This window comes from Notolabrus celidotus, chromosome 17, assembly GCF_009762535.1.
Source record: "Notolabrus celidotus isolate fNotCel1 chromosome 17, fNotCel1.pri, whole genome shotgun sequence".
Classification (NCBI taxonomy): Eukaryota; Metazoa; Chordata; class Actinopteri; order Labriformes; family Labridae; genus Notolabrus; species Notolabrus celidotus.
The window spans coordinates 7,282,612-7,553,622 of record NC_048288.1 but is presented as its reverse complement, the minus strand read 5'-3'; the positions used below and the strand labels follow the sequence as shown (position 1 = coordinate 7,553,622).

Here is a 271,011-nt window from a genome sequence, read left to right as displayed (position 1 = left end):
AAGATTCTGCATACAATGACCAACAGTTCAAAGGAAGTCCACCCTGTGAGCTCACACCATATGCTTCCCAAGAACTAAAAATACCCACTTTCAATTAGATATCTGTCCGTCCATCTGCCTGCACGTCCATCTGTTTGTGAGCTGCTAAAAAAAGTCTCTCTTCATCTCTGAAATGAGGTCAAACACTCAAAAAGTTTATTTTAAAAGCTTTCACTCCTGAAAGAAACCTCTGTGTGAAAGAAAGGGAGATAGTGTTGTGTCTCTCTTGTCTTACATCAATAAGATGTGACCTCTATCCCAACATGTTTGAACAGACAAATAACATCAATCCTGCCTGTTCCTCATCTTCTAGTGCTGTGCTAACACCCTGATGAGCAGTTATATTGCTAACCCCAGAGAAAGGTTACAGCAGAACACACTGTGCCTGCTGGAGATTACAGTTACTTGTATTACTTTGTTTGTCAGTATGTGTGTGGGTGTGTTTGTGTGTGTGTGTTATCACTTTGTGAAGACTCTTTTTATTCACCATCTGTAAGGGACAAAAGTAGGTTTCCTCTGGTCATTGCTCAGACCATAAGGGCAAGGACTGAGCTGAATAGAAATAATGTGTGTGTGTGTGTGTGTGTGTGTGTGTGTGTGTGTGTGTGTGTGTGTGTGTGTGTGTGTGTGTGTGTGTGTGTGTGTGTGTGTGTGTGTGTGTGTGTGTGTGTGTGTGTGTGTGTGTGATTCAAAATCAGAGTATTCATTTCTGTGTTCATTTAATCAAGTCAAACAGGTGAATACAGTCACACTGGGCTAACAAATTAAGCAGATGTAGTTTGAAAAGTTGCCAACTGCAGCTTCTTTCCCACACCAGTCCCTGCTTTTGTTTTCAAATTCACAATGAAAGAACCAAAAATGCTTTGACATGAAACAGATGAACAGGTTTTCACTTCATATGCATGTCTCTAAATGTGTGTATTGTGTTCAATATGACTCATAGCCTACAAAGGCTATGCTACTTGGCTTCTGAGTAGTGATAGATTTGCACTTTCTTTAAATTCAAGGGTACTTTCATTAATAAGATTATATACTTCTCTTCACTTCATGTCATTGTTTACTTTTGTTTTGTTATCTTCACACGGTTAAATCAACCCCGACCCAGCTTTTAGAGGGATGGGAGGGAGCAGGCGACCATCCAGCTCAGTCAAGGAGCTTTAAAGATGAAACCATTGGCCATTATTGAAGTTCCTACTGCTGGAGTGCCTCAAAAGGCCACTTTGGAATAGAAAGGTCAATTCGCATGGACCTCCATGTCAAAATGTATGAACTATAAGCTGAAAACAACATCTATCGCAGCAGCGTGTCAATAAAGGGGTGCCATCCCCCTTAGAATTCTGATTGGCCATCTCTGCTTCCATTCATACAATCCTAAGCAATGGTTGATTGTTGAATATTCAGTGTTGGGATATGTGTTGAATTTAACAATTTGGGCTCTGTAGCTTATTTTGAAATTCAGTGTTCTTTTGCAAGTTCTTCAAATTGTGACTTTGAACATGCATCTTCTTTATGAGTCCTTAATGAATACATATAATTAGTGGAGATACTGTATGTAGGGTAAATGATGCTGTTCACGTGTCTGAACACAAGCATACTTCAATCCACTCCTGCTTAAGTCAGTGCCTCGGTTGGGCCATCCTTGCCAAAAAAAAGTCTTGAATGGTTCTGGTCTACATCAACAAAACAATTATAGAAATCACCCATTTAAGGCTAATTCAGTGCTAAAAAAATGCCAAACTCAAGGTTTCAAAATGGTAGTCCACAAAATATGATGCCGGGGGGGGCGACATCTACTTCGTGAATCAGAATCAGAATCAGAAATACTTTATTTATCCCGGGGGGAAATTCAGTTGTTACAGAATGCTCTTATACACAGTATGAAAAAGTCAAAATATTAATAGAAAGAAGGAATAAAATAAGATATAAATACGAATGAAATAATATCATTTGGATTAATAATAAGTATATACAGAAACGCAGAATAGATACAGTTCGCTATGTACAAAAGCACTGGGAATGAAGGTATTGTATACAGGATGTTGAAGTGGCAGGGATATTGCACAGTGTATTGCACGTTATTGCACAGAGTACAGAACATAGTTCAGTCATCAGAGGGAGGAGTTGTACAGTCTGATGGCCACAGGCAGGAATGACTTCCTGTGGCGTTCTGTGGTGCACACAGTCTGTGGTACTGCTAAACCAGCTATAGCTGTTGCACTATGTTTTATTTGGCTCTAGAAGAGTTCAATTTAAGAAAATGGCACTAACGATGTTATCTCAGATTATGTCAACACTGTATTTGGACTTCATAATAGAAAGTCTGCATTACAAAGAGTGGCTGAAGAGCTTTACACACCTGAGTGTTTAAAAAATTAGAGATATTTTAGTGAATGACAAAACAAGCTTCATGATGGACGAATGGAAGTGTTTTATGAGACACATTCTAGCAGCTAAGATTCGACTTATTGTAGTTTTGCTGTCGTTTTAAAACTGGTCCACTACATCTCAAAATCAGCCCTCAGGAACTCTCTCATGGACACTATTAAACACACTTGCACTTGCTTTTAATCCTGGACTCCTGCTGTCGCTGTTTGTTAATTGCTCTGTTCTGTCCTGTCATGTTTAACTTGTCTTTTAAGTTTTTACCCTTGTGTTTGTTTCATTACTGTTATCCCTGACCCTTTACCCCTCAAAAGGATGTGCCTTTTGCCAGGTCGTCACTGGAAATAAGAACTTGTTCTTAATGACTTACCTGGTTAAATAAAATAAAATAAAATAAAATAAAATAAAACATTTAAAATGAAACTTTATAATAGCTTTGTTGAAGGCAATATATAGGCTACTTACGAAAGTATGCCCTTAAATTCAATGCTTGTAATAATTTTAATCCAATTCAAACTTTAAAAAGTTATTGAAAGACGATCTAACAAAATATGATCAAAAGTATTTGAATTAAATCCTGAAGTTTTACTTTAATTAAATCATTTAGTACGTATTAAAGTATTTATAAACCAGCTCTTATTTTGAAGGCGTCTATGGCCACACCCCTTTTTCCAGCAAGTGGCCGGAAGTTGACAGGACATCTCCATGGCGACTGGACGTCCACAGTCTAGAAACCTGTCGTCTCCACTGTCAGCCTTTAACCTGAAAATGGTCCTTATAAGATTTCATTGAAGCTATTTAAGTGAGTTTGAGGAATGACGTTTGCTTATTTTGTGTACTAAAAGTTATAGCTATAAGCAACATGTTAAACAGCCGTGGTTTAACTTAAGACAAACTAAAATCTCCCTGTATTCACATCACAGGAGGCACCGCTAATGAAACCTATGTCAGCACCAAGACCAGTCCCTTCAAGAGTCCGGGTATCGGGGACGTCAAAAAGACCTAACAAGTCATCTCCAGCGTGCACACGGAACTTTCTGGAAAGGTAATCCCTCAGAAGCTGCTCATATATTCACCTGACTGGGATTCATTAGTTCCAGCAGGACTGTGTCCACAATCTGTAGCAAGTCCAGGCTTTACTGTCCTGTAAGTTTAAAGATTCATAGACTGTGTTTGCAGCAAAGCACAATAAAGCACAGCAGAAATCAATAACAGAGGAAGACACTTGGCTACATGTTGAAATTAAGAAATCTGATTTGTTCTGTATTAAACCTGGGCAGTAAATACAACAATGAAACACCGGTCAAAGAAAGTCAACCAGTAATTTCTGCCCTCACTGGCTCTTAAAATTGTCTCTGACTTTATTTCTTGTGTTTGAACTGCAAAATGAGGGTTAAATACAATTTAAAGCTTCAAAAAATGTCATTTTTTTAGTGGTTATGCAAGCTAATTATTTCGTGTCATGAGCTGATAGTTAAAATAAACGATTCTTTAGACATTTTATCTCCAAGCAATTAAAATCACAAATAACTGTGTCTCTTTTTAATAACTAGCTAAGGTTTTAACAATAAGTATGCCTAAAATTATAATAAACCTGATTTAATTGCCCTTTAGTGCTTGGTATGACATTTGCCTATTACAATTATTGTCATCTTTTCTTTCTCTTAATTGATCAACAAAAAGTCTTTCAAATGCACATAAAATGTCAATTTAATTACTCATTAAAGCTCCTGTGAGGATTTTTTAGTCTGGCTATAAAAAAGCTGAAATCGATACTGATGGCTCTTTATGAACTCAAAATACAAACAAGACCATCAACAAGAGGATTCGTTATTTCTATTTTGTTCTTTTTTATTTCTTAATGCCAGAAACCACAACATGGGGCAGGTATTAGACATTAAAATTATTGTTTTAACACTATAAATTAAATAAAGTATTTCTGATTTCTGATAAAGCCTAAACCATCAAATAATTGCTAGAAAATTCAAATTATTTGAAAATGGAGTGTTTATTGGACCTTCTGACAAATAAAAATAAAAGGAATTTTTCATTCATGAGTTTCAGGCATTTTGATGCAAAGTTGTTGCTCAAAGTTTCTTCCTTTTTAAGCAAACTAAAACGTATTAAAGCAAAATGTTCAGCCTATTAAACTTTGAGTTTTCTTCAAATTTTTCCCAAAGTAATTTCAAACATAGAAATAATTTTTTTCCATATCACACAACAACATCATACCTATTCTGTATGTGTTACACAACAAAAACTAACACATTTATTGTATATTTCCTCTCTGAATTGTTCAATTTTTAGTGGAATTCAAGGAACAAAAGACAATTATTTACTAGGGAGCCATGGCAACATTCAACAAGTCATCAATCATCATGATACAGGAGGTTGCATAAGCAGAACACACACATAGAAGCAGACTTAGCTTAAAGTCATTAGTGTATACAGGGGCAGCATGGTCTGTCTGATAATACCAACCAGTCTATTGTTTAATTTCTTTGAGTGTGTGTATCCAGTAATCACAAGAAAACAAGCTTGGTTATCTCAGGTTAGTGAGATAAATTAACTGATAGAACAGGAACTAGCTTTGTTAGCTCAAGGAAATGAGATAGATGAGTTTATATCTTGAGAAAACAGCCGTGAATTACTCAATATCGCAGTTTATCTGTGTGTGGAAAAATGTAAGGATGCATTTCTGCTTCGGGCTTCTATATAGCTCTAAATCAAACAGACACTAAGTTTTAAATTGTTGCAGCACAGAGAGAAGAAGACAGCAACACCTTACCTCTGTAACGCTGAAACCAGATAATGTTCAACATTTGTAGCTACGCACATGAGACTGACATATCAAGAAAAAGGTACACTAGCAACTACTGGCAGAAGGGCCTGTATCCACTATTGGTGTGTTTTGCTCCAGCAGTGTCTTCTTTATAAACAAAAGTAATGCATTTTAGAATTTTCTGCATTTTTCTCAGGGTCCTCAGTGCAAAAAACGTCAAAGGTGTCAGCACTCTCAGTTGAAAATTGATACACTTTTTTAGATCACAGCTTCACTGGAACTGATCAATCAAATCCAAGAAGAGGCCGGACCTTGGGTATGAATTTTATCAACAACAATGTCAGGGAAACTAACGTGACAATTCTTGTTTTTATTCCTGTTTCATTTTCTTTGTTAAACGTCCTCCAATTAAAGCAAATATTAATCATACACAGCTATTTAAATAAGACCAAACAGTACTGATGGCCCAGAATCAGTAAGCACTGGAGGGTAGCATTCTTAAATCAAGGTCATGGGCGCAACTAGGGCAAAAATCAGTGTTAATGGACACAGGCCCCCAAAGTTTGAGCAGATAATCATTGCCCATGTGAAAAACTAAACGACCTCCATGTTTCCCTACAGTCACCTCTGGCACTGTTAGAGAGTTGTCATTTGGGTTGTTTGTAAAAGGACTTGACAAAAGTACAATTGGACACATCACCTTAAACTTCTGATCTACATTCACAGCCTTCAGAGGATGAACCTTTCTGACCTCTAAGCTCCTGATCTCTCCCGTAGAGAAACCATGAGGTTGATATTTTATTGAATAATAATAATTCAGCTCATCCAGTTTGTTTCACAACTAAATATGTACAAGGCTGTGACACAATTCACAGTCTCAAACATAAGCATGTTAACAGCACTGTCATTGTTAGCGTGACAGAATGCTAATCTTAACATAGACGCAAGCAGCACTGATGTTAAAGGAATATTCCATTTTTTTTTAAGCAAGATTGTCTGAGTTTTATGCAAGCGACAACCTTGGGCAGCGAGAATTGAAGCCAATGCAGAAGTGTTAAAAACTGCATTTTTTGAGTGTCCACTTGAGGCTGGCTCCGGAAGTACCAGAAACCACATACACACCCATTCAAAGAAAAAAACGATCTTTACAGCAGAAATAAACATGTTTACTGCCTGGTACAAAAATTTAGTGTAGTCTGGATAGCTCATTTCTTGATTGGCACACACTGTACAGGGGGTGAATTTTTTCATAACGCAGCAATTTCGAAGATATTGAGATTACAAGTTTTCCAATATGAGAACACACAGCTCATTTGACAGACAGTTGGTAACTGTAGAGGCTCAAAGCCCGCCTCTTTACCTCACACTAGCTCAACAGCAGTTAGGTTGACTTCAGCAAATCCAATATGGCTCCTTCTGACGATAGGCTTCAAGACAGCGCTTCAGAAACATATGGGTGACGTCGCGGATACTATGTCCATATTTTATACGGTCTATGGTTTTATGTCACTAGTAATTGTACTACAGATGCGGGTCAGCTCTGCCCCTTTGATGAGAACCTGCAGGGAGAAAAGGCACACAAGCTAGTATGTAATTTAGCCAATTAGCCAATTTTAAAAGATTCTTACAAGAGCGCTCATCTCGGTTTAGGTGTATTCAGGTGTACACTGTACTTGTGATTTTCACTTCACTCTGCAACCAAAAAGTTTGTTTGCACTATGTGCGGACCTAACACAGACGTGATCTTCCGCCTGCAGCGTACTTATCAGCTGATCAAGTTTGCTGGCTTTGATGTGAAAAAATGCAACCAATGAGTGATTATTATAATGAGTGATTCTGACAGAGACGATGACATGCGGTTTACTGCGGACACACGTGGACACCTTTATGAGCCGGAGTTTACAGAGGGAGAGGGGATTCAATGCACCGGAGGAAAAAGCAGATACATTTCAATGCTAAACTGGAGGGCAGGAGAGATTCCCTCTTACCTGTTGGTGCAGGTGTGTAACTGGGAGTATTTCTGACTTATGATTCAACAAAGTAAATAATTAGTAACTCAGATTAATGCTGATTCATTTTCTGTTCATCCACTAATGCCTGGTGTCTGCATTTGCAACTTTACTGGCAATGTTGTGCATGAATTCAAATTTTTTCACTGACTCATCCCCATCTGCTCCTCTTCCCAAACTTTCAAAATGCCAAGAATGACTTTGAACACAGTCGCTTTATGTTGACAGCTCCAAATGTCAGCAAGAGGTTAACCTAAGTGTTTTGAATTTGAGAGCTAAAATATGTAACATTACCCCCATTAAAACTGCACCCCGGATGATTTATTCATTTAATGTTTTTTAGAAGTGTTTTCACTTGTTTGTGGAATGTCAGTGATTGACCAGGCAGGTAATGAGAACATGTCATGAATACATCACTAACTGAGGGGGTTTAATTGGACCGCATTGGCATCATTAAGCAGGACAGGTGCTTTCAAATCAAACTGATCAATACTTTTCGAGTAACAGATATGCAGAACGTCTCCAAGGAAGAAAAACTGAACTGATTACAGGCTTTTTGGACACTAAACTCAGCAGGTTAGTGTAACACGGACGACTGAGTGAGTCCCTGAAGTTGTTCCATACTAAATCTACTCTCATGGGTTGGTTAGTTTTGCAGCTAGAAGTGTGTAACACAACTCCCAACTCCCTGATGACATTTGTCTCATTGTCCAGCGCTGCTAAAGAACGGCATACTGAACAACACGTGGTGTAAAATGACTTTGTTCTGTTCTGATACTGATGTCTGATCAATAACTTCACACAGACTTCCATCTGAGGTCCTGATGGAGATTCTGTCATACCTGGATGCCTCCGCTCTCTTCAGCCTTGGCCATGTCAGTAAGCTCTTTCATCAACTCTCCAATGAGAAGTAAGTACCAACCAGATCTTCTCAATGCAACATACACAGCAGATTCAATACACGAGTGTATAAGAAATGCAATCCAACAACAGGATTAAAAAAAAAAATCACAGAAATGTCTTAAAACACTGCTAGGTATGATAACTTTAAACATGAATTTATGCTGATTATGTTTTTGGTTAATTGAATAATTATTTGGTATGAATTAGGGATATTCCAAAGAAACTTTTTCTAAGTCATTTAGCTTGAAATTTAAATATCAACTAACTGACCTCTCTATAAGTAAGAAACACTCAGAAAACCAAAGTCTTATTGGTTCACAATGTGCGGCTAAGGTTAGCAGAGCTACCTCCACCAGCCTTCAGTCCTCCTTGCAGGTTAGCATCCACATGCCTGTGTTGAGTGGTTATATTCCAGTTTAACTAAACACAGCCAACATTCAACTTTATCTCCATTTACTAGATCAACATACTGACAAACTGCACCGGGCTACAAGATGCTACATGTCATCTATGTTTGTTTACATCTGGGTAGAAGAGTGTTAGAGCTACTGGAGCTACAGCCCCCTTTAGTGGTTGACTGTGCTACAGCTTAGACACAACAAATTACCACTATTTTGGGCCTGATAATCCAAATATTAATAATTTATTTAAATAACATTTATTTTTTGGCACAGTCGACTTAACACACACATTCCTAGTATGAATATGTCAAATTAGAGGGAATTCTGTTAGTAACAGCTTGAGCTGATTAATACAAGTTGCCTGCCTGCCTGCCCGTCCGTCCATCCGTCCATCTATCCATCCATCCATCCATTTTCTTCCGCTTATCCCGATGCATCGGGGTCGGGTCGGGGAAGTTACCTGACCAACATCTGGAAACCAATAAGCCTCCAATTTCTCTTTAATGAAGAAGGCTAAAAAGCAAATTATATACAGGGTTCCCATGTGTCCTGGAAAACCTGGAAAACAGTTGACTAGTTTTCCAGTACTGGAAAATGGGAGAAAAAGTCAAATGTTTTTTTCACATCTTTTCTCCTTCACTTCATAATCATGCATTCACAGAAAACGGGGGTATATTGTTTATGTTTTATGGTACATTAACCTTGTAGAGTGCTCTTTTGATTCAAAGAGTCTTATATTTAAGTTATAGTGTGACCAGTGGAGTCAGCAGAGAGCTTGGGGGTCTGTGCCTCACAACTTTCTCTGCAGGCTGAGAGCTCAATTACCATACTCTAGCTCAGTGGTTCTCAAAGTGGGGTCCCGGGACCCCTGGGGGTCCGCGAACCATAGCGTGGGGGTCAGTGAAATAATTTGAATACATTTCTAATAAATTCTAAAATTGTGCTGTGCCATTACAAAACAGCAAATACACCATTGTTCTGATACCATTTGGTGTCTGAAGGGATATGTGAGTCTTGTTACTGTTCATTTTCTGAAAGTGTTTAAGATCAATTACTTGAAAAGTATAAATGCTGTCATGTTGAGTCCACAAGGAATGAAATGACCCTCTGTTTTAAAGTATACAAGTGGTATTTACTTGATTCAAATTGAAGTGTTATCTGTTTATCACTATGGTACAGGTCTGAAGTATTTACAGGGATACGTTTTACAATACAAATAGTTCCAAGGGAAATTAAGAGTGCAAATGGTAGTAAGCATGTGCTTTAGTGATGGGAAGTTGGGCTCTTTTCAGAGAGCCGGCTCTTTTAACTCGGCTCCCAAAGAAGAGCCAACTCTTTCGACTCCCAAACGGCTCCTACCTTAGGAACTTCAGAGCCGTATATTTTACCGTAACTTTGCAAAAACTAATGGTTTGTGTTGAAAACCCTTTTACGTACGGTGCTTTTATGAGAAGCCTTATAATTGCCCAATTTTGTGCATTTATTCTGTTACAAAACCATTCTCATAACCCCATAACCCTGGGGTCAGGGTTAGGATAAGGGTTAGGATTAGGGTTAGGGTTGGGGTTAGGATTATGATTAGGGATAGGGTTAGGGTAAGGGTGAGGATTAGGGTTAGGGTTAGGGTTAGGGTGAGGATTAGGGTTAGGATTAGGGTTAGGAATAGGGTTGTGATTAGGGTTAAGGGTTAGGATAAGGGTTAGGATTAGGGTTAGGGTTAGGGTTGTGATTAGGTTTAGGGTTAGGGTTAGGGTTGTGGTTAGGGTTAGGGTTGTGGTTAGGTTTAGGGTTAGGGTTAGGATAAGGGTTAGGATTAGGGTTAGGAATAGGGTTGTGATTAGGGTTAGGGTTAGGATAAGGGTTAGGGTTAGGGTTAGGGTTGTGATTAGGTTTAGGGTTAGGGTTAGGGTTAGGATTAGGGTTAGGGTTGTGATTAGGGTTAGGGTTGTGATTAGAGTTAGGGTTGTGATTAGGGTTAGGGTTAGGTTTTGGATTAGGATTAGGGTTAGGTTTAGGATTAGGGTTAGGGTTGTGATTAGGGTTAAGGTTATGATTAGGGTTAAGATTAGGGTTAGGGTTAGGATTAAAGTTAGGATTAGGGTTAGGATTAGGGTTAGGGTTAGGATTAGGGTTAGGGTTAAGGTTGTGATTAGGGTTAAGGTTATGATTAGGGTTAAGATTAGGGTTAGGGTTAAGGTTATGATTAGGGTTAGGGTTGTGATTAGGGTTAAGGTTATGATTAAGGTTAGGGTTATGATTAGGGTTAGGGTTATGATTAGGGTTAGGGTTAGGATTAGGGTTGGGGTTATGATTAGGGTTAGGGTTGGGGTTAGGATTAGGGTTAGGGTTAGGGTTCAAGTTAGGATTAGGGTAAGTATTAGGGTTAAGGTGAAGGTTATGATTAGGGTTAGGGTTAGGATTAGGGTTGGGGTTAGTATTAGGGTTAGGGTAAAGGTTATGATTAGGGTTAGGGTTAGGGTTAAAGTTAGGATTAGGGTTAGTATTAGGGTTAAGGTAAAGGTTATGATTAGGGTTAGGGTTAGGATTAGGGTTGGGGTTAGGATTAGGATTAGGGTTAGGATTAGGGTTAGGGTTAGAACCAGAACTAAACTTAAGCACACAGAACCGGAACCAAACTCAAGCAAACCCAACCAGAACCAAACTGGACCCGAACCCTTCACCTAACCAGAACAGTAACACAACTGAACCAGAGCTGAACCAGAACTGAACTGTACCAGAACTGAACCAAACCAGAACCAAACCAGAACCAAACCAGAACCGAACTCAAGCAAACAGAACCAGAACCAGACTCAAGGTTGGGTTTAACCAGAACCGAACAAGACCCGAACCAGAAATGAACCAGAAATGAACCAGAAACGAACCGAACTGTACCCGAACCAAACCAGAACCGAATCAGAACCGAACCAGAACCGCACCCCGAACCTAATCAGAACAGTACCAGAACTGAACCAAAATTGAACAAGAACCGAACTGTACCAGAACCGAACCAGAAACGAAGCAAACAGAACAAAAAGCAAACAGAACCAGAACCAAACTTGGGAAAACAGAACCAGAACCATACTTGAGCAAACAGTACCAGAACTGAACCAGAGCTGAACCAGAACCAGAACAGTACCAGAACTGAACCAGAGCTGAACCAGAACCGAACTGTACCAGAACTGAACTCAACCAGAACCTAACCAGAACCGTACCAGAACCGAACTCAAGCAAACAGAACCAGAACCAAACTCAAGCAAACCGAACCAGAACCGAACAAGACCCGAACAAGAAACGAACCAGAACCGAACCACAACCGAACCGAACTGTACCCAAACCGAACCAGAACCGAATCAGACCCGAATCAGAACCGAACCAGAACCAAACCCTAAACCTAATCAGAACAGTACCAGAACTGAACCGGAATTGAACAAGAACCGAACTGTACTAGAACCGAACCAGAACCGAACCGAACCAGAACCGAACCAGAAACGAAATCAAGCAAACAGAACCAGAACCAAACTCAAGCAAACCCAACCAGAACCGAACAAGACCCGAACCAGAAACCCACCAGAACCGAACCGAACTGTACCCGAACCGAACCAGAACCGTATCAGAACCGAACCAGAACCGAACCCTGAACCTAATCAGAACAGTACCAGAACTGAACCGGAATTGAACAAGAACCGTACTGTACCAGAACTGAACCAGAACCGAACCGAACCAGAACCAAGCTCAAGCAAACAGAACCAGAACCAACTCAATCAAACCCATCCAGAACCGAACCAGACCCGAACCCTGCACCTAACCCGAACGGCACCCGAACCGAACCAGAACCGTACCGGAACCGAACTCAAGCAAACCCAACCAGAACCGAACCGGACCCGAACCCTGCACCTAACCAGAACTGAACCTAACCAGAACAGTACCAGAACCGAACCAGAACCAAACCAGAACCGAACCCGAACCAAACTCAAGCAAACAGAACCAGAACCCGAACCAAACTCAAGTAAGCAGAACCAGAACCAACTCAAGCAAACAGAACCAGAACCAAACTCGAGCAAACAGAACCAGAACCATACTTGAGCAAACAGAACCAGAACCAAACTCAAGCAAACATTATTAATGTCCTCAGGTTGGCATTGAGAAAAATCAGATGCCTCAGTTTGGATGGGCTGATTTCTCCTCTCAGTGAGTATTTGCCCGGTCTTCAAGAAGACTCTCTCTGAAGGAACAGATGTAGCCAGGATACACAGCCTCCCCTCCATCACCTGTATCCTATATCCTCACATGTGATTGGCCGCATGGCCGCCATGCTGACCAATCAAAACAAAGTTCTGCTGTGAGCAGAGCTGGGGCTGAGCATTGTGAGAGCTAAGCAGCGAAAGGAAAAAACTGGGAGCCGGCTCTGTCTTGCTGCGAGCCGGCTCTTCTGATTCACTATAAAGCATCGGCTCTCAGAGCCGCAGGTTTTAATCATGACACATCACTAATGTGCTTAATCTGTGTTACAATTATGAGGGGACCTTGGATAATTTTCTCATCTGTAAGGGGTCCCTGGCTCCAAAAAGTTTGAGATCCCCGGCTGTAGCTAGTAGGAGTGTAAACTCCTGATAGTGAAAACAAAGGGAACAAAAAGAGTGACACAGCTGCACAGAAACTCCACGTTGTAGACATCGCTGATCATAATAGACATCGCCAGGCAGGAAGACAGTTTACATTTTTTTAAATCTCTGAGAGATCTTCAAATGCAGAGTGCGTCTTTACACCGGTGCGATTTTTTCAGAGTTTATGGTAACTCAAATAAAAAAACGTGACATTTTTTATATCAACCACTTAGCAGGATGAATATCATGATTAAGCAGGTATATTTCGAGTTTGAGTTGAGTTGAGAAACATTTGTGGCCATTTTTGTCATTCAGTTCTATTTAGGTCATTTTAGGCCATCATTGTTGCTTGGTTGCACTAATAAAGTGAAGTGCTGTACAGCTGTGGTTGCATTATTCTTTTATCAATTTGTCATATTTTTTAAGTATGTAAGAGATGATGTCATAGATAGCCATAGACTACATGTCTTTCAATGTAGACTTCCACTGAGAGGAACATATTAGACTATTTAGGAAGTAAATTAGGAACTAAATTTAGACTGTCATACCAGCTTGATCATCAATGAAAATGTCCTGGAAATGTCCTGGAAAATGATCTCTGGAAAAGAGTGGTAACCCTGTATATACAGTGGGGCAAAAAAATATTTAGTCAGCCACTGATTTTGCAAGCTCTCCCACTTAGAAAGATGAGAGAGGTCTGTAATTTTCATCAGAGTTACACTTCAACTTTGAGAGACAAAATGAGAAAAAAAATCCAGGAAATCACATTGTAGGATTTTTAAAGAATTTATTTGTAAATTATGGTGGAAAATAAGTATTTGGTCAATAACAAAAGTTCAACTCAATACAATTCACATAACCTTTGTTGGCAATGACAGAGGTCTAACGTTTCCTGTAAGTCTTCACCAGGTTTGCACACACTGTAGCTGGTATTTTGGCCCATTCCTCCATGCAGATCTCCTCTATTTTTTCCTCTATTCCTCCCCCACAAACAAGCAAGATTTCTGGCTCTCACAGACCTGTAACTCCTTCTTTAAGAAGCTCTTCTGTCATCCACTCGTTACCTGTATTAATGGCACCTGTTTGAACTCGTTATCTGTATAAAAGACACCTGTCCACAGCCTCAAACAGTCAGACTCCAAACTCAACCATGGCCAAGACCAAAGAGCAGTCGAAGGACACCAGGAAGAAAATTGTGGACCTGCACCAGGCTGGGAAGAGTGAATCTACAATAGGCAAGCAGGTTGGTGTGAAGAAATCAATTGTGGGAGCAATTGTAAGAAAATACAAGACATACAAGACCATTGATAATCTCCCTCGATCTGGGGCCCCACGCAAGATCTCATCCCGTGGGGTCAAAATGATCATGAGAACGGTGAGCAAAAATCCCAGAACTACATGGAGGGACCTGATGAATGACCTGCAGCGAGCTGGGACCAAAGTAACAAAGGCTACCATCAGTAACACACTACGCCGAGAGGGACTCAAATCCTGCAGCGCCAGGCGTGTCCCCCTGCTTAAGCCAGTACATGTCCAGGCCCGTCTGAAGTTTGCCAGAGAGTATATGGATGATCCAGAAGAGGATTGGGAGAATATCATGTGGTCAGATGAAACCAAAATAGAACATTTTGGTAAAAACTCAACTTGCCATGTTTGGAGGAAAAAGAATGCTGAGTTGCATTCCAAGAACACCATACCTACTGTGAAGCATGAGGGTGGAAACCTCATGCTTTGGGGCTGTTTTTCTGCAAAGGGGACAGGACGACTGATCCGTGTTAAGGGAAGAATGAACGGGGCCATGTATCGTGAGATTTTAAGCCAAAACCTCCTTCCATCAGTGAGAGCATTGAAGATGGAACGTGGCTGGGTCTTCCAGCATGACAATGATCCCAAACACACCGCTCGGTCAACGAAGGAGTGGCTCCGTAAAAAGCATTTCAAGGTCCTGGAGTGGCCTAGCCAGTTTCCAGACCTCAACCCCATAGAAAATTTGTGGAGGGAGTTAAAAATCTGTGTTGCCCAGCAACAGCCCCAAAACATCACTGCTCTAGAGGAGATCTGCATGGAGGAATGGGCCAAAATACCAGCTACAGTGTGTGCAAACCTGGTGAAGACTTACAGGAAATGTTTGACCTCTGTCATTGCCAACAAAGGTTATGTGAATTGTATTGAGTTGAACTTTTGTTATTGACCAAATACTTATTTTCCACCATAATTTACAAATAAATTCTTTAAAAATCCTACAATGTGATTTCCTGGATTTTTTAAAATCATTTTGTCTCTCATAGTTGAAGTGTACCTCTGATGAAAATTACAGACCTCTCTCATCTTTCTAAGTGGGAGAACTTGCAAAATCAGTGGCTGGCTAAATACTTTTTTGCCCCACTGTATAGGAGGTCATTCAAGAACTAGCAGTGATGATCTCTAGCTTTGTGAAGAGTAACGATACTGAGAAATATCGTATTTAAGGATCAGCTTGTTGTATCGACTATCAACTCATTCTTTCCCTCTGAAAACTGCCAAAAATCACTGTGACCTGCTGCTTTGTGAAACACTCTGCTTCATAAGACATTATGTGAATCAAGGCTTTCAGGACATTTTTCAAAACACATTCTTTCACCTTCACATTCTTTCCCTTGAATTTCTACTCCTTCTTTGCAGAAAAATGTATTCCAAAGCTTTAATAACATCAAGCCTAAAATGATATTTACTTAGAAATTCATTTGGCACAATTTTTCTAAAAACTCACAAACCAAAAAATAGTTAAGATTCAGTCTATCGCCTTGGAATGGCAGACTTGTTATTAAATAGCATATCATATATTCAGTATCATTCACTCACTTGTCTCTTGTGCCAAGTGTTTCACTCACAGGACTCTCTCCTCTTGATATCATTGCAGCACCCTGTGGGTAAAGATCTACATAGCAGAGTTTGGTAGAAACAAAAAGCGTACACCTAACTGCATGGACGAGCTGCTGCTCAGGACAGCCACAGTGGAGCTACATGATCGGGCTCGAGGATACTGGAAGTGGCTTCACTTCAGGACTTTGGCTCCATGTGACATGAACAAGTGGAAAAGACAATTTCGGCTCATCAGCTGTCACACGGGGCTTCCCAGCCAGACGGAGCAGGTCCTCAGGTGAGAGCCAGGCAAAAACAGAACAGTACTTTCTGTAATGTATCTTTATTTCTCCAGGAATCCTCTGCAAATTAGTTCTGCTCTACTGTTTTCAGTTTTTCAGAGTGAAAAGAGGTGCGCTTGATTGTGCTTGCCTCACTGTAATCTGCCTGTTGCCCTTTGTGAAGTGTGTTTAGTTGTTTACGATTGGAGGCAGCTCTGTCAGGTATCATGGGAGCCCCTTCATTGTTAGCGGTTAGCAAATAGTAAAACTTTAGAGATCCACCCTCGCTGTCAAGAAAGTTCAAGGGTAGAAACTCGAGGACAGTTCAAGCCGCTGGCAATCAAAAACAAAGCTGGGTTTGTTTTTCATATATCGCACTTGATGACACTTTCTTATTAAAGGTGAGAGCGAAGGTCTCTGTCTGAACGCCGTGTCCGCTCAGGGGGATGCCAGCACACGGGGGAGAGCTCCCTCACCGCCTCTGCTGCGGTTTCTGCTGTGTTTTTATAACCTCTGATTAGAGGCTGTGCAGCACTCAATTTTGAGATGTGTGGCAGTCGCTGTGTTACAGAGGGGAAGTAGAAATAATTGTCTTCCTAGCTGAGGCTGGCTGAATTGTTGAAATAAATTACTTAGCCCCCCCCCAAACGTCTCATCAACACACACACAAACATGCCTCCTCTTCCTCCCTCCTCCCACCAGCTCAGACTATTCCCCTGTGGAGGTTTGTCTGTTAGAAACACTGAGGATCATGCGATTTACCTTGGTAATAATCATTTCACAAGACATCACACACACAGACAATGCAGAGTGAAGTCCCCTGGGTCTTCACGGGCCCCATGGGCTGCTCCAGTTTTGTTCCTCCACTTAATTGATACTGGATGCTGCCACAGTGAGACAACGCCTGCATCACAGTGGGGGCAGCTCAGAATCACAGTTAAGACAGAACTGGATCAAGAGATTCTACACAAGAGGTGCGCTTTCATTTCGTTCATTAGCATTAGCATAACTAAAGTTATGATATTCTCAGGCTGCTCTCTCAGGAAACATTACAGCTGTTAAACCAAGAGTCACCTTCACCCAACACTGACCAGCTATTTTTTATTGTATTAACTTCAAATAAATGTTTAGAAAACTACTTTTTTATGTGCGCTTCACTTGTGTCTCCACATGATAGCAAAGGAATGTCATCAGAGTACCAGGAAAAGTCAAGTTTACTTGTACACCATGGACCCAAACAGCTGATCGTTGTGCTGCAGGTGGAGGAACAGGCTGTGTGCTGCATAACTGAATAGTGCTAAAACAAGGTGGTGTTCTTACGACAAAGTAATGCGCTAATTATAGCGTACACCTACACGGACACAACTGTTTGGACTAGAGTTTTTAAATTATCTAAATAATATGAAACTGACCCCGTCTGTGGTGATTTAATCCACAGTGGGATAACCACTCAGTGTATATTGATAAATGCTTTTCTTGAGGTCACTTGAGGGCAGTTCTTGTCTCTCTGACAGCCGGGCCGCCTGTTTCTGGTCCCACTAAATTTCCTGCTTGCGTTTTCAAAGCGTTTTGAGCATTTTATGTTAATTTACAACTGATACATTGCGGTTTATCATACAGCAATGATAACAGGGAAGACTAGAGAAGACATCGGAGGACAATAAATGTACGGCTGATGTGCTGTAAATTCAGGAAATACAAAGCCATCCAGCCGACCCATCACAGGGTTTGCGGTCGATGCATAGTTACATTCTGAAGGAAGTGCACGTCAGGCTACGCATGTAGGCCTCTGCGACGGAAAAAGGGCTACGCAGACCTACAGCGCAGGATACGACGTATAACATTTTAAACTCGTTGTTAAAGCTTGAGTGAAGCGAGAGATATTACCATGAATAACTGCTGATTGTGATGCTTTTATTTTGAATGGACACGAAAGATTCTGCCTTAAGATTGAAATGCCACAGGAGGAAATTAAAACAGTTAGAAGAGCACCCTCGACGAAGTTCTTCGGTTGTTGAAACATTATTTATTTAAGCTCCTGTGAGGAGTTTTCAGCTGGTCATCAAACAGACTGAAATTTGTATTTTATCTATGACTTAAAAAAGCAAACGAGTTCATCAAAAACAAGGGTGACAGAATGTTTTTAAATGTATGAAAACGCTGGTGGGGGTAGGTGTCAGACCAAGTGACGGCTTCCTTCTAAGTCTTTATTTACATTTTCCACATTAGAGATTCTTGGTGAGTGATAGACAGTTAAAAGAGAGCAGGATGAGATTGTGTCAAGTATCTCCAAATGACAAAATCAGCACTTCGTCCACAGGGAGCGCCGGAATCAACACAAACTGAAAGTTCTTCACAGGAGCTTTAAGTATTTTATATGGATAGAAAAGTAAAATATGCTTTGGAGCGCTGCCAAGGTATCATTCATGTGTGAAAACACTGCTGCCATGTCTGTTTCACTCTGAAGTAATGTAATGATGTCAAACAAGAGAGTCATAGACAGACAGTGCTTTCTGCTGTTAAGAAGGGGTATCGCAACCCATTTTCGTCTCACTGATTTGACTTGTTGCTTTTGTGCTCTGATTTGGAACTGTCTTCTGAGTAGCTGTACAATCTCTATGTTTGATGTTCATGTTAAGATTCTATTTAATCCATGTAACTCATTTAGAATATTTGTTTTTTGACCTTTTAACAATATTGACCTCAGTTTTGTATTATTTGTTATTGAAATGAATTAAAACTTATATCTAGCACGAGAATCTTTTGGTTGAACCTGTTCCTTTCTGCTTTGTTCTTGTGAACCCTTTGCCCAGTTCTCTACCCTTTTCCACTCCAGACTTAAGCTCAGATAAACAAATATAATTCCACTGCAAACCCCCTAACATCTGCCAGATTTTCCCCTAATCTTGCATGTTCATATCCTATTGCAGAAACTTGCACGTCACCTGGGAGCTGACGATCTCTGATAAGTCAGGGCAGGTGGACACGCACGAGCCGAGCTGGTCCCACTTCTGCGAGACTTCTGTGACTCTGTGCTGGAGCGGAGGAGGCCGCCTGCCCTCCCACCGGCGGATTTCAACCCTTCAACTGCACGGCGTCAGGAGGGTACCCCTCAACTGCCCGGGCCTAAAGAAGTAAGACAGCCAGCCTCAATCTCTACTCTCTCTTTCAATGACTCTGCTTCCTTTTCTCCTCTCAGTATAACCCACACTGTTCTTTGCTCTGTCAGACCTGGCTGGAGGTCCCTCATGGCGAGAATAGACATGCAGGCTCTGACTAAAAGTGCGCAGGTCATTGGCCAGGATGGAGTAGTTGAACTGATGCTGCTGCAACCTGGCATCATCATCGGAGTGTGGAAGGTGAATCTCACATTTTTCTTCACTTGTTTTCTGTTTCTGAAAAAGAATGAAGAGGCTTCTATTCATCTAAGATAACTTGATTAGGAGGTGAGTTTTACAAGATTTTTAAGACGTGGCTTTCTCTCCAGGACCAGAGCTCTGTCGCTTTCATCATGTTCACCCTCCACTTCCACAAACTGGTGGAAAGAAGCATCCAGGGATCTTCTCTTTGGTAGGATGCGCTTGAACAGGCACCTTTTTTATTCACATGCTCTCATGGCGTGCAGAGTATCACCATTAGATGGTTAGGGTTCAAACTCAAAGGGTGCGATAACTGACAGGATTCATTTGATGCCCTGTGATTTGATGCTCTGCAGGAGAGGGGATTTCAAGTGTCAGCATCACCCACACTCGATTTTCACCATCACCGAGGATATTGTGACTTCCTCACATGTTTATAAAAAGACTCTTCTTGTCGTCATGTGTCAGGAGCTGTTACAGCAGCGGTTTGTTAATCATGTGCCATCAGGACAAAACAAATGCAGGTGTTAATTATAAGCAGGTGAATACACTCATTAGCAGAAGCTTAAACCCAGAGAGAGTCATTATTTGGAGAAAATTGCCTCAGAGTATTAGAGTACTAAATGCTGGTGTATTGTACTTAATTGTAGAGGTGCTGGTGCAATTGCACATAGCCTGAATTCACGCTTTTGCATGTACAGACCAAGCAACAACCTCTGGCCATGTGAATTGAAATCAATGGGGAAGTGTAATAAACTGCAGTTTCTTGTTTGTCTACTCAGAAACCACATACACACAAATTCAAAAAAGCCGATCTTTACAGCAGAAATAAAAATGTTTACAGCCTGGTTCAAAAAATGTGTTTAGCCTGAATAGCTCATTTCTCTTATCGGCACACTGTACGGGGGTGAACTTTTTCATAACATGAAAGTTTAGAAGATATTAAGATTACAGGTTTTCCATTATGAGAGGCACAGCTGACTTGATTGACAGGCGGGAACACTGTAGCTGTTGGCAAGAGGCTCAAAGCCCGCCTCTTTACCTCACACTAGCTCGACAGCAGTTAGGTTGATTTCAGCATTTCCAATATGGCTCCTGCCAATGATTGGTCTCAAAACAGCGCTTCAGAAACAGATGGGTGACGTCACGGATACTACGTCCATTTATTATACAGTCTATGGTAGAGACCTTCATATGCATATAGAGATAGAATACAGAGATGCACAATTTAAAAACTTTATTTCTTTAAAAACTTATCCGGGGAGCCGTTGGCCTAGCCATCTAAGCGTGCACCACATATACAGAGGCTATAGCCCTCGTCGCAGAGGTCGCTGGTTCGATTTCGGCCTCCACCATTTACTGCATGTCCTCCCCACTCTCCAATCTCCACAATCCCTGTCTCTCCTCAGTTGTCCTGTCCATTAAAGACTAAAACGCCCCAGAAAATATAACTTTAAAGACTTGGTGCCCTGTTTTAATGATCTATATTGTGTCTGTTTTTATTTAGAAAATGTGTTTTTCAAGTGTATTCATTTCTATAAATGCTTCACCTCGTGTAATGTGTTTTCTTATTATTTAATGGCACATAATTTCACACACAGCATGCACAAACAAGACAATAAAGTTATTTTATATTCCTAGATTTTAATCCTATAAACTTCGACAACCGCAGGGGGCCCGCCATGGACACTGAAAAAAAAATAATGCAATATGGAAAGAAATGAACTGATGTTAATATAGAATTTTCCAAACGTTCCTACCTTAGGCACACTGCAAGATGAGGGGGAAATTAGACGTTATTTTAAAGACAGAAAAAGGTGGGAAACACTGGTCTGAACCTCAAGGTGTTTACTTTGATTTTCCATGCATCAAGAATAAATAAAAATTGTACTTATGTGATAAAAAGTCATGAAGGTGCCATGGAGTCTGAAGAGAGAGGTCTGTTGTGAGTCTCCAGCACAGCGTGGCCATAACCCCCTCTGCTGGTTCCTAGTGAGATCACAGTATCACAGCATGTTATGATAACAGTCCACTCCACAGAGTGAACCAGCTCTTCAGTGCCTTCTTTATGTTCCCTTCACTCACAACAGTCCCAACCTTACTCACCTCTTCAGTTTTCTTTCCTTCTTCCAGCCCCTACGTGGAGCCGGCGGTCAAACCCTGCTTTGATGACATAGACCCTGAGTACGGTCTCCATGGGTACCAGCTACACATCGTTCTCAACAACACCGTATGCAAGATCATGTCCGGAAGCTTCTCCCAGCTTTTCTGCAGGAGGAGTAATTAATTTACCGTCATGTTCACTGAGGCACACCGGGAGAGGATGCTGCAAACATTCTTGTTCTCCTGTGCTGGATTTAAGAATTTAAAGGCTTTTTCTAGAGATAAGACATCACATGTTTGTAACTTTGGTTGGTGGAAAATGTCAAGAAATAGGTTTCTTTGCCACATTACAGCTTCATATGCATGACCATACTGTCTGAGAAGTGTTTAGTTTGGTAGAATTTACTTAAAGGGTGTATACAGAATATTGCACCCTGCATTTTACTGCACTTCCTGTATGAGCATGCAGCTAGTAAAGCCCTCGAATCATTAAAAAACTGAGCAGCTTATAAGATCCACCAGCTGAGAAAGAACCTATTGTAACTTGTGTTTGTATACAGCCCAGATCCAGGATGGTCTGATCCAGCTGAGCGCCATTAGCAGGAGAGAGAAATTGCAGCACACACCTCTGTCAGGAAGCATCACCCTGCCCTGGAGGTGTGAGGCCCTGCAGGGCGCAGTGGAGGTACCACATGAGCTGTTAGCTTCTTGCATGTTCTTTCAATATGTGTTGAAATGAAAAATAAAACACAAAGTATTTTGAGTTTGAAGGATAAAGACTATATTTTATTTATGTTTGCAGTTCTATTAAAAAGAAAGTAAACAAATCACTCTCTCACTTTTGTGTTGTCAGAACTGCTGCGTTATGTCCCTGACTCTGCTGGATGAATTCAAGAAACCTTTCTGGTGTGTCACTTCGCCTGTTTCCCTGGAGCCCCAGAAGACGCCACACATCTCTTATGACTATGACGGTGAGCACTTCCTGATCCACTATCAGGACTCAGATGGTCAGGTGAAGATGGAGCTGGTCTGGATGGAGGAACAAAAATGTTTTTTCCTCATCAGCTTAGTTGTCTTAATGACTGTTTGCAAAGTCAACAAGTATTTCAGCAGAGAATACTGAATGTGTCTGAAGGTTTTCATTTTTCATGTTTATAGGACTTTTTTTTTTTTTACAAGGGAAATATTTTTCCACCAAAGTAACCAGACATATTTGATGCCTTATAAACATTTCTTATATATTTATTTATGTCTTTAAGAAATGCATTTTTATCTACTACTGTTGTGATTTAGAAGCATATTTGCCTGAGTGATAACATAGGTTTTATTTTTTCATTGTGTTTTGTAGCGTAACAGAAACCCTGTAGGTAAAATGTCACTTTATATTGTCTGTTGGATTTATTGGGCGCCAGTCCGTCGTTGTAAAAAACTCAGGTCAGAGTCAGTCGATAAAACAGGACAAAAACCACACTCCAAAAGGAAATTATAGAGAGTTAATTTATAAGCAATAATTATTAACTAATCCAGGACAAAAGAAAATAGTCAAACACATTTCAAATAAAGATTTCAATGTCCCATAACACAGTCTTGAACCAAAATGAAACCCATTGTCATGAAATAAAAAACACTTATGTAAGGATGTTGGTTGCGGTTTCAGGGAGCCAACTAGGGAACTCATCTGGGAGGAGTTCCACTGGCCTGTTCTTCAGGTGCGAATGTGGAGTTCCAGTTTAAATTTAAATTAAAGATTTGCAAATTTAAATTCTACATGCATTTTAAATGATCAGTAATAAATTGTATTATCTTCTTTGAACTGTTAACTTTTTAGCTTAACAGTGGATCAAAATGCCCAAAGTTTGCAATGACGATAGGAAACCCCCCCTAAGGGAGCCCCATCTGACAGCACTTAGTATAGTTGCATTGCAAAGAGTCGACATTATTCCTATGCAAAAGTTTCTCAATGAAAATCACTCAGTGAAACATGAAGAGGAATTATTTGGATGAGAGTGAGAAAAAAAGAGGAACAAAGACAGTAATTGTAGTAGGTAATTATTAAATAGAAACTGCATGGGGGACAGACACCTGAATAACAACTTCTGCTCCAGCTAAGTTTTGGTGATCGTGCATTAGGGTGTTAAAGAAAGAAAACACAGTTATCTCAGCTGGCAGAGCAGCTCAGTGTGTCGAGTGTAAACTGTGAGGGGCCCTTTGTGAATTGTTATACCTAAGGCCCAAAACAGTCAAGATTTGCCTTTGGTGTTAAGTCTTAACAAGTCTTCTGTTGACAATTAAAGCTCCTGTGATGAACTTTTAACATTCGTTGAATTTTGCGCCCCCTGTGTAAAACATCTGACCTCATCCTGCAGATGTGTAGGTTGGGTTTTCTGATAGTCATCCTGTTAAGCAGTGTATTGTTATACTGTATATGTATGCTGATCTAATGGTGGTGTACAAACTGTGTAAATACAAATATTTGTTAAAAAAAAACCTCATCCCGTGTTTTTTACAGTCAAATGTATCACTTGTGTGTATCAGCCGTGAAAAGTATTGGTTGACTTTTCTGCGTGCTGTAAATCCTTCCATCTGACACCCACCCTGCAGCAGGGGTATCAGGCTTTAGAAACATGTATATGAATTAACCAATCTTGTCACTGATGATCTTGTTTGCTTATGTAGGTCACAGAGTCATCAGTAGGAAATTCAGTCTGTTTCATAACCTGTTAAAAACTCCTCACAGGAGCTTTAAGTCTTACCCAAACTTTATTATTTTTAAGGTTTCAAATTCAGATTAAGTTATTTCCTTTATTGTGATTTTCAATCATGTTTTGGGGCATTTTTACCTTCCTTTATTTGATAGGGACCTGGAAAGGGACAGGAAATGTGGGGAGTAGAGAGCAGGGGAAGACATGCTGCAAATGGTCGAGGCTAGAAGTCCAGCCTGAGACCGCTGCAACAAAGACTTTAGTCTCTGTATATGGGATGTGCACTTAGACTGCTAGGTTAACAATACTCCTTATTGTGATTTTAAGAACTTGTTGTTTTACGATAATTCTTTAGTTTCATTTGAAGGCACATTTTTTTCTTTACAGTGCATCAAATTGCAGACATTGACAGTAGTGACATCTCAAGGAGACAACCACTCAGCTGTTTGAAGCCGTTTGAAGCATGCACACGCTGTTTTCTGGAGCTTGGAGGTGACATTGGTCATTGTAGTTTGTCATTCTTTCTGACCTCACTCTACATCTTCTCTCCACTGTGACTTTAAGTGACTTCAAAACAATTTAGACTTGCTTTGTAAGAGGATATTATCCCAGGACACATATCATAGTCCATTGTCATTTGGTGTCACCTTGCATAAGCATTTGTTGTTTGAAAGATGATTGCTGGAGGAACTTGCATTACAGATGCATCTATTATTCTACCACTAAAGAGACTCTGTGGTGTCCCTGACATTTGCACACTTAGCTGTTTTTATGACTCAGCAGTTCTCCTCTCACCTCCAAAATGTCTGCACTATTACTTCTAACCCTTCCTGCTGTAGTGGCATCTTTTTATGTATTTTCTGCTTTTTTGTTTCACCACCATTAAAGAAAATGCCCATTTGACTGACATTTTAAATGCTTAACTTTCCCTAATTCGATGAAAAAATGTAGAAACATCCACAGGGCTTCACAAACATAAAGAAAAAGAGCTCGTCCTTTACATGTATGAATTGGATCAAAGACTTTTGATGACTTCTATGATTCTCACTAGCTTCCATCTCTCTTCTCATGGCATTTACACTCAGACACAACCACATTATCTCAATTGGATTCTCAGCCATCATGCAATTACTACCACAGATTAAATTTGAGTTTAACGTCCACACCCTGGGCAAGTCTGGCACCAGCGATAGAATTAGTGAGGGAGCAATAGTTGGATACAGTTGCTGTGCAGCTGATGGGCCAGCACTGCTGATGGCAATAAAATAAGCCAGGCCTCTGGGTAATAGGATTTCAGAGGCTTCCTTGCTTCTCTTTTTCTCTGTCGGGGACATCATCACCTTGAAAAAGATGCTTATTTTTCCAAACACATCACCGACTGCTTTGGCACTGGATCCAAAAAATCATTTGGGGAAATGAGCCAGAGGGACGAAGTGAGCGGTAACAGTATGTGTGATGAATCGTTCTTTGTCAAAACTTCACGATTGAATTGAGACAAAAAACTCTTCAGGGAGCGAGACAGTGTCTGAATCATAAGGAGTCCATGTGTTGACATATTTCTCACAGGCCTTGAGCTTTCCAACTCCATCCACATCAGGTCTGCTGAATGGCTTGGTGGCTTCTGTTGAATGGCTGTATGGATGAAAATAGCAGGACATTCAGTGTTGACTTGGCCACTTAATACACTGACAAATCACATACGGTTGGTCATTAGTTGGACTGGATGATGTGTGCCATACCACAAACACTTGTCCCAACACATTTCTATTAAAGTGACCTTCACACTGCTGTTTGCAGTCACATCAGCTGCTGCAAACTGCCAATCCTTCATTCTTTCTTTTATTAGAAAAAACAGGAGCCAAGGGCTTCGTGGACGAGAACATAACGCCTGTTATTCAAAGTTTAAGGTCAAGCCAAGCGGATGGATTTCAGGGGGTGAAGGCCAAAGACAGTGACACATACCTTTATGTATCATCAATAAGGTGAGGTTTCAACTGGAAATTCAATCATATTTATATAACAGCATGCTCATACTTGCTGTAAGTACACTTCCATATAGCTAGTTCTCCAGCAGATGGCTCTCTTTAGTAAACAATGGCAGTTTCAAAAGCACTCTGGTTTACATTTTCCCTTTCCTTTTAATCCGTCAAAGCCCCAATACATTAAAAAAACATTTTTATTTGCACATTATGAAAGTCTTTTCAATGGTTAATTCATGCACTGAGGTAGAAATAAATTGCACTCTCTAATTGTTGTAAGCTTTCTTATGTTCTGCTTTTTTCAGTAATTGATAACCCACAAATTTTACACAAAAACCTCAAAGACTTTTACACCAAATAAATATGAAGAGTGAATCCAAGGCCAGACCATTGAATGGGTACATGTAGTGGCATACAGCTTTATTAAACTCATCTTTCTTAGTTTCCTCACAGGCTAATCTTGGAAGAAAATTGCTTCCATTTTTAGCCTCTAATTCTCTCCCCTGTGAGTGACCAGCTGGGCTCACAAACTATTCAGCCTCGGCAGCCAGTGACACAGTCCTTATTTAGCCCTCTCATTGGAGAACAACGGCCAGCTAATAAAAAGCACCAGGAGGGAGCTGGATTATATTTAACATACCTGTTTTTTAGCTGTCTTTAAAGACAGTGGACTCAGTTTACAATTCCCAAAGGACTGGTTGATAATCATCGTCCTGCTTCACAGTGAAGAGGGCAGAGCCTCCTCTTTTTCTGACTCCTAACAGCGCACAGTAATTACTCTTTTGGGCGAGTCCTCTTGGCCAGAGAAGTTAATTATGCATGTAATGATCAGAAAAGTATCAGCTGCAACACCAAAGCCAAAAATTGCCATTAGAAGCTGCATAATAAAGTAAAATGTGTGTTTATTAAATGCCACAGAATAACAGATGGTCAGGCGTTTACAATGCTGGATGTGAACCCTGCTACAGAAGCATTGACATTCACTAACTGGAAAGCGGTGGGAAAGCTCCCAGGGGTGACAGTATCATAATAGGCTCATGATGCCCAGTAAGATCCCCAGTTTATTCTCTTTAAATGGAGCATTAACACCAGACAGGTGTGGAGAAATGCATTTATATCAAAGCTGCAGCTCATCCTGCGGCTACAAGAGCTCAATGAGTGAACCGACTGGTCACCAAGTGGCAGAAATCCTGCTGCATTTTTCAGAGTTGCATCAGTCTGCGGTGCTATATTTCATATTTCCTCATGTCCTTGTAGTGATGATCACATGCACTTCTCCCAGTGATGTTGGTTATCTGTGTAGTAACTTATATATACAATAAAGTATTATTCTGAGCTCTTTATGTTGTACAGACTATTTCAATTTTCTGCAGCTGTGTTCCTCTACATCACTAAATAATAGGCACAGAAAGCGTACATTAACTTTGCTACATTTATGACTACTTTGGTAGCATACACACTGAGATATAACATAGAACAACTTCTTTATCATGCATTAGTAATGCATAAGACAATATTAATCCTCCTGTTACCCTCAAATTTACTAACATCTTTTATCCTTGGGGTCAATTTGACCGCAGCAATTTAAACCTGCAGAAACGGATTGTTACCCCGTTTTATGTGTCAGGTACTTTATGTTTCTTTTAGGTTATAAAAATGTATATTATAGTGACCTCAATATCAACCAAAACAACTAAAACAAATGTGTGTAAAATATTGATATTTCTTATATTTATACAGCTAAAACAGGCTGGGGTCAAATTGACCCATATTTCTTTTTTACAGGAAATTGGAATATATCAACATATTAATTTTATGTTTTCCCAGTTCCAAACATTGAATGGGGTCCAATTGACCCCAAGGATAAAAGGAGGGTTAAAGGTAGAGTGTGTAGGCATTTGCAGCATTTAGTAGAACAGACTCAGTAGAAATAGAATATAATATTCATAAGTATGCTTAAAAATAGTATAAAATCGCCTGAATGTTCATATAACTTTGTTGTTTTATTTAACCTAGAGTCAGCAGCTTATATCTACACAGAAGTGGGTCCTCTCACACGGAGGCCGCCATCTTGCAAGGCCATGTTTTTACAGCAGTACAGGACATACAAACTATTAACTGAGTTTCTAATGTTAAAACCTTACAAATGGAGGATTATTCTTATCATGCATCACAGGAGCTTCTTGTCCTTGTGGGCCACTGTAGCTTTACTGATGGGAAGAGTGAGCAGGGGAGTGTTTCAAATGGAAATCTTATCGATAGATATCGCTGAATATCCACATTTCTACACACTGTACCTTTAAGTCAGTCCTTGTGACCAGAGGTGTAAACCAAAAGTTCCATCACGGCACAAAAACCCTGATCCATTGAACGACACGTTATCTTGTTAACATAAAAATCTGCCACCATACCATTTAATTAGATTAAATTCAGAGGGCTACCACTGATATGAAACACTATGTTAGACCCTATCATGTGTTCAGTTTAAAACAAAGATAAAGGACACAAATGCAGACAAAAGGACAGTTTGATTGTAACAGAAAGGAAACAAAAAGCTAACCGTGATAAATTCAGGCAGATCAAATATCCAAAGGAAAACTACAAGGTCCTACAACAAGACTGAAAAACAAACAAACAAACAGTAATAGCCAAAAGGACAATCCATGAGGAACAAGGGTTTGAAGGTTGAAAGAACTGGTGCAAAAGGAAATTAGACACAAATGAGACTAAGACCTAACCCAAATGTAGGTGAACAACTGAGGTTTTCCTCCTACATTAAAAATGGACAAAAATGGAAAACAAACAACAAAGCAGAAATGGTTGAAAATACCCACATAAGCATGCCAGACCAGTAGGAAGCAATAAGTAAGGGATAATGTATGGTTAGCGGGTAGTTATGAGAAATAGAATTCCTACGGGACAGTCAAAGCGCCGTCTTGTCCAACCTGAAGTTTCACTCACCTGCACCGCTGTAGTTGCTGATACTGCTGGACAGGATCCAATACGAAAATGCCTCTGATGTTGCTTAAGTTAGTGAAAGTTAATAACCCATGTCAAGGGGTTTTGACCAATCAGAATCAAGCATCTTACGCAACCTAAAGATCAGTAAGACAGCCAGGTAATAATGTGCAATAAGACATCATGTCAACCATAGTAGAGGAACATTGGGCCCATGCATATTTAGTGTCCTTTCAAGCAAGTGGACGGTTGTAAACTGTGTTCCTAAAACTGTCATGGTGGTGATTTAAAAACTACTGAGATTTATGTTTTTAACCTGCAGCATGGTACAATGACAAAAAACAGCTGGGTTTCTCTGTAAACGTGCAACTGAACAGACTATCAAGATATACCTGTCGCCCGCCTACTTGGCTAATGTGCAATGCATAAACAACAATTTATGTGAAAGTTGAGGTAACGACGTCTTCCAAAACTTCTGTTTTTGCCGTCCACCCAAACATAAACAAAACAGAGGAAGGTGTGTTTTAGTGCGTATGAAAGGACAATACTTCCAGAAAAAGCTACCGTTACCCACTCAACTTGTGGACTAGGCCGAACAAGACACAGATGAAAACTGTGAGGGGGAGCACAATCACAAAAGAGGTTAAAAAAAACAACACACAAAGCCAGGAAGTGCAGCAACATAAGAGGAACGTCTATGCAAAGATAAAGCAGGACACGATAATTGAGCAACCAGTTATAAATAAGGTATACAAGAAGGCAAAAGCACTTTGTGACAGACCCATTTAAAGCAAAAGTCACATTTGAATAATCTCATCAGCTATGATGCCTTGTTGATGTAGTGAAACCCTGACAAAGTGAGCACTGTGTAGCTGTTATTGTTCACATTAAACTAGACATTTCCACTGGAGAGGAAAAACAAGGCAAACAGGACCTCATGGATCAGAGCAGAACCTGCACCTGATCAGATTTTTTATCTTGTTTCTTGGTTTTTCCTTACAAACAAACAGATGTCAAATTAATCTCTCATTTATGATTCACTCTGGTGTTTGACCTTCACTGTACATGTAGATAAATACAATGTGCTAAGTTTGATACAAGAATTCTACAGAACTTGTGACAGTACAAGCTCTGCCTATCCTAAATTACACATCTCGTATTACCCAGTATAGCTGTACCTTTTTACTTTTCCTCCAGAGAAGGGGAGATAAAACACAGTAGCTGAATTGTCTTATGTTTGGTGCATTGAGCCTCTTGATTTGCAAGAAACACTTATTGTGCAGTTATTCTAATGCTGCTTGAACCCATTCATTCAGGCGTAAGCAATGTCTGCTCCCAGGGGCCTCCATGTCCTCTACTCTTCTTTACATAATCTATAACTTTCAATAACCGCACAGTGAATGTTCCCTGTGTCAAAATATAAATTACTCACCACTATTTATCTCTCACTTCCTCACAAAGGTTACGCTGTGTGTGTGTGTGTGTGTGTGTGTGTGTGTGTGTGTGTGTGTGTGTGTGTGTGTGTGTGTGTGTGTGTGTGTGTGTGTGTGTGTGTGTGTGAGTGAGTGAGTGAGTGAGTGAGTGAGAGGGGTGGCATGAGTCAGCACATTATCCAGTGTACTGTAGAGGAACTGCTTTCCTCAATTTCACTCGGATGACTAGTTTGTATTACCCTCACAGTAACATCCTGTGACTGTCTGGTCTCAGAGCAGATGTTTTGTAGGCAGGTAAACTTCAAACTGCTTTCTGATCCTGCAGCCTCAGACTCCGGTTTCAAACAGGATGACCTGGTTTTTTAAAAACAAAGCTGGATTTCTGGGCCAAATTTAAAAAGACATCGCTGACCTTCTGTGGGGAAAAATATAGTGTATTTGCTTTATTTGTGAGAGTTAGACGAGTGGATTGATATATTACTCATATGTGTTTAATATTAAGCAGGTACTTGTATCCTGTTAGCTTAGCTTAACATAATGATTGGAACACAGATACAGGGGAAACAGCTCATCAACTTCTGTCAGAGGTAACAAAATCCAGTTAAAGGAACATATTATAGTTTGCCTACTAGCATTACACTTCCAGACAAAAACACTAACCCTGTCATCCTTGAAACAGCAGGTTCAATAAGTGTGGTCTGATAATGTTAATAAAAAGCTTTATTTCAAAATACGAGTCGGTGGGAACACATTTATTTTATTTTTTGTTAGCTTAGACCATTATTATAAAAAGTGATGTAAGCTATCTTTCATTGTTGTGTATTAACTATGAAGCTGGCACCAGCAGCACATTAGCTTAGCTTAGCTTATATGGACAGGGAAGAGGTGTAGCAACTAGCCTAGCTCTGTCATAAGCTAACAAAATTTAGCTAAAGGTACATATCCTAGCTAAACAACTATCTACATCCTTTTTTGCAGTTTCTTATTCAACACAGATGAAGAAAGTAATAATAAGTGAAGACTATCCCCTCAAAGGGAAACTTTAATAGATAATAATTAGGTGCTGTTGTTGTAGAGAACCTAACGACTGTGATACTAAAACAAATAATATATATTTCCTTTCAAACTTTAGCAAAATGTCGAATTGAGCACCTTTTGTGTGATGCTAAAATCAGGCAGGCTTCCCAGAAAAGAGTCTGGGCTTTGCTTGAACAGAGTTCCTGGAACAATTGGTTTTAGTGCAAAGGTCTGTGCCTGAGGCGCGCGCTATTGATCTGAGCCACTATTAAGAGGAATAGACAGAGAGGGAGGAAACCAAAGACAGGCAGGATTTTGAGGCGCACAAAGGAAGCCTCCCTCATGATGTTTGGACTAGGAGGTTTTCATGGATGTCATGGGTACAAACACCCACAGTTTTCTAGTCTTGTCATCTACTGCTTTGCCTCTTGCTTATATATCTGTTGTGTGACACTTCACCTTGCACTGTTTTCTCTGCAAACTGTCTCAACATTAAAAACCCAGCAGTTAGTTGTATCCATGTCACAGTAATTTGTTGTTTAGACTTTGGACATGAGGAGTCTCCTTGGGGACCATTACTCATCGCTTGTGTCTGACTTGTTGCTGTGAAGTGCCACATCGAAGTCTTCATCACCACATTAAAGCTCTGACTAAAACAAATTAAATAGACACTATTTGGGGTTGAATGAAGCCACTGCAGCAGATCTGAATGACGGTATTGTAAGAAACTGTAATGCACTGGAGTGTAAAGTGAAAACATGACATTACGATGTATTGTCTGTTCTCAGCTCATTGATTCTTACTTTATTCATCTCTTACTTTTGGCACTATATGTCAGTTTTAAAATGCATGCAGCATAGATTAATCCAGATTAAGATATGTATAAAAAAAACAACTTGCTGCCACTTCCTCCTTTGTTACATGCATTTCCAAACAGGGCCAGCCTTCTGGTCGGGTGTGATTGTCGTTTAATCACACCTTTGTTGTGAGGCCACCTGCATGTGACACCCATTAAAAATGATGGTCGTTAGTGTGCAGGGATAACATTTCCACATACTTGCACCTGTCATCAAAGCAAATTAAGACGGATATGTGGGCAGTCTGTCACAATGATACTTGGGCCTTTCCTGGGAAACCTGCCAAATCATCTGAATGTGGCTGAGTCATAACATTTGAATTATATTTATACACCATACCAGGATGTAAGCTTTCAATATTATTAGGTCTATAATGAAATGTTCTCATATTTGATTCGTTTATCTTCTGTTTGTATCCGTCTCTTTGTTTTATGATGCCATGATGATCTGGTTTCTATGGGCGTATTAAAACTTGAAGACTAATTCCTATAGTAACTTTGGTGATAAACCTTGACTGAATATTTCTGACCCTACTGATCATCAGTTTCAGCACAACATTTCTTACCTTTGGACCTTTGTTAACTTATGTAATAAAGAGTTGTGCATTTTGCTAACGTGCCATGGTAACTATGTTTAAGAGATTGCAACCAAGCCAGTTGGTTGATGTGCCACTTTGGTCCGGACAAAAAATCTCAACAGCAACTTATTTCCATTCATTTTTTCCTGACATTCATGGTCGTCCACGTCGCTGCAGCATTCACGTATCCGTCAGCAGTGCCAGAGCATCCATCATTCATCATTACGCACGGTCTCACTGTAGTGTTTCGTGTTTACAGGACACACACTTTTATTTCACATTACAGAGAGCTCACGTCCTTCAGAGATCTCCTCTCTCTGATATTATCTGACAGAAGTTTGATCTGTGAATATAAGTTTTAATGTGTTGGTTTTATCCCGTGCAGCTTGGCCTGCGCTTTGACTGATTATGATATGTAAGATAATAACTGTGAGAACCGGGCATGGCTTTACGCCACACTGTTCTCATTAACATAGTAAACACATGCAGATGATGAAGATGTGATCAGTGTGTTAGGCAGCCGTCACTGTGACTCTGCGCTCCGCGTGCGTCGTACAGCGGTCTTTATTTAAAGTATAACTACACTCAGTGACTCTGCACAGCGTTAGAAACATTGAAAACATGACTGTCACTTTGCTCGGCAGCTTATTTACGTCTTCTGATGTTACTTTGGTTTTACCTCCCGACGAACACGTTAGGATACGGTCCGTGTGTTTCCTCTACACTTGGAGAAACTAGAGAAATGTGATGGTGAGACAAAGCTGATTAAATATTTGATGAACTTTAAGTCACGCTTTTATTTTTTAATGACGGCTTATTGGAAACAACTCACCACAGACACACATTGAAATAGAATATGTAGATTTTAGTGATGATAGTGACGCAGGTCTGTTAATGTTGTTATCCAATGAATGAAATGTGTAAAAGGCATCAAAATATAATATGACTTCAGTTCTCCCTCTCACCAACTGCGTCGCCAATTTCCCCCTGCCTCTAAAATGTACGTACGCCTGGGTCAGAGTTTGCTCACCTGTAGTCACATTTTCACGTCAAGTTTGTTTTTTTATAAATCACAAACTTGGCGCGAAAACTGGCGTACGCCAATTTCAGGCCCTGTTTTGTGCGTAAGCAACCTTTATAAATGAGACCCCTGTTGTAGTTGACCCTGGATCACATATGTGGCTGTTTGTAGCTTACATCCACAATCGATGAGTATTTCTGATCTAAACGATCTTTAAATGGTCGGGAATCCCTATATGGTGTTTTATTTTGAGATTGACGGATGTTGCCTGCGATCCTCGTGCCTGACTTCCTGTCCAGGTCGTACATTTCTGTGCATATTGACGCGTGCTGGGCGCGGGCTCCGTCGAAAATAGACTTGAAGCGTATCTCTGGCAGAGAGGCGCAGGGGCACGCTCCCGAGACAGAGCCGTAACATAACGCCACGCGCCCCGTGTACCCTAGAGCATTGACTAGAATGGGAATGTATCAGCTGCGCAGTGCGCGGCGCAGCCGTAATGTAACGCCACGCATCCTCTGGACGTGAGGCTTCAGTATTGTGTGATTGAATGGGTTTCATAAAATGTTCCTAGGTACCCAGGAAATAAGCTATCAACAATAATGTGAACCATCAGGTTGTGTATGTGAAATCCTGACACAACCCAACTACCTGTTGACCGAATGAGTAGCAAAGATGTAGAGTTGAGTCCTTTAGCCTCTTGGCAAACAGCTACAAGGTGCCCACCTGTCAGTCAAGTAAGCTACACTCCTAAAAATGCCACTTAATGTAAAACTTGTAACCTTCATATCTTCAATACGAATGAGTAATAGAAAAATGTATTCCTGGTACAATGTATCTGACTGGAGAATGAGCTTGTGGGTTCCGCTGAACGAAGTCGTACTTTGACGCTCTAAAATTCCCTTTCTTGAATTTCACCTAAAAAAAAGTCCACATAACCATTTGGTAAAAAGTTATATTGTTTACTTCAACAGAAATAAAACAGTGGCATGACAGTAAGGTGTCCATTTCCAAGTTTACATAAAAAAATCCTCAAAAGAGAGACTAAGAGAGGTAAAAAAAAAAAAAAAACACTGTGTGGCTCCACTCCCTGCAAACCAAACCTCATTATTTCAAAGACTACTCCTCTCCGAGATCAAAGCACCTTAACCAAGGGGCAGGGTTACAGCATGCAATGGTTAAGCCACCCATCTGACAGCGACATCCTATATGTAACAAACCAACATATATTTTAAATATAAGAAAATACATAACATATCCAATTACAGTACAATGAGCATTAACTTTTACCAACTGTATATGAAAGTAAGTATTTCCCTGATTCCTTATGAAATTAATTAACTGTGTAAATAATCATTTCGCACATAAACTTAAATTATTACAACATAATGAATTGTATTTAGGGTCCTACAGAGCTATTCAGACCAAAAATGTTTTTTGAGCCAGGCTGTAAACATGTTTATTTTTGCTGAAGAGATCAGCTTTTTGAATGGGTGTGTATGTGGCTTCTGAGGTTTTTGCTGCCATCCTCAAGTGGACTCTCGATGAACTGCAGCTGTTACCACCAGGAGGTCACCCCTAGTGTAGCCAGTGTGCTTCGGCAACCAAGCGGTTGTTTGCATCTGTGAGCGCCACTTTCTGGGTGACATATTCAGTTTAATACCTCTCTCTGTCTTTTATACTGGTACATTGGTCAACAAAAAAAGGTATTCAGTAAGTGCATCTGATACACTCAATTTTAAGTCACTTACTCTTGCATTCAACATCAATTCTGAGGAAAAAGTTGCACAAAAAGGTGCTGAAATTGTTTAGTGGTGACATTGAATCTTAGTTGGTAAGCTACCTGGGGAAGAAAGAGTTGTATTCAATCATCTCGTTGACAATGTAGATTGACATAAAGGCAAGAGTGATGATTAGACCTTTGCTTAAAGTATGTAAATTAATCTCCACCAAGTGGGTTCATAAAGTGTCTTTGCAGTGTGTAGACGGTAAGAAATTTGTGTCCTGTTTTTGACTTTTTCCAATGTTAAATTCTGTTATATCTATGTATTGTTGCTGAAAGGACAGATAAACAAAGGGTAAGGTGTCTTGGTTACATTGATATAGATTTTTAATACTCCTTTTGAAGTGTATTCCATCAGATAAACAGGATGAATAGCTAGAAACATCAGTGGACATGTCATGCCAAAGAAGAATAAAAGCAGTAATGTAAAATGTGAAGAGGCACAGTCAGTCGTATGGAGGCTTTTCATTTGTATATGACATGGGGCCTGGATTAATTTACTCCTAGCACACATTCCCCCAAAGTGAAATGAATGTGAAAGGTCAAGTGTGGTGCACCTCACTTCATTACTGTCATCTTAATCAAATGCAAGTCTCTGTACTCACTCACCCTCTCCACGATTGAATGTGTCATAGCTGCATGGGATTGATGAATGTTATTTTTCCGTTGCAACAATCCTCGAGGTGCTGCGTTAAATAATGACCAACTGATCTGACTAATGAGTTCCGTTAGCAGCAGCTGAAGTGAGAGCTTCCGTTCGCCTCTCTTACTGTGTGTGCCGGGTGATGAGAGATCTCCATTTGGAGGCATGATGATGATTGATAATACAAGGTCCCAACTTTTCCACCAGTCTCCACACTTCATGATCACTCACCTGTGGTGTTAGTAAGATGAATGGTCCCTCCTTGGCTAGAACCAGAGAGGTAATTTTCTCTTGCGCTCACGTGAAGCCAATTGCAGAGAAAAAAGGGGGGAAAATATGACACAGGGGAAACACGGCTTAATCGTGATCACTGGAAAGTGTTAGGGATCATTTTTCATGTTTGCTAAAGTGATCATGCTGTAAACTTCCCTTACGGCTCTGTGGAGACTTTGCATTGAGATAAGAGCATTCATTTTTTATCTGAGGTTGGGCGTTATAATTAAAACACACCAATAAATAACCGAGGCAGCAGTTATTAAGTGTTTATCAAGTTTCAATTATTACATATCCTCTGGCCATGATCTGACAGTGATACGCTTGTGAGCAGGAACCCTAAAGGAAAATAAAAAAATGTAAAGTGGCCACAAGAAGGCACTGAAGCACCTCGTGACTCCCTCACCCTCTTTCATTCTACAGAGCACAGCCATGGCCAAAGAGCTTTCTAGTAAAACCCTGCTGGTTTATAAGTAGTATCCACAGCATTTTCCCTTTGAGAGATGCTACATTGAAATTAATCGTCCATCTTTTCCAAGAACTGATTGTACTTAAACTTATTTTTGAGGATTGCTCAGGTCATAACCCGACTCTCGTGGCAGATAAGCAGAAAATCTATTTCCTCTATGAAATTTTGTTTTATAATCGGTTTAGTTGTTTTGCCCCAAAGCCTTTTTTGGAGGGATTTTGTCGGTCACGCTCAATAAAAGCATCCTAGTATTGACTTAGTGCTCGAGATGAACGCTCAAACAGCAGCCCTGTGTTTTGGGAAATTGTTTTGCTCATCAGGCAACTTTAGGACACAGCAAGACAACAAAAAAATACATTGATTCTCCTCTTATCTTTCTCTCCTTATTTCCTTTTGCAAATAAATGCTTTGCTATGATTCAAGCATCTGCCTAATGTTTCTGACTTTCTCTTCTTATGTGGTGAATTCCAGTTGAGAAATAAGCCTGCTCTTACAATGCATGTGCCAAAATGCAGGTTTGGGGAACAACACTACATCACACCGTTGTCAACCAGTTTGAATCCATTTATAACACCAATTCTTCAAATTCTAGATGTCTAAGCTTAAACTGCTACAAGAATTTGTAGGGAAGTGCCACAACAATGTAGGAGCATTTGCATCATATCACCAGAATTACAAATGCTACAGTGTTCTGTATTCTGTATGTATTTGGAGGTGAAGCATGATGGAGAAAGAGAACTGAATAGATCAACCCCAAAAAGTCTGGGCTTGGCCTTCCGTCTGATGTCCAGGTCTCTGCTCTACTGACTTCTCTGTTCTCCTTCCATCTGTGGCCTTGTTGTGCCGGCTCCCACACCCTCACGTCATCACTTTTCGCTGTACTCACAACCTTGCGGGTCGAATCGCACCCTGCATCTCATCAGAGAATATTACCTAACACTCGGAGGACAACATTCATCAACGTCACGGAGCTTTTGCCAACAGCGCATTTCTTTCTGTGGGTGCCACGAGTCCATTTCAGTTGTTCCCGCGGCAGCAGGGCAGGTTACCTTGTGCGACCTGTGCCACTTCAGCAGAGCACACACAGTATCTCTTTCAAGGTGCTTTATCTTAAGTTTCTGCTGATGTAAACTATCTCAAAAATCCTTTTTGTCCTGATCTCAGTTTTAATTTGCTGATATTCTGTGAATGTTACTTTAGCACTGGCATTAAAAGCACTGGGTTTGTATCACAGCCAGTGAGGACAAAGAGGTCCTACAGATTTAGAAATAAGAAAAACCCATCAGCAGATTCATAAATAAATGTGCCTGCACATGGCCAAATATCTACGTTTACAGCAAACACAATGCAAACGCAGAAATTACGCAGAGTCAAAAAAACAACCCCAGATAAAAATGCAAGAGAAGAAACTTTTCAAATCCAGACAAAGCAGAAGCTCTCCAGGCCTGCAGGGGGCACTAAGCTTCTTTTGGATGGAAGAGATAAAGAGAGGCAAGGCTAACAAAGTTGAAAAACTAAGCCTGTGCAGAAGTGCAAAAAAAAGGCCACTTGGAACAGGCTCCAAAATTAATTATGCATGGCTGAACTGACTAACAGACAGGTGGCTACTGTCAGGATATACTTTAATGTAGCCTTGTATTGGCTTATGCATTTTCTTCTACGTCATGTGTGCAATTGTAAATATACTTTACTATGCACTTAGCATGTTATTGAAGGATACCTCCAGAGAGCATGTCATAAATATCAGGCCATATACTGTCACAGTCTGCTCACCTCCTCCCCTCTGTCAGTAATTTTCCACTCTCCTTGCCTCTGCTCCACTCTGCTGGCCAGCCACGCCCCCTCATCAGGCAACCCGGTTCACCTGCACACTCACCTGCTCCTCATCTGCAATCAAGCCGGTATATAAGCAGCAGCCACTCTCCACTCCTTGCCAGGTCGTACTTTGACCTCATGCAAGACTTTCCAGCATTCTTCTCCGGACTGATCTCCCGTTGCCGACCCTGCCTGCCCGTGACCATCCCTCCTCGCCGCTTCCCAGGAAAACACCTACGCCTTCTGTCCCTGACTACGAGTTCTGCCTTCGCCCTTCCGGGGTTCTGCCTGTCCGTCCTTGTGGCCGTTTGGCGTACTGTCCTCCTGCGGAGTACGAGTGAGTCTGTTCTTCAACTCCCTCCGGGATCTGTCTGTCACCGGTGCTCAATTTGTCAGGCTGTCATCGAGCCCCGAGAGACTCGATTCCCTACCTGTGTTCGAGGTAGAGACTATTCACCTGTTGCCCGTGTCTATTGATGAACTGTTAAATAAAGGTCATTACCAACTGATCTCTTGGCTTCCGATACTGATTGTGGGTCCTAACTCAACCCGTTACATATACAACTACTGTATGTGTGGGATGTAAACAACAGACATGGCAACACTCGAGGAGATCAAGGCAGAAAAAGCAAAAGCCTCTGAAATGTTAGTGAAATGTATTTCGCATTTGTTCTATCAGCTTGACTCTAAAGCATCCACCATTTGTAATGCCCGCTGCTGTTTATACGTGAACTGCACCCTACGTCCCTGTCAACTAAATTTTTGAGGACGTGCACAGCCAAAGCACACAACACTGGTGTCGAGCAGCAACCATCATGCTTTCCCGCAATTAACATTAAGTGTATCTCTGGCCTAAGCTTTGCCCTAAACTCTATCTCTTTGCCATTTCTTGATTTATTGGAGGTCAGCATTTCTAAAATGGCGGAAACCACGTTTTGACTTCAAAACACTTCTTCAGAAACCAAAGGGTGACCTCAATGAGAACGCTTCTGTTTTATACGCGGTCTATGCCATGCACTGAATTACTGATGATCAAGTAGTGGTGGATGGCTTAGGAGCTGAGACATTTTAACAGAGAAATGAAGTTATGATCATGATACCAAAACCATAACAAAGAGGCAAAACCATACAATGTTACCCCCAGATCCTAAAATCTATGATGAGAATATTCCCTGTGGACATCCTGCACACCAAAGCTCAGCCAAATATGTTCCAAACAAACAGACAGGGTGAAGAGTTCACCTCTTCCAGAGAAAATTCAGCACCAAACACACCTTGTGTCAGTGTTTCCTGAAGCCTTCGCTGCCATTTAAACTCTGGAGACTTACAACACTTCTATGCATGACACAGCACTGAACATGCCTAAAAGCAGGTTACGCATTAAACTTTCATGAGATGGAGTACTGTAGGATCAACATAATTTTAAGTAACAAGTCCACTCAGTTAACAAGCATTGCATCACTTATAGTATCAGCACAGAGGCAGGCCTGGTTTGAGAATAGCTCTGGGGGGGATGTATGTCGTTAAAAGGCTCTCGGGAACAACAGCATTCAAAAACACCCTGGGGAATTTACAATGATCCCCCTTTCTGAGTCACATAAGAGCTACAGCCAACACACAAAATCAGAGGAAATCACATTAGCTCATAGAAAGCCTTTTGATTTAGGAAGTGCAAACACGTAAGCGCTGTTGAGAGAGATGGCATGCATGTGCAAATCACGCTATCTGATTTATTATTGAAAATTTAACTAGTGAGCTTCGTCCTTGGTATTTTAAATACTGTTGGTGTAAATCTTGAATCTAAGTGATGTTAAAAAGGGGGAAAAGCAAGTGTTCCTTCATGATAAACGGAGGGAGCTTAAATATGGCAAAGATATGCAAGAAAGCCTCCCAGCATATGCAAATGAGCTGCATGGAGATTCCTCTGAAAGGGAAAGATGAAATAGGAGGTTGTCAAATAAATATAAATTAAATGAAACTATGCATTTCCATCTATATTCTCTAATAAAGTAGGCTGCATGTGGCTAATACTCATCTCTGATTTTTATGTATATCATGTTACATATTATCGAGATACGTGACAGAGGATTTTTTCGGCCATGATAAAGCACGTTGTTTTCAGCCAACTCACCCTCTTTCTGTCCTCTACTACTTTGCCCTTTCTTCTATCCGATCAGGGCAGCAAAAGGTCGCTGTGGATCCGGGTGTATACACGCAGGTAGACCAAAAGCCAATTTCAGATGTGTCAGAGGAACTGAGGCTGCCAGCTTCCTGTGACAGCTTGAGTGGAACAGCCTCAGTCTGCATCGGAAAATCACCTCTGCTTACTAAGTGGAAACCATCCGTCATGTACGCCTCAAACGCTCCGTCAAGCCCTGTCAGCACACATTTATCATTACTATTATAGTATTATCATTATTATTTACTAAGTTCATTAAGGCCTTTGTTTTCTGCACGGACTGTCACAATTTTCTATGCTAAACCAAGGCAGTTTAGCATTTCAGCTCTCAGCAACATAAGCACAAAAACCCCCTGCAGCTGTCGTTTATCGCTGCACTTAGGGTTCTCAGTTGAAACACTCGCTCCTCATGGTCACTTCTCCCTTACCGATCAATTAAAATCAAGTAGGGGCGGAGCTTCTGATAACAGCCTTGTCAACAACAATGATGGAGGAGATCCTTACCAGACTCTCAAGTAAAATTTCCAAGTCAAGAGCAGCTGCTAATGCCAGGACCTGATTCCTTTCAATTAGTGTACGTTTTCTTTGTGAGATTTCTCAAAATAAAAGCAAACAATAAGCATACAGAGCAATTCCAAACAGGCTAAATGGTCACCACTGAGGGAATCAAGTGACGTGAAACAACTTTTGTTCCCTTGCAGTGGTAAGTGCTGGTGAGAAGAACTCTGAAATTAAGGGTGTGGGCACTTCCAGTTGCAAAAATGCTGCTGGTGGACACGGGCCCTAAATAATACACATAATCATCTGTGATAAAACTGATCAGTAAGCCCTGTCCGTCTAAGCTGCACTGATGTATTTCCTATTACTTATCTGTATCTTTTAAAGGTAAAGATGCAGGCCTTTAGGTACAATATCAGACATGAAGCTGTTTTACTCAAGTCAGTTAGCTAGCTCCAAATCACAACAACACCTATCAAGCTTTAATGATAATAATATTATTCATGGGTGCCTTCAAGACACTTAAGGTCACCTTACAAATGCAACAACTTATTTACTAATACAAGACAGGACAGAATATGATAAAACAAATAATATACAATAAAAAAAGGAAAACAATGAATGTAATAAAAGGCATATGTGATGTGTTTATAGTGAACATGCAGTTCTAAAAAGGAGGGGTTTTAGGCAAGATTTGAAACTGCAAAGAGAGTTTGAGTTACGGATGGTTTTATGGTAAAGGGTTCCAAAGACAGGGAGCTGCACGGCTGAATGCTTGAGATCACATGGAGGTCAAACGAGCAGGAGACACTGTGAGGAGGATGGAGGAAGAAGATCTGAGAGCGTGAGTAGGTGTGTGGGTATGAAGGAGATCAGAGAGGTATGGAGGTGATGGTTATGGTTATGGAGAGCCTTGAATGTGAGAAGAAAGATCTTGAAGTCTTAGTTTTCAACAATAGATGGAGTTTACAGTAACAGAGGGAAATCAGTTGACTCTGATATTGTTTTTTAAGAGGTCAATGGAAAAATAAAGAGGTGGTCAAAAGCATTTTCAGTCGCTGAACTACTGGCTAATCATCTGTCTGAAAAAGCTAACTAGGCTAACATTAGCTTGATACGTCCATCGGGAGTGCCGTCTGCACAAAAGCGTCAGTATTTTCAGCTAGCATGTTTTGAAATGTGAACGATAAAAAGGTTGGCTGTATTTTCAAGCCTGGAAACAGAGCCACTAATGCTTAATACATTTTCATCCATGCACATAAGTATGCTCTTATACAAACACAACCTATCAGGCCCATGATTCAACATAAAAGACATCATACCTTAGGCTTTCTATTTTTGCCAGATTCATTGCAAATCAGCCTTAGTGCTCTGGGTTGTTGTTTTTTTAAGTAAAGACTGACTCTCTTTTGTCTGACAGCTAACTCATAATGACAGGAGCTTTTATCTCATAGGCTTACAATAGACTTGTTTAAGACATGTTGACTGATAGATTCATAGAAGCAAAGACAAATCCTCGTTGAATTCAATGATTTGTCTTTTTGACGGCATCACGGTGAGGAAAACAGAGTACTTTAGTTGAGAACGGGCCTTTTTTGAAATCCTGTAACCTTGTCAAGCTGTGACAATAATAGTATAAAACTGAAATGTTATCCATTCTAACTCATTAAAAGCATGCATCACTCCAGTGTTATGCACATGGCTCCACCGTGGAGCCGCTTCGCAGAGGTTTCTAAACTGAAACAGTGGCTGTTTAGGGGCTGGGTTGAGTAGATGATATCTGACCTCTCATATTAAAGTAGTGACTCAGCTTATGCAAAGTGGCTTATTGTATTTTTGTCCCTTACCCTTTGTAAGCTGGATGCAAACTGTACTCATTACCTTCGCCTCCTCCTCCAAAGCTTGACAACATTTTGCATGATGTCAAGCTGCTCTCCCTCCTTCTTTAATTCCTCTGTTCTGGGATTATGAAATGAAACTTGTCAATGAAATTGGAGCATGAGCAGCAGCCACTACTCCCCAGGCTGAGTGTGCACCATCTGTACTGAAGTCATTCCCCCTGACTTAAAAGAAGAGTGTTAGCACGACGAGCACAAAGTAAACTTAAAAGCGTGCAGTAATGTATGCGGGGCCCCTCTGTGTTTGATGCTGCTGTGTTGCATTAAGATCCATCCCTCAATGCCCATATTTAATGTGTCGAGTCTGAGCTTTTCAGTGGCGGAGGGTTGCTGCAGAGCATGGAGGGTGTCACTGGGGAGCTGCGATCACACAGTCGCGCTACAGAAAGTGTTCTGCGTCGTCCCCCTGAGGAGCTCATTCAGCGTATTCCTGCATAATTACCTCAAAGTGATTACAGAAATCAATGGAGCTGTGTCACTGCCGGGGGCACTTCCTAAAGCCTGGGATAATCACAGTATACATACCTGTCCGGCTTGCTTGCATAGGATTTAGTAAACGCTCAACATCATGTTCAACACCTTACACCACACACATATTTGTGCTCCTGAAACCTGGTGGCCTAAGGACTACTTATGTGCTGCTAACAGTTATTGGAATCGTAGGATTGGGTGGCTTTTTTATGAAGCCCTGGGGATGAGTGTCAGGAAGCATCCCTCTGTGAAACCAACAGCATTTTTTATGAGATCTGGTATTGGAGATAATGACAGAGCTGGGACTCCACCAAATCATCCATCCTGATGCCCAGCTGGCAGAAAAACTGTGTTTGTTCCTTCCTGTGTATGTCTCAGGAGTGTAACAGACACTGAAACGCACAAAATACACCCAATGGTTCTTTAATTTTACATGCCTGTTGAATACAAACTGAATTAAACCAAAGAGCATGCAGAAAGCGCTCTCTATGCAAAATGTGTCTGTGCCTTGAGGTCATCTCATTTGGTGTGTGTGCTAAAGCTAATGCATACAAATAGCTCATGACTAAGTCACACAACATAATGACCTTGGACCTGTGCTGACTGCCTGTGTGTGCACTTATTGTGTCACTGGACAAAAAAACATCCTGTCACATTTTACACAAGTATGTCTAAGTGTGACAATCTCAGAACTCATCAGCGATACTGTCTACTGATTGAATATCTTTCAGTAACAAAGAAGAGTGTTTACAGCTTCCGTTGTTGCCAGTAGTCTTGGGATAAAGCACTTCCAGCCAAGACGTCCTTTCCGTGTATTACAAGTGTTCGAAGCAAGACGCAAGAATGATACGAGTGATGTCATCGCCAAAGTGGATTGTTACTGTAGCTGCAATTGCATGCAGTAATCTGTTTGACATTCAAGGCTAAATCATCAATAGAGAATAATAGATAATAGATAAGCCAACTAAAATGCAAGTGGATGATACGATTTGTGCTAAAAGCAAAAACAAGAACACTTCTGATACCAAAATGTGGTCTCTCACCTACATATGTTACATTTAGGTAAATCTATAAATAAAGATACATGTGTGAGTTTAATTCTTTTCCAAATTTGTTTACATTTTTTTCTTCTTGAAACTGTTATACAACACAATGAAGAACCTTTATGTAGTGTTGATTCTTGTGACCCCTTCAGAACAAATTGGTAGTGTTTTTCCCGGTTGAGGACTGCATCTCCCATGAGCACCTTCACCCACTGTGGTAAAGATGTGACTCTTGCCGAAGCGTGCATTTGTCGTGCAAGTGCAATAATGAATACAGATCTTCCTTTTACTTTTCTTTGTTCAGACGACTTTCATCAGGATGCAGAGTGATGAGATCATGGTTTGATTTGTAGCTACGCCAAATTCTGAACTGTAACGTAACAACGATTAAACTTTGTAAACACTGATTTTTCAATGTTAGTTAGTTTACAAAAGGTGAGCAGATGTACAGGTTTAACGTTACCCATCACAGCCCCGGTGTCATGATGTCTTTTAGCTATCAAAGCCCTGGTTGTAGAGTTCCTCTGTCTGAAACAATACTTCAACCGAAAACGTATGTCTGTTTGATAATCCTGCTCCAGTCATGAGAATAAATATTTTGTGTCTGTAGCGACAATGATCTAAAGATAAAAAAAAACTCAACTTGGCTGTTTTTGCAAAAAAAATCTGACCCGAATGCAGACACAAAAGTTCAGTCCAAAAAAGTAATCAATCTTGTTGCGGATAATTTCATTTTAAGATCATAAAGCAGTCCCTCCAGGATTTCGCAGGATTTTTTTGTGATTGTTGTGGCCCAAAAAGCCTGAATTTGCGACAGCTTTTTGAAAAACTTGCAGTGAAAGTTGCGATTATTTTTTTTTGCTTTTTTCCCCGAATAACATCTCAGGGGCAAGTAAATATGCTCAATTACAGTTGTTTTTAGAAAACATTCTTGATGTGGCCACTGACTGTATTTTGATTCTCTTGATTCACAGAAAAATGCCATGAAAGGTCTGTATTGCACATTTACGACGGTCCCTGAATGCACCTCGCAGAGACTGATGCAGTTCACGGCACTCTGAAATTAATCTGAATCTTTGATGACAAGGAGTTGATCAAAACTTACTGAATGTGTCTGATGTTTCACCAAACTGGATTAAATCAAGCTGTAGACGCAGAGCTTTTTACGGTAACCACGGCAACAACGTCAAACATCAAATAGTAAACAGACGTCCCCCGGTTGTGTCTTTGTCACTAACACACACCGGGGGGTAAAAATCATCAATGAAGATGAGACAGATGCATGGAGGTGAGGAGAGCTGGTTCATAAAGCACACCTGCTGCAGGTAGAGACCAAGCGAACACTGAGCCCCTCAATCTATAAATAATAACGTTGTCATGGTCACTTGTCCTGCCTGCTGTCCTCTCTCTTTTCACCCGTTCTCTGTGCGTGTTTTGTTGTTGAAAAGTGCCGATCAAGTGAGGACTTATGTTTATGTTCCAAGGAAGTCAAATTGATGACAAAACCGATGACGTGCAGGGGCTGAGATTGAGGTAATTGGTCAAAGTTGCGGTGATTGTAAAAAATTGCAGGGCCGCGAAAAAATCGCGCTGATTGGTTGAATTTGCGTTGATAGTTGCGATCGCGAAATCGCAACTTCCTGGAGGGACTGATAAAGAAGCATCAGTCTAAGAGTGACACTATCAAATCAAGTAAAAATTCCTCACTCAAGACTTCCACCAGATCTGTATTCAGTCTCGACTCTCACCACCAAGGAATTCCTGGGTAGTTACAGAATCAATGGTTTTCTCCCTCCACCATGAGCTTCTCCTCAGCCATGTTGTCTTTATCGGCCTCTGAATCCTCTGACCAGTAGTGAAGTGAAAGTAAATCTGCTGGGGAGGACTCCAGTTTTACCTTAACCCTTAAATGGAGCAGAAACACATCAGAGCAGAGTCTGTGGAAGCATCAACATCAACAAGAGTGAAACCTATCAGCTCTGCTGCAGAGCTTAGATGGACAGAACACAGATCTGGATGAAGTTCCACATCACAGTGACTTTAACAAGTGAGGAGAAGGGAGGAGTGAATCAGGATGACTAAAACTCTGAGTAAGAAACTTGCAGTAGATTCAGGAATCCATCAGCAGCTATGATCTCATGTAGAAAGTTTCATAATTTTCTTTATCTTGCCTTCATCAGACGTAAGTTCATGTCACATTTGCTCATCTGAGGCTGAAAGGAATCAAAACTTTTACTCCGCTTTAAGTTAATTTAAAACACATTCCTGCTCAGAATATTTTCACTTCTTTGGGAACTCATTTTCCAGCTACAGCGGAGGTCTTTTCATTAACACATTTAAAATGATATATGTGGCTTGTAGACCTTGATGGCCTTTAGAATAGAAATCAGTCAACTCTTTCACACGGTCTCTTGATAAGAGTAATAGTGAGAGAAGGCTCGAGGCAGTCAAACATGCTTCATTTATTGAGTCAGCTGTAGAGATAACACAGGTCTATTTTTGTCTCTGTTAGCAACCCTTTCTCTCACGTGTTTCTAATTCAATCTTTTACTTGTTCTGATGTCGTTAATAGCTTTATTTCTTGTTTCCCATGCTTGGTATTAACAGGGTCTAACTAAAGGCTTTGCCTCTATCACGCCCGGTTCCCCAATCACAAACGCTTCCAGAGGCTCCTGCTATTCAAACCACCAATCAAAAGTCTTGTTCTACCCTTTATGCACTTACTCTGACCTTGCTGAAAGCATGTTGTCATATGGACCAAAATATCTTTGTAAACACAAGTATACCACAGGGGACCAACAGTTTTATTCTTGTGTTAAACAAATCCCACATTATGTAAAACAAAACACGTTGGATTAAATCACGTTTTGCCCTTCAAGGCATTTAAAGCTCCTGTTAGGAATTTTTAGTTTGTATTGATTTTAGTGACCCATGGACAAGGCGGTACCTGTATGTGTGTTAGTGCTGTTTTGTCCTTTTTACAACAAAAATAAATCTTGGTTTCTTTTTAGAGTCAAACACATCACTCTCTGTAAATCTTTGCTTTTGAAAATTATGAAGTTTATTAAGGCTGTTTTGACAGTTAATCAATTCCTTTGCAGCTGCCCTTCGGTTGGCTTTGAAGCAATAGAAACACTACAAGTTCACTTTGGTGGGTTGCATGAAGGCATCAGTATTAATTTCAGTTGGTTTAATAACTAAATTAGAAATCCACACTTGAGCTTTTAAAGGAGGAGATTTGGAGAATGAGCTCAGTTTTGAAACGATACAACCAAATAAATCCCACCCCTCCTTTCTGGGCTCATTCCAAAGCCAAGCCTTCAAAAAACCCACAAACATGCATTAAGAAACAACAGCAAGAGGTCAAGTTGACAAGAGTTAGCGGTGGAAAGAAAGCAGAGCTATCGTTCATATTATTTGTATCCAAAGAACTCATGTCTCATTTTTCGGAGAGAAACCCACCTATGTTACCTTTGAATGTAATCTACAAACATTGTTAGTAAGTTGTTTCAATTTCGCATTTTAGCTTCTCAAAATTTTAAACAAAGTCAAACAAAAACAAACAAATCAAGTAAAACATTAGATGAATACCTGTTTACTCTAGTTGATCCTCTTACTTTATCCAATCTGTTTTAAGTTGACAAATAGACACACTAAGGTAGACAGCTTGATTGGCAGGTATGTCATCCAATCATTGAACCTGGCCACATGAAATGTTTGGACGAACTTATTAACACCTTGCAGCAGCTACAGACACCAGGGTTTTTTCACTTTACTGTCCGAGCATTGTTGGAACTACATGCAATGGGAATATAAAAGGCTCTTCAACAGTTTGACCAAAAATACAACAATACTACAAATACTACAATAGATAACCTACTCCAGATTTGAGTCACAACCTTTTTATAACATCCAACATTTGCAAATTGAGAACCCTTAAAACCCCTGAGACAAAATACTTGTTTTTGATGAGAAGGAATCCAAAGGTGATCTCAGTTTCAGTTTAAAAAATAGAGAACATGGCTAAATCAGGAGGAAACATCCAGGATTTCCATTCAGAGAACCCTTCCCTCCTAACATCCGCCCTTGAGGTAGTATTTTACAACAGGCCACTTATGGTAATCTATAAAAATGAAGATGCCATACTCCACTGATAGCTGAGGGCTTTCATAATAGTGTTTTTTTTTGTGTGCACACATCTCTGTGAAATTGGCTCATTCATTTTCACGCAGAATTTAATTTCAGGAGGGCATAACACGGTTATGTCTCCCATATTGTGTTCCCATTATTCTATTACCCCTCCATGTATTTGGTAGATACGACTATATTTGTATGACGATAATGTGACACTTGTTTGGGGGGACCATTCATGAAATGATGGTTTTTACCTTGAGTGCTGACACTGTCACTAATGCTGCAGTGTGTCTGATATACAGTAATGACTGCAGGCCTGATCGTGTTGGGTCTGTCAAGGACTCCTCACAGCATGCTGTGAGCAGAGGTCGAAGCCATAATTGGAATTTAGGAAGCTGACAGGGTTGGTGTAATACTTTGACCTTGGACCATAAAACCTGGGAGGAGGTGAAGGATTACTCACAAGGAGGGTTAAACAGAAACGCAGTGAGGGAGAGTACAGCATAGGTTTCATAGAATATACAGTATGGCAGTCCACTGAGCAGCCCAAGAGCCTAGGGGACTCTTCGTCCATTTCCTTTTCAAACAAAAGACTAAGAAATCCATTTTGTTCCTTTTTCTTTGCTGTCTTTATTTTTTAGCTCTATTTTTATGCTCCTGCACCAGGATGTCAGTGCCAGAGGCGTTCTGTTTTTGGGGTTGTGTTTTGGTCCGTCCATTCCATTTTGTGAGTGCAATATCTAAGACATGCCAACATCAAATATCTTCAAATTTGGCACAAAAGTCCTATTGGGCACAAGAATGGACCACTTATATTTTGGTGGACAAAGGTCCAGATCTCAGGGAGCTCTCACAAAGGTATTGTCCTTGTATTGGTCCTTCTGGTGCTTCATACGTGTTTTCAATGTATTCATTCATAAAGGTTAGTTACACCAGCATTCTTTGGGATGACCTGTCAGATTGTAAAACCGTAAAACAGCTTTAAAGCTAGGGTAGGTAACAATATGTCAAGAGTTCTGGTTGAAATGCTCATTGCATGTTGCTAACTATTTCAAATTTGCCATTTAATTCATCCATCATTTTAGGGATGCATGTTGATTGTCTGTTCGTGTTTCTGTTATCTGAGTCCTGCATCACTAGCTGAGTGGAAAATTTGATTTGAGTATGACTCAACAAAGAGAGGAGGAGGTTTTTTTTCCATTTATTTCAACGTTCATGTTGATTACTTTTATTGCACCTTTATTTACTAGTAGAAGGGAATTCTAACCAAAGATGATAGAACAGGGCTCCTACTTGTTAATGTTAGTTCTTAGGAAATTAAACTATAAATTCCTAAGGTTTTTATGAAATCAAGCCTTGTTTCATAAAGCTATTAATGGAAAGCATTTATTACACTACGATTTTCAATCAATCAATCTTTATTCATAAATCACCAAATCTCAACAAATGTTATCTGAAGACTCTTTCCAAACAGAGCAGGTCTAGACCGTACTCTATGTTCTATTATTAACAAAGACCCAACATCAAGACAGGATAAGATCCAGTCCCATCTTACAGACAGGACTCAGTCTGGTCTCATCTTAATCCACCATGAGCAAAGCACTTTGCAGCATTTAGCAAGTTACAGTGGCAAGGACAAACTTCCTTTAACAGGCAGAAACCTCCAGCAGGACTAGACTCATGTTAGACACACATCTGCTGAGACAGTTGGAGAGAGGGATAGAGGGAGATGAAGAGGGAGAGAGAGATGATAGTGGAGAGAGTAGTAGTTATAGCAGCTGGAGTCTGGCCCGTCCACAGCAGAGATCCAAAGGAACCTACGAGACAAGGGAGCTCAGGGACTCCAGAAAGGTTGGTAACTCTAATGAGACAGGGAGAGTTAAAGTAAGTGACAGGCAGACAGAGAAGAGAGAGGAAAAGACAGGATCCCAGTGTGTAAGTTCCCCTGGCAGTCTAAGCCTATAGCAACATAGTCAAGAGCTGGTCCAAGCCTGATCAAGCCCTAACTATAAGCTTTATCAAAAGGAAGGTTTAAAACCTACTCTTAAAACTAGAGAGGATGTCTGCCTCCTGAAGCCTGACTGGTAGATGATTCCAAAGGAGAGATGCCTGATCTCCCTATAAAAGCATTTGTTGTCTCGATTTGCTCACTGGATTTAAAGTGTCTTTTTGAGTGGATTACACCTTTCTAATGTTCACGTTCCCCCTGCTTTCTAATTGTATCCCACTGAACCCCGCCTACGTCACTAAGGCTATATCACAGCTGTATTAAGTAGCTAATGCTAACAGAACATCTCATATTTTTTTCACTGCATTGCATCGAGAGATTCAAATTTAATTCTGAAGGAGTAACAGGAAAATTGAAGCATTACAACTTTTATATTAAATCAAGTCATTAGAGTCGCAGTCACAGGAGAGTCTTTGGAGTTTCATGAATTCATGCGTCATTTAAGGCATCTCATTTAATCCTTTAAACTTCTGCCTGCTGTTATTTGATCCTGAGGCTCAGGGAAACAGCGACTGAGACAGATCTACAATTAAACTGCTGCTCAGGGTTTTCTAATTGCAAAAGCCACGAGGTAAAAAATATTGAAGAAGGAAAAAGACAACTAATGATGCATCTGATGGCAGAATGTCCCATTAGCAAATTAAAAAGCTCAAACATCCAAAACAACTTCACAATTGTTCACAGGTGGCTTCAAACATGAGGATTTAACTGCTGCTTAAATGGAGCATGGCGAAATGTTAAGAACAGACGAGCTCTCATGGAGTTCCACTTTTAGAAGACATCATTTAAATACTCAGCTCATTAGATTATCAATAATGAGTAAAGATAACAAACTGTGAGCAGGTGATATGCAGAATAGAATCCCTTCAAGGTGAGACGAGACCAGAGAGTGGTCATCCGCTAGTAACCCTCTCACTATACATTATCCCACAGAGCCACAAAATGAATACTGGTTAATGTAAGTATTCATACATACTGATAAAATGGTTAGTGCTTCCATAGCTATTAGTCTCCTTATTAGACAACCTGCAGGTCAATTTAACATTACACTGGACAATTAATTCACAATAAAGTGTCAACATTAGCCTGCTTAGGTGTTATAGATTACATAAAACATTTTGAATCATGGTAAAGTCTAAAGATCAATGTTTTTCTCTTGTCATTCTTAACAGAAGCAGAAAATAACAATAAGGTCCTCATCACCTCACTCACTCAACCAGTCCTGTAACTCTGCCTAAGCTCATATTGTGTTGTAGTTTTTGATTGCTTCATGTTTGTTTTCTGTTTTAACATCCCTCACTAGTGTTTGAGCAGTGTTCTTTTCTCTGTTGCTGACCAGTCAGCCATTAACCATGAAATTAAAGTTTCCTGCTCTCCAAATAAACTGAGAGTAATAATACAAATATCCTCAGTGTTGTTGCCTCACTGTGAACCGGAAGAGGTGAAGTCACAAAATTTACAAACGTGCCAAACTCCTTTCCAGAGTTTGATCCGTTATGATGTGCGTGACCTGGTTTGCCTGAGCGTCACCTTTGGTATTTAGAGTTAATAACCATTGTAATTCTGTTTGGACCAATCAGAATCAAGTATTTAACACAGCTGGGTGACTAGTAAGAAATATGCTGTATTTTGAATCAGTCTCATTCAGATTTGTCAGATTTACTTCCTGTTACGTGTCCACTTAAGAAATAGAAAACTCAGCTGTTAGAGATTGTTGGATAAAGAGATTATTGCAGTATTGTTTGGGAGATTTGTTCAAACCTGAATTTATCTGTGAATTATACTACATGAAGCTCAAGAGAAAATTGTCACAAGAGTAAAATTATTGTGCGTTGTTACTTGTAATGACTCAAATATATTTTACTGACCTTTTTCAATTTGGTGGTGTATTAAAAGTTCCACCTATATCCATTTAGATGACAAATATTTGTCATCTAAACTTTTCCTTTTGGCGCTCCTTCGTGTGTTCTCTTCTACCTGCTCCTCTGCTCTCTGTACTTGCTCGAGGTGAAAGATGACACAAAGTTGACAAAAAGCCTCTGACACTGTAAAAGCCCTCTTTGTCACTTCACATGACACCTTACAAATGCTCTCCGTGTTATCTGCAGCTTCCACAAAGGCACATTATTTTAACCTGTAGCTGTTAATTGAGTCCATAAAAGTATTTCACTTTGAAATGACAAACACATTATGCTTCTGCTTTCCCCCAAAGCTAAATTATTAACAAGATTTAGTGTAGGTCTATTTTTTCACTGTTTGGGGAGTATTATGAGTGAGCTGTGCTGAAGGGGAGGCTATTACTCTCCCTCCATCCTGCGAGTGCCTGCAGAGCTGGATTAAATGATAAAGTGCTTTAACCTTCAGTCATAAAGAACAGCATTCAAGTGCATTTGTTTGCCTCTAATGATGAATGAATTTTATAATAACTGTAATTCTGACAGGAGTGGAGGGAAACGGTGCAAAGACAAAGAAAAAACCTTGAGAGCGTGTTGAAAAACCACTTAACCTGCATGTGGCATGTTAACAGTGGATGAATGTAGCTCTCAAAGAAGTGTTTGATGGACTCGAGTGAGCTTTTGACAGATTTAAGATGGAAAGACATGTGAAATATCTGGAATCTGGTGAAGAAAGACAACTCTTACTTTATATCTCCAAACTCTTTCCAAACAAAAGCAGTAAAACGAACCAAACATCTAATGGAAGGCATGATTTACATCTGTAATGTCCCCTGAGTGATTATTTAGAATCATGTGTGGGATACTGGTGGATATAATCTTTACCTGCAACAGAAACAGCCTTACAGTAGCACCAAAAAACAACTTGTATGCAGTATTATGCTAAAGATGAGGTTTCCTTGTATTCGTATGCTACTCAAGTGTCCCTGCAGGTTTAAGGAGCGTGTCCTATACTTGAACCTGTCTGTAATCTCCCCCGGGAAGTGAAAGTGAAAGTTTCCCTCTATGGATAAATAAAAGGCACTAAAGTTTTCACATTAACTCAATTCCATTAAAACCCACCAGGGAACAGGAGACAGCAAAATTATTTTGGCTCTATTTACCAAGCTACTGGAGGAGGAACACAATCTCATTTACTGCATATCCCTAAGGCCTAAAAGCTTTACAGTAAGCTAGGCCAGGTTTTCAGTGTGAGTTGTAGGTTTGAGGTAGTGCTGCACGGCTCTCATCTATATTTTTTAAAGTAATCAAGCATGTACTGGGTAGCATTAAAAGCATGCTGTAATAGAATTTCTAGTTGTATCAAAAAAACAAAAAGAAGAACAAATAAAAACTGCAAGTCCACCAAATGCTTCCTCTAAAGCTCCTAAAGGCAGACAGACCAATCAAGCAACTAGCCAGCAAACAAAATGGAGCGTTAAGCAACATAACAGACAAAGTATTCAAGTTTATGTCTTGGTAAGCACCAAATCAAGAAGCTGAACGAACTGGAGCAAACATTTTACTTAAAGCTCCAGTGAGGAGTGTTTAGCTGGCTATGACAGACTGAAATTAACATTAAACTCTAATAATGACCTGAAAAAGCTAATGTTCCCAATCACTTCAAGAATGACAACATCTATTGTGTAATTTCTGACACCTGTACCCACATCTACTGTTATCTGAACTGAAAAAAAGTTTTTTTTTGTATTCCTGGACATAAATACTTCAGTCACACTCTAGCCTAGCAACCCTGCCCACGTGGAAGTAATTAAGCCCTAACATTTGTTCTGTCTCCTGCTGGGAAAAGCTTCTACAAGGTGTTTCGAAATTACTCCAGTGGTGATCGAACGACAGGAGTGATTTGCATAGGCAAAAATACAAAATCACTCCCTCTTGGTGTTGCTGCAGAGTCAGGATGTCAGAGGTTAGAGCCAGACACACAAACTGCTCAGTTGTTGGTTGCAAAAAAACAACACGAATGTCTTCATTCTGTCCCAGCACTGGAGGAACAAAGAAAACAGTTGTATTTATTTTTAACAACAGAGCGTCTGCTACAGTTTGTGCTAACTTGTTTGTGCCAACCACTTCACCTCCGACTGCTCTAACAAAGAGGGTCCATACAAACCTTGGTTTACTTCAACACTGACCCTCTTAATGGGATCTTTACCAACAGTTGATGACCCAACAACAACAACGTCATCAATGAGTGACACCACTGTGAGATATATTTACAGTTTATGGATCACCTTTTTAGCTCTCTCTCATGAGTAGCTGTATATTGCATCGTCTTGTATTGTGTTATTTGATGTATTTTTAATTTATTCTACTTTATGTCTGATCTGTGGGGCACAGTATTTCGCCTCACGGTATGCAAACGCGTGCACTTGGAAGTTAAAAACTGATTCTGATATTACAACAAACACTTGGCTTGGTACTGGTGTGGGTTCTTCTGGAGCGCTCGCCATGTTTTTTTTTGTGGTTTCCGCCTCTGCATCCATTTGCACTGGTCTGCACACTTCCCCTGTAGACAATCAGCGCTGAGCCTCATTATCATAGCATCCCCACCCACCCAGATCACTGCACGGATAAAGAAGTTAGGAACTGAGAGGCTCCAGATTCTCCACAGAGGCTGAATTTGTGATGTTTTTGTACGACTGAAATCAAAATGTTGCTCAAGAGATGAGTTGGACATGTTGTAAACAGCTAAAAACATTATGGACATATAAATGAAAGCAGAATGCAATTTAAGATTCATAAACCCTACTTACATATTTACAGGACAAGATTTGCAAAGATGAGAGGTATCACTTTGCCTACCGGGGGCGGCAAAATTAACATAAACAGTGTTTACTAGTAGTGTTGGCTTGATATGACTTGAAGAAAATAAGACCATCAGGGAGAATTTTATTTTTGTCTATTAATATTTACTGTATATGCCAACCCAGCTAGGGGTCATTAGCAGTCAAATGAGTGATAAACAGCACACCTCTAAAACAGCTTTTTAGAATTTGTATTCTCCAAAAATGAGATAATGAGTTTAAGTTTGGTATATAAGATACAGTAGGATGATAATTATCTCTGTAAAACACACAAATATGCACACAACATGATAAACAAAAAACTGAAACTCCTAGAAATGCTTGTGTTGGGGCGCCGTTAGCCTAGCAGTCTAAGCACACACCCAATATACAGAGGCTATAGCCCTTGTTGCAGAGGTCAGAGGTTCGATTCCAGCCTGGACCATTTGCTGCATGTCTTCCCCCACTCTCTACTTCCCACATTTCCTGTCTCTCTTAAGCTGTCCTATCTAATAAAGCCAAAAACACCCAAAAAAATCTAACTTTAAAAAAAAAGAAAAAAAAAGAAATGCTTGTGTTTTTTTATATTTAAATGTGTTAACAGGTAATTGTATGCTAAAATATTCACAATATAACATATCTGCTGCACTTTAGTGGAGCAGCATTTTGGGTGGGGTGGGGGTCCAAAAGGTGCACAATCCCATTTCTGCCATAGGCCCCCAAAACAGGTTAATCCGCCCGTGTTGACACAGCAAAGACTTAACATAAGTGGCTCTTTAATGTCACCTTGTGCTGCACACTTGAGAATGAACCAATAGATTTAATAATATAAGAAAAGGAAGCTGTAGTCTTTGAGGATGAGTAACTCATCTGGGTACACATTACACAGAGAGCTGGGATCAAACATCTTACGTTATGATTAAACGTTCGGCTTTGCTTAATCACTTCAAACACTGCGGCATACTTTGATTGTAATTCCCTCAAATGTGGCACATTGCTTAAACAAACAAAGTCAGGGAAAGTCTTCCGCTCCTCTGCCTGTATTAATACGAATGTCTTAAAGAGAGTCTCTAAACAACAGTCGACTGAACAATCAAAGGCTGTTCTTCCATCAAGCACAAAACTCCTTAAAAAAGGGATTTAGAAGTGCTTTAATGTGGTATTTCTACACAAGTGAGTCAGCTAATTAAACCTGAGGACTACAGCCTGTACGAGCATATGCTGCTGCATTAACAGCTGAACAATCTCTCTGACAGCAGATCTTTTTACTCTTGTGTTTGTTTTTGTTAGACACTAAAATGTTGCAGTCTATCCGACACCTCCTTGACAGGTTTGTAAAAGTGTGAGACTCAATGTCAGCAAATCACTGCAGATGCTGAATGTGGCAGCTTCTTCAGAGGGATGCAATCTGTAGATGTGCAAGACAGTAGAGATATTCAAAAGGAAGAGAAGAAGAAGAAAGTTAAAGCAGTGTCGTCAGTCAGTCCTGTTGGCAGCAGGAAACCTTCCTGAGTTTATTTGAATCAAAAGAGGTGTGTTACATCTTGACTGCCTGATTATTTTAATGCCTGAGTAAGCTCTATGGCTGACTGCCTGCAGGCCCAAACATTTTCCCTTCCACACCTCGGGGCCTTTATTTGAGTCCCGTGCAGCTGACAGTGAAATTGAACTGTTTGAAACATAAACCGGATTAGATGATTTTTCTTCTTCAAAAAGACAGCACAGATATCCCCCTGTCAATTCTGCTCAGCTGCTTCTGCAATGATAAAATGTGATTGATATTGATCGTCTGGTTATTTGATAATGTTACCTCCCTGGTATGATAGGGTTAGTACAGAGTGTGCAGTTCACATGCCTCACTACTCTGATGCACAAGCGTAAATAAAGTTAAACTGCAAATTTCAACGTGTTTCTTTTTCCCGTTTGGGTTTATAGTGACCTATATGCAAAGTGTAGTCTCTGAAAGAAGTTATGCTTGTTCTTGTTTTATTAAAAACAACTCTTTTAAATAACTGCTGTTGTCTTTTAGAGATGCAAACAGAGCAGATTTTTTATTTTTCAGAAAAACGTTCTTGGTAACTCCTGGATAAATATCTTGTTGATTCAGAAAAACACGATCGTTTTTCTCTAGTGCATGCAATAGGTTTCTGAATGAAGGTGATAAAGACGTGCAGTTTTTCCAAGAGAGACAGTAATTCTCTAACATCAGATAACATTTATTGGCTCTATGAATTCTACTTGAAGCATTATTTAGACTTTTATTAAGGTCAGAGGTCAGATATAAAAGATTACGAGAGCCCTTGCTCCTGAATCATTTTTAAGCCTGCATTTATTCTAGAGGGGGTTATTTCTCTTTTTCAATGCATTCAAGATTACAGTTGCATTAAAACCAAGCTAAAAGGAACAAACACATCCAATCAGTCACAACAACAACAGATTAACAAGAATCAGTCAATATCACAAAGATATGTTTGTAATACAGCAGGCTAAACAAACAGGTTAGGAGTGGAAGGAGGGAATCGAATGCTTACTAAGATGTTAAATGTAGTTCAGTGTGTGCACCAACCAAACTATCAGTAGCATGCTACCTGGCTAACATGTAGAATGAGTGATGGTGTTGTGTGGTTCCAGTGGCAGGTGAAACTGCTGCATTACCTTCCCCCTCTCCTGGCGCAGCCGTGGTAGTCAACCGAGACAGGTAGTCTGTCAACAGGGTGGTCTTGCCAGATTTGTGCCTGATCCTGAAGCTGAAGGGTTGGTCTGGTTTGATCCAACATCGATACAGGGCTTTCAAGCATCGGTAGGTTTTTGTTGGCGCCTCTCCCTTGGGTGCAGCTGGATCTCTGAAGCGCTGGCAATACGTCTCAGAAGAAATGTCAAACTTGGCCAGCAGGGCTTGTGTAAGGTCTGGGTAGGAGTCAGACCGCTCTTCATCCATTGCAGAATAGGCCTCCAACACCTGTCCTGTCAGTTAAGGCACAAGTCTGTAGGCCCACTCAGTCTCTGGCCACGCCCAAGTTCTGGCAATCCTCTCAAAGCGGAGGAGGTATTTTTCAATGTCCTCACCAAACTGCAATGGAAGCAACTTGGGGTCCTTCCATGGGGCTGGTTCTGGTGGCTGCTGCTGGAATGCTGTTGCTGTTGATGGCTGTGGCTGTGGCTCGGTCATTGGTGCTACTGCTGGCTGCTGCAGGGTGTGAAGAGTTGTTGGGAGTCCTATTAGGAAGACAACACTCCCCACCTTGGGACTAGAGCTGGCTGCTGATGTAGGCGATGGACTGCAAGCTTGGATGGTTGTCCATAGGCCTGGGAGTTCCCCTAAGAGCGCTTTTTCCCGGCCCCTCTGAGCACCAATAAACTGACGTAGCAGCGCAACCATCTCCTGCTGTGGCGCTGCACGGGGCGGCTAGGATGAAGGCCCCTCCTCCTCCTCATTAGTGTCCCATTCCTCTGACCTAGAGTGAGGGTTGAAGGTCGAAAGTCTCACTGAAAAAGGTGTAGTTTAACCTCCAAATATATATATATATATATAAAAAAAAAAAGGTACCAAGACAAAGTCCATTTGATGCAAAAAAAAAAGTGTTTTATTGCACTTTAGAGACAGTCTAGGGATATGTAAGCAAAAACAGCAAAAATGCAGCAGAAAAATATTTACAAAACACTGGCCAGAACCACCATTACCTCTGCACAGCACCACAGCCCTTCTCTGACTGCTATGGCAGTGTAGATCACCTCCATTTAAAGGCTAAGCCCCTCCCACTGGACCATACCATCTTTAATTGGAATCAAAAGTAATCAATTCAACCACACAGGTTATTTTCCATAACAAAAACCTTTACAAAGTCTATTTACATTAATTTACCACACATTAAGAGAGCCATCAAAGCATTCACTTAATACCCAAGCTAGGAATGAATTTACAACCCCATTTAACACTCCCATCAGTTGGTATGGTGCAGTAAGATGGTTACTCAGGCACTATAAAAGACAACCAGGAACTCTGCTCGGGTCCTTTGTCACTGCCCAGCACCAGGAAGCACTGTGGTAAGAGAAGAGAAACATAATTAGATGCAAAGAACTCATGATATAATCGTTAAATTATAAAGAGTTAACTCAAAACCATAACAATTTGTGTGTATGTCTTACTGTAAAACTTTAGGGGGACAATAGCACAGGAAACTTACTAAGATGTTAAATATAGATCAGTGTGTGCACCCACAAAACTATCAGTAGCATGCTAACTGGCTAACATGTGGAATATGTGGAATGAGTGATGGTGTGGTGTGTTACCAGTGAAAGGGGAAACTGCCACAATGTTCCTCATGTGTCCCTCACAAGTGCATATTTTTTATTTATCTTATTCTATCTTCTTTTTTGAAATAATTATTTTATTTCTCTTGTATTTGTTTGCTTTTATTGAATTGATTAATTTTATTTTAATTCATATGATTTTATTTTTATTTTTAATTATTTAAATATCACATTCCACTATCTTGTTTTCGACTTGTATCATTTTACCTGTTGCTGTTGCATGAAACACTTTGAGCTGCATACTTGAATGTATGGAAGGTGCTATATAAATTTAAATGAGTTGAGTTGAGTAATGTATAGTGAACAGGCTGATGGGGCGGATTGGACCTACATCAGGTCGAGCCTGTCGCATTAGGGTTTGTTCTCACCGCTGCTACTCAATGACTTAACAGCAAATAGGGATTAAGAAACGGTTCCACTGATTTAAAAACGATATGTCTTAAGCTGAAAATAGTCTGTAACTCTTGCAGTTTGAGCTGCATCCCTGATCACAGCTATTGGATACTCAAAATGAGCTAACTTAGCTGTTATCACTAACAGTAAAATGATAATTTCCTCTGGTGGTGAGGTTAAATAAGGTGAATATGACGGCATGAATCAACAACACTCCTGATTTAGTTTTTCTGTCTCGTCACTGTCAGAGTCATACGTTTTCTTTGCCATGTATCAGTCTGCAAACAGAGCCGTATACGTACCTGCTTCATTCAGTGTTTACTTCATGCACCATCTTGATTTTTTAGAATTCTCTGTTGTAGCCGTGAGTGCTTATGCCTTTAACCTCTCCTGCCTTTACGCTGCTGTGTCTTTTTTCTTGGTTTTCCCACCAAAAACAAGGCAACGTGAAACTAACCCGACTTCTTTCTGTGCATTGATATTAGTCTGCCTGAGCCTGTGATCAGAGCAGCATCCTTATCAGTCTGTTCTTCATAACAATAAAACCACAGGCCGTTCATCAACTCCTGCTATAACAATCAACTGTAATCAAGTGCTTGGCACAGTTGTGTAATAACATTTGATATTTAATTCATGATCATTCAGCGAATGTTCAAAGCACAATCGAGAATATCTGTGACTCATCCGAAACAGATGTTTAAACTGAGTTATCAATGAACAAGTCCTGACTTACCTTTTCTGTCCAATCAGCTGGAATCCATTTAGAACCATTTTCTTCACACTAATGAAGCTATTTGTATGCAAACTTGTCGACAGAATTTCTACACGTTTCTGCTTATGCTGTAAAAGGGACAGAGGAGAGAGGCTGATGATCTGGAATGACTGACAGTTGGTGAGGAAAATACATTTGTTGATCATTACTTTATCTCTAATTTCGACATACAATATAACATCAATGTTTCTTGCTTTGACAAATTCTTATCTACAAATGTTCCTCGCCTTAAACAGCAGTGAGGGCCGTTAAAACTAGTTGCTGGATTAAGATGAGGAGGAACAACATCAGTTCGGGGCCAAAACAGAATTAAGGAAATATTCATAAGGGGGGAGGTAGAGCACACAGCCTAGACCAGCAGGGATGAGCTATAGCCTAGACAAGCATCTCATCTTGGCTCTGCCTCCCCTGTCTTTTAATAGCTGCAGACTCATCTTGTTGTGTGTAGGGTGGTGGGGCTGCAAGAGGCCTGGTGGTAGAGTTGGTAGTATTGGTGTTGTCACTACCTGGAGCTTGCATCTACGGACCCTTGGTCCATTGAACGTGGCAATACTGTATGGGTTGGGTTGTTAAATTGGGCTGTTCTGCTTGTGGATATGATGGACAGGGGGAGCTGACATGGAGGGGGGTTGCTCTGGGACACCAGAGTTAACTGTTTAGCCTCTCCGAGGTGTCGTGGGACGAACTAAAGGAAACATCAGTGAAGGGACGAGCCCACTTGATAACCCCAGTGATGTGCTGGTTCTCGCTGCCCATATGTCCTTTCTATCTTAGGCTTTGGGGGACATCAGGAGCCCTGGGGTAGGCTACTAAACGTATCAGTAAAGGGCATAGTGGGGCAGGTTTCTTCATGAGCGCTCATCCTTTCTTTCAGAATGAGTACCTTGAGTTTATCTCATATTCACAAAATTAAGAGACGAGCCTGAGTGACCCTTGACTGAGAAGGTGCTTTTGTAAAGTGATGCTAAGTTGTCATTTTACACCAGTAAACATTACACAATCCCACATACTTTCATTCTTACATGTTTCTCTCTCTTTGGCGCCAAGGAAAGGCGGCTAAATCAAAAGCTCTGCTTTAAGCCTTTTTGTGCTTCATTGGAGCAAAATCTCCAGCTGTGCAGAGACCTTTGTTTCAAGTATGCCTCTAAAAGTTCAATTTTTTTTCAGATACATCTTATTTTGAGTTCAAGTTTGTCAGTGATCAGTACTAGTCTCCACTCTCCTCCACATCTATCATGTTTAAAGATTTTATTCTGAGCTTTATAAAACTGAGTGAACATCCTTTTGTGTAACACAATCAAGCCTTCATGTTTTATTTCACCGTGTGTCACTGTGCCACATATAGAGGGATTATATGAAGTATTAAAATAGCATACAGCATTTAGTCTGATGACTTTTTCTATGTCTCTGTCATGTTGACTACATTACCATGACAATGCATGTTAAGGCGCTTCACATGCATCTGTCCCTGTGCTTAAAATCCACTGATCTCTCTCTCATGACCTCCTGTGTCGTGTTGTGTGGATACAATCTTAACTGACAAGCTCGCCTGTTTTGCATGCAGGGTGGAAAAAATTAAAGACCAAGTTAATCCTCTCTGAATCCCTGCTGCTGTCACTCACAGGGTTTAAATAAAAGCCACAAAATGTTCGCAAATCAAACAACACAGCATCACACCTTCGACATGGCATGCGAGTTCAGACTCGCAATGATACGTGTAATTGATCTGTTTTGTGGTTATCACCTGAGAGGTAGGAGTTAAAAACAAGCAATAAGAGGAGCCATAACTCACACAGACATGTTTGTGCTCCTGCCTCTTGTTGAACTCTGGGTGTTTTGTGATCACAGGGCACATTTCCGCTTGATTATTGTGTCGGTCATTAATCAGATGATTAATCATTTCCAATCGGGCGGGAGAGACTTACAAATTAATTTAGCTGGCAGCATTCTGTTGCAGCTCATTAGCATATCGTGTCCAATTTCCTGCCAAATAAACTCGTCCAATGGAAAGATAACAAGCCTGTTGGCATGCGTGGGTAAATACCCCAATGTGATTTCAGCAACTGTGATAGAGACGAGTACCATAGAGTCATTTAAAGGCTCTCAAAAAATCGCTTCAAATCATAGTTTTAGCTAAAACAGTCAGGATGATGATTCAATGCTTTGAGCCCCTCGTTGTGACGACATCTAAGGCCTTAAAGCTGCTGTCTTTATCTACTGTTCATCATTACCTGGATGAGACGTACTGTACAGATATAAAGATATTTGTTGCTGAACTATGAAACACTTTTAGTGCTTCTTTGCAGATGGTTTTAGAGAAGTCAGGACAATATGGATTGTTTTTTTAACTGATACTGATAGTAACCTGCCTCTGATAGCTTTAACTTAAATAAGATTACTAATACGTTTTCTTAACATTACTGGGTTTTAAAATGTGTATTTAATGCACAACTGAGGGTAAGAAAGGCTGATATTTAGTCTGTAAATGTGCATACATATTAATATTCTGTTCTTACCAATGCAGCTGATATCACAAAAAACGGCTCTGACCCTTCAATTGTCATTCATTTATTTTACTGTAATCCGGAGCACTCCTATGCATACAACAGTGTCTCATGTAACATGTCAGTTTTCCTCCAGCCACGGGGTCATCAAACTGAACATACTCAGAAGTCCATGTCTGTGCTAAAATTTGTGTCACTGATGTTGTTCTGGATCAGACAGTGAATTTTTGCAGAGATCACATCATACAGGACAGGTAGGGATACTCCGCAGAGTAACAGAGACTCAGGATAGTCTTCCAATTATGCAGTTAGCTGCACAGGTTGTTCATCAGGTGCTGTACATTCAGTGATTTTTCCATTAACTGCTTTAGCTGTCTCTAGTAAACCTTATGCAGTTCGGGACTGGTTCTTGAATTGGCACTTGTCATTTATTGGTGCTAATCAAGCCGCAACTTCCAGTTTTAAAATATGAAGCCCATGCAGTAGTGCTAAAAACTGCAGTTGATCAAGTGTCCACTTGAGGCTGGCTGCAGAAACACCGGAAACCACATACACACCCATTCAAAAAAGACGATCTTTGAAGCAATAATAAACATGTTTACAGCCTGGTTCAAAAACGGTTTACTTGGTTCTGCCTAAGTAAGGGCACAGCTGACTTGACTGACAGACGGGCACCCTGTAGCTGTTAGCAAGGAGGCTAAAGGCCCACCTCTGTACCTCACATTAGCTTGACGGTTGAATTCAGCATTTCCAATATGGCCGACACTAGGCTTCAAAACAGATGGGTGACGTCCACTAATTAATTAATTAATTAATTATACAGTCTATGGTCTATGCAGTCTAATGCTAACTCCAGCTACTGATGCATTGCATGAATATTGTTAGCACACGTTTTGCAATCGTTATCCTCTCTGAGGAAATCATCTACACAGGTTACGTCATTTTTACTCATCAGCTTGTTGTTCAGCTCTGTTTGTAATTGTGAATCACATACCACCACCTACTGTGTTGAACATGTTGGCATCTTAATGAGCACTTAGAAGCAACTTTTTATGTTCTTTTTAATTGTGTAAAATGGTATTATTGCATAATTAATAATATTAATTGAATGTCCCCACTATTGACTGATAAATGAACAAACTGATAAATATTGTGTGCCCTTGGTTTTGTGGTTTTACGTAATCCCCCCTTTAAACTTCAGTACTCCAGTAACGAGCAGACTGTAAAATATCAGTGTCAGAAATCTTGACAAAAGATGTACATTAGACAACGCTGATGCTTTTAGTCATCACAAATGTTCTTGTTTGGTTCATTTCACTTTGTATTCTTCTTGCTATTATTTATTCATCCATCCATAACCTGACAGCTGTGTGCAAATTTCTCCTCAGAGCCATACATTAAATGATCTGTTGGATCAAAAGGCTAAACCTGTGCAGCATTGACTTGCTTACAAATTGTCCGCTCCTGGATGTGCAAATAAATCAAAGGAGAGATAACGTCAGAGTGATGTACGCTTTGTGCTACCGGATATCTTTGAAACTTGATTATTCAGCATTGGATTAGAAAAGGCGGGAGGGAAGTTAAGCGTCTTTAGATCGTGTGTCATAGAAGCAGATGTTGACAGATGTTTTGGGTCCTAATCCCCTCAAGGCAAAAAGAACATTCTGTATTCTTCTGAGTCTCATTGTCCCCACTCATGAGCGACGATACAGATCTTTACTGCATGTTTTCTTTTCCCTTTCTGTCTTCTTTGTTTTCATTTCAATGGTTGCTTCATCATATTCTTCAATTTTCAAGGGTGACATTGTTTTGCCTGAAGATAGATAGAAGATTCAAACAGGTCTGTATGAATACGAAGCTACATGCCGAACGCCAGGTAGCTCAGCTCACTGCAACAATGCAACAAAATGCCAATCAGCACCTTTTGTTGTCTTGTTTGCACCACAGAGTGCCACAGGAAGTCATTCCTGCCTGTGGCCATCAAACTATACAACTCCTCACTCTGATCAATGTACAATACTCTGTACTCTGCAATACACTGTGCAATACCCCTACCACTTTACATCCTTGTATATATAACCTTAATTTCCAGTGCTTTTGTTCAAAGCTTATTCTAAACTATTCTGTGCTCCTGTACACACTTTTACTAATATTGTTATTTTTATTTTAATGGTATCTATATCTTACTTCATTTCTTCTTTCTATTTATATTATGATATTCTTACTTATTGTATATAAGAATAACTGAACCCCCCCCACCCCGGGATATATATAGCATTTCTGATTCTGAGTCTGATTCGTGTAATTCATTCTGAAACTGTAGCATACAAACAAGTCGGATTGGCGGTTACCATAGTTTGTAGAAACCATTAGCAAGGTCGCACTGACATCATCCACTGGTTTCTGAAGGTGGCAGTCGCCATATTGGAAATGCTGCCTCCTATTAACATTTGGCCAATCTAGAAATCAGCAAAGAAATAGAGTTCAAGCCACCGGCCAAAAAGTGATGATTTGCCTACCTATGCCCTGTATTACCTGTGTTCACCCGTAACTCTTTTCTGAAATATACGTAATCAGATTGGGACCACCAGATGTTTTCCATACTATAAACATGTTCATTGTGCTGTATGACATTTTTGTTTAAACTAGCCTCTTGTGGGCACTTGATGCATTGCAGTTATTTACTCTCCTGCATTGATTTCATTTTCTAACATCAGTGGTTGCCTCTTGGTCAAGACCATTGACTGTATATAGAATGGACAGCGTCTCACATTATGAGCTTTTAAGCCAAAAGATCTTCTCTTCAAGGGCCGACATTCACACTGTTGGAGCCAAGAGATGCACATGAGTGACACGGCTGGATGCGTCATAGTTCGACTGGTTTCCTCTGGAATAATCTCGGAGGAGGGTTTTATTACCTATACTGCAACTAGTCAGCAGAGGGTGCAGTTAAATATCTTGACTTCATCCAAAATGACATCAATTTTAATACACAGTCTAAATTCCTATCAGCACCTTTCAAGCTGCCTTGTTTAATTCATTCTAAAATTGAACAGTAAAAACTAAAGTCTTTGGACAGATCAGGGCTATGTCCCTCCCCATTGCTGGTTCGTAAACGCTAAGCTAAGTTAAGCAAACCACCAAGCATGCAAAAAAAACCACAGTTCCTCAAGGGCCCTCTTGAGACTGGTTCCAAAAGCAAAGACATCTCTATTCAGCCCCTTGTTAACACACACATTGTTACTGCCAAATTGAACACATTTACAGCCTGGTATAAACAACTATTTTGGTCCTAATAGCTTTTATCTCTGTTCATGCACACTGTATGAATGTTGAAATATCTTCAAGTCATCAGTTTTGAATATATTAAGACTAAGACTTGTGCATAGACTTGCATGATTAGGGGCTTGGCTAAGTTGAATGACAGGGCGTGTTGTAGCTGTTTGCCAGAAGGCTAAAAGGTCATCTTAGCTCCACCTCTTTGTGTCATTGTTAGGTGAAGTCAGGATTTTCCGTATAGGCTTCAAAACTCCTCATTATAAACCAATGCAATACATCACATTCAGGTTACGCTCTGTGCTAACACCTGCAAGCAACATGCTGTGTTTATGTACAAGACAGCTTGTTACCCAAATGTCAGACCATTTCTTTGAGCGGTTATAACCAGGCTGTTTTACATTGCTTAGCTAATATATAATACCCTTACCTTCCCCCTGTGAGCACTTATTCAAGGACCACAAAATGCATCAGAAAATTAATCACTTTATTAACAATTAATCTCTAATCTGTCCCTTTCTTGAAAACTCTGACATTAAGTTTTTCCAATCACCCGATTAAAACCTCAAAAAGTTTTTCAAACTGTCTTTATAAATCTTCTCGTTATATGTTACAAGAAAAAGGTTTTCTCCTCTGTTTGGTTGGTTCTGATTTTTATCTTCCCCTTAGGAGAGAAAATATCACATCAGTGTTTACTAAATCTGAACATCTGTCATGATAAATCACAACCATCCCTCAGGTGGACTACATGTGAGAAGACTTTAGGCTGGTGTCAAAAGATGGCTTAAAGAGACTCATAAATTATTTCACAACTTCTCAAACAACACTTTCTGTTGGTGAAAACAGGAGTTATGGTTTTATTCCTGCAGTTCTAATGGAGCATGATGGGTAATTAGCAGTGACATGCAAATGTAGAGGTAGTAAAGCTCATGCTCAGTGATAATGCTTGGCATTTATTCAGTTAAGGTTACACCTGTGATGTAATGACTTTAATTAACTGCTGTATTTATTTGGTGAAAGGCCAATCTTTAATATGCAAACAGTGTGTACATGACAGTGGGAATGACACCACATGAATTATTCAGGAGTCACCCTCTCTGTCTCTGCTTACACATGCACATGGATCTGTTGTTGATGTGACCTCTTTAGTGTCAGCCACGAGGTGCAGCCACCTAAAAGAGAGCACCATCACACATCCTGTTAGATATCATTGTATTCCTTCTTGCGTGTATCAACAAATATACCAAACCCTGGTTGAATCCTGAGATCTGACTGTCTGCAGGGTGCCTCATGATTCTGACAATGAACACATTCTAAGCAGTGACACAGTGCTCACAGTTCTTAATTAATTTGCTGGCTACCTGTCAGCCTGTATTCAGGTCAAAACCTCTGATTGGACTTTATGCAACTTATTAAGAAGCTATTATCCAATTATAACAGTGAGGGACGGAAACCTTTCCGTCAGTCTGTTTGGAGAATTTGACGACTTAATAAAAGTGAGGCAACTGCAGAGAGAGATCATTGGGTTATAAAAATCTTTACTTTGATTCTGGGACAGTGACACGTCTAAAAATCTAGATCATGTAATTTACTTGGGGATATGCTGACCTAAGATTAGCAGTCTAGTTAATCTGACCGGGCTGAGCCTATAGTCTGGTTTATACTTCTATTCCAAATGAACATCGTAGTCTATGCAAAGGTCTGCGTAACCCTATTCCAATGTAGAAGCTTATGCATGTAGCTTGACATTCTCTAAACAGTAAGTACACGTCTAAAAGATACAAACCACAAGCCCTGTGATTGGTTTGATGGGCAGCATTATATTTCCTGCATTTACAACATTTCTGAAAACGTCGTACATCGGCCATAGATTTAATCCCCTCTAATGTCTCCTCTCTATTCTTCCTTCTATTAACTGCTGGAATAATTGCTGGCAACATGGATCAGCTCCAAATTAACTTATTACCCAACTCTCTTACTGATCTTCCGGCTGTGTAAGAAGTTTGATTGTGATTGGTCAAAACCCCTTGACAACCCCTTGACAATGGTTATCAACTTTCACTAACATGAATAACACCAGAGGCAAGCTGATCACACATCATCTAAGAGTTCTGGCACATTCTGCTTCCGCTTGTTGACACCATAGACTGTAAGGTGAGGGGAAACTGTTAGCTTCCGTTAGCAAGCAAAACAATGTGGCTAAAACATTAACTTCGGTTAGCATGCTAAATCGGCAGGCTACGGATGTTTACATATTGGATCCTGTCTAGTAATATTATTGATGAGCGGAGCAGGTGAGAGAAACTTAGATTGCTGATCTCTAGAGAGGAACTTAAATCATGAGCGGTGGTGATGATAGCAGCAGGGTTGACATTTGTTTTTAATTTTAAAGGTGTGTGAACTGCAGAGCTCAGAGAAGGAGAGCTGAATGAGGTCGATTTCATGTTAAATCCACCGCAACAGGCAGATAAAAATCCATCGCCGTGGAACGCTAACTGCAGTCGAATCAATGGGACTATTTCTTAAAAACTCTGTACATAAATCATTTTAAATCAATAAAATAATCTTTAATCAATGTTTTTTGACAGTGTGTTTGAATTCTAAGTTAGTAGCTGGGTAATAAGCAGGATCATGTATGATTAGCAGGTAGTTATGGGAAATAGAACCCCTTCAAGATGGACAAGATGCCCCCATTTTGCATCAGGGTCTTGACTCACCCTGTCGGGATTCCATTTCCCATAACTACCTGCTAACCATACACTATCCCTTAAGTATAAACCGCTTTTCAGCTGCATAAAAACCTTACAATCCTTACCCTTTTATCTCTTTAAAACCATGTCAACTAGGTTTGTAGCTTGATGCCACTTATATTTCATTTTTATTTGAAGTTCCTATTTGGTCTTCTGCAATATAATCAATAAGAACAGAACACAGTGTTTAGCTGATCACAAATATAAGACTGTATTTCAGTACTTGCTGAGGTGAGCTTTATGATGAGGGTGGATATTGCTGGAAAAAAAATACAATAATGCTCAGTAAATGTTCCTGCAGAAAGAGAGATACAAAAATGTGGTCACCATTTCAAACCATGGCCTGTCTAATTATCTCTTCACACTTCTCTTTAGCTCACAAACTTCCCCCTGGGCCCTGCAAAGTTTGGAGTAACTCTTCTTAATGTCTAAATGTAGACTCTACAAAGCATGCATCATCTTCATTGACCTTTAAAGACAAATCCCTCTGCAGCTCTGATGCCTTCGAGTGGTTCAATGGTCCCAGGGAGAGTTTGTCTCTTGATGGGGCAAAATCAATAAGCAGTTTTCACACAACATTCATCTTGGTGTTTAGGTTTGCCTAATCAGCAACAGAAAAATCACTGGCACTCTGTCCAACTCTCCCAGGCCCCGCTCAGTAATAATGCTGTGTGCTAATGCTAATCTGTTATCTCATGTGCTCTGGCATTTTCTGCTGCAGAGTGTCCGTTAATTGGCTGTGCTGCCCTGATGTTTGCTTATTAAGGCTGAAGCTCCTCTCCTCGCTCTCTTCTTCATTCCTTTAGCTCTCACAGATCTTCAAACACACTCTTAATTAGCATATTCACACTGCACAGTTATGAGCATTTGAAGCAATCATGGACCATTGAACGTATATAAAAATGAAGGATATGTCTCCATCTCTGCCCATTGTATTTAAGTCAGACATAAATACCCCGACATCGGGTGCCGACATATTGTGCCGTCGATGTCGCTCAGAGCCAGAGTCTGTTCAGTAGGGATCAGCTGGGGAAGCTGCTGTATTGACATTGCTCTCCTTCTGCTAACCAATCAATCAAACACGATTTACTCTACACAGCTAAACACAGCCTCAGAGTTTGCTGGTAAACAATGTCAAAATGCAAAGTCCAACTGACGTTAGCAGAGCTAGCACCACCAGCCTTCAGTCCTTCTTGCAGATTTAAAAAGTCACCCCCATACAGTGTGTGCCGATAGAGAAATTCACTATTCAGACCTGAACTGTTTTCTGAACCAGGCTGTAAACATGTTTATTTTTGCTGTAAAGATGGTCTGCTTTGAATTGATGTGTATGTGGTTTCAGATGTTTCTGCAGCCAGCCTCAAGTGGACGCTCAATGAACTTCAGTTTTTAACACTTCCGCATGAGCTTCATATTTTAAGACCGGAGGATTGCCGCTTGGCTTGTTTACATTCTGGTAGTAGAGTGTTATAGCATTATGGTAGTAGTCATAAACCAGAGCTATAGCCTGGCTTGTTGTGGAAGGCTGCACTTTGACACATGTGACTGACATCTTAGGCCTAAAATATTCATTAAAAGTTATTCATTTCTTTGAATTATTAATTTGTTGAACCAATTACAAATGCTGATGTCAACTACCATGAGTGACGATGTTTACTATTTTAGTTGACTCACCCGTAGTTCAGGGTAAAGCAGAACAGATTCCTGTATTGGTTTGGAGCAGATGCTCACAGATAGAAAAAGTTCAGAGACTCTAGTGATAGTGTTTGACATGTTTTCTATTGCTGTTTGTCCTCCAGGTTTTAAATCCTGTGCACACAGCAGGAGCCACACTGGATGACAGAGCTGTCAAAAAGGCGTTTTACACCCGTTTTTCATCAAATGAAACATTGATACTAAGCCTCTCAGAAAAATGCACACCTGGGCCTGAACCAGCATGATAATGTATTATGATAGAAACAACGTTTGAAAGCTCCAAATATTTTGATCTTACTTTTGTTGAGCTGTCATGTTGTCCATCTTTTTATTCAGTCTATTGCATTGACATTAGAGTAATAAAGATGGCTTGGTTTTAGTTTTATCTTTGTCTACTTTTTTTTATAAAACTTTATAAAATAACTGTTTTCTGTTTTTATCTGTATGTATTTGTATTTTTTATGTAGAATATAAAAACATGTTTTTTTATGCCTTAATTTCATGCCTTACAAATGTTTAACCAAAAATCTACACAGAGCACATAAAGCGTAGTAAAGATGCTCTTGTTTTAATTTCCACTGTGTATGTCTTCAGATAGGGAGTGTCAGAGAAGGCAGCCTCTCCAGGACGTGTTGACAACAGTGGAGATTGAACAAGGAAGAAAACATGATTGGGCGAATCAATGCTGCAGACAGAAAAACAAAAACCATTATTGAGAGTGATGCTGCAGAACTGTCTGTTCACCCACTGATGGAAAAACACTGAAAAAATGATTGGATTTGGCAGAGTTGCACTGGCAGTGACAAATCTGCACACCATTTAAAGAAATATAATTCAAATTTTTGCCTGCTGATGTATGCAAAGATTTACTGCATCAATTCCGACACATGGAGCTGCTATATTTCAGTTTTCAATCAGCTCTTAATCATTAAAGTTAGCAGTGAAACGCGGATCTGTCTCCCCGAGACAAAAATAAAAAACCCTGCGGTCACAGAGCTACACATGATCGATGCTTTCTTCTCTGTTCCTGTCTCAGAGGCTGAGCAAAGGTAATAACCAGACCATGACCCTCTCAAAGACGTTTTTCCCTTTGTCTTGAACGCCTCCTAATCCCACAAACATCCAGACCGCAACACACACACACACACTCACACACAGGGGAAACATTCAACACACCCCAGTCCTCCATCGAATCAGAACTGTGAGTCAGCTATTGGAAATGTGGCAACTAAGGCAAGCACTTGATATGCAGGCATCTGCTTTGTGGCTTATCTCCACTGCTCAACTGTGCAGAGCAATTGCTGCTTGGCTGGCCCGGCAAAAAACGCTTCTCTTTTCTTTTTCTCTCCAACTTCTCATCATTTTCTCTCTGCCTTACTGCTCAGTTTGGCTTTTTTTCTGCTTCCCCATGACTTCACTGCTCTTAATTGCTATTTTGGAAAGGCATTATTAGAACCCCATCCAATTATGTCAATAGCAATCAAATGGATGATTTAACTGTAATATGAAAGATGGTCTAAGTGCCACTGCAAATGATGTTCGCTTTAAAGCAGTGCTGCAGAAAAGAGAGCAGGGACAGCATACAGGAAGGGAAAAAGAACATCCTTATCTATTCTCAAAGAACAATAACAGAAATAAAGCTGAAGTAATCTCTTAACTACAATGAAGAATGGGATTCATATTTACATTATATCCCTTTAGCTTCACAGGTCACGTCCTGTGAGACTGTGAGAGCTTCTCTCATGGTTAGGCTAGATCTAACTGGCAAAAGACTTGTTTACAGTAGAAGATATTTATGCCATGTACTTTTTTGGTCGACAAACAAACATTATATTTGACACAGTGTTTTAGCTTTGAGATAGGGACAGCCAGAATAACAATGTCTCCAAAACATAATAGTGATAATCTTTGGTTGGCAAGCTAGCTGCAGTCTGACAACAGATATATGCAAATTTCTGGTTCAGCCTTAGGTCGAACTCTGCTTACAGTCACTTGAGTGAGGTGCTCTATTCTTCTACACTGTATGCACGCACACACGCACACACGCACACACGCACACACACACACACACACACACTCACTCTTATATTTCATTGCTACCAATAATACAGGAATTTAGAAAAGGTTGCAGAGCCAACACTTTGGAAGAGTTTCTGCATGTTCCTCTATATCAGTGTCTACAGTTCATTGCTTTCAATTTGAAGCAACAGCAGCAGAGAATTAAGGTTTTCATTAACAATGGTTTAATAATGCATCATTCTCATACAGTTACAGAAAACAGAGCAACGCCACATGAGAAGGAAATGGGTGTTATTCAGTCAGTATATCACATAGAATGTCAAAGATAAGAGCCGTGTTGATATTCAGTATAACAGCACCACCTGTTGTGATGCACCACTCTCCTACAGTTAAAGAACAATTAGCAACAACAACACAAGAGTGAGAGTTGTTGTACTTAATATCAGCATTGGTTTGTTTCAGTGTAGGCACCCATAGTCCCACCCGGGCAGAGTGTTAAGGATAATAACAGCCGTGCTGATATTCAGTATGACAGACCTGCCTGGAGTGTGATATTGCTTCCATATAACCGTTGACAGTAGCATAAAGTAGGAAACAACGGATCATTATTATTAGTTTATCTAGTTTATTTGGCTCCAGCAACACAGTTAGTTACACAATTCACTGAAACTAGACTGTTGAAGCTAATGTGGAAGTGTTGAGGCTAGCTCTGGAAGTACCAGAAACCACTTAGACACAAATTCAAAGAAGTCAATCTTTACAGCAGAAATAAACATGTTTACAGCCTGGTACAAATTTGAGTGTAGTCTAGATAGCTCATTTCTCGATCGGCACACACTGTACGGGGGTGAATTTTATTCTAACGCGGCAATTTTGAAGATATTAAGATTACAAGTTTTCCATTATGAGAGGCACAGCTGACTAGATTGACAGGCAGGAACACTGTAGCTATTGGCGAGGAGGCTCAAAGCCCGCCTCTTGACCCCGACAGAAGTTAGGTTGACTTCAGCGTATTCAATATGGTTCCCAGCGACGATTGGCTTCAATATAGTGCTTTAGAAATAGATGAGAACGTCACGGATACTACGTCCATTAATTATACAGTCTATGATTGCTACGTGTTGCCATGTTTCTGCAGACCAGCCACCAGTAAAATAAGACGTGTTGTGTTGACTGCTGCTTGTGACTGCCTGTGTGAATACGAGACACCAGCTTGACTAATTTTGACAAGGGCTCTGCATCAGCTCTTATTGAACGCCTCTTGTTGAATCAGATTACTTGGCTGGAGGTACTTGCTCTTTAATGAACAATAAACAGTGAGGCTGCTCTCTTTGGGATACAAACCTTCTGCCTAAATGTGGTTTAACTTTGTAAAAAAAAAATTAAAATGCTTAAATATGATGGCTGCATGAACATGAATACCATTATGAAATGTACATCTTATTATTTCAAGAAAATAAAGATCAGGTTGATAGTTATGTATCGTTTGATATCATATTTTATTTGAGATATCATGAATCAAATTCTTACTTATTAGCTCTTCTTCCAGTCACCGGCCACTTCTTTCATCCCACTGTGCATGACTTGAAACTTCAATGTGAGTGTAAGGGATGATCCATCTCAGGCTGCGGCCCAAATTAGAAATTTAAATATTAAAGTGGAGACAAAATGTCAAAGGTTTCCCCTGCATGGATGACAAATGTTACCCAGAATCTACGAAATCTCGACTGGTTTTGTGCAATACTTAGAATCTGCCATTTCCACAGTTCCTGCTCTGTATTTTTGATCCTCACGGTGCAGTGGGCTTACATCCATCATGTCAAATAGTAATTATAACTCACTGTAATCAGGATATATTGAGTTAGCTAAGGTCAACCTGCATATCAGTGATTTTGAGTTACTGCTCAATGTCAAAGGCCATAATTTAGACTGGAAAAATCATGTAAATCTACAGCGACTAAGTCATATGTTGATTTTGGAGCTGCTAAAATAATCTCACTATGGCTCACCTCTTCATCTATCGGTGTGTCTGGTTGCAATCTGAAGTCAAATTGAAAGATGCAGATAATTACACTCAAAAAGCGCACAAGTGGATCATCAGTTGCCCCTTTCTCAGCTTAATTCAAACCCAGCACATCCTCCTCCACTCAACCTCAAACTGTGTCCACTTATTCTCCCGCCTGTGTACAGTTTTTCATATCACCTCCTCTACCTTTCCTTTTTTATTCCCAGGCTGCTGTAACAAGGAGAAAATAGCAGACAAATGATAAGCACTATTTGTCAGTTATTCCCAGTTCACAGCCATCCCATTACTTTTTTTATGAGCGCTTCTGACACCTTTCCCGAAGCCCACATCTATCACTTAAGTTTTCTGGTGCTCCCCTGCAATAACCAGGATGCTCGCTCGGACTTTATTTAGTCCATTCAATGTCGTGTAAGGGCGGAGAGAGATATCCTTACCGTGAGCTTTATGTGGAAGAGGCTGTAAAAGCTGGGGTCTCTTATGTAGCAATAAAGACTCTGGAACATGTTGTCAAAACCATTTATAGCTTCATAATATCCTTCAAATGCGTCTCTCCGTGCCCCCTCTCTTTCTATCAAATGTAATTAAAGCGTCTCTCTCTCTCTCTCTCTCCCTCTCTCTTTTTGTCGCTCTTGTCTGATGTCAGTTATACTTTGAGCCGTTTGCCATGCCGCCTCTGATTGCTCACTCCAGCTTCATTATGTATGTTAAATGAACAAATAGATTCACAGGCACCATTAACTTCTCATACACACCCAAATGTGACTCTGCTAATTGAAATGAGGCTCAAATTACGCTATCTGAGGGTGGCAATTTCCCCCAAAGTATCCTCCCGTCTTGCTGCTTGTATGGCACTATAATACAGTTATCTTCAGACTGTCAGACTTAACTGTTGGTGCAGAAGACAAGTGACATTGAGCAGCTCTCTGGAGTCAGATAGAGTGCCTTTGAGAGACTTTTAAATGTGGGCCTCGCTGGCTGATAAATTGTTACGCGTGATGTGGTCAATATAACCGATGCTGTCATGCTTAACGGATCACTGTCAATGCTCAAAATGACATTTGGAGGAGAAAAGAAAAGGGTGCTTTAAATGCAAAGACAGCAACCACAGAGATTAGTTTCTGAGGATGAATAAGACAATAAACGCAGGTTCTTACTGCATATCAATCCACCTGCTTGACATCCATCCACTCTGACAATGGTTGGCGTGAAATATGAGTGCCGTCCAACAGCATGTGTGATTGATAATTGCTGTACTGTGCCCGCCCGTCTGCCATCTCCACTGAGGCCTGCCAATTCATCAAGCATCAGAGGCAGATTGGGCTGGTGACTAATGTCTGCAACTTTCTGAAGGAAGCCTCAGCTATACGCTTTCTGCTGCAGCCGGCCAGTGAGCTCTCCTTGTGAAATCATGCGCGTTAATGTGGCCAAGTCTTGAACCCAGAGTCTAATAATGATATAATAGTTTGAAGAGTGAACCCTTCAGACACTCAACAGATACATTTGCAGTCCTACAGCCCGTGGAAACTCAGATCCACTATAACATGATGAATGTACATAAAATGGTAAACAGACTGTATTTATATCACACTGCTCTGGTCTTTATGACCATTCAATGCTCTTTTACATTTCACTATCCCGTTTGTTTTCATACCCTGATGGCAGAGGCTTCTATGTGAAGTGGCCATTAGTGCTGAGTTATCCCATTCATACACATTCACACACTCCTGGATATGACTGCAGGAGCAGTATGGGGTTCAGTGTCTTGCCGTAGGATACTTCAACATGTGGATTGTGTGGTCTGGGATAGAGCCCCAGCCACCCCACTAACCTCCAGCTAGTTTAAACAAAACAAATATATATGGGATTGAAGTCTCCAACTTTACTAGTTTGATTAGGCTATATTCCCATGGCGGCCCTCTTCTTCATCTTCATGTCTGACTGCTGTGTTCCTTGTCTAAAGTTGTATAACATCATCAACATTATTTTGTAGGCTAGCTTACGTGATGTTTAAATAGACAGCAACATGAACATTGGTGCTACTTAAGTAGTCAGTTATAAAAAGTTCACTTTCTTGTTTAAAGATTTCACCTTTCCCATTGAATCAGTGATTTTCAAACCTTTGTTAACCAGGAAGTGGCTGAATGCTAACGTCAGCTGTTTTGTCATTTCAGCTAATGTGTTGTTAAATATGTTTTTAACTTAAACTTTGGTACGATGTCTCTCTGAGTATTCATCATCTGTTATCTTTGTGACTGGTCATCTATTAGGGAGCACTAAAATACAACAATTTGTCTTAATATTGATGATTATAATGTTTATGATTTGTAATAACAATATTTGAGCGTCCGACCATGAGCGTAACATCACAAGAATATGTTCACCACGGGAATATAATCTACTGGGTTTGGTTACTCTCAGGTATTTAATGCAAATACTGCAAAACTGATTCCACAAACCAGTCACAGGAAGAAGTGACATTGTGGCTAAGTCACTGTAACACACTGTAACCAGTGTTAGCATCTTCTTGGGTCAAGCACTGGTGGTCTTGGGTATTAACTGCTGACTAGGGTTTGTTACAGAAGTGTAGTGAGGGCTGTAAATGATCTATTTTAGGTGTGACGTTTGATACTTCACAGAATGGAGTCAAGCTCTGTGACTATAAACATTAAAGAGCTATCATTTAGCATTGCATCCATAGCTTGGAGATCCAACAGGGACATGTTAGCTACATTGCGTGTGTCTTAACAGCTAACTCTGTTTTTTATCTGTCTTTAGGGCTTCTTCTTCTACTAGGAATGTGGTGACATGTGCATGCACCGTCGTTGTTGGCTGGGCAAATGTCGACTAAAATGTGATCAGACTGTCATGACAAATGTGCTTAATAGCAAACCTAGTTGATTTTCACAAAGCTATGAACATTTACCTTCATTTAGGTCACTTTGATGGCTTGATTAGAGTTTAAACTTTGTTATCATGCATTTTTACAACTTTACAACTTTACAGTTTCAGCAACTTTGTATGAGATTAGCCTTTTTCAAACAGCACCCATTGCCATAAATTAGCAGGTGCTGCCATCCTCTCTCTGCACACACCATCCCTTTGCGTTAATGAGGAATGGATACGCTCACACGCTCTCTGTTCTTCCCTGATTGACTTCCTGTTTCCATCCCTCACTCTGAGATAGGGTCGTTATTAAGCAAATGAGTTGCTGCTCCATTGGGCTTTACCATCAGATAGCCGTGACTGAAGGTTAATGACAGAGTTGTTCATTGGGAAATAGGAGCACAGGGGGGAACCTCACCGGGCATGACGCCCCTGTTATGTACATGTGCACTATGACCTAACGTCACCCGTCTGGAGCACCGGGGTCCTGACTCCCATGGGTGGGCAATCTGTGAGCGCAGGCAGCAACAGATGCTCAACGCTAAACAGAAACATCATTAATCAAGGCGCGTACAGGTGCCCTTAGTTTACCTTCCTCTTCTGCATGGGTTGTTTGTTACTGTAATGTTCATCAAGCTGGGGCGCTGAAATAAATTAGCCAGCAATCAAGGCTAATTCACAGGAGGAGTAAAAGAGAGAGAAGCTAACTCTGGCCTGCAATATGTTTGCATCTTATTTGTCCTGTTAGTTAAGTCGCAAAAGTTTTGTGTAAAGGTTTCTTGCTGCTGGTATTATGATAATCCAGTGATTGTTAAAATATTTAGTGTTAAAAAGTGTCATAATCTCACAGCTATGTTTGAAATATCTTCAGCACGTTCAAGTTAATTGCTTTTTCTGTTTGATCTACTGTTACTGCTCTGCAAAACTTTCCCTCTTGTATTAATGTGTTGTTTACTACACTTTCGTCCTCTGTGTGAAATCCATCTTCATCTTCTCTATAATTAGGTTTTCTGCTCCTCTCCCTCACATCCATCAAAGCAAACCAAACAGCAGCTAAAGAGTTGAGCTTCTCTTTTCTTGACAAATCCAAAATGTGCACCAAAAAATCTTTTGCCGCAGGTTAATTGCCACATTTTAAAAACTCAACCTCCTTTGCCGGTCTTGAATGAATCCTTTCTTTGTCTCCTGTGTGCCAAACATAAAAAGAAGAATAATAAATAGCTAGAATCCTTCAGGCTGGCAGTGCCAACAGACATTGTGCTTGGCTCGGTGCCTGGTTTCAAGAGAAGATTCTTTCATTTGCAGCCGGCTTTTCTTCTTCAACAGGGGGATAGAGGGAGGATAAGAGGTGGATTTTCCTGTATTACAGCAGAAAATCACTCTTTTAATTTGAAAACTGGGCACTTTTTTGTCACTTTTGGTTTAGCCGAGAAGTCTGACAGCTAGTCTCAGATGAGGGATATACAGTAGATTCAATTTGGTATTTTAGTAGCTGCAGTGAAATATATACACTTGTGACAGCATTAACGAGTATGAGATAGGAGATTTCTGTGACTGCCTCTGTAGCAGACAGTCATTATAAACCGCCATCAGTCCAAATGTTGACTGCTGTTAAGTGTGGTGTGCAACAAACCCAGAGAAAAAACATCACAGGCGAAGTTTCAACGCTAAGATTAGTGGCTGTACTGATAAAAAATTGCAAAACGCAGCTCATCCTGTCCTAGTATTAAGCCCTGCCTTAGGTATGCCTGTGCACAGACCTTTATGTAGATAAACGCATTATCCAGGATGATTCCCCCTTTTGGTTATGTGTTTTACAAGACGCTTTTTTTTTTTATTTGTGGTAAACATGCTTAAAAATATGGGCCTTTGTTGGAAGGAAGGAAAGCTCAAGTATGTGAGACTAACCTTCAACTTAATCAAGCATTTCCAGGGTGTGAGGTGAGTTTGTATGCTTCTGTTTGCGTACAAATAATGCAGTTTTATTATTTCCTTTAACTGCACAGCCAGGCAAGAACTTTTGTACTGGAAGTCTTCACTAAACACTGAAAATAATGCATGACATTAATCTTAAGTCATGTTACAAACTGTTGGAAACATTTGTGGAAATAAGTTGTTCACTTAATCCATATCTCAGCAACTATTATTTAGTTAACCATGAGATTTTTGATATACAAACCCAACTCCAAAAGAGTTGGGATGCTGCGTAAAATGTTGATGAAAACAGAATCTGATGTGTTGCACATTGTTTAAACCCTAAACTTTATTGAAAATTATGCAAAAACAACAAATCAGATGTCGAAACTAGAAAATGTGATTAAATTATGAAAAATCTATGCTCTTTTTAAATTTAATGTGAGAAACATCCAACCATTGTCTTTGCACACAGTTCATCACTGCATCCACAAATACAGGTTAAAAATGTACATACAAAGAGGAAACCATATACAGTATATAACTATAACATGATCCAGAGATGCTGGTGACTTCTCCTCTGCCTGAGTCTGTTTAAGATGGACCGAGGAGAAGTGGAAAACTGTTTGGTGGTCTGATGAATCAAAATCTGACATTCTTTTAGGAAATCATGGACGCTGTGTCCTCTGCTCTAAAGAGGAGAGGGACCACCCAGCTTGTTATTAGCACACAGTTCAAAGCAAGCACCCCTGATGGTATGGGGATCATAAGACTCCATGGCATAGGCAGCTTATACATCTGTAAAGGCTCCATGCTGAACAATATATACAGGTTTAGGAGCAACATATGCTGCTTTGCCTATTTCAGGAAGACCTTACATATTTCAGCATCTGAAATCCTAAGTCAGGCAAGAATGTGAAAGCACTTAACTTTCAAAACTCTCATGTCCCTTTTATACTGAGTTGTGCTATTAACCTGTTGCAAATTAATCTTATTAGTTTGCAGATGCTCCTCCAGGTGTGTTATTTTTAAGTTATTCACAGTTTTCTCAGTTTTGCTGTCCCTGTCCTAACTTTTTTAAAGCATGTTACTAGATACATAAAGGGTTTAAATGATTGCCAAACCATCACAATTTGTTTTGATTACAATTCTACACATCATCCCAACTCTTTGGAATTGGGGTTTTACATTTATGGTCTCCAGATGACAATTTGAATAACACTGACAATTCCTTGACCTTGATCCATCAATTCCATTTGTGACCAAATAATCACAAAAGTCAACTATCATTTCTTATATGGAGTGTTGACATGCTGTTAACAGATGAGCATGAGTCACACAATACATATAAAACAAACAACAAAGACATAAACACACAAACATCACTTTTTTTCTGAGGTTCAAGTTAATTCTCAGGGTGATTTCCATGTGTTCATTTTTATCAGAAATGTAATTTCAATAATTTATTTGATGCTGTATGTTCTATTGTGCTGTTGACAAATGTGGCTCCAGGGCCACTGTGTGCCCTTAAACCGAGTAGAAGAGAAACTGCACAAAATAACACATATGAACTTAAGATTCATCACACTTTAGGAGCTGTTACGCTGTTGACTGTGGATCCTTGAAGTTAGGCTAAATGTGTGTTTCCGTTAGTTCACCAGCCGATTCTTACAGCACAGACTCTTGCTCCGAATAAACACATCAACAGAATATGTCAGCCTCTGTCTCAGTGGATATTTTTGCTTTACTTTTGTAGAGCAGGAGGAGGTGGAGACAAGTTGTCCATCTTTATACAGTCAGTGGATGCCTACAATGCTGTTTGAAGGACACTAAATGTACCAGACATGGCTTCAGTGCTGAAGAGGCAGTCGATCAGGTGAAAGAGGTCAAAAGAAGTCCTCTGTTCTTTCCTTCACTGCCAGTCAAACGACATGTTGTAATTTTACCATCACAATGGGAGGAAGAAAACGAGGAAGAACATCCTCGGCTTGGCCCTGAAACATTGACAGCATTCTGTCCGGAGTACACAGGCATTGATTGTCAGTCAGAGATGAGCCTGTCAGTCAGGCCTCATCTCCATATCCTTGAGACTGTTGACATTTCCAGAGCGACTGCAGCTCTTTCCTGGATTCCTGCATTCAGCTGCTGTTTTACATTCGCAGATTGTTGCTTTTATCTGCAGAGCCGAGCGTGCCAGCCTAATTATTAATCATTTACTCCGTGGTTAATTACAACAGATTAATTCGGCCTATAAAAACAATTTACAATTTGATGAAGTTCATATTTACATGGCACTACCAATAAAGCAGTTAATAAACAAAATTAGCAAAACATTCAGTAATTAATCGACCAATTAAATATTCATTATTCTTGCTTTGAACGCTGAATACATTTCAGTATTTATGAACGGGTTCCTAAGGAGATTTCTGGAGCACAATTTTTTATTTTTGTTTAACAATGCATAACATGCTTGGCAGCTGCTTGTTATGGTTTCCTTTTGTGAATATTTTAAATGTTCCATCATTTTTTTGTAGTAGTATTAAAGTCTAGAGAGAATGAATGAAGAAAAACTGACTGCACTACAAATGCTATCACACTGATTACATTAAAAAGACTCAACACTTTGTTTTCACAACAGCACAAGCCCTTTCACATATATCTCTATTTTTATGAATGCAATTGCAACACTTGAAAACACTCATATCTGAGTGTTTATGTCATTCATGCCAACTGTACAGTAGTTGGCCTTTGTGACACACTTCAGCATCTGCTACTGTCCTTGAAAAAAGAAAAGAGTCTCGGGTTGTAAAATCAGAGAGATGTGACGATACTGAACCACTCTCACTCATTCCTCATACTATCAGTTTCTCAAGGCTATCACCACAGCTACATCTCTGACAAACTGTCCTGCATCATAAGCGATTTAGACTCCAGGTTTTCACCGTGAAGATAAAAACATCAAATTAAAAAAGGCCATAAGGCATCCTTGAGTCCTGCAGTGTTACAGGACATAGAAGCTTTGTAAATAAATTCCTTATAGAATGAATGTAGACATGTTGAGACTGCATTGCCCTATGCAAGGCCAGGTCAATAGTTTGGAAAAAAATCAGCATTTAATGTGTGTCCCTTCTCTAACTATAGCTTATTTTAAGTCTTAAAGGGAATGGTACTAAACCTAAACTCAGTAGTTTTCATTTTCATCAACACAAGGATATGAACAAGTACAAACACTGGCATGGCTACATACTGGAAGAGTCACCGTTTTCAGTTTCCAAATAGCTTATGTGTGGAGATTAACCTCCCATTGACCATAACTGGGATTTCAGTTTTGATGAGTCAGGTCTGATCATCCAAGATTAGACTCTAACCATTTTTCACAAAAAACGGCTAAAATACAGTCACAAAAAAAACTGTTGCTAAATTGCATCAGAAAAAGGAATTTTTGTTGCATAACTTTGATCAATTGTAGATTTTAGGGGTGAATTAAAGGGATATTTCAGTTTTTTTGAAGTGGGGTTTTGTGAATTTTGTCACTAGTAATTGTACTAGCCAACACATATGCGGGTCAGCTCAGCCCCTGTAATGAGAAACTGCAGGGACAAACAACACACATGCTAGGCTACAGATTTCTGCAGACGGGATCAGTCCTGCCATGTAATATAGTCAGTTTTGAAAGACTCCAATCCAAGCACTCATCTCGGTTTAGGTGTACACTCTACTTGTGATTTCTTCAGCACTTCACAACCAGAAAGCCAGTTTGTTCTTGCACTATTTGGAGACGCCACACAGACGTGCTCTTCCGCCTGCAGTGATTCCTAATGCAAATGAAAAAAGAAGACCGCACACGTGCAGTCCTGACTGCAATGACAAAACCACCCCTGGGTTTTTACGTAGGGGATTATTGTCTGACGATGGCCACCAAAGAGATCTGAGAGGCTGAAGGGAAAATGTGTTGGACTGTAAAGCAGTTGACGTGGTTTTCAAGTCCAGCTTCAATTTTTTGGTGGTGCCTGTGAATCACTGCTAACTTATACAATAATTTGGCCCTAATATGATGCGACTTAAAGAACCCTGTTAATAGTTGAATCTGTGATGAACCTTGTGATAGAAGCAGATTTCTTTGAGACAGGACAGTGGATAGAATTGGAAACTTGAGAGAGAAGGGATGACATGCAGCTTGAAGGTCTAGTGTCTGTATGGGATGCTGTGGTTTAACCACTGAGCTAAACTAGTGGATTAATAATTGTAACATTTAAAAACAAAGACAGGCAGCAGTTACAGAAATGAGTATCTGATGATGTGATTCAAACTCTTGTCCATCACATTATTTGATCTTTCTTTTCCATTTCATCTTTTCTTTTACCATTATGACTAAAATATGATACACATGAGCTGTCTGTTTCATTCCTACTCACCTCTCTTAATCAGACATTAATTATTGAGGAGGCGATCTGATTCTGCTGCCAGACCCCCCCACTAAGACTTTTTCCATCGCCCATTTGATTAGTGATCATGTGTTCATCGATTAGATAACATTTAATTGGGAACGTCAACAGAAAGCTGAGTTTGCGATTCAGAAGCCGGCCTTCTAAGAAAGAAAAGCCCGGGGGTAATGATTATGTCACAAGTCATTGCTACTTTCTTTATTCCCTCTTTTCTTTTTGTATTTTTTTTCCAGCTGAACTGAGCGTGCCCCAACAACATCAGGGCTTTGGCCAAGAAGTTCAAACATTTCATTCCCCAGTGAGGAAGAGAAACGAGCAATTAGACCCATGAATAAAAGGGAAGCCTAAAAAACAAAGACTGCTGGGTTCCCAAGGTCAGGTTTCAAACATCGTTCATTCACCGGAAACAGCAGAATGTGTTGCAGGACTAATGTCCAGCACGAAATCATCACAGCACATATTCCCCTTCCTGCAACTCTCATAGCTTCAATGATGTATGTTTATGTTCCCATGACAGTGTGTTCCTTGCTGTGGGAGTTGACCTATTTATAACACACACTGGGCAATAAATGATGTGTTGTATTATTAACACAGTCTCTGAAGGACAATTGTCACCCGTTGTAACCCACCATGCAGCGCTGTTCCTGATGCATAATTTATGCTCTGCAATTAAATGAGATCAAGCAAACTCGCTTGGCTTTTCCGAACGTCTGTGATATTTGGGTTTGAATCCTCTGCAGAGACTTAAGATCCGCATCAAATTTCATAACCTTGGATAAGACCTTAGTTAAAATCTGTCATGCTCTCATCTCTGTTCAAGTGTCCAGTTAAAAAGTGAACATTTTTCATCTCATCTGTACGTCTGAAGCTCAACTTGCTGCGTTTCTTTCTTCAAAACCAATTTATTTTACAACTTGCAAGACTAATCAATTGAACCTCTCTTTTGTTATTCTATTTCAGGTATTCTACATTCTGATTCAGTACCTGTGACCCTCATTACCTGCACGGACCCAGAGCAGTGTAACAGTACGAGACGGGATTCAATAAAGACTTAAGAATAAAGGTGATTTGAAGAAGAGGGAAGAGGTCACTGAAGGTAAAGCTGCATTTCGACCTACTTTCTATCTGACCTTTATTGCCAGAGAGTGTTGTATGTTTCTGTGCTTCAATGTGAGCTGCAACAAAGCAAAGACAGCAGCCTGTGGGACCCAGAAACTGTATCATGAGGGTCACAGCTGACCAAGAGAATCTCAGCAGCTCTTTATCCCCAGGGATGGGAAAGGACGGACTGGGATGTTGCACGCTTGAAGCATCATTTTTCTCTTCTCTCTGTCCTTCTCACAATCATTCTCTCAGCTGCTTGTCCTGTTATTGGTGACAGAGCGGCTGAAGGTGAGGTTTACTTTTCAAACTGGTGATGTTGTGGGTTTTTCATAACACTGAGGGAAAGCGAGAAATGTCAAATTTGATTCAGACTAAAAATAAGCAGTAATTGGTTTTTTTTTTACCATTTTGTGTGGTGGGAATCAGCAGTGTTTTTCACCTAATTATGTATTTTCCACCTTAGTGTCATGAGTTTATAAATAAGGTGACTTTGGGCAAATGTATTATTTTGCCCAAAGTCACGTTTTTCCAGTTATGTAGATACATTGAAATAGTAGCATTCTTTTGGATTATGATTGTTTTTTTTATAAGTTATATTTCTGGGCTTCTATCCCTTCATTCAGAGAGGGCAGGACAGTGGACAGTGCAGGAAACAGAGAGAGACTGGGGAGTGACATGCAGGAAAGGGGCCACAGGTTGGAATCAAATGGGGGCTTGAGGATTAAAGCCTCCGTACCACGTGGCAACCTCCAGCCGCAAGAATTGAAGCCAATGCGGAACTGTAAAAATTGTTGTTTCTCGAGCATCCGCTTGAGGCCGGCTCCGGAATTACTGGAAATCACATACACACCAATTCAAAAAAGACAATTTTTACAGCAGAAATGAACATGTTTACAGCCTGGTTCAAAAAAACGAGTGTAGTCTGGATAGCTCATTTCTCTATTGGCACACACTGGATGGGGTGAATCTTTTAATAACCCGGTAATTTTGAAGATATTAAGATTACGAGTTTTACATTATGAGAGGCACAGCTGATTTGATTGACAGGCGGGAGCACTGAAGTGGTTGGCTAGGAGGCTCCAAGCCAGCCTCTTTACCTCCCACTAGCTTACAGTCAGTTAGGTTGAGTTCAGCATTTCCAATATGGCTCCCACCGACGATTGGCCTCAAAACAGCGCTTCAGAAACTGATGGGTGACGTCACGGATTCTACGTCCATTATTTATACAGTTCATGCTCTGTACATGGAGCGCATGACTTGTACACAAGTATAGAATAGAATATGTCTTTATTGTCATTGTACATAGTACAACAAAATTGCACTTCAACCCATTCATCAGTGTAAAAAGTAACAGGAATAAAAATCATGAAAACAGTAGACAAACATAAATAATGGATAAAAACACAGAAAACACACAGCATTCAACATTCGGCCATTCAAATTAGAGAGAGAGAGAGAGAGAGAGAGAGAGAGAGAGAGAGAGAGAGAGAGAGAGAGAGAGAGAGAGAGAGAGAGAGAGAGAGAGAGAGAGAGAGAGAGAGAGAGAGAGAGAGAGAGAGAGAGAGAGAGAGAGAGAGAGAGAGAGAGAGAAGTAATAAGCTAAAGATGCTAAGATGTGTAATGCTAATGAGGTCATGATTTAGACATTTCTACTCGGCTGATTTATCATTGGGCTTGCAGCCAACTTAAAGATCGATAACTGGATTATCTATGGTTATTTCTTCAAAAATAATCCTTCACATCATTTGCAATAACATTGTTTTACATTTCAAATCTAGGTATATGCATCTTTGGGGCATGGAAATGTCCAACCACTTTGATACAGTGCAGCACTTCTTATCATTAGCATATTTATTTAAACAGATCAGGTGAGTCACTCAAATGTTAACCGCAGACACTCTTCACTTTTTTTAACCCAATAAACTCAGGAGATTTTTTCAGGAGACAGAACAAACATGAATGGCAATTTCATGGCTGCTGTGTTGTCTGTAAAGCTAAATTTAATTAGAAGTTATCTGAGTGTGAACAATATCTCCAACGGGCTCATTACAGGCTCACAAATTAAACTTACAACTGACAATTAATTTACCAAAAAATAAATGTGCTTCCTGAGTCGAGGGTCAATTGTTGACGGAGCAATCGTCAAAAGCAGTCTTTATTATTCTGTTGAATGATCTAAATTTTAACGGTGAGTGTAATTATTCTTTCATTCTTTTTTACCAACCCCTTAAATAACAAGTATACCTCGGGACATTCGTGGAGAACTAAGTGGTGATAAAGTTTAAGTGTGAGAAAATAGCTAGATGTTGTTAGTGTGTTGAATGATGAGTTCTATTAGTTGGCCAATTACAGGTACATTTGAATGAACAGCAGATATAGGCAGCTATTCATCATCTAGCACTATAAGAAGTCTGTCGGACACAATGAATCACTCGTTTATCTTCAAACTAGCAAAGAACTGGGTGTTCACACCGTCACAGTCTGGCGTGGCTGCTTTGCTTTCTTTAACTTGATTGTGGTTTCTGCAAAGGGTTGTGGTCGCATGATTGATTGAGTTGGTTAATGCTATCATTACAATGGGATGTCATCGATTAAGAAGCAAATTTAGATCCTATATTCATCATGAGCATCATCCATCTTCACCGTCCATCTCTTCAGTTTCAGTCTAATCTATTTATAGTATTGATCGCTTATTGGATATTAAATTACACCATCCATTTTTTTCTGCGTGCTTTGATATTTTCTTTGTGAGGGCTGTATTTCTTTTCTACTTCAAGAAAGGAAGTGACTCACTCAGAAAAGCCTTACATCTGCACTCTGGATCAGCCCCTCCTCTGACCCTTTATGTTTTCAGTGTCTCTGTGACTCTTACAAGAAAGCAGCTAAAAGAGGCTGACAGGAAGGAGACCTACAATACGTACTATTAGCCACAAGAACACTATGTCTCATGTTCAGCAGGAGATGAGTCAGTCATCATAATGGATGTCATGACACAGAGGTGTTTGTGTTAAAGTTAGTAACAGAGCGTGTGCCATTTGTTCAAGACGGCCAATTCAAAAGGTTTTATCTGAAAAACAACCTCAGCTTTAAACAGCATGTCAGTATTTTTCTAAACTCAAAGTAGCTTTCTAAATAAAAAAGGAATCTCATCTATGATGGGACTTCATTTTCTTAGTCTTAGACCTCCGTTTTTGAGGGCTCCTCAAAAACGAGGGGACCTCCTAAAAAAAACAAATGTTGTCTGACTGTCATATTTTTGCTTTCAACTCAGCAATTACAGCAGGAGGATCAGAGGCTCAGCAAAAACCTGTTCTGTGTTGTGCATGTTCATGGCTCAGTGGTCATGTCAGTGTTTTATGCACAGTTAGGAAAAAGAACCTCATAGTTGGGTGACCTTCATGGTCATGTTGTTACGATTTCTAATCCACCTGCTTCAATAGGACCTAATAGCAGAACAAGCAGTTAACTTATTTACAAAAAGTAATAATGTGTTGCGTTTGAGGACTGAGGGTAGTGGTGAGAGAGCTGGTGGAATTGCCTGGGACTTCCTCTGGATTCGTGTCTGGTCCGTCTCCGATCCGTCACAGCACCAGATCTGATAGGTTTATATTCTGGTCAAAGTCTTAACGTCTACTGGATCCCCTACGTTGCGTTCTGGCTGCGTCTCTGATCTGGCAGGTTAGGGTCTTCCTGATGAGATACACAGGACTTCTAATTTTGCCGGATGTCTGCCCCGCAGCATCAATCTCAACAGAGCAGATGGAGTGGGACAGGAAGTCTGGCACCAAAACAAAATGAAAACATCCGGTTAATTTTCAGAATAAAACACTCTATCACCAGATCGTATTTCACTTAACTACAACAACAAACCGTCATGATGAGCGGAGCCAGGCCTGGAGTCAACAGGTCAGAGGTTTTCAGAGGACCTGAAAGACAACATGGATGAGGAGAGGAGGAGGAGGATCCTTGATTCAGTTATTACTGAGGGAAAACCTCGATCCCATGACTCCAGCTGTGGCTGACGGTCCAGCTCCATGTTGCGTTCTGGTATGGCTGTGGCTGGCGGCAGAAAGGAAGGCCGTGAGGCTATGGCGTTGGAGGGGAAGGCTGAGCAGTGAGGCTTGAAGCAGAGGTAGAGAGAGGCTGGGGGATGTGGCTGAGGCACTGGAGCTCGGAGATGGAAGGCGGCAGAAGGGAAGGAAAGACACGAACAAATTAGAAAAAAAGTCACAAGCTGCACAAGCAAAAAAGTTCATATAGTGAAAAACACTGGAGTAGACATCAATACCACATGGAGAGTGGAAGCAATCTGGCAGGATGGGGAAGAACAACCAGGATTCTTGTGCAGCCACTGAGGAGCGCTCCAGCCTCTGATAACAAAGGAGGAGAACCACAGAAGCAGCACAGGCAAAACACAAATTGTCCACCAAAAAAAGCAAATCAGTGTTCACAATGCACCACACATGTTAACAATGATGAACATGTAATTCACACGTGACTGTAGTTGCTAGTTTTCTTAGGCCAGGCAGCAAACCCCCGGTGTTAAAAAATGAAGCTATTAGTGAAGTAAAAAACATTGCAGTTCCTTGAATGTCCACTTGAGGCTGGATCCGAAAGCACAGCAAATCCCCATTAATGTCCATAAAGCAGAAACAACACGGTTTATATCTTGGAAGTAAAAGGCACTTTTGGTCTTAAGTCATTTCCTTTTTTGTCACAACTGTACGAGGACTCAATTTGATTATACCCCATCTGTTCGATTATATCAGGGTTAAGAAGTGTATGCAGAATTATACATAATAAGGGATGTGTCCGATTTGGCTAACAGGTGAGGTAACTAGTTGTTTGCCAGACAGCAAGGCTATGGTAACAACTCCTCCTCCTTGCCAGTTTTAGATTAGCTGGAAGTTGTTTGGAGTCCACATTTGGGCTTCATAATGCCTCTTAACTAAGAGCCACTCAGACTGTATGTTTTATAAAGTCTATGGTTGGCACTTGACTTTTGTCACCAAAAGACCTAGCCTCCAGAGATGGTGGCCAATATTGTATACTGCAATGTTAACGCAAAGATGGAGGAAGTATTTCAGACTGCCTCAGATGGAATACTCAGAAGAACCAATGAGAGGAGCAGACAGGGAAGCGTCACCATACTTTTTTTGTTCACCAACATGGCAGCGGATGTAAACTCAACCATAACCCTATCTAAGTAGAATATTTTTTTAGTTTTTCGCTGAAAAACGGAACACATGCCAGGACAGCCAGGCGACACTGATCATCTTTCATGATCATTTGTCTTCTGAGGTCACAGTTGATCACGTGACTTTCTGTCAGATCTCAAATCTGCGGAATCATGACCACAAACATCGAGTGTGTGGTCTAGCGGTCTTATGGACTTGTCTTGTGTTTGTGTTGAAAGGATTGTGATGTCCTTATGTGTGTGGTCTCCAAAAGCTTCAAAATGGGTTAAAATCTGAAAGTCGACCAGTGTGTGGCCTGCCTAAGAGTATTAAAAGGACTCCTCATTTCAAGTTAAAATATCACTGAGCAGTAATGCTGTTGAAAGTATGATCTCATTTGAATAGTCTATCTATAACCTGTTGCTTTCATTGTCTTGTGACTGACAGTGACTTCTGAAAAGTCACACACTGAATCCATAATGGAGGTACAATAAATCTTTGAAACATCTGATAAGCACACATGCAGAAATGTGCATTGAACATACTGAGGTTAAACAGATGATAAGACGTGTTTCTTATTCATCTGTTTTTTAGATTACGTACATCAATATCACAACACTATCAGCTGATCACAGCAAACAGATGCAAATGGCATCTGTGAAAAAGCCAACACAGTGAAGCTGCTGTACTGTTCACCTATCTAATGTAAGCTCAAGTAGCTTGTGTGTTAGTGTGTTATATGATCCCATGTGCTTGTAAATCACATGCCCCTCCTTCTCTGGATCCTTCAGCCCCAATAACTTGAGGATGATTGTATGGCAGTTTCATCAACACGGAGGTCTACAATGGTAATAAACATGGGGATGAAAATATGGATGGAGGAACTGGAAGAGCGAGCTCCTTACAGCTCCATTTCAGATTTAATTTGACTCCCATCTAGCCATAACTGTAGTGATGGAGCATGTTTCCTACCTGTTGTTGGGTACCTTGGGATTTGAAATGCATCAAGTCAGAAGAGGAGCCTCCTTGCTCCCTCTTTATTCTGTTGAGCGTGAGCTGGCAGAGAAAAGCACAGATGGACGCACCTCTGTCAAGACTCCAAACACTGACAACCTCTTGTGATTGCTTCAGTCTTCATATCTCAAATTCCTCCATGCTTCTATCAGAGGACTTTCTCCCTTTCTGCTCTCTCTCCCTACAGTAAAATCACATATTGCACATCTCACAATCAAAGGCGATAGGCTAACGGGAGAACCGCAGACTGCTGATTTCAGTAGCTAATCACCCTCAGAGCTCTGTCTGTAATATGTGCAACCTTCTGGACATTTGCTGTGGTTTATTGGCTGCAAGTGACAGCGGAGTGCTGTTTTTTCAAGGCTGCCGGGTCTGGAGATGCGGGATGCTGTTTAATATGCATGGACTCACTAATTACAGCCCTCTTACTCTAATGATGTGGCCTTGAGACTGGCATGCAGAGGAACAGGACTGAAATATGTATGCATACACACGTACCGTCTCTTTCAAACACAACACACGGAAATAAAAAAAACACGACAACCAAGCTGGATAAGTTTGAATCAATGTGAGGAACCCCTCGGGCAAAACAGCTTTGGTGGAAATTAAAAATGGTGGTGTGTAGGAAGGCAGAGCACATATGTTACTACAGATAAAACACAGCACCAGCCGGGGAAGGGGAATAAAAACAGAGGCATTTATGATATGAAAAGGTAATTTTGTTCACACCTGTGGAGATAGAAAGAAATCCATGCAGAAAAGAAAGCTCACTGAGCTCAAATCACTGAAATAGACTGAAAAAGATGAACATGCCCAGAGAAAATTGTTCTGTCAATTGGCAGATCAAATGGGTAATTTTTGGTTTTCAGTACACGCAGTTCTCACGCTGTTTCACCACAAAGCTGGCACTAGGACGTCGAGTTGGGAGGGCTGCCGAGCACACTGTCACTGAGTGTCAGTGAGTAATCTGAAGTCTCACCTCCTGCTTCCCCAATCAACCATCCTTTACATCGCTGGAAAACACTGCCACAGCTTCCATGTAGATCACACACTCTCTCTCTCTACACACACACACAGTTATTTATCTGCCCACGTCTCTCTCCATTCATACACAAGCCTGAGCACGAAAGCAACAAACCCCCCGGTACTTTTTGTTTCTGCCTCTGCTGTCTCTCTCTCTCTCACAAACACAAAAGTAAACACACACACACTCCTCCTCTCTCTCCAGCCCTCTCCAAAGGCTCTGTGGGAGCCTGCTGTGGCGGAGACATTAAACACATGGAAGCAAAGCTATCCTGTTTGAGCCAGGGCGCACTGACACAACACTGCGGCTATGCTCTTTGATGAATTTAGAAAACACAGTTCAGCAAAAAATTCTGCACATTCAAAAGCTGCCCTGTGTCGTGGGAGGTGATTGCATTGTGTTTGAGAAGCACAAAGCGAATTAATAATTCACACGGGACAGAAAAACATTCCACAATTTATATGCCACGTTAACCTTGAATTCTGCTGGATTAGCTAACGGTGGAACAAGTGTCTTCCGTTTTATTTTGAAGGGTACTTGTATGAAGACACATTCACAATTCCCTTTAGAGAACTCTGAAATTGAAAGCAAGAAATTGTTCCTGAGTCCTCCGCAGGGCTCCTGCTGCTGCTCGGCAGAAATTCCAGCGCTCTGTGTGTGTCGCACCGAGGCTCGCAGAGGAGGGAAATTACAGTATTGTGCATGCTTTCTGGAGCTGCATCTTTCCCCTGCTCTGTGGGTGGTTTTCACACCCACAAAATGGATCAATGATCCAGTCACAGACACCATCCTCAGCACTCTCAAACAATTAACTCAGCCTGACACATGGCGAGAGGACGGCATGATTTGGGAACAGCTTTCTCAGTTGTAAAAATGGATCTAGATGCATACTCTCTCAACCTTCTCCCCAAATAACAAATGACTTTAACTGTTTTACTACTTCAGTCACAGCAGAGTGTATCTGTGACTGCTTCATTTGTAACAGTGGCAGCAGTTCTTCCCCCAGTTAAGCTCCATAACTGTAATGCAGTTCTTTGCACACACTCCTTTTCTTCCTTTCGTGTGGTTGACAGAGAAAATGATTTTGCTTTAACTGCAGTTTTTGCTCCGTGCTGAGATGCAGAGGACACTCTGAGGCCGGCAGGGAGACATTTCAAACACTATACTGCCTTTACAGTGACATACTGTTTGACTTAAATCCTCCTGGTAGACTCAAATAAAGTTATAATCACATTGGATTTACTTTCTCAGGTATGCATAGACAGAAATTCAAAGAAACTGTATTTTCAACATTTCTTTCATATGCTGTAAGTATGCATGGTCTTTTATCTGGCTTAATTCTTGGCATTCACTATCATGTCATTAAGGTAAAGTGATTGCTGTAATGTGAGTCTTTTTACATGTGAACTCCTAAAATTTTCTTGATTATTTAAGGACATTTAGGCCACAATCATTTCATACATATGCACCTCACAGTGGGTGATTTTCTCCATTAGACAAGCTTTGAAAACTCAATGTGCTCTGTTCTTTTGTGTCCTGCATGCAGGATGAGGAGGAATCTTCTCTTGGCGACTGTTTCTTTTTATTTCACTACATCATGTTAAGAGACGTAATGCAATATAAACACACCAGAGAAAACCATAACACCAACGCCTGAGGTGAGCAGTAAAGAATACAAAGCAGAGACGCCGCTCCACATGAAAAATGTCATTATTCGAGATGAATGTTCGTGAGTTTTTTCTGCTGCGTTAATAAAGTGGATCACCTTGACCCCTTGGGAGTATTTCAACATTAAGCCCTGCCAGATGAAGACGGGGAAGTTTTCAGGAGCTTTGTGCATGTGCGAAAGGAGCTTGTAATGTGTGAGAGAAGCTTCCCATGAAAGTGGCCAATGATTCATTTCAGTGATTCCATACATTGTTTCTGATATGCTGGTTTACCAGTTATGACTGTTTGCAAACTAGCTTAGAACATTATAGCATTTATTCATGAACTCTACAGTTAAATTCACACTTCTCCTTTCCTCAAGCTGATTTCATGTCACATTTCCAGTTGCTGCACCATTATCAGTCTTACAAATGTGTGCAAAGAAACCAAACTGATACCAACAATCTGTAAAAAATTATTCCATGCAAAGAAGGAAACACTTTGAACCTAACCAAGCAACTTAATGACAGACACCCAGACCCCTCCAAGGAGTACCAAACACAACAGGTTAGCATATGAGCTAGTGGGCTAAGTACACTAAGTGGGCTTTGTATTCTTTACTACAGAATGTTGATAAGCTGTTTAATATTATACACAACGTCAGCGTATCAGTAGTGTGTCATAATCAGGCCCATCCTGCAATTTAAATAACATGACAAACCTATTATAACAAGTAAGCCCTATGACGACAAATGCAATATATTGACATGAGTCTGGTCTTGCCGGAGGTTTCTGCCTGTTAAAGGAAGTTTGTCCTTGCCACTGTAACTTGCTAAATGCTGCAAAGTGCTCTGCTCATGGTGGATTAAGATGAGATCAGACTGAGTCCTGTCTGTAAGATGGGACTGGATCTTATCCTGTCTTGATGTTGGGTCTTTGTTAATAATAGAACGTAGAGTACGGACTAGACCTGCTCTGTTTGGAAAGAGTCTGCGGATAACATTTGTTGGGATTTGGTGCTATATAGATAAAGATTGATTGATTGATTAATTGATATTAACGTTTATTTATTTGAGGGTCTCGTGTGGTTATCAATCAGCTAAATAGCATCAGGCTACTAGCAAACGTCACTTGCCATTTCTTATATGGTGGCTCCGTAGCATCAGAGCGCACACCAAGTAAACAAGGCACACTTCCACATAAAGTTTGCTAATTAATAATGTCCATATTGAATATGATAAATAACAAAAATGTGACTGAGTTGTTTTTCTAGTGCAGAATCTTAGTTTGAACTTTTATTTTATTCACCACTGAAGCTGCAGTTACAAGTTCATGGTGTTATGAATACTGTGAAAAAAATGGTTTTCTTTCTGACAAAAAAAGTTTGGAACTTGTTCTCTTTTGGTTTGAGACAGGCAGCTAGCTAATCGCAGGAGGAGGAAAGTAATTACTGGTATCTTCCAAGGTATTGGGTTTGTGTGTCACATCATCTAAGCTCGCTTGAATGATCATACGTTTTATTATAAGTCTACGTTTTAAATTTGTCCAGATTATCCAAACGTACGCTAACCACACCTGGGCTAACATTAAGCTAGCTAAATATGTAGCCAACTGTTGTGGCAGTGTCATAGTTGTTTAAAATGAGTTTAAATTAGCTTGGCTGAGTAACAACAGTGAAGTTATGAAGATAAGTTACAAAACTGAGTGAGTCATGATGTTACTTTTCCAGAAGTGTTCTGTTAACAGTAGGTGGTTATATCTATCACGTAACTTGTCCAACACTGATAGAGAACAGACAAAGCAGTCCACAGACACACCCAAACACCCTGATGAATCCTTGTACCTTTCGACCCTGATGTTTTAGGTAGAGGTTAACAGCATGTAGCCATCCATCCTGCAGTGCACTGAGAACCTACGACAGAGTGAAGGTAGTGTGTGGAGTGAGAGCTATTTGGGACCGACAGAGAGAGTGAAAGACTTGGTGAAGGACAAAGCCGACACAGTCGAGTGAAACTCTGAAAACCTAAACTAGGTATCCCCATCACGCTTCGGGGTGATCATCACACCGCACGAACAACAATAACAACATCAGCTTTGGTAAATTCAATATGATCGTTATGTGAATTCATAAACTACACAGTCACACTGTGGCGATTACTTCGGGACAAACTTTTCAGAACAACTCACATTTCCATTAGCATATGTTCAGCCAGACATTTTATTGCCTCCCTGGATTTTTTTATTGCTCCAGCAGATGTTCTAGGGGCTATCATCAAAGAGATTTATGCAAGCTGATTACAGCCAAAGAGTCTCCAGAACTGAATAAACATATCCAAGCCGGAAATGGACCCAGGCTCCTTCTGTGGCTAAATAAGGTCTGGTCTCCTTTGGTCTGGAGTTTAACCTGAATGTGGAAAGAAACTGAGCAAGGCTGACAGGTACAAACTTCCACTGAGATCAGTGTGTCTGTGTGTACTGTGCTATGAAACTCTACATTGTCCTAAAAAGAGCTTCAAGACACTTATAAGAGGGATAAAAGTCCCTGAACAAATTGAGACTCCGTCATACTGTTTCCTTTTCTCCCATTTAACTCACCATACAACAGCACCACCGCAAATCTGCTCACATTTCATCTCTACTTCTCATAATTTGGCAAATATTTCCAAGTTTAAAGTGTACGCTTCAACATTTTTCAAGCAATCATGACCATGTTTTATTCAATTAGAATTAAAAATCCATATAACTGTATGAACACCAGTAAATTTCCTGCATTCTTTAAACATACCTGACCCGAATCACTGCATGAAGCCGTCTCCTCATTCAGGGTTTACTCTCAACAAGCAACACCAACCATAACGAATGAAAACTAAATATACATATAGCTACATTGTAAGTTTTAAATTACACCAGAGTATTAGAGCCAGGTCAAAGAAGAAGAGAATATAGTTGTATATTTACAAGATTTTACTTGCATTATTACAATAAAGTCACAAAAAGTCATATTTTAATCTTTGGTAAGCTTATATGAACTCAGCTGCCTGGATCAGAACCAGAGGCCCTTTGATAGAGCTCACCACAGTTTGACAGCAATTTAACTTTTGAGTAGCACACTGATATGTTTTTATCGCTGCCATAGTATTTATTAAATTCAGTCCATTTTAACCAAGCGGCAACCTCCGGTCTCAAAACATGAAGCCCATGTGGAAGTGCTATAAACTGCAGTTCAACAATGTCCACTTGAGGCTGGCTGCAGAAACACAGAAAACCACATACACACCCATTCAAAGAAGATGATCTTTACAGCAGAAATAAACATGCTTATAGCCTGATTCAAAAAACTGTTTAGGTCTACATAGCTAATTTCTCTATCGGCACACACTGTGCGGGGTTGATTTGTTTTCCTGACGAGACAGTTCGGATATTAAGATGACCAGTTTTTGCCCAGGAGCACTGTGGTTGTTGGTATTGAGGCTCAAACCCCGCCTCTTACCTCACACTAGAGTTCAGCATTGCCAATATGACTCCCACCAATGATTGGCTTTAAAACAACGCTCAGGAGAGATGGGTGACATCAGAAACAAAATCCAATATTTATACAGTCAATGGTTATAACTTTAAAAGACACAGAGACAATCGTGCATGCGTTTATCTCAGAAGGCCTACCTCTCTGTAACTCTCTGCCATGAGCTCTTTGTGACTCCGACTCTCTTCTCAGTTTCAAATCCAGCAAAAGAAACCCACCTTTTTAGAATTGTGTATTCATTGTAACCACACCACATGAGCCTTTTATTGCAGATCACTTTATGCCCTTAGTATTGTATGTTGATTTCTTTTATGGGATACTTAGGTTTACTCTGATATTATGTCTGTTTTTATTGTTGTTGCATTTGTAAGGTGGCCTTTAATGGCACCCATAAACAAAATGTGTTATTATTGTGTATTATTTTGAAGGGGAAGAACAGAAGAGCAGCCAGTCGCCTGCACTAAATGTGGAGCATCTTGTGAAGTTATTCTATAGGATTCATAATTAACTGAATACAATCTTTTAGCGCATCAGCACCTCACTGCCACAAGGATCTGAATAGATTGTAAAAGGGGCTGAGTCTATTCACCAGGTAGCTGGCTGCTCATATCTGTAATATTACATGTAGATTAACCAAAGCCTGTAACCATGACTTCTTTCTCATACAATTACAACTGTATTCTCATAAATTATAACTTTCTTCTGATAAATATATGCCTTTATTCTTAAGTAACAACTTAAATTCACTGGATTTTACTTTTTTTTTCAAGTGAATGTGAAAGTCTGTCAAGAGGACCTACTGTGCCTGACAATATAGGTTTAACTCCAAACGGGACAAGTCACAAAGACTGACATAACTTCATAAAATCAAACATTCAGCACAACAAACACATTTGGAACTGAAGCAAATTGCATTTTGTCTTTCATCCTCATCTTATTTTTGTTTTGCAGAAAAACGTGCTGGGAGGGTGGGCTCATGGTGGAATAATGCATTCCCCTCTCTCCTTTAATGTGTGTACCTGTGTGTCTCTGGCAGTGTACATTTCCACATGTTGTATTGTGCTCTGGTGTACCTGCTGTGAATGCTGGAGTCAGTAATTGTGAACCGCCAGAACAAGACTGGCAGCTGACATTGTTATGTGCTTGTTCCCTCTCTTTGCTCACACTGCACCACTGAAGGCAATGAATTAAGCAGTAAACAGGTTGTTTGTCTATCCCTAAACATTTAATTAAAAACCGGTGACTGCATGTCTCCAAATAATGCAGAGTCCCCATCGGCCTGCGCAGGCCTGTGGCTTGACCTATCTATCAGTATTCAACTGCTGGAAACATTCAGTCTGAAGTGACACCATTTCATTACAAGCAGGCAGCGCTGGAGACCAGCAGGGTCGCTGCTGCTGTCTCCTGGGCTCCGAGCTGTCAATATGAAGGCCGGAAAAACAGCACCAGTCAGCCCAAATCAGCAATTAACAGATAGCCTTTTACATTCATTTAGGGCCCTGCCTTAAATTAGACTGGGGAGTAAATACTGAACACTGTGTCACTCTCATGAGTGTTTATTGTAACAGGGGGTGATCAGGTCAATGAATTCTACAGTAAAAACTCAAAGCAGAATATAATGTGGAGTAATATGATCATCTTTGAGGAGGTATAGTTTATTCAAATATAAAAAGAGACATGGCAGGGGTATAAAGAAGAGTTAAGAAAGCTGATTAAGAGATTACTGTAAAAACCTTATATGTATGATTTTAATTTCTTTAGATACTATGGATACATGCTGAACCCAACCAAACTTAGTGTGAGGTAAAGAGGCGGGGTTTGAGCCTCCTAGCAAACAGCTATGTCTTCCCACCTGTCAGTCAATTCAGTCATGTCTTATTTGGGACAACTCGTAATCTTAATATCTTCTGAACCATCGCAAAAAAACCCATCCCCCGTACAGTGTGTGCTGATAAAGAAATTAGCTCAGAGACCCAAGCCGTTTTTTGAACCAGGCTGTAAACATGTTTATTTCTGCTGCAAATATTGTCTTTTCTGAATTGGTGTGTATGTGGTTTCTGGTGTTTCTGCAGCCAGCCTCAAGCAGATTCTCGATGAATTGCAGTTTATGACACTTATTCATTGGGCTTCATATTTTGAGACCGGAGGTTGCCGCTTGGTCTTGCAGTATGTATGAGTTATTCAAGTTGTGTCACTGACTCAAGAGAAAATGAAAATCTCTTTTCCTCTTTGCTTTATCAAGGACCTAAGGTGCCATTCTTATTATTTAACACCAATGTTTTCCATTCAACTGCTCAAACACCCATCTGTTGTCTGATGTTTGTTAACATCATGAGTGTTTTGTTCGAACATCAGGCTCCCTCAGCATTTAATGTCTTCTGTTGTCGAGTAAAGGAAATCTTAACGGTTACATCCACAGCACTCTCCCTCTCCATTCTGAAGGTATCAGCTGCTTTCATGATGAGCTCTTGCTGAAGGCTGAAAAGATTGATTAAAACATCGGAATTATGTGTCTCGCAGCACAATTAAACTTATTGATTTTGTAGATGGAGGCTAAAAGGGATTTCTGTTCCCATTGATTGTTTGTCCATTCCAATTTGTTGATTATTTCAATTGATTCGAAGCTTTAGCGTGTTGACACCTCGACAAGGTTGGTGCAGTTTCTACATTTGTCCTTGCAAATATTCACAGGAAAAAAATAAGTGTCAAGCTCTGCTTACTCTAGATGTTCAAGTGTCGAGAGGATGATAGCTCCCTGTTGATCACTTGGAGTCACGTCTAAGTAATAGTTTTGACATTAGGCTATAAAGCATTTTCCTCAATAGCTATGTTCAAGGCTAATTTAGGAGCCATAAAAGAAATAGAAAGTAACATCATAGAGTTAGCCCACTTAACACGAATGTCAGTGACTCTGTCAAATGATGTGTCACCTCGAGAGCACTCACAATCCAGAGATATGTAAAACCGTTTTTTGAACCAGGCTGTAAACATCTTTATTATTGCTGTAAAGCTGTCTTTTTTGAATGGGCGTGTATGTGGTTTCCAGTGTATCTGCAGTCAGCCTCAAGCGGACCCTGAACAGCACACACTGCCCTCTGCCCTCATGAGTTAAAACACACATTTCAATCTGTCGTCAGTTCTGTCATTCTGTGGTGCACTGCTCACTTACACAATCATTTTAGACGCAATAGACATAAGACCTCAAAATCCCTGTTAATACTTAACGTAAATTTGTGGCGAATCTTGTAACCAAAGCAGATGCCCTCTCATGCAGTTTGGTAAACAAAACAAAAAACAAAAAACTAATACGGCAATAATGACTGCTGCCAATTTCGCCATTGTATGACTGGGATCCACTTCTGCCTTCTCTCCATTTCTTTCAGTATACGATACAAGGATATATTAATCTTGCCTTGCCTATTACTAACTTACACTGTACAACAAGACATAATCATGGTTGAATATGTTCATTTAGCACCAGTATCTAGTGAGTAACATGTCCCTTTTGAAGTCACATGGAAAAGATCAATATTGTACAAAAGTGAACGTCTGAACACTGTGTCAAAAGTAGCCTGCTCTAACAGAAGCTGCAGATGTTAGTGTGTACTGCAAACAAGCTTACATTTTGCTACAATAGTTAAGCTCATAAGCATTTCAGCATATCAGGTACTCTCCACACCACTTACTATTGCAAATTTAAGATTGCATACTAAACATCAGTTGGCTGTATGAGAACAGAAATAATCTACACACCATATCAACATTTTGGTTTCAAACTAAAATGTGGTTTCAAACTATCAAAATAATTCAACACTCAAAGATTTGTTCTTGCTCATCTCTTCACCCTTTACACTGTTTGTGTCCTGCTCTTTGTGTGGACATGTCTGTAAAAGCTTGTACTCTAAATGTGATAATTTAGGGCTTCTTTAAACAAAAATATAGAAGAAACATAATTGATATGCTTGGTTAATAATTACATTACATAATTGAATTGGATTTTAAATGAGATTTTATAGCATTGAGAGAGAGACCAGGGTGTTTGACTTTCACCTCGCTCTCTACTTACAGCATGGGAGCCGGATGCTACAAGAGTTCAGTGTACTGTTAGCAGCTCTGGCCTGATTTGAGGGAGCTGACACACTTTGGTAAGTCTTAATCCTAAAATCCCCTTTCTCATGTAAAAAAGAAAAGTTAAACTTACAGTCTGAAACCTAAAGAACGGTTAGAATGAGGATAACCAACACAACCTCTTTGCTGCTGAACCAAGATTCAGACAGGGTCGTATCAGATAGAAAGAAAGGAAAATTATCTTAAATTACTCCTTATAATAAACTGCACTGTATCTCATCACAAATCAGCTCTGCACTAATGTACAAATTCACTTGCTATGCCTTCAAACATCAACTTCTCCTTTTTAACTCTCAATCTGAAGCGTTAGCCTCACTCTCTTAGCCAGAGTGAACATTTTATTAATTTAGAGTATCCACCAAGAATGAAGCTATGGTTCATTGACTATAATAGCGACCTCTAAAAGTGACAGTGCCAGTTGTCACTTTCCCCATCAAGAAGAGATGATGGCTAGATGTGGGAACCCTGCTCCTAACTGTCCAGCTAACAAATATTCTCTAATTAGCTTCAATGTTATATGCTAGCTACAGTCATCCTCCAACAAACAGGATGGCAATCGATTACAAGTAGAAACCGTGCTCTTATCTAGCTGCTATATTTTATGTCACTGACAGCTGTCATTTCTGAGGGGAAAAAAAAGAGGATGCCTGCTCATAAAGTAAGAACCATGCCTCTGTCTATTTAGCTGAACATAGAATAATCCATAGATGGTTCTCATTGTTGCCACAAATGGAACTTGGCTGGCTTGAACTGAGATCCCTGCTTCTCTCTATCTAGTTAATGAATGTTCATGAGCAGAGTTTACGTTAGCCGTTAGTGTTTATCTGCTTTTGGATGGTTTCCCGTGCAGTTGTCCGGCATATAGAGATCACATTGTCAAAAATGTCTGGTGGGAATAAATACCAAATACAAATAACCATACCGGTTCGAATATAAGGTGGATTTTCCCCCTTAAATCCATGTGAAAAAGTGGGCTAGTCTTATATTTGTGGTCTACACTCTCACACACCAACATTCATTCCACACCGTGAAGGGAAGCGCCACATTTAGTCCTCTCACTGAAACGCCACACGTCAAAGAGAAAACAGAGTAACCCAAATGATCAAGAAACGGCTGAAATGCATCTCTGTTGATTTTAAAAGAATGAGCAGTGACATAGCCTAACTTCAACTTCTGTCTGAGAGTGACGGTAAAAAGGAGACTCCCATAAAGGCGGGATAATGATTAAAGATCAACCAGATCGCTTGAACTTTCAAACGGTGCAAGTGAATCCACAGCGTGCGAGCACAGCATAGATCTAGTCTTCCACAAGTTGATCAGGATGAAATCTATAGGAATCTACACCACACTGAGGGACAGGTTGGAGAGTAGGACTATGACTATTGATGGAAATCAACAAAGTGACAACAGCAACTTTTCTATGTCACTCATAGGATATAATACGGTGGGAAATTTGCATTTTAACTACAAATAAAACAAACAGTGAACTGTTTATATGTCTGGAAGCACTGGTGAATGATTATATTAACAGGGGTATCTCTCCCTGTCCCACAGTGGATAATCATATTAATTGATTAATTGATTCGTTTCAAAAAAATTATTTATTTTTTTGTGTTTTATTGCTGGTTAATGTAGGTTATTAAGCTGATATGGCTATTCAGAGCTTATGTCTGACAGTTGAACTATATGGATGGAATTATGGAATATCACTGCCCCAAACTGGCCAACATAAAAAAAGCCGACCGTAAACTCTGTTCACGAGCATGCTGCCGTATATCAGAGTTATTTCCACCATCAATGAAGAAGTTGGTCGGCCAGAAATGAGAACTCTGCTCCCATCTATCTAGCTAATGAAATATCTGTCTTTGACTTCATATAATGTACTAGTGATTGTTGTTATTTCCTGTTATTTTCCTATTTCTAAACTCTATATGGACAGAAAAAAACTGTGTTTATTTACTTCACAATCATGTTAAGTCTGTTTTTCTCAGATTGCTACAGCACGTGTGCCTGCGTTTGAATCCGTCTGAATGGATGTTTCTCCACACACACACATGTAGGACCTCTGTTGATATGGGCCTCTGAAGTGCCTTCTCTCTCCCTCTGGTGTGCTGCTGGCTAAGCCTCTGTTAATTTCACTAACCACCTTGGCCATCTTCTCCACAGTCATCATTAATCATCTCTCTGCTCTGCTCTCCATCCCTTTCCTCTCCTCCTCCTCTCTCCACCCTTCCCCCACACCCTCGCCTTTATTTCCCTCCTCTACAGTATCTTTCCTTCTCTCTTCTGCTGTCTTCTGCTCTGGCATTTGTGTAAGAGCTGCAGTGATGAGATAACAACAGCAGGCCTAATAGCTAGAATGCAATAGCTTGATGAGGAACCCGGTTCATACACATTATAAAGATTACGTGCTACTACACTGTTAGTATAGAAAGGACTATATACCACCCATAACACAAATAAAATAATACAACGTTAACCAGTACACATATCTCACCAAGCAGCCTTTGTTTTACTGCGTATTGTCACACACTGACATAATGGCTTTTCATATAATGTTCTCGAGTTTAGAGGTCAGGTCCAGCATAAAACAAACCACTTAAAAGCAACCATGGGACAAAGACCTTAAAGTATAGACTCTCCTTATGGTATAACACTTCTCAATGGGTCTCTGGAGATGAAGGAAATCACAGCAATAATTCAAAATGAACAAACAGATGTGCAGCAGAACAAAAACTGAAAATAAAACACATTAGGAGCGGGGATTTCAGCAAACAGATCACACTAGCTTGTCATGAAGTGTACATAGTGAGAGACTGGGGCAATATGGCAAGAGCCTGACTAAGATTAATTATTTAAACACCATATTGCAACATTTGGGCTGGCTTATGATTCACTCATGAATCCATATGGTACTATTTTTCAGTTAGTATTTTTGTTGCGAGCATTTTTTTTTTAGCTCTTCTTCACTTCAGTGCGAAAAAAAAGCAAAACTGTCCGCTGTGATGGTAAATGCCCCCCCTTTTTTTTACGTCACATACTTAAAGCTTTGGAAGAGTGTGTGCAACCTTGTCTCCTAAAAATGATTTAATCTTGTTCTTCAGCATAGAAGAAAACAGGTGTGGGAGAGGCATGATGCCACCCTGAATAATGCTCAGACAGGACACTTTATTTTTCCTTTTACAGCACCAGTGGTGATTCAGCTGCACGTTTATTGCTTTTCTCAGAAGTAAAGTGTAGTCGACTCTGTTAAATCCAGTATTATGTCATAACTGTGTGATGTAAATGTTGAATTACTTAAAAATGCACTTGTATGTCCTTGTGGTTAAGTCGTGCCCCATGTACAGAGGCTATAATCTTCATCAGGCAGCAGTTTGATTCCAACCTGCGTCCATTTTCCCATTTTGCCAAGCAGCAACCTCCATCTGTAAGAACTGAAGCCAATGCGGAAGTGTTAAAAACTGCAGTTCCTCTAGTGTCCACTTGAGGCTTGCCCAAAACAAGTGTAGTCTGGATAGCTCATTTCTAGATTGGCACACACTGTAACGGGGTGCTTTTTTTCATAAAGTTGCAATTTTGATGATATTAAGATTATGAGTTTTCTATTATGAGCGGCACAGCTGACTTAATTGACAGGTGGGAACACTGTAGCCGTTGGCTCAAAGCCCGCCTCTTTACCTCACACTAGTTCGAAAGAAGTTAGGTTGAGTTCAGCAATTCCAGTATGGCTCCCAAGATTTATCATACAGTCTATGGTCACTCTCTCTCTCTCTCTCTCTCTCTCTCTCTCTCTCTCTCTCTCTCTCCCTCTCTCTCTCTCTCTCTCCTGGTTTCCTGCTCCATCCCCTTTCGTGTCTCATCCAAATAAAGGCACTAAAGCCTCAAAATATAGCTTGAATATAGACAGCACCAGTCAAAAGTTTGGACACACTGTCACATTCAATGGTTTTATTTATTTTAATAATTTTCAACACTGTAGATTAATACCAAAGACATCAAAGCTATGAAAGAATACATATGGAAACAAAAAAGTGTTAAGCAAAGCAGAATATGTTTTATATTTTAGATTCTGTAAAGTAGCCCCCTTTTTCCTTCATGACAGCTTTGCACACTCTTGGTATTCTCTTAGTCTGCTTCATGAAGTGGTCTCCTGGAATGGTTTCTAATGAACATGAGCCTTGTCAAGAGTTCATTTGTAGAATGACTTGCCTTCTTAATGTGTTTGAGACCATCAGTTGTGTTGTTCAGAGGTAGGGTTAGTACACAATGGATAGCCCTATTAGACTACTGTTGTAATCCAGATTATGGCAAATCCAGATTATTTCATAGTTTTGATGTCTTCAGTATTAATCTACAATGTTGAAAATAACTAAAATAAAATAAAAACATTGACTTTAGTTAAAATTTGTATTTATATTTATTTAAAACCAAATTGAGATTAAGAATCTCTTTTACAAGTGTGTCAAGGCCAAGATCGGCAGCAGCACATGCCAACAAATTTACAGAGAAACAACACAGAATTCTAAAACATGACAACATATCATGGATTTCAGAACAAAAGTTATCAGTCAAAGCGTCTACAAGCAGATGCATCTTCCTCAAATGCCTTCAGTCTGCTTTTAAAAACATTCAAAGAGACAAGCTCACTCAGACCCAGGCTCTCCTGCAGCAGGTTCCAGGCTGCAGGAGCAGCGTATCTAAAACTCTTTATACTCATTTCAAGACGCACTCTGGGGACCGGAAGCAAAAACAAGTTTTGAGACTGAGTGAGAAGGTGTGTCCAAACTTTTGACTGGTAATTTAAATATATAATAAAGTGTGTTGAGGCACTGTGTGTTGATGACTGATTTTGTCTATAAGCTTATGTATGATATCATTATGGTATGGCGTGGTAAGCTAGTTAGAAACCTTGCAGCCTGAGGCAAATCTGTTGCTCATACATTATTCTTGGTAAACGTTAATACATTGTTTGAATAAATGTAATAATGCTGATAAAGCTTTTAACTTCAAAGCTTTAGGTCACAGTATTTAATCACAAATGTGGTTACACTATAGATGTTACATTATCAGACGTTCTCAATGCTGGAAGCTAAATGGCAAACTAAACCTTTCTCCTTACCTTTGTCCTTTTTTAGATTAGATTAGATTCAATTTATTTTCATTGGACATGTCACAGGTACAAGCAATGAAATATAGATTGCATGTAACCAGAAGTGCTTTAACAGTAAATGAAATAATATAAATAATACAGAATATACAGAGTTATAAATGATGAATAAATATAATTTAATATGTATCTACATGACTGACTATTGCTACAGGTATGAACAGGCTATGACTGTGGCTATGGTATACAGTATTAGACTATACAGTACAGTAGTGCAAAGTGATTAGAAGAGATTTACATTTTTTTTTACATTCTTTTTTACAATATGTACATTTCACAATGTGCGGGGTATGAATGAATGTACAGAATGGAAAGTGCAGTTAGTGGTGCAGTGGTGGTTCAGTCCTGGGGTGCAGTGGTAAGTGTGTTTGTGTGTGTATGTGAGTGAAGGGGGGTTGGGCATCGGGGGACAGAGTTCGGGGGACAGCTATCTTAACTTTGAGATTGGTCTAAATTTTTGAGTTACACTTCTGACTCATATTTTCTTTTTCAAAGACTTTGACTGCCGTCCTGTGCCCCACAAAAGGGAATTTGTCTCAAATCAATGATCTGACTTCACTCATCAGTAAGTGGGTTATGCCTTTTTTACATCACCCTGCCTCTACCTCAGTGCTGCCTGTGAGACAGATAAAACGTCTCTTCTTTTAAAGTTTAATGATGTACTAAAACTTGGCCATTACAGAGCGGGGGTTTGTATGTTAAAGTTTTAATGGCCTTCTCCATTCTGCTCAACTTAAAGCTTCTATATAACCCTGACTTCGTGCTGCTCGTTCTTTGACATTTGAAAAGAGAAGAAAAAGTTGAGTTCAACAGAGTGAAGTGAACCGTGCAAATATGCTGAGGTAACTGACACCGGGAAGTGAGCGGGCTGTTTTAGGGTGAGAGGATTTGAGCAGCCTGGCTGTGTCTTCAGACACTGGGGCCAAAATGAAAGGTCATCTCTCACCACTACACAGAGCCCACCTGGCATTTCAGTGGAAAGATCTCTCTCCCTGCCAGGGTACAGTGGGGCTCCTTGAAAACACGGAGAGGACAGATAATACTTTTTACGCCTCCACAGAGGAGAGTGCTGGAGTGTTAATTAAATTATACCACAAACACACTTTTTTCAAATGAAGTGTCAACATGTTTTTGAGGTTATTTTTGCGACATTACTCATCACTAATGCCAGCGCATATCTGCACCCGTCAAACTTTCCCTGTTTTTACAGCGTATGCAGGTTACAGTTATGAAGTTGATACACTCACCACTGGAAAACTGGATTTCACTACAAACAAAAGCCCCCCTCTTAGTGGTGACTTCTGACCCTGGCAGATTGAAGCTGAACTAACACCTAAATTGAGCTAATGGTTGACCTTCGTGAGTTTGTTGTAAACTCAGAATGATATGAGAATGAAAACTGAGACAAGAGCAAACAGGTTTGTGATGAGAAAGAAAGTAGTTATTTTAAAAAGTTCCTGCAGCAGGTTAATGATCTTTTTAAAAGACATGAAAATAAAATAAAAACACTTCAAGTGTTGATGCTCGAGATAGGTAACCTCACTGGGCTTAAACAGAACTGCTCAATGGTTTAGAAGCTTGAAAAAGAAACACTGATGACACATATAGGTGATTCTTCAACTTGGGCACATATTTGGATTTGGTTTACATCTGACTGCAGGCTGCTCTTTGTTCAACTGAAGACTATAATAGAGGATGAACTTGGAGTATGTAATAGAGTGTAGTGGGGCTAGTGTTGCCAGAATGTAGGATTCAGCAGGACAAATGTTATTGTTCTGAAAACTATGGTACTCATTTAATCTTTCCAACCAATGAATCAGTCCAACAGTTTCCGCCCATCCAGGATGCTATGCTAGCAAAATTGGCGTCCCAAAATGTGTATTTGGCTAACACATTCTCTTTGTTTTTGTAGATACAGTATAACAATGTAACTGTAGATAGATGGCTAGTTAGCTGGGGATACTAACATTTGGGGCTTATTTAAAAGAAGATCAATTCGCGTAAATAACTCACTCAATTAGTGCGTCAAAATCGCGTGTACGTGAGTGCACAAGACACACATTTTGAATAGGGGGTTCCCTTTAAACGCCAAACCATTCTGTTGTTATTAAAGAAGGTTGAGCTAGACTACAGTGAATGGGGAAGCCGGTTATGCTAAAGGGGGCAGTGCTAACTTCCTAGTACAACAGATAGATGAAATCAAGACACTATTTTCCTAACTTACCAGATAACCCGACCTCCTCTCTCACTTTTCTCACAGTGCCCTCCTTTTAATTCCTGATCCCATAAAAGCAGGTAGTGTCCAAGGGGCAACCTCCGGTCTAAAATATGAGTCAAATGCGGAATTGTTAAAATCTGCAGTTCATCCAGGATCCGCTTGAGGATGGCTCCGGAAGTACCGGAAGTCACATACACATGAATGGGAAAAGCTGATCTTTACAGCAGAAATAAACATGTTTAAAGCCTGGTACAAAAGACGAGTGTAGTCTGGATAGCTCATTTCTCGATGTGCTCTCACTGTGAGGGAGGTGATTTCTTTTCTAACACAGCAATTTCGAAGATATTGAGATTACAAGTCTTCCAATGAGAGGCACAGCTGACTGCGGGAACACTGTAGCTGTTGGCTAGGAGGCTCAAACTCCGCCTCTTTACGTCACACTGGCTCGACAGCAGCAATGTGGCTGCCGCCGCCGATTGGCCTCAAAACAGCGCTTCAGAGACAGATGGGTGACGTCACTGATACTACGTCCATTTTTTTTTTATACAGTCTATGGGCGCACAGAGACATAGTCAATTTCTCCAACAGTTCTTCAGTTGAATTAATTTGTGCCGGTTCGTATGTCACATCATACATCACCGAAGGATCTGCACAATTTGTGTCATTCCCTCCGCATGAAAACAAATAGCATCTACTTGTGTCTTTACATTGACTCAAATTCTAATTCATTTGCACGAATGATTTTATTTGCGTTTGGTGTCAAAGCCCCATTGACTCATGTTAGGCACAATGCACATAGTTTCAGCATGCTTAGAAAGTCATAACTTGCCAGGCCAAGGGAATTTTACCTGTTTATGGATGTTTATCTATCACAGGTCGATCACACAATACAGTTAGTCACACTGGCTTTTCTCATGAAGAAAAAAATTACTGTAATCGACTTATCAGTTAGTCTTTTACTTTGATATACTTCTGGTTTTAACCACACTGTAGACCTGAATCAGTGTCAGCTGTGATTCTGGCTTCACTCTCTCAACCTCGATCCAAAAAGGTCTGTTTGGGCGCTGTTTGCCATCAACTCTCCCACCGGGGGTGTTATGGCCCACAGAGTGTGGCTCCACAGTGTCTATGGTACCCCCCACCGAGTGGTTAATGAGGTCAAATGATGAATTACACAGTCAGTTTAACCTGGGGGCTTGGGACCTCAGACAGAGAACAGCTTGCAGAGGGTATGTTAGCCTAAAATCCAGGACACCTGTGAGGCAGCAGGTCACTGTTTCCTTCATGGCTGATTGTATGGACAGGATGGCAGATTGAGAGACATGCAGAGGAAACATGAGGACAAAAGATCTGCTGAAAAGAGCAAAAAAAGAAAGCCTTCTCATATGTATGCCTCTGAATACTGTAAGTAGAGCAGAAATTTGCAGAGCAGGCGTAGCGATTCAGCAGACGTTTAGGTTCATAGCCAGTGCAGCTGCCCCTCATGGGCTGAGATTAATTGCTGGATGGATAAAGCCACAGTGATTGACAGACGAGTTGCAGCATTGAGGAGACATGAGAGGGATGAATGTGGAGCAGTTCAAAGTGAAATTAGCATTGAGTTCTTTGAATTCCTCAAAAGAAATATGCTTGAATCAGACATTTGAAGTTTATCTTGTAAAGTATGATTTCAGCTCGTGGGAAATCAGCAACACGGAGCGATTTATAGATTTCACAGGTGTCCAGAGTTTTGTTCCAACTTTGCGTTCATTTGGCGTCATTTTAGCGTCAGTTATGTAATCACACAGAATGAGAGAGTCGTTCATTTCGTCAGCACACCTCTGGTTTAGAGAAGCAGGCTGGAAGAAGCCAATAAATGCTATAGTATACTGTCCTCTGGTCTGAATCCTCTGGATGATGTACCTTGAATATTTTTAGTACTTTACTATGCCTTCTGACAAACTTTTCTCTTGCATCCCGTTGAGGGAATGTAGTGCTTACTGTTGCGCCTGCTCCTTTAAGTGTGGTGGCTAATGGGTAATGTAGTAGACAAAACAAACCGGAGAGGGAGAAGAGTAGGATGGTGTAAAAGTTCTCACGTGTGTGTGACAATAAACACACATTTGGTTCAGAAGACATATTGTCTCCTCTGCATGTTATAGTTAGCTGCCTGTACTGCTAGTTACCAGCTCTAAACTAGCCAAAACTATAGTGTTGTTTATTACGTTTATTACGGTTTACGCCACAGAGCTGCGATTAAGATTGGTGAAATATGTTTTTTATTAGCATTTACTTAAATTGTTTTGGTGGGTATTAATTTGGTGGCTAAAGTTAGCCACACATCTTTCTCCAGGCTGTCTCGTGAGCATTTTCCGTTGAAAAAACACCCAAAGACAACATTGCTGCTGATATAAGATGTCGAAAACTTCATCCAAGTGGAAGTTTTTTCAACGTCTATTTGGGTAGTCAGGATATTAACGTCCCTGTCACGCCTCGTCTGCAATGTCTAATACGTGGAGGCCTGTTGGTGGGGCAAAGCTGTGCCGCCTCTGAGCTGCTGTTAGAGGCAGTCACGAAGATAATGTGTACACGGTGGAACAGCGGTGTGTCGGTGGAGCTCCCACTGTGTGTTTACACGCCATGTCTCCTAAACTCCAATAACACTATAACGTGATGTGTTCAGTGTGTAAGTAATGTACGGGATGATGGAGTAACTTCGTCGTGGCTTACGTTCAGACCAGATATAAACCGGAAATGGGCCTCTGTCACAAGATCCAGCACACATACACAAACATTATTAACAGTGATTTTCAAGTCATCATACATTTTGCAGCTAAAATGAAAAGAGTCTATTACAGAAGGAAAAATCAATGAGGTGCTGGGTTTCAGTCTCACAACTTTTCCCATGCAATGGTCTCCACAGTCAATTATCGAGTTCTTCTCAAACGTGTCAGCAGGTCTTTAATAAGTATGTCAGCATCCAGGGGTCTGTACCTTTGTAGTCAGAGCCCCTTAGTATCAGTGCTGTTTTCATTCCATAGTATCTGAGACTTATTGCAAACATTACACAGCTCACAATCTACTAGAGTTAGGATTTTGTATGAAAACTGAAACGAATTGAAAGTCCGTCTTTGATGTGATTTAGACCAACAAGAGGACTTCTGAGAAATGTGTTCCCAATAATTATTTCTGTCCTTTCACCTCTCGAATAATTTACTTTGAGAATAATAATCCATAAAAATGTTTATTTGTCAATGCACATGTTTTGGCATTTTGATTTTTTTTGCAGCACGTCTGATGCTGTAATTGTTCTGAACTTTTACATATCTTAATGCATTTGCAGCTTGTTTCCTCCAATGAGAAGACGGGGCAGTTGCTTGGGATTGTACTTAATGGATGCCTAAGAGTTTACTTTGGGTTTTGCATTCACTATTGTTAAGTATGTCATGTTTATAATTAAAAAAAATCTGCTCTAATCATCAAAGTATTTCAGATTTGCTGCTGAGCTAATAATAAATGCACTACTGTGTCGCAACTTTGCATTTTGAATTTACCACCTGAGGATGACGTGACTGATGTTCTACAAAGTATGGATCATGAAAAACACAATGCAATCTATGCAATGTGAAATAATACAGATATAGTGCACAATTGAATGGGCAAAATAAACAACTAGATGACCATGGGGCTTTGGGAAATTGTAGAAGTTGAATTGTTTTACAATTTGAAGTAAGTTTACAGAGAATTGTCTTGCACAGCTGGAGGTTACATGACAAGTTCTCAGACAATGATGCTCTCAAATACAGCGTCCATGCATGCATCTGATTTCTCACACTTTCCTCAGTTTGCAGAATATGAGTTGGTTCAGCTCTGTTCATGGAGAAAGTGATGTAAAGAGAGCACAGAGTTTAAAATGGCATGCTGTATTGCAAAAACTAACAAAGGCACCTCGACAAATATACAGCCACATGTAGTTTATGGCCTATCATCTGATGGAATTATTTTCCCACCGGCTCCAGGTGCAGCGACAGGATAAAGGCAGTCTATCACCAGAGACCCAGACAGCTAATGCAGCATAAAAAACTGCTCCAAATTTGCCCATGGTTGGAGCCACCCTTTCTTGTAACTGGCTCGAGCTTAATGAACTACAAGGCACCTTGAATGACAAATAAATGGTGGGGTTTTTTTGGAGCAACAAACTGCTCAATGCATCACTAATAAGGTTAATTTGAGTCCCAGTGGACAGGAGGCATTAGCCTAAGTGTTTATCCGCTTTAGCCTTCTCCCCTGTTAGACTGACAAAAAGGAGCAGTGCTGGCAGTGTCATTAGAATGACACTAAGTGGAAGGTGAATGCCCAATTCACTCATCAGGACCCAGCCAAATACACGGGGTGCAGCTATATGCTACGACAGATGCTTTCTGTGACTTTTCATTTGCATGTTTCAACCAAAGTCCTCAATAGTTGCGTGTGTGCTGCATGTTAAATGTATGTTTTCTCGCTTGGATGCCCCATTTCCCTCAAACTGATTACAATTACAATTTAGGTTATGGCCGACACAGCATAACAGTTATCTCCGGCCAATATGGGAGACTTCCTTAATTAAAAATGGCAGACTTTGAGACGGCTGTTGAATGAGTAATTTCTCTGAGACGCTCCCTCTGCCTCAGCGCCATTCAGTCAAACAGACCGTTTATACATGCCGAGGAGCTAAACTGGAGGCTGCTGTTAAATTCGCCAGGGCTACTGTTGCATACAGTGGGCCAGATAAGCCTCATTTGAATAATTCCCATATAGCTCTGCTGCTTTATCTCAGAGTTCACCCATCACAAACGTGCACTGTTGTGCTTATAAAGTTGTTGGACGCTGTTGTTAATCAATAACAAGCTTTGGGCACAGCATTGTACTTTGGTGCAGATATTATTGACATCCTCTCAGACTCTAAGATCTATAATAGGCTTTGCCTTTGCAGAGAAATTGACATTTTAAGTTCTTTGCAGCTGTGTCTTTGTTCTGTTTGTGAAATTTTCGAGAAAGCAAGCCAGCCACCCCACACAGTGAGCTTTCCAGCTTCATGGGAGTTGATTGTACATTTGCAAGAAAGTGACTGGCTGAGCTCCAGATCTTGTGTTTGGGGGGGGGGGGGTCCATTAAATCCAGTCCATTAAATCAGACTGTATAACAGATTACCACGAGCCTATTAGTTGCAAAGAGTTCTGAGATTTCCCACCCCCCCCCACGTGTTCTCAAAGTCAGCATGACACTTGCGCAGTCTGCATCACCTGCTGCAAAAACCCAACCCTTTCAGTGTTATTGAGTAAGAGGCCGATCTCTAGGAGAGGATGTAATTAAGAAGAGGACGTCAGAGAGTCTTTATCTAAGAAATCTCAAGAGGGTTAATGAACTAAAAGACACACAAGGGAAGAAGAGGGAGGACAAAGTCATCGCACTCAAATCCTTCATGGGCATAACAGCATCTAATATCATGGTGCTTCATTAACAGTATATTTTAAGCCGATCCGAATGCTAAACAGTGACATTAAACTACACACAAGGGGGGCTGAGCTCAAGATTGCCTCTGCAGCAACAGTATCTAAGATGGATATTGTCTGCTGGATGCCAAAACTATTTTGGGAGCCTGAGCCCCTGACTTGTCCCCGGGCAGCCTCTGATCCGCTTTGTCATCAGGTGTGAAAGCAGAACACATCCAGGCACTTACAGTCAAGAAAAGTAAGAGGTTTCTGTGACTTTTCTGAAAGACAGAAGAACAAAGGCAGGGAAATTAAAAATCTTATTTTCAACTTTATTAAATTTTTTGCTAAAATTTGACACATTATAAGTAGAGAGGAAATCTTTGGATGTAATCTTTGATAACCTTGAAGTAGATGCCAGACAGTCGAACCACACTTGAGGGCTTTTGCAGTATTTTGGGTAAGCCCCAGCTAAAAAAAAAAGAGGTGTCATGATGCTACAGGCACGAGTTTAAGGTTGTTTGATCCAGAGACAAAGCTTTGACTGTGTGACCCTAAGCTTGGTGAAAGATGCTCTGATGCTTCCTGTTATACGTTTTATAAGTTTATTTAATTCTGTAGGTTTCTCATATTGATCACGCCCACAGAGCTCGCTCTCTGACACACTCGTCTTATTTTGCTTGCTTATCCCATTCCCTATCTCATTGCCTTTTCTGCTTACCTCTCCATTTTCGTTGCGCGGCAGATCCGCGAGCTGAAATGAGTTCTGCAGCGCGTTTGTTGGTCAAACACACACACGTAAATACACACTCAAGCGCACACTCATTTCTTCTCTACTTTTTCACCTATATGCGTGTGTGTGTGTGTGTGTGTGTGTGTGTGTGTGTGTGTCAGAGTGTGTGTGTGCTTGCAGTCGTGTCCAGAGAAGTTTCCACAGCGTGCGTCAAAGTGCGTGAGGCTTGTGGCGCATTGGACGACTGTAGTATAGAATGAGCGGAAGGAGAAGAAGAAGGAGGAGGAGGAGGGAGATCATACATTAACTCCTGCTGGCTGCAGGGACTCTCCAGTTGATAGAAGCCACGCACGAAGATGCACTCAGTGCAACACTGGCTGTTTTTGTTTTGGGAGAAACGAGAAATGAAAGCCGGACGCAAACTGACTTAATTCTTTTTCTTGGCTGCCCGGTGTTTTCAGGAGGATTTTACGCACCCAAAGAGAGTAAAGAAAGCGCTGCAGAGATGAGTGTTGCGTGGTTTTTCATGCTCCCAGAGGATCCACTCTCCTGATAAAGGGACAAAAGAGGACAAAAACAAGGCTGTCCATGATATTTTCCAAAAGAAGATTGCAAAGGTGGAGCGATTAGAGAAGGGCTGATGACGGGACTATTAATCCTTTCAGTGCATCAAAGGCACCAAAGGGTATTAGAAACGCTTGGATGGAAATCAGGCGCGTGTTTAGAACTGTTTTTGGTTCTATATGAAACTGGTGATTAGTTGCTGTGACTCACCTGAGAGGATTTTTCTCTTTTAACTGCAGATTTTCTAAAAGAGTGAATTCTTTTTTTATTCGTCGAAAGGTATGAGCGCTTTCCTGGTGTGAAAACTCTCATCTCAATCTCTTTTCCCTCTTCAAGTATTCCCAAATCTAAATGGAATTAGTTGAGTCTGAAGCCGTTTGTGAAAGGAACAGACATGGTACATGGGCACAGCATCCCTCACGGTAAGACATCTGTATTCATCAGCTGAGGCACACTTGGTCAGAGCTTATTGCTTGATTTCATCCTTGAAGTACAGTAATCCTTTAATCGGCGTTAAAAGACCCCGAAATCCGAGCAAGAGATAAAACTGAAGTCAGGAACAGAGTGGTGGTTTCTGATTTAAAGACATTTTAGGAGCTTTTATAACACAATAATAAAACTCACAGCTGAAGGTCAACACTTAAAGTTTCCATGCTGTTCCCACCTTTTATTATTTTTTCATTGGGAAGAATGCTACTCGTGACAATTTATGATTTTTATATCTTAAAAGTCAAAGTATAGATATTAAATACAATTTCTTTTTCTATTTTAATCTTTTTTTCTTTTACAGACTTCAAGGTGTCATTCAGCCAAAGTTGGGTTTCGGCATTGAGATAATTTTCCTGGCTTTTTGGCGTATTATCATGAAAAAGCTTTATTTATTTGCTCATTTTAAAAATTGTTCATCCACTTGAAAAATATATTACAAATGTCTCCTGTCATAACTCTCAAAAGGACTGAGTGCTGTTCTGCGGGTTCTATCTCAGTTAGCTAGGGTAGCATTAGCATAACTAGCCAACTTGCATGAAATCCAGTATCTGAAAAGTGCTCCTTTCTAATTCAACCCTCCCTCACCTGAATCAAGAATCAAGAAAAAAACTGATATGACTAAGTTTCTAAAGTCCACTACACTGTTAAAACAAAAAAGCTGAGAAAACTCAAAATTTTAACGCAATTGTCTGCACTAGATTTTTGAGTTTTAAGGCTAACTAGAAATCTTACATTTGAGCCAACTGATGAGTTTTTGTTGAGATAAGATCATTCATATGTAGTGTAACTTAAAGTTTTGAGTTATACATACTATGAAGTGAAAGTTGAATCAACGTATTATTTGTTGTTCAGAAAATGTACCTTTGTTACTGCACATTACTGCACCGTTTTGTTTTTAGCTAATGTTCAATGCGGCTAACTGTTGGTAATGACCATGCCTTATTAAACTAAACAAATTAAAGTTAACCGGTAATCAACTCACCATCAACTGACCAACTGTAAACCTAGAGTTTCAATACAATACTCAAACAAAATACTCACCTTTAGGGCAATAAAATCCACACAGGACAGATGGCGCCACATGTGGGGAATTGAAAGTGTGGAAGACCCCTGTAGATTTGGGTTGGAGACCCCGTTCTTTGCCTGAAGCATACTGAAATAATTTAGCCTAGTCTCAAACCCGTAATTTCAAGTTTTGCCAACCTAACATAACAAACTTAATACAAGTAGTTGAGATAACTACTTTGATGTAGTTTTAAACAAAATTGAACATTTTTTGTTTATTTACCAAAAAATCGTTTTCAGGCAAACAATTTTAAGTTTTCATTTTTACAGTGTATAAAATATTTGTTTTTCTGTTCTAACAGTTGTTGCAAGTCTTCTCATACTTGGGTTGTCTGGGGCAACAAGAAAGGATACAGCAGGTAATCTTCACATCCTCAACCCCGAACATCTTCATCCTTTATTTCCTCTAAAGCTTTTATGTCTCACTTTGCTTCTCTTTTCGCTGCTTGTCCTTTAGTGAAAAACAATTCTGGAGTAAAGCCTGCTGGTCAGTGTGGAACGTGGGTGAAAGAACCAGAAGGAGGGATCTTTACGTCTCCCAATTACCCAAACAAATACCCCCCAGACACAGAGTGTGTTTACATCCTTGAAGGTAAATGAGCTCTTTAAGCACAGTGGGAAATGAAGGTGATCCACGTATTTATTCACTGGAGCTACAATCCAGTAGGGATTTTACTGGAGGAGATAAATCAGTGTAACTTTGTGCAGAATGATGAGATATATATCGGTTTTTAAGGGGGTTATTTTCCTAATTAGGAGATGATACTTGATTGACCACTGCAGATATTGAAAAAGTGAATCCAGAAGCTTTAGACTGTCCCAGCTCTGGTGTTTAAGAGATGAATTGACTAACCGCCAAATTTGGAGCTGTGTATTGACCGTGTGGGCGTGCTGATAATGAAACAGGTTGAGTGTTCATCAATGAAAGCATGAGTCATATTTTACTCCCTGCTTTGTGCCAGTTTGTAATTATTTTCAATGTGTCTTCCAGCTCCCCCGAGGCAGTGTATCGACCTACACTTTGAGGAGAATTATTCCATTGAGTCCTCTTGGGAATGTAAATTTGACAACATCGAGGTTCGGGATGGACCGTTTGGCTTCTCCCCAATACTTGGACGGTACTGCGGTCAGCAAAGCCCGCCTGACATCAGGAGTAGCGGCCGATATCTATGGATAAAATTTGTAACAGATGGTGAACTGGAAGCAGTGGGATTTTCAGCAAATTACAACTTCACTGCAGGTAATTTTTCCCCCCTTTTTTGCCTTGCTGCTCTTTTCAATCTGTTTCTTTCTATGTAAGCATATTGGGCTTCAACGGTCTAACAGTAAAGCTCGGAATGAATAACAAACATCATCCAGGGAACTCGTCCTTGTTGGAGCTTCTTGCTGTTTTATTGATCGTCCCTCAGCAACACACCGTCATTGGCTGAGACACTCGTTTTGCTTGGCTGTTATTTCTTTTCTCTCCACGTCAGGTGAGATGTGGAGCAGTGTCAGGTTCTAATGCAGTTCAGCAGTAGCTCGGTTTACAGTGCTGGAGGAGGCCAAGAGAGAGCAGAGGAAACTAATCAGTATTGTAGAACATAATTGTGGCAATTACAGATGCATGTAAAACCTTGACTTTCCTGGTTCCCCTCATCTTTGTTGAGGCAGTATGAGGATTGATGACAAGGAATCAGGGCATAGCACTGATTTAATATTCCTTCACCTTCACTTCACTGGGTTTAATAACACTGTCAACTTTTTTTTACCCGTGTGTTTGAGGCTTGAAAGACACGGTGCCACGAAACACGAACAGTACGCCAATTTGTCTCCACATTGACTGCACCCTCAGGGATATTTTACAACTGGAGATTTGAGTGTGACATTGTTTATGTGATGAGCATTTACACAGAACATTGACCTTTCATCCAAAAAAACACGATACTTGCTACAGGCTATTGAAAAGATGGCTATTGAGGCGGAGAGGGACTATAGATTTATCTCTAAAGGCTTTGTGAGTGAGCTGTTATCGGGGAATCAGCATGGGGAAGCTCTTCATGGGAAATTACAGTGAAGAAGGGCACTCGATAGAAGTGAACTGTACTGAGCAATCAGATGAGGGGCTTTCTTCCATGGATTATTACAATGATGTGCTGCTATCTTTCTAAGATTTGTTGTGAAGTCGATGCATAAGACAACACAAAGGTAAATCAGCTGCAGCTGAGTGAATTCAGAGTAAAAGTGTCAAAAGTTTTTTTTTTCCCCTGTGAGAATCAGAAGGGAGCAGAAGAAGAAAAAAACAAAGTGATGGAAAAGTACAACATGAATCAACACATATTTCAAGGGAGTTTCAGACGTTTCTGTGCTGAGGCATAAATCCTTTGGCTGTGTTGAATATATCAGTTGTCTTGTCTTGTCATACTCAGTTGTAAGTTGCACATTTTAGTGATGCTGTTGCAATATTGCTGACTTGTTGCTTAGTTCTCTCCAGCAGCAAAGCCGGCATTAGCACCAAGCACTTTCAGTGATATCGCAGAATAGAATCTGTTTCATCTCATGTTAAAAGAGTACTTCAGCATTTCTGGAAACGTCGTACTATTATAGATATGAGGATTGATCGCAGCCTTAAAACTGAAACTACAGACTGTGACCAGTGGAGCTTTGCAGTAGTCTTTGTAAAAATGCAGAATCTGTAAGCATTTCTGTCAGGACCACTCTCGTCAAAAGAATAACTTCTTGCATGCAACTAGTTATATGTGATGGTATGGCTCTGTTCTGTGAGCTCCCTGCCTTTGCATGTGCTCAGATGGAATGCCAAAGCCTGAGGTGGGGAGAGCAGCAGCAAAGACCTTAGGGTACAGAACAGAGCGAGTAAAATCAGACACAAGAAAGGAGGAGCTGGAGTGGAGGTGGGTAACAAAGCTGTTTGCAGAGAAGCAACAAGAGACGGCAGGCTGAAGCAGTTCAAACAGAACGCTCACTTTGCTGTTTGCCAGTTGGATGTGTAGATGTAATCATCTGAGCTGTCAGCTGATAGGGGCTGGTGTTAAGAGCAGCTGAGGGCGGAGCTTGACTTTGTGGCGTGTCTGAACTAACACTATGCTTGATGTTTGGTGTCAGAGGCATTTTAGTTTCCCTCCCTGGTCCAGATGTTTAGGTCTACTGGTTAGTCACTGGACTTTAGCTGTAGAACGGAGTGCTGTAGCAAGTTGACATTGCTCTGCTATTGTTTTCACTACCTAAACTCTGCCGTATCCCACACTGTGTTCCATAAAGTTTTCAATTCATCCTTAATCTCATATATTTCTCAGTGGTACCCAATGGTTTTGTGTGTCACCAGTTCTCAGCAGTTTCCATCGTTGAACCTGGTTTTTCATCAGTGAAAAGAAAGACTTTACCAGACCTCTCTCTGCACTGATTTGATAACAGTCACTCTTCAAAAGTCTGATCAGAGTTGCAATGGTCTGTTCTTCATAGCAATGGTCTGCTATTGAGAAATAACTGTTGCTCTGGCAATGAAGTGACCAATCAGAGTAAAGTACTCAACACAGTTCTGAATTACTTCAAATTTATCGATCAGTTTTAATAGAAAGCTGCATTCAAAAGTGCAACTATCATACCCTCTTATCAGACTACATGATCTTCGTGTCTGATACGATGGTCACTGTGTTAGATCAGGCGATCACAGAGCCATGAAGTCAGGCTGTGACTTGACTGGCAGACATGTTAGACTACACAATGCTACCAGACCAATCATCATGGCTGACGTGATGATGTTGGAAGGAGGGGCTTGGCTAGATGACAGTTAGCATGCTAGTAGTTACTGTCCGCTATTTCTCACCAACATTTCTCTTTTTCAATCTGTGGTGTTAGATCCTCAACAACACATCATAAAGCAGGGATGTTGTTGCCAAAGCTTCACAAACTTTTCTTTTGTCTTGTAGTTCCATCTCTCAGAACCTACTTCATAATTCTTCTTTTGCTTTGCCATTGCGTTGTTTACACTCATGACTTTTGCACGTGAAGAGCGCTTTTTGGTCTCACTGGTCAACATCACTGATGTAGACGGCAGAAAGAGAAATCAAACAGGCTATATTTTCTGTCTGGAGGTGTACTAGATGTGGCCTTGATTGTCGTTCACAGGATAAAAAGAGTGATTTTCAGGGATGATGGGTGCTGAAACTCTATGTGGGGCTGTAATTGCACTTAAAACGTGTAGTCTGAACTCAGTATTACATGTTGTCTCTCAACAACATCACCAATTCCTTCTGAAGTTGCTACACAGACTTTAAACAAAGTCAACACATTGAAAAAGAGTCATGGCCTGAAGCCCTTCAGTGCTATCCGCCTGCCTGAAAAATTTGGCGTTGCTCCCTGAGCCTGTTTGATTGTCATATGGTAGCTGACAGGTTCTAAGATTGGCTTTGGACAAGGACAAGAAACAGGGGGACACAGCAAAGTCAAATAAGTGATAGAAGATAAAGTCTGCCTTTCCCCCCAGAGATCCCAATTATCCATCGTGTTAGCTCGAAATGAAAATTTGAATTTAGTTAAGCTTCTGACTGATTTGTTAAGACGTTGGTATTCAGTCTTAAAATACCAAAGACAAACACTTATTTATTTTGGTCAAAGTTAAAGACCTAACACAGGCTTGTGTTTGCCTCAGCTCACACCGCAGAGGGCTAATTTAGGCCATTGTGTCTCTGCTGGCACTCAGGTGATTACATTGATTAACCTGCAGAATTAAATTCTCGTTTTGCCCAAAGACACCTTAAGGCTAATTAATTAGCGCTTGTTTGCTCGGTCATTACGTAAACAGAGTTTTGTTTTCTGTACAACTAGTTGTTTAAGTGGTATAGCCTCACATGTACATCAAAAAATTTATGTTTTGAAGTGATGTATAAAGTGTATTTCCCCAAATGTGACCTAATTTTTATATTAAAATGTAATTAGATCCAAACTGTGTTTTAATGGTGACATCTTCATCACTTGCTTGGGCCAGTTTTCCTGTAAATTATCTTCATGAGTCAAATCTGAAGCTGAAGAAACATCACCACTGCTACTTCCCAAACAAACATAAATATTTAGAAACACACATGCTGGATAATTTGTTATGTGTAGCCCAAAAAAACATAGATAGTCCTGCCTGTATTTCCAGTTATCCACATTTGTAAGTATTGTCTCTTTGCTTGCTTCTTTGGAGAGTCTTGTTGAAAGTTTGCCCAAAGGAAAGAAAAAAGCTCTGCCTCTCATTTTGATAGGAAATATCTGTGGCATATAATTTACATAATTAAAGAAGATAAAAGTCCTGAACTCACTCGACTTGATACTCTGAAATCTGTATAGTGGTCTCACATCTGCAGCTGCTCTGCTAACCATGCTAATTCACACAGTTCACTCTCCTCTGATGAATGGAGGAGAGAAAGAGAGGCAACAAAGGTGATGTGATTCAGCTCCTCTTACTCACTCTCCTCCGTCATGTTGGGAGCGTGGATACAAAAACTCCTGTGCCTCTTTCACATTCTGCCAGTGTCCTTTCAGAGCCTCATGCTCTCGATGACTAATGCATACAGCACAGCAATCAGCGAGCGAAACAGCAGGGCCTGGTATCTCACTATCTCTGGTGACGTAGAATACGCTTAGGTACTTAAACGTAGCACTTAAAGTCTCCAGATGTCATGCCTTCAATTTTTATGTTTCATCACAGGAGTCGGAGAATCGATGTAACAAAACTACAGATGACTCAGAACAGTGACTAAATGAACTCATTTGGCCACTGATGTGAAGTTTTATTTGTCAAACTCATTTCCACCAGATGCCTCACACTTGTACTCTTATGTCACAGACTTTTACAGCCTTTTTTCCCCTCAGAGGAATACAGTGAGCTAAAATAAACAGATTAAAAATGTGTAAATCATACATACAACTATGTGGAAGTAATTCAATTAAAGAGACACACTTTCAATGAGGATGTCTGGCACCTGTGTAAGTATACGATTACAACACTGGGGAGTCCATCAGGCTGTGTGACTCAGTCTCAGATCTCTTCCTGAATGAGAGTACAATAGACTGACTCACGAGGCACCTGCAACCATCAAATCTATGGGCTTCAAGCTGAACCGTACTAACAGCTCAAGATGATCATATAGATTTGTTCCTGATAGCTTATCATGCTAGTAGACTGAAAAGAGCAACTCTATAGTTTTAAAAATACACTTATTCTTTATCCTGCTGTTAGAAAAGTACTAATACTGGTGTCTGTGTGGTAAATCTAAAGCTAGCACCAGCAGTTATGAAACTCAGCATAGAGGCGAGAACCAGGGAAACAGCAAATGTAGCCTTAACACACAGAGCAAATTTACCCGAAGCACCTCTAACATGTTTTTATAATCTCCTGTGTTGATTTGTACCAAAGCAAAAGAAGAGCAGCACTCTTCTGAGAGAAATCTTCACAGGGAGGTGAAAGGAATCATCGACCCATCTCCTCCTTTTTGTTCAAGCAAACTTGACAGAAAGCCAGAAGGAAAAGCAGAGCTTGCAAGTTTTCTCTCTCTAAAAAAGCTTCATATCCATTACCTTGGCATTGTGACATGCCATTTTTTCTTTTTAAATGAGGCCTCGGACACTCAGGCACTTCTCCTGTTGTCAGTCGTGATGCTAAGCTAAGCCAAGTTTTGCTAATTTCACATTTACATAACAGAGGCTGGATCGATCTTCTTGTCCTATGCAAGAGAAGCCAAGTGTATAAAAGCATTAAATTTAACTTTAAAGCTCCTGTGAGGAACTTGATATTTGTGTCCATTTTGGCACCCCCTGTGGTCAAAGTCATAACTCTTGAAACAAACAAGAGTTAAGACAAACTCTTACCTATTTACTGGTCTTGAACTGTACATGTGTAAGTCTCATCTTGCCCTCTTCAAGTATACGCTGACTGTGTGATCTTGCTCTGAAAGGGGAAAAGGCTGTTTCTTTAGTGTGCTGTCAGTCATCTAGTCTGACACCTACCCCCCAACATTGGTTACAGGAATTCAAAATTATAATATATACATTTTCAATCATGTTGCTGACAGTCTTGTTTGCTTTTGTGGGTTGTAAAAAGGCATAACTATCATTTTTAGTCTGCTTCATAACCAGATAAAAACTCCTCACAGGAGCTTTAAGTGTGTATGAACCAGTATTGAGTCTTTGAAAGACAGAGTTTCTGTTACTCTAACAGATCTCCTTTGGTTAGACTTTAAAGCTGTATGCAATGCCAACTAAGTGTACTGCAGCAGTAATAACTTTCCATTGCTCCAAAACAAGTCCACAAATAAAAGGCAGTTCAGCCAATTAATTTAGGGAAGCCTAGAAAAGAGCGGGTACACAGCAAACCATCCACAAGAAGAGAGGTTTGGGAAAGAGCCTGAGGCACAGTAAGTCACGGCTCCATTTCAATTTGCAAAATAATTCCTGGGATGACTTTTATTTCTGTTGTCTCATCCATTCTGTCTCTCTCATTATTCCGCCCAAATATATTCATGATATTGAGCCATTGTCTCAGTGCCGTGGTGAGAGATTGAAGAGGAAACAATGCATAATACCAGTAAGTCAAATTCAGCAGTCTGTCATCAAAGCTTATACAGGGAGATGTGTCTTATTGTTAATGGCACATGTCAAGTAGTCCTGACAAAAAAATATGAAATTGCAGGTAGAACGGTTGAATTCAGCCGGCACAGGAGAGAAACTGCTGAGTGGAGGAACAATTGTGTGTATATTTCTCGGTGTATGTGTGTGTGAGATTGTGTGTGTAAGCTTGGGTGTTGGGGGATTTGAGCAGTGTTCTGCTGCTCAGGTTGTCCTAGGGCGTCGTGACCTCAGAACCCCGTGGACTGGTAGATTAAGTGGTGTTTCAGCACCTTAAGCTGAAGCCAGAGCAAATAAAAGCTGCAAGTTCTCCCCCTCCTGTTCTGAGCTCTGATCACTCACTGTTTGTCGAGGTGAGACAGAATGCTATATGGAGACTCAGGCAGTGTACGTGAGACGTGGACCTTTGATATACTGTTGAATATGAATGGAAATATTACTATATTTATACCGCATGGTCATGTTGTGGAGCACGTGTTCAGATGTGACGTAAATCTCTCTTATTCATCTGAGAACTCATTTAAAGATGAATCATGGAGGCTTTTTAAAGAAATTGATTTACACATCTTGAATTAATGTCTTCTCTTTAACATATCTGTTTACTTATTAAGTAATTGTCAAAAAATTGCCAAATTCCAATCAATCCCATACTGTTGGTAGACCACCATTTTTAAGTTCCCTGGAGCTTACTCTTCCATTGGTGATTTAAATGCAAAAAGAATGTAAATATGTGCCAAACACAAGTGGAATAAAAATGGACCCTCATTTTTCCTGGAAAGAAACAGTGAAGTGGAAAGTGGTCAGCATGCTGATCAGGCTCATATGTTTCCTGAGGCAGGCCTCAGTAGCTCTGCTGCTTTCTGCTCTCCACCATCAAGAATTCAGGCCATGATTAATGAATCCAGAATCAGGATGACACTGATTGATCTGGACACCTTATAGCCCAACCCAGCTCCAAGTGGACTGAGAATGTTTTTGGAATCCAATGAGTCAAATGGCCTTTAAGATCGCTGAAACAGGATATATGGGCCTATCATAAAGAAGGCAAGGCTGAGATTGAACTTAGATGAGCTCAAACTGGAAAATTGAAAATTGAACTGTAGAGATCGACTCTGCTGATGGAGGGAAACTGAATTGGGCAGCACTATTAGTGAGGCTGGACAGAGAGTTCAGCGACTTCCCAGTTTCTCATCCACATCCAAAGTTCTTTGCCAGTGGCAACAACCGGCATTTAAATGTTTTAGTCCCTTATTCTCTGCGGCATCCGCTGAACCCCCAGTATGAGCTTCAAAAGACAACAGATTGCCAAGAAGCTTATAAATATTCATGATGGTTATCATTTGCTGTATTTTAGCACAAAAGTGGACAAACACTTCTGTTGATGAGATGTAAGAGAATATGTTCAACATTTACAGCTCACTGTGTAGAGAGGCAGAGAGATGTTCGATCAGGGGCTCTTATTGTAGAAGCTCTGATGGAATATAAAGAAAATAGCCCTTTGTTGTCTCGTTAGCCCTGATTTATGGAGAGTTTCAAACATTATAGAAGAAAAAGTTGACAACAAATTAAACTGGCCAAGACAGCTGAGTTCTCCCACGCCTGCCTACATGCCCCATGATGCATTGCAAGCAGCCTTGGCCTCACTATACTGCATTTTTCAGTCCAGAATAAGAATGATTGAATGTGTGACTCAGCTAGATCACTGTAAAATAGTCTAAACAAACATTCAGATATGCTTTTTTCATGCTGTTAGCGTAGCTTCAAAGCTAACTCTCAGTACAAGTGGAGTAGAAGGAAAGAGATACAAGTTGAAATGTGGTCAGTCCTGAATGTTGGTAGCTGGAAGAACAGGCTTTTGAAATACATTAGACTTTTCATCCTGTTTGCCTATCAAAGCTGCATAATAATCTGCATTTCCATCATTAAAGAGATATGTATATATGTATATAAACATGTATATCAGATGCATAATGTTAGTCTCAGTGTCCTCCAATAAATACTGAATATTTTTATATAGGCGAGCAGCATTCCTCACACAGCATGCATCCATTTTACTCATTGGATGCCTGGGTTTAATTCCCATGCTTTCACACCATCATACAGTCAGATGAAGCGCATGCTAATTATCTGCTATCCCCACATTGACTGACAAGAATCTGATGGTGAAAAAAAACTGTTTCAGATTTGTTTTGTATTCAGAGGGGACATGTTGCAGGTACGGTATTAAAGAATGAAGAACATAAGTGAGACAGTGCAGTTCTTTTAGTCACCACTTGAGGCAGGCCACAAAAGCCAAGGAACCTCCATCACCAATCTTCACAGCAGAAATGAACATGTTAACAGCCTGGTTTAAAGAACAGTTGAGGTCGATATAGATAATTTCTTTGTAGGTATACACTGCACAGAGGTTGAACTGTTGAGTTATATATATCTATCCATCCATTATCTTGACGGCTTATCCCGTTTCGGGGTCACGGGGTGCTGGAGCTGACGTCGGGTGGAATGCAGGGTACACCCTGGACAGGTCGCCAACCTATCACAGTGCAACACTGAAAGATAGACAACCATTAAATACACACTCACACCTATGGGCAATGTAGTGTAACCAATTAAATGACTGGACAGCATGTTTTTTTTTTTTTGGACTGCGGGGGGAAGCCGGAGTATCTGGAGAGAACCCACGCATTCAATATGGCAACCCCCATCATTGGGCTTCAAAACACTTCTTCAGAAACCTTTTGGTGATGTCACTGAGACTACGTACATGTTTTATACCATTTTTGACAAGAAATATTGAAACTGTGAGTTATAGTTAAGTTTTTGTTTCTTTATAGCACTGCACAGTTTTTTTAAGTATACTGTAGGCCTGATACCTCACACAGATCAGAGGACATAAGGTTGAACAATTAGTGAATTCCCCCTGAACAGTTGAGTTCTGCATAAAAGAGAAATAGAATCAGTCAAACAAATATTAAGTGATATTTTCTATCATTGTTGACACACTGTGAGTACCAGGGAGTGTTATTCAAGTATTTACAAGTTCTTTTACTACATTCAGTGACATGGCATTTCTTTTTTTTGTCACACAAAGAAATACAAAGCTTGTAGACACAAATAGTAAGTTGCAGAATCACAGCATGTACCAAACTCCAAATAGACTTCCCACAGTTGAAGCTGAGCTTGTGAGCTGCGGTCTGTCTTTTTCCAATTGTGATACCTCCCAACCTTAAATCCAATAAAACATTTTCAAAACTTTGTCCCACGCTGGTGCAGCACCTAAGGCTCAGGGAGTAAAATTTCATTTTCCCTCGCCCCGGCACTCGTCGGTATTCACAAAGGAGCACAGAGGAAAGGTAGATGAAATACATGAGCAGAAATGGAGAGAGAAATCTCCTGTGGCGCATTTTTTTTTCCTGTTCTTCCAAGATCTCAGTAAAGAGTGTGTTTGGCTGAATGAGTCGCTTGCATGTCGTCGCTGCTCATAAATCACATAAAAAAGAGCGTCTTCCAGTGTTTTGCTGTAATGCTTATTGTCATTAATGCTCCCTGCAGTGCAAGTCTCCTTCTATATGAGTTTTCTCGATTGTTCAGCGCTGCCAACTGTTTCTCTCATTGTTATGGCTCTTTCTTTCTCTGCTGGAAAAGGGTGTAGGTGTACATTAGTCACAGAGTAGGTATTCTCCTCATGTGTAATGCAATTTCCCCAAAGAAACGCTATCAGCTGGAGGGGCCTCGACAATGAGAAAATAACAGGCGCTCTGCTCGTGTTTATTTCTCAGATAACTGGTTTCAATGTCTTGGTCTTCCTGTGCAGTTCTTATCTGTCTCTGTGTCTTTGAGTTATGGTTGACCACATCAGTCTCATTTCATAAAGGGCCTCCTGTGCTTGCTGAAGAGACCCTTCCTCCACAGTGCCTGTGTTTGAGCAAAGAGAGATGGATGGAGCGAGTTAGCATTGCAGGCACACCTCGTGCAGCTGTAGAAGAGGTTGGTCGCTCCCTCGCTCTCTGTACTCATCTCTCTTTCTCTCTGTTTTCAGCCGACACTGCCTTCTTTCTTCTCTCATTGCCTCTCTCCTTGCTCGTGCACATTTACTCACCTTATACATGTTTTAGATGTTATTTGTTGTGCTCTTGAAAACTCTGCACTGCTTGTCTATTTACCTTAAAGGAGATGTTTATTACAACCTTGTTCTTATTTTCCAGCCATAGTTTTATTCGGCCGTTATAACTTTGTGCTGCTTCAAAAGTTGAATTAGGGTTATGTGAGTGTTCAGACATTACTAAAAAGAAGCTGCTGGAGGAAAAAAAAGGTGTGGGAAAAAGAAGTAGTGAGGAGATAATTCAGCAAACAACCCCCTAGGTGAGACAAACTTATTTGTTAGAGAAAACAAAGGTGCACAATAAAATTGCTGCCAAAACTTTCTGCTTTAGAAATCCATCAAAGTTATAGCTCCCCTTCCTGTTCAACTTTGACAAACTGCCCACTGCAGTTCCACTTTTACTGTTAGAGACTAAAACCAGCACTCTAACATTTGTTTTTTTGCTCTAGACGAAGTGTTTTGACGCAGTTATGTAGCTAAAAAGTGTGTATCCAATTATGCCATGTCTAACGATATCATGTCTCAACACTGGGTGATTTTTCACTTGCATATTGCAGTATTGAACAGCATATTATGACAACTAACTGGATGACTTAAGTACTCAGTAACTGGATTTAGCCTTTTAGCCAATATGGTAAACTCAGCTGCTTTTGAAACAGCAAAATTAAACTTCAAAATTGGTAAACTGGAAAACAATTTGCCTTGATCTCTGAGGATGAGGTCAGTCTACACAAATTGAATGACTACTTTGAGTATGTGGATAGTTTGATCAGCCTCACTGACTAAGGATCGATCTTGACTTGTAAACAGTAAAGAGAATAGAAATTAGGCAACTGATTGACTAAATCTCTTGTAATTCGTGATGTCCCGAAGTTGTCTAATTTGCAAGTCATTTTAACAGAAATTTTAATTTTGATTAACCAAATTGTGTAAAGATAAGAAAACCCTCAGAACACTGTCATAATTGAGGACAATGTATTTAACACAGATAGTTGAGCATTATAGCAGTCTCATTGGCCTGGGCTAAACACCATTGATAGCTGCAGGTAGCTACACTAGGGTTGAGTCCAAGCGACAACCTCTGGTCTAAAAATATGAGTCCAATGCAGAAGTGCTATAAACTGCAGTTCATCCAGGATCTGCTTGAGGCTGGCTCCGGAAGTACCGGAAACCACATACACACCAACTCATAAAAGCCGATCTTTACAGCAGAAATAAACATGTTTACAGCCTGGTACAAAAGACGAGTGTAGTCTGGATAGCTAATTTCTCGATTGGCACACACTGTATGGGGGGTGAATTTTTCTAATGTGGCAATTTCAAAGATATTGAGATTACAAGTCTTCCAATGAGAGGCACAGCTGACTTGATTGACAGGCGAGAACACTGTAGCTGTTGGCTAGGAGGCTCAAAGCCCGCCTCTTTACGTCACACTCACTCAACAGCAGTTATGTTGAGTTCAACATTTCCAATATGGCTGCAGAAGTGAGGGGCACTGGGTGGTTTAGACGAGGGACTTTTTTGTGAATGTCACCCCCACTCGCTCTGACATGTGTTGCCCAAGTGTCCTATCTAGAAATTGTAAATATTGGAAAAAAATGTTAAATGTTTTCAAGGGAAAATAAATGGCATAATGAAAAAAAAATTCCCAACAGTGTATCATAATGTCTAACACTCCTGGAGTTATTACTACATTGGCAATTTTTTTAAAAACTTGCCAATGTAGCCTGTTACACTTTTGAGTGTTTCTGCACCTATATTCCCTTTTCATCCTGCCCCACTTCTACTCCACTCCACTCCTCTCCCTCCTCTGACATCACATCGTGCGCCTTCCTTCCTGCTCGGTGGAGAAGTCCTGGCACGAAATGTTCACCTGCTTATCAGACAACGAACCCTCACTCAGGAGACAAAGCAGCCAGAGTTTATCACTGTGTGGAACTTGACTCACAGGATGGCTGATATTTACGTCCTTTTGGCTGTTCGAGCCGCTCCCAGACAATTACCCTGCAGATCAATCAGGCGCTCTTTCTGCCTCCTGCCTCCTCTGTGGCCATTTGTTAGCCGGGCCTGCTGTTCTGCTGCAGATGCTGAGGGGTCAGGGCGCAGGTCTGTTGAAGCTGGAAGTTAGCACGCTGGGTATTGTGTGTTTTCATCGCCTGGTTGGGGATTGTGTGTTTATCTACTGTACACACAAACACAAAAACATATGTATCGATACCTGTGTGTGGATACGGTGTGTTTGTGTGGGGCTAATCTGTGCTAGGATCTTGGCTGCTTTCCTGTTCAAACCTCTGTGTCCCTCCTGCACTACATCCACAATAGATCCACCTGTTGTGTATTCACAGGGTTTGCTACATTGTGCACATGATGCATATGGTCCCTGCTCTCAGAACTGCATTGGAAATTAGCTGGCTTGTTGTAAATGTGTGTTTTCTATCTCCCCTCCCTTCCTTTGTAGGTATAACAGCTTGCCTTAGGCTCTTTGTTTCATTAGCCTATCACTGCGGTGGAGCTTTGGCTGTCACGCTGCGAGCCTGACTCTCTCCATTATGCCGTATTAGACAGCAATGAGATTGAGCTGTGTGTTTTATCTCTGCACACGTTCAGGCTTCAAGGCAATGAGGATGTCTTGAAGAATTATGCTCCTAAGAATTGACTGGAAAGGTCTTTTTATTTTCCGGAGGTGAATGATGTTTGTTTGCTCATCGTGCCTGATTTGTATCTCTGATTCAAAGGACATCACATAGCAGATTGTTCTCCTTGCTCGACGAGTTTTGCTTTGTTTTCTTGTTCCCCGTCAGGGGGATACTTCATTAGGGAGTTCTTGTATTACCACAGAGGGATAAGAAGTCTAATAACTGCCGCATATGGACTATGAACAATGAATATTTTGATTTAGACTACATGTTGCTCACCCAGTCACTCCTTCAAGTCATTATTTTTCACAAAGCATTGCAGCTTTGTAAAAATTTGTTCAATCATTAGCTTTCCGTGCACACGTCACTTTGTACATCACCAAACTCACGTCTTTGATATTCAAAATATCCACCCTCACAGGTCTGCAGTGTTGAATAAACATCAGAATGGATGGTTTACTAAAGTCTCTGGGATGCTGCATGCTTGATTTTTGGAACTGGAGGCTGTTATTCTGCAGCTTTTTTACACAAATGGATCTCTAAAAATTTCCAGAAAATTTAAGGACAACCTGATACTGAAGTTTTCAAAAGTTGCCCAGTCACATCAAAGTGATAAGTTCTCTCCGTCAAACAGAAGAGGGAAGTTGGGTCTCAGGAGACAAGACATATCGGATTCAGGACGTTGCAGGACTTGAAATGCAGCAGTGTTCAACGCTAGGGGGACAGTTTTTGCCTTTATATCAATGCTATGTGTCAACAGGCATATTCAGAGTATCAACCAGGGACTGGGAAAGAACATGTTGGTGAGCAGAAAACAGTATGAAGTAGCATTTTCAGAAAATTGCACTGGTTTTGCTCCAACTGAATGAAATAAATGTCATCACCCCAACCCACTCAGAGTGAATCCTGCAAAATGTATCAGCTCACCCCAACTTCTTGCAGAATTATTTCAAAGAGGCTGGTGTGAAAAAGTCTGGGTAAAGTCGCGTGATCTGTGTTTACACATGAAGCCTACCATGAACGTTTCCATGAAAATCCCGGAGTTTGGTGCTTGTGTGAAAACAACTTTCCACCAATCAGAGGCTCTGTTACTGAAGTCAGTCCTCTCCTCTTGATTTAAGACAAGAAATATGCAAGACATTAATATCTTCACTTACTATTGAACAGGTGGCTTTGCAAATTGGAATCACAACAGGGTGAGCAGAACCTCAAAGCATTACCATCTGTTCACTCCACACCATCCTGCTTTTCATCAACTAAAGACATCAACAGGTTGACACAGAACACTGATTTTAAGGAGACATCTGAAGAAAATCTCACTTCTATGTATTTTTGCAGATGTACTTCAGTATCAGGAGTCTCCACTGACCCACAACATGTTAAACAAGCCGACCCAGTCCTCTCTTCATGGTCCGCCCCAGTCTGATGGTCCATTCAGAATCTGCTTTCCCAAAACCTCCTCTGGTGTTTGAAAATCACCACTATAACTTCATATTTTGACCAAGCACGACACAGACGTTTCATTCAGATCACAAGGGACTGTGTTAAATGGTCAAAGGTGTTTAATATGTCGCCTTTAAAATGATTTTATGGATTTCTAAATGATTTACTTAATTCCACAGGCGATAGCACTTCCATGGCAACATCATCCAATCAGCCTCCTAGCAGGACAAATTAACATAAAACTGAACATTTAAATTAAAAGTCAAATGAAAACAGTCTGCGTATTTATTATAAATAACATTAAAGTGAATATTATCATAGAATGTAACGTTAGACGAAGGGAACAGGACTTCTGCAGGATTATTGATGTTGACATTTCTGTCCTCATTCAGCTCTCCTTCTTCTCTTTGACAGTGACTCACCTTTAAACTTAAATTAGTCAAATGTCTCAGCTTAGAACGTTGTTGCATTTATCTCTACCGCTTCTGGTTTGAGTCATTTTGTAGAGATCAGCAGCTTAGAGATGCTCTCTCCAGCTCTGCTGCTGTTGTCTGGATCACAGGACAGGATGTTGCTCTACTTTTCCCTCTCAGAGATGGTTGGGGTCCAGTAGCTCCCCAGGCTGCTCTCACATCTGTGCCCGCTGGCTGTCATTATTTCCCCACTCTGAGACCAGCCTGATACCACACTAACCTTTTTACCACAGTGTCAACAGGCAGAGGGGAAATGTGACAGACTACTCTCCGTGGATTGATTTTGATATGATGTGTGTGTGATCAGGTTGTCTCTTTTGCTTTTGAGAATTAAACTTTGTTGGGGTTTTTATCAATCAGAATCAAGTATTTCACACAGCTGGGAAATAAGAAAGAAAGATGGTAAGGTGGAAACAACATACTGTAGTGAGTTCTGAAATGTGAGAACCCTTTGTTTTTTCAAACAAAGTAATGAGACAGAAAAAGAAGAAACAATCAGGTGAGCTGTCAGAAGAGCACAAAAGCAAGACATTGGAAGAGCAAAGAGTCGGATAAAGATGTTTACAGTTTTGTAGTATTTCTTCAAAGAGTCATTTTAAAGTGATATAGCAGCCTCCCACAGAGCAAGAGTAGCAGTGCATGGTAATTTACTGTGGTTTCATTCTGTTTTATCCAGAGTCTTGACACAGAGTGTAACAGAGAGTGAGGTTAGAAGACAAACAGCTCGCTCAGCAAACAGATGGCTTAATTGGAGCGTTTGTCCCAGTCGCTCACAGCTGATGTGTGATGTGCTGCTCAGAAAAAACCTGAAACCTCACAGCTTGCATTAGGAAAACTGCAGCAACATCAGGTACTTAAGGCTGCAATACTCACAGAAAAAGGCTGCAAACTACTGAAGGGGCGCTGGATTGGACTCTGCATTCCCAGATTATAATCTCAGAGCAGAAGTCTGATTCCAAAAGGACCTAAATCACATTTGACATCGGGGTAATCTAATAGGTGAAGTCGGGCTTTTGTTTTGCAGCTGGGGGAAAGATGTCAACAGTGGAGGAGGGCAAGAACATGATGGGATTATGAAATGTGGAGTAATCCTCTGAACATTTAGAGTGATAAAACATTTGCAGGTTCACGTGGACGCCTACATGGATATATAATGCTGCCCTACAGGAAATGAAAACGGGTTGATGGTATGTTTCAGAGAAAGGAAGTGCAGCCAGGGTCGTATAGCAGCTGTTCCGCTCTGTGCACTCCGGGACTGTGTTGAAGGGTTAATGCATATCATTACCGTTTGATGTGCTTATACACGAGCCGTGGCAAGTGCTTTATAGTTTACAGCAGAATGTAATTCAGCAGCTCTCCTCGGCCAGTCGTCTTTTATTTATCCTGTTGTTTTCTGGGTGTTTGAAGAAACATTCAGTGGAGAGATAAACAGACAGAACAGTCTGTCACACTTTTTTCACTTCATTTACAACCAGTTTGGCAGAGTTTTCATGGCATAGAGGAGCTACATTTGACTCCAAAGGACCTGCTTGGATCTTCAGCCTCCCCTTCCTCTCCTCTGTCTGTGTGAGGGATTGCTATTGCACCCAAATGATCCATTATGTCTGCTTGAGGGCAGCTTAACAGCACCTCCAGGATAGACTAAAAAAGGTTAAATTTGAATGTTTACTGTTTGTCCCACAGGCTCATGTGACATTTGGTGTCCTGGAGGCGTGTAACAGATTGCGCGATGTACTTTGCAGGTGTTTGGGTTCACTTTCAGGCGCTCTGCTCAAGGTGTCAAGCATTTGCTCAGCTCAGAAACCTTGAGTCACCGAAGCTGAAAGAACTGTCAGGACGGCGGCGCAACAAACATTAACACGTTCTTAGCGAGGTGTCGGTTTCCATCAGCTCCTCTCGCACGCTGTGTCTTCTTTCACCCTCGTCGAAGCTCAAATTGCTCATCCATCTGTGATTATCGAGGTGCAGGAGGGTGGGAGAGGACATATTTATTTCCTTCTCACACCCCTGACTGTGTGCCGATAGAGTCCAGCAAGTCAATTAAGACTGTTTTCTCCCCGTAGGGTGTCTTGAGTCTTCTCTGGCAGCTTGCCAAGAGCGAAGACCCGGAAAAGTCAGGGAGTCGATCATGTGTGTTCATCTCTGTTGGTCCCTCAAACACTAAAGTCCTGCTGTTCAGCTCGGCCTTGCTGGCATTTCATTTTCCATTTGGCAAGCTCGATTAATCACAGCACTCCTATACAATGCGACGCACGTGGCCACCCACTGCTGCTGGCTCTCATTATTCCCCGACTCTGGGAAATGAACAGCAAGCGGAGGCAGAGAAAGAGAAGGAAGAGAGCTGCAGCCTCACTCCTGCATGTGCTGTGTGTGAGCGAAGCAAAGAGACAAAGACGGAGGGGAGGAAAAGAGAATGTGTCGATACAGAGGAAGATCTGGACCGCTGTGAATAGGTTATGGCCGCGCTGTGAGGGGGACAGATAAAACACTGGTGCTGTTCCATGTCCCCCTGAGGCTCGGCTCCTCTCTGAATATTCATTGAGCTGACACTGGCTTTTTCTTGCCACCGTCTATAAAACGATGCCAATTGGCTTTTACCTTGTGGTCTCTAATAAGCCTCTGCGCCAAGCACGCACACAAATGACTCCTTAATGCACAGACACACATAATGTTTCTGCACATCCTTGTAAACAGCCTGGAAACAGCTCAAACTGCCTGAAGAGTTGACTCTCTGTTGTTTCAGTCGCTGTCTATGACACAAGACTTTTTATTTCTGTGTCAGTTGTTTTTTTACTGAAAGTAAACACGCTGACTTTATCTTCTTCCATGCATGTGCTGTGATTGTTTATACATTCTGTGTAATGAAATATCTGATCTGCTGCAGGGATAATCAGATTGTTTTCGGAAATCTTTGAGTTCGCCAAAAAAAAGGAGATTACTCATCCATTCAAAGGGTTTTATTATATCTTTATGCAGCTATGATCCGGGATTGAGAGGTTTACAGCAAAGCGACTTTTATTACTTTGTCATTTTGGAGAGGGCAGGAGCATGAACTGCTGACAATACTGAGGGTCAACCTTTTTTTTCTGCATGCTAAACAGGAGAAGGACCGGTTGTGATCAAAGAAAACAGTGCTTTTGATGCAGCATTGAATTTTGCACATGCAGAAATTCATCGTAGCCCTCAAAGACCTAGACAGCCGGCAGCGGCTACTTGTTCTTAAATGTTTGATAACTTTGGGACCGCAAATCCTATCAACAAGCTTTAAAAACTCAATTACAGCGGACATTTTCAGCTTTCCATTGATACCAGATTTGTCTCATTCATCATATTCAAAATACATTCAGGAGAGTCTGGAACCCCCCAAAATGGCCTAGGTCTTTAAGAGTTAATGCATATTGATATGGGTGGTGAGCTTTCATTTTCCTTCCACTGAAAAAAAAAAGTGAAGCCAAAATATCTCCTTGATGGGCGCTGACATATTACACTGATGGAGCCGAGATATGCTCATAAACAATCTGGCTGGTGAAGCCGAGGGACTGATGTCACACCCCTTCTGCTAACCAAAACACACATTTAGCTTAACACCAGAATGCTAACAATCCCTCAGGTCGGTCCTGTCCACAGCAGAACAGATTCTAGTGTTGGTTGTGGGACTTTCCAACACAAAAAACATGTTTTTTGGGTAGTAACAATAACAAATCTCAAAGGAAACTTTGGTGTGTGTGTGGAACTGGGATGGGAGCCACAGTGTGCTCTTTAAGGACAGTAAGCAATGAATGTTGCCAATGGACGAGGACATTGCCTAGTAATGACCTGGTGGTCATGTAGACCACCACCATCAGTGTTTAAAAGCAGTGTTCTGTATCATTAAATGAGACCATCAAGCTAGACTGTCGTTTTGTTTGAGAATATGCTACAACACTATGAAGCAGACACTCAGGTCTATGGAGAGTTCAATAACTCTTGCGTTGGTATTCCTCTACATTTTCTCTCGCTGCTCCTCCTCTACTCTGCTCATCTGTTAAAGAACACTGCAGGGACTGCATTTGTCAACGGACCTGTCAATCATGAAGATCAAACAATAATTGAAACTAAACTCGTGCAAAAAATAAAACACTTTATCATACACCAGCATAAGAACAGACTATAATGACAAAAAGCCAGTTAGAGAAACATAGATTTATTAATTTTACAGATTGACTCATGGTCCATCTGTTAACATGGAGGAGATGGGCTTTATAACTGTTACTGCAGCCAGTCACCAGGGGGAGCTCTAAAAGTCTTGGCTTCACTCAGGGTATCTGCTGTTCTGTCTATGATTTATGGTGCCTTCAAATGGGGTCGTGTTTACCGTGTTTAAAAGAAATGACGGTATGAACGCCGCCCTCTTAACGTATTGATGACATCGGAAGTTGAAATTTTCGGACAGCATCAAGTTCACAAGTTGTAACATGTCTGATGACATTCACAGAAATGGTGGAGCCCATGGACTCAAGTTTCACTCAAATACATCACGTTGTTATGTAACTGATAGGGTGTGTGGTAAGAGGAGCGATATTAGCTAACAGTAGCGAGAGCTCAGCTTGTACAACATGGTTTTACTAACGTTAGCCACGTACGGGACCGAGAGGAGCCATGGCAAATGTTAATCTAAATCTTTAACTTTGTTGTATTGTGATTCAGCATATATGAAAACATAGTAATATTCACATTTCCACTTATAAAGCAAGGAGGACAAGAGTTATACATTCGGTGTTCATGTAGCCGTTACCGAGCAGTGGTGAATGCAAAGCCACTCATTCACGCAACTTCACGACTTTATTAGTTCTATCATGTTTGTAAATAAGAATTTGTTCTCAAACATTTTTTACCTGGTAAATTAATGGTAAAAAAAAAAAATCTATGGTCCAGTTTAATCTACTCTGAGGCAAAAAGTGGACGTGCATCCATATATCTTTCTTACTTTTCCCTGTATGATGAGTAACTTTTATGGAGATCTTGACTTTTATTTTTTTAAGTTGTATTTTGGGGCATTTTTGCCTTTAATGACAGGACAGCTGAAGAGAGACAGGAAACATGGGGAGTAGAGAGTGGGGGAAGACATGCAGCAAATGGTCGACTGGCCGGGAGTTGAACCAGCAACCTCTGCGACGAGGACTGTAGCCCCCATACATGGGACGCCTAGACCGCTAGGCCACCAGCGTCCCACGAGATCTTGACTTATTTTCAATGTTATCTCAGATAAGAAAGTTGGTTTTCTTGTGATAACAGGATAAACTTTAGGCGATTTGTAAGACAAAACAGCAGGCTTGTCGCTGTAAAAGGCCAGACTAATGTATGCCATGCAGCCACATTAATGATGTAAGTTTGACCTATTTCTATGATTTTGTTGTGCTCTTGCAACCCTGGAGCTGCAAATTATAGTCTCATCTGACGTTCGATCCAAATTTCTGCAAAACAACTGAAATTCACTCGTTAGCACGGGAACACCGGATCAATAAATGTTTGGATACATGTTTACTTAGGGCGTTCATTAATCCACTTCTTATATAGCACATTTACTTAAGCAGAATAAAGGTTACAAAGAGCTGCACAGTCAATAAAACGCAGAGATAAAAACAGTTCAAAATGTAAGAGATAAAAACTCCATAAGAACACAGTGAAATGCTTAAAAACACATATAAACATAGATGCTGTGTAAAGATGAACTTCATTATCCCAGACTTGAGTTGAGCTGTGTTTTAGCTGGCAGACTCTCTTCAAATCTGTATGCTACTCCTAATCTCTGCACACAAACACACTGGACCTCTACTGAGCAGCTTCATCTGAACCATCACATCAAAAAATCCCTTTCATTTCGCTCTCCTGTTTGTTTGTAGAGGTGATGTGGGTGCTCAGTCTGTGTGCTGCATGTCGGTCAGGAGGAGAGATCAAAACAAAATGGGATTTATCTCTATGTGAAGCATGCATACTGTACAGCTCTGCTCGCATATTGTCCTTCAAAATCCTCATTCATAACCACCCTCGCCATGTGCAGTAATCTTAAATATTCAGGCATAATCCTTTGGGGCTCTTCTGGTAAGATGTTGAGTTCAAGTGAGATTGAAATCGGCATCGCTTCCCTGGATAGCTGTGTGCCACCAGGACATCATTTTCTTTTTCTCAAATTGGAAAAGATTAGGTTGAATCTGCGAGGCTTTGCTGAGAATTCCGTAACCCTGCAGGCGACACTTGATTTTCCAAGTATTCAGAGTATCCAAAGTCCATCAACTTCTCCTTCGGATTCAGAGGATAGTTCACAGTCCGTGTTACTCTCTCTCTTTGTCAGGAGGTGAAAATGGTGTGTTGGGCTGCAAACTTTCAGTTTCAAAGAACAGAATGCTTGTAATCCTGTGTAAAATCAAATGCAAACAGCCTCCCACAGCAGACATGATGTGTTATTGTTTGAGTTTATGATCCAAATACTGTGAAATCATCTCCAGTGTCACATGGTGAGGTTTCAGGGCCTGACAGAGAATCATCACACAGTCATACATCAGACAGAAAAATAGAGTTAAAGTGTGAGAAGGTGGTAGAATTAAGTCTAAACCTCCTTTAAAAAACTGAGTGTGTTTGGAGCTTCTGTGAGAGACAGACTATGATCAGGAGGAAAGTCTGAGTCATTGATTTTATCGTGCTCTGCCTCTCTGAAGAGGCGAGGCTTTGAGGAAACTCAGATTGTGGTGGAAAAAGCTCAGAGAAAATGCTTAAATTGAGTGTGTGGAGGAGTGGAGGGCTTTGGTGTGGCTTAAATATTCATTTGCTGGTGGCACTAGTTCTGGTGTGATGTTCTAGCTGCTGGCTCTGGATCTCTTGACACAGTGCTCGTCAAACATGGAGGTGTCACTCTCTCAGCTGAAACAAAGCTTACTTCAAAAGAACGTTTTATTTAAGATGTGAGGAGCAGAGAGTGCATGTTTGTCTTTTAACATTAAGTGGGACGTTTGATTACGGCAAAAATCACATCATGATGATTCTGATTCGTATTAAGAACTTGATTTATCAAACACAATTATTTATTGATTTGTCAACATCTGCATCACGTTCATTCACCTCGTTCCCTTTTCAAAAGAGTTATATAGCTGTAATATTAATACAAAGACTCATATGTAAGAGTTCTGACATAGATCATTTACAGCATCAGAGCTTTACTTCCAGAGCTTTGACTGAATGTCAGTGATAATACTCACTTACTGAAGGTATGTGCTGAGTTAGGGTGTAAAGTCCTCACTGAACCATACGTTGAAACTAGTTAGTTTGTAACTTAAGTTGTGTGATTGGTCCCAAAATTTGAAGCCCATGTGGAAGTGTTATAAACTGCAGTTCATTGAGCGTCCACTTGAGGGTGGCTGCAGAAACACCAGCAAACACATACACACCCATTCAAAAAAGACGATCTTTGCAGCAAATATAAACATGTTTACAGTCTGGTTCAAAATACAGTTTGGGTCTGAATACCTTATTTCTTGGCACACACTGTACAGGGGTGAATTTTGTCTCTAACGTAACAATTCAGAAGATATTAAGATTACGAGTTTTGCCCATTTAAGGACATGAGTGACTTGATTGACAGGTGGGAACACTGTAGCTGTTGGCTTGGAGGCTCAAAGCCCGGCTCTTTACCTCACACTAGCTCCACAGAATTTATTTGGAGTTCAACATTTCCAATATCGCATCAGAAACAGACTTTCACCACTGTTTACCGCTGAGTGAGACATGAGTTGACGTAGTGCCAAAACACAAACAATGTGCTGAGGACCGGTTTAGAATCAGTCACGATCATGTGGTCGGGATTCAGCTGTGCTCGTGCATGTGAGCAGGGGCGTCGTTTTGGAGGAGCTCTGAGCGGCTGCGAGGGGAGGGGGGAGGGGTTAGACGCAGTATTGAGGAAATGCCATATTCAAATTCATGCTAGTTATCCGGGACTACCAACCCTAGCTTTAATTATACAGTCTATGGTTGCACCACAGAGACTTCAAGGGATATTTCAGTTTTTCTGAAATGGGATTTTCTGAGTTTTATATCACTAGTGATTGTACTAGCCACAACGGATGCTGCTCAGCTCAGCCCCTTTAATGAGAAACTCTGTTGACATGTGCTGCAGAGTTTCTCAGTCTCACTACTGCTGTAGCACATGTCAACAGTACAGCAGTCCCCACTTCCCATGTTCTGTGGCATTCGCTGCTTCTTTGTACTCCCTAACTTTGTTGGGCATCAACCTGGGCTCCTGATCATCATGTGTTACAGCCTACGTGCGTCAGCCCTGTATGTCAGACTACCAGTCCAGCCTTGGCTGAGGCTCCATCTCCTCCTTACTTTCAGTACAAGTTGAAGTCAGAGCTGTTTTGGGAGAAACACACCAGGCGGTACAGTAATCTTTTCATCTTTATTATCTTGTTTTCATGATCATTGGAAGCCAAAGAGGCAGATAGAGGCTTTGATGGAACAAGTGTAGTGACTAACAAGAAGAGCTACACTTTTTGACTTGAAGCCTTGAAGTAGTTCTCTCTGGACTGTTCAATCCCTCCTCTGTTTACCTGGTGGGGTAGTCACCACCAAAGATATCAGCTACACAGACTGCTTTCTTTCTTTCCTGTTCTCACATACAGACTCAGAATGGCTCCTTTACCCCTCACAAGCCTGAAGCTGTAGATGCATTTACATGAGCATATCAATGATCACAACTGTTATTGCATTGTAATTTTTCTCATTTTTCTTGAATGCTGGAGCACAATGAAGAAGTTAATTCCCTGCCTTGTGTCATTAAAAAGTAAAGTTCTGTGATATTGAGAGAGAAAGCAATGAAGAACATCCATAAGTAAAGTATTTCAGAGTTGAGTCGAAGTGTGTTCCAGCCTTCTGCATCAGAGGATCTCTGAATCTCTCTTACCCTCTCAGTGTTGAGCTGTGGGTTACTAAAGCACTGCAGGTTGACTAACCAACAGGACTTCCTGCAAGGAGGCTCATCAACTAACTTGTTGGAGTCACTAGTGCAGAAACAAAAGCATGATCCCTCACTGGCCTCCCAGCATGAAAACACAATCAGTTGTGTTTCAGTGTCCATGCATCTCTTTTAAATCTTCATTTGAAGGTGAAGTCGAAAGTCTCTCATCTCAGATCCTGCTTCATAATGCAGAATCTGTTGGTACTGGGCTGGATGTTGGTGTCTGCAGTTTGTTTTGTAGTTGAAGTACTGGGTTTCAGTGGGATTCTGCTGCACACAGTAAAAAAGCGTGTGCAGAGGGCAAAAGGGGCAGAACAAAATCCATCGTTAGACAATCCTAACGATTCTCTTTTGGACTTCTTCTCTCAACACCAACTCCATTCTCACTTCCAAAATTGGTAGTTAGGCTAGAAGCAATGGCAACACACGAAAAGGAAGTCTCTATTCTCACAGCTGGCTATACTGGAAGGCCCAAAAAGTCACCCATTGCCTCCATAGACTTGACCATAGACCAATTGAATGTTGTCAGATATAAGTTCCATTAACAGATATCAATGAGGATGGTGATACGTTAGGCTCCGGGTGCTGGGTACCCCGGCTTCCTCCCACAGACTGAAGACATACTCACCAGGTTGATTGATCACTCTCAATTACGTGTGTGTGTGTGTGTGTGTGTGTGTGTGTGTGTGTGTGTGTGTGTGTGTGTGTGTGTGTCCATGTTTGCAAGGAGATACTGGATGGCTTGATGAATGGTGATACTTTAGGAAGTAGTTACAGTTATATGACTTTTAGGATACAATCCCCATCTTCATCAGCTGACTTTTTTACTTCCTTTTTTGCTTGTTCAACTGGCAACTTCAAATCCTGAGCTGCAGATAACCCTGGGTTGAGCCTAGTTGGCGCAATTCAAACCGCTACAACCCAATTAGACAACGTTTTATAGGCAAAAGAAACATTGACTTTAGAGTTTTGAATTGACTAATTAAGTGCTTACATACTGCCATTTCAAGGCGTGATATTTATTCTGTACCTATCCTCCTGTGCCTTGTATGGAAGGGTGATGGTGCGTCAAAGTGGTTCCACCTCTGATCTTCCCTTAGAGGTAGTAACAGAGGCAGAATGGTGGGAAGAAGGTGACAACATGTGCCATCGAGCTAGCGGGAGTGAACGGCTCTGTGTGTGTGTGTGTGTGTGTGTGTGTGTATGTGGTGCTCACACTGTTATTGAGCAGTGCCTCTTGCACTTCCGCGCCGCTGTAATACAATGTGTAATCCCACACTGGGACACCAGTATTATGCTATTACAGGGTGCAATGTGTAGTTACAAAGGCGTAGTTACGGTGCTGTTGTGTCAGAGGCTGTTGTCGCCGTTAAATAGAAACATGTCAATGCTTCTGATTTGGAGACAATACAATTATGTCAGATTCAAACATAATAATAATAATAATAACTTTATTTATATAGAAAATAAGAAAATAAAGGCATCAAAGGACAATAAATGAGATTTTCAGAATAAGAGGATAACATCACATTGGAGATAGAAAAAGTGAAAAGGATAAATTAGGAACATTAAAATAATAAATGAAAAAAAGAAATTGTAAAGCAATAAATAATCAAATCAAATAATCAAATCAAATTAAAATCAATTAACAAAGGATGAAGTCACATAAAAGCAGAGAGATTTAAAATATGTCACTGACTGTATGCTTATAAATATAGATTAAGTTTTCCTAAGCAGTGCATTGGTTTTTGGATGTTTTGATTTAAATGTTTGGGTTAACTTTTGCGTCATACTTATGGAAACATCAATGATCTTTTGAGACACTAGGGCTCAGGATTTTGTGGATCAGCCCTCCCAATCATGCAAACTGTTGTATAGATGTTTTGTGTTTCATCATGGAGGCTAGTGATCTTTGTTTTTGGCAGAGCTACATGCCTTGAAATCTCTTTTGGGTGTCCTCAGTGCGATCCTGATTGGGATGGGTTTTTCATTTCATTAAATGTGAGGGGATTTCATCACCTCCAGGCAGCAGTTTGCCTGGGGATCAGATTGTGAAGCAAGAGAAATGTTGTGTATACTAATACAAACTAACAGATGGGATTATATGACAGGCATTAGAGCCACCGAGTGACAGAAGAGTTGACATGTCTTTCCTTTGTGCCAAAGCTTTTATAACAGAGAAACAATGAGTCAGCAATGCAAACTCACTGCACCTCTCTTTGTTTGTGTGCTTGGAGCGGTCTGGGCTCAACTTGGCCGACATGATTAGCCTGCACACCAAAGAGCAGCGTTTCATTACGCTGGATTGAGATCTCTATTTGATCCTTTAACACATTTCCCCGTTAATACCCCTTCTGATGTCTGATTAAAACTCTCAAAGTAACGTTCCTAACACACCCACCCACACACTCACACACTCACACACACCCTCACTATCAGGCACAAAAAAGCCAATTTGAGAAAATTAAAAATCTTTTAAAGGGATGTGGTTATCACCCTCTTTTTCCGACGGACATTTTTATGTAACTCAATTGATGCATGACAGCTTCCATTAACTTCTGATCCCTGAGTTGGTATAAATACTCTTTTCAATTTAGATAGTGGCGAGTGGTGAATGGGGCGTAGAGTTGGCGTGCATGATGAGTGCCGACCTTCGTTAGACGTCTTGAAGAATCATTCATGTTCACGCACTGCAGCTGTGCCCACACATTCAAAAACCCAGCTGTATTCGGTGACGCTTAGATATACATCTCTCAATCTTTTAGGGCGACTAAAGCTTGAAATTGCAAATGTAAATCTTTTGTAACCTAACCTTCATTTTTCAATCATCTCAATCATTTGCCTCCCTTTTCTATAAGCAGATGCTCCGTTATTTATCGTCTCCTTCATCCACTTCTTCATTCACTTCCCCAGAATTTATGCAGTGTCGTGGCAACCTTGTATTCTTGCCCTCACACACATTCCTCTGAGGCTCATAGCCTGTAAGTGTGCAGGAGAAAAGCAAGTGAGCGAGGGAGGAAGAGTGGGAGATAGCAATGCTCTAATGGGGTTTATCAAAGTCAACGTGAATACTCAAACAGTCTGGGCCTGAACTTCAAAGCCCAGTCTCCACTCCAACGCCGACTACTCCGGACATCCATCAAACACCCAGGCAGGCGAAAACCTAAATTGACTAAATTGGACAGCGGAAATGTTTGTATTGTAAATACTCTGATGAAGGCCTAATCACGGCGTGTCAGAGGGACGCTGATAAAACCTGACGTATTGAGGGAGTTAGCTCAAAGGTGTCGCAAGAAGCTACGCTCTGTTTCTTCCTCCTGCCTCCTCATCGGTAGAGTACGCCGGGATGCTGCGAGGCCTGCTCCAACATACTTTATGACATGCTATCGATTCAAGAGAAGATGAAAGGAAATGCTGTGTGATTTGATTTCTCATTCAGGGGTCTTAATTCCCCCTGACGTGCATTGAGAAACAGCAGTCCTTTTGATTGCAGAGTGTCTGACCAACCGGGTTATTCTCTCTGGGAGATCAGAGTGTTTCTCCCCGTTTTTTATTAGACTTCAAAGGTTACATACAGTAATAAATGCAGTGTGTACAGTACATATATTCATCATTTTGATAGCTGTGGGCAGGCTTTAATCCGTCATAAATCAAGAGTGTTTCTGCATGTGAGACCGTGTCCAGTTTGACTAAGAGTAATGTTTGCATTCCTTCCTGGCAGTGATAAATAAAAGTCTATGTTTCCTCAGTAAACCCATGTGAAAGATACAATTCCATTAACCGAATTGCTTTTTGAATTCTCCACAGGTCACTGAAACATATTTGAAAAATGTCAGCTATGCTTCACTCTGAACAGCAGGGTCACACATCTTCTCTTCTTCTTGGCAGACATGTTTTGCCATATGGAGCTTTCTAGTGAAGACTGGGCACCGAATAGAGATGGATTTTGGTTTTATGATGCTCAGTGTGATTACAGCTGCCTTTGTCTGGTGTGTTTAGGGTCGGATTTTATGAAAGGAGGGAAATAAGATGAGATAAAAGGACCATATTGACCATGTGCTTCAGTTTTTGGCCAGTTTGGACAAGGGACTGCATATTTCTGACAAGAGGTTATTTGATGTCCTAATCATTTAATTTAAAGTGATATCCAATATTAAGATGTTAATCAAAATATTCCAAGTATAGACGTGGAAAAAACAAAGAAACGCAGTAAAGTTTCCATTGAGCACCATGAAACTAAGAGTCTACATCCACCGTTTTAGCTCTGAGGCTATGCTTCTTTCTGTAATCTAAATGCTAATCACGGCAATGCTAATATGCTCACTCAGCAAAGTGTAAGTCTCATGTTAACCTTTTTCATTGTTGTGTTAGATTGCTAACATTTGCAGCACAGTACTGCAGGGAAAGATGGGAAGGTTCAAAGTTAGTGACCTGATGTTGCCCCTGTGAAAACATTTGAACCACCATCAAAGGTATAGTGTATCCTAATGGGACCATGAACATATGGACCAAATTACAAAACAGTCAGTCCTGTGGTTAACTATCATCAGTACAAACAAATTGAGCCAATCCATTTGGTTTGTGTTGAGATATTTAAGAGGATGAGTGAAATATCTGACCCGATGGCGACTCTATAGATTGAATGTTAGACGATCACTAAAGTTATTAAGATTCATCCTTTGGGTGCCATGAACGTCTACACCAAAGGTCACAGCAATGCTTCGAAAAGTTTTACCAAGAGTCAGAAATGTCAACCTGTTGGTGGCACAAAGGTGGAGTTAGGGGACGACCTAAATGAAATGACATATCCACAGGGGAACATGAATCCTATGACATATTCCATGTTTCATTTCCATGTTTCCAGTGGTAGATCTGTTTTGGTTTAGCACTTGATTAAAGATGAGCCAGTTTAGGCATACTGTGGTGCTACATGACATCAGTGTCACATGTTCAGTAATGGCTGAGTTGGGAAATATTGTGATAGAACCAATCCACCTTATTTTGTTGCTTTAAGGAAAGCATTGGCTGTGAGTATTTTCAAGATAAATACGTCTGAGAGGCATTGTTGAGAGCTATTTTGGCATTTCAAGTGTTTTACTGAAGAATCAAGAATCAAGAAAGCTTTATTGCCAAGTGAGCTCGCACACACAAGGAATGTGATGTTGTGACTGGAACACTGGTACTTGACAACAAAACAATAGGGACAATAAATATAGAAACCTAAAATCTAATAAAAAAATTATAAATACAAATAAAAATACCATCTGAACAAAGAAAAGTATAGAAGTACTAAATTGAATTATACTGTTATGTGTTGTATCATTAGCGTAGCAGCATAGTGGACATGTCTCACTCAAGATTGCGTACATTGTGATTATGATAATATAAAGCTATATGTTGAAGCAAATGACCCAAACTTGATTCATGTTGTTTATTACAGAGCTAATGAAGATAAATAATGGCTGCATCCACTTCATAACCTCATTTTGATATTATGTAGTTATGGGTCCCTGTTGACATTTGAAGGATACGTCTCATTAAAGAAGACATTACACCTGCCTGTCACTTGATGAAGAGTTAATCTGTCAGCTCAGCTGTGCTCAGGTTAAACACATATTGAGCTTATATCTATACCATTGTATCTCTTGAATAATTCATGTTCTTTAGGACACAGTGTCATTAAGATATATCCTCTGAGACACTGAATGTCAAACCCTCAAATATCTTAAGTTTGCACCCATTATGTATCTTGTTTAATTTGTTTCTTTTAACATTTAAAGACATCATGTCTGAGCCAAAAGAATAAAGGACTGGCCTGGTGATGTTGATGGAGTGGTGCCTTGGTAGACCAATATTTCCCATCCTCTTAATGGCACGAGCTAACGTGACTTAATACGACGAACTTACAGATGCGTTCTCATGCATATTTTCATATGTCATGGATTTTGCATCAAAATGTAGTTATATAGATGCTGTATAAGCAAACTGCAAAGGCCAATGCACCAGTTACATGCACACAAACACACACTCACAGTCACACACAATCACACACCTTAACTGTATAGTTATTGATTGCTCCTCTCGTTTTTGCTGAGACAGATGCTGCTTCTCCCCGGATGCTGCTGGACCACTTGGCTGGTGGCCCCTCTCTCTCTCTCTCTCCTTCTCTCTCTCTTCCCCCCCACCTCCTTACCTGCTAGAAAGCTATCCTTCACCAGCAACCACATGCGCACTCTCTCTCACACACACACAGACACACACCCCTTATGTCAACCCATCACTACTCTGCACCTGCTTTCTCTTTGGATTTGGACAGCTTGCCTTCTTTCACATTTGTCTCTTTCCCCCTCTCTCTCTCTGCTTCTGCCAGGCTTTATTTTTCACCATCACTCTCACATTTTCCTCTTTTCTTTCTCATCTTTAATGGCAGGTATTCTTTCACTTCTTCTCTTTCTGTACCAGCCCTGCCATTTCTCCTCTATCCGCCTTTTCTCTTATTCTCTTTCTACTCTAAAACCCCTCTGTGTCTCTCCCTCCTTCCCTCACTTTTTCGAAAGTCAGGGCCAATTTTTCTCACCCTTGTCAGTCTTTTAGTGTCAGCCTGTAATTCTTGCTGTTTTGCAGGACAGATTGTACCCTGCTCTCTCTCTCTCTTTGCAGCACATTCAGCACGTCACTGACTTAACAAAAACCCATGTTTGATTCTGTCTGTGTAATGCTCCATCATTTACAAATCTGCTGCTCTGTTTGTCTTATTTCTTATCGCTTCGTCTATTTACCACCTGGAGGGAAAATTTCCTGCAAATTTACTCGTCTGTGCTCATTAGTTTCCAAATGAGTGATACAACCAACAAATTTATTTACATCATTTATTAATGAGCTGGTTACTTCTGATGAAGCCAATAACTGTTTTAGCAGAAGATGCAGAAAAGTCCTGCAGAGATGTCTTCAGTTTGTCCAACCGTCTGAGATCCAAATCGTTCCGTTTGAAATGACATAACTAAAGAGAAGGAGAGTATCCAACAGGTTGTGTTTTCCTGATTTGACCTGCTTTTGACAAACACATCCATGTGTAGCTTTTGCTTCTTTCCAGAGAACTTCAGTGCATTTGTCTTTTTTGTGTTATGTTCATCTCAAGACGCTCCTAAGCCTATTCTTAAAAAGAAGGAAGTGCCTGGACTGCATAACTGCTTGTCAGGAAGAAACAAGCAGGTTGCTTAGAAGCTTTTGGTAGAGAAAATCTTAAGCAGCAGAGGAAAATAGAGCCCAATAATTAAATTGATGAATTTCTAAAAACTGCCTCTTTGAAACTGAACTAAACACAAAAAACCTTGTTCAGAAATGTGAGTAAACTTTAAAAAAAAAAAAATGAGCAAGAGCCTTATCCCACATGGCACACAGGGAAGGTATTTTTGCTGTTTCCTCCTGGAACAGTCTTTTTTCTTTCACACCCAGACCCACACTGTCTAAGCAATTTTTCTTCTTCGTCACTGCCCATGGGTGTGTTGTCTCAATATAAGGTAGAGAGCTGCTGTCTTCGATATGATACAATACAATGCGATACAATAGGATAAGATGCGATGCGAAGCGATACGTTAGATACGATACGATATGATACGATATGATTCTTTATTGTCATTGTACATAACATACAACAAAATTAAGGTGCACTCAGGACCAGGCTCAAATCACAAGTCTAAAAATAGATAATACAGATTGGACACAGAAAGCAACAGCACCTCCTGATCTTGAGTCTTAAATATGTGGGGCAGTTCTTTTATGCTGTTTAGAGAGTGCAGTCTAGAATAAATGTTAGGAAGTACTAATCTTGTGAACCCAAGAACAGAACACAGAGACTGAGGAAGGTTTAAGGCATCTATAATGTATTCCTGATGATCACAATGTAAACGAGAGTCTTGGCTTGCTTCCATTGAGGAGTTCTGAGGTCCGTTTGTGTGTGCGGGTCCAGAGTAGGAGAGGAGTGGTAGAACTGTCTATGATCTGGCAGCTTGGTTGAGTAGGAGCCCACATACAGGGAGAAGGAGGAAGCCTCACAGCTATGCGGTGTAGGGTGTGACAATAAACACAAGGTACTTCTGCTCTAAAGAAGTGATAAGTGCTCAGTGAAGAAAACCCTCCCATTACACCCTCATCCCAATATTTAGTCACATTGCTGACCACATCTCCCCACGACCCAAAAGTGAAGATAGAGGAGGAAAGATGGGAGGCAAGAGTCAGTAGATCACCACCATTAGGCCCACGACATCTCGGGGAGGCTTGACAATAGTATTAGCAATATTAAGATTGGTTTGGAAACATTCCTTCACGATACATTCTCTGCTTGTTACACACACGAAGTATTCAAACACATAAATGAACATCAGTGCATTTTTTGATACAGTGAAATGAAGTGGTTCAGGGAAAGAGGACTCAAAGACATCGTACTGCTTTCAGTAAGGATGCCAGAGGATGAGAATAGTTTTCAGATAGTTTTAGCATCTCCTGAAACAAAAGGGCTAAGAGTAAAAAACAGTGAACAAACAAACACAAAGAGTGAATCATTCTCTAATGTTCAAAGAGCTGGCTTCCTCAGCTCTCTTAACTACATCTGCAAGCAGCATAAGCCATGCTGAATGCCAGCCGGGCACCATAAATCCACTTCTGCTGTTGACAGCACAGTACTCGTTAACTCTGCGCTGCCCTGATTGGTTGAAGCGATGTCCAGGGGGGAACTTCTGCATAAGCCTGTTGCTAATACCCTGTGGACAATGGAAATTAATTTAATGACAGAAAGCATGTTTGAGAAAATGTGTTTGAGGTGTATTTCAATTAACAATGATTCTCAATGCATGTTCCTCTGCTTGTTACACACACGCAGCATTCAAACACATAAGTGAACATCAGTGCGTTTTTTATATACAGTTAAATTAAGTGGTTCAGGAACAGAGGACTCAAAGACATCGTACTGCTTTCAGTAAGGATGCCAGAGGACGAGAAAACCCTCACTGCTCCCTCCTCATACACCTGCTTCAGAACCAGGCCAAAAACTAGAGCCTGAGAGATACACCATGCTCGTCCAAGTTCAACATATTTCATACTGTGACCTGTTTGTGTTCTGGAGGTTTAGGAGAGCAGGAGAAACACAGAAGTTCAATATTTTGACTCATGTTGTGTCTGTTAAATGATAAAGGATGACATTTTTGGTGAAAATAAGAATGTGCCCGCCTGTAGGTGCACCTGGTTCTTAAAGGGAATGAGATCAGACTCTCTGGTTTGTGTCATTTTTCACCTGAAACACACCTCTGAATAATCAAGGGACTTACTCCAACCTCTTTGCACCCTGTGCCTCACTTTGTGCTCTGCTTGTGTGCCACTTTACTTGCCAGATACACCCTAATTCACTTACATGCTTTGGTGCATTCTAGGTCATGAAAATGGACCCATAATTATTGGAAATTTGAACTTCCAATAACCAAAAACACCACACACATCAAACCTACACCAGTTTGCATGGATACAACTCCAAATGTTAAAACATCTCAGTTTAATTTGACTTGTGACGGAGCTGGACGCGATGTTTCAGCCTCCTTCTTGTCCCCAGAAAACTCCCTTGTTTTCTAACAAGTGAACTGTGACCTGTTGAGTAATCTGGTTGTGGGAACCACAGTTGGAGCAGCTTAACCAGTTGTAATCTCTTCATCTGGCACTCTGAGCTGTGTCAAGCACAAGTGGGCTTTATTTCACTCGTTCTTTGGCATCCATCAAAAATTGATGGAACTATATTTAACTTGGCACGTGTGGAATAATGCATGTGGGGGAGGATAATGAATGATTAGAGCAGGTGTCAGAAGTATTCTGGTGTAAAGCCTCGGGGCGGGAGGAAAATTGGACAGATCTTACTGTGTTTATTTATTCATGTTGAATCTGGCAGACTGGTAGCAAAAAAGCTATGTTCCCTGCTGCTTAGACCCCTGCAGCTAGTGCTAAGAGCTAGTGCCTTGGCTAGCTTCCTGTTGCCTTCTTATTGTGCTGGTGGCAGGCGAGAGTCCCACTGCCAAGTAGGCCTTATCCTTCGTTAAAGCTGCAGGAATTATAGGACAGAAAGCACCATCCCCACTGATAAATGAGGTTGGAGAACATTTTAGCAGCTCCAAACTGAAATTAAAAGTGTCTTTGAAAGCCCAAGTTTCATATTAAATATCTATAAATTAGTTTATGGTAATTTTATCTCGACAAGATCACAAGTAAAGCTAAACTTGTGAGTGTACTTAAAGCTTTTATGAACTCTAGTTTTTAGAGTTCCAGAAATCCATACCTCTTATTTCAGATTTCCTATGATCATAAACAGACGCTCATTTGAATGTTCCAATCTTCACCTCTTTCATGAATTAGACATATTCAGCAAATTCAACCAATCCCTGCACCTTTTCACTCACCTTGCAATTTTGGCCAACATCTGCAACACTTTGAAAATATGACCAATCACTTTATTTCCTCCACAGGTATCAACATGTTTGTCACCAAACTCACTTCTTTACTAATCCAGATATTGATCCCCTGAGGTCAGCACTGTTGTAAGAACGTCAGGGAGAAGTGATGCTGTCTCTTTAGTATCTCTGGAGCGCTGCATGCAGGATACGAGTCACTTTTTAATGCTGCTCAGTTTAACAGCCTCCGGTGTGATGGTTTCTCTTTCATTAGCTTCATAATCTGGCTCCAAACTACGTGGTATTTATGGAGACTCTACATTAAATATAAAACATAAATTCAACACTCAAATTATTGTACAATTAAACTATCATATCGCTATCCACTGAGCAACTTCCCAGTACCGTGTGTTGAGTTTGACCGATTACAGGCTGAGTTCCCAACACTTACTGCATATTGATATGGACTGTGTGCCTCTTCCTCTTCTTGTTGTGAGATGTGAAGCCAAAATACCGTCTCGATGGGAGCTGACACATTGCGCTGGTGGAGCCAAGGCATGCACTGAAGCAGGCTGGCTGGTGAAGTAGGACTTATGTCACTCCTCTTCTGCTAACCAGCACACGCATGTTACTTACTGATGAACCATCAAAATCCTTTAGGGGAGTCCAATCCACAGCACAACAGATTTATTTGTTGATCTCAGTCTGATGACTCTTGTGTTAGTTTTTCTTATGTTTCCCCTCGCTGTTTCTCCTCTACTCTGATAATCTGACTAAGAACACCACTGGAACTCCATTTATCAACAGAGCTGTCAATCAATAATTAAAAACGAATTAACGCTTGAACACAAATGAGCATGATATGAACTTACTGCTACAACACAAAGCTAGCCTGGCGTCGCTACACCCATCAGCCAGCTCATATTCATCTGTGCTGTCAGGTGAGTCTGTAGCTTCTACCATTCTAATTGATTTCCTGCAGATCTCAAATATATACTGGACCAATCATTGTCCTTTATTTAGAAACAGGGCAGGGTTTGTGAGATGACGACACAGGATTGCTGCTTTTAAAACAGCCATGATGGCCGCTTCCACCACAGGGAGCTCCATTGAATCCGAGTCTTTTTAAACAAACTGGCGTTCATGGGTGAGAAATATGTGTTTGCTGTACTGCAGACAGGATTTGGTAAAACTTTAATTTACCATCTTGCACTGTTGTGCACATTCACATTTGTTTTTTAGCCACACCTAAATTCAGTTTTTAAGTAAAGCCTCCTGTGCTTCAGTCCCTCGCCCTCAATCATTGACATATCCTGAACTAAAAGTACAGCATTTGACTGTATTATAATACACAGATATTAAGTTTAAAAGCCAAAAAACTCCCAATTTAACAGAGAAAAACATCCACAGGTTTTAAAACTTAAAAACAACATTAAAACTAAAATCTGCAAAAGATGATGTGGGTGAGATAGTTTTAGCATCTCCTGAAACAGAAGGGCTAAGAGTAAAAAACAGTGAACAAACAAACACAAAGAGTGAATCATTCTCTAATGTTCAAAGAGCTTGCTTCATCAGCTCTGCTAAATACCTCTGCAAGCAGCATAAGCCATGCCGAATGCCTGCTGGGCGCCGTAAATCCACTTCTGCTGTTGACAGAACAGTACTCGGTAACTCTGTGTCGCTCTGATTGGTTGAAGCTCTGTCCAGAGGGAACTTATGTATGAGCCTGTTGCTAATGTCCTGTTGACCATGGAAATGTATTGAATGGATACAGGGTCTGACCATGCCAGGCGGATACAAAGCATGTTTGAGAAAATGTATTTGAGGTGAATTCTAATTTGAAGTTTGATCTAAGGTCCATCTGTTACATTGGAGGAGGAAGAGGACTCATAGGTCTGTGCTGCAGCAGCTCTCCATGGGAGCTCTGAAAGTTCTGACTGAATCCAGGACTGCTGCTGTTCTGTGGTTCCTAACTTTCTTCCAACCAGACGCTCTGTTACAAATGTAAGTTAGCACTGATCTCACAGTGTTTGCACAGTTAGAAAGTCTCGCCCTGTCTCCTCTCAGTGTGTTTTTAACAGCACAGCACTCCAGATAACAAGCAGAAGAAGAAGTATACCTCAAAGTTGATGTGTAAGCTATTCTTTATGCATTTGGACAGCATATGCAGAGAGAAATTAATTTTCATGGCAATTTACTTTAGTGTCATCCTTCATCGCCCAAGTGACGCCTAAAGACAAACGGCTCACTACAGCAAATAGATGCCTTTGTATGGGAGCATTTCTCCTGTTTGCTCACAGTGGATGTGCAAATGAAACTCTAAATATCATAACACAATCTGGCAGCAACAAAACCAGCAATAGAAGACCAAACTTACAAATGCAATGCAGTAATTATCCGTATCACATCCAACAACCTGTGTCATACACAAGCATGCATACATAATTATTGTTAAAGACACAAAGGAGGTAGAACCTGTCACAAAAACATTATTAGATATAAAATATTTTATATCTTTTAAATTTCAGATAATTTCTGTAGTGAACAACTTTGGATTTCTTCTTGGAGGCATTGGAGCGATTAATTCACACACAAACATGCTGCAGTAAACCCACACACTGAATTCAGCAGCTTTATCTTTACAGCCACAGCATGTGACTGTATGTTAGCCTTTTTTCTGAAGGATACACACAGTTACTCAAGCACACACACACACACACACACACACGCACACACACACTCACGGCACAATGCTTTCAGACGCAGCCTCATAAAGCTGATGCTACAAACTCATAAACAAACACTAATATAAAGTTGTTCATTTACCCTCTGTACAGTCATCCGTGATGAAAAGTTTATGAAGTGAAAGAGGACTTATTACTGTGTCGATGTCTCTACATCTGGTGGATTTTATTGCTCACATGAGAAGCAATAAAAAAACATCTTTGACTTGTCATCTGTTCGAATTAAAATAAAGTTTCTGTAACTTTCTTGATGTTTAAAGTTACTTTTTACTGAAGACTTGAAAAAACAATGAACTCCCGGTGATGTAGTCTTTGCAGATGATATGAAGCTGCTGTAGGTTTTGATGAGAACATCACAGTGACGATGCACACTCATGTGTGCTCTCTCCGTGTTGTGACGATGGACAGACCTGGAGGTAGAACAGAGAGTTTGAGCGGTTTTGAAGGTCGTTTGAAAACCTTTGTGAGCTGCGTCGTTTTGGAGGAGCTCTGAGGGAGGAGGGGAGGGGTTAGATGGAGTCATGAGGAAATGCTACATTCAAATTCATGCTAGTTTTCCGAGACTACCAACCCCAGCTTTAAGGGGAATTTCACACTTTAAGATATAGTAATTTGAGCAGCAGCTTGTTTAATACAGAAGATCAACATGAGGAACAACGATAGACTGCATACAAAAATGGACGTAGTGTCCGTGACGTCACCTATCTGCGGGTGCCATATTGGAAATGCTGAACACAACCTAACTTCATCCGAGCTAGTTTGAGATGAAGAGGTGGCTACAGGGTGCCCGCCTGTCAATCAAGTCAGCCATGCCCTTATTGGCAAAACTTGTAAAGTTAATATCTTCAAAAATACAGAGTCATAAAAAAAAATGCCCCCCTTACAGCGTGTGCCGAGAGAGAAATTAGATATTCAGACCTAAACTGTTTTTTGAACCAGGCTGTAAACATGTTTATTTCTGCTGCAAAGATTGTCTTTTTTGAATGGGTGTGTATGTGGTTTCCGGTCTTTCTGCAGCCAGCCTCAAGTGGACTCTAGATGAACTGCAGTTTTTAGCACTTCCACATGGGCTTCATATTTTAAGACCGGAGGTTGCTGCTTGGGAACAATGTGAGGGATATTTTAAGAGAATGCAAATAGCAAAGAAAACAATATCCCTCATTTAATTTGATACCTTATTTCACTGTTGTGTTTTCCTGACATTTTAAAATTCATTTTTCTTGTGTGTAGTCTCTCCACAGTAAAGCCAGATTGGGCTTTTACTTTGAAAAGCACCAAAACTGTTAACGTGTTATATTATCATGCCTTTGACACATTCAGCTTTTTGCTGATCTGGCTCTCCACATGTCATTTCACGGCCTATTTTGGCTGATAACCGTCCATGACTTGTGGTAAGAATAGGAGTTTCCTATTCTCAAGATTTTTGGTGTGTGGGCAGCCAAGATCGTAGCTACTCATGCCAGCAGCGTGAGGTCTTCATTAACGTTTTAACATGAGCATGGATGTGAAAACTAAGATATTCAACGTTCATCATGTGCTGCCCACGCAGGCCAGAGCAAGATAAAAAGTATTATAAACATGTTCTCAAATGTTCTCTTTATATGTACACATATGTGCAGGTTTCTTTGAGGCCCATGTGCACACAACATCTGATGTCAGAAAGATAGAATAAATATGAATATACTCAAAAGAGTGAGGCGTTGTTGTATATCAAACTGACACGTTGTTGCTCATCATGTTGCCCGTGTTGACATCTATGTCACATTACTAAACAGGCAAACACTCGACATGCCTGATGCACAGTGATGCTAGTGACACGTGTGACACGTCGAAATGATGCAGACCTCAGGGTTTACGTCTGGTGTCTCTGTTTTAGAGCCTGTCACCACTCTCACGTGGCAGAAGCCAGTGACCCTTGACCCCTGGAGTGACAGCAGAATACAGAGAGAGTAGCTACAGAAGCTCGTGCCGAGACTGTTTATGTCAAACACATGAACTGAAGGATATGAGGCTTGGATGTTAAACAGTAAACATGAAACAGATTGTGTTGGACACTGGATTTGATGGCTATAAACGCTGACACATAATGGTGCAGTGACAACCAGTTTGATGCCTATAACTTCAGAGTGATGGCTAAAAGCAGGAACATGAAGGAGAGGGAAAGAGAGGCTTTCTTATCCCCACTCTGTTCTGCACCATTGGGTAGAGAGCAAAACAGGGCGGAGTTGACGGGACAGGAGAGAGAGAAGTTGGCATTTTGACAGCTTCAACCTTTCTGTTGAATATGCACAAGTAAACATTAAGACAAAAATCAGCAGTACCCTGTCAGAGTTCAGGTGTGCAGCTCTCTTCACCATCATTTGTTCATAGGAGTAGAAGCCTGGTGAAGACAATCACCTTGACACAGGAGCTGTAAAGGATGGATTTTTGGATGCAAAATGTGCCAAGAGATCCCTGGAGAGCAATGTTAAAATATTGTAGCAGGATAATATGAAAAGTGCACTGCAGGAGCTGCTAGAGGGCAAAGCCATCAAAACTTATAATCTGCAGAGCCCTTTGAGAAGATCTGAATAAATGATCTTCTTTTACTGTTTTTCAGATAGGAGTCAACCAGAAAATATGGATGATAAGAATGTAGTTTGTTTGGAGTTTTAAAAAGAAAATCCAAATGATGTGTGTTATCCTCTCATAATCTGCCTCTGCTGTAATTTGGTAAAAGCATTGTGTAAATTCTGCAATCCTGACACAAAAAGATGACCACAAAAGAGGCAGATATTACGCAGGCAGAGTGCAGCAGCTCACAAAAGAAGTGAAAATTGACAGATATTAAAAGGCTCAATGAGAAAGAGACACAGGATATGAATGAAGTCCAAAAGACTGCACAAATATGCAGTCATTAGACCTTTTCCTCCTTTACTCTCCATGCACCAGGGTCCTGTGAGTGCTCAGGCTTAGAGTCTATTTATTTCCTGAACATCCTAAACACCTGGGACATATATAGATTAGCCCTCAAGGGCAGTCACACAATAAAGCCATCGGTACTGTCTAATTGTAGATTCAGCTCCACTGTTCTGCTCCTACCTCTTCTAAGGAGATCAGAGGAAAGGGACACTGCCGACGGATCCTCGGCTACCTATAGTCAAGATTACAGTCAAAAATCAACAAACATTATCACTGCTGTCCTATGGAAAGTTTAATTCTATATTTTTTATTCAGAAACACTTGATTTACATTCACAAGCAGATATTGAGTCTACTTTCAAACAAGCACTTTGCTCTGTGCAGCTCCAGCTTAGGTTTCGGTTTAAAGTACCTGGAAAGGTGGAGACTGTGTTAGCTATTCACTTTCTTCTCTTTGATTTGAAAAAGCAGCCCTCAAGCGTGATATCCTAACCTTCAAACTCCTGTTAATACTTCTTTTTTTGACTGAATGGCTTGATTTTTTTCCTTGAGGCAACATTACAAAGTTAAAAAGCTAACTGATCAGTAAACACTGGTGCCTTGAGCTAAATGCTAATATTAGTATACTTACATCCTCAATGATGATATAGACGTGCTAATTGTTAGAAGGTTATGTTAAGAGATGTTCAGAAGCAACTAATTTCCCAGTTTAAATTCAGATAAATTGAGAAAAGTTTAAAAAACACTGAGCACCATTTAACACGGCTAAACGCAGGATGACAGAGTCTGCAGGTAATCAGTCTCGAACTGGTTTGCAGTGTGTCTAAAGTTAGCAGAGCTGGCACCACCAGCCTTCAGTCCTCACAGGTTAACATTCACATGCCTGTGCTGGTTACTCATTGCTCCAGTTGAGTTATTTATCCATTTACCCAGACTTCATGCAGATTCATCTCCATTTTATAGATTAAAGTACGGACAAGTCAGACCGTGTCATTAGCGCAAGCTACATACCTGGCTGGTGGTTGGTTGCTGCTCTACAGCTTCGACACAACATATGGCTGTCATTTTGGGCCTGAAATTACAAAAATAGGATTACTTTGTTAAAGCTGGGGTTGGTAGTCAGATTTAGATACACTTTTTGTTATACTGGTTAAAATGATCTTTATGTCCCCATGGCAATCAATACATAATGTGTTCTTAAAAAAGAGTGAAAAAAGCTGCTATCTACAACCGGAGTAAACCTGGGAAAACACCAACCAATCCCTGCCATCAGGAGCCAAATGATGAAACCAATCAAATCCCGTCCTGCCGTTCTGCCCGCCTCCTGCACGTACATTTCATGTTTGTGTTTTTAACTTTTACTATGAGAATGTTTTGGTGTTTTCTTACCGCTGAGTGAGACATGAGTTGACGTAGTGCAAAACACAAATGATGTGCTGAGGACCGGTTTTGAATCAGTCACCATCATATGGTCGTGAATCAGCTGCGCTCATGCATGTGAGCGGGGGCGTCATTGTGGAGGAGCTCCGATTGGAGGGTGGATAGCTTTAACCCATTTAGTAACTCTGGTCGCTATAAGGGTGAATGCAGTTGGTAGTTTAGTTGAATTAACGTGCACATCCTTAGTGCTGTGTACAAAGTTAACTCGGCTTGTTAGCATGCTAACATTTACATGTGAGCATTTTGGCTTGTGACGATATCGTTATTTTACCAAAAATTCCTTATTAAATATGTGTTTATTAAATCAAAACATGATGTGACATTGTTATTCCACTATAATAATGATAAGCTGAAATTTAGCATGAGCTGTTTTAGTTTAGCTTAAAGTATAGCTTTGCTAACTTTAAGCTAAACTTATACATGCTAGCAGAGCTAAGGCTGACAATCTTTAGTCTTTGGAGATCATTTGTTTAACTGTTATGCTTATATGCTGATGGTAATCTGTATGGTAAAGTTTGCAGTCTACTTCATTTTGGTGTAGCAAAGCTAAGCCTGATGGTATTGTCGTAAATTTAGAGTGTTTGGGCTTTAAATAATGTCTGAATAAATATGTCTTTACCAAATGCTGGAGCTTTATTTACGTTTGTGAATTTATCTGAAAGCTGTTATGACCTATAATTAAATATTTCTGTCTGATGGCTGCGTTACAGGCAACTAAAGTCAGTCAGAGCAAATTATTTGGCCAGTCAGCCAACAGCAACATAAATCTGGTCCTCAGTGGTGGACAGAAAATCCTCCAGACCCACATTTCATGCCTTAGCTAGAACGGTCAATATGTTGGCATCAAATGGTAACAAAGGACAGCTGTGCTCAAAGGAAAGTCTATAGTTAATGTGAAGAGCAGCTTGTCCTCTTTTATTTGAGTATTGTATAATCCACTTTGCTGTTTTTCTCTTTTACTTATTCCAATTATGTTTTATTCTTCAGTTCTTTATTCTCTTCCTCTGCATGTACAGTAGGTCAGAGTGTGCGGTTAGCAGGTGTCAGAGCAGTGAATATTAAGTAGCTTGATTTAACTCCTTGACCAGTTTTTCTGCAGACAAACCAATTAGAAACCCTGCGTTAGAGCAGAAACCTTTTCATTGTGCAGTTTCAACCTTCTTACAATACGCTGTCTACTCCATAACAACAAAGAAGGCATTGTTGTGTAATCTGATGAAGGTTGATTCTTTGTGCAAGCTTATCAGATTATCAGACTGACAACACTGAATAGAAGTATATGTAATTGTTCATCAGTGGTTTCTGTTCAGACTCTGGCAGCGATCCAACCTTATTAGAAGGAATTTGAGTGGCCTTCGTAGACTGAGATGATGAGCCTGTCATCGTAGATCTGTCCATATGGATGTGCCAGAGCAGTCGTAAAAGCAATGACAGCACGCTGTACGACAAAATGGAACATCTGGATACTCAAAGCTGAGCGTGCATGCAAACCCTGGATGTACATTTGCAGCCATAATTGGACGTGGATGCACATGTGTATTTGTATGAATCACATTTGCACAGGCACACATATGGCTGTATATATAGATAGATACGAGATGCTTCATGAACTCTCTCTTTAACTACAGTATAGTTTGATCGACCACAGTACCATAACAACCTCATATCTCATCCTTCTCTGGGTGAAATCTGCAGAGGACAACGATGTGCTGAAATTTATTGCATGACGCTCCAGCAGCTCTCTCTTATAGCATGATGATGGTGGAATGGAGAAATATGGGTACAGCAGTGTGGGTGTGTTACAGTGGATGGTACATCTGTAGCTCCTTCTGTGTGCTGGTATTTGTTGCACTGCCAACAGGGACTTAATCAAGTGTCACCGCAGTGAAAGGAAGTATATTTATGTGTGCAAACCTATTTCAGTCCATGTCAGAAAGTGGAGGGATTCAGCATCCTTTTTGTTCCAGTGAATAAATTGCTAGTTTTTAGCTGTTAGGGAGTTGATTTAAGGGAACTGTTTGAGATAATGTAAAAAAGCGCTTATCTGCATCCTTATATCATTAATACAAAGCTAGAGCCAGCGGCCAGCTAGTTTAGTTCAACATACACACAGGGGAATATCTTGACTGGCTCTGTCTGATGGTAAAAAAGTTCACCTTCAGCTCCCAGTACAAACAGACATTTGTTACCTTTATATAAACTTGAAACTCATTGAAGGCTGTTCCTTTTTTGTAATGATGTCGAGCAAGAAAAGAAAAGATTATTAAAAAAATACAATAAATGAAATTACACAATATAAAACAAACAGCTAAAACAGGTAAAAACAGAGCTGGTATGAGTCTTTATCAAGGATTAAAAAAAAGGGGGTTATCTTTGTGAAGTGTGAAATGCTAAAGTCAGCTATGCCAAACGAATGGGCTGCTGGATTTAGCATCATAGCTAACAGTTACAAGACAGTGGCATATATCTATTTTTTGCAAGAAAATCCAAAAATTGGGCATCAAAGTTATTCCTTTGAAGAACTTCATCCATGTGTTGATTCATATGTTGACTGATGCTTTGTCTTTAAAATTCCTGTTCACTAGGGGGCGGCAACAGGGATAATGTGTACGTACAATGTGAAATTAACTTCATACGTTCTGTAGATAGCAACTGGGCTTGAGCCCAAATTTGAGTCTGAATTCGGAAAGGCTCGGATAATGAGATGGAGACAGATATATTTTATTTCTGAATACTCAAAAGAGGAAAATATTTTCTTATGTCATGTGCTTTGTTGATGCAGCACCGTCTGAAGCCTGCAGCTGCACTCATCTTCCTACTTGATTCATTAACTGAGGCTGCAGCTTCAGTCCAGCTCAACCTCATCAACATACATCAAAACAAAGCTCAGAAACATTTTAGTGGAATGTGTTAATTTCAATCATTTAAAAAAGCCAAAGTCAAAAGTAATTTAGGTACATTTAGTACAAATGGTTGAAGATATTTGCCAGCTATTGAGGACCTCGTCTCTCTACACTCAGGCTGCTGGCAGCACAATGCAGGTGTAGCAGCCTTCACTGTCTTGCACTGGGGAAGAAGGCATTAATAGTTTGGCTGTACAAGCCTTTTGTCTGGCAGGTAGGTTCCTTTAAAAGCCTGCAAACTATACATTAGTAATATGCTTAGAACCTTTACTTTTTAAGTGTATGCGTTCATTTCCTCCACTTGAAAACCCAGCCATTTTGGTTTAAACGTTGTTGTTATAACTCAGGGAAACTCAGCCTCACATTGAGGAGGAGAGAGAACAAAGAATAGGAGGTGCTACTGTAGGCAGGGTACTGGCAGATGAAAGCCTTCTGTGACAGCTGGGTATGCCCTGTTTCTCAGTTGATGTTCATCCATTTAAGATGTAAAGCCATCTCAAGTTTCGATCAAATTTGACTTGCATTCACACATTTTGACTGTGTTGTCGGAGTTAACTTCCTTTAATCTAATGTTCATTTGTATTTTGTTTACATCTGTACTCATCTTTTGTAACGATTGTTGCAAGAAAAGAACACGTCTGGTATTAGACACAGCCTCTTCTTGTTTTCTATAAAAATACGGATAAAGACGACGAGGATTTCACTTCCCTTAGGCATCTCTGAAGAACACGAAATCTAAAACAATTAATATGTTCAGTATTTACAATCAGATATTGGAACAAACTGCTAACCAATCAAGGGGCAAGACAAAAGAACAAAACTGTTAAACCTGTTACTATTTGTCATCAAGTGACGAGTCTCTAACATCTTCAACATGTGTTAAGATTTTCTTACTGTGTTAGCCAGGCTTAAAAAGTGCTGATAGCTCAATATTGTGTTTTTGACTATTGGCTGGTTTGTGGGATCAATAAGTGAGACTGATGATTTTGAGGTAGAAGAAGTGCTGAACCTTTAAAGCTGGGTCAGTATGAAAAAGGAATTGACAGATACTCTCACATTCTCACAGAACCGGCTCCACTTTTATCAGAAAGTGCTTGGGTCAGCTATTTTTTTTTCTTTAACAGACAGTTGTAAACGCTGTGGAAGACTTTCCTTTTTTATACTCTGAGCAGTACAAGGAGGATTTTCCAAAAAGGACATCTTGGTACTGCAGGAATAGCCAAGAAAACACTTTCTTTTTATGTATTTTCTTGCGTGAACCAGACCTTGGTGGATATTTGGCACATATTGCACGTCTCTGGTGTAGGATGTGTTAAGTGACATGGCATCAATAAATTTGTCTTACCTTTACCTGCCCAAAAACTAATTTCCGTAAAACTACAGCATCATAAAATACTGGAAATACTGAAGCATGTGGGTTTGGAAAGCATCCCCCTCTTCAGTTTAGTGTTGGGTGATTTCAGCTGTATCATTGTTTCCAAATTGCTCCCAGAATGAAGCCCAACACTCCGGTCACCCTCCATTACCTTCCTGTCTGCTCTGCTGAGATTTGTTCCAAACACTGAAATCTGAGGTTGCAAGTGTAAATGCAGTTTACAAATTTAATTCTGCTAATATGTGACTACAGTAACATCCTGTTACCCTCCTCTGGCTTCCCCCTCTCTTTTGTCTGTGTTGATTGCGTTTACTTATTTTGGTGTAATGGTTGTGCCTTAGTTATATACCATTAAGTAAGGGAAGCACTGAGGCTGGGTGTTTGCAATCATCATGTTACTTTGGATTTTACCTTACAATTGCCCCCAGTTTTATACTTACTGTGGCACTCTGAGATAATTGACATAATCTTTGCTGTGTGACTTAATTTCATTTTCTCTATAAAAGCCAACAGAAAGGGAATTACTGTGGGTGCAGAGCCAGATTTGTCAGTTTACTGCCAGTCACTCCATCCAGAAGTCTCTCCAAGAATAATTTGCTGACTGGTGTAAATATTTCCAGCCTTAATGCACAATCAGGATTGGAAGCTAAATATAGCAGGCTTAAGTGTTTCTGGAAATAGACTGCAGAGAGTTAAGGAGGGCAAGAGAAAGACAATGACACAAAGTTTAGTCCTGGAACAGTGAGTACAGAGAGGAAGTTCAATTTGCAAATCTAGCTCAAACGGATCATACCAGGTTTTATTTTCTCAAAGAAATAGTCAGAGTACTGAACATAGCAGAGGGAGTGAACCCAGTTCAGTTTGATCAAATCTAGAAAGAACTGGGGGGTGGTCAAAAGCAGCCTTATTTGTCCGTAGACATCTTCTGTTTCCACACACCACCGCTGCATGGATTATCCTCTCTGCTCAGTGTACACTGAAGTTCAGTCAGGCCGAACAGAGGCAGTCCACCACACTGAATATTTCCCTTCTGATGCAGCCAATTTAACACCTGGTTTTTCCCAACAGACAGAGGTCAAAATAAAAGAGACAGAAGATCGAAGCTTGTGGGTTTGTGCGCGTCAAGGTCCAGCAGCTTCACTTCATCTTTCCCCCCATGACACGCTCACTGTTCCTGGTTACCTGCAGTGTTTGTGTGGTCAGAGAGGCCAGCGTCAGGGCAGAAACAGAAGCTGCATCTCCTTGGTGACAAGAGAAAGCAGTTGCTTGCTGACACCTCTGCAGAAATTGTTGTTAGGGGTTGGCCATTGGAGTTGCTAAGGAAATAATTATGAAGGAGTGAAGCCACAGTTAATCACGAGGGGCATGAGCTATAGTGTAAGGTACAGCATGAAGTTTTTGAACCCAGGAGCCTAAGACTGCTGAAACTTTTAGATCTTTACTTTTCCAACCATGCTGCAGGCACAATACAGCAGCTCCATTCTGATGAACCTTAAAGTACAGATCCAGTAAGATTTGATACTTACTGCTGTGATTATTACATTTCATGTTAACTAATAATCCCATAACTAAGTGTATGTGGGTTGTTTTTAGCGACAAATTTGGGTGAGGATTGCAAGATGTGTTACGATACAATACGATGATACACAGTAAGCCTTGATAGGATAAGATATGATACCATACCATACCATATAAGACGGTGCCATACAATATGAAATGGTACAGTATGGTATGGTACTATACGATAGTATACAGTACGATACGGTATGGTATGACACGGTACAATATGATAGGATACGATACATTACGATACAATATGATATGATATGATACAATACTATACAATACGATACTGTCAGCCTGGGCGATATGGAAAATGATGTTATCACGATAAAATATTTCATATCAGTCGATATCGATAATTATCGCGATAAATATCAAATCATTATTTCATTTAAATTTAAGGCAGATTTTTGCTCCTGGGTTAAAGTTGAAGAAACCAGACAGTTTGTTAGTTTGTATCTTGATTTAGTTTTCTGATGAACTTCTTGAATCCATCATTTCTGACGGTGCTAACAGGAAGCAGGTCTTTCATGTAAGATGAGATTTTTGTGAAGTTTTAGTTTGTAGATTCTCATTTTTCTCAGATAGAGGTTATTTTCATAATTTAAATTACATTTACAACAAATATATGTCAAATTGTATACTGTGTATCAGTTTAGTAGAGTATTGTTTTGAGTTGTGCTCCCCCCTTTTATTTCTAATAGTTACAGGCAGAGGGATATTGTTTCCCACAGTGCAGTGAATGCATCACGCTCGTTCGGTCACGTTGGAAATTAAAACGTGTTAGAAATGCACAGCAGAAGTTGTCACTGTGCTCTTCCTTTACCCACATCCTGAAAGTTTATTTAAAGAAGTGTATTAAGTTAATAGTTAAAGCAGAGTCGACACAGTGTCAGACAGTAACTAATCGCTGTCCCTCGTCTCAGCTGTGTTTACGTTCTGCTCTGAACGGCTAGAAGCCCCGCACCGCTCTCACCCCGCGGCATGATTGGCTGTTCAATGCTTCTTCTTCTTCTGTCTAATGTTGGGCGGCAACTAGCGTTTAAGGCTCATTAGCGTCCCCCCTCCATTTTAAGTAGCCAGGGGGTGTAATTTGTTTATTTATTAAATTTTTATCGAAAATGTTTGTATATTTATAGAAAATTGAGAAAAATTATTTTGCGATAATTATCGTTATCGAATTATTGCCCAGCCCTACGATACTGTACGGCTCAATACTATATGACACGATACAGTACGATACAGTACGATATGATACGATGCTATGCTATTCAGTATGATGCGGTGTTATTGGATACTATATGATACGATACAGTACGATATGATATGATATCAAATTAAATTAAATGATATGATATGATCTGATTATTTCCCCCAGTTATTCTGACTCATCACTTTAGAGCAGTTTATTGCCTTTCAGCTCATGTTTTGCTTTTTTTCTTAAGAAAGAACAAAAAAGGAATTGACTTGTAACTACTTGGCAAGCACTACAGAGGAGGCTAACAAATGTAAGGACTAGCTGCTAGACATAGAGCAGCAATTAACGGCTAAATAGACAGCTGGTGGAGAACAAAAAAGAGCATAAAGGAGAGTGGATACCGGACTGACTGAGTCTGCTGAATCAGGCACCTGTTTGCTAATTGATTCAATGTGTTAGCTTGAAAATTAAACAGTGTCAGTAGTGCTTCTTGTTGCTGCCCCCCTAAGTGGAAATTATATACCTTTTCACAGACCTATCCTTGTTGGACAACCTCCACATCTTTCTAACCATTCCCTTCATGTTTGTGTGCACGCCTCAGGCAAACAGATGAATAAATAAAGATCAAGTTAAGATTAGCCTCATGACATAACCAATGGTCATTAACTCATACTTGATTAAGCTTCTCTTTAGAGTCAAACACAACTTTATCTAACTGTTTTTTTATGCTGAAGAGCGCTCGGTAAGACTAGTAAACTGACTCTGAAAAAGTGATCTCCCTTTCAAATGTTACAATTGATCGTAAAATGATCATTAAAATTAACTCAGATGCTCTGATGTTAATGATACTTTCAAAATACTTGTTAATTTTTACACCACCTGTGCAAAATCCCGTTAATGAGAGATTCAAGGAGCATTTTCTGTTTCCCTGAACGCTCAGTGTTCGAGGTCTCTCTTCAATTACTCCACATAGGAAAGTTGTCATTGTGTAAATGCCCCCGCTTGTGTGCTCATGAACTGCATTGCTTATTGTCAGCCTTTTTTTCCTGCAAACACATAATAAATAAGTCTCTCTGGTGGTAGACCGTGTGTTGTAGAGATTATGTTCTCAAAGGGAACATGAATGCTGGAAATGTTGTTGCACTGCTGACAGTTGTGATTGTTGGCAGAACTGCAGGTTTTATAGCTTGGGGTGCCTCAGCTCTAATGACCAGTTCCCTTTAGAGCTCTTGTTGTGTTACACAGCTGCACTGCTGGTGTAATATTCTTAATGCAGCTGTAAATCCTATTACCCTTCTTTTCAACAATTTGTCAATCACTTTGGTGATGGAAGTGTAAGGCAGTGTGGAGTTTGGAGTCCAGAATCTCCATCTGCATTTTACTCTTTCTTTCCCTGTTTCTTAATCTCTTTTATAATCCTTCCCTCTGCTTCTGTTAGTCTCCATCTCTCTTTACAGCCACAGATTTAAATGCTCTCCCCCCACACACTCTGCTCACTGATTAAGTGTTTATTTAAAGGCTAATATTGTGCTCAATTCCACCTTGAAATCGCATTATTTCTAATCCTTAAACCATGTTATGCTTACTATAACTGTGCTAACGTGGCAAGATATTTGTTCTGCATTCCTCCCTTAAATCCACTTGTGTTTGTATTGGCCACTAGCTAAAGTGAGTGCGACTGCAGTTATCACCCCACTGGGTCAAATTGTAGCCCGTCGTTGGCGTAGAGAAGTCTGTGAGCCATTGATTCCCCCCTGGGCCATCTAGTACAGATGCAGAGTGGTGGTGGAAATTGAAACAGTAGCCTGGTGCCTCTCATAATTCCATGACAGTGAAATGAAACAGTATCTCAAGAAAGCAATCAGAATCTCAAATTACCTTTCTTACCAAGGCATTGTTTGCAGATCAGCAGAACTGTCCTCGCTCTGTCCCTTTATGTCATTGTTTCGCTTCCACTCTTCCTCGCTCTCTCTGGCGCTCTGCGTGCAGTAATGAGTGGCACAGAGGCGATGTTGTGTTGATTTATTGCATGGCTGCTCAAATGGAACATGGATGGAATGTGTCTGTCATTGTGCCATCGCTTGGATAGAAACACCTGTGATGCCCAGGGACAACTAACTGCTCCATCAGGAATTGGTTCCCCTCTAAGCTATCAGTGCAGAGTTACACAGATACACAACTCAATGCACGAAATAGGAGCGCGCTCTGAATTGACAAAGTTGCATCACCATTCACCTAAAATTTCCCTAAAATAGTAGGTAGGCCCCAAAGTACATCACCTGACCTTAATGCCAACCCATATCAGCTGATTACCTTCTACACATCCAATTGGCAAATGTCAATATGGGCATTCTATTTAAACTACTTCAGCCTGCCTACTCTGCCTGTTTCCTCCGCAAAGCGCTTTGCAGCCCACCCCAGCTCCTGTGTCTGATTTTACCAGTGTCATATGTATTGCCACTGATGACTGCTCTGTTCTGTACCCCAGGGGTCTTTGCTGCTGCTCTCCCTGCCTTGGCTTTTCATGAATGCACATGAAAGGGAGGGGAGGTGTGCTCTCCCCATCCCAGGATTTGGCATTTCACGTACACACATTGCCTAAATAAGCCTAGCCTAGGCCATAAGCCTAAATGCTCTAATAATATTGTACTGCTGTCTGCTTGTACCAGTGAGTAAGTGTTTGTCAGTTAAAGAGCAGCTGTAAGACAATTGATACCAGAAATTCGGAGGGACATCTCAAACAGAGCAACATGTCTAATAATCCATTACTTACAGTGAGACAGCAGCTAAACTAGCATCAACCGCTTCTGAGCTGACATTTCATTAATTAATGCATTTCCTATTGTACTGTGTAACATTACCAAACAGTAATGGTAGTTTTCAGCCCCTTCCAAGCTAACGGTCATGTTTACTAAAAAGTAGTTGATTGCTAACATTAGTTTTTTTTCTGGCTGTGGCTCAGTGTTAATCAAATACGTTATTTTAACTTTATGTTATACCAAATTTCACGCTTTTTTATTACCTGGCTGGGTTAAATGCTTGATTCTGATCCATCCACCCGATAACAATGGTGATTATTCCAGTCAAAAACAACAAAAAGCAACAACAAAGCAAACACCCTGACCCAACATGTGAAATTAGTCTCAGCACATTTCACCTCAGCCTGTTGACACTGTTAGAAGATAATTGTACTTTCAATTTATTTGGATAGAAGTCTTCTTGTGCATTCGTTCAAAATGCCAATGTTTTGAGTTTAACCTGAATAAAACTAATACATTTAGTTTTGATTTGACCCGCAGAGAAGAATTTACTGTTGCCATGTAATCTGAGGGATGATGTTTTTAGCTATATAAATAAGCTATTTTTCAAATCATTCAAATCATCTTTGAATAAACATTTAGTGTCAACTTGTTTGTTTCCTTAGTTGGTAGCTGGGTAATAAACTGGATAATGTACAGTGAGCAGGGTTCTTACTCACCCTGTTTGGATTCTAATCCACATAACTGGAGATCAACCAAGAGGCTGAAAAATAATGCTACTACTTTTATGTATCTGTTCTTTACTTATATGACTTACAACATCGAACACAGCAGTATGAAATTATCACAGCATTGCAATGTAGGAGAAAAGGAACCATGTATGTAAGGCAAATCACCCACAGAGCAACTCTGGAATTTTGGAGGTGTTAGCTAGCAGGCTAACATAGCCTTGAGACACTAGTCTCAAGCAGGAGAGTAGGCTAGAGGGGTCTGAAAACCTAATTTCCCTTTACATCCACATAACCCCTGTGCACATATTTATATTCCTTCCCCTTGAATTTAGTAAACTTCAGCCCAAACAAAAGCTGACTCATTTTTTATTTCTTTCAGCCGTCCATGGAGTCACAAATGGCTGCATACAACTTTTTCAACCTCTGCCGCAGTACTCCCCAGGACTCATAAACAGACTTTCATGTGTAAAACTATGCAGAGCTCCCCTTTCACTCTGCACAGGAGACGTTAGCTCCCTGCCTTTTGCCTTTAAGGCAGCGCCTCCTCCCAGGTGATGGTTAGTAACGTCTTGGGTGCAGAGAAGTGTTCTCTCATGAATATACTCAAGATAAACAGTCCCTTTGTTTAGCAGTATAACTCCACCACACGCAAAGCTTATCCTGCATGTGCATATCTTAAAATGTGTAGCCATCACTCTCAGGGGAGTTATCAAACTGTGTCAAAAAGCACTTCTGATGACCAGAACGACAGTCTCAAGTAAGAGGAGGACACACCTCCTGATGTTGTCAGTCTATGCACTGTAGTGATCGGGTTTCAAGCTCTCTGTACATGCAAACTTATCCTTTTGTATTGTTGAAAGGTCATATACAAATATATCACACAACAATCATCACCCTAACCGAACTGTACAACAATCAACCCCACACATACACAAAGGATGGGTCACATTGTTTACAGAGTGATGGAGTAGCACCTGTCTCAGGATCAGCCTCTTGCCCTTGTCATTGTCTCCCAGGGGCATTCTGGGAGGAGGGAAGGAGGAGGGAAGGAGAGCAGTTAACAGCTTGACCAATGGATGAGATGAAAGAACACACACACACACACACACACACACACACACACACACACACACACACACACACACACACACACACACACTAATACACACACAGTCATAAACAGGTTTCTCAAATCCATCACTGTGAACAAAAGTGCAAATTGGAGTGAAATTCTATCCCAGCCGTCCCCTTAAAGCAGAAATCTTGATGGGAACTTTGATTTGGTGTGGCATATCTGAGTGTAAAGGTAACCAGGGTTGCTACCAAACAAATACGGACAGATGTGTGGACAGGTAGAAGGATGGATGACTATGCAGATTAATTAGCAAATAAGTGCTTCTCTCCTTTAATGTCAAAATACTCAGTGGGCTGGAAGAAAATGACTTTAGTCAATGAAAAAACAAATCTAATTTAGAAAGTAACTGTAGCTCAATTAAAAGAAATGCACAACAATGTATTTTTATAATGTTACAGATTTCCACAATTCCATTTAAAGAAATACAATACATGTCTTGTATGAACATAGGCTGGAGTTGTGTATAAAAATAAGGCATTGAAATGTTTTTTTTCCTATTCAAAACTGTGGAAAAACAGCTCTTCATAAGCTATACTAATACATATCATACATGTTGTAGTATGGATAAGTCAGTTTCATCATAAACAGATCAGCTATAACTTCATTCCTTTATTCTTGAAATATGTGACAAATGAAAGTGTTGTCATTCAATATTATGGTTTTTTTTTTTAATTGAAAGTTGATGGAAGAAAACGAGTCGGAGAGAAAAAGGAGTCCATCTTTGTCAACTTCAAAAAGGATGTTTGCTAAACATGATGGATAAATGGTTAAGAGTGTGCACTTTAAGGTTTGGGTATATTGAAATAATACGCTGCTAAAGGTGATGCAAAATGAGTGTTAGCAAATAAAAATGATACTTAAAAAAAAAATGTTTAATATAAAGAAGACAGAAAATTGATTTTGGTATCCAAACAGTAAAACAAAGATAAAAGTTAAGGCTAAAGTGTTGATCATGTTGCAGAAAGTAATGAATGAACTTATGTATTAAAAGCAAGGAATGAATAGTTTACATCTTTAGGTTAAATATGAAGTTGAAATAAAAAACAATGGGATAGTTACAACTGGTAGCTTGAAATGTTGGTGGTTGTGATTAAAGTTTCTAGCTAAGATCGTTGTAGCATTAGCTATGAGTCATTGCTAATGAGTTTGACTCATAAGATGAAGGTAATATACACACTACTCACTAAGGTCAAATCCTGTATTGGTTTTCTCTATCGCAACAAATCCTCCTTCACGCACTCTGCTAAACGGCTTCTGGTTTAGATGACAGTCCTCCCTATTCTTGATTACGGTGACATAGTCTACAGGTCTGCTTCCAACACCCTCCTTCACAAACTGGATGTCATTTACCACGCTGCTATCCGTTTTGTCACTGGAGCCCCATCCACCACTCACCACTGTCACCTGTACTCTCAACTGAACTGGCCCTCACTCCACTCTCGCAGACAAACACACTGGTTTCTATTCATTAACAAATCCCTCACTGGTAAAACCCCGTTATATCTACAGTCACTAATCAAACTTCACAGCACAAACCGTAGCCTGCGCTCAAGTAGCCTTATCAAACTCATCCCACCCAAAACCCGGACCTCCTTTGGTCGCACCTCCTTCCAGTTTTCCGCTGCAAATGACTGGAATCACCTGCAGCAATCCCTAAAGCTGACCTCTCTCATTCCATTCGCCACATTCAAAAGCCTAATACACCCCATAACTCAACATCACTGCACTTGCTTTTAAATTGCTTTTAAGTTGCTCACTGCTGTCATATGTTTGTATTGTATAGTTCTGTCTCTAGGTTTGTCTGTATGTCCTCTCTGGTTTTGTTTTGTTTTATTTATTGTCATGCCACCTGTGTTGCCTTCTCGCCCAGGTCATTATTGCAAATGAGAATTGGTTCTCAATTAACTCACCTGGTTAAATAAAGGTTAAATAAATAAATAAAAGTAATGTTTAAATGGAAAAACTTTTCAACTAAAGGTCATAGTTATAGCTCTGCAGTTGTTAGCCTAGAGTAATGGATAAACACCTTGTTTTCAAACCAAGCTTAAAGTTAAACAGTTGAAATTGTAAGGGCAAACAGTTGAAACTGTTTGCATGAAGTAGTGGTGATTGTGGCTAAACTAGTAAGCTTGAACAGTTATAGCATCAGTGCTAACAAGTGTGATGTGTAGGCTTAAAGTAATGACTAAATGTTTAAACTTCCTAACATAAGGTTATGGTTAAAGTGTTTAAGTTCTTGGCTTACAGTGATGCATAAACTGACATATTTGTATGAAGTAATAATGGTGGAAATAGTTAGCTAAAGGTGTTAGCTGGTTTGAAGTCAGCTGAAAGATAAAGAGTTGACATTACATCCATTTGGTTCAGATGAATCAGGAACATGGTGGACACAGTGGTGTTGATGAACCAGCTGACCGTGAGAGTCCTGTGCTTGGCCTTCTAATTTGTCCTTGACCAAGACACAGTATCCATCTCTGCATGGAGAGCTTCGGTACAGTTGCTCCCCTTATGGAGATCAATAATGCATCACATGAATCATCAGTTCACTCACAAGGGCAGAGATCACACAGTTCTGTAATCTATATGCCTCTGATACGCTGCAACAGTCCATTTCCAGGCTCAGAATAAAATATGCTATAATAAACACCTCCATTTGAACAAACATTAGGGTTAAATCTCTTACTCAAGGACACTTGAACCCTTGATGTTTGGGAGAGATGTTGAGATTTATGGTAGATATTTTTCCACCAAGGTTTCCCAGTCACGCATCATTTTTTGTACTCAATGTACTGTAGAGTTGTTGGCTTCTTTGATGAATGCAGGTCAAGGGCGGGCTGTGTTAGTGCCTGTGTGAATGTAAAGCTTGTTGTGTTCAACTCACACAGAGAAATAACAGAAACATTATCATTCACTTCACTTTGTGAAACATACACACAAGAAACTCCTTTTTTTCCTCCGTCTCTCAACAGACGAGTCCAGTACAGTTCTTAGCAGGATCATTGGTGTGTAGCCAGTATTGGTCATGGCGTGATATTGGGGTACACATCACCGCTAATCGCTGTTCAGGGCACAGACCCAGCTCAGTGGCCATGACACCCAGGGTGGGGAGAATCCTATCAGTCCCCAGCAGATCCCGTGGCCTCTTCTTTTCACAGCTACTGTCCTGTGTAGCCGGCTGTCATCCGCGGGGTCAACAAAGCCCTGACGAGCGGGTATTAGCTTGAAAGCTGATCGTTACACTTACGTTTGACAGGAGTTCTCACATAGACTTTTGTTTGCTGGAGCCCTATTTTTATATAGTCCAGTATGTAAGTTTGTTTTTGACTTGGAGCTGGCTGAGTTGTTATATTGAAAACTGCAGACGCATGCTCTATATGGGACACAGTGAGAGTATGAAAGAGACAATCAGCCCTGCCAAAATTGTTCTTTTGCTATGATTGAAAGAGCTGGAGGTAATCAAACTGTGGAGAATCTTTCCTTTTTTCTTTCACTATCTCTTGACTTCTTCCTCCGCCTGCCTCTCCAAATCCATCCACAGTTGTGCATGGTGTGATTAATGGCAGCCATTCATTAGCTTGATCAACCACTTTAGCAGAGATTATTAATCAGATGCTTATTTAAATGTCACCGCTGAGCAGCTGAGAGGAAATGAGGCCACTGGGAAATTGGGTTTTTTGTGCAAGGGCTGCTCATGTGTGTGTGTTTGTGAATGTGTGAACTCCCTTTGGTTGCTGGAATATTGCCACACACTGATAACCATGAACCTCATTCATACGCTATTTTACATACATTTGGCTCAGCAGCTAATACTGAAGGGATGCGCAGCAATGGAGCCGGATGTTCATTTCTAAATGAGAACGTATTGTGTCACATTAATAAAACACATGTTGTGCTTTTATTGAGAAGAGCAATACGACACATCTGGGTTTGGTATTTAGCAGAAATGTCTGCTTCTTGACGGCTCTGAAATGCTGCATTTCATTTATGCTTGTGTTTCCTTCTCTTTTCTAATAAAGGACATTTCTAAGTAAAGAGCCGAACGGGGCCAATCAGAGCCCACTCATCATTTGTTTCTACACCTGAATCCTAATGGTTATTATCGCTCCACATCACTGTAACTGAGGACCAGCTCCTTAATGATTCTCCAGTTTAAATAATGTAGCTACAAACTAAATAAGCATTCCAACACTGCTCTTATTATAAACATGCTTTTGAAAGAACATGATTATCAAATGTTGTTATTGTCAGAAACTCATGATATTAATTACTGAAAGGAAGCATTCTTATTTTCATTGTACGTGTTGCACCATGGAAACATCGTCTCACATTACCATGTTAACACTTTTTAATACATATCCGTACATATCTCACCACATGACCCACATGCACGCCAAGCTCTCACTGCCTGTCTCTCTGACATGAATGTATGGATGAGAAATAACTGTTCTGAACTGCAGGATGATTAGACAGAGATTCTTTTAATAAGAGACTAAGCAGCCAGAGATAAACTGCGCTCACGCTTGGAGGCCTAAACAAGCAAATTGAAACAAATGTTACAGACTTTGGAGTGAGTTTATAAGGCTGGGGGATAATCAGATTTCAATTTCAATACAACTTTGGCTCCACACACTCCTGTAAACATGATAATTTATTCATCGTTGTTATTTCCTGTTTGACCCTCCCTTTCATGCTGCACAGTGGTGCAGTGTGTAGTGCTGTTGCCTCACATCAAGAAGGTTCCTGGTTCAAATCCCCGGTCCCTTTTCTATGTGGTGTTTGCATGTTATCCCTGTGCATGCGTGGGTTCTGTCCAGGTACTCCGGCTTCCTCCCACAGTCCAAAAACATGCACACCAGGTTAACTGGTCACTCTAAATTGACCATGGATGTGAGTGTGTGCGTGAACGGTTGTCTGTCTGGTTGACCTGCCCAGGGTGTACCACACCTTACGCGGGATAAGGTGATGAAAGCATTTATTTTTTTATTTTTTTATTTAACTTTTATTTAACCAGGTGAGTTAATTGAGAACCAATTCTCATTTGCAATAACGACCTGGGCATGCTCTGTTGTGAACTTATCCTATGGGATAAGTTCACTACAGAGCATGCTTTGCCTGTCTCCCCAAACAGCTCCCACTTTAACTATTAATTAAGAGTGAGCCACGGCAAGAGCTTTAAAGGCAATCTTGCATACTTGGCATTTTCCCAACAATATAATAAAACTTCATTATCAGGGGCTCAGATTGATGTGCAACAAAGTTTGGGAGCTTTACGAAGTTGTTAATGCTGCAAAATGTGTTAAGTGGGGACTGCTGTGTCTTCCACATGTTGTGCTACAGCAGTACAAACCATCATGCAGCCACAGGTTGAAAGAGGAGAGCAGGAAGAGGAGCTAAAGGAGTGTGTGTGTGTGTGTGTGTGTGTGTGTGTGTGTGTGTGTGTGTGTGTGTGTGTGTGTGTGTGTGTGTGTGTGTGTGTGTGTGTGTGTGTGTGTGTGTGTGTGTGTGTGTGTGTGTGTGTTAGTAAGGTAGAGGGACAGAGTAAGCAGGACAAGCAGTGGCAATAAGGGGCGTTAACAAGCTGCTGACTGCCAGGCCGATAAGTGAGTGATATCGGTCCGTATTATAATGAGATACAGTATGAGCCTAAGTTTTGATGTTATGATGATGAGAGCTTGAAAAGGCTGAATCAGGGGTGCTGGTGGCCTAGCGGTCTAAGCGCCCCACGTACAGAGGCTACAGTCCTTGTCGCAGAAGTCGCCAGTTCGACTCCTGGTCGCGACCATTTCCTGCATGTCTTCCCCCACTCTCTACTCCCCACATTTACTGTCTCTCTTCAGCTGTCTTACCAATTAAAGGCATAAAAAGCCTAAAAATATAACTTTGAAAAAAAGTAAAAAAAGAAAAGGCTGAATCAAAGGTTAAAACTGCAACCTGTTATAAAATGTGAGTGGTGGAAGAGCCCAGATCCTCTGCTGTTTCATCACACAGTGGAAAAACACTCCAGTAATTCTGGTGCCAACTAGAATAGAATAGAATGCCTATATTGTCATTGCGTGACTTGCATACAATGAAATTAGGAACAGACAGGGTCTAGATATAGATGTTTGAACGTGCACATCCTGAGTTATTTAAGTTAAATACATACGTGTGATGCAAATCAGTGAGTGATGGTATTTGATAAGCGGGATCCTGATATTAATCAAAATAATTGTGATTTTTGCCCTAATTCTAGATTTTGACTGAGATTTTAACCCTTATTCTAATAATAATACTAACACTGCTGCTACTACTACTAATAATAATATTAGTTATAATAATAATTATAAAAACATTTTATTTATGGGCGCTTTTTCGGGACACTCAACGTCACCTTACTTATGCAAAAACAATAGAACAGACTTATTATAAGAGAAGACAGTATGGGATAAAACATGCAGTTCTAAAAGGGAGGCTTTATAGGCAGGATTTGAAACTGGAAAGAGAGTTAGTCATGGATGGTTTGTGGTAAAGAGTCTTAGAGTTGGGGGTCTGCACAGCTGAATGCTTGAGATCCCATGGAGGTCAAACGAGCATGAGGTACAGTGAGGAGCATGGAGGAAGAGGATCTGAGAGTGCGGCTAAGTGTGTGGGTATGAAGGAGTTTAGAGAGGTACGGAGGTGATAGGTCGAATGTGAGAAGGATCTTGAAGTTAATGCATTATTTGACAGGCAGTCAGTGAAGTTGTTGGAGGACAGGGGTGATGTGTTCGATGGAAGGGGTTCTGGTTATGATCCGGGCAGCTGAATTCTGGACCGAGATCATGAGCACTTCTTTTTCCATCCTAGAAGAATTTCTAAAGATGCTGAAATGTTAATTCATGCTGTCATCATCACCAGTAGATTACTGTAACTCCAGATTTACTAGTTTACCCAAAAAGTCTATTTGGAAACAACAGCTTGTGCAGGAATCTGAACTCATCAAAAGAAAATGGACCACATAAACCCTCGTCTTAAAGCTCTGCACTGGTTACCTGTTTCGTTTAGAAGTGACATTAAAGTTATTTTACTTATTTTTAAAGCTCTGCATGATCCTCCCCCCTCCCTTACATCACGGATCTTCTTTCATGTCATGTTCCTGCAGGATCACTGAGGGCCTTGAGTGCTTCCCTTTTAGACGTTCCTCGTGTGCCCCACACAAACACCTGCCAGAGAGCTTTCTATTTTTATTCAGCCAAACTCTGAAACTCACTGTTGATGTGAAAACAGGAAGTACTCTCGATATGTGTAAAAGGGGACATAAGACCCTCCTGTTTAATCTGGCTTTGAATTTTGGGTTATTTCATTGCTGATTTTAGTTAAATTCATTGATTCTTAATAGGAATACAGAGATAAACGCATTTTGTCTGTATGAAGTACTCTGCATGCTTATATGTATGAAAGGTGCTTCATACTGTAAATAAAGCTGAGTTGGGTTTGTTTGCTTCTTGGGTATATCTGGGTTTAAATCCCATTGACTCTGCCATTCTTCTATTAATCTCTGGTTTTATACACAGGTGTGCAGCTGCAGTGCATTGGTGTAATTGTAGTTTTTTAGAATCAAACATTATAAGTGGATGTTGTTGGTGTTTTTCTCTGGAGCTCAACATATGCCTGAGTGGAGCTGCAGGGCGACTTAAAGTCTGTGTCGCAGGCTTTAAAGTGAGCATTTTCTGTGTTGCAGAGGGTAAATACAGTAAAGCCCCAGGAGATTACACACTTAGTCGAGCTTTATGAGAAGAGGAGAGGGTGTGGCCGTGAGGGGATGTGCTCTGAATTCAGCACACCCAGTCTATGGGGTTAAGAAGAAGCTGCATTGTGACAGCAGACAAGGCACATACTCCACATGTCAGCACACACAGTAAGCTTTAGTGTGCCTCTGCGTATTTACTCTGCTATTTATCATTCAGTGTAGCAACAAACAGATGCTTTTAAAGTTTAACCCCTGTAATCAAATATTGCAGCATGACTGAGACTAGGCATATAAATAACAAGGTTAAACCCCAGGCTGTGGATCGAGTACATGTGCTTTTTATAGTTCATCAATCATTTTATCAATCCATGTAATTGATTGAATTGATTAATCAAGGAGCGCAGTGGAGGAGAGGAGGTGATTGATGGCGGCGGGGATGGGACCCTCCTGATTGAAATTCAGGAGCCAGAGTCTAAAAAGGTCAAGGGCCACATAAGAAGCATTTATAGGCACAGTCGTGTCTAAGCCGGACCTTTGTTACCTTCTTAAAAATAGCCTCACCAGAAGGTGTGCGTGTGTGTGTGTTAGTGTGTGTGTGTTAGCGTATGTGTGTGCACACGTACATCATGCATCTATTCCTCTGAGGTTGCCTGGCCTTGTGATCGTAGTGGGTTAAGTGATGCCAAAGCCCAATAATAAATCTAAGGCACAACCAGCACAGATGACCTGAAGGTCACTGTTTCATTAACTGTCTTCCACTTCAATTCGATCTCATCCCCTGTTCCTGTCTGCCTCCTACCTGCTCACTGTAAACACCTGAGCATCCTGTGGAAGACAACATGTACATCCATGTATGATGAGGAGGGTGACTTGTATAGGTCAGGTAAATGAAGTCAAATGAATATAACACACTTAATTTATTTGTTTATTCTGTGCATAAACATTATCATGAATGGTAAGTGGTGTTTTTCATGAGGAGTTATACATGTTCTGCTTTCATCCAAAGGTGCATGAATGAAACAGTTATAAACCTTCAAATACATGCAGTGCATCTGCAAAAGCCCAGTTTACATCCACTATATTCAAATCAACACCACGTCACTTTTAAATATTATATCATCAGCATATTGTTACATGTTGATAGTTTTATGAAAAAAAGTGTTGTCATATTGTTTGTAGAGTGTTTTTATGTGGGTGGGCCTTTATTTTCCTTTTCCTGTCTCAATGCTAAGCTAAGCAAACTGTCTTCTATCATTAGATTAATATGTACAACACCATAGATAGAAGAGTTCTTTCTATTGAGCTTCCAGCACAAAATAACTAAGTAATTTACAGTTTGGCAGATGGGATTTGGGGGAAATTTGGTATTTGTTTCCAAAACGTAAACTTTTTGGTTATCAATTCAGTCCTGTTGCCTTAACTAAAATTTCGTATCCCCTTAAATTTTGGACTCTTTGTCAAACATAACAACTGCATTAAAAATTTCAACCTCGGCTTTGGGAAAATTGGATCTGCAGTTGCTCTATATGTCTCATTTTATCCATCAATATGTTAATAAATTAATTAAGAAAATAGTTTGTGTTGCTGACGTGCTGTCTCGGTCTATAATACAGCTCTATGTGTTAATGTGACAGTCACACCAGTCAGTGAAAACCAACAATGGTTTAAAACATGCACATAGTCTCAATGACAATGGCAGGCACCATATTAGAAACGCTGAAACGACCTAATTTTAGACCAATCTAGAAATAGAGAAAGAGGTGGAGCTTAGGCTGGTGTCAGCCTGGTGACAAACGGCTACAGCGCACCCCATCAGCTTGGCTGTGCCCCTAACTTTGCAAATGTATATGTAACTCTTAGTCTTTATACTATCTTAATGGCGCCATTACAAAAAAATTAAAAAACAAACAATTTTATGAACCATGCTGTACTATTGCAAAAAGGGACCTAATAGGAATTCCCATGCTTTTGCAGCTAGCCTCAAGTGGCCACTCGAGGAACTGCCTTTTTTGCACTTCCACATTGGCTTACTTTCTCGACACCAGCGACTGCTGCTCGGTGAAAACATTGTTTTCTGTGCTTTTGTCTGAATGAAAACAAGAGGCTGGGAAGCTTTAATCCACCTCTGTTGGAGCTAATCGATGTCTGTGTTCTGCTCTTGATAAAAAAAAAGCACTTACTGGGTTGAAGTAGAAAACTCAACAGCTCTCCACATGGAGAGTGGCCATGTGGGTGGATTTTTTATAATGGTAAAAGCACAGCATCACTTCCCAGAGAGACAAAATTGTTGCTCACTTCCACTTTGCCGTCCAAGGCCAAAGAAAACACTTGATTTTTATCTTTTTAAATGTGTGGTATTCCTCTCAACTCTTAAGAGACCAGATGATTTGAATTGTAGTTGAAAGCAGCTGTTAATTGCAAGGAACTTGTTGCAAAAGCTTGAGGAGAAGCTTTTGAGGAGACTTGAAGTACCTCTTTGAGCACTGTGTTCACATGAATGTTTTACTATGTCTCTGTTGGTAGTTAGAGGAGTTTCAGGTCTTCTGGATTCCTGCTTTTGGCATAAATCTTCCAAGAAACTCTCTTTTGATCACAGACTCAATGCAGCTCACCTTCAAACGCATTCTCATCCTCCACCATGCCATTCATTTTTTGTCCATAGTTGTATCATCATGCATGCAGCTTTTCCGGGTGTACATGGCACTTCCTCTTCGAATCTTGTGCATAAACACTGAAGCTGTGACTCATGTCTAGACAGAAAAATTAGGGCACACATACAGACACAAAAACGGTGACATTTAGGCAAGGTGTTCCTGCTGTGCAATCAGGGCTCATTTTCCACGCTGAGCTCAGCCAGCGGTCACCATGTCTCAATCTGGCGAGGAACAATCAGATTTAATGGGAAGCCTTTTTTGTGTTTCTTATTTTCCGCAGGCTGTCCTTAAGAGAAATGCAGCCCAGGGCTGACAGCCAAAGGTGTATCTTTGAAAGCACAACTCCTGTGGAAAAAAAACGGTTAACAGCAGGAGGCTTCTTTTCCATTTCAGACACAATGCTTCATGTCAGAGTGTGGCGACAGGGTGACATACAGCCGAATATGAGCTGAGAAATTAGTCCAATACCAATTATTCTGACTGCTTTAATCGGTTTTATTGTGAAATCCTTTCGTGGAGTTGATAGTAAGACAGGACAATTAGAAATACGCCTTGAAGACGTGACACAAGGGCTCGTTACTCTGAAATGTTCCTTTGTCGACTTCTTAGTACAAATCACCTTAGTTTCTAACTCATTTATGCTATACTTCATCTGGAGTCCTACTCAAGTGTGGCTGGAGAAGCGTGTTAACATCCCCACACACAGATATGATGATGATGTGAAGAACAGTAGAGATTGTGCAAGAGTCAATTTCTGCCCTGTGTGAAGTCATCTGAGCAGTGATATTGAATCTTTGGGGATGAAAGACAAGACTGTGATGATTCACTAGCAAGAAGAGGTAACACACCTCAGCAAGGCCGAGCCTGTTGATGTAATTTACTGCAACATTAACTGTTTGAAATCTTTTCACGTTGACTTTGAAAACTTTAAGACACTTTCCTTGTTTATCCAACAAATTGTGTAGCCTTAAAATGAATTTTTCAGCACTCTGAAATTCAAAGATAAACCTCGGCACAGTCTGTACTCCTTGAGAAGATGATTTTATGATAGCATGATACTTAACATGGTTCTAGGTTACAGAGTTGTTGGGAGTTAGAGAGCACCAATGAAATTACTGAAGCTGAAATCATCTTTCAGTGCCTTGTTGATGTTGTTACGGAACAGCTTGTCAGAAAATGTTTATGATGAAGGGACCAGGCTTTAATATTGGCTCAGTCACATTTCCCACCCTTGGCCCAACAAGTCACCCTTACCTCTCTGTTTTGATAGCTGCCACTCAGGAGAGATTTCCAGGAAATGGTCATCCTGCATCCATCCAGATAATTTGAAAACATAGCCAATGTGTCATGAAAAATGCAAAAAAACAGAAAGAGACTCCTACATCATCACATATAATCATGCACTATTTCCAGATCTATTGATGTAATATCTTGTTCTATTGCAGACTAGAAAGACTTCGTAATTGGTTAGTTATTTTCCATGATTTCAATGTAACTTCATGTTAATGATGAACAACACAATTATTCCCAAGTTTCATTAGTAAATGTAACATAACAGGTCCCCATGTGCCTTGTGAAAGATATTAGCCCATACTTCGTGTAACTCCATACCTAGATCCACTTTCAAATCAAATGTGCTCCAAAACTACAGGCAAGGCCAAGAGGGGGGATTGGGAATGGATCATTGCCTCAAAAATAGTTAGTTTCTTCAAATGTGAACAGTCTGGTGGGATTTTTGCTGTAAAACTCAGAATATAGGTCAGAGTGTAGTACAAGATGAAGTCTGTTTTGGGGGGTCTCCCAAAAACATGTGTAAAAAGGTGAATTCTAGCTTTTTCTCAATAAAAACAAGTCATTTCAACTCTATTTCAACTCACATTCAAAAACACAAAGAGATACCCTGGGTTCCTGAATTGCTCAGATGCAGTAACAAACCGTTTTCTTCTCGGTATTAAATCATCTACCTGTGTGATGATTCCCATTGATTCTGTATTGGTTTCTGTGCAGCTCTTTCTGGTACCAATCTGTTTTTGTAACTCTGCTGCGGGTATGATAGTTGAGTTAACGGTGGTAGTTGTGAGGATGGAGACTGGCACCCTCCCTAGTTGGCCCCAGAATCACGATTTGGTTTACAAATGATCAATCACTGACACTTTCATCATTGTAGGCCTGATATGTTGGCCACGTCTTGTGTCTAAGCTTTAGTGCAGCCGGCCTGCACTAGCCAGGGCTGCAGCTCTGGTTAACGGCTACTGCCATAATGCTATACTGCTCTTTTACCCAAATGTAAACAAGCACAGATGACAGGTAGAATCTTGCAGCACGGTGTGGTTTGTTAGTATGTTGATCTAAGAAATGGAGACAGAGTGGTATATCAGCTTTGTCATGCTTTACACGGGCATGTCAATGTTAACATGCAAGGATGACCTACTTCTGGTGGTGCTAGCTTTGCTAACATTAGCCACACTCTTCAAACCAATTTGACATAATTTACCTGCAGACTCTGTGGTCCCTGGTTTAGCTATGTTACATAAATTGTGCTCAATTGTCATTGTTCCCTGATGTTTTCTTTCCCTTCAACTGATCAGTTAGTGAACATTAGAATTCTTGATCACACAGGAAGTTAGTCAACATCTCTACACAAAACATCTTTGACCTTAAGTTTTTAACTTGTTTGCAACTGTTTATATGCCAACAACATACAGGTTAACTGCAAAGAAGACAGGGTAGTGTTCGGAAGGGTCTTATGGACAGGGAAGACAAAAATATCTAGAGGAGGAAGACTTTTTGTTGATTTTGCACTCAGACAAAAGTCTAATTCTCAGGAAAACAGTCCAATTACAGTTTTGAAAAAAAGGTTGATGGTTGCTGAGTAGAGATGTCACACGTCCGCTATTCCTGGGTTACAGCTCTTGATCACTTACTCGTACATACTTGCGCTCCCTACCTTTTTGTGTCGATTTACTTGTAAATAAAAAGCCAACACATGATCAAAACAGATGGTCAACATGGAGAAATATAAAACATGTAATCTGCTCATCAGCTCAGTCTGTCCACTGATCTTAAAATGAAACACGTCTTTGTAAACTGAGCAGCTGGCTAAAATACTGCAGCCTCTCTGTTTGCTAACAGTACCTGCATCAGCAGAGGGAGAAGAACTGAGCACAGACTGTGATCTGTGATCATTTACACCTTGTGTGTTTCTTACTGCAGCTATTTGTAACATTGTGTTTGAATATCTCGATCATTATTACGACGTCATATTTTACTCATATCAGTGTATGACATCAGTAATGAGCATATGTTTACAGATGAACCCAGAGCTTCATGCTAACTTCAGGGAACTTGATCAAAGTTTTGTTTTCAGATATTTAAGAATATCACTTCAGCTCTCTCTTCTTGTCTTTCCTATCACATGAAGCTCAAATGAAATACTAACAAAAGTCTTTTAAGACTCTGATCTGTTAAATAACATTTGTGAAGCACTACACAGCACTACAACATATTGAATATATTTTATGCAGTAGCAGCTTTGACCAAGAACAATTTAATGCAAGAGAGTGACATTTCAACCTTGCAACCTTGTTTGTTTGTTTTTCTCCAAAATTGTGCTAAAACTTTTTTATAAAAAATCGTATTCCACATTTTCAGGAAATTTAATTTTAACAATTTCCTCTAACATTTCGACTTTATTCACATCGTTTTAACCTCTATTTCAAAGTGCAAAATGAAAAATGATCCCCCTCCTCTCATTATTTCGTCCCTCATACTCCTCCGTAGCGGAGAGGTATTCGAGGGTAACAAAATGATTCAGGAGTGAGAGCAGCAGTTTGTAGTTTTTCTGCTGGAAGTACCTCTGTGCTTTGTTACGCCTTGTTGTTTTTGTCTCTGTGAGGATCCTGATTTTGTAATCATGTATTAAAAATGAATGCCCCCTCCTCTCCTCTGCTCTCTCCTCAGATCCGGACTTTGCAGACTTGGGAGTCCCCCCGCCTCTGCCCTGTAGGTATACTCCCTCTCTCTCTTTCTGCCTCTGTTTCCTTCCTGTCTCTCTTTATGTTTTTGCCTCACTTGTTTCCATTTTCTCTCTCTTAGTTCTGTTTTTATATCAATACATTTTTTGTATACTCCAGTTTGACATGTATTATATACTTAAGTCGTCTTAATGTGTGATATTTGTGAGTCCATGTGTATTTGCACATATTTGTGTGCATGTGTTTGCATGTGTTTGCATGTGTTTATGCCTATCCGTGTGTTTCAGCCTGTCAGTATGACATGGTTGGGCCAGAAGGTATCGTTGAGTCCCATCAGATCACCAGAGATGGGAAGGCAGGCGCCACCGAGGCCGTGGACTGTAAATGGTACATCCGGGCTCCGCCGCGCTCCAAGGTTAGTGACACAGGCTACGCATCCAACATCCAGCTGTCAATTAGATTTACTGCCAAATTTTAAAATGTCACTTGAAATGAAATGAAATTGTGTTCCCGTCAGCTGGGTCGATGACAGCTTAACTCAGTTGCGTCAGACGACAAATCAAAAAGAGATAGATGCTGCAAGAAAACAGTGCTCGTCTCTGGAAGTTTTCATTGAGATATCGAGTGTGTTTTATATTAATTTGCTGTTCCCATTCAGCATTCCTTTACTCATGCAGTGAGATCAGCGCTTGCATCAGGAAGCTTTGATGTTTCATGTGGGTTTGTCTGCAGCTGTCAGCACTTTCCCGATGTGAGTGTTCGTGTCTGCAGGGGGACTGCGAGGGGTCAGACAGATACGCAGACAGGTTTATTTGGGGTCAGCCCTTTTTTTAATCAGGGAGCTGTTGCCAAGAGGAATGGAGGGATGGAAGGAGAAGGAGAGAGAGAGAGAGGGAGAGAGAGAGAGAGAGAGAGAGAGAAGGAGACTGGCTAGACAGAGAGAGAGGGAGAGAGAGAAGGAGCGCTGATGAAATAGTGTTGCCATGCAGTTTGACCCTGAGGTCTGCTCCAGCCTGCGTTTGTTTTCCCTGCGAGTGTTCACCATGCATAGACAAACACTGACATACATCCACATACACACCCACACCCTGAGCAAACACGCATTAGACCTGCATCCTTATCTACCAGACGTACCTGTGCTGCATTAATGCTAGAGGATTAAAAGTTTCCCGAGGGGAGCGCAGCAGTGCAGGAAGAGGCCAAATTTTACAAACGCTATAAATTCTCATTTGGCTGCATATAGCTCTGTCATATACACACATACACAGCCCAGTCCATGACTGCAGTAAATCCACTGATAAAATAGGTTTGGCTCCTGATGCACGCTTTGATTTAATAGAAAGGAGGCGGCACCTTTATGGTGAGAACAATTCATTCAAGGACAGAAATTGCACTGTAAGGATTTTTAGGGTGTAGTCACATTTGTTCTGCTGTAGCTTTGTAAATGGTAAAATGAAACAGACCTGCAATTTCAGTTATTATGGTTTAAGGACAGAGGCATGTGCAAGAGGGGCCTGGGGTAGTATGCCCCCCTGAAATGTGTTTGGACACCCTTTAACTATGGCCCTCTTCACACGCTGCAGCACCGTAACGACACTCTGCCTTCACCCTGCGTTTAGACTTCACATTAAACCTCACAGTGGTGTAATATTGGTTTCCCAGTGTGTGATTTCACATTAAGTAGCAGCATTGCAGAAGCTTTGAGAGGCATGACATATAAACTAACAGCAGGAGCCTCATACCTGTACACACTCAAGCGTTCACACACAGGGTTACTTACTGTTGGAGCATCTACAGTGACGCATATTACTACCTCTGATGCAAGCAAAGAGACTGAACTTTGCCTCCCTATTGTGTTTTACTGTATGGATGAGGAGGTGATGGAGGCGTAACAGTCCTGTCTTGAACATGCAGAGTGAAGGGTCAACAATTTGGTATCTGTCAGGTCAGAGGCAGAACGTTAAAAGAAGTCTCTTGGCTTTGTTGTAACAGAGTAGAATTATCATTTCTGGCAGTGGATGTATCTTTTGTTCAGTACTGTCATTCTTTTTTGTTTTCTTTCTGTCTCTTCTGTTTAGTACTTCGTATTTAGGGATGCATCATTTTTATAGAGTCCTTAAATGATTAGTCATTGTAGATTAATCTGCTCATGAATCAATAAACAAATAAATCATCATTGATATAGCGCCAATCCCAACAAATGTTCTCTCAAGACACTTTACAGAAAGAGCAGGTCGAGATCTTACTCTTTTTTTTATATTATTTAAAGAGACAAAGCACTAACCTAACATGAGCAGAGCACTCTGCAACACATTTCAGGGAACAGTGAGACTCAAAAACTTCCATTTAACAAGCAGAAACATTGAGCTGAACCAGACTCATAGTGAACAGCCATCTGCTGTGACAGTGTTGGGTTTGCAGAGAAAGAAACAAACAGAGAAACAACAACAGCAGATATAAAAGATTCAAGGCTATATGCTAATAATAATGCTAACACGATGTGTGGTATTAGCAGAAACAGCTAAGTATAATCATCAATGAATAAGTATAATATTGATAAACAGTCAATGAGTGTAGTGGATCTGTTCTGTTATCGCTTTAACAGTTAATGAAGGTTAAAGGAAGACTGATATTTGTAGTTGTAACAGTTGGAGTCAGGCAGGTTCAAGGCAGCAGGTAATCAGTAGTAACAATCCAGAGAAACCTATGTGACAAGGAAGCTCAAGCTCCAACAATAAGTACATAGTAACTTAAAGGTACATGAAGATTTAGTGTTAGTGACATGAAGAAATATTGGAGTAATATTATAAGGATGCATACAGAGAGCGAAAGAAAGATGGGTTGAGGTGGGAGCGTGTGGGAGCTCTTGTGACAGGTCCTCTGACAGTCTAAGCCTATTGCAGCAAAACTCCAGGCTGATCCAGCCAGTTATAACTATCAGCTTTACAAAAAAGAGAAGTTTTGAACTTACTTTTAAAAGTAGATAGGGTCTCTGCCTCGCTGATCCTGACTGGTGGATGATTCCAAAGGAGAAGAGCCTGATATCGAGAGATTGAAGGCTCTACCTCCCATGCTGTTTTTGGGAATTTAGGAATCAAGAGCAGTCCTTCATTTTGGGAGCTTGATGTTCTACAGGGGTGATTCGTCACTGTCAGCTCTTCAAGATATGGTGCATAAACATGTTCTGTTGTGCTATAATTTGGATTTCAAACCTATACATATGATTGCATCAACTTTATGACACCTTAATGTTGAAGTAATAATAATGAAAATAATAATTATAACTATGTATGAAGTACCTTTAAAAGCAAATGTTTACAAAGTGCTTTGCTTTGCAGACAAAGCATGGCAGAAACTCAGGAGAGTGACAAAATAAACATTGAACCAGACAGAGAGAAGTCTAGAAATCTTAATGCATGAACGAAATGCAGCACAAAAGGTCAACAAGCATAAATGCAATTTTCAACCGCAGTAGAGCAATATATCAATCAAGTAGCAATAATAAGCAGGGAGAGCAGTGGTACAACAGCACATTTCTTTACAACACAAACACCGGACACACCCCTTCTTATGAACGCATTTGTATCACTTTAATATAAATTTCAGTTTAGAAAAATCTCCTTTACTAATACCCAAAGGTTTCTGGACAAATTGAAGTCAGTGCATTAAATGATGACTGGCTCTACAGGTTTTTATTACTGCAGTTCCTGTGTGCATTCTCCCGTTTACTCCCAGGAGTGAGATAAGGCAGCTGCAGTGTCAGCTTTACAGTGTCACAATTTGTTTCACTAATTCAGTGCTTGTTAATGTTATAAGATGTTATCCTTTATTGTTGAATCCACCATTTCTTCTGAGTCACGTAGAAGTCCACATCAGGGAAGCTATTAAGCTTTGCTCCCTCTTTGATGAAATCGGGTTCTAGTAGTTTTTCACACTGTGCTGCAGGCTCTTGCACTGTACTCTACACACACACACTGGCTTTTGATATGAACTGCTGATAATATTGGTGCGGCCATGATTCATGGCAGCAGCAGTTACTTAGCTCTTATCTTCTTCTGGCTTCATATTTCCTGCTAATGCCCTTGTTCCCTTCAGAAACGTCCTTCAGATTTAGCTTCTTTTAGCCCCAAGGCCACAGGAACTGTAAGACTGCATCATCCGCCTGGAGCTGTTTTCTCCTCATCATCAGCACTCATGTGGAGCCATACAATAAGTGTTGCATTGAAACGGGTAATAGCAAAGACCCTGGCCGTTTCGGGTCGTTAAAAAAAGCAGCATGATTCCTCGGTGCTTCTAAGTGGAGCGCATGAGTCAGCCTGCACACCAAAGAGGACCATAAGTCAATTTTCTGCAGGTAGCATGCATGCCACTGTGTGTGAGTTTGGAGCTGTTGGTGTGTGTGCATGAAAGAGCGACAGAGTGACACAGCCTGGCAGTATGATGTATTTTTCTTGGTCTAAATCAGTGTCATATTTCGCCCTGCAGGAGTGTCTCACAAGACAACTCATGGGGCCAAAGGCTGACAATGATCGACAAGGTGGCAAATAAAAATTTTAGCACAGATCTATCTTCAGGTCCTGAAGCTTTCACACTCTGTTACACATCAAATATAACTTATCCTATCCTCCTGTTCCTCACTTCCTTTCTCTTTCTACTGCACATGCATATTTTCTCAGTGACACAGATGCAAAGGATGCAAACATCCCTCTATCCATACATGCATGCAGGGTAGGATTTTATTTCCCTATGCTGATACAGTACTGCACTGTACCCAGTGTGCAAGAAAAAGCAGAGAGATAATGACATCCAATACCGGAGGCTCTAATTAGACTGCACCCGAGTACTCCAGAGAGAAGGAGAGAGGAGAGGGAGACAGAGGAGGGAAATGGGAAAGGAGGGGATAAGGGAAAAATGCACTTAATAATGTATTTTATCTGAGATCTAGATGTATAGAGAGGAAGTTTTACAGGAGGGATGGCAGGATAGGTGAGGAAGTGTGAAGGATGTTCCTGCAAGTAAGCAATAATGACCATGTGTCGCTGCCAGAGGTAACAGCACTGCAGCAATTTGGAAACCATAATGTGATTGCTTTACATCACCATATGTAACTTCAATTTTTAGCCTTTTTTAAAACCCTAATTTCTTAAACACTTTCCAAAAACTGAATTTACTTTGCTGTGAAAGGAAGACAAAGTGACTCTCATAAAACAGGCAGTTAGTGGCTGAAAAATCTGTGTTTACAGATTCTGCAATTTTCAGCACGCCAAGTATTCTGGTTTGTTTTTGTAGTACTGTTGTAGCAGGATCAGCAGGTGCATGCAGCAACAACAGTATGTCTGGAGAGCAAAAACATGGAGGCAGAATGCAGTCCAGGTTAATGACACACCCCACTGGCAGGAAAGTGACAATACTTTATCTGCACAAACTGAAAGCAGCGTGCAAGTTCAGCTGACAATCGCTTTTAAATAAAAGAAACGAAACTTCTGCTCGACACTTTGTTGCTGAAATCAGTCAGTGTTTCGATTATCCAGCTCCCTGGAATGAATCAGGAATTATCAATATTACCTCCATTAAAAGTATTTCAAATTGGGTGTTCCTCTCTTCTTAAGTACACACCTGACAAAGCTTGCAACTATTGTTTTAGCAAACTTAGGATGGATTAACAAGTAAATCACAAGAAACTTGTTAACTCTTTGGGTTCTTACCACTTCAGGAAGCCAGAGTGAAGCCTCTACTGTGATGATGTTAATGTACATCGCTTTGGATAGAAGCGTCTTCTAAATGAAATTGTAACATTGTAACATTGTAAATTATAGGTACGTTTTGTATAAGTTAAGAGCATGCCAAACACGAGATTACGATTACGAGTTTTGCCCATTTAAGGACATGACTGACTTGATTGACAGGCGGGAACACTTAAGCTGTTGTCTAGTAGGCTTAAAGACCGCCTCTTTACCACACACTGGTTTGCAGGCAGCTTGGTTGAGCTCAGCATTTCCAATATGGCTCCTGCTGACGATTGGCTTCAAAACAGCGCTCAGGAACAGATGGGCGACGACACAGATACTACATCCATTAATTATAGTCTATGGTAACAATTGGGCAGGATATGGATGAGTTTCACTGAAAAGCATTGGATGCAAAGTTAAACAAAATAACTCCTTTTTTTTTCAGTTTGTTTTTACAACTTTTTCTGATTCATGTGACAGCTGTAGTTGTGGAGGAATACTTCCAGTTGCCTTATTTTCTCCACAGACATCATTTGTGTCCTGTTTGTCTCACACTGTCTGGATTCTTCACCACACCTGCCTGCACTGTCTGACACCTTCTGTGTCTTTTCATGGAGATAATGGCCAAAATATGGACATTCATTCCAGATGTAATGAACAGCATGAACGCTGTTTCAGGCACCTCTTTAGCGACAGTGAGAATATATTCTTCCTCCCAGTCGGTGATGGATTCTGCGTCATTATTGGGTGCTGCAGAATCAATGGTAGGCAGCCCTATTTTCCTGCTGGAGCCAATCTCTGGTATAACAAATTGGTGATTGTATCTATCTGATCCATTGCCTTCATTTGGCTTTGCGAGGCCGTCTGCACTCAGATTTTTCTTCATCAATGGGCAGTTAGAAGATTTAGCCAATAAGAGCTGTAGAAAAAGCTTTCTCTCATGTCACTTGTTTTTATTTTGCATGTCTTGATTGCTTTTCTTCTAGAAATGTGTTGACAGGCATCTATCAGACACTGCTTCAGTGAAGGCAAAGAAATATCACAGACATGAAAAATTGCTGTTATTATTTCTCAATGTGCAAACTCAGCTGGATGCACATGAGCAAAATTGAAATGACTGCAATCTGTGATAGCATTTGCAGCATTTCATGTAATAAAAATGCTCAAAAAATCACAAGCCTGTCATCTTTTACTGCATAAAAGCGTGTGTGGCAGCATTTTGTGGTGTTTTTTTTCTTTTATCTCTCTGTTGCTCCTCTCTGCCAAATAACAATAATTGAAAACACTTTTATTTCTTAGAACTTTGGAGTTCAGCCTGTAACTATCAGCACTTACAATGGCAGCCACGTCCAGAAGCCACATTTCAGTCTGGGCTGAAATAGTGTTTCAGGTTTTACAGTTCACTCTGGCTCTGCTCCAGCAGTAGTTGGATTTACAGTAGTACATCTGCAGTGCTTATCTTCTTGGTAAAGGGAACACTGAATCAATTCAGTGTCCTGTGCCTTTTTTCTTTTAGATAAAGTACAAGTGCTGGATTGGTTTACTTTGCAGTCTTACATCAAAAATGGTAATCTCATTTTTAATGCACTGTGACTCTTTTTCTACTTAAACAATACCAAGGACAAACCCATGAGCTGCAACTGTAACAGGAGGATCACAGCCAGAGTGTTTGTTACAAAGGAATGAGCAGAGTGTTAGCTTCTAGTAGCTCATTATGTGTGTTATTAATATGACTTAGACCATATATTTAGACCACGGATAGCCTGAAATCACATTAAAGTGTTAAAGTGATCCATCAGTGCAACTCTGAAATATGCCAGATATGACAAGACTAACAGACAGCAGCAGTTTTGAGCTATTGCTAATCTTAGCATTCATTTGGTATTTAAGCATGCTAACATTTAGCAAAATGAGCGCTGAACATATTGTAAGGAGCATATGGAATTATCGGGAATGCCTCAGTTTTATAGTATCACGTCTTCTTCTAAATCAGACTTCTTTCCCTGCCCATCAAGTAGAAGCAGGGGGCAGTTTCGCCACTTCCGCCAAAGTCCTTGTTCATAGATAGTTTGCGTTACGTCTTTGTTGGGGGCGGGGCTCCGAAAGGGGGAAAACAATCCTTTCCTCCTAAGCCTTTAACACTGCAAACACACAGATTTTTAATGCTGATGTTAATGTGAACAAGCTGTCATGTCTTAAACTGAGTCATTACTGTCAATAAACAAAGAATGAGACATAGATAAAGCAAACAGAACAGGGACAAATTATTGTCCATATGTTATGAAAGACTGGACAAATGATACTACTCACAGAACCCACAGACAACATCTGCTCATCAGCTGATAAGATATAATTTCACATTTTCTAGAGATATAATAAATTAAACTGAAAATACTTTCATTCATACTCACTAGAACAGCATGTTTTAGTTAAGTCCCTGCACCTGACGATTATTATAAATGACACTGTGTATCATGCAGAGATTTACACACAGCAGCCTCAAAAAGTGTGGTATGTAGTTCATCATTCTTGCCTTGTAACTACTAATCCAACATTTATGGGAAAAACTTTCATTTCACCCCTGAAAAAAATCCCAGATTGTTTGGATAAGTTTAAAATAGCGTAAGTTACATAAGTGCTGACTACAGACATACAGTGTTCTCCATTTGTCTCTGGGCTTTGGTTTGGTAAATAAAACTTTATATTCACTTTTTTTTTAGTTCATTTATCATGCAGAATTGTACGTATCACGTCTTAAATCAAAGTCCGTTCCCTTTTGCATTGTGGCTACCGTTTTTTTTTTTTCCCCTGACTTTTGCTGGGATGCCGACTGTTTCTATAGTCAGGGGTGTGTCCACAATTTTTGACCAGGGTCGCATGAAGAATATGTTCACATAAACCAAATGATTATTGTTTGTTGACCTTTCTATATCCATTAAGCATACCTACTTTAACAACAAATGTTACATTATTTCATATAATTCTGTAACTTTTCAAGCCAACTAACAAAACTGCAATATTTTCAAACTTCTGAACACAATTCTTGAAGGACTCAACAAGGAGATGTAGGCCTATGTCTAACATCATAATTCAAAGCACTTATCAAATGATATTTTTGTTGAATTATGACGATTTAGCAGCCTGTTTCAACAAAGCTCAAATCATTGATTTTAACATAAGTCCTGCCTCCAACAGGGTAATTAGCTAAACATGTTTTTGAAATTTTGGGATAGCCAATCAAATTCAAATTGGGGGCCAAACCACCCCTGGCCTCTCATTTGGACAATACCCTGCTCATAGAGGCTAATGCTCTCGAATGATAGGACTGTCCATGAAGAGCACAGTGAAAATCCTCAGTGATCTAGAAATCAGATGCAAAATGAACCACATAGATAAAATAAAACGACATCTGGTTGTAAGAGCTCTTCTTGTCAGAAAAAAAACTAAGACACACATTGCAGCACAAATTAAATATAGTAAAAATGATTCACCACTAAGAGTGACAAAAACAGTAATTCACAAACAATTACACCACACGTGGTTTGTTGTTGATGCATGCAGGTTGGCCTCAGCTGGTGTTGGGCTCCTGCCCTGAATGACTTCAGTCCAGCTCTGCCAAAAGTCAGATTTATCGTCTCAGAACCGTGAATGTCTGAACAGAAACTTGTGCCAATCCACAAAGCAGTGGATGTAATATTACAAGACAAATAAAGAAAGGGTAGATGAAAAAATCAAGAAAGCATCTGAGTTGGTTGAATTGTAATCTCAGGACCACCATGTGTACGAACATTTTAACTGCATCCATCTCTGGGTGTAGAGCTTTAATTCAGCCTCAACCAGCAGCAGCTTTGACTCCATCCAGAATCAATAACAGCGGACAAACTGTCAGACCAATGACCTTAAATGATTGTTGGTTTATTTCTTTAATTAGCCGCTACAACCAGATGGAGTACGTTCAAAAATTGAGTGCCCAGCATATCAGCATTGTTTTGTATTTTTAATTAGTTCCTGCTGATTGAATTACCTTTAATTAGTTATGGACGGCTGCATTAACTTCATTCTACACTAAATAAACTGCACATCCAGTGTGGCTGCTACGAGCTGATGGAAGAAATACTGGGCTAATTTTTCACATTTTCAGCCTCCTGAACTTTAACCAAATGGAGAAAGTCTGCTGACCTGTGCTGTCTGTGATCAGTGACCTGATCATTGTGTCTCTAAATGAGTGTCCCTGAATCAGAAAATGTGTATCCTCATCTCAAGTTTGTATCACATTCATACAAAGATGGATTACTTGCTCCCACTTACTCTCATTGTACAAAAGTGAAGCCAAAACATCTCTCACTACAGTTGCTTATATCTCAGCGGCTGTGGCTCAGTATGTAGAGTCGGTCGTCTATCAATATGAAGGTTGGTGGTTCGATCCTAGCTCCTTTAGTCACATGCCAAAGTGTCCTAGGGCTAGACACTGAACCCCAAATTGCTCCCTATGTTGTTCAGTGGTGTGTGAAGATGTATGAATGAGATTAGCTAATACTGATGGTCCTTTACATTAGCAGCCTCTATTATCAGTGAGTGAATGTGGTGCGAAAGGGGGAATGTGATGTGTAGTGTAAAAGAGCTTTGAGTGGTCAGATAGACTAGAAAAGAGATATATGAGTCATTTTGGAGCCAGAATATGCACAACAGGGATGCTCCCGAGGCGACTACATCTTATCCCTCCTCCTAACCAAAACACACTTTTAACTTCAATGTTAAACATCAACAGGGCTGTCAATCATGCCTGTCAATCATAGCTTTATACTCCCTTTTATAACATCATACAATTTATTCAAAATATTTTTGGACCTTCAAATAAAGAAAAGTAGGGCATAAATCTGCATGAGGAGCGCTGTTTTTTATGACAAAAACATACATTGTGATTTTTTTTGTGTATTTGTGTGTTTCCCATCTGTTAACATGAAAAAGGAAAGTTGTATGTCCTGAACTGCAGCCAGTCAGTAGGGGGAGCTTTAAATGTTTGGCTTCACTTTTAGAGAGCTGTCATGTCGTCTGTCTTTGTATACAGTCAAATGGAAGGAGAAATAAACACTGTATACGGTCAGATATGTGTGAAGTGGATTTTTTTCTTCCATCATGAAGCTAGTAATGACATTGAACTGCATTGCCTTATAATAGCTCAGCACTGAAAGCAAAAATTCCTAGAATTTCGTGAAATATCTGATATAGTCAAACGAGTGTCCGAAGATGACAACTTCTTTTTAAATTGAAGATTATTGACACCAATTTAAGACCTCAGGGTAATTGGATGGCTTGTTTTCCCCCTCCGATCTGTTTCACCTGTCATGTTGTTGAAGCCGAGTTGACATTGCGAGGTCCATTATCTGGCTCCATCTGCAGCCTTCGTCTCTGGGCATTAAAAGCGTCACATTCCCCTGTCACAGATCGGGAGCGGGCCACTCATTAACCATAATGATGGTAAGGGCTGTGCTCGGCCGACCATAACCAGAGCTGTGATTGGGCGACCTGGGCCTGATGAATGAGTGACAGAAGATGATGGGGAGGCAGTCAGGAAGTGTTAATTTCACAGAGGATAGCTTTTGTCAAGGTGGAAAGCAAGGTGGATATTTCACTCAAAGGGATTGTTTGGGCTCATTTTCAGTAAACATCTGTCGTAGTTTTAAAGTCTCTGTTAAAGACTTTATGTCTGTTTAGTCTGCTGATCTAAAAGTTTAGTCAAATTCAAAGGTCACTGCTTAAAGAGAGCTGTAAGTGGGTGACATTTTCTCTCCTGAAAATCCAAAGATTGTGCAAAATATCCAAGGTCTCCTTAAAGTTTAACAAGGTTGTGTGACGCTTTATCTCAACAGATATGAGTAATGAGTCTAAAGCTAATAAACTCTGTCCGTCTCTGAGTCCTCATTTGACATGCGTATGTAATGACTTTGTACAAGCGGCAGTCTGTCAGTCTTATTTCATTACAGAGCTGCTATATCAGACAGTCAGATAATGAGGAAACTGCACAGGGCATAATAGGAAGGAGCTAGGATCCTTTCTGTCACTCCTCCTTTTCTTTGTATGGTTCATCTTTCTCTTGTCATGTTTGTTCTCCTCATTTGATCTCTGCTTTTTCTCTTTGTGTACTCCTTCCTGTCTGCCTTGGCACACTGGACAGATCTACCTGCGTTTCCTCGACTACGAGATGGCCAACTCCAATGAATGCAAGCGCAACTTTGTGGCAGTGTATGATGGCGGCAGGTATGACGACACATTATTTACCCCTTCTTCTTCATTTATGTCTTTATGGATTAATCAACTCCTTTCTTTCTACACAGTGAATGTTAATGTCCGTAACTGGTACTGTGAGACATTTACAACATGCAAACTGGAAGTGCCTTTGTTTAAATTTTCTGTGGAAAACATTCAAACTGAGTGACTTGTCTGATGGTAAAAAGGTTGAGATGTTTGGATAAACAAACTATTTATGTACGAAGTTAACAGATTCAGCAGATTCAGATTTGTTTGTTATGAATTCTGTTTTGACCTGCTGGGGACTACAGATAAAAAAAAATGCATTATGGCTAACTCTTGCATATTTACATGAATGCTATGCTGAAGTGTTAATTAGTATGCACTGTTCCTTTAAATAAAAAAATAAAGGAAAAGCAAAGAGAACACTTTTTCCACAGTGGACGCCAAATCAACACAGACCAAAAGTTCGTCGCGGGAGCTTTATTACGTTAAAGAACCAGAAGGCTATATCCCTAAACCTAACCTCTGGGTTTGCAGTTTATCCATTGCCCCAACCCTTACCCTAACCTTTAACCTAAGCCTAACCCTTACCATAGCCCTAACATTTTACCTAAGCCTAACCCTTACCATAACCCTAACCTTTACCCTAAGCTTAACCACTTGGACTTTATGCCTAACCCTAACCCTTGGCATTTATAGATTAAATGTGTAGCCACAGCCAGCAGTCGGAAATAATGTTTCTTTGAAGTCGTTGTGTTTTAGATTGAACAAACAAGATATAAAGTGTTTTAGGTCAGTTTAAAAGATCTGGGAGGTAGTTTGTATTACCTTTGGACAGAGCCAGGCTGTCCCCTTGTTCACATTGTAAAAGCTAAACTAAGTTAACTCTCTGCTTTTATATTGAACAGACAGCCATTAGAAAGGTAGCTTAGTTACAACAGCCAGACATGATACACTTGTTTATATCACAAAATAAAGATATATTTAAATCATGATTAATGGGAACAATATTTGATTTTTAGAGATAAGACTATATTATAGAATCATCACAGCTGCCTGAACACAAATATACACACTAAAAGCTAAATACACCTAAATACACCTAAAAGCTGATTCATTATCTCATGATATGGAGATTTTTATCAGACAAAAGGAGCAATGATGCTCGGCTGCTCTGGGGTTTCTTAAATAAAGTGGATTATTAAATTCAGATCACATAATGGTTATACTTGATAACAAACTCTAGGTCTTATCTCATCCTGTCTCGTCTCAGCTCTGTGGAAGACCTGAAGAGCAAGTACTGCTCCACGGTGGCCAACGACCTCATGCTGGTTTCCACTCTGGGCGTCATCCGCATGTGGGCGGACGAGGCCAGTCGTAAGAGCCGCTTCCGGATCCTTTTCACAACCTACCAAGAACGTAAGACCCAACACACATTTGTACTCATACACACGCTGTTCATCATGAAGATGTTGATGGCAGAATGACCCATCTGTGCAAGGAAACTGATTGGCTTATGAATCAGACGCTGTGACAGCAACATTGACACAAAAATAAAACAGGTCAAGTCTTTAGTGGTGGTCGTTAAGGGGAGATGGAAGCACAGTGACCACATTTATGGTGAGTTATAACACAGGCCATTCATAGAGAAGGGCCTGTCTCAGGTTCCCATTTAGTTTTACGACCATTTAAGTAGCAGCGAGCAGAAAACCAAGGAATATGATTTCCATTATATTGGAATATTGCCTGTGGGTTATGTGACAGCACTGGTTGATTTTAGCTGAGCACTGCAGCATTACCAGCTAATAGATAAACAGAGAGAGAAATAGCCTGAGACAAAGGAACAACAGGATGAGCTCTGCGTGTCGACATCTCCTGTTTTCTTTCAGCCAAACAACTGGGAGGGATCTAAATTCACACACACACACATGGTGTACACAAACACAGCCATCCCCTATCAGCGGCTCCTCATTGATGGAGCTCGTAGTTAGACAGGGGTCACAGGGGTTAGTCTTCATACTACAAAGCTGAATGAAGAGGGTCTGTGGCTCCTGAGTGAACGTTATGTCAGTGTCTTTCAATGCATTATAATGCCATAGATACACATTTGGAACTTTGAGAGGAATTTTAGGGACCAGAAAAAGTGTTGACTGGATGTAAAGCCCCAACCATAAATTGTCATGTAGAGCCTGCATCTCTGCAGTAAGGATCAGCTTGGGGAGCTGCCTTACTAACATCACATTTTCCCTTTTGCTACCAAAATACACATTTAATTTATTGACGCACAAACACCGCAGGAGCCACATTACTCAACAGAGCCTTTAATAATAGTGTTACACCTGATTTAAGCAATAATAATCCATCAATAATATAACACTCTGACATAAATCAGCATTATAAGAGGAAGTATGACAGAAACCATCCCTCCATTTTCTACAATTCTTCTCCCATTCCGGCCAGTAGGTGGGAGCTGGAGTCTATCCCAGCTGCCATTGGGTGAGAGGTGGGGTACACATTGGAGAGGTCAACCATTCGTGCACACGCTCACACCTAGGGAAAATTTGGAGTCATTGAATAACCTGACAAGCTTGTTTTTACTGTACATGTAGAGAAGCCACACATGCCCATTGAGAACACACACACTCCATACAGACAGGCACCTGCCCAGCTTGGGGTTCAAACCAGAGACCTTCTTGCTGTGCAGCAACTGGGGCAACTTCTGCACGAATGTGCATCCCAACCGAAATCGTGTTTGTTTTAAAAAATCTGGATTATTTTTAGGCTGCACGTGGTGCAGTGGGTAGCACTGTTACCTCATAGCTAGAAGGTTCCTGGTTCAAATCCCCAGCTGGGCAGGTGCCTTTCTGTGTGGAGTTTGCATGTTCTCCCTGTCCATGCGTGGGTTCTCTACGGGTACTCCGGCTTCCTCCCACAGTCCAAAAACATGCTCACCAGGTTGATTGATCACTCTAAAAAAATTGCCCGTAGGTGTGAGTGTGTGCGTGGATGGTTGTCTGTCTCTCTGTGTTAGCCCTGTGATAGGTTTGCGACCTGTCCAAGGTGTACCCTGCCTTCCGCCCGAAGCCAGCTGGGTTAGGCTCCAGCCCCCCATGACCCCCAACGGGATAAGCGGTCAAGATAATGGATGGATGGATGGATGGATTATTTTTATTTTCAAGTATCACCCATGTCCCATCTGTCAACATGCAGGAGGCAGCTTCATGTACGATACTGTAGACGGTCAGTAGGCAGACTGGTTTTGCTTCAGTTTTGAGGAGCTGTCATGTCATCCTTTTTTTTTTTTGCACAGCCTGTGACCTAAAGATGATTGAAGTAACAGATTTTATATTTTATGTTTGATTTTGAAAATGTAATTTCTGGAACAATGTCTGAATCTAGCAAATAACTCAAAGAGGTGCTTTGCCTTTGTATAATTGGTGCCATAATGAAACAAAGTGCCAGATTTCTCTTTGTGGAGTTATGTACCGATGACACTTAACAGGATTTTTGGAGATAATGTATATATATATTTTTTTTGTGATCACATTTTGATTGTCATTTGTGCAGTTACAAAAAAATATAGATTACCAAAGGTCATAGAAAACAAAAAAAAATAAAAAAACAGCAAGATAAAAAGAAACTTCAACTTCAACTGTTCAAGAAAGTTCAAGGTTGTTGAATATGTTGTGGTAATGTGGTGAAGTGATGTGGATGAAGGTGTGTGTATGTGGGTCTGTAAGAGGGAGTGGGTGGGGGGGTTGCTCATTCAGCAAGTTCTTAAGATCGTCCAATTTTACAGATCATAGCTGAGTTGTTTCCTCTTTTGCTCCATGGATGCGAGCTGTGGAACGTTCCAGACACAACATCAATAAACGTTAGTAACCATTGTTTACGAGTGATCAGTAAGGGGTGTTTCCATCTACTGGAAACCATCTTCTTAGCAGCCGTCAAGCCAGCTAAAAACACACGTTTCTGAACTCTATAAAGCTGCAGCTGATGTAAGTCATTTAAAATCGAGAGGGAAGGAGACAATGGGATAGACACGTGTAACAACAGGGACAAATTTACCTTAACCATTTTTTTTTTAAATGGCCACACCAGGGCATCCCCATATCATGTGGTAAAAAGTACTAGTTACACCTCATGGACAGAATGATAATGCATGTTGGTTGTATCATAAGAATGATAAAATATGAGTAAAACTTACTTCTCCCTCATGCAGCATGGTTAGTTTTGATTGCTCATAAACCTAAAGACACATCAGTATCCTACATGTCAACAACATGCCTGTATTGTAGTCCTTGCTATTTGTGTGTCCACATGGTAGTGATAAAAAGACAGCCCTAAGTGGTTAGTTTGTGCACAATAGGCGACAGCAGTGACAGCAGAGTTGTTTGTGTTGTGAAGTCCGTGTCCCTTTTGTAAGGCCTTTTCACCAAGCAGTGCCAGGATGTGCTGTTGCCAGGGCAACACTGCTGCCCAAGTCACTCAGGCGATCCCCAGCCAGACCTCAGAGCCTTTAGAGCAGCATCCAGCACAGCTCAGCAGCACTGCAGCAACACTGTCAGCGTGAGTGCGTGTACAGGTGTAACAGAGAACTGGAGAGCTCAAGAAAAGTGTCCGGACTAAACTTTCTTTGAGTGCATCCAAACTTGTAAAGTGATCGCATCTCCTCCTTTTTGAACCATTTCAAATATATTTCTATTGCAGAGCTCTAAGAGTGTAATGGCTTGTGGAGAATATGTGATGACGTGTGAATCTCGTGGATATTCATTCTGTATTTATGTTTTCAATTGATTCTTATCTGCATGCACCTGGTCAACTATATGTAGAAACACTAAGATATTTTCATAATGTTAATACGCACATGTTAAAGGTGCAGTGAGTACTATTGCTCGGCATTTAGCAGAACAGATTTGTTAGAAGTGGAATATAATTTAGATTTTTTATGTTTCACTTAGAATGAGCATTTTATATTTACATGGGTCAAGTCTCCTTCCATGGAGGCTCCAAGCGGCAATCTTCACTCTCAAACTATTGGAAAGTGTTATAAACTGCAATTCATCGAGAATCCTCTTGAGGCTGGCTGCAGAAACACCGGAAACCACATACACCCCAATTCAAAGAAGACAATATTTGCAGCATTAATACACATGTTTACAGCCTGGTTCAAAAAACGACTTGGCTCTATGTAGCAAATTTTTCTATCGGCACACACTGTACGGGGGTGAATTTTTTTCTAACGTGACGGTACAGAAAATATTAAGATTATAAGTTTTTGCCCAAATAAGGACATGACTCACTTGACTCCCGGACAACACATAGCTGTTGTCTAGGCGGCTCAAGCTCCGCCTCTTTACCTCAACCTCTTCCTGGTTGAGTTCAGCATTACCAATATGGCTGCCGCTGACGATTGGCTTCAAAACAGCGCTCAGGAACAGATGGGTGACGTCACGGATACTACATCCATTATTTATACAGTCTATGGGAGGCTCCCGTTTTGCACAGACAAGTAACATACATATTTTTATATTTAGTTATTTCCTTTCCAAAGTTTTCCAGTGAGAAGAAGAAGCCCAATTTATACACCCAGCTTTGTTGGCACTTGCAGTTTTGGTGAAGTACTCTTAGTTAATGTGTTCAAAAACAAATTTGGAACACTTGAAAGAGAGACTGTTTGTTGATTATCCAAAGGGTTTGTATTATGCAGACATTACACGTTTTTAAGGCAATGTTTAATGTGGTGATCAGAGCAGTTAGATAATAGCCCCTAATCTGAGAGAGCTGCGGCTGTAAAGGATTCCACATTTTAATAAAACATAAAAACATGTAAAATGCAAAAGTAAATCATTTCAATTTCCGAGATTAAATGCTATGTGCAGCTTGTACTTAAGTCATTTCTTCTTCTCCTCGGGTGAAACAATGACTGTGTAATTATTACACCTGAGTGTGTGCTCTGTTCCAGGTGCACTCGCTGGATTTGCAGCATTTGGTCATTGTTTTTTTCTACAATAAGCACTCGCTTGCTTTGTTAGATCCCGAGCGTCTATGTGTTTGTTTACAGCTGCTGGTGCCCAGTGGGACCAGCAGCTCTTAGAGAACCATTCACAGCTGCTGACTCCCAACGAGATGCTCCGATGGGAAGAGCAATGTTCCCAAACGCAAACATCCAGCTTTATCGTCCGTGCTGTGTTCACACCTGCTTACTGATCCTGGCTCACAGACACACAAATACAGACACACACATACAAACACTCAGAACTACAGCGTGAGGTTACCATTACCACATCTAGAAAAGGGAAGCCTATCTGTACTCAAGAAGCAATTACGCTAGGTAATAAATTGTTGTGATACCATAGCTGTCAGCATTGTTGCACCTCATTGACAGACCTTCCTCTCAGGGGTCGCAGATAGAAATTTGCTTCAGCACACATAGGCACATTCAGACACACACACACACACACACACACACACACACACACACACACACACACACACACACACACACACACACACATCACTTCTTGTTTCTAGCAATTCTTCTATGCTGTGCGCATGAAAGCCTTTCACAACAAGAGAGTATGCTAATGCCTTTAACATACGGATCTCTGTATCAGGTATCAGATCAGATTAGGTCTCTTTGCTCGCTCGTTATCTTTGGTTACTTCGAGATTATAGAGAATTATGAGGAGATATCAGGGAACAGCATTTTAATCCAATGATTGATGGTGAGAAGAAACACTGGATGGTTGGATGGAAGGAAGGACAATTGAATAAATGGATGGATGGAAAAAAGGGTTGGATGAATGGAAAGTTGATGTATGCATGAGTAGAATGATGTATCAATGGACAGATGAATTAATACATTTGTGAACGAGTAAATGGATGGATGGATAGATAAAAAAAAATTACGTTGTTGGATGAATAGAAGGATGCGTTAGTGGTTAGGTGGTGTTAAAATAAATGAATTGATGTATGAATGGATTGATGGATGGATGGATGGATGGATGGATGGATGGATGGATGGATGGATGGATGGATGGATGGATGGATGGATGGATGAATGAATGAATAAATGAAGAACAGGTGGGTGGGTTTATACAACAATGGATAGCTGCATGGATAAGTGAATGAATTGACAAACCATTGAACGGCTGAATGACTAGATAGGTGGATGGATGGAAGAATGGATGGATGAATGAATAGGTGGGTTGATACATGGATAGGTAGACGGACAGATTGAAGGAATGTTGCATTATTAAATGATTGCAATTATAGATGCATGGATGAATGTATAAATGGATGGATGAATGGATGGACAAATGAATTATTGGATGGGTTTATACATCAATGGATCAATGGATAGACAGATGTCCTGATAAATGATTGAAGGGCTGGGTGAATAGTTGTCAGTGGGTGAACGGAGGACTGGTGGTGTTTTTCAGGGTTTGTGGAAATTCAATGTACTTGAATTGTTGACATTAGATTAAATTAGCTTTTCTAATCGACTCAATCCGATGACAAAGCTCTTCATGAAGTACAATTTAAACCATAAGTCACTTTTTCAGGGGAAGGGATCAGGCAAGAAATTAAGAACAAGCATTTAAAGAATCCACTGTCAGAGTCAAAACATCGACTAGCATCACAAACCTGACACTGATTTTACAAATCAGAGGAAAACGGGTGATATCAGAGCTGATTTAAGAGCTGAAACTACTTCTTTAACACATTAAGACTCATTATCACCATCTTCTTAAAAAAGCCTAACTGCACTCATACAGAACAAAGAACACAAAACACAGATCTAGTTATTTGATTTAAAAAATTCATTACAACAATGTGTTGCTCCCAGCGCTTCACTGCAGAATCCCCCTCTGCAGAGGCAGCCAGACTTTTTTCATCAGCCACTCATTTAGAAGTTAATTTATGCTTCCAGCAGAGGCTGTGAAAATCTCTGTGTGGGCAAAGGGGGACTTTTATTACAGAATGTCTTGAAATTAATTTCGCAGGAGATTAGTGCAGCTCGCACTTTTTATAACGTCTGGTCTCGCCCTGTGGTGTTTGGAGGAGCCAGGAGGACTCAGCAGCTGAAGGAGAAGGGGTGAGCTCCCTCTGCTGGAGAAGAACCGTCACAGCTTTGGCAAACATTGCATCAAAGAGAAAATAATACAGAGAGAAATAGAGGTGGGGGGTGAAAATGAGAAGAAGAGCATCAGAACACACACAGAGAGTAGCTATGAGTCATGAAATGTTGGCAAAGACCCAAACAGGATGGCATACAGAGACAGAAAGAGATAAGTCACTCTAATTTGGTGTGTTATTATTCACTTGGGATAAGTGCTGGGATGAAAACAGCCATACATCACAGTGGTAACACTGTCACATAGTCCCCAGCTCTGCCATACCACTGGCAAGCTGCTTTAGTACCCGGTGCCAGTGAAAGATAAAGAGAGAATGAGAGTCCTACAGACTGAGAGTGAGGGAGAGAACAGCTAAATAAAGCCATCCATTATATGCACATGTCACTGACAAATAACTTTTGGACCTTTCATCTGGAACTTTGGATTCAGGAATGAAAGTAGTCTCTTAGAACTTATGCCCTTCACATGCCTTCATAAGACTGTGCACAGAAGGACATGGCTCTGTCTGATGATGACATCCTTATTCTTTACTACACGTCAAAGGTTTAACTGTGCTTTGACTTTAATCTAATTTTCTTGCATAAGTAGTTTTTTCTGAAGATTACAGTTTATATGAAACATTTTATGTGTGATACCATTTATGAAATTCCTAACCCAGCAGTACATAATATATTTCAAATGACTGTGTCCTCAACAACACTTAGAGGATTAGTAGTTCAACTACATATTTCATGAAGTTCTGTGGTACTTAAGTTGAGTGACGATTTGTATTCCTTGTTATAAATAGTCTAAATAGTCTGACAAGGATCATAATAGGACTTAGAAATAAGGTTATAGTTTAACCAACGTTATAAATGCATCCATTAAAAAACTCAGGTTAGCTACCTGAGTTGTTGATTAATCAACACAAATTAATCCACCAATCTTTAAACCAACATCCCTACATCCCTATTCATTATAAACTATTGAAGTCCAAAGAGTCCATTTACACTCACATATGTTGTCTCTTGGTCTGTCAGGAGTGGTTTGGAGAGGAAAAGAGGGAGACCGAAGCCCTCACAGTGGAGTTATATACTGTAGACTTGGTGGGAGCGCTCCAGGCAGGAGGCAGGCAGACGTGTTGTGATGCAGGAAATGGCAGACTTGAGATCTAACAATCTGAATTCTTCTACTGTTATTCTTTTGATTTTGTATATCAATATTAGTTTAGTTCAGTTTATTAGTTTATTTGACAGAGATCAGGCACAACACAACTGCTGAGCCAGAGATGCTAAAGGAGCTAATTCACATCCGTGGTCCCTGAGCAGGAAGATCTAAGAACACACAAAACAAACAGTCTGAAAGACAATATTCAAACACCTACAAACAATACAAAACGTATACACAACAGTATGTCACATTAACACATATGTCTATTAAACTGATGTATCCAAAGGTTAAATCAGTGATCACATGTCTGGTTTGTCTTGAGCCATGAATGCAGTTTTGTTTTAAAAACCCTGAAGCTTGTGCAGTTGAGTTGAGCATCACTTTTCTGCAGCTCAGACTGAAAAAGCAGATCGCCCGAAAGCAGTTTTCTTAAATTCAGCCGAACAGTCAACTCTTGCAGATGCCCTGGTCTCCCTAGCATTGGTCCTGCAGAGTGACACACATTGTTTAAGCAGTGGTGGTGCGGTGCCTGATCATGAACTAATTTATACATTAGACAGGTATCTGCAAAACAAAGAAAGCTGTCTCCTAGACTAATGTCAAGTGAGCACCATATGGCTGTAATCTTCTCACATTTTCAGGTATTGACCCAAATACCTACATTTTTATCAATGTCTGATATTTGGGTCTAGACTTATAGATGCCAGTGATCTGTAAAGTGTTTGTACTTAATTACTGAAGCCAGACAAACGATCGTCAGGATCAAAGTTAAACAAAAATTATGGTGGTGAGCCCAAAATCCAAATGAAACCATGGTCCTCGAGAGATAGACAGGAGAGAGTGTGAGTACGTTACTGAAAAACAGGTCGAACAAACGCCCTTTATCAGAGCTTTTAAAGAGACCACTGCAGAGGTTACACATAGCTGTGTTTTTACTGAGATGCATGGCCAGCTCACGCTGCATTGGTTGAAACCTTATTGCTGCAGCAGACATCGTATGTATTTGGCATCTAGCTCCTGACCTCATCACTACTCATGGATTCAGAAACTGATGATTGATGAGATAATATCTTGGACTCTAGCTGAAGTCTAGCTGCAGGTGGGTGCTGGGGCTGAAAGTTAAAGCACAGCACAGGGTCAGGGGGGGCAGTGGTGGCAATGGAGTACGCCATGAAAATGGGATGGTACATTTGTGAGGTGATTGTGAGAATGATGCGTGTCGAATGGGAAATCAGTGCAGCTTGAGTTGCCTGCCTAAAGTAGCAAGATGTAGCTCCATTTATTGGAAAATGCTTTCACCACAAGTGTTTCATTCAGACATGTGATTGCATTTTAATTCAACTTTAAGATATGTAAATAAAACAGTATTTAAAGGATGCATTTGCAGTCCTCTTATTCATGCAAAAACGTCAAAATCCAATGCCAAAATGTTAAATCTGCTCTGAGCTGCTGTAATATATGAACATGGATATAATAAAAATGATAACTACTTTATGAATCATATCATATATTTTAAAAGAGCACAGTTAAATTACATCTTACTCTGTAGATTAAACAGGTTAAAGTATTTTCTCTGTGGTCGTGATGACATGGCTCTGCTCCCCGCTATACTGACGTTGGGAGGCAATAAATTGACCAATCAGCAGGCTCGTGCATTAGTTTGATTGGTTTTTGAGAGAAAGGGCACCTTGGCTTTAAATTAAATAGTTCCATCATCATATAAATATATATGTTACGATGGTGCTTGTAACATTATAAGACAGGTTTTATGGCCATGTCTTGCTGGCAGGGGACTCTACTTTTTATGCCAGCGCTGTAGAAAGGTAGAGAAACCAGCGTGGTGTCTGAGAGAACCCACGGAGGGGGGCAGGTGTCTTTATGAGTTTGAGGATGTACGCATGTTTATTGTCCTGTTTAGATTTGTGTTGACCAGGAAGGTGAGGACAAATAACTCTCTGTGTCAATAGGAAGAATTTGATTTGTCACACACACACACACACACACACACACACACACACACACACACACACACACACACACACACACACACACACACTCACACACACACACAAGAAATTCATTCATACCCACAAGTTGTCTCTGCAAATGTTTGAAGGGGAGGATCTGGATGAAAATTCATGAAGAACAGATGGGTTCAGGGGTAAACAGGTCCGGATGTGAGTAATGCCCGTCCAAATTTATTTCCTGAAGAATCTGGCACACTGGAACTTCTCCTCAGCTCTACTTCAAATACTGATTTGTGCTGCAGCATAACCAAATGTCCAGCATATTAGCTGGTGTCAGTGAAAGGAAATGTAATAAAAGTTTCACCACCTGTAAGGATGAGATGGAAGCACAGCAGGTTTCAGTAAACTTTGATTGTGAACAGCTCTCAGTGCCGTAGCATTAATGTTGATTTGTTTTGTCCTCTCTCCAGCTCCATGTGATGCAGATGCCTTCTTCTGTCACAGTAACATGTGCATCAACAACACGCTGGTGTGCAACGGCATGCAGAACTGTGTCTACCCCTGGGATGAGAACCAATGTAAAGGTGAGTGTTTGGAGCTGAGCTGAAAGGTTTCAGCACCATGGAGAGAGACGCACTGTGAGGGGCTAGGTTTCATTTTTCAGCACCATGGACAGCGACAGGGAGTCAGATCCATCTGTAAGCTTGAACAGATTTGCTGTGCTTTTAGTTCTGAGCCTGATACACTTTTACAACTATCACCACTGCTTCGGCTGTCTGTAGAGCTGTGGACATTTTTATCAATGCCCTCATCACACTGCTTCAACTGTTCAACTGTACACATTTTTTTAACAGATTAATTTAATATAAAATGCATATTTCTCCCAAGAGACCACCAATATTTAGAAAACATAATCAATCTGACTTGAGACCTGGCAAGTTAATCAAACTTTTACTGTAAGTTGTATTATTCTTTTTTTTTAAAGAGCTTTGCTCAATTCAAAGCCTTTTTTTTCGTCTTCAAGGCACTATCATTGTTTTTCAGTCAGCCTTCTTCCTGAAATAAGGGTACCCTACATGAACAAAGTATATTCTGCTGGTCTACTGTATCTCCAGAGTGATGATTGCTGTAGGTTTACGTCAGGTCGTTTCTTGAAATGTGTTCAGTTTTATTTTAAAAACAAAGACATGGATTAAAAAGAGACATCAGTTCAAACTGATCCAGTGATAACCATAGACTGAATATCATTAGAAAAAAAAAAGGAGGAATTATAGCACAATATGATGGAATGATTACGACCTTCTAACATTGAGAAAGTGAAACTTCTTCACTGACTGGTTTTGGTTCTTTTTTTCTGTGTTTCTACTCCCTCTCAGCAGCACCTGGTGTACTTCCTGACTTTGTGATGCTGTAACTTATTTCTTCTGCAACTCAATCTCTCACTCCCCCCAGCAGCCTCTGGATCTATACATTGATCCCTAGGTTTTAGCTTTGGCAACTCAAGTATACTTTATCAAAACCTCTTTCCCCTCAACTCTGTCTCCGTTTATAACAGCAGTAATAATTATCTGAAATGCATGAACTCTGGTGTAAAGTCTGTCTTCTCTGCATTATATCACTAAATAATTAGTCTTCTTTCCCTTGACCTTTTATGACCCACGACTGCTTCAAGTACATAAAGTACAATGAGATCTATACTTTAGTTTCTCGTAGCACTGTAGCTTTGAAACTCCCACGGCAGTAAATAAACATGCTTGTGATGCTAATTAAACTGTTGTGCTTGGCTAAGAGTGAAGATGTGTTCTGCTGCATTTTTCTTCCAAACAAATGCATCCACATACCCTTTAACCTGCTGCAGTTTCTCTTTTTGAACTCTTTTGATGCAGTAAATTCTCAGCCCTGTAGTTACTCTTCTTTTAGACAGGACTAAAAAGCTCCACACAAAGACGTCTGTGTAGTATGCAGGACTGTAACTCCGAGGCTTTAACCAGAACAAGTGACAAATTGAATTAATTAAGTATAATTGAATCCTGCAAGACTGAGTCCTCACTCAGACTGAGTTACCTTTCCACTCTACTGTCTGAGATTGAAACTCTGCAGAACCCAGCAAAAGGAGGCCATGTTTCTCTGCCTGTTACTCCGTCCTCTGCCTTGTCTCCGCTCTGGTACTGCACAGGACCACCACAGCGCCCACATTTGTCCTCATTAGTGGCGAAATGTCAGGCTTTCTCCATTTCTCCTTTACACTTCTGAATGTAACCATTCAGTGTCATTGAGGCGCAGTGTGCTGTGCTACATGTTCATCCAGCATTTAAATGTCACAGATCTCACGGCTCTCCGAACACTGTTAGTCTGCAGCACTGTGGTGGTTTCCCTTGTGATACAGTGACTGTAGTGATGACCCAACAGGACCTTTTTGTCCACGTTTCTGATTGCTCATGAAAGATGTGGCCTTTACTTTGTACACGATGAGGTCCATTGGTTAGATTTCTCTCTTTGATGGTGCCATGGATTATAACTGACCATTTTCTAAGCCCCGCCTCCTTCAGCCTGTGTTGCTTTCCCTGCCAAACTGCAGAAACTCATATCTTGCCTATTTGCGTAACTTCAAGACTCTCATTACACTAATTTTAAGACACATTTATCGGCAAGACCAGATTTAACATTTAGGTAGATTTAACATTTAGTTAGCTCTGGGTTTTATGTTTTTGCCTGGTCATAGATGTAAAGATATGACTTGACAATCACTTTTCACCTGGTTAATTGATAAAAAGTTAACTTCTAGTAATAGTAAACTACAGTAGGTAATCACAGGTGTGTTTTCTTCACTGTGTGAGGTTTCATGAGCGTTTTTCTTGGTTTTAAGGTAATTTTTCCTGTAAAATTTTCTTCTTTACAGAAAAGAGGAAAGCCAACATCCTGGACAACCTGAACAACACAAACGGAACGATTATCGGTGTCACTTGTTGCATCGTCCTCATCCTCCTCATCGTCTCCGTCATCGTCCAGATCAAGCAGCCACGTAAAAAGTACATCCTGCGGCGTGAGGACTTTGATCCCACCATGTTCCAGGAGGTTTTCGAGCCACCTCATTACGAGCTGTGTACGTTACGGAGCGCCACCGCAGCCGCAGCCACCTCAGCGGACTTAGTCGACCTAGCTGAAGACTTTGAGAACTACCACGCCCTCCGCCGTGCCTCCTCCCGCTGCGTCCACGATCACCACTGCGGCTCCTCCTCCAACCCCGGCTCCGCCCACATATCCCAGCTGTCACTCAGTGGACGAGGCAGCCGGGGGAACTTGAGCGCTCGAGACGCTGCGGCGGCTACCATCCTCACAGACCTTCCACAGCCGCCCATGTCGGTGCGGCCCTTGCTGCCGACCACAGGAAACCGCAGGAGCATCTTGGTCATGAAGCACAGCTACTCGCAAGACGCCGCGGACACTGGATGTGACCTGGACGACGACCTGGACGAAGTTCCCACTACCAGCCACCGGCTTTCACGCCACGAAAAGGCAGTACAGCGGTCAGTATCCATAGATTTCTGATGAGGAAAAGTCAACACCTGTGGGGATGTTTGAAATGTGTGTGGGATACTTGCATTTCTTTTTGTTTTCCTCTTTTGTTTGCTTGGTTCTTACTCTAATTCTCTTTTATTTTGAGATTACAGCAAGCTTCTTTTGCATTGATTCTCTTTCCTCCTCCCTTTTTATCATTAGAAAGCTTTGATTTTCACAAAGGGCTAAATTATGATCCTGCATGCCCATCTTTGAACATGTCAAGTGTGCCCCTCCAAGTTTTACTGAAAAATTTATGAACTCTACTTTACTGTAAGGTCTAAATGAAGTCTTTAAGCAAATTCAAACCTTATTTTATAAGATATTAATTTTGTTATTAGTCCGGTTCAAGCTGTTAACACAAGGGCTCTAAGTCGTGCCTCATAAGGATGATTAACTTCATTGATATTTTTGCAAATCAGTATAAATTATGCATTTTTATGTCTAGCTTTGATACTGATAATATCACCTAAATCCATGAAGCTAAATATTTTGGCATGAAAAAGATTTTATATCTAAAAAGGAGGTATTTTACTGTGTACTTGCACTTTGACTGCTTGGAAAGTAATCGTTTATGTTTACAAAAACACAATGTGAAGGTATATTTTGGCTAAAAATAGGTGCATGCACTTTCTGTGTGCTCTGAGTGTTCTTCTTGACTGTTGATTAACTTTCCACAAGTTTGCATGCAAAGCTCCCAGAGACTAGAAACGTTTCTTGCTGTGATGTAGTAGCACATTATGCATTCTGACCTCTCTATGCAAAAGGAGTTTGATATTAAATGAAAGAGCCATGACATTTCAGGTTCTGCCTCATTGGCTCTTTGAGCAAACATGAATCAGAGTACAACACAACTAGGGTCTAAGAGACAATCTCAAGGTAAGCACCCTTATCCAACAATCAACATCTTTATATGTCGTGTAGTCATCATTTGCCCAGTCAGTATATACTTTTATGTATTTTCTTTCTTTTCTTTTTCTGTGACTTCTGCGCGGGTTTTTCTTTCACTTTTTTATGTTTTGATTATTGTTCATTTTCACCAAGATGGTTTTCCTGCTTGCGGCCATCTTGCCCTCCTACTGAGTTTGTTTGAAGTCTTTGTGATGCTTGAGTTTACTGTATGTCCTCCAGAGGTCATATACTGTCACCCAGTGGTTACTCATTAGCATGGACTTTTTGTTTTTAATCATCTTGAGTTAAAGCTGTTATTGAATAAATATGTCTAACCTGTGCACTTTCTCCCTGTAGGCCTACAATAATGAATTTACATGAGTTTGTTAAAGTTATATTAAAGCACACGTGGAAGCAGACACATATCCAAATGTTTTCATAAAACTTGATAAGCGGAGTTTTTGCACACACTAACAAAAGCACTTGAACTGTATTAATACAGCGGCTAGTTTGCTCTGAAATCATGCTAAGGGGGGTTAGCTCAAATGGCCATACTGATAGTTTCAACTTTTATAACTTTTATCTATCAGCATAAAAACTCATAACTAATGACTTCAAATGCATCAACAGCTAAGGCGGAGCAGCAACGACTGGCTAGTGCAGGTAGAAAGAGCTATCACTGTGGGGTTAGCTTAGCAGGTTAGCTCAATAGCCCATAGAGTCTACTGAAAAGGTAATGCAGATTCTCACACTTACTTCATTCTGCAGCATACCATTCACTGTAAGATGCTAGGTCTCAAAACAGCTAGATTATATTCAGGTAAACAGTTTAACCTGCACCAACTTTCTAGCATGTTAGCACTGCATCACATAAAGGGAAACATAGTAATATCATGTTCACTTTAATGTGATTTTTTCAACTTAGCAACCATTAAGTTCACTTTTGTGTCTTTTAACCCTAGAACACTATCGCTAACGCTGGGTGTTTTTCCCCCGATATAATATACCCAAAAAAAAGTACTTGTCATCAAAATATATCAAAATATGACAATACATGACAAATTAGAGTAGTGCTATTTTATTTTAAACTGTGCTATGTCTAACAAAATGAAAAATATGTATCAACGGGGGACCCTAAATAAATGGTCCAAAATTACTGACAAATTTGGAATTCTGGACCAAAAATTCCTTATAACAAAAAATGATGAAACTGGAAACTTGGTGTTTGGTCCACCTATTCCTGGGACATTTGAGACTTCCCTGGTGAAGACACAGTCTCCTTGACACACAAACAGCTGCAGGAGAAAATCACCCGAACACGTGCCTGTAGGAAAAAGCGGGTTTTGGAATAGGACGAGTGACGATGCTGAAGCTACCCAGGGACCCATGACACTCAGACAAATGCAACATAATGAAAATCATGTAAATGTGTTTGCTCGTGTGAAAATCACCAGGCGATAGTGTTCTAGGGTTAAAACTATAACTCTATGATTTAAGCTAGTCCCTTGTTAAATGCCAACTTTACCTAATTTCTAACGTTAGCTAATAAGTTAGTTCAATATTCTGTTTTAAATCAAAACATGGCCCTCAAGATTTTCCCTGACCGTCGTCCTTTCAGCGTCTAATCATTCAAAAAGACATTGACACATTACAGTTTATGAGCTAGCTTACATTTATAGGATTAGTAACCTATGACCACGCTAGTAGGGCAACATGATAGCATTTTAGCTAACAACCCTGAGTTTGACTTTGGAGCAAACCGGCAGCCGTGCAAATACGATGAATTGAGATAACTGAAGCATCTCCTTGATGTCGTTACAAGATGTCACAGATCAACATGCTGATATGAAGACTGCTCTGTAGTGTTGCATGACTTATGTCACTTGTAGCATTTGATTGTGTTTGGTTTACTGTGAGCCATATTTATGCCTGTGTGTAACACTCAATGCGATTGCTCCACGACTTTGCAGTAAGCACTATATCATTCATATAAAGAAGTTGAGTTAAAAACCTTGAGATCAGTAACAGATAAATAAAGTAGTGGAAGTTAATGTTTGCAGCTTCATGCTTGAATGTAATGGAGCAGTCACATAAAGTGCTACTCAGTGTTTTGTCTCTAGCGTGAAAAATGTGCCGTCCTGTTGTGTGTGTGTCTGCTTATGTTCTACATTATGTTGCATTGTCTCCATCATGTAGACTTCTTGAGAATAGTGCAATCCTGGATCAGTACGAACGGGCGTCACTGAAATATGAGAAAACGGAGCGGAGATTTACACCAGCATGATGCTGATGATGATGATGATGATGATGAAGGGACACTTTGCTGACAGTACACTGAATTTGTGGGACTAGATGAAAATCCTTCAGCTGCAGTGCTGTGAGATTATTGAAACAAGTCAGCTCTGTCTGTACTGGAGTCATTTTTGTCTCACTAAACACAAAGGACCTTCCCAACGAGCTCGACTATTCATAACTGAGACTTTAAATTTGGTATGTTAGCTGGAAACATCTGTCACTGTCATAGATCTCTCACTTATACCAAAATGAATGTGATCAAACATCTTTCAGCTCATTTTTAATTAAGCATGTATTCTTTTAAATAACGGCGAACATATGATTTTAATGGCTCATCATAGATGCTTGCAGTTTGTCATTTCTTAGAAGAGTTTTAGAGAAAAGTTGACTTTATTAAGAACTAACCTGAATAGATCTAACACTGTCAGAGTAACCTGAAGGAGTTTAATTTGGCTAACAATAAAATGCCGAGTGGCTTGTGCATGCTTATTTTATACCCATAAAAGCATTAACACACTAACATTAAGGAATAAAAAGCCCCCATTTACTAACACATAACTCATGTAGACATGAAAAGGGTGAAAAAGCATCATCAAAGTTTAAGGCATTGCATGTCGTCACCTAGCTTGGTCGAAGAGAGCTGCGCAAGAACATTTCAACATTTTCTGTTCAGAACAAACTCCCTTTAAAATCCTTTGACTAACTCTTTGGCAGGCTGTTTGTTCAGTTTCTCTTTCTGATTGGCGATGTATTTACGTCATGTCTGTTTGTCTTCTCTCTTCTACTGTAGGAGCTTAATATCTTTGTATTAAAATAAACTTTTCTACTAGGGCTAATTGAAAGGATGACAGTTTTTACAGTTACTCCAGTGACCTTTCAGGGCTGATTTTACTGATGCTTTGTAAAATTAAAAACAATAAAGCTTCACATTTTCTTTGTTTTGTTGAATTTGATCCGTAGTTTCTCTGCCTGTTTTTAATGTTTCCTCAAATTGTCACATATCCATGTCTCACGTCATGTGTTTTTGGATGCTGGGATGTTTGTTTGCTCTAGAAAGAAACAAACCAGGACAACAGAATGAATCCTAGAGAGGCGGAGATAGTAATTGACTTGTGTGTGTTTGTCCTAAAGAGATCAATAGATTATATAGTGCAGAAGAGACAGATTAAAGCTAGGGTTGGTAGTTTGGAAAAATAGCATGAATTTGAATGTAGCATTTCCTCAGGACTCCCCCCCCCTTCCCCTTGGAGCTCCTCCAAAACAACGCCCCCGTTCACATGCACGAGCGCCACTGTTTGGCGTGGGCCGCTGACTCATGTCTCACTCAGCGGTAAGAAAACACCAAAACATTCTCATAGTGAAAGTTAAAAACACAAACAAACATGAAATGTATGCTTTGCAGGAGGCGGGCAGAACGGCAAGACGGGATTTGATTGGTTTCATAATTTGGCTCCTAATGGCAGGGATTGGTTGGTGTTTTCCCAGGTTTACTCCGGCTATAGATAGTGGCTTTTTTTTCGCTCTTTTTTAAGAACACATTATGTATTGATTGCCATCAGGACATGAAGATCATTTTAACCAGTATAACAAAAACTTTATCTAAATCTGACTACCAACCCCAGCTTTAAGTCATGCTTTAATAACTGGATTTGGAGGCCTGCATTATGTGTAAAGGAATATGAGTCAAAGATGTGTGAGCACAATGACATTAACATACAACTCACACACTTGCTTGTGACTTATTTTGTCTCGCGCTCTGTCATTGTCTGAATATTACTTTTTATTGTATCGGCCATCTGTGTGTACATTCTTTCTGTATTGAATGTCATGTATGTATTATTTACATCCATGCTCTTCACTCTGTTTTCCTCCATGTCATAATCATCAACAGGCGCATATTTCTGCAGACTCTGAATAAAATGTTTCTTTTGTATACATACATCACACGGCTGTCTCTGTTTGTCTTTCTGTTTCACAATTATTCCAACATTTTATTTAGATACTCAAAGTGTTCAAAACTGCTCGCAGACACATCCACCTCTCTCTTTTCTGAACTCTCTCTCGCTCCTACACACACACATACGCAGTCATCTACCAGTATATAAATAGAAGTAGGCACCTCAGTAAATAGGTAAGTCTGAACCAATTTGATCACAAACACAGGCAGGCAGCATATGAGAAGAGTAGAGGACCGAGAACAGACTAAAAGTAATAGTGTTTTCATTTCTCTGCAGATACATCAGACAGATGCATCATTCCTCTGCATCTTGCCAAGTTTGACAGCATTTGGAGATCAGGTTTCTCTCCCTTGCATCGTGAGCGAACTGTTGTCCTGAGTAACTTTACAAATGTAGAGTGTCGTGATGAGAAACAATGTTGAAAAAAAAAAAGGTTTGTGATGTGTGCATCAAGGTTTTCTTCTTTGCTTTGGACTCCAGAGGTGCATTTTCCCTTCCTGTGCTCCACAAGTGACTCGGGTTGATGAGCCATGGGACTCTGATCACTTCGGGACTGAAACTTTGGTTATGGAAAAATAAGCGTACCTTTAATGTAAAGTTGTTCATGGAGAAAATAAAAACAGAATCAGGTTTTTTAAAATAATTTTCATGTAACCATCAAGATATGAAATGGCATATTTCAGCTGCTGATTTTAAAGTCTATTTCTTATGTTGGTGTCTTTACGGTAGAGAAGCAGGTTGTTTCAGTACGATGACAGGAAGCCTTGATGACAAGATGAAAAGATTGAATGTTTGAAATAAAGTCATGTTTAACTTCATAACTAGGTGCATACATAATTCTACCACCTAACCTTTATTTACTCTCCTCTCACTTATCTGGTTTATGGACTTAATTTGTCTTTCTGTCCTTCTCTTTGTCAAACTCCATTGTGTTTTTTTAACTTGTTTGCATATTTCTTTAATAATATTAAGAAAATGCTGGAGATAACTTTTTCAATAAACTAATGTTTACTGATTTCACTCTGTTTATTGTGTCTGTTTTTCCTGCTCAGGGTCATGTTGCACAGAGAAAAATGAGGCCATGACTGCAATCAATTCAAGGGAGGCTTGCTTCAAACAATAATAATAATAATGCTTGAACAATAAGTGTATTTATATGAAACAATTTCAGCAATTCAAAAACTATACTTAGGTATTTATGTTTCAGTTTTTAAACTATATTAACTTTGAGCATATAAAAGTAGCTTTTATGTAATTTTTGTAATTTATTTATTATAGGATAGCCCTTTGAGATGCAGCATCTCAAGGGGGTAATCACAAAAAAAACAATCATGATACAAAAACCCTGCAGCCATTTATGCATACATATAATGTTCTGCAGTTTACTGATGGATCATCAGATGATAACATGTCCCCCAGAGTTTCAAAAGCACAAAACAAACATAGAAATAGTCTTAACTTAACACGCTAATGCAGCCATTGGCAGCATGGCATATTTGTTCTGACCCATAACAGTGAACAGCCTATTGTTAATGTCTTAAAATCTATGATCAAATATCCTTACCACAAAAGATAGATGGGGTGCACAGTGTTGTAGTGGTTAGCCTCACAGCAACAAGGTTCAAATCCTATCTGGGGCTCTCTGTGAGGAGTTTGCATGTTCTCTACTTACGTGCAAGGGTTCCCTGCTGATAATTTGGCTTCCTCTCAAAGCCCAAAGAAATGCTTGTTAGCTTAGGTTAGGTAAATCGGTCAATGTTTATTTCTGCTGTAAAGATCGGCTTTTATGAGTTGGTGTGTATGTGGTTTCCGTTACTTCAGGAGCCAGACTCAAGCGGATCCTCACTGAACTGCAGTTTTTAGCACTTCCGCATTGGACTCAAATTTTTAGACCGGAGGTCGCTGCTTGGTTTGTATGTGGTTTCCGGTGTTTCTGAAGACAGCCTCAAGTGGATTCTCAATGAACTGCAGTTTATGAAACTTCTGCATGGGCTTTATATTTTGAGACCAGAGGTTAGTGCTTTGTATGGACACATTTCCACACAGGGCTTCCGTATAATACCCAAGTGGCAACTCCCGTCTAAGAATATGAGACCAATGCGGAAGTGATAAAAACTGCAGTTCATCGAGGATCTGCTTAGGGTTTGGCTCCGGAAGTACCAGAAACCACATACACACCAATTCATAAAAGACGATCTTTACAGCAGAAATAAACATGTTTACAGCCTGGTACAAAAGACGAGTGAAGTCTGGATAGCTCATTTCTCGATCGCCACACACTGTAGGGGTGTTAATTTTTATCTAACGTGGCAATTTCAAAGATATTTAAATTACAAGTCTTCCAATGAGAAGCACAGCTGACTTGATTGACAGGCGGGAACACTGTAGATGTTGGCGAGGAGGCTTAAAGCCCGCCTCTTTACGTCACACTCGCTTGACAGCAGCAATATGGCTGCCGCCGCCGATTGGCCTCAAAGGGCTTCCGTATAATACCAATAAAACTGTAACTGCTTTAAAAATCTCATAAAATCAGAATCAGAATCAGCTTTATTTATTGGCCAGGTATGCTTGAACACACAAGGAATTTGACTTAGGTAAACTGTGCTCTCTTTGTACAAGACATAAGAATAAGACATACAAATAAAAATAAACATGTAATAACAATAACATCAGCTATAAATACAAAACAACAACAAATAGGCATATGCACAGCATAACTTTATACACTATTAGTTTTTTTAGAATATTATACTGTATATCTTAATCACATTTACCTAACTAACAGCTGTTAGTAATGCTATGAGTGTTATCTGGATGTGGAGGGTTTCATTCAAAGGTGAACGCTGGATGATGTGTTATAAAAACTCAGTTTCCCATGAACCCTCTGAACATTACGTGACGTCAACAGAATGCGCCATGAGAGTAGTATTTACATGAATGACACCCCCGTAGCCCACTATGTGAGCTATGTGTGTGAGTTAGTATAGTAAGCAGTTCATTCATGTTGTACAAAGCTTCATTTTTCTAATATTTTAACAGCCTACTGCAGGATACTGAGGTGCAGCCTGCTAGCTGTCGTGCTACTACTCGCCTAGCTTTCTTTGCAGGTTAACAAGAGTTCAATGTGCAGCTAACTCATAGAGGACAGTATCATGGCTTACACGCAGATATTGAGAGCTCTGCACCGGAATCTGCAGCAGACTGCTTCACAGTCCTCCGTGCAGAAATGCTTTCTGATCCACACACACAGGGCGGTGTCGACAGGGTCCAGACTGACCTTCCACAGGAGCGGGGAGGCTCCCTCGTCTGTCCCCGCTCTGAGCTGCTTCATCCAGGCGCAGACTCGGCGAGGTTTCACCCTCAACTACTCAGACAGAAACAAAACCAGCCCCGAGGACAGAGACAGATCCGTGTCCAGGTATCAGGGTGGAAGTCCAAAACACTCAGCCTCTCAGAAAGGTGAGCAAGGAGCTGGCGGACAGATGCGATGTGTCCACTTTTCTGTTTGCTCTAATTCACAATAAGATAAATCCACACATGGCAGCAACAGGTCTTATATTGAGTTCATAACAGAAGGAATGTTTCCTTATACAGTAGCATTACATATTTAAGATATAAAGATCATTTCCCTGCTGCAGTAGTTTCCAGTGCTTATTATACACGTGTTCGTTCAGTAGCCTATTATTTATTTTAGGGGTGGGTGGTATGGTGGCCCCAAAATGCAAAACACAAGAACAAATAAGAAAACAACAACAACGAAGAAAACACAGCGACCTTAACTTGTTACAGAAAAGCTTCCTGTCTGCTGTGACAGGATTGTCTCAACAGATCTTGAAGTAATGTCATTGTGTTGACTAATTTGTAGTCTTGTTTTTTGTTGTTATGTTTTCTGATTTGTTGATGTGTTTTCTTATTTGTTGTTGTGATTTGCACTTTAGGGCCATCATAGTGGACAGGGCAGGACAACCTGCAATACGTTGCTATACGATACCCTGCGATATGGTACATTACAAGATGATATGGTACCCGATACATTGCCCACAATAACGGTAATGATAATAATAATGATACTTTTATTCGTATACCACTTTTCAATACAAGTAACAAAGTGTTTCAGAAAAACAATGAAAACAGACACTAAAAGCAGAGAGGCAATAAAACCAAACAAACTGTAAAAGCAGAGGTAAAACGTTAAAAATCAGAATATCCATCCATCCATTTTCTTCAGCTTATCCAAGACTAGTTCATGGGGGCAGCAGTCTGAGCAACTTGACCCAGACATGCCTCTTCTAAGCAACATCCTCCAGCTTATCCTGGGGAATCCCGAGGCGTTCCCATGCCAAATGGGATATGTAGTCCCTCCACTGAGTTCTGGGTCTACCTCGAGGTCTCCATCCAGGCGGACATGCCCGGATTGCCTTCAGAGGGAGGCGTCGAGGAGGCATCCTCATCAGATCCCTGAAACCACCTCAGCAAACTCATTTCGATCCAAATAATTCACAAAATAAAACCTTTACTATAAAGGTGTGTCTTGATTAAAGAAATACAATTAGAGACTGACTGTGCGATTAATGTAATGTAATGTCAGGATACAGGGAGATAATCTACAAGATAATTATTTAATGACTCATCTCAGTATCTCATGAACTAAAGAATGCAAAATGCCCCTAAAACATGACATGCAGGATTATTGTCATTAGAGCCGCTGCAATGACATATAATTTGAAACTATAACCTACAGATGTTGTTCATTTTACACAAAGTTTGTGTTACAGTTAACATCCAACAGTTAATTCATCATCTTTCATATTTTTTAGTAAAAGACGCGGGCAGGGACTTCACCTACCTGATCATCATTCTCATCGGGCTTGGAGTGACAGGTAACCACTGCTTCAAGACTTCACACACTTCCATCACAGAGAAGCACATTTATAATCGAATCACAAATCAGATAACAGATCCAACTACTAATGTTTGTTGGTCTGTGTGTTTGTGCTTTAGGGGGGCTGTTGTATGTGGTTTTCCAGGAACTGTTTTCATCCTCAAGTCCAAATAAAATCTATGGGAAAGCCTTCAACAAAGTCCGGTTGGACCCCGAGGTAAGCCAAAAACTGTCCCTCCACAACACTCAAGAATGTTTCCCTTTCAACAGCTCATAACTTTACAAATGTTCTTTATGCAGCGTAACATTACGGCATGAATCTAGGGGTTATGTTGTGTTTGTCTGTTGCTAAGTCATTTCTTTCTCTGGTTAACCAGGCTCAGGGTAATTCATTCTTGTACAATAAAACATTTGTGTTTTTTGTGGGAAAACGTAGGTGATTGGTGCATTTGGGGAGCCAATCAAGTGTTACGGGGAAACTACACGCCGAGGAAGGAGACAGCAAGTCAGGTGAGATGTTATTGTGCTGTTGATTATATATCCAGGAAATATTGAATCACAGTCAAATTCTGTCAAATTCAGGCACAGTATTATTACCATACGTTTTTTTTTTTTTATGTCGTACTGATAAGCCAGTGAAATAATGTTATCATGTCTTCAATCAAATCAAGAGTACTAACATAGCACAAGAAGGAAGGAAATGTGTGTTTGGTAGATTATTTCTTTATTGTAATAATGCTTCTTGGCAATAGATCTTATAGCGTTGGAAGGCCTGCTTATGTCTCTTTTAAATGGAGCCATGTGTGTAAGCAACATGGATTTGTGGGATGAGCAGCAGAGCTGAGTTTGTTGGTTGCGCCCATGAAACATTTGCTAAATCTCTGCCTAACAGCTCATTCTGCTGTCTCTATTGACTCTTGTTTTGTGCGTCTGGTGTCCCCAGGTGTTAACAATCAGGTGCCTGATTGGCAGCACCTGTAAGCATGGGCCCTGATACACTGGTCAGCAGGGCTGTTTTCAAAAGGTCCTGCTACAGGGTGCATCTCAAAGCTCTAAACTGCAGTCTCCTGCTCCCCGCTCCTCTGCCGAACTGGAAGTACTTACTGACACGCCATTTTAACTTGCATCCCAAAGCTCTAAATGCTGCTGGAGGAGAGAGGAGAGAGGAGAGAGGAGAGAGGAGAGAGGAGAGAGGAGAGAGGAGACTGATTGTAGGAGGGATAATCAAGGAAACACAAGAGCAGACTTTGCGGAAGTCTTTTCTGTGACAGACACACCCCCTTATCAAATACCTAAATACTATTAACACAAAATACTGAACGCAAAATCATAAATTCAATATAACAGAGGATGGATTATGTTATATCTGATTAATTTTGTCAGATTCACTGTCTAATGAAATAGAGTAATAGAGTCTAATATCAGATAGAATATATATTAATGATCAGTTATTTCTTCTGTTAGTTTCCCCGTTTGTTCTCGTTTTCTACATGAAGAGAATAAAAGTCTGACAGCAAAGTTTGTCTGTTAGTAAAAACACTTGTTATATTTACAGTAAAGTTTCATATGAGGCTGATCATTAATGAGCACGAGGTTTGAAAAAAGTTGCATGGTTTCTATTTTCCCTTAAAGCAATAAATAATTTAATAATGAGGCATTTTAAAAGTGAATCGATCCGTGATGCTTCAGGACAGAATAAACAGAGAGCAGATTCTCTTCATGTGTAGGTGTGTGTTAAACAGGTAAACACAGAGACAGAGCTCTGTTACTGTTTATATTGATCAGAGTTATTACAGTGAACATGTGTACAGACACAAACAGCTGTTAAAGCCGTCATCACAAATCGACATCGCTTCACGTGACGCTCCGGAGGAAAGGACATTTTATTTCTCTCAATACAAATCTCCTCTCTCCTCTCCTCTCGTTTCATTTCCTCGCATCTCTGGTGGGCAGGACTAAGACGTGAGGAAACGACGTAAGGATGGATGTTTAGAGCTTTGAGATGCACAGTCTACCTACGAATGCAGTATGCAGTACGTACCGCATACTGCGTTTGAAGGTAGGATGTAGTACGACTGTTCTTTTTGATCTCTTTTGTAGTATGCTGAGGCGTTGCTGGATTACCAGTTTCAGAAAGCGGATTGGACACTGGTCAAGCTGATGGGGAAACTGCTTAGGAAGTGGTTTATATGAGATTTAATCATTGTTTAAAAACAAAGTGCCCCATCAGATACGGAAAAAAAGAAGAAGCATAACATTAGCACTGTGCATTGTGGGAAACATTACCCAAGAGAGACTTGTCCGCTGCATACTGAGAAATTTTCACGAGTCATCCGGGTAGTTTTGGCATACTGCAGATTTTGCTCTTGTTTACATACTACATACTGAATTTTGGCCAAATCAGGATATACTAGTTGTGTATTTGGCGGTTTGCATGCCACGTTTGACTGATCTGGATAGGTCCCGTGTGATAGGGCAACTTCAAGCTGGTGTTCCACAAAACCAAGTTGCAGCATTATTTGTAGTGAGCCCTGGTACCATTTCCAAAGCGACGACCAAGTTCCATATAACGGAGGATGCCAGAGACAGGCTGCGAAGTGGGCGTCCCAAGATGACGTGACCCGAAGAAGACTATTTCCTCACCCTGTCAGCACTCAGGAACCGTCGGCTGTCTCCTGTGGATTTGCAGTCAAGGTTTGCAGGACGATATGGCCAACGGCTCTCTGCCCAGACAATTCTGAACAGACTGCACGCAGCCAATCTGCGGTCTTCCATGACTGCCCTTCACCATCAGGCCCGTTTGAGCTGGTGTCAGCAACACGCGCACTGTAACCTGAACATGTGGAGGAACGTTATGTTCAGTAATGAGTCCAGATTCTGCCCACGGCAGTCAGATCGTAGGGTCAAAGTCTGGAGAAGACGTGCAGAACAATATGCTGATTGCTGCACAGATAGAATAACATCTTTTGGTGAAGGCAGTGTGATAGTGTTGGGGGTCAGCTCCCTCACTGGAAAAACAAGACTTGTCATCATTGGAGAAAATCTCAAAGACCCAAATGTCCTTACTTTTTGTGCTATGTTTAGATTCAATGCCATTGAATTCATATCTCTAGTTGTTGGATTTAAATACTGCACAGTGCTTTATGTATGTAAACATCTGTGTGATGTTAGTGCTGACATCAAATAGTAATTATATCTTGTGTGTTTCTGCTGTAGTCACATGGAGTACCTGAAAGGCGGTGTGAAGCACCTACAGCTGAAGTTTTACATCGAAGGCTCAGAGCCAGGCCGCAAGGGAACTGTGCATTCAGAGTCAAAGGAGGTTTGTATTTTATCTTTTAATACAGTTTATTAAATGGGCTTGACTGACCGAAGTGTTGGTGTTAATGTTAAGCTATCCCACATTCTTATTCATATTACCCAAGACTAAATTTGCAAAGTTGATACTTTGACAGTTATTTTGAAATTAACAACACTTTCCTACCTTGTGTTTTCCAGGATCCTGAAACCGGGAAATATGAGTTTCAGTATATTGTTGTGGAGGTAGACACCTATCCGAGACGAACCATCATTGTGGAAGATAACCGATAAGACACATTCAGGACACATGAGTGTTACGTCAGTGAAAAAACATTTATGTTTCTAAAAGTAACGGACAAGCAGCCAAAGATTGACACTGGATTAATTTCACTTTGATATAACAGTGCTGTTATGTTAGACGTTATTCGTTTTGAGTGATCTGGCTTTTGAACACCAACAAACTGGTCAGCGTATAGTGAGGAGCTTTGCAAAGCACAGCCTCTTTCACTGTAAATGATAATTGATTCTTATATATCATGGCTAATATTCATAATCGTGCAACAAAAGTTGAATTGCGCCAGAAAAAACTAATAAATGTTTTGAAAAAAAAATCTGTCTGTTGTATGTAGAGAAACTAAAATTACAATATCACTGTTGTTTTATTCCTGAGAGGGTTGGATCAAAACTGAAAGCGTAATGATCTGGGCTTCTGGTTTATTTTGGGGTTTCTGTTTTTGCAGCAGACGTTTATGCTTGAGGAGTTGTTTCAAACACTGTCCAATCTGTAAAAAGTTCAGGTTCCATATGTTCTACTTAAAAGTCCCATAAACACTTTTGTCTGTTTTTTCAATCTTCATTCTCACATGTTTTACCCCAAGGCTGTATTCGGTAGTCTTTGGAAATGGTAGATTGCATTTTTAGACAATGACCACCAGATGGAGGTAAGGAATCAAGATACAAGAAGAACCTGATATGACCTCTTAGATAGTCTGTGCAGTTTTATTTATTTGTATTTGTCTATCTTTGTAAATGAGCATGGCTTTTTTTCATTATCACAGGGAAGCATACATTAAGTCATTCAAACAACGGAGCAAACTCATTATCAATCAATCAGACTTTAATTATAAAGCACTTTTCATACAATGACATTGTAACACAGAGTTCTGTACATAAAAACAACTTAAAATAGAATAAATTAAGAAAAAGATCCCACCCCCAGCCCTGAACCCAAACCCACCCCACAATCCTATGGTTAAGAACACAGGATATGCAACAATAGTATAAAATAAATTAATAAAATAAAAAAGAAGTTGCTGAACGAACTGAGGAAATGCTCTCATGATATCTTAATGAGGAAACCCTGGAGGTAAAATAAGATGTTAAAACTCAACACGGGAAATTAAAATCACCAAAATAAAATACATTTCTAATATAATAAAACACTAAAATATTAAACCATTGAAAGAAAATAAGATGATATACTTCAAAAATAAATAAGTAAGTAAATAAATCAATAAAATAGAATAAAAGTGACTAAATTTTGAACTAGATAGTAAATAAATAAACAAACAAATAAATAAATAAATAAAGCATTACTATATGTGTTCTCCTCTTAATGAATATAGTTCCCATAAATGTTAATAAAATGACAATGTATTTGCAATTCCAAGTAAATCATCTGTTTTTGGTTTCCTTTTCTCTATAAAATTACTCAATGCTACCTTTCATGACCCTCGGAAATAATTATATTAAGGTAAAGTGAAATTAAGATTATCAACTAATCCTTCACAGATGGGCTTCCTCATTTTCATTTTGTATAATTTAGCGAAATGAAGCTTCACTTTAATATAGATTCCACCAAAGCGACATTTCGGGGTGCAGTCTGTAAAAGCAACAACGATCTTGAACTACACAAGTCAACAATGATTACTTTGTCCCAGCGAGCATGAAGGCAACACTGCTGTGAGTGCCGCCCACTGAGAGTAAAGGCAGCATTGAACAGCATTGATGAGCGAGGTTATCAACGCTGCTTGAACTCTACCTTAATAGTTAAGTTATTTCTTTAATGTTAAGTGAACGAGTATATCATGTCAACCAAGTAGCCAGATGTCTTGTGTATAATATAAAAAAGGTATGCGGACGGATCTCGTAGTTTTGAGTTGTTTTGTTCGCGGCGCATATTGTCAGCGTCTGTTGTTGTTGTGGCCTGCTAGCTTAATTTAGCTGTTAGCCGCAGCTGGTTCCTGGAGCTCGACTCTCTTCACATCCACAAAGAGGCTGGAGATGGCACACCTCTTCAGCTAACTCAGGAGACCTTTAAAGTGAGTATTATACTCGTTCCTCGTGTGTTTGCGTCCAAACAGCTAACTTTAGCTAACTTAAAGGAGTCAGTGTTGTGCTAACTTAACATCTGTTTTAGGTTAAGTGTTTTAACATGTAACTCAGCCTGTCTCAAGTAATGAGAGGCTTTGGTTTCAGGGTAATAAGTGTTTTTTGCTTGTGCTTATTTTAACTTTTGTATATGTTAGACATAAGTCCACATTGCCTCTTAGAGAAAACTAAAATGTTACATTTTTTCAGGGCAGGTGTGGTTTAGACCAGGGATCACAGGTGAAGGTTCCCCAGCTATGAGAGCCTCCACTTAGTGACTGAGATCTCAGAGAAACATGGAGCTATACTGGTACATGTGAGTATAACTTTTACAGTCATAAATACAATTACCTCCAGAATGCCTGTATAATGTACCAGACTGTCCTCAAACTGAACCAGAAATTGTGTGAGCTCATTCCAATCTTCCTACCTATGCACACACATGCCACCAGGAATAAAAACCTAATTACTGGGAAAAAAAAGGAAAGTTAAAATGTACCCGCTTTAGAATTGTATGTAAAGGGCCCTAGATATGGAATGAGCTCGATGATGGGGTAAAAATGTCACATTCCATCTCCATCTTCAAGAAAAAGTTATATTGCAATGTATGATTAATTTACTGATCACATCAATGCACCCACTAATGTATGTATGTAACCACAGCATTGGGATTGTCTGTTGTGTGTGTTGTCTGTTAGTATGTTGTTGTTGTATCTTGTCTGTTACCACTTTATTTGTGGGAAATTGGGCCCCCTATTCAAATCTTTAAATAGCTTCCTTGGGGTCACCCCTTTCCACACATCCAATCATTGTGAAAATGTTTACTGAATATATATAGATGTACATTTTTGATGATGCGTGTGAATAAACTCAACTAAACTAAATGCACCTTTTTTTTTACACAAACAGATGTCTAAACCTATCTCGTTCCCTCCCTCTCCTGTGTCCTTAACAGAGTTGTCATCATATTCATCATCATCAAGATATTCTTCTACGTGTGCTGGTACCGGTCAAGACAAAGGCAGCTGGCAGCGTACTTGAGTAACCCACGCAATGCTCAGATAGTCATTGTTGGAGGAAGGGCCTATCTTCATCAGATGTGTGAGAGACAAAGCGTGAGTACAGACCCCCCACCCCACTCTCACACACAACCACACACAGAGTCACTAACCGAAACTTGTCTTATACTGGAGACTCATAATGCAGCAGTAAACCACTGAAGTACATTGGTGCCTTCAGGGTATGTTTTTATTATGGCCAAGTAGACAACAGCACACAGTTGGGTTAATTAGAGAGTGATGCTGAGGGTCAGGAGACATCTGGGACACAGACTGACTAACTTTCAGCGTGGCATTGACATTGCTGCAGAGCTAGTTGTTAGATCTGACATTCCCAGGAGCTACAAACAGACTCTTTCTCTCTGCTCACTGAGTCTGATGGACCTTTGACATTGACATTGAGTGTTACTGTCTGATTGCTGTTCTATTACATTCTTTCATGCAGTATCAATTAGATTCAAAAAACGCATTAAAGAAACACACTGCATACTGTTTAACCCCTGAACACAACACTCAAAATACTTTTAATAACTGAAGGCCTAAATGTTGTAAACACTAGCTCTTCTGGTGAGACGTCCACTATGAAATATTGTCAAATTGGTGTTATTTTGCAAAGTCTGAGTAATGTCACATCTCTGCAGCAACACACTGTTGTTGTTTGATACCGTCACATGATGAATAGCCTGAAGTCACTCCTTCCTGGTGCTATAAAGCAGAAGTTGCCGGTGGCAGCTGTAATAAATCCGTTGTGGCAGCCCAAAATTGAATTTGGGTGAAAGAAGTTGTTGTTTTCAAGGCCGATAAATTATGTTATGAATGGGTGTGTAGCTTGGCATACTTGCTGAAACACTGTAGCACATTTTAGGTGGTGTGGATGGTCCCATTTTGACATTTGTGTCTGAACAAGTCTAATTGTAGCGATGCTAGCAGCTCTATACGTAATGTATTTGTGATACACTGACACCAAACTGAGGCAGTGCTCTTGAAAGCATTTAATGTTGCTGTTTATAGATCCTGAGTGTTTTTTAAACTCAGAAGGAAAGGGGTGGTCAGTATTTGGTGAGTCTTCCACACAGTCTTAGTGTGTAAAAACTGCATAATAAACGGTAAAAGTCTATGTGATTTCCAGCATGATGGGAAAAAAGGGGGTTTCATGTGTGGTGTCTCTTAAACTGCTTTTATACCACAGCAACAAAGTGAAAGTGGTGTGTCACAAAATGAACCTCGCCTCCTTTCTCAGAAGCGTTACCCGCCTGGAGCAAGGGAAAGTTAAATAGGGTCACAGTTGTGTTACATTTTTGTAGGGGAGTTGCTCATTCCCTCAAGAGAGCTCGTGGTTTCCAGTCAGTCTTTTTTTTTCACTGCGCACAGATTGACAAAAGAGAAGCTTCATGTTTCTTTCAGGGACCCAGGGAGGTGTGCGACTGTGCTTTTAAAGCCAAACTCTTCTCCCTGGCATGTACTCGAATGCTCACATTTCCCAGCTTGGTTTGTTTGACCTTCTTGACATCAGAGGTCCAGCAGGGCGGGTCACCGCTTTGACAGCTATTCGGTGAGAAAGTTGTGGTGAGTGTGCGGCGAGGACTGATTTTTTTTAACCACGTTTGTCAAATTTTAACCTCGGCTGTGAGATACTTTTGTGCAAATATCAGCAGCAGAGACGCAGAGAGCGAGAAATGAGCTGAGTTACTGACAGAAATGTTGACTCCTTTACACGGAGAAGTCAGAAATCCCTTCCCCACTGCTGCATGGACATGGGTCACAGTCCATGCGGCAAGTGTTTACACTCTGTGTTTAAACTTGCTGTTCTCATAAGTACACAAAAACTAAGATAAGTCCAGTAGTGCCATGTTAATCTATATACAATGTAAACTAAACGTGGGTTACCTCTATGGAGATTCTGCATGAATTGGATTATATAAGATTAGATATACTTTATTGATCACCCATTGGAGGAAATTATTTTGTTCCAGCAGCTTACAAGACGGGACAGGGGAATACAGCCATTGTACTTAAATAGTAAAAAAATACAATAATAATGATAAAAATAAAAATAAACAAATAAAATAAAATAAAATAAAATAGAATAAAATAAAATAGAATAGAATAAAATAAGATACAGCAAATATTACATATATATATATACACACACTATGTACGCTTCTATCTAATGAATAGATAGCAAGGTAAGTTATTGCACAGATAAAATTGCACCAGGTTATTAAAAACATACAGAGTATATAAAAGAGACAGTGCGATTCAGATGTGAGATGGTTACAATAGTTTGTGTGTGTGAAGCATAAACCATGACCGGGGAAGACAGAGACATAGTGTCAAGTCACAAAGTAACGACCATGTAGTGAAGAGAAAGATGATGACGGCAATTTTGAAGATATTAAGATTACAAGTCTTCCAATGAGAGGCACAGCTGACTTGACTGACAGGCGGGAACACTGTAGCTGTTGCGAGGAGGCTCAGAGCCCGCCTCTTTACGTCACACTCGCTCGACAGTCGTTAGGTTGAGTTCAGCATTCCCAATATGGCTCTGCCTGAACACTGGCCTGAACACTGGCTTCAAAACAGCGCTTCAGAAACAGATGGGTGACGTCACGGATACTACGTCCATTATTTATACGGGCTATGATATTACTGAGGAAAAGTAACTATTTATAGAAACACATTATAAACATTAATTACAAGTATTTCTTTCTTTTCGTATGTCCAACAGATGTTTGTGGGTGTTTCATCACATGCCTGTTTTTGCGGACTCACATGTTAAATTTAGAATCCTGCTGTTGCCATCTCCTGTTTCATGGAAAGCATAACTTGTGCGTGCAAATAAAAACCAGAAGTCTCCTCTCATGTTTAGTTTGCTTGAAATTGTGATTAGTTTATCTTCTGGTTTATCTGAGCCTCCCTTTAAGACTCATCTGATCCGTGTGATGACTGTCATAGCTGTCTTTCTGTCGCAAACTCCTCACACAAGCTTGTCTTATTGCAGATTTTGAAGAGCAGGATCCTCTTTATTATTCACGTCATGCGCTGATTGACTGTAGTTTATTTGAGTTGGTGTTCTCAGAGATGTGATAGCGATGCCTCCCCTCTGCATCAGTCTATATGGAGTCTTTCCTGCAGGCTATGCCACAGGTTCAGACAGTCATCAGGATTGTGTTTCCCCCAGAGCCTCTCTGCTTTACTGCCTCTCTAAAACACCTGGAAGCAATCTCAATGATTCAGAGCCTTCCTAAAATATGCTCCGTGAATCACATGAAGCGGCTCTCTCAGATGCTTTTCTTCAACTTATTTCTAACTTATGCACACTTCTGCTGTAGTTACTGTGAGAAACGCTGCATGAATCATATTAACACATTCTTCTAAGAAATCAAACACTTTAATGGAAGTCAGCATAAAAAGTCCAGCTGATCAGTTCCTGTAAATGTTGACATCAGCCCTCATTGGAGTCATTCCTTGGAATTTGAATCTACATCAGCAATGACGATATTTGTTGGCATTGTTTCAGATATTTGTGCAACAGGAAATGCCCCTGTGTGAAAAAACATAAGCAATGTGGTTTGAACTTGAAGTTTCTCTGCCTTTTCTACTGGGTTTCCCCGGACTCGTTGTAACATCCTGTGTGAAGTATTTGTCTATTTTAAGGGGAAGTTTCAACCAGTTTGAATATGCAAATCTTCTCATCAGACACCAGAACAACCACATGTCCAGCAGACTCTCCAACCTCCTTTAATCACTCTTGTTGCGTCTCCTCGTACGCATACCTTGTCCCACAACTCCTTTGTTTTATCTTCCTTCCTCTTCCACATCCTTCCTTTTTCTCCTCTTCCGTTTTTCCTCTCCTCCCGTTTCACCCAGCCGTCTTTAGTGTAAAATGTTCCCTGCTTAGATTTTAATGAAACCTGCAGCAGGGAGGCCCCACGGTCATCCATAACCCTGTGCCCTGAAAGGTTTCTGGAGGAACGCCTGGAAGACCCGAGTCCCTGGCTTCAATGAATCAAACACAGAGGAGGGAGGAAGTCTGGATGTGGTATCACTTGCTAAACCTCTTGGACTGTCTCACTCACGACTACCTGGAAACTGAACCCAGAGGATCTTGAGAGGAAAGACCTCTGATACTCGTTGGCCCATGGGAGTGAGGGAGAAGTTGAATAGTTCAAAATCACAAAGCTTTGTTTGATTCGGTTTTGTCAAAAAAACTTTAGGCCTACTGAAGGAGTTGTTTGTAACCCAGAAGCAGCAAAGATGTAACTTCGTAAATATCAAATATTTCATTTAGATTTAAAGGCAGATTTTTTGCTCCTGAGTGAAAGTTGAAGAAGCCAGAGAGTTTGTTATCTTGTATCTGGATTTAGTTTTCTGATGAACTTCTTCTTGAATCCAACATGACAGTGCTAACAGGAAGCAGGTCTTTAATGTAAGATAAGATTTTTGTAAAGTTTTAGCTTGTAGATTCTTATTTCTCACGGATGGAGGTTGATTTAGATTTACAACAAAGATATATAAAACTCTATTCTGTGTATCAGTTTATAGAGTATTATTTTGAGTTGTGCACTCCCCTTTTAAGACGGAGTCTGAGGAAATGCTACATTCAAATTCATGGTATTTTTTCGTGACTACCAACCCTAGCTTTAAGTGTATTTATGAAGTTGATAGTTAGCACAGAGTCGACAGTGTCAGACTAAGGACTCTGTTTTGAGCTGGTAGGTTTTGAGTTTTCGTTCGTGTCTCTGTCACTCGTTTCAGCTGTGTTTACATTTCGCTCCAAACGTCTTTAAGCCCCGCCCACCTCTCACCCTGCGACATGATTGGCTGTTCAATGTCGTCTTCTTTTTCTGTCAAGTGTTGGGTGACAACCAAGCGGCAACCTCCGGTATCAAACGATGAAGCCCGTGCGGAAGTGTTATTACCTGCAATACATCAAGAATTTGCTTGAGGTTGGCTGCAGAAACACCGGAAACCACATAGACATGAATTGGAAAAAGACGATATTTGCAGTATTAATAAACATGTTTACAACCTGGTTCAAAAACTGGCTTGGCCCTACAACGCTAATCTCTCTATCGGCACACACTGTGCGGGGGGTGAATTTTTTTCTAACGTAACGGTTCAGAAGATATTAAGATTTCAAGTTTTTGCCCAAATAAGGACATGACTGATGTGACTCCCGGTCGAGAACACATAGCTGTTGGCTAGGAGGCTCACACTACGTCACACTCTGCCTGGTTGAATTCCACATTTCCAATATGGCTGCCACCGTCGATTGGCTTCAAAACAGCGCTCAGGAACAGATGGGTGACGTCACTGATACTACGTCCATATTTTACACAGTCTATGGTGACGACTAGCGTTTAAGGCTCATTAGTGCCACCTCCCTTTCCAGTGGTTGAGGTGTGTAATCATGGGTTTATTTATATCAAATTTTATCGAACATTTGTTATATTTATATCGAGAATAATTATATCACGATACTTATCGTGATATACCAGCCATGCAGATTCAGTTTGACTAAGTAAAAACATGCCATGTTATAAACGTAACATAACAGACTGTAATATATTTTCTTGTGGTAATAACCTTGAACTCTGGTCAGTCTGTCTGTGCTCCATCTCTCCTTATCACTCTCTATCCCGGCCACAACAACAGGATGGCAATTTGGACTAATTAGGACATCCGACTGCATCCGTCCATCACATCTCCTGTGCTTTCTTCCTGCTACTGTTTCACAGAATCAGCCGACATGAGTGAAAAACATTCTCGGCTTCCTTAGAGACTGGAAAATGCAAAGTTTTAACCAAACATTAGAGGTGTTTCTAGTCAGTACAGCATAGTGTAAAATATAAAACGACTCTCTAAGTCAGGGATTGAATGGCAGAGGTCTGGCTCTTGCGTTGTGTGTAAACACCTCTCTGAAGGGTTAACATGGCTCACCAGGTTTTGGGTGAAAACATTCCATGCAGGTCAGCCTTCTGTAGAGAAGCACATGTTCAAACACAGGAGACCAGCAGCCTGTTTCACCTACAGTATCACGTTTCTCTCCCAGAATATGGTCTTGTTTATTCAGCGAAATTTGTTCCGCAGTGTGTAAACATCCTCGTATATATGTGCCTGGAGCAAAGAGTTTAAAGGAGGGCCCGCTGGAGGAGCACATTTATAAATCATGATTACCATACCCAGCGGCAAGGAGCTCTCACACAAGAGCAGTCAAACCGGATCAGCTGGTGTATTTGTAGTGTTTGCAGCTTTGTCAGTGATGTAACGTTGACTAGATTGAAGAGTGAAAAGCTCGAGTGTATGTGTTCACAAATGCAGGTTTTATTAGGGCTGCTCAATATATGGCAGTTTCATTATTATTGAAATTAGATGATTTGTAATAAACGCATCCTGAAAGTCGTATACATTTCACTTTTTGCATTCAGGTGTGGATTTAACATCAATGCTTTCACACCACTTTGATTTAGTCAGATGAAGCTCAGGCTAACTAGGTACTAGGGACGGACATGATCTACGTAAGTTTGAATATTCGTTCACTTAGTACAAATCGAAGAGTAAATGTGAATACTTTATCATATTAGTACAATTTTTAATCATTTTTACCTGTGACTGGTTGTAATTACGTATTCCAGCCAGATGGTGGCTATCGAGTGCCTTGCGGCCAAATTCCACTCGATCCAGGTCCGGTCTCTGATCCGTCATGGCACCGGATCTGATAGGTTTCTATTCCAGTCAATGTGTTAACTTCCACTGTATCTTCTCTGTTGCGTTCCGGCTGCGTCTCTGATCCGGCAGGTCGGAGCCCTCCGGATCAGAGCCGCAAGACTTCTATTTTTGCCGGATGCCGGAGCACGACGCATCAATCTCAACAGAGCAGATGGAGCGGGACAGGAAGTCAGGCACCAAAACAAAATGAAAACATCCGGTTAATTTTCAGAATAAAACACTCTGTGTTATCACCAGATTGTATTTCACTTAACTACAACAACAAACCGTCATGATGAGCGGAGCCAGGCCTGGAGTCAACAGGTCAGAGGTTTTCAGAGGACCAGAAAGACAACATGGATGAGGAGAGGAAGAGGAGAATCCTTGATTCAGTAATTACCGCGGGAAAACCTTAGTCACTTGACTCCAGCAGTCCGGCGGTCCTGCTCCATGCAGCGTTCTGAAAACACAACCGATGGATGTTGACAGATGAGTGAGCACGGAGCTGGATCGCAGCAGATCTGAGACAGACCTGACACAGATGTGGTGGAAGTCCCATGTTAAAGCTGCTTGCTAGCACTGCACCATTAAGTAACAGAAGAAGAATGCTAACTGCATTTAATAGCAAAAGAAGAAGAAAACACTAGCAACAGTTTCTGAATGTCACACTACTACACACGCATTTCCAGAAACTGAGCATGGCTGTAAAATGTAAACCCGCCACGCTGCTGCGGCACAGAGACACCAGCGTAAAGACCGAGACAGACACTGTCAGTTCCCGCTAATAGCTGCACCTCGTCCCGCTGCTGGTTAATGCGACTGCCACACAAACGGACCGTTAACGGGACAGGCGTGTGTGTGTGCGCCGAGGGATTATTCGAATAATCGCAAAATAGATGCCAAAATGATCAAATAGTGTTTTGGCTTGAAATGCCCATCCCGACAAGGTACCCTCTGATATATTGGTCCTGATGTGATGATGAAAAATGAATGTGTTTGGATTTGTTTTGGTTTCAGGGTAGACATGTTGCAAACACATGCTATTGTGTGAGATACAGAGACCAGCACATGGACAAAGAAACCATGAGTTATAGCTGATGAGCGCTCAATGTTTGTTTATTCATTACAGTCTTAATATTCAATGGTGTAATCACACTATGCATCTTTTTTTCAACACGTATAATCCTCATGTGAATGCATTATATCTGCATTGGTCTGTCTTCTTTTTGTTCTTCTGCTTTTTGTTGTTGCGTCAATAACTCTGTTTCTCCTTCCCTACGCAGCAAACGTCCGTGTGGCCGAGTTGGTACGGCGTTCAGGATGATCTGTCAATAGAGGAGCCCTCCACAGCCCTGCCACCAGCTGCATCCTTCTCCAACTTGGACATGCCACCACCATATGAGGCAGTGTCTGGAGGTAACACACTCTTTGACTCAGCACTACTTCAAACACATCAGCTGCTCCAAACACATCCACTGCTTCCTCATTCTTCTCCAGAGAGTCAAGGTTGAGAGACGTCTTTCTCCACTTAACTTCTTCATTCATAATTTCCTGCTCTTAGAACTTTACAACACATGTTTCTCAAAATGTTGAAGAAACTTCCCTTCGTGTTCCCAGAACCCTGTTAAGAAAAGCCAGGTTCACATGTGATGATTGACAGTTCCAAGTATTCGCAGGACAGGTTTGTGGTTGATTATACAGTTTCAGGTTTCATCATTTGTTCGCACGCCGCAACACAAAACAGGTACACGTGGTTTGATTACTTTCTCTCTGCAGCTGCAATTGAACCTTTCATTCACCTTGTGTTACAAGTGAAAGTAGGAGAAGTCCGCCTTATGATGTGTTAGAGCCATAGAGTAATTTCAGTGTATGTGCCTTTAATTATCATGCTGCAGTTAATTGGTGCTGCAAAATGGGAGCAACTGCAATGTGTGCTTTAATCTGAGGAGGACACCGAGCTTGTCTTACCGTAGCTTTGTTTTTTTTTATAGTTATGTTGCTTTTGTGGAAATAGAAGTTATTAGCGACTAAAAAAGTGATTTTTGTTTGTCAATATATTTTACTAAATTCTCAGTTTCTTTAATTTTACACAGCATCCATTTCATTTTTGAGTAAACCTGTTTTAGAAATCACATGTCAGAAATATCATGTCCAAAAAGAAGTGGCCAAGAAGGTTTTTGCTAAAAGTTGCCACTGCATGATTTTTCTCAGTATTTGAGTCAGGTGCACATGGTTTGATTCACTGGGATCCATGTACAGCTGAACTACACACATTCTGCACATCGTGTCCTCTGCTCCAGAGTTCACTGTGTGCAGCATGTTTGCAGTAGTGATTGCATCTCTCTTCGTGTATATCAGCAAAGGGAAGGCTGCAGAACCATTTTCACTGCACGCTTTAAACAAACTTTACTCTGGGTTTTCTAACAGCAGTAGAGATTGCTCAAACACCCCAAACCAAAACTATGAGGTCTTGTAATCTCCACCTCTCTGTAGCCTCCACATGCAAGCACATGTTTTGTACTTTACAGCAGCATGAACCTCCATGGACTTAAGGCTGATTTATACTTCTGCGTCAAATCGATGGCGTAGCCTACATCAGGGGTCCGCGTAGCTCCTGTATCTACACAGAGGCCTATGGACGTAGCTGTCGTGCACCCCTCCAAATTGTACGCATAGAATCGATGCGGACCGAAGGCCCTGTGATTGGTCCGCTCTGCGGCATTGTGTTTCCCACATTTACAGCAATTCGGGATCTCCTCCTCTCTATTCTTAATGTATGATAAACAGCAACATCAGCTGTAGATTAACATAACACGCTCTGAATCGCTGAGGAAAAGTAAACAGAGATCGTAACGGGGCCTGAAGCAGGAGACCGGCTATCAGAGAGATCACACTGCCCTCAAGCGTTTCAGCGGAGAATGCTGCATATCACGGGCACATCGTCACACAAGTACAGTGGGGCAAAAAAGTATTTAGTGGGCCACTGATTTTGCAAGTTCTCCCACTTAGAAAGATGAGAGAATGTAATTGTCATCAGGAGGTACACTTCAACTATGAGAGACAAAATGAGAAAAAAAATCCAGGAAATCACATTGTAGGATTTTTAAATAATTTATCTGTAAATTATGGTGGAAAATAAGTATTTGGTCAATAACAAAAGTTCAACTCAATACTTTGTAACATAACCTTTGTTGGCAATGACAGAGGTCAAACATTTCCTGTAAGTCTTCACCAGGTTTGCACACACTGTAGCTGGTATTTTGGCCCATTCCTCCATGCAGATCTCCTCTAGATCAGTGATGTTTTGGGGCTGTCACTGGGCAACATGGACTTTCAACTCCCCCCAAAAATTTTTTATGGGGTTGAGGTCTGGAAACTGGCTAGGCCACTCCAGGACCTTGAAATGCTTTTTACGGAGCCACTCCTTCGTTGACCGAGCGGTGTGTTTGGGATCATTGTCATGCTGGAAGACCCAGCCACGTTCCGTCTTCAATGCTCTCACTGATGGAAGGAGGTTTTGGCTTAAAATCTCACGATACATGGCCCCGTTCATTCTTCCCTTAACACGGATCAGTCGTCCTGTCCCCTTTGCAGAAAAACAGCCCCAAAGCATGAGGTTTCCACCCCCATGCATCACAGTAGGTATGGTGTTCTTGGGATGCAACTCAGCATTCTTCTTCCTCCAAACATGACAAGTTGAGTTTTTACCAAAAAGTTCTATTTTGGTTTCATCTGACCACATGATATTCTCCCAATCCTCTTCTGGATCATCCATATGCTCTCTGGCAAACTTTAGACGGGCCTGGACATGTACTGGCTTAAGCAGGGGGACACTCCTGGCGCTGCAGGATTTGAGTCCCTCTCGGCGAAGTGTGTTACTGATGGTAGCCTTTGTTACTTTGGTCCCAGCTCTCTGCAGGTCATTCATCTGGTCCCTCCGTGTAGTTCTAGGATTTTTGCTCACTGTTCTCATGATCATTTTGACCCCACGGGATGAGATCTTACGTGGGGCCCCAGATGGAGGGAGATTATCAATGGTCTTTTATGTCTTCCATTTTCTTACAATTGCTCCCACAGTTGATTTATTCACACCAACCTGCTTGCCTATTATAGATACACTCTTCCCAGCCTGGTGCAGGTCCACAATTTTCTTCCTGGTGTCCTTCGACAGCTCTTTGGTCTTGGCCATGGTTGAGTTTGGAGTCTGACTGTTTGAGGCTGTGGACAGGTGTCTTTTATACAGATAACAAGTTCAAACAGGTGCCATTAATACAGGTAACGAGTGGAGGACAGAAGAGCTTCTTAAAGAAGAAGTTACAGGTCTGTGAGAGCCAGAAATCTTGCTTGTTTGTGGATGACCAAATACTTATTTTCCAACATAATTTACAAATAAATTCTTTAAAAATCCTACAATGTGATTTCCTGGATTTTTTTTCTCATTTTGTCTCTCATAGTTGAAGTGTACCTCTGATGAAAATTACAGACCTCTCTCATCTTTCTAAGTGGGAGAACTTGCAAAATCAGTGGCTGACTAAATACTTTTTTGCCCCACTGTATGTGGTGCTCATGTCCAGAAGTATAAATCAGCCTGAAGTGTAACCTCCTAACGTAGAGGCATACAGCAAGCTCCAGTCTGTAATAACAGATCAGAGTATGATGCATTAATCCCACAGTCTGATCTTGTTGTGTAATGCTTGGAGCTGCTCACCTTTCTAAACTCCAGCAGCTTTATTACTCAATCAGAATCCGTACAACGATCGCCTGGCTGGAAAAACTCAACATGTGCTCCGCTCCTTGTCGGGGGTCACAGTAACAACAACATTCTTTGCAGAATGAGGCGTTTTTCCTGCAGTAAATAACTTTTATTGGTAAATAATCTTTTCTGAGCTCACAGTTGTGTATACACACACAGAGTACTTTGTCCACTTTAAGAAGACAAAGTAGACTTTGTGTCAGTAACCTAGTTATGAAGAAATCAACAGCCTGAAGACATAGTGCACCAAACATTCCCCTGATGTGTGCCGTGTCAGTTTAGTCTTAGTGAACATGTTTCTGTTGTCTGTGTTTGGCTGTGCTGGATCACCTGAGAGGAGCCTCGTGTTATTCATGATGCTTTGGCAGCTGTCAAATGTTTACTTCTTGTTGAGTTCCTTATTTATGTTCCCTCTTCAGGAATCCTTGTTCATTTTTTAACTTCAGTTTATTTGTTCTCCTTTCTTCATCAAAAAGGGAAGATAACCTCAAAGCTCATCCTATTCAAACCTCTGAGTCATTCAAAGGAAAGCTTAAGTTTTGTGAACATGAAAGACGGCACCAACTCGTCAAGCAGGTTGTCGACTTTTTAAATCAAGCACAGGGTCGCACAGGTTCGTATCTGCAAACACTTCCCATTAGAAGTGAAACACTCGCTCAGAGTGAAAGCAGGATGTGGTTTACGTGGGGGGAAGAGGTGACCTTTCACTGCTAATAGTACAAGATGTTGCAGCCTCATTTCCTCCCCACACATGATCTGTTTTCTGGTCGGATACCACAGAGTGTCTCAGGGAAGTGTGCTGTGATAGAAATAGTTTCATTGTGCTGTGTGTGTGTGTGTGTGTATAATTGACGCCAACACAACAAAGTTTCCTACATGCACCAGTTTTCATTTCCGATCATCAAAATGAACAGTGACGTGGTGTCTTAGCGGTCGCCTGCAGGTGCTCCTCTGGAGACGCCGAGCTACTTTCCCTGCAGGAGTCAAGTGTCAGAGGAACAACAGAAACAAGCTCAAGAGATCTGAACAATCCTCCTCTTTCACTGAAGCCGCTGAGGTGGGAACATTTAGTTTCACAGGGAGACTCCAGAGTTGAACAATAATGCAGGGAGGTGTCTCCTGACCTGAAGAGGTGACCCCTGTGAATCATGAATATCTAAAACATTTACAGAAAGGGAAGTGAGGAGAGCTTTAGGACATCTGCAGGCTAACGTGTGATGGCAGTGTGTGTGTAGAGCTTTACCTGTAGTTTTAAATTGACATCATGAGTCATGTTAGCTGTTTGTGTTTATTTAAAGGCTCTGGTGCTCTACAAATAGGAGACCACGTCAGCCTCAAGCTGATGGCACAGCTAATGTAGCCTGAACAGGCTTTGATCAGCTGTTTCAGTGTGTCTTCAGAACAAAGACGTGACCATGTTTGTTGTCACCTGGGTCCAGGACTCAGAAGCTTTATCCACACATAGAGATGGGCGCTGTTTACCTGTTTAATCAGGACTTAAAGCTGGGGTTGGTAGTCAGATCTAGATACAATTTTTGTTATACTGGTTAAAATGATCTTTATTAGGGGTGTCCCGAGCTGATATTGATATCGGATATTGGTCCGTCTGTTTTAAAGTTGGTTTGAAGTTGCGTTGAAGTTTGCTACTCACGCTTATCTCCTCTCACGTGTTGGTTCAGTGAATCCATCTGTGATGAAATATAGCACCATCTAAAACAGCGCAGGCTGAGTCTCTTCCATGCTAACAGGCTAACTGTTGTGTTGCTCATAATGATACCTGCCTGTCCGCCTGCTAACTATGGTTGATGAATGGCATTAGTCTTTGTTTTACTGCCCTCTACTGGTCTGGTGGTGTACTGCCTTTACTTTTTTTTCTCCATACCTCACTGGTCTGATTTGCACAATCTACCCGGGACTTCAGCCCACAGTTGAAACGCAGACAACAATGAGGGCACAGGAACCTTTTAGTTCAGGGGAAAGTAGTTCTGGGGGCTAAAAGACCCCAGAACTCTTGGTCAAAATGCACCTATACTACATAGTGAATTTCAGCCAAATCAGTACCTGCTACTAGTATAGTAGGTTTCCAAAACAGCCCCTGTTTCTACTCTTGTGGCTCCTCTGTCTTCTGCATCATTGTGTTTCAACATTTTCCTATTTCCTGTAGACTAGATTTGCAGCCAACTGTCTCAATTACATTAACTTTTATAATATCCCAAAGAACCAGACCAAGTTATATCAGCACATTTCTAATTTAGAAAATTGGTTAAGCTCATTAGGATAGTGGAAACATTGTGTGTGGTTAAATGTTCACTGGCAAAGACATCAGCACTTAAAACATGTTAGAGCCTCAATAAATCCTGAGCTACAAACAAAGTCAAGATTGTAACTCCCTTATTCTTATAAATCCTGTTTCACAAATATTGTTTTACCCCCCACTGTCTTCCAATTGATAACTGTGCTTAACCTCAAATCATTAAGGTAATGCAGTGAAAGTGGTTTCATCAGGCCAAGACATTACGCACACTAATAGCTTCAGAGAGTGTGAGAACCTAGTTTTAGTCCAGTGAGAGGGAAGCTAATTTAACAAAGATAATACTAGAAACCAGAAAAGATATGTACGTATGCGAGTTGCTGCAAAACAGAAGTTTTCATCACGAGCGGTCAGGAGGATCCAGCAGAGTCCACGTCTCAGGGACACTTTCCAGGTTTGTAACACTTTAACACCCTTCTCTCCTCCTGGGTTTCTCACACATCTGAGATATGCACATTGGTGTCCTGCACTCTCATCTGCTGCTCAGTTTGTCACATGGAGGAGCACACAGTTGTTGATCCAGCTTAGGGAGGATTTGGAAAGACTGTTTTGAAACAGTAGTTTGCTGCATTAGAGTAAACAAGGCTGACTTTGTGTAATGACTAGATTGTAAACATCAATGTTTTTGTTGTTTTCTGGATTCTTTTGAAAGCCTTAATGTAAGTGTAAATGTATCAGACGGCTGAACGACTCTCTTCTTCTTTTTCAGAGGACGACCTGAAGCCTCCTCCCTACAGTGAGTGTGCAAACAGCGATGAGCTTGACGCTGCTCGTCCCTCCCGTCTCACTCCTCTGATTTCTGAGGGAGGAGGAGACACCATCAGTGTGAACGAAGCTCCGCCCCCCTACACGCTGTCTCCCTCTACACAAATCAGTCTGCAGGACGGCCCAGTGAGCCACAGCGAGATCCAGCCAGAGAGCAGGTCCGCTTAATCAATCCCTGATGCCAGTTTGCCTTCTCCATGCACTGCCTTCCTACATTCAACCTCAGTGATCGTTGCCAGCCTAACTCTCTGCACGAGAGGAGATGTTTATTTGAATGCGAGTGTGTGTGTGTGCGAATGTTTCTGCATGTGTATTCTGTGGTTTTTAAAGTTGTTTTTCTACCTTGTATTGTTTAAACTAAGTGGTCACCTGATGAGTTTGGTAATAACAGACGACATCAGCAAGCCTGTGTGCCTCAGTCAGGACCACAGAGCCTGCCTCCCAGCTAGGATGAGGAGAAAACCCCTGACGTCTGAGGCCAGTGGGGATCAGTGAGACACATTAGCAGAGAGAGAAAAATCAAAGGTGCTTTTTTATTTGTTTCCTTGTCTGAAGTCACGACCTTTCACAGATCTAACAAGAACCTATTCACACGGCAGCCATTTTCCCCTGATGTGTTTCTCACTCTGGGAGGCTCAAACGCTGTTACACTGATCTGTTGAATGATTAACAGAGGGAATCTGACAAAAGGTTACATATGCAAGTAGTCTCATTGACGTCACCCTTTAGTTTCTGAAGAGGAGTAATGAAGCCCAAAGATGGAGTTCACCATATTGGAAATGCTGACTCACGCTAACTTCGACTAAACCGGTAAAGAGGCTGAGAAGAGATTGTAGCCTTGCTGCGCTGCACCCACCTGTTGGTCAACTCAGCCACGCCCTTAAATATGCCCAATGATGTATCACTCTTAAGCTTGGTACAACCAAAACAAATGAATCCAAAAACAATTTACCACACACACATTTTTTATTAGGTTTAAAGCATAGACTGTATAAAATATGGACGTAGTATCCGTGACGTCACCCATCTGTTCCTGAGAGCTGTTTTGAAGCAAATCGACGGCAGCAGCCATATTGGTAATGCGGAACTTAACCTAGGCAGAGTGTGACGTAGTGTGAGTCTCTTAGCCAATGGCTGTGTGTTCCCGACCGGGAGTCACGTCAGTCATGTCCTTATTTGGGCAAAACTCATAATCTTAATATCTTCTTAACCGTCATGTTAGAAAAAAATTCACCCCCCGTACAGTGTGTGCCATTAGAGAGATTAGTGTTGTAGGGCCAAGCCGTTTTTTGAACCAGGCTGTAAACATGGTTATTAATGCTGCAAAGATCGTCTTTTTCCCATTCATATCTATGTGGTTTCCGGTGTTTCTGCAGCCAGCCTCAAGCGGATTCTCGATGTATTGCAGTTTATATCACTCCCGCATTGGCTTCATCGTTTGAGACCGGAGTTTGACGCTTGGTTTAAAGACAGAAAATGTGTTTTTGCACCAGGCTGTAAACATGTTTGATGGGCGTGTACCATTGGGCTTCACACTGCCTCAAGTGGACAGTCGAGGAACTGCAGCATGTTTGCGCATCCACACATTGGCTTCTTTGTTCCAACACTAGAAGTTGCTGTTTGTACCTCTCCTTTCTCCTCATACGGTCACAACTGATAGAATCCCATGTTTCTCCAGACTTATTTCCTTAATCCCTCCCTCCCTTGTTTCATTTCCTTGCGTCTCTCCATGCATCTCTGGCGGGAGGGACTAAGATGTAGAGCGAGGGACACATGGATACAACTTAAGGGAACCAAGATGCACCTATGGAAAGTCAATTCCAGAGAGACATCAAGCTGTACACAACCAGGAGGTCCCTTCAGACTGTATTTAACAGCTACAAACACTTCCTGGTTATCTGTCCCATTCAGTGCAGTACATCGAGGTGTAAATTCAACAAACATACCAAGAAATGGTCAGTAAGATTAGCAGCAGTGGCCTCAGCTGTAGTACCCGACTATCTGTCCTTTGTGTTACCTTAAAATGTAATCAAGGCTTTTCATGCATTCATAGGGGGAAGGAACTGGGGATAGAGTCAAAAATAGGGAATAGATTGGGCATGATGTGCAGTGGATGGTTAAGGGTGGGAGTTCAGTCCATGGGCACTCTCGCCTCTGTACATGGAGCACATCATTTCACCTCTGAGCTCAACTTCTAGTTGATCAATCACATTTTTAGATATTTGTCAGATTCCCAACACTTGCACGATTACCTGAGACCCGAGAAGAACGTGACTGCCGTATGAATCAGGCGAGTTGTCTAATTCATAAAGCTTGATTGAGGGAATTGAGAAGAAGCTTGAAGGTGTTGCGTTCCTTCTCCTGTGATCCACGGCGTGTGGAATTCTTCTGAACACAGACCCATTCTGTGATAGAAAAACCTCTGTGTACAAAGTCTAATTAGATAACGGGCAAACTGCTGCATACATTTGCACATTAAATAAATAGTGTTGCCTTTTTTTAAACTGTTATCGCTCTCCACGCTTCATTAATACAGCACACGTATTGTTCAAGACAAAGTTTGTCGCCACAGAAATATTTGATAATGAATGCACTAAATGTAAAAGTAATGACCTCATTAGCATCACCGGGTCTGTTTAATATATCACACTGATTAGACTGGCACATTAGGCAATTCAAGTGCCTGTTAGATCTGTGAATGGAAGTTAGCCAGGACAAGATGGGGAAATAAATTAACACCTTATGGCAGTAAGAAAGACATCGCTTCATGTTGATGATCTGCTGCGTGGATTCATCCCTTGAGGCTCGTATATGCCTGAAGACTTGAACAGGTCTGGATAAGTTTTGGCTTTGGGCAAAAGGTCCTTTGAAGTGCATCAAAAAATGTAATCCTTGCACGTCCTGAGTGTTCTGTGGCTGTAAATCCGGCTGTAAGAAATTGATGTTATGAGTTTAATTGTCGGCCTAAAGGCTTAAATTGAGATGAATATTTTAAAATGTTAAACAATCCAGAAAATGTTAAAGAATCAGAAAAAATGAGCCTGTGATGAGACAGAAATCTACAGGGTGGTGTTTTATGTGTTTCCTGATAAGTCATCATCATAACCCAGTTGTTCCTTCCTCTTTGTCACAAAATGAAGTCTAACCAAAAACTGTTTGAGCTCCTCTTCCTCGTCATCTTCATGTCCTCCTACCACGGGCTGGTAGAGGTCAGAAGTTTGTGTTTTATTCTGTTTGTTTTCTGGAATAGTATCGCTTTGAGAAAGATCATATCTGTGCTTTTTTTGCTTTTCGTATCTACGGTGTTTCACATAATCAGGACATTACACTGTAAGAAGATGCTCTCACATGACCTTCCTTCCTGTTTGTTTCAGCTGTACAATAATCTGTGTACAAGAAAAAAATCACAGTCAAACATAGTGAAGACTGTATAAAGTACATAAAAGAGGGTCAGAATTCAAACTGTTAAAAGATAATCCTTCATATTGTGATGACAAATCGTGGAGCTTCGTCCTCTCTGCTGTGGTTCAACAATCTGAAGGATGCACCAGAGAAGCTGCACGGTACAAACGTGGACTCGCTAACACAGCAGCAGCATGACGATGAGTGATATCTACACCGTAGTGTTACAGGCTTCTTCTGAATGTGCGTCCTGTTTAACTTCATGTGCATTCCCATGCTGGTTGACATATCGGATCTCTCCAGTCTGTAGCTTTGTGGGTTGAGTGGAGGGTTTATTTTTGTCTGTTTCAGGTGAAATACATCTTCTGTATTAAACTGTTGTTTATAATACTGCCAGTGTCACTTCTCCTGCTTTACCTTGAAGTCACTTTTACTCACTATAGAGCAGGGGTTCCCAAAGTGTGGGTGGGGATCCCCTGGGGGGTCGTGAGACATAAATGGTGGGTCGTGAGATGTCTTCCATAAGGTTTTTTTTTTTTTACATTTATTAGTACATTGAATTAGTACATTTTACCCATTGTAGATTAAATGTAATGAATTTTCTGCCTTTCTTTGTTACCAGATGACTCCTAAGTTTAAATTTAGTGAACAGTTAATTATCAAAAGCATCAGTAGCAGTAGGTTAATTCCAAACAGCACAGGAAACACAGACACATGCTCATGTAGGTAAGCTTATTTTCTCCAGACCAGCTAAATGAAGCCACATTAAATCACTTTGAGTAATAATGGGGATCGCAAGTCTTTGGCATCTATATTTTGGGGGTCACAGGCTGAAAAGTTTGGGAACCTCTGCTACAGAGGACAAACAGCTGTGTTGTTTCAAAATGAGTGGAGCTAATGATTTGTTTCTGCTTTAAAACACTGTATCCACTTCTATTTTTAGCAGATCACCCTCGAAAGGAATTCCAGAAATGAAATCTCGCACCAGAGGCCAAGGTCTGCTCTCTAATGTGGGTCAAGCTCCTCAAACGTTTAATCCTACATTTCTCAATGCAGCTCATTAATGTCTTTAATTAGACTCCTCCAGCGTGATAAAGTCCAGTTATTCTCCTCTGCGTATCCCAGGGTCTCTCATGTACTTCTGTCAAACTAAGACCTCCTCGATGACATCATCAGGGTTCATCCAGAGTCACAGAAGTCTTAATGTTTACACGGGCTGTATAGAAGTCCTCACTGTGACCAGTAAAATCAAACAGAGTATCCTTCAACTACGTGTGTCCTGAGGCTTTTTAAACCAGCTTGTATCTTTGATTATGGGCGTCGCTGGACTGTTTGTCACAGTTTTCATCAACATAACAAAAGTACTCTGAGCTCTCTCTGAAGTTTCAATCAGCCAACATGTAGAAAGTAGTTTCTTAGCAAGCATTTTTCTCTGTCACTTTACGTGTTTAAGTACACGTTTTTAAAATGTGTTTATTTATTTACATTGAGTCCTTGTTACTGCAGTGTCACTTCCATTGAGGCAGTTTGTAAAGAATTCATAACAATTCTTTGCAAACTGAGGCAAAATTCACAAAATTAAACAATTGACAAGTAAACAAAACAATATGAGAGTAGATGATTAACGTTCACTTAGGAAATACCAAGTGTAGCCCAAATGTTGCAAACATTCACATATTCTTATCTTTGTCAAATCTCTTCAGTGTTCCCTTCAACATGCAGCTTAGATAAAAGTTCATCTCACATTCAAACTCTGGTCATGTAACCAAAACACTTCAAACACCATCAGGAGTTTTGACTTCCTGTTACAGTTTTTAAACCGAACGCTCCTGTGAGGAGTTTTTTTCTGAATCAGACTAGAGTTCAAACTGATGTCCCTACATGACCTACGAAACAAAAAAGACCAACAGCAAAAAGACTGATCATTTTATAGAGTTTATAGAGATTTTTAGTGTTTGAAACCACTATGGATGTGATAAAGATAACACTGTAAAAAAAAAAAAAAATTTAATTAAATATTCACTAATCAGCCATGACAGTAGAATTGAATAATCCTGATAATCTCTTCACTTTGGTATCTCTCAGTGAGATATGTTAAAGAGTAGGTGAATGTCCTTAAAGCTGGAAAAATGGGCGAGTGTAAAGATGTGAGCGACTTTGACATGGACCAAACTGTGATGGCTAGACGACTGGGTCAGACTGTCTCAGAAACTTTAGCTCTTGTGGGGTGTTCCTGGTCTGCAGAGCTCAGTACCTACCAAAAGAGGTCCAAGGAAGGAAAACATATGAACTAGCAACAGGGTTACAAGCGTCTGAGGCTCACTTGTCTGTAAAAATGGGTTTGAGTGATGTCAAAAAGTGGCCTTAAGGAAGACGACAACAAGTTCAAGGTCAGGACTTTAATCCAATCTAGCATCTGTGGGATGAACTGGACAACAAAGTCCAATCCAGGGAGGCTTCACCTCACAACTTCCAGGACTTACTTCTGAAGTCTTGGTGCCAGATACCACTACAAAACTTCAGAGGTCTAGAGGAGTCCAGGTTTCATCAGGAGACTGTTGGGTGATGGGATAAATTGTGAGTAAGCCCAAAGGTAAAGTTTAGGGATAAGTACACTGGCGGTTAGGTCTAGGGATAAAGTCCACTGACGGTTAGGTTTAGGGATAAAGTCCACTGACGGTTAGGTTTAGGGATAAAGTCCAGTGACGGTTAGGTCTAGGGATAAAGTCCAGTGACGGTTAGGTCTAGGGATAAAGTCCAGTGACGGTTAGGTTTAGGGATAAAGTCCACTGACGGTTAGGTTTAGGGATAAAGTCCACTGACAAATACTAAGGGTTATGGTTAGGCATAAAGTCCATCAGGAAGGTGGTCAGAATGTCATGGCTGATCGGTGTACGTTTGCCTGGTAGAAAAAAGGGTGAGATATTTTTTGTTGTGAAAAATATACTTCTTAAAATGAACAGGACATGTTCAGCAAAGACTGATTCATCGATAGGGGGCGCCAAAGTCGACACCAAATAAATGTTCTTCAGGAGCCTTAACTCAAATGGAACAAAAGGAACAAATTTGACTTAAACAGCTTGGCGGACAAGAGAGTTAATAAAATAAGTGATGTCTTTCTGTTTGAAAATGTTGAATTCACTGCTGTTGAACTGACGTTATGAACATTTTAAGTGGCTATCCTATTGCCGAAATACCGAGCACGGAACCAGCCAGTGCTACTGTAATGTTGCCTTATGAGGTCTTTTGGTAAAGTCACTCAGATTTAACAAATGCAGGATAAAACTTAAGTTACTGTATGTAATTTCAACATAATTACAGTAGTTTAAATAATCCTTATTAAGAAGGGAACAGAGATAAAACATTGAACATTACAGATTAGTCCTCAATTTTAATATAAGACAATAGCAAACAGAGAAAAAACAGAGGGTAACAACAGAAAGACGTACACAACTCTCCAGGACTTCACTCCATGTCACTCTAAGAGGAGAGAGCAGCAGCTAAATTAATAATTGCTCTGTATATATGTAGTCCCCATCTCTAATATCAGTTGAAATCCAGTGAGGACACAACAGATGATGACAGCCTCCAAGTGTAGTTGAAACACAAATATGAGCATGTGAGTTTGGTTTTGAGGCACCTTTGATAGACACACTAGATCTCTAATGTGCCACTAGAGAGCAGTGTTGCACCAATGATTACTTCATTCCCCATGTGTATGAGCAGCCGGCACCTGTTGCTGCACCAACATGAACTGAGCTGTAGGTTATTACTCCAGTACATATTGATGTCTTTTAAAAAGCCCTTTTTGGGACAGAAAATGTATTGACATTAGTTCCAAAGTTTCACACTTTTGATGGAAAAAATAATTGGGCTCGATCAGGATCAATCATACAGCCCTGCTGCAGAATGTACAGCAGAGTAGATACTCAAGGACATTCATTTTTCATATCTGAGCGTCTCTGCTGGTGCAACGCTTAGCTGCATACAAATGAGGCGAGCTGGAACAATCACAATGCATATACGTACACTTGATTATAGACCTGAGCAAAATGCTGCATGTGAAATAGATCTGATAAATGGTGACTTGGGAGGCAATTAAAAAAACAAGATACCCATGAAAAATTGACACTGAGCTACAGGCGGCGTGGATACAAGATGCAGTGGTTCTAATGTTATTAATGGTGAAAAGCAGGTGTTTAAGGAAGGAATTAGCATGCCGTAGCACACTCATGCTTCATCACCAAGCCTATGTCATTTATTGTTCTGAGGCAGTTATACATACACCACTTTAAATGTTTAAAAGAGGGGATTCATCAACACTGCAGCTTTTATATATTGATTCATGTAATTAAATATGACTTTATGTTGTGTCAGTGTTGAATACAGTCACACAGCAGCCTGTTCGTCACTCCTCTATGCAGTGTGCTGGTTTTTGCATCAAGTTATTGATGTTTTCCGGGGAAGTATTTGCATTTTTGGAAAGCTGCAACTATCCATCATGCTAGCAGCTTCACTAATCATTACATCTCTCTATAAACAGCTGTATAATAGATACAACACAGAGCGCCCTCCTCAAGGATGTTCACTGAACCCCTCCCAAGATTATTGAGGTCCTCGAGGTCGTCTGAGACAGAACTGACGGCTCAATTACCCTCTGTTGTCTCGTCAAAGATGTATTACACTCTCAAGCCTCTCATATTGCTGCACTACCTATCAGCTGACACGCATTCAGAGGGTGGTATGCACGCGGTGGCCGTGGAGAAACGCCCCACCTTTTGAATTCAGCAGGAAAGCACATTCCTGTCATGGGTGAGGATGGATAAGGTGTCGAAACCATGTCTGTTACCACTTTCCCACCTCAGAATCATTTAACATAACCATCAAGCCTGACCAAAAGAAATTTTTCATGCTGTTTAAATTTTCATCTTGTAAAAAATACAGATTACATTCCTGTGCGAGGACGCTAGAGCTGGCATAACACAACAGAGGGAACGGTAATGAGCTTTGCAGGTCGTTTAACTGCTGACAGATTTCTTCATTTCTCTGTCGGAGCACCTTCAACTCTTTTTGTTAAGTGTGGTGCGGTTCAGTGTGAGGCAGCAAAATACAGTTAATTACAGCATAAAATATGCATTTACAGTAAGGGACATGTTCAGAGGGATGGCATGCCCCGCTGGAAATTTCATCGGTCACCCCAAAACCCTTAACTATGGTTTGTTATTTGCCTCGTCAGAGATGAAACTTGTTTTAAAATCCGCTATTGGGTTGTGTTGCATGTAGCTTTCTTTGCATTGAAATGTAGCACACTTTCTTTTGTTGGTACTTACATTTGTAGAAAACTACTTCACACATCTATCTTAAAAGGACAGAGCCCTTCTGTTGACATTTAACAACATATAATTGGGCACAAATTAGTCATTTGTGGCCACCAAACGGTTACTGTCAGTCATCTCTTCAGCTTTCAAAACATGTAAACCTAGAATTACAGCTGGTTACAGGATATACAGGTACAGAACACTAATACATAATAGTTATTTGTCCGCTTGCTGTAACTTGTAATTTAACATCCTGCCGTGATACTACTCCAGCTTTTTCACCATTGCACACGCACTCAGACAAACCCGAGCACTCATACGCAGCTAAAAGCTACATTTATCATAATCCTTAGATATTACCACCATCAATCACATACAGAAGGGCAAAAAAGTATTTAGTGGGCCACTGATTTTGCAAGTTCTCCCACTTAGAAAGATGAGAGAGGTCTGTAATTTTCATCAGGAGGTACACTTCAACTATGAGAGACAAAATGAGAAAAAAAATCCAGGAAATCACATTATAGGATTTTTAAATAATTTATTTGTAAATTATGGTGGAAAATAAGTATTTGGTCAATAACAAAAGTTCAACTCAATACTTTGTAACATAACCTTTGTTGGCAATGACAGAGGTCTAACGTTTCCTGTAAGTCTTCACCAGGTTTGCACACACTGTAGCTGGTATTTTGGCCCATTCCTCCATGCAGATCTCCTCTAGAACGGTGATGTTTTGGGGCTGTCGCTGGGCAACATGGACTTTCAACTCCCTCCACAAATTTTCTATGGGGTTGAGGTCTGGAGACTGGCTAGGCCACTCCAGGACCTTGAAATGCTTTTTACGGAGCCACTCCTTCGTTGCCCGAGCGGTGTGTTTGGGATCATTGTCATGCTGGAAGACCCAGCCACGTTCCATCTTCAATGCTCTCACTGATGGAAGGAGGTTTTGGCTTAAAATCTCACGCTACATGGCCCCGTTCATTCTTCCCTTAACACGGATCAGTTGTCCTGTCCCCTTTGCAGAAAAACAGCCCCAAAGCATGAGGTTTCCACCCTCATGCATCACAGTCCAAACACGACGAGTTGAGTTTTTACCAAAAAGTTCTATTTTGGTTTCATCTGACCACATGATATTCTCCCAATCCTCTTCTGGATCATCCATATGCTCTCTGGCAAACTTCAGACAGGCATGTACTGGCTTAAGCAGGGGGACACGCCTGGCGCTGCAGGATTTCAGTCCCTCTCGGCGTAGTGTGTTACTGATGGTAGCCTTTGTTACTTTGGTCCCAGCTCTCTGCAGGTCATTCATCAGGTCCCTCCGTGTAGTTCTGGGATTTTTGCTCACTGTTCTCATGATCACTTTGACCCCACGGGATGAGATCTTGCGTGGGGCCCCAGATCGAGGGAGATTATCAATGATCTTGTATGTCTTCCATTTTCTTACAATTGATCCCACAGTTGATTTATTCACACCAACCTGCTTGCCTATTGTAGATTCACTCTTCCCAGCCTGGTGCAGGTCCACAATTTTCTTCCTGGTGTCCTTGGACAGCTCTTTGGTCTTGGCCATGGTTGAGTTTGGAGTCTGACTGTTTGAGGCTGTGGACAGGTGTCTTTTATACAGATAACAAGTTCAAACAGGTGCCATTAATACAGGTAACGAGTGGAGGACAGAAGAGCTTCTTAAAGAAGAAGTTACAGGTCTGTGAGAGCCAGAAATCTTGCTTGTTTGTGGGTGACCAAATACTTGTTTTCCACCATAATTTACAAATAAATTCTTTAAAAATCCTACAATGTGATTTCCTGGATTTTTTTTCTCATTTTGTCTCTCATAGTTGAAGTTTACCTCTGATGACAATTACAGACCTCTCTCATCTTTCTAAGTGGGAGAACATGCAAAATCAGTGGCTGACTAAATACTGTTTTACCCCACTGTATATATCTTTAGGTAGTTCCGTTACAATGCTTTAGTTGCACTGAAACAGTAAATAAATGCTACTCATTCATGTGGGTGCACACTTCATACCACTGCTGCCTGAGTCAGTGCCCCAGTTGGGCCCCAATCAATAAAGTGTAGACTTGCCTCTTGTCTGTTCTTTGTTTGCAGAGATGGTCATTTCCTCCAGGAGAGCCATGTTTACAAAGGTTAACATCATCATCAGTTGTTACAGACCTGCCAACGGATACAACTACTACTATCCATCTCACCACTATCATCTCTCTTTCTTCATCTCCCTCTATCCCTCTCTCCAACTCAGTCTCAGCAGATGTGTGTCTAACATGAGTCTGGTCCTGCTGGAGGTTTCTGCCTGTTAAAGGAAGTTTGTCCTTGCCACTGTAACTTGCTAAATGCTGCAAAGTGCTCTGCTCATGATGGATTAAGATGAGATCAGACTGAGTCCTGTCTGTAAGATGGGACTGGATCTTATCCTGTCTTGATGTTGGGTCTTTGTTAATAATAGAACATAGAGTACAGTCTATACCTGCTCTGTTTGGAAAGAGACAATGTATGGTGGGATTTAGCTCTGAATAAATAAAGTTTGATTGGTAAATGTTGTCAAAATATAACATTGACTTCTGTTTTCTCTGCATATGATATTTGCAAGTATTGAATGATCACATTGAAAGCAGGTACTTTTAAGTACATTTACTCACACACTGTACATTTTGTTGACACTAGTGTATGTTAATAATTGGAAATATTACAAATGTATTTTAGTTGATCTTTAACAATTGAAGAAGAGGTTTCTGGCATTTTAAAATAAATGTTAGTGCTACTCATCACATTGCAATCATTTCTCAGTTGCTGATGCTCCACGAAAGGAAAGCTTCTCAGGTATTGCTTAAACTACAGTTAGTGGAATAAAGAGATACAAATCTAAAATATGTCAGAAAAAAGGGAGAACACTTCTTTTTCGTATTTTTCATTTCATGTTGCACAAATGTTTTCAATGTGTGACGAGTCAGGTATGCAGGCAAACTAGTTAAGGCCTTGAACTCTTCTACTACAGAGCCATGCTGTTGTAATACGTGCAGACTGTGGTTTGGCTTTGTCTTGCTGAAATATGTAAGGTTTTCCCTGAACAACCATTGTCTGGATGGCAGCATATGTTGATCCTAAACCTGTAGATATTGTTCAGCATTAATGGAGCCTTCACAGATGTGTGAGCTACCCATGCCATGGACTCTTATGATCCCCATACCATCAGGGATGCTGGCTTTGAGCTGTGTGCTGATAACAAGCCGGTTGGTCCCTCTCCTCCTTAAGGCTGAGGATGCTGTGTCCATGATTCCCAAATAGAATGACAGATTTTGATTCATCAGACCACAGGACAGTTTTACACTTTACTTCATTCCATCTTAAACTGGCTCAAGTCCAGAGATGTATCTGACATCTCTGGATTATGTTTATATATGGTTTCCTCTTTGCAGTGTGCAGTAACCTGAATTTGTAGATGCAGCAACAAACTGTGCTCACAGACAATTGTTTTTAGAAGTGAATTTGAGCCCATGCAGTGAATTCCACTCCAGAGTCACATCCGTTTTTAACAAAGTGCTGCCTGAGGACCCGAAGATCAAGGCCGCCCAATATTGGTTTTCAGCCTTGTTCTTTACAGAGATTTCTCAGTACAAAAATCTTCACTTCTGAGAGACTCAGCCTCCTTTTATACCCAGTCATGTTGCTAACCTGTTGCAGATTAACCTTGGTCGTTGAAAGATGTGTCTCCAGTTGTTTTTTGGTTAGACTACTTTTTCATCAGTGTTTTGTTTTTTATGTCCCAACCTTTTTTTACACATGTTGCTGGAATCAAATTCAAAATGAGGATTTATTTCGACAAAACAATCACAATTTTCAGCCTCAACATTTGATGTGTTGTCTTTGCACTACTTTCAGTTAAATATATGCTTTAAATGATTTACAAATAACAAAATTCATTTTTTAATCAATCAATTTGGGGGATTTGGGGTTGTAAATTCATAACCTGTCACCCGTAATGTAGTATTTTCACATTTTCAATCTCAATTTGATTTGACTTCCACTACTAATGAAAGAAAACATTCAGCTCTGTTGGTTATTAGATGAGAAATCCAAATTTCTCTAGAGCTGATCATCATCAGGTAATGAGCATGCAGTTACTACGAGTTAATTATCAGAAGCATTGATATATCAGAAAAGATGGCATGTAATCAATCAGAGAGTCAATGTTTCATGAAGGAAGGAGTGTTTTTAGAGGCTTGTTTTTACAGCTGAAACAGTGTGAGTGGTGTTTTTCAACTTCTGTCCATACTTGCCTTCAACACCATCAAGTGCCAGCTACTTGATAAGCAGGTGCATCATCTCTCCTTGGCCTGACACAACAGATATAATCTAGAGGGCATGAAAAGGCCTGCTCCTGTGTCCGTGTGATGACAGGATAAGTGGGGATGTCTGAATGTCAGAGGAAAAGGATGAACACCTGCTGCAGACAGGCATGTGTGTCAGTGCAGTGATGCTGAAGTCACCATATAAACTTTTTAATCAGAAGAATTTGTCATTAAATGATGGATTTGTTCATACTTAATGTTCCTCTGACATAGAGTTCTTCAAGTGTTCTTTCTAGGGTTAATAATTATAACAGGCAGATGCCTCAAGCAGAACCGGATTCATTGGTAGACATCCATCTGTCATGGCTGGATAAGTTGAGAAGAGGGGTAGATGGAGAGACATAGAGACATGGAGACATACTCACAGCAATAACCACAACACGAGTCAATAACAACAGTAGAATCCTGACTTATAATATCACTAATTACTGTAGTAATGCTATTATTAATATGGCTAATAATGATCATTGTAGCCGAGGAGCTGGCAACAGGTGGTCTGTTACAATGATCCACATCAGCTCATAAGATAAGGGAGCATACAAACTCCATACAGGTATAAATTAAGTAACACGCATTAACGGGACATGAATGAAAACATATAATAGAGAGAAAAGGGATCAGTAGCTTAGTGTATCAAGTCATCCGGTACTCTAAGCCTATAACAGCATAACTAAAGGCCAGTCTAAGTCAAGCCTGAGCCAGCTCTAACTAAGTCTTCATAAAAGCCTACTCTGAAAAAGTAGTAAAGGTGTCTGCCTCCCGTGCCTGATGATTGCACAGGAGGTGACGTGATACTTGAAAGTTCTACCTCCCATACTATGTCTGAAAACTTTGGGTGGCAGGCCAGAATTCTGCTCATAAGATAACGGATGATGCAAACTCCATACAAGTATAAAGTAAGTAACCTGACTTAATGGGACATGGATGAAAACATATATCGGAGAGAAAAGGGAACAGGAGCTTAATTTATTGAGTCACCCGGTAGTCTAAGCCTATAGCAGCATGACCAGGGGCCAGTCCAAGTCAAGACTAAGCCAGCCCTAACTTTAAGTCTTCATAAAAGCCTTCTCTCAAAAAATAGTAAAGGTGTCTGCCTCCCATGCCTGATGATTGCACAGGATGTGACGTGAAATTGGATGCCTCTAACTCCCATACAACTTTTGAAAACTTTGGGTGACAAGTCTTGATCCTGCGAGCATAGTGTTCTATATGTGTGTGTATAGCACTTCTAATTCCTTAAAGTTTCCCCAAATGGAAAGTTGTCCACCAGGTACGTGGGTTCATAACATATGTCAACATGCTCAGTCTGGATGATGAAAATGTAAATAAGAAATTCTCTCCCCCTGGGCCACCTGCAACCTCCCTCACCAGAGAACTGATGCAGAAAATATTTTTAAATATTTACCTCACTTGCCAAAATGAAGTAATTCTTATCTGGATTCAGTGTTCCAAAGTATTGCGTTTGCCCCATAGGGTATTGGGTTTGACGTGACTTTCCCTGAAACTGCCATGAGTTGTAGAAGTGTGTCAGCTCCCTGCAAACAACGCCTCTCTGCTTGTACAGTTTGAAGAAAAACTTCAAAAGTGCAGGTGCAGACCAGATTGAGTTTGTGTTGGTGCTGTCAATATGCCAGACAAAGATGTGCAATGCACAGAAGATACGTGACGAGCACGGAGAGAGAAGAAGTGAGGAGGACTGCAGATACTAGACCAGGCTTTAAATCCCTCTGAATGGCCTGAATCCTGCCGATCTCCGACCTTATGTTAATTCCTCCCTTTGCCTGCCGGGCCTCATTGCTCACCTGCTGTCCAACACAACAACTTCTAAGACTTTTTTGCTAAAAGACGCCTCCTGCCTGGCGCCCCAGGAACTGAGAGCTCTGTTGTTCCCCGTTTATCAGCTTAGTGAGAATTTACATTTTAATTGAATCCTGACGTTTGAGCCAAACTATTCTTGCTGAGCAACTGGAGCCCCTTCAGAGAAAACAACTAACAGGCTTGAAGTGTGAGTCCACTGAAAATGACAGGCAGTCTGAGACGTTCATTGACTATGCAGCATTTAGCTTCATGTGCCAAGGCTGCTCACACTACCATTACCGGAAATATCCGTTGATTGTGTGCGTGAAGGGATGTCACAGAAGTACAGCTGGGATTTGTGTGTGCGTGCATATTTACACATCAGCCTCTATGTATTTTAATGAGTTTTAACGTGCCAAGATTTTCATGCTTCCATTGCCAGGAAGAAACTTGGAGCTTGTGTGTAAAGACAGCAGGGAATTAGAGATGGGCTCAAGGTGTGTGTGTGTGTGTGTGTGTGTGTGTGTGTGTGTGTGTGTGTGTGTGTGTGTGTGTGTGTGTGTGTGTGTGTGTGTGTGTGTGTGTGTGTGTGTGTGTGCATGTGTGTCCTGTGTGTCCTGTGTTCTTAGATCACACACAGATCAGTGCTCTATCATACTAATTAGGATGGACGCGTCCACTCCTACGTTGTCTTTGATGTGGCGTGTTGGCCGACTCTGCTGATGTGAGAGATTCAGTCTAATAAGATATGAGATAAAACGACGTGATTCGTCAGCACCTGTCTTTGTTTGGTCGACCTTTTTCATCTATTTAGAATATTATATTAGACAATATGGGCGTGAATGCGGAGGCGCCCCAGTTAATTTTGCAATGCTTGCTGAATTAGCAGTGATTATGTTAGTATTGTTGTCCTGAATTAACAGAGATCTAGTGAGTTAAAACTTAGTTAAAAAGTTCAGACAATGCAACTCCATCTAATCTCTATCTAGACGTTTTCCCTTTAGCACAATTAAAAAATAATGGTAGCATCCAGTGGCCAATTTCCAACGCAGTCAAAGGCAGCAGCAAATTATTAATTTCAAGTTTGGTCACCAGAGAAATCGAATGGCACATGGTGAAATCTTTAAATGTCGTGTGTTATCTCTTTTAAGTCACAAATCCCCCTGATCTTTAATTTACAAAAGGGTGATGGGCAAATGTCCAACATTCTGTTAGAGCCAGAGCGAGGTCTGTACAGTCTTTCTTTCTGACGTTACTGAATAGAAGTTTTGAAACCAAATGACAGGAGACGCCATATTGGACATCCTGATTAAACCTGAGTTTAGATTCATTCATTTGATGCACACAAGTAGGTGGAGCTGAGGTGGCCTTAGCTACAATGAGCCCAACTGTCTGTTGACTCAGCTCCACGTGTGGACATTCTCTCCCTCAGCATTGATAAACTCAAAAGGGATGCACTTAAAAAAACATCATCCCCCTAAAAGTGTGTACAGTAACATCAATGGGCGACATATTGAAAACTTTTTTCTTTTTTTGCTGGGCTGTAAACATGTTTAATCTTGCAGTAAAAATATGCTCTGTAACATTTGACCTGATGGGAATTGCGGCCTCTAGTGGACATTCTAAGTACTGCAGTTATTTGCACTTCTGCATTGATTTCATTTTGCAGCTTGGTTGACATTCATGCTCACATTCTAATTTTAGTCAGGTGTAACGTTTAACATGTCAGCATGCTAACATTAGCGTCTAAGCTCTATACAAATAGTGCAGTTGAGTGTGGTGTGAGGTCAGATTTGGTCTGTTTAAAAGTATTGGCTGGGTGAGAAAAAAAAAAAGAAATGTCAAAAGATCACCAACAAACAACTCAAAGCAGATTTATGTCAGTACATTTACATGATGTTAAAAACTCTATTTATCGCATTAATTGGACTAAAACTGGACTTTTAGAATACATGATGTATACATGTATGTTAAGACTGAGCACTTAGTCTGATTTCTCAGATTAACATACATGAATAAGGTGTTTGAGGTTTTGATTTGTTCTTCCATGTATAAACCTTAATCTGCCCCAAAATGGCCAAGGCCAAGGATAGTAAAAAAACTCAACAGAAGAAGAAGTAAAAAGATGTATTGACACAAACCGTAAACAAACGGTACAGAGCTATAAAGTTATCCATGTTTTCGCTGTTTGACATACAAATGGTTAGCCTCTTGCTAACTTGTTTGTCTTTTGTTTTGGTGTGTGATGCAATCAGTCAGCCAGAAGAGAGTCAAAAGGTAAGCAGCTGAAAGGGAATATCATCACCTACTGTAGCGGAGATACACTGACTTTTATCCATAGCTTAATGCACGCCTGGTGTTTGCAGTACTTGGACAAAGTCAGTAGCTCTACTTCACTGTGCATCTAAAGACACAGACTGGCAATTCATCCATTTTTTTTTTAACTTATGTGACATTTTAGTTAAAAAGTAAACATTGTGACATCAGTGGAGGAAAAGTCTGATAATCAGTAGGTTCTTGAAACCTGCTATTTCAGGGCAGAATGTTCACGCCTCTGCTACCTCTCGTCTTTTATGTGTAACACATGGAGGCATGATGGTGGGATGAAGTTGTTCTGCCTCTGCTATTTCCTCAGAGATAGTAAAAGAGGTGAAGTGGAGGAGAGACGGTGGTAATGTGTGTTGGAGCAAGGTGGAACAGAGCTGTCTGAGTGTGTGGGTGTGTAGGGAGCTCCTGCTGTATGCTAACAAGCTGTGCCACTCATGCTTCTGCACATCTATAATATGATATACTGTATACAATATATTTAATGTTGTAGGGTTATATGTTCAAGTGCAAAGGCGTACTAATGGTGGAACTCCTTTCTGGTACTGTTGCACCAATTGTAATGCGTAAGAGGATAGTAAAGTTATTATGAGTCACTCTCTCTGTACCATCCATGTCTGTATAACCAACAGATCCTCATCTGAGCCCAAAGAGATGAAAAGGATCTGAAATAAAACCATTTAGTTCAATTCAGTTCCTGTTGATGAGATTAATAAAGTCAGTGTGTGTTATCACAGCTCAAATGAATAGAATATAGAGGTTTTGACTTGTCCTTTCTTTGCTTTCACTTCCATCTTCTTAAGTCCCCTGGTCTTCTGAGGCCGAACAGTTACTGATTTCACAGTCATGAAACAAGTTAATAGCTGGTTTAAAGCTGCTGGAAACTCTGAGTCCTGTGAAGGAAGTCAGCATCCTCTGTGAGAAAAATGTCCCCTCTTCCCTGTTTCTCATCTTGTTCTGTGCTGTAGCCACACAAAGCACCAGGTAGAAGACTCTACCTCCTCTATGTCTCATTACGTAGGTATGGACAGAAGCCTGACCCATTACAATGCAATTAAAACGTATTCAAAACGCTAATTCCAACTGTAATTATTACATCATTTCAACACGGCGGTATCTGCAGCCACAATCCCTGCGCTGTACACTATAACGAGATAGTGATTAACTTCTGCAGTATCACCCTGATAAAGAGCAACCCAAAAGTCAAGAGCATAAATCGAGCGACAGACTGGCGGCGACAATTTCCGAAAGAAGTCATTAGGATTCTGACTAATTACATCCGGCCTGACCTTCCACTCTCATTGATTCAATCCGAACAAATAGATGTTCTTCTCTCTGCTCTTACCTCGCCCATATGGAACCAAAATAAAGTTGGGGTAAGAGATGGTCTCGGAGACATAGAGACTTAAGCAGATTATGCTTCAGTGTGTCACAGGAAAGTGTTATTGTAACAGTAGAGCAGATAAGAGTTAATTAACTGATAATGGCACTCTATTCAGTAAATGAAAGCCAGTGACTGGAAATAAAGGGGAGAAGTGAAAGAGAAAAATGGACACACTGTAGATCTGAAAGAAAAGCAGATAATTTCATTCCTCCTGATTAAGTTTCACATTGGGATGGCGTGAATGCCAAAACGAGGAGTAATCTACATCACAGCTGCCACAACAATGACTTAAACTGAGGAGTACGAGTTTCATCACGTCTATTTCTATACAAGTTACACAAAAAGCTTCATGGAGGAAACACCACACCTGTCACATCCAGGCCTTTGATCTCCTGCTGATGACCTTTTTTATTCACTTCTGCTCTACCTCCAAAACGCAGAGCGAGACAGCCGAGCAAATCAATACCAACAGCACAGAGAAACCCAAAGTTGTTCTGTTTTTTGGAGGAAGTCAAAGTTAACAAGAGGGCAAGAAAAACACAACTCCTCCTTCCTGTATGCGCAGCTTCTGATCAACTTTCCAGCCGGCCGAGTCAGAGGCTTTATCGGCTCTATCCTCCTCTCTCACTGATGAGAAACAATGTGCTTTATTCCATTACGCTGTAAATCCAATCTCATGCTTCACGCTCTGTAGAAGAGAACCAGAAAGAGGGATTGAATGAGATGGCATGGGGAAATGTTGACACAAGTCCCACGATCCCTTGGGCGACATGGGTCAGTCAGCAGGGTTCCGTTGATGGATTCTGCACAATTAATCGATCAATCAGGGGGTTGATTGGGCCTTGTGTAACCATTACTGTAACACGTGTTGCAGAAGTGAGATGTGAACTAGGCTCAACAAAGCAGTTTATTCAGTCTTCACCAAGATGTCACACTTGAGAAATCAGTGCCCTTCCTTGGGGACAGCTTTCAAGTATACAATTAAGAAATAATTAGCATTTTCCTGCTTAAAGTGGAATCCAAACTCTTTTGTTATCACCATACAGGGCATTGGAAGTGAATTAAAATGTCTGAACATGTTCTGCCTGAAAATGAATGTCTCTGCCAGTCCTTCGTTACTGCTGTTGACTCTCTCAGACATCTGACGGATGTCTAAATTAATAATGGATCGGGAGGAAATAATTATATAATCCTTCAAATCTGTAGCAAACAGCTTGTAATACTCAACGATCTCTCTCCTGCATGATTCACACAGCAATATAATACCTTTAAAAAGCCCAGAAGCTATATTCCCTTTACAGCTCCTGAAGACCAGAATGCCGTTCACCTGCTGGTATCAGTTAACGAAATGTCTCACATATGGAGCAATCTCCATTAGGTGTTGAGTGCTGAAGAAGCGGATGTATGACTAATGGCTGTAGAAGCTGTTATTGCTAGAGGGAAAAAAAAATCTCAAGATCTAATATTGAAGATTGCAACAAACAGGTCTATTTATTTCAAGCTGCAAATACAATTTCACTGATTTAGCTTCAGGGTTTAAACCAACTTTAAAACGTGAAGGCTGGGGGATGATATTTCCCACTCTGATTAAACATATCTGTAAATAACATTAATTTAAAGTTGATTTCACACTTATCCTCTCAGGTAGTCTTGTCAAGGTCAAAATTAAAATTCAATCCTTGCCTGCAGAGTGAATCAGTCGTTCAGTTTGTCTGTTCCACCTCTAATCTAATCCACACTCAAACATCTGAACAGCTGTTTAGATGTTCGAAATCTAGAGGGGAGGGTTGTCACAGAATCATGTTGGGGCAATCATTGATCCCAGATGATGAATCCTTTCCTTAAAGTACTATTGACTTTAGCATTTTTGGTGAGGTGTTTCAACTGTTATTGGATGGAGAAGCACAAAAATAGTTAGCATTTAGCTCATAGCGTCACTAGCTACATACTGCTGTCTCTGTTTCACTTCCAGGCATGCTCACCCCCTCAGATTATAATTTGCATAACAATATACACCACTATATATTATCCTGCTTATTATCTGGCTACCAACTGAAGACATAAACAAGTTAACACAAACTGTTATCTTAAAAATGATTTCTTTACACACTTAATAAAATAGTCCCCCTGATTTCAAAGTTGTTAAACGAAAACATTGAAATTTACTATGATTCTTACCAACAGTTGGCACTTAAAGTAAAATGATTCACTAAGGGTGATGTTTATTAAACAGGTGCTTATGAAAAGTACAATCCTGACAGGGTGACATGGTGAGGACAGAAAGTGGTGGTCAGGTGTTTCACTCTGTCACTGACTAAAGACATTAACAAGTTGACACAACATATTCATTTCAAGATTATTTTATTGATTCAAAATGACTTAGTTGCTAACTTTTCTGTGACAACAGATTCTAACTACCCTTCTTGAGGTAGAATTCACATTAAAGTGAACATTTCAATTGATGGTAACGTTAATGCTAACATTTCTTAAAGTTAAATATTTTGGGATTTTTTTACACCTTTATTCAGACACGAGAGGACAGTGGATAGATAAGGAAACTGGGAGAGTGGGGGAATGACATGTGGGAAAGGGGCCACAGGCTGGAATGGAGCCCGGGCCGCCCGCTATATGGGCTCGCAGTTTGACCATTAGGCTAAATCCATGCCACACGTTAACATCTCTGCTCTCCTTCTTCACTGTGACATTGACACACCTTTAAACATAAATAAGTCAAATGTCTCAGCTTTGAATAGTGTGGCTGTTCTCTCTACCTCTTCTGGTTTCAGTGACTTTGTAGAGATCAGCAGCTTAGAGATGCTCTCACCAGCTCTACTGTTGTCTGGATTGCAGGACAGGATGTTGCTCCACTTTTCCCTCTCAGAGATGGTTGTGGTCCAGTAGCTCCTCAGGCTGCTCTCACATCTGTACCCACTAACTGTCATTATTTCCCCACTATTAAGACCAGTCTGAGACCACACTAATGTTTTTACCACAGTGTCAACAGGCAGAGGAGGAATGTGACAGACTACTTTCTGTGGCTTAAATTAATATGTCTCATTTCAATTCAAATCTATTCTATACTAAACAGTTTTACCACAGTGCCAACAGGCAGAGGAGAAATGTGAATTTTTTTTTGATGCAGATTGACTTGATAGGTCGTGTCTGAGAATTGATGATTGTTGTTCTGGGGTTTTGACCAATCAGAATCAAGTATTTAACACAGCTGTGTTATTACAGACTTTAAAACCCTTAACAATGAATAATACAAAGATTACTTTTATATGAAATTATGTATTCACAGAAGCTAACACTTCACTTTGATGTGTGTGTGGTTGGTAACATCGTGCATGGTTTGATTTTCTTTTATCTGGCCCAACAGATGTAACACCACACTGGCTCCATGAACACTGATAGAAGAACAGCATGTTGTGCCAGCTTTGCAGCTGTCAGACAAATCTTTATTTATTTATCATTTTCGTAAAAATTCCAGTTTAACATAATGTTTAACTTTTGCAAATGAAGTCAGTACTTTATGATTTTGGAAGCAGCTCTCATCAGGGGAAGAGTTTGACCACCTTTGGGTATTTCCAGTAAACAGAACTGATTAATAAAGTCACATAATTAAAGCAGCGCCTTTTGTCTGGTTAACTCAGGAAAACCTCTCTGTTCATCAAGTATGCTGTTTTTAAAAACCTTCTCCACCATTATGATAATGCTTTCTCAATCTAGTGCAGAAGCAGTCTGGCCAATACCATTAAACCACTATAAACTGTTGGTAGTCTCTTGTTCTCCTTTGAATTCTTGCTTTTAGAGGCACTTTACTTCACATGAGCTGTCTCAGTACGTAGCGTACCCTGACTGAAGTGTTCAGACAGTTGCTTTCATCTTGTCCAGAGGAAAGCCTCAGAAATGGGAAAAGGTGAAAGTGACATCGGGAGGTGGGTAGAAAAAAGAGAAATGTTCAAAGCCAAAGCAAAAGAGTTTCTTCCTTTCTTCCAAGTGGCCTGAATTCCTTGAAAACAAGCAGCTACTTCCATCTTGTAATGCCGTTTTGACGGTTTCCGATCGGCTGTGTCAAGACAGCTGGACTCTCTCCAACAGCAGGCAGAGTCTCTTCAGACAACTTCAGAGGGAAGTCTGTCTTAGCATACTCGCAGGTAATTCGTCACCCCAACATGACTTGAAGTTATGTCTTCTTTGATGCACAAACATGAATATCAAACTCAACTTCCTCTAAAGCCTGGTGAGGCATTGACTTCTGACCTCGAAATGTAAAAAAGGCTTATTAAAATTAATCACTCGTCCAAAGTGGGGCAAAAACAATCGTCCAGGGATCCTCTAGCTCATCAACAAAGCTTGTTTCTCAAGCAAAGAATGGGTAAGGTGCTACTTTAGTTTCGCAGTTGGCCCTTAAAGGATCCAGACAGACATGATGGATGTCTGTATTTCCAATGGAGCCTTCTTTCTAATGAGTTTCTGTGCCAGATTGCACGCTCATTATAAACAGCTCCTATATTGCTGGGAATAATAAGAAACAATCATATCTCTGAGTGGGGCTATAATTATTTGTATTTTTGGTTCCGGTTGTCCACCTTGCTGATTACTTTTCCTATTTAAAGTTATTTTAAAAAATCTGAATTCAGCCAATGTGGAGCTTACATGCAGAGAATATATAATCAAATTAAACTTTAACAATTCCTCCAAAGATGTTCGGTGTCTTCAGACTGTGAATATCTGTTAATCTAGTAAACTGTGAAAGCACCACAGCTTTTTGACATTTCTCTTTCCCTCTGCAGACCTGAGGTGCACGCATAAATCAAGGTTCCCAAAACTCCGGAGATGGAAATGCAACGTTGCGAAAAGACCAATCTTGATTTCCTGTGCACACCTGCTCAGAGTGCATCACGGATCACACAAATAGACACTCCCTGGGTGTCAAAGGCTCCCAGGGTTCAACTCTGCTTTGGGGTTTTTCATTCAAGAGTGAGAAGAGACAGAGATACAAGGTACTTCATGCATGTCTGGAAATAAGTGTGTGGTGGTGATGTGCTTATTCATAAATCAAATGTTTCAATAGCATCAGTCAGTGAGGACATCCTTGTGTGTGTGTGTATTGACAGAGAGCTTTAGCGTGTGGCGAGAGGCCAGTGAAGTCTACCTGACACTCCGGATGGGGCTGAAAGAAACAAATTGCTTTTGCTGAGGTAGAAATGGGAGAATTTATTCCTGTTTCCTGTCGCAAGGTTTGGTCAGAGTTTGTGAGAAATCACGTCAGTCCCTTGTGAGAAATGTACAGTTTATTTGTTTGCTTAATACAGGATGTACGTTTTAACTGAGAATGAAGAGGGATGTGTAAACAGCTGCAGCTGCAGAGGGATGTTTTTTTTGCAGAGAGAGTTATATTTTTAGCTTAAGGCTTTGCCATGGTGAGGCAGGGTTATTACAAACCCAACCAAAATCTTAGAGAGCCACACAGTCTCATGTGCTGTGACCGGACATTTACAAGCTTTATAAATTAAATAAATGTGTTAATTGGGTGGTACCCCCCCAACTACAGGTCTGCCTTCAGAAGATTACAATGCTCAGGAGACAATGGTAGTTTTTCCCACCGTGGCTCCTCAGGATAATTTGCGCCTTGAGTACCTACATAAGTGGCTTTATTTTCTATCCATTTAGCCATGGGTAGCTTTCGCCTGCTTTATCTGCACTTAAATTGCTTCTGGCCTCTCAAAATGACTGACTGGGAATAAAATATCTTTTTAACACCGTGTAAAAATCAGTAGACTGCTCTTTTTACTCTGAATGGCAAACACCATGCCCAGCAGTCACATACATAATTGTCCTCTACAGCCTCACCCTCTACGTTTTGACATTAATTAATCTGAAGCAATCTTCAAACTGCCCATGGGGCCAAGACCTCACGCCTCCGAACCTTCAATTCCCATGATTGAATTTCACAGAGTTCATCTCTACAGCCCTTTACTTCGCCACTTCACTAATGGTGATCGGGAAAAAAGAAAGAAGACACTAAAAAAGAAGAAAAACTCTCAGCATCAGCCATATTCTTTTTACTATCCATCATGGCCCATAGAGGGGAGGACAAAGACAAATACAGCCAGCCAGGATCTGGGCAGAAAGCAAGAAAGATGACCCCATTGGACTCTGGTGCTGCATTTCATTATCTCACTCCGTCCATTCGTTCACTACCTATGGACAGACTGGGCCCCAAGTACACTCTATCACAGCTGCACACTGCACTGGAGCTGATATGGACCTGAAGGTCCAGCAGGACTATGATTAAGATAAAGTAAACTTACATAATGATGTTACGTACATTTTAAATCAGTGGAGTCATATAGTAAACAAGAACTTTGTTTCACAGGTTAAAACAAGAGCCAGAGAAGCTAACAGCTCTGAGGAGCTGTAATCAGACACACTGGTGATTTGAAACAAATGCTAACGTGACTTTGAGAACACTCACATGAGACACTTCCTCATCTTAGCTTTTAAACATGCTAACATTTGAAACTTGGCTTCAAACACAAAATCACATTGAGGATAAAAGTTTTGTCTCGAGTTGATGCTAAATAAAAAGTGATGTTGCAGTTCATTGAGGAAGAAATGTGAATGGCTGCACCAAATTTCACGACTAATTGTAGTATATCTCTCTGAATCTTTAGTTGAAAAAACAAATGCTTTTAGAAAAGTCTGGGATCACATTGGTCATGGGGGTTCATCATCTGGGAACCATGAATGGAAATTGCAACACCAGATTTTGCAGAAATACATCCAAGAGTTATTCAAAAATGCAAGTCAAAGATTCTGGGAATCACCAAACTCATGCAGTTCCACATCTGGGGATCATGCACATGAATGGCTACACCAAATATTACAGAAATTGATCTGATAGCTATTAAAGTGTCATAAATAATTCATAAAAAAAATTGGGCCTTTATCTGTGGACTACCAAACTGATGCTGTTCATCATCTGGAAAGTAGGAATATCTGTACAAAACTTGCAGTTCAATCTTGTAAATGTTAAGTCATTAAGTTATTAAAACCTTTGAGAAACTGGAGGTGCTTCTGGAAAAG

The 271,011-nt window shown here is 40.5% G+C and overlaps 4 protein-coding genes and 2 long non-coding RNA genes across 16 annotated transcripts; 5 read left to right on the top strand and 1 right to left on the bottom strand.

Moving 5' to 3' along the window:
- Positions 1-3,087: 3,087 nt before the first annotated feature.
- Positions 3,088-85,528, top strand: fbxo15 (F-box protein 15). 5 transcript variants are annotated; one of them, XM_034705834.1, is made up of 11 exons: positions 3,088-3,223; positions 3,345-3,466; positions 8,018-8,122; positions 16,020-16,259; positions 19,173-19,376; positions 19,472-19,601; positions 19,730-19,812; positions 21,735-21,880; positions 22,265-22,389; positions 22,558-22,675; positions 85,416-85,528. In XM_034705834.1, exons 2-11 carry the CDS (start codon positions 3,357-3,359, stop codon positions 85,511-85,513), a joined length of 1,359 nt encoding a protein of 452 aa, XP_034561725.1. In that variant the 5' UTR covers positions 3,088-3,223; positions 3,345-3,356; the 3' UTR covers positions 85,514-85,528. The 5 variants fall into 5 exon arrangements, with proteins under 5 accessions (XP_034561725.1, XP_034561723.1, XP_034561721.1 ...); XM_034705832.1 differs by lacking the exon at positions 85,416-85,528 and adding an exon at positions 26,253-26,407; XM_034705830.1 differs by lacking the exon at positions 85,416-85,528 and adding an exon at positions 24,794-25,309.
- LOC117828647 lies at positions 56,764-59,918 on the bottom strand. Its single transcript, XR_004634469.1, has 3 exons — positions 59,876-59,918; positions 58,850-59,649; positions 56,764-57,602 (listed from the first exon to the last, which is right to left on the bottom strand). It is a non-coding gene; the product is annotated as an uncharacterized LOC117828647 (long non-coding RNA).
- On the top strand, positions 60,195-72,280 carry LOC117828646. The gene is made up of 3 exons (XR_004634468.1): positions 60,195-60,238; positions 61,715-61,790; positions 72,000-72,280. It is a non-coding gene; the product is annotated as an uncharacterized LOC117828646 (long non-coding RNA).
- A 17,211-nt stretch (positions 85,529-102,739) lies between the features above and the next one.
- neto1l (neuropilin (NRP) and tolloid (TLL)-like 1, like) lies at positions 102,740-219,999 on the top strand. 4 transcript variants are annotated; one of them, XM_034705828.1, is made up of 13 exons: positions 102,740-102,816; positions 117,268-117,353; positions 118,788-118,844; positions 118,943-119,077; positions 119,477-119,725; positions 187,228-187,269; positions 187,529-187,656; positions 199,146-199,228; positions 200,496-200,641; positions 210,950-211,063; positions 213,379-214,006; positions 214,842-214,916; positions 219,458-219,999. In XM_034705828.1, the coding sequence occupies exons 2-12, from the start codon at positions 117,326-117,328 to the stop codon at positions 214,900-214,902; spliced, it is 1,671 nt and encodes a 556-aa protein (XP_034561719.1). In that variant the 5' UTR covers positions 102,740-102,816; positions 117,268-117,325; the 3' UTR covers positions 214,903-214,916; positions 219,458-219,999. The 4 variants fall into 4 exon arrangements, with proteins under 4 accessions (XP_034561719.1, XP_034561718.1, XP_034561720.1 ...); XM_034705827.1 differs by lacking the exon at positions 219,458-219,999 and adding an exon at positions 217,125-218,176; XM_034705829.1 differs by lacking the exon at positions 214,842-214,916.
- Positions 220,000-222,077: 2,078 nt separating this feature from the next.
- On the top strand, positions 222,078-227,974 carry timm21 (translocase of inner mitochondrial membrane 21). The gene is made up of 6 exons (XM_034706868.1): positions 222,078-222,640; positions 223,999-224,061; positions 224,183-224,280; positions 224,500-224,573; positions 227,280-227,385; positions 227,562-227,974. The coding sequence occupies exons 1-6, from the start codon at positions 222,334-222,336 to the stop codon at positions 227,652-227,654; spliced, it is 741 nt and encodes a 246-aa protein (XP_034562759.1). The 5' UTR covers positions 222,078-222,333; the 3' UTR covers positions 227,655-227,974.
- A 1,363-nt stretch (positions 227,975-229,337) lies between these two features.
- si:dkey-118j18.2 lies at positions 229,338-269,737 on the top strand. Of its 4 annotated transcripts, XR_004634515.1 has the most exons (6): positions 229,338-229,684; positions 229,944-230,049; positions 230,689-230,848; positions 238,786-238,918; positions 268,716-268,925; positions 269,040-269,721. XR_004634515.1 is itself a non-coding variant. In XM_034706240.1 (5 exons), the coding sequence occupies exons 2-5, from the start codon at positions 230,030-230,032 to the stop codon at positions 268,838-268,840; spliced, it is 438 nt and encodes a 145-aa protein (XP_034562131.1). In that variant the 5' UTR covers positions 229,338-229,684; positions 229,944-230,029; the 3' UTR covers positions 268,841-269,737. The 4 variants fall into 4 exon arrangements, 3 of the variants coding, with proteins under 3 accessions (XP_034562131.1, XP_034562130.1, XP_034562129.1); XM_034706240.1 differs by having other exon boundaries at positions 268,716-269,737; XM_034706239.1 differs by lacking the exons at positions 268,716-268,925; positions 269,040-269,721 and adding an exon at positions 245,276-249,123 and having other exon boundaries at positions 229,949-230,049.
- Positions 269,738-271,011: the final 1,274 nt, after the last annotated feature.

Bases quoted from the DNA above. Each gene is read 5' to 3' on its own strand.
- timm21 (XM_034706868.1), top strand. From the start codon at position 222,334: ATGGCTTACACGCAGATATTGAGAGCTCTGCACCGGAATCTGCAGCAG. The intron at 222,641-223,998 runs GTGAGCAAGGAG...CATATTTTTTAG, and splicing joins ACACTCAGCCTCTCAGAAAG to TAAAAGACGCGGGCAGGGAC. The intron at 224,062-224,182 runs GTAACCACTGCT...TTTGTGCTTTAG, and splicing joins CATCGGGCTTGGAGTGACAG to GGGGGCTGTTGTATGTGGTT.
- neto1l (XM_034705826.1), top strand. From the start codon at position 117,326: ATGGTACATGGGCACAGCATCCCTCACG. The intron at 117,354-118,787 runs GTAAGACATCTG...CTGTTCTAACAG, and splicing joins TGGGCACAGCATCCCTCACG to TTGTTGCAAGTCTTCTCATA. The intron at 119,726-187,227 runs GTAATTTTTCCC...CTCTCTCCTCAG, and splicing joins AAATTACAACTTCACTGCAG to ATCCGGACTTTGCAGACTTG.
- si:dkey-118j18.2 (XM_034706239.1), top strand. From the start codon at position 230,030: ATGGAGCTATACTGGTACAT. The intron at 230,050-230,688 runs GTGAGTATAACT...TGTCCTTAACAG, and splicing joins ATGGAGCTATACTGGTACAT to AGTTGTCATCATATTCATCA. The intron at 230,849-238,785 runs GTGAGTACAGAC...TTCCCTACGCAG, and splicing joins AGATGTGTGAGAGACAAAGC to CAAACGTCCGTGTGGCCGAG.
- fbxo15 (XM_034705830.1), top strand. From the start codon at position 3,357: ATGAAACCTATGTCAGCACCAAGACCAGTCCCTTCAAGAGTCCGGGTA. The intron at 21,881-22,264 runs GTAATTAATTTA...GTTTGTATACAG, and splicing joins CCAGCTTTTCTGCAGGAGGA to CCCAGATCCAGGATGGTCTG. The intron at 22,390-22,557 runs GTACCACATGAG...TTGTGTTGTCAG, and splicing joins CCCTGCAGGGCGCAGTGGAG to AACTGCTGCGTTATGTCCCT.